General features: G+C 33.3%; 2 protein-coding genes across 3 annotated transcripts; one reads left to right on the top strand and one right to left on the bottom strand.

The window, feature by feature from the left end:
• The first annotated feature begins 30,607 nt into the window (after nucleotides 1–30,607).
• On the top strand, nucleotides 30,608–33,014 carry LOC129800288 (uncharacterized). Its single transcript, XM_055844567.1, has 3 exons — nucleotides 30,608–30,907; nucleotides 31,229–32,384; nucleotides 32,875–33,014. Exons 1-3 carry the CDS (start codon nucleotides 30,608–30,610, stop codon nucleotides 33,012–33,014), a joined length of 1,596 nt encoding a protein of 531 aa, XP_055700542.1.
• Nucleotides 33,015–36,188: 3,174 nt separating this feature from the next.
• LOC129803194 (neuroligin-1-like) lies at nucleotides 36,189–159,059 on the bottom strand. 2 transcript variants are annotated; one of them, XM_055849594.1, is made up of 15 exons: nucleotides 158,276–159,059; nucleotides 101,105–101,654; nucleotides 99,388–99,529; nucleotides 77,270–77,422; nucleotides 69,697–69,882; nucleotides 65,967–66,189; nucleotides 62,198–62,500; nucleotides 58,152–58,290; nucleotides 54,983–55,162; nucleotides 54,820–54,922; nucleotides 49,895–50,041; nucleotides 49,600–49,813; nucleotides 46,768–46,943; nucleotides 43,375–43,535; nucleotides 36,189–36,756 (listed from the first exon to the last, which is right to left on the bottom strand). In XM_055849594.1, the coding sequence occupies exons 2-15, from the start codon at nucleotides 101,420–101,422 to the stop codon at nucleotides 36,496–36,498; spliced, it is 2,706 nt and encodes a 901-aa protein (XP_055705569.1). In that variant the 5' UTR covers nucleotides 101,423–101,654; nucleotides 158,276–159,059; the 3' UTR covers nucleotides 36,189–36,495. The 2 variants fall into 2 exon arrangements, with proteins under 2 accessions (XP_055705569.1, XP_055705570.1); XM_055849595.1 differs by having other exon boundaries at nucleotides 46,768–46,940.
• Nucleotides 159,060–260,517: the final 101,458 nt, after the last annotated feature.

Raw genomic sequence — 260,517 nt, 5'->3', positions numbered from 1 at the left:
TAACAAATTACATATTAAAAAAAATGTGCGCATTTTCGTTTAATATTGCATGATCTTGCGATTTTGCCATTTAAAGCAGAGTGATATAATTTGGAATTAGTGTTAGAAGTTGGAAAATTCGCCGGTACAAGTTGGACAGGGCTTTTTCTTGATAAATACAGTACAAAATTTTTGTTTTTAAGCACAAGGAACCAAATTATAAAACTAAAGCATTAAAGATATACAAATAAAAATGAAGTACTAAATTTATCAAGACAAAAAGCCCTGTCCAAATTGTACCAATTGTCCAATTTGTACCACTGTCCAACTTGTACCACTTTACCCTATGAACTAAAATACTTACGCAATATCTTTTTTTTTACCAACTAACGTTGGTTCGTTATCTGCCAGGACATTAGGCTCAACCGTAATGGCCTCTATACACTAGAGAAATTTATGTACATATTGGAGAGTTTTTCCTACACAAGCGTAGCGAATTTGTTTCAATGTGGGCACAAATTTCTCTAGTGTTTAGGAGCCATAAGAGATATTTATTTAAAGTCCTTCAATGACCCTACCACAGGAATCAACATTGCGATTAGTAGTATAATAATATTAAATCCATTTAGGACATGAAATTTTAAAACCTTTTCTTATAAGAAAAGTTAGAATAATCATATTAGGGGAGACCGGGGTAGATTAGCCACTAAATAAAATTAAAGTCTGATAAATATTTCAATGAATAGGAAGGAAAGTATATATTTAGAAAAAGAGTGGTTTCCTCAATATTCCTTCGCAGGCAAACTATTAGATACCACTATATAATACAGTACGTAGCTAATTCTGCCCCGGTCTCCCCTACTTGCATTTTATTAGATACGTTTAATAGATTTCAATATTTTGACGATATGGACAGTCTTTCCTGCTGAAAAGGTCTTCTTTCGACCCTATCATTGATTCGTAAACTTATGCGTTAACTTTGCACAGATTTTAATGTTAAAAATACAATTTTCAAACATAATTGTTTTACTCAAATTTTCTCAATAATGTTATATTCCATCTCCCAAAAGCCCTAAGTGAGGTTTTGAGCTAAGTTTTAGTAATGTATGGAGTGTTATTAAATAAAATATTTACTCAAGCTGCGTTCACAATTGAAAAGTAACTCAAAATATACAATTAAAATTAAATGAGTTCTCCTCTTGTTCTGAATTGGTGGATTTCGTGGTGTTTTCAAATGAGTGTGAACTTATGCGACGGAGGGTTGTAATTGAAGATGATGTTCTCATTTGTGTACCCTATTCTTACTGCTTCAATCAAAATAAAGTAGAGTTTGTTGCTGTTGCGAGAGGAAATAATGTTTTCCACATGAAAGCGATTAAAATCGTGAAATGTATTCGAAAGTTTCTAATCATAATTTTACCAAAGAAAATTTCCTCTCTGCCTTTAATGGTCCTGACGAAGAATGAAGTCATTTCAGCTGTTTCTAACTTCCTGTGCTCAACGGGGTAGATTTCTCATGGGGTGAAAGGTGAAGAAGGGGTCATGGAGTCTTCTAATTGCTTTAAAGTGCCAAATGATGTTCATAAATTTTTGTATAATTTTTCCTCACTATGCTTAATGGTTTAATTTTGCTGCCACTTCTCTGACCTTCCCTTCTATGAGGGTGGATAATTTCCCTGATTTATTTCTCTACATTTGTCACATCTTCTCATTACGTTATGCTCCTTTTTTTAAGGAATACTCACTCAGAAAAAGCGAGGTTTTTCGTGCAGAAAAATTCCTCTTAAATTTTGTAGAAGCTTTTTACCTATCTCTTCATGCGTGAAGCCGCTCCATAAAATGGACACGAGTTTATGAAATATCCGTCTAATTAAATATATCTAGCTCATGTGTTCACAAATATTCCATCCTTATCTAACCACCTTCCTTATTTTAGCTAGAGAAGCATGATGAGCAGATTCCACTGTTGATAGTCGCCTCAGGAATTCATTTGATGGTCTGGGGATAGAGTGTTTGTGTCCCAATTTCCTGGGCAAAAGACACAAATAAGTAGAAATTTCTCTCTCATAGTCTAACCCTAGTGACACGCAGAATTTCACTCTGACACAACCTTCAATTCACCCACCACACGGGAAACTTTCTTTATGCCACTGACACGGCGAGTGATTGGGTAACGTCACCACTTACCTCCAACTACTCCCACATACTCCTTTTTGCCACCAGCAGAGGCTGATCAATCATCCGAATTTCATCCAAGAGGTACTCTATAGATTCCCAAGTTACAAGTTTTTCTTTTCATTTTATTACTTGAACTCATAGAAAGAGCTAATAGGGTAAATTGGTACAAGTTGGACCATGGTACAAGTTTGACAGAGCTTTTTTTCTTGATAAATTTAATACTTCATTTTTATTTGTATATTTTTAATGCTTTAGCTTTATACCCAAGAAGCCATTTTTTCTTAATATAGTCTTGTAGAATACCCTAAGAAAGGCACTATAGAACCAAAAATCTTTTTATTTGCTTATAACGCTCTTGGTTCCAACACTGAGATTACTAAAAGTAAAGTGGCGCACTCTTAAGGATCTTTAGAGCTTCTATAGGTATTTCAATAGAGAATTCTCACTTTAAGCCTTTTAAAAGTGCACTAAAAGGCTTTTCTAATACTTGGTTCTATAAGGCAGCTATTTTGCTTCTTGGGTAATTTGGTTCCTTGTGCTTAAAAAAAATTTAGTACTGTAATTTATCAAGAAAAAATCCATGTCCAACTTGTACCAGCGAAGTGTCCAACTTGTAACACTATGTCCAACTTGTATCACTTTACCCTACTGTAATGAAGGACGATTAAAAAGTGAAGATGCCTTTGAATCTCAGTTTTCTAATGTTAAGGTAACAAGGATTTTAAAACTTAAGCGGCTCTAGGGAACGTGTTTCTTAACCGATTTAAAATGGACTTATTTTAAAGGCCTTTGAATTATGGACAAGACTGAATCGGTTCCGACCGTTTGCGAACCGGTTATTTACCGTTATATTTTGTTGCAGATCTAAATAAATTTATTTACCAAAATCCACCAATTAATAGCTTTATTTTTCTATATTAATGTTGTTTCTTTATATTGCAATATAAACTAAAGATGCTCAGTGTATAGCTAAAAGTAGTGTACTTACGTAATCGAGCACTTTACAAAGATTTCAGATCGACGACGGGACAGGCTTATGTAAAAGAGAAAAGCAAACTAGGGGAAAGCTTTCAGGGTTTGCACACAGTCTGGCTTCAAATACTTCATATTTTTTCCATACTCCTTTAAAGAATTTGACCTATTTTTCAGGAAATATGTAACTTCAGGTTGGCTATTTAATATATATTGCCTTAGATAGGTGAGATTCAATAAAATATTATGGGAAAAGTGTAAAGTGTTCGCAGTCAGAATGTTTGCGAAACCTTAAAGCCTTCCCCTACCAACTGATTGTCACATATAAATTATTCAAACCTTAAAGTGGCTCTTTCCAATTTACATTTTTTTTTTTAATTTCTTTTATAATGCAACTTCTCAAAAATATTTTCTCAAAGTTTCAAATACTAAGTCAGAGAAAATATGCCTTCTGTTTCAGTCTTCGAGGTCTATATAATTCCTTAAGCTTTTTCTATCTTATCAAGGGACAAGAACGATAAAGTTACGCAGCAGCGAAGTAAGAATGATAGTTTAACCTGAAATATATTTAATTACAGATATTAAGCCATGGTTTTAGCGGAGCTTAACCCTTTATCAGGATAGACCGTCTCAAGACGGTCATTCTATAAATCGCATTTACTGCGGTAATATTAGTTATTAATTCGAAGTTAAAATATCTGCAGGGTCCTTAGCTATAGTCCTACTAACATATTAAGCTGAACTCATTTTGAAAGTCTTATTGACATACATTTATCTTAATTAACATCTAATTCTAAAAATCCTAAACGTTTTCTCCTAAAAATTATCATTTTTTGGATGAAAATTTATTTATTTTACTATTTGTTCACTATTTTTCAATAAAAATATTTCAGTCTTTTGATGCCTTAAACAGAAATGATCGCCTCCAGGCGGTCTTTACCTTTTCTCACCTGGGTATGAATTCTGAGATGCGTGAGATTTTCACATGAGAAACTCACGGTTTTTAGATCGTTTCCTGTAAGCATTTGGTGAAGCTTTCACAAAAAGTGTCACGTGAAACACTTACAGCATCTTAGAATTCACATGAAAATTTTTACGAAATCTTGACAAAATGCTTATTAAAGGTGATCTCAAAGCCGTGAATTTCTCACGTGAAAAACTCACCATCTCAGAATTCATACCCTAGTGTCCAAACGAAAAGAGATAATGAAGAACGGATGGTTTTTTTGAGTTTATCGGACCATTAATTACCTTAGACAATATTATTTGACTTCTTTTTTTTGCATATTACAGAAAATATTGTTATAGGGATAAGGGAAAAAATACGTTATTTAAAAAGTTCAACGATACTCCCATGTTGAGATGCAGGTGGAACCAGAAGTATGTATTTTAGGTGTATTTAAACTTTGAACGTTTTAAAATATTTTTTTAATATTCCACCAATCGGATTATTGTTTAATCCGATGCAAAACGTTTAATGCAGAATGTATCGAAGCAGAAGTTTTCTAACCTCGACAAAATTCATAAAACTTTATAAAACTTTGAGAAGTATATAATTTATACGAGCTTTCGAGAGTTTTCAGAGTTATAATAAAATATTTGTTGTTGCAGCGCCCAAGATGCTCATAATAATAAAGTAAATCTCTACCATAAAAGCTTCAGTCCGCAAAACCTTTACTACTTTGATGACTTGTTCATAAATCTATCTTTCATGATGACATTTTATCCAATTAGACAGAACGTTATGGAGGAAAGCTTGGAGCAAGTTGAGAGCCTTACGCCTCTTCTCCTGAACAAATATCTCAACCCATCCTGGCATTGGATTAATAATAAATTGTGTGTTCTTGTGTATGTGTTCTTGTCTGCCTCTCACCTGGGATATACAATGAATAATGAGATACAAACATACAACTTCTTGTCGCTTTTTTCCTTAGGTCTCACCATATCTCTTTTGCTCTGGCTTACACCTAATATTTGTGTTATGCCTCGTAGACGTTTCAAATTATAATACTAAAGGTACCATTATTAATCTCATACCACTTTCGTGACATACCCAGGATCGCGGACAGGTGAAAAAGTGAATGGAAGGAAAGAAGGTTCCAAGGGCCTCTTTTAGTGTTGTTAGCATACCGGTGACACAATCCTGTTTTTGGACGAGAAAAACACATTTAACCGACATTCTCCTGAAATATTGATTGAGAGCTTTTGCAGCAAAAGCTCTAATTGGAGTATTTTGTTTGTCTTTTCTATGGAGAAAAGTTAGTGAATCGTAAAATAAATTAATTCAATAGAGGCTTGTTTTTGGCGGCATAGACCAAAAATAGTACATGGAACTTTTTCAATTACCTTTTCTGTGCCCATAGTCCACCATTTGCGATTTATTATAATTTTTCTCTTCATGGATGCTCCGGGGGAAAGAGGAAAGTTTGAAATGCTTAATATAGTTGGTGTATTCGCCCGGAGAAATTGCATTATGTTGTGAATGTTCTAGAAGTGAATTAAAAGTTTTGAGAGATTTCAACAACTTGTGATGAGTTGAGAGCTTTTCAATTGAGTTTTTATAGTATTGTTTTAAAATTGACCCTTTTTGGATGGAGTAGGTAGGGTACTTCCATGCACACGATAGGTAGAATTTTTTTTGAGAACTCATTAATATTTTAGAGTTATATTATTTATATATAGGGTAAGGAATCAACGTAACAATTTATTAACAACAATAATGTGATGGTAGTCAGATGGGAAAGTTCAGCCCAGAATAATTTTTTTTTCTTCCCAGAGCTTTCGCTGTCCTAGGCACCTTCTTCAGTGCTCGAAAATGTCAGGTTACTGGGGCTTTGTCTTTCTTGGAAGCCAAAGGGATGTCTTCATTGGGGTACATGAAGTCTGAATCACACACTTCGCGAACAATTCTACATCGTTATTGTACTTTTCACAAATAATTCACTACACAAGTTAAACCAAATTAAATAAAATTATTTCTTTGGCTAGTAGGGGAAAGTGGTCTAAAGAATCGCGTCGAGCCAATGTTATTCGTTTCTGCCGCCGAGAACATTTTATTCGACGCGATTCTTTACCCCTAAAATTCAATCCACAATTGAATTTTCAAGTAGGGGAAGGCTTTGGTGTTTCGCACACAAAAACGATGTTCACGTTAAGTGATTTTTTCTGACTACCATGCAAACCGTATCGATTCTCCAGCTATGCCAAAAATATCTCTTACTTACGAGGTTAATAATCCCACCTCAATTAATCCCAGGAAATCCTCAGATTTTCCTCTAAAGGAAAATGAAAGTTTAATGGCGTGTTGTGCGAAAGTTCAATAAAATTTCTGAGAAAAAAGAGGGTGCGATTAACTTTTTTTCTTCAGAACTTCAACACTTTCTAGGTGTGAAAATATATCAACATTTTTTAATGTTAATTTTACAACTTTTTAAGGGAAAATTAACATTAAAAAGGGTAATTTTAACCCCTAATACACCTGAAAAGGGTAATATTTACACCGATTTTAGGTCAATACTGCAGGGTAAAATTAACATTTCCAAAATGTTATTTTAACTTTTTCGGATATCTCTCAGTGAAAAAGCAATGTCTTCCTTGTGCGATCGATCAATGTGAATCAAGTTTGTGAATTTTCTTCTACCCACAAAAAGAGGTTCCTCCAACCCAAAAGGTTTTTACATAAATATAAACCCTAATAACCTCTCTACCCCCTGTGATAGTCGTTTTTTTCAGAAAAGTGATATTAATTGTGCAAAATCATACGAAGTATTTTACAGCAAAATTACAGTTTTGGACCTGTTTTTAATTCTTGCTTCATGAAACTATAAGAAAAACAATTAGACTCCCAATTTTTTTTTAGAAAGGGTGGGATTTAAGACTAGCTACTAAAATATATAGCCATAGGTGAGATTCTTATAGGAATACGGAAGAAATACGTAGTGTTTTAAGGTAGAGCATGTGCAAACCACCAAAACCTTCCCTTATTTCAAATTGCAATAAGTACCCCGAATAGCACGCATATCGAGATCGCCTGTTAAGTAAGAATCTCAGCTACCATAAGCTTCTTAGGGCTTTTTTTCTTTTGCAAAATTCTTTTTGATACTTTAGTAAGACTTACTGAAATCTAGATCTAGTCCTAATCATTGTGTTCATTCTAAAATGCAATTTCGAAACCATATTAACAAAACTAGTTATAGGGCCCTGAGGATCAAAAATATTTATATCGTGTCAAACCTGGGGTGATAACTTGATAACTTATTTTCGATAGTATCGACTGTTGATTCTGAAAAATTAAAATGATAGCTGCATCTTTTGTAGCTAATTATGAATATTTATAAACAGTTACATCCTTTTAAAAATAGTACAATAAATTGTCCAATAACGTTTAAAAATCTGTCATTTACTAAATCTACGAAATACAAATTTATCGATACTATCGATTCGATAGTATCGAAGAATTGTTATTTCTCTTCTGTTTTTGCTACTTGGGTAGCTTTGTCAGTAATGTTAATTCTTAATTTTCTCAAAAAAGCAAAAAATAAGAATACAGTACTAAAATGTGTAATATTTTCAAAAGGTCTCTGTTTTGATCCAAAATTAAGTATTGATTCGATAATTTTTTTCGAAAGTAATTAAATGCTTCATAATGACACCTATTCGTTGAATAGGTGTAGAAATTTCATATGTTTTCGAAAAATAGATAGATTCCAGGACGTAAAGATTGAGCAATAAAAATATAACTTTAATATCTCATGTGACTTGATAAATTTTGAAGTATAACGAAAAAGTAACACGAAAGAGATAATTGGTGCTGTGCAGTCTTAGTGCCTCGCGAACGTTCCTGTGAATAAGATTAGTTAATATAAGAATTCTGGGATGAATTCAGTGAGATGTATATGAAGGAAGTGCCAAGTTGAAAGATTTAATTAGACACCGCCATCGTCTCTGAGGAGCATCCTGGAAAATTATTCATGATGACACATCACATATTTCACATGGCGCGGATGATGATGTTATCCATGTCGTTTCTCTTTCAGCAAATAACAATAATTTTCAGATGCAGAGAAAGTAAACGGTGTTTGTGATGAGACTTCAGCAAAAGAATCAAAATTCATTAATTATCCACGACGGAGAAATGGTGTCGGAGAGAAGCTTTTGGTGACGAAAAGCTCTAGGCGTGAGCATATTCCAATAAGCCCATAGAATTTGCAGAATTTTTCACGTAGCACGATTTTATACAAGTAGGATCGGTGAGAATGTTTTAACTTTTCTCTAATAAGGAGGAAAAAATTGCAAAATTAAATTTTATTCCAAAAGTTTCTTAATTAACTGCTGACAGAAAAAACTTGAAAACTTTTCTTTTCAATGAATTTTTATTACATAACATTTTTTTTTCTGCCACCCAAGTTCACCTTTTACAATGGCCTCCCATTTGGCCGAGGTGTTTCTCGAGCCCATGATGACGGAGGGAAAATTCACACAATAGAATTATCTTCGCAGATTGCTTGAAAACTTTCCCTTGGTGTGGTGCCCACGTGTGGCGCTCACCTATCTCACCACGCAATCACTTGGACTATTTATTAAGCTTTTATGAGCAACACCAACTGCCACTGGCAATAAATATCCTATTTATAATTCCAAATAATAGGGTTTTTACAACAATAGCACCATCGCATCGCCTTGAGGCTAATGTACAATTTATTCTCTCGCTGTCATCGTACAATTCCAAAAAAGAAAAAAATGTATAATACTGTTTAATCTAAAATAATGTTTTCTGTTAGAAGCAGTCGGTCTGAATTTTGTAAATGAACAGAAAAAAATAGATTACAGTAGAGTCTCTTAAATGCGAAGACTTTTGGGGGTATAAATAATATCCCGTCTGACACAGGGTACACTGAGAAAAATACGAGTGTGAAATATGCACAAATCGGGGGTTATTTTTCACACCAAATTCTAACCCCGAATCAACCAAACCTCTCCGGTAGTAAATTTGGTAATAGGCGGGGGTTAAAAATATTGAATAGAAAAATCAAACCCCATCGAGTGTTATTTTCACACTAGGTATTTAAAATATGTAAACCTCGCTAAGGTTTATAGTAGCACCATAAACAGCATAAATAATAGTACCCCCTTTGGGTGTATATATTACACCCATCCCAATAAAAAATATGTTTGTGTTAAAAATATTTTTCTTTTTTTTTTATTGAAATCCTCGACGTCCGGAAAGTTTTTACACTTCACAGTATAGCTAAAATACACTAAAATCCTTCTGGTTTATTTTGTTTCCAGTAGAAAGCAGCGTAGTAGGGTAAAGTGATATAATTTGGAATTAGTGTTACAAGTTGGACAATTCGCCGGTACAAGTTGGACATGGCTTTTTTCTTAATAAATACAGTACAAAATTTGTTTTTAAGCACAAGGAACCAAATTATAAAACTAAAGCATTAAAAATATACAAATAAAAATGAAATAATAAATTTATCAAGACAAAAAGCCCTGTCCAAATTGTACCATTGTCCAACTTGTACCACTTTACCCTAGTAGTGCAGTTTAGTCTTGTGCAGATGAAGATTACATTCAAAGTTTCTTGCATCTACTCTGAAAAAAATGTTTTCTCAAATTAACAAGACAAGTTTGTAAAAAGTTTGTTTTTCCATACAGAATATGGAAAAGTTTTATCAAATCAGCGGCCAACTGAATCTTGTTAAAAGTTTGTCAAAAGGGTGTTTTTCCATATAAAATGCAAGAAAAAGTTTTGTCAAATTGGTAAATAACATACTTTTGACAAAATTTCAACAAAATCCATTTGTTCGTTTAACAAGACATTTTTTTCAGAGTAGAAAAAAATGAAAAAAAGAATACTGCTAAGAAACCAAAAAAGGAGACTAATTGAAAATAATTTCTAAAGTGTGAGAAATTAGAAAAATGTGTTCAAGTTTTATTTTAATAAAATTAGAATATTAGCGATTTATAGTCTTCAGTGCGTAAAAACTTTTAAAAAGCTTTAGAATGATTTTACAATTGCAATATTTTAAATGTAACAAGCTCACAGGAATTCATTATGTGGCAGAAAATAAATTCTTCAATATTATTCAATTACTTTAATTATTGAGTATTTGACTATTTTTAACGAGTTCATTCTTAGTTAGTATTGGCAAAAAACAAACGAGCAGTAAAAAATTCGAAATGAGCAGTACAAAATTAAAAATGAGCAGTAAAATATCAAATTATGGTCAGTAAAAAACTTAAATCTTTGCAAAAATTGGTCTAATTTATATATTTAACATTTAAAATTGTTGCAGATAGAATGAAAAGCCCTTTATTTTCCCTTTGCCAAAATTTAGACGATAATATCACTGCTTCAAATTTTTTTGTTACTGCTCAATTTTGAATTTTCACTGCTCATTTATACAATGCCGTTAGTATTGAATGGGCATTTTACAGATTTTATGATTATCTGACATATTTATTCGAAAAATTATTATTATTAGTAGAAATAATTATTCGAAAATAAAATCTAACGCTCGTGTATGAAAGGAAAAATAAATAAATTATAAACATAAATTTAAAAATCAATAATATCAGATTTTAAAGTATGTTTTAGGTTCTAAAAAATCAAATGAAAATTTTACCTTCAGCAATATTGGATAGGTAAAACCCCATCAATGCAGTTCCTTTGGAGTCCACATAAATGTGATCACCAAGGATGCAGCCGTCTCTGGAAGTTAATCTCATCCTTTAGCTCTTTTGCGGTGAAAATGATACCTTTTCGTCACCTCTGTGGTACTTAAATAAAAGCCTAAAAAGAGATATAGACAAACAATAAAGAAAATAAAATTTTAATAAATAAAACATCATATACATACCTCCGAGGATTTCCTCAGATACATTGGATCGGTTATGCCCTCACTAACTGCCGCACAAGCCCCAAAGTATCTCCGTTGACTATGTGTGTAAGATACTATAGCTGCAATTCTACATTGAGAAAAAACAGAGGGTACGATTAACTTTTTTTCCTCATAATTTTAACACTTTTTAGGTGTAAAAATATATCAACATTTTTTAATGTTAATTTTACACCTTTTTAAGGGTAAAATTAACATGAAAAAGTGTAATATTTACACCGATTTCGGATCAATACCGCAGGGTAAAATTAACATTTTTCAGAATGTTATTTTAATTATTTCGGATTTCTCTCACTCAGTGTATTTTCCTTCTCTGCGTCATATTTGCGGTATCCCAGGTTTACATCACGAAAAATGATTTCAAACAGGAATTTTCGCCGAAACTATGGATAAAATCAATAAAATAATAAAATTAATAAATCAGTAGCAAACGAAAAACTCAAAGAAGTTGTATAGCGTTTAGATTTAGATGCTGCGCTGCTTGTAAAATTTTGCAATTCCTTATTTTTTTTTATTATCGAGTTACTACAAATGCTGTTTTATTTGATAATTTTAACCACGCACTTTTACTTTTAACCACAAAACATTAAGAATATGTTTGCGCAATAATTGCGAAAAAAAGTTACCATATTAATAAACAAAAATTACAAGCGTCACCATTTGTTTACAACAATTTCACGAAAAATCAGACAATTTTTGGTTTTCCTGGAAAATATTTCACTTTTTTCACCATAATTAAAAGAAATCTGCACACTTACCGTTTTTTTCATGCAGAAATACATCCTATTCCACAATTTTTAATGAAAATAAAGAGAAAACTCACGCGGTCACGCGGAACTAATGAACAAACATAAAAGACTGAGACCAAAATTAAGAATGGGAAAAATTGAAAGCGTCTTTTTGTTCTACAACACCAAGAAGGTGCTCAAAAAAAAAAACACTGTTCAAGTATAATTTCCACACTTATCTTGCGTTTTTTTCCTTCGTTGCTTGAGGTGTAAATTGAACACTCGACGAGGTTTAAATCCTTTATAACGAATTATTTTCCTAAATAATACATTTTTCATGGTTTTTTAACACTAAAATAAAACAAAAGTCTATTAAATTGATACAAAATATATTTGTGTCTATCCTTGATGATGAAAACTATTTCTTTATGTGCTTTTTCACGTATTGTGTAAAGAGTGCAGAACTAACACTCGGCAGAGTTAATTTTTACATAGCAAAGTTAGTGTGAATTTCACTTTTTCTTCCTTTATTGGTGTGATTTTAAACCCCGATTGCTATAGTGCATATTCAACATCTATTTCTAACCCCGGCTCCCAGTTCCATTTCCGTGAGTGTAAGGAACTCAGCGTTAAGGCTTTAATTAACACCCAGATTTACGAACTACTTTAGGCATTATTTGTAATATCTGAATGCTACCCAATAAGCAAAACTTGGCCAAATCGACGAAATTAAATCGAAATCTCTGAGTCTGTCGAGCATATTTCGACAACATTTTGTCAAATTTTCGAATTGGTCAGAAAATGCTCTTTGGGTAGGCCTGAATTAAGGACTGGTTTTGTCCACGTACATGAATGGCAGATGAATAAAACTGTCAAATGCACCTCCTGATTTCTTTCACGAATATTACACAAACGCTATAAGCTGCAAGGATAGTTTTTTTGTACTTTCTTATCACAAAAAATAACAATTTTGTTCATTTTCATCTATATCTCAAACACTGAAGTAATCTAGCGGAAAATTGAAACATATTTATAAGCTAAAAAGAAAATTCCATCAGTTTTCACCTGATTTCATAAAATAATGCCTTATATTTATGTTATATATAAATTCGTATTGTCAAGACCAGTAAGTTGTGTCAAAAGATATGTCAGCACGTGTCATTACGAGAGATAAACCGCCCCCTTTTGCGATATTTCATCGTGTGATGAAATCCATAAATCTATTTTTCTCCCTGCACCTTCCAAATAATGTATATCATACCCCAACACCACAGGAAGTCCCCTCCTTAGCTATAATTGACACATTCACCCCGAAAATGTGACATTGCACCTCAAAATTTTTCTTCAGAAGAAAGCACACAAAAAAATTGACTTAATCTCATGTCGTATTACGTCAATTTGAACGCGAAATTCTAAATCGATTACATGTTTTGAGAATTCACATTCATTTTCATGGCACCACAATCTCCTGGGCGAGTTACAAAAAGTGTGGTAGATGAATTCGAAGTGATGTGGTGACATGAATTGGGAGAAAAAGAAGTAACATCGATGAGCTTTGACGTGCAGAGCTGTGCAACATGGAAAGAGCTTTTTGTGCATACATTTTGTAAAATTTTCAGTATGCTTTTTCTATATATAAGGATGTGACGTGGTGGAAAATACGCTTTCAATATCTCTCTCAGGGTAAAAGAGAGCGAACGGTAAAAACCGGAAATACAATATAAAATGGCATAAAAAGGTGGCATATGTATTGGGGGAATAAAAAAGTTTTATCTGCGTCAGACACCCTCATAATTACTTTTCCATTTTCTATACATAAGGTTTTACCTGCAAATGTAGGACTCCTCTATAGGTACAATTTCTATCGTTCAAGAAGAAAATGCCAAATGTATTCATGAATATAATGATTCACCAGACGAGAGGAAAAAGAAAAAATTATGCTTTTTCACTTTGCTGTCAGAAAAAAAAAACATAAACGAAACATGCAATCGATAAATAATATTCTATCCACTTCCTTCGAATTTTTCTGAATTTCTCTCTCTTACTATGGCTTTTGATTATTTCACCATTTGTCTAAACCAAATGCAAAACGAATAAATTTAAACACGGTGGAGTAACCATAGTTATCGCCAATTTTAGGAAAACGTAATTAAATTAATTTAATTATAACTTTAGAACCTTATTAAAAATAAATTAAATTTTACCCAAACTTTCTTAGATGTCTTGGCTATTGATTTGTCAAACCAGTAGTCCTTCAATTAAACGCTGTACTACTTAAAAAAATGACTAAATAAAAAAATAAAATTGCGAAAATAATCATTCGTCGACACTTGAATTGGTTTAAGTTCGATTATTTTGAAGAATATGTATTATTAAAAAAATACATTCGGCGGTTACTTTTTCTGTTTGATCTTTTAACTGCTCGAACTTCAAGAGAGAGCAGTTTCAACAATCTCTTTTATTATTCCCAACGCACAATAATTTTTGTTTGTAAACATTTTCTCAAATTTTCCTATGCAAGAGAGCGGGATAACTAGATCTTCATTATGCCCAGCGTACAATAATTTTTGTTTGTAAACATGTTTTCAAAATTTTCTGTAAAAGTGAGCGAGATAACTAGATTGAGGTCTCACTCACTTTCATTGAAATGTCAAAAACATCTTTACAAAACAAAAGTTATTATGCTCTAGGGATTACATTCAGCCTTATGCCCAATGCACAATAACTTTTGTTTAGTAAACATGTTTTTGACATTTCAATGAGAGTGAGTGAGATCTAGATCTAGTCATCTCGCTCATTCTCATGGGAAATTTTGAAAACATGTTTACAAACAAAAGTTATTGTGCGTTGGGCATTATAGGATAAAGTGAAAACGTGTTTAAAAACAAAAGCTATTAGGGGAAATTAGGGGAAAGCGCATTTTTTGCACGATCCCAATGGTCCTAAGCTTCAAATTGACTAATTTTTCCAATGTTTATGAATAAATGTGACTCAGCAATATATTTTAAAAAGAGATGGCAAAGCCTCTCGCAAAGTTTTCACATGATCTTTTGGTACTTACTGATTTACTAGAGATCGAATTGACTCATAAATCAAAAAAAAAGCGTTTGAAAATAAGAAAAACAGTACTTAACCGATTCATTACCAATTAAGACCGATGCAACCGGGTTAGAAATTTTAATATCTTACCAAAAATTCCAAATTTAACCAAATGGGTTGAAAAATGGGCCCTACAAAATAGTTGACCAACAATTCAAAATGGCGAATTTTCCGGTCATAGGTATGTTTGGACAAAATGTTCATGTAATATGATTCTATTATTTAACTATATTTTGAAGAAAATTTATAATTACATTCAGTTTCAAGATTGACAGGTTAATGTTATCCATAAAAGTTTTGTTTTAGGAAAGTTATTTTAAAGTAACTTTAATTATTTCAAAATTTGCTTTAATAAATTCAAGGATGAGACAAATTATTTTAATATGAAAAATGGGCTTCTCTGAGAGAGGTTCCGTGAAGTTCCTTAGGCCTGACATCGTTGCCAAAGACGTCCCCGTCTACCATTCCGAAGTGTTTCCATGTGGGCTTCCTCCCAGAACTCTTAAGATACAGATTTCCTCAATATCTCCCGAAGGAGCCGGAAGCCTTCCTCGGTGGCGAAGAAAGCGATCATTTGGTGCTGCAGTAGAAGAGGTTCCTTTTTTCCGGACCTCATGACTTCATATGGTAACATGTGGGAGCAAATCCGACGTACGTCCTCCTCTGGTAGGCGTCTATCTCAAGTATCCTCCGGGTAGATGATGTGAAATCATTTGATGGCGGAATATGCCGCGATGCGTAAAGGAATAAACGGTGATCACTCACAAAGTCGAAATTTTCACAATTATTAGACAGAACATTCAAACGAGCCACACTGGGCAAGATCTAAAACCCGACTGCCCTAGATAGGGAAAAGACAACAGGAGGAAGGTGGAATGACATTTACCCCGGGAATTTACCCTGATTTTCGCCGTAATGTAAATAATTTATGGCACGAATTGATTTAAAGAAAATGCACGTTATATTACCCTGGATCACCTCTTAAAGCATGTTCGAAAATCTTTGAACAATAGGGAAATTCGGAAGTCATCGGGAAGAGACAATCACTCAGGGAAATCTGCAGAGCTTTCGGCTCGGTCTCCAAGCATTCATCAGTGGTTAAGTCTTAAGATTCGTTCAGGGTTTTGGTCAGGATTACAACAGGGCATGACAAGAAACGGGGGCACCGGAACACTATTTTTACAATGTCTTTTACAATTTTTTGTAATGTTTGGCACAATTTTCGGACCTTCTTCTTTGCCTTGGGTCTTGCTGGGAATGGAGAAATTTCTCTATTCCCAAGACGAAGAAGAAGATCCGAAAATTGTACCAAATATTACAAAAAATTGTAAAAGACAGTGTAAGAATAGTGGCCCCGTTCCCTCTTATGCCCTGTTGGAATCCTGACCAAGCCCTGAACGAATCTCAAAGAAAAATTGCAAGACTTGACCACTGATGAAGGCTTGGAGACCGAGCCGAAAGCTCTGGAGATAGTTGATCTGTTTCCCTGAGTGATTGTCTCTTCCCGACGACTTTCGGATTTCCCTACTGTTAATTGCAAATAATGGCGGCTTATTCCCACAATGAAAATCTAAGATGATCTTCTGAGATTATGTCCACTTATCGAGGAGCCATCGAAGGCCAGAAGTCGATATCTCTTACCGTTTGACTTCTAGCCCGGGAACAAATTTAATGCCCGATTTTGTCGGATTTGTGTAAAAAAAAAATTCCCACAATGCTGCGAAAGTACGCTGGTGCTGATATGACCGCTTTAACTCTACTATAGTACTACATTACAAAATTTGTTTTTAAGCACAAAAAACCAAATAATAAAACTAAAGCATTAAAAACATACAAATAAAGGTGAAGTACTAAATTTATCAAGAAAAAAGTCCTGTCCAAATTGTAGCATTGTCCAACTTGTACCACTTTACCCTACTTTTACGAACTTATTTGTGGGTTGCATTTCGTAATGCCCCATAGGAATTCACAAACATTTACGAACAATTATACAAAATATTTTTTTTCTGTGTGTACTGAGAAACCTAAAGGTATTGAAAGTCTAATGATAGTTCCAATCTGAATTTTGAAAAGTTCAAACCAAATAACCAAATAGTGCTTATTGCACTTTAAATAAGCTCAAAAGTTTTATTGTAATAAACGCCACATATCGTTGAACATTTATTCAACGAAATTATGTATAATTTTTCTTTAATTTTAAATCTGAAACTTTATAAAGCTCATTTCTATTAAATATCCTGTCCATTGTGGTTGGAAAAACTTGCATTTCATGGAACTTTTTTCTGGTCGTCGAGGGTGATGAAAAAGTCCATTGGCGACGACTGAAATGCGATAAGTTGGATGGAAAAGTATATGGTGAGGGATATGTCAATTCCGTTGGGGTGTATTGTATGATCAGGATGATGACAATGTAGACGGGAAAGAATGACGAGGAATGAAATTGCCTTTTGTCCATTGTATTCCTATGTACATTGTACCATTCTGTGATACATTCAATCGGACACTACTTGAGCTATCATCACGCATTTCTCATCCAATATGGATTCCTTCTTCCCCTAAGTATTCGATTTGTTTTATACGTTCTTCTGCTCTGTGGTAATCGTAAAAAAAGCCTCGATACATGCCCATGATATGGCAATCAGAGAGGGAGAGTCTCCCTAAGGAAAAGTTTCCATTGTCTGTATTAGCTCATCAGGAAGACAGGCTCATATCTTCCAACTGCAGATTTAGCATCATTCAACTTTGCTCGTCCTCCAAATCAAATTGATAGGCAATTCTGAGCTATTTGGTGGCTTTAGATTGATTTTCTTCCAATTGATAGATTCATGTGTAAATGAGAAAACTTTCACGCAGTGCAAATTGGTGGAAAAAGTTATACTTTTCTCACATACATGACAATGCTTTGTTTAATTCACACCAAGAGCTTCAGGTGAAATTTCTTACATTGCTAAATTGCACAGAGACTACCTCAAAGTTGACCCATATGTACAGAAATACAACATATATGTACATATATTTTCTCTGCACAATTTCCCGATATGTATCCCGAAGGAAATTTCCATTATTTGCATTCTTCTCCGGATAAAATAGCTCTTGAAACAGAGTTTGAATGCAGAAAATATTCAAATGTGTGGAATTTTTATTCCATAGAGTGTAGCACGTCAGAACCAATATACATACTTCAAAATTTTACAAGAAAGAAACTTTTTCTTCACACAATAAAATTCACACTTGTGTATTTTATTCACCTGAGAGTTTCTGCTTATCAAAAGAACAAGAAACAAAAAAATCCAAATAATCTAAATACAGCGTGATCAATATCAGGAGTGTTCTACATAGTTTTTTTTAATCAAAAGCCCTATAATGAGATTGTAAGAAAATTTATTTTCATTCAGGAGTTTTTCATACTCGGGGGAATTTTCCGGACTGGAGGATCTTTTTTCTAATTGGGAATACAAATTTTGTTTGCCTGAGAATATTTTTCCATTTGAGGAATCGAACATTTTTTTTCTTCGGGGTACAGAAAATTTTCTATTCGTGGAATTTTTTCTGTTCGGCGAAATTTTTCAATTCTGGGGAAGAGAAAATTTTTCTGTTTGTGGAAATTATTCAATTTGGCGGTATTGTTCTTTTCGGGAAACACAAAATTATCCAGCTTGAGTTATTTTTTTCTGTTTGGGGGCATAAAAATTTTTCCGTTTCAACGAATAGTGAAATTATTACTGCTCGAACTCAAAGAGAGAGCAATTACGTAATCGACTCTTTTTTCAACTTCTCACTGTTCTGGAGCTTAAACGGTAAGAGATATCGACTTCCAGTCTTCGATGACCCCTCCTTAAATGACATTATCTCGTATCCAACCTCTTTACTTTCCCCCCTCCCCTTTCGTAAGTTCTCTATCCCCCAAAAATAGATCAAAAATGAGGTTTTTCCAATTTTGCAAAAAATTGGCCCAAGCTTTTTCAATGATTTTTGGATATGTTTTAGAGCTAATCCTGGCGAACATTCCGCCCAAACATACCTATGGCTGGAAAATTCGTCATTTTGAATTATTCAAGGTCAAAGGTCAACCACTTTGGAAGGCTCATTTTTCAACCGATTTGGTTAAATTTGGATTTTTTGGAAAGGTACTGCATTGTCGAACCCGGCTGCATCGGTCTTTATCGGTAATGAACCGGTTAAGTACCGATTTTTGAATAATTTTATGTCCCTAATAATTGATATTCCTGAAAAGTAAAGTTTTTTCGTTTTTTCTCAAAATTGGCCTAAGCTTTTTCATTTGTTTTTGGATATGTTTTAGAGCTGGTCCAGGCAAACATTTCGCCCAAACATACCTATGACCGGAAAATTCGCCATTTTGAATTATTGAAGGTCAAAGGTCAACTACTTTGGAAGGCTCATTTTTCTTCTTGCTTAAAATTTGATCTTTTAGAAAAGTATTGCAAATTAGAACACGGCTGCATCGGTCTTCATCGGTAATGAATCGGTTAAGTACCGATTTTTTGATTTTGAAATGCTTTTGTGATTTATGAATCAATTTGATCTCTAGTAGATCAGTTATTCCAAAAGTTTATGCAAAAAGCTAATCCACGGTGAGCTTTATCTCGTGAGTTCGAGCATTCCGCAAAGCTGGGACGCTTTGCCATCTCTTTTTGAATACGAATCCGCTATCTATTTTAGAATTTTACAAAGGTTCTTTTCTCTAGAAATCCTTTTATTAAAAATGGCCACTTGGGGTAAAAAGTAACAAAAGGTATAAGGCAAAAAGTAACAAAAAAGCGAAGCATTTTCTGATGTCTCACGGCGAAAAGAAACGTCATTATCATGTCTCGCCGCTTGTTGTTTGCATTGGTCAAACAATTTGCAGTCTTTTGTGTTTTTTTCTAAAATAGCTTGAAAAGCGCTTTTCTCGTTTTCTCACTTTTCTCGCAGAGAAAACGGTGTAGATGAATAAATTTTCTCTGAAAATATATCCTCTAGATATTTTTTTCAAATTTACGGAAGCCCGTACTGAAGCGAATCAAAATATGATAATACCCAATGTCTGGTACAATTTGCCCCAGCATTTTTGAGAATAGTCACAAAATTACCTTTTAGAAATTGGCTCGATAAACGTATTTCCTTACAAAATAGAGAAAATGGCTTTGACAAAGTTATAGAGCGGTAAATTGCCTATAAAACTGCGCTAATTAGAAATTTTTGAAGCGCTCGAGTAGCTTGTAAAAAAATAAAATATCCGTTTTGTGACTTTTTGCCCCAGTCTCCCCTACGTAAAACACCAAAACAGTCTTTAAAAATCTTTGTTCGAAATTGCAAAATTAAGTAATTTTTTTTATAATGCTGTATTTTATGAGAGTCAAAACTTACTATTGTGATATATTTACAGTTCCATAACTTCTAGACGTGTAACAAAACTGGCATTGTTTGATAAAGCTTTAAAAACTCAAAGCAATAATCCCCTCGAAATTTATTCAGGGCAAATCGCCTAAATTTATGGAGATAATAATGATTGAGAAATGTTTGAAATATTGGTCGTAACGTAAAAAATCATCAATATCTGCTGTCCACACGAGGTATAAACATGAGACAGTGAAAAAATAACCTATGGAAGGCCATTCATAGGACTTATGGAGTGCCTGTGGGTGAAGTTATATCCAAAATAGACTGTCTCCGCGCAAATGGATTTCGGATATCGGACTCTATGCCATATATATTCCTTTCCACCCTCAATAGAAAAACACACAGGGGGAATGTACAAGAAGTGAAAATGTGATGGGAAGGCTATTTGGAATCGTTGAGTTTCACAAATCGATCGAAATGACTCTTCTCTTTCGAATCTAAATGTGATGCCATTTGGCGCGAACTTTCTCCGTGTGTCGACCTCTTTTTTCTCGGTCTTCCTTTTTTTGAGCTTTTATTCCTTTTGCGTATACATAGCATATAGAACAAGAGCCAAAAGTTTAGAGCTTTGGAGAGGATGTGTTATCTTAATGCTTACCACTATGACGTGAATCATCATCATTACTGTGATCCTCACAGGAAAGATTTCATGATATTTTATTGCATACTTATCGTTTATTTGCCAAGATATTCAATTGAATTTAATACACGAAGGTCTTCCAAATGCCTCTTGAGGGCCTTGGAAAATCAATTTAGTATTATTTCAAAGGGATTTGTAGATTGAATTTGTGGAAAATTTGTTTTTTAGAAATACTAGGAGTTTCTTTATATCTTAAACACTTTAACATTTTCTTTTCTGAATAAATATTATAGAATTTCTATTTATTATTTTCGTACCAAACATTTAAAATAATATATAAATACACGGATTTCCTAAAAAAAATAAATAGTTATTTATGTTTCTCATATATTGTTGTTACCTTGGAAAAATTCACATTATTTAAAAAGGTGAAATACATTTCAAAACTAGATCTTTTATAGAAATAATATGATGCCATGCATGGTATTTATATCACTCAACGACAAAGTTATGTTGAAAATCTTGCTCTTTGACAAATATTTGCAAATAAAATTGTCAAGAGACAAATTTAATTTGACACAATTTACTTTTCATTGAAATGTGAAAGATATTTTGAACATACACTGCAATAAATCGCAACGACAGTTTTCCCAAACCATTTTGAATATCAATTTACTGGGCTGAATTAATGAAAAGTATGTTTTTTTATGTTCCCAACATATATTAAAGAATCCTAATGACTTGCAAATAATGCAAATAAATATTTTATTTCTTAAAATAATTAATTTGTGATAAGTCAAAAATGATATGCATTACCGTGTTTTACGCTAGAGTGAGTCGGCTACACATCGTACAACAAAAAACGTATAGGTGAGACCGGGGCAGTATTATCCAACAAGTGAAATTATTCTTTGCTTATAATTTGTAAAAAAAAACATGTTTGATTCGGACTGGTAGGGTGTTAATTACTCTGATTAAATAGTATTTTGCTTAATATTCTTTTGAAAAAAAAGGAAAACTATAACACCCCTCTATCTAATTCTACCCCCGACTAATATCTGCCCCGGTCTCTTCTAGCAATTACGTAAATCTGCATCAGTATCAGTACACAAAAATGACATATTTATACAAATTTTACTAAGAAAATCATATTTAGTAAAATTAAAAAAATAATAATGAGTAGAGTAAAAAGTAAAAATGTTGCTCTAATTGATATTGTTTTAGAACTGTAATTTAATCCGTATAACCCATTTATCCAGGATTTCTGGACGCTATGTAAAATCGGGATGACAGGTATAAGTTTATTAAACCGTAAATAGCGGTGCCCTCTTTACAATTAGCTTAGTAGGGGAAAGTGTGGCACCTTTGAGGCACTTTTGAAATTGGATTTTTTTTTACCATTTTAATAACCACCGACCGTTTTTGGTCGTTTTTCCTAGCGCGCTCGGTCAAATGACATACCGCGGTAGCTAGGATATTCAACAAATTTTTCTTCTAAAAGAAGAAAGAATTAAAATTTGAACACTAAAAAATATATTACATGCATATTTTAAGAAATTCATAAAGTTTGATAGTGGCATTGTACCGTTTAAATATGAGTAAATTTTAAAAGTCTTTAAACCGGTCAATTTGACCGGATTTTGGTAGGTTTAGTGTTAAAACTGTATCTTATTATTATTATTATTTATTAATCGTATCGAGACACTTTATTTGTATTACGATGTAATCTTTGCAACGTGCTCGTATTGGAAAGAATTTTCTGATCGTAGATCGCCCAGGGACCACTCAGAAAAGAGCTCTGTAGAAACAGCTCTTAATTTAGTTCTTGAAATAAGAACGGGCATTTATTTCTTGGGTTAAAGACTATTTTGCTTGAAGGAAAGCGTGTATTTTTGAATATGCTTTGGCTCAAGAACGCACACTCTTTGAATTTACATAGATGGGAAAAATGAACTCTGAGTGAGCGAACTTTAAGTACTGAGCGCTTCTTGAAGCAAAGCATTACGAGCTTTGATTCTAGTATCAAATTTTCTCTGCAGTATCGCTACCAAATTAACGTACGATAATAATGAAAAAAAAACAATTGAATCTCACATTTTTTTATTGAAATACCACCGTATACACTTTTTAATCTAAAATTTTTCACATTCCCTTATTTTTTTCTAAACTCTAAGCGAAATTATTCAATTTTTATCTAATTCGAGACTCACATTTGGGAAGATTTTTGTCCGTCTGACAATCGCTAAGTAAGACACCCGACATGTTTTCATTTTTTTTTTTTTGACAGGAACCACCTCGCAAAGATCTTTTAATTTTTTCACTATAAAAGTTTTCAAAATAAAAATACTCCAGAGACTTGAGCGAGCTTGTGAGGCACTATATTTTATTTTTCAGAAAAAATTGTTTTCCTATTTTTCGAACACTCATTCACCAAATCTCCACATAATTCTTATTGGCACTGTATTTTTTTGCACCACAAGACACTTCACTACTTGTAGACGCTTCTCTCTACAATTTTTACTATAATTTTATTGGGAAAACTCGCGAAAACACTCACAACTTTGCGAATTAATTGCATTGTAAATTATTTTGTCTGCCATTTGACAGCACTGGAAGCCACTGAAAATTTTTTAGTGAGACGGTACTTCGCTCAAGACACGCCAGTTCTTGGTTGATCTGTTTTAAAACACAGCTCTTAATTCAAAGCACGACATGTTTAGTTTGATTCGGCTCTTAAAATATTCTTACAGACAAGAGCTGTATTTTTGCAAATCCCATACAAAGTTAGAACTGCCTTTTTCAGAGTGACGCCTTCCTCGCGGTGTTGATGCTTTTTCCATGTTCCCGGGATATTTGGGCATAGGAACGGTGCATTTTTATTACGTTTTATCACAGTGAAAATGTCTTTTTCTAATCTAGTCATTCATGTCTTTGCACGCGGCGGGACTTGAACTCATAGCTGTGAGAGTCGATCTTGCCTATTGCGCCACTGAGATCCCGTATCTTACCATTATATCATTTATCTCAACAGACCTATTACGAAGCTAAATTACATCATTATAAGGCTCATTTTCTTTTATTAATAAGAGAAAAAAGTTCCTATTTTAAGGGTGCTCCAATTAAAATGTGCACCACTTCCCTTATAGTAGTTATGATTTTCGAATAAACATTGCATAAAATTAATTCTAACTTTTACCTGGTACTAGAAAATATTTCCTTTTTTTAGCATTCCATAACAATATTTCACTAAAATTTATAGAAGGCGTGGTCTATTTTTCTTGCGCACGTTCCTTTGAGACTTTCCACAATTTACAATTATGGGAAGTAGGGGAAAGTACTCTTCTTTCGAATGCTCATGATTTCGAACCATCTGAATTTCTTTTACTTTTCCTAAGAACGTATAATTATCATATAATTATCAATAATTGATAATAAGCTAACTTATAATTAAAAGAAATGTGTAAGTTTCTTAGGAAAAATAAGAGAAAATTCACACTATTCGAAGCCATGGATTTTCGAAGGGAGAGTACTTTCCCCTAGCTTGAAAACGTTGATATACCACTCTCCATACTATTACATTATGTTAAGTAAAATTAAATAGTTTAGAAGAATACTACGGAATGGGTCAGTAGAATAATTTTCTTGAAAAAGATCTAATGAAGAGATTGAATAAACTGAATTAAATTCAAGTTTCTTTATTTTTTTGAGTTTTATTAATAGACAGAGAGTGAATACTAGTATTCTATTTTTTCTGTGTGTATAAATCTACATGTCGTAAAGTGGAGGAGGATGCCTAAAATTGGCGGAATAGAAGGTTCCCCCCAGAGAAAATCACATTTGATGAGACACCTCAAATTTTTGCGGATATTGAAACGGAAACCAGTAAATTTGAATATTAGATTCAAAATGTTGCTGGGTGAGACGTGCTCCAAAAGGAATGCTGTAATCAGGCTTGTGGTGATTTTTCTGGTTTTGCTCTTCTTCCACTCTTCCACAATGTTAATCCTTGGGGGGTGAAGGGGATGTTGGTTACAAGTGTTCTCTCGTCAGAATTGAATTATTTCTCATTAGGTTTGGGGTGTGTCTGTTTCCCACAAACGACATACAAGTTACAAACGAGTTTCCTCCGACTAGCGACATTTTTGGCCATCTCTGCATGTGATAAATGTTATTCTATTTAGCCATCCATCCAACAACTGGCTGTCACTGAGGTCCACCCTGTCATCCCTTGTCCACCAACATTGAAAGTGGGCTGCTTCCACGGGAATTGTACCGGATAAGAAAATTTGTGTCACCATGAGACAACTCTAGATAAATCACTGAACATTTATACTGAATGCAGTAGAAGCGACAGAACAAGTGGGAGTTTTTACATGCATATAATTTTATGTGAGAGATAAAAAAAATCAAATCCTTATAAAGTAATTGCCCATGTAAGTCTGGATTTTTACTACTCGAATCCAATAGAGAAAACCGTATAATATTGGGTCAGAGTAAAAATTCTGAGGCCGTTTTACAAGATATTTTAGTAAGAAACAATGGATCATAACGATCATAGGGGAATGTTGGCATGGTTCGCACAGAGTGAACCTTCAAACAACGCAAATTTTCTCTTTGTTTACAAAGAGCTAGTTCATCATTTCTTAGCCATAAGATAGATAATTATTAAGCTCATGAGACAAGATGATAAATGGTAAGTCAGATCTTTGCAAACAAGAAGAAAATTCGTATCGTTTGAAGGTTCACTCTGTGCGAACCATGCCTACATTCCCCTAACATAAATCGCATCGGGTCATATTAATCGGTGTTTTCAAGGCGACAACACTATTCAAAAAGTTCTTCGATAGGGTTGTGTTTTGTGAAACTCGTTGTATATTAAGGTGGATACCCCGTATCCCCCGAATAATGTGACTACCCGAAGAAGCATTTCCGCCGCTTGGATTGGGAGGCTGGTCATCAGTTATTATATATGCGCTGTATAATTAGTACGAGCTGCTCCCCAATGCAATGGATAAACACTGAATTCGGACCTCCATTGTCAACAACTGACCAATTTGAAGCATTCGATCAACCAGAAGTACCTAGGATTATAGTTACAGTAACCGCTCTCCCCGCTCTCTAATCCGGATCGGCGTAATCTGGACGAGTATCGACGGTTGCATTTAGAATAATTTTGAGGTCATATATGCATGTGTCTTCACCAATGAAAATAAATTATCCTGTGATGTTTTTGTTTAATAAATGAAGTATAATAAGTAGCATAGAATTCTCTAATTATGTCTATTTAATCTTCTCTAAAACTTTTATTCTAATTCTACAGAAAAACTTGTATTATAGTTTCGAGACGTTGAACAAATTCAAAAAAATCCATCCGGATTACGAAGCGGACATCTGTCATATTGTCTCCCAATTATCTGGATTACAAAGCGGGCACTGTAATAGGAAGAGTGTTGTGTTCTATCAAACAACGCCATGCCGTACACATTTTAAACGGCACGGAGCGTGAGAGTAGTAATCATTCTCCACCAACGGGCCCCAACGAGATTATCTTCCGGGGACAGTTCCTCGCCGTCGAGGGAGGACTGCTGCCCCTTAGGGGGATATTTTCGAAGGAGCACTGCAAAGGCGAACACCACTTCCCTTCTTAAGAAGGAAGGAGTGGTAGGCGAGATATTCGGAGGAAGGGAGCATCACGGAGGCCATCCGAGGGGATCCCCAGATTCAAGCTGTACCAGGGAAAAGTTAAAGACTTTGTCCACACTGCACAGTGAGCTTAACTCCGTTAATCCCTTATGTTTAGCGTTTTGCTCACTCCAACCAGGGGCCTCTCGACATTTCATTTTTTCATACGTTTTTGCATAGGGGCATTGAAGACTAATGGCAAGTTTTTTCCTAAAGAGAATTGACTTATCAGTCTGATATATTTCGAAATCGTGCATTAAAAACTATCTAAAAATACATATTTCGTAATGGTCGCCGAAAAAATACAAGAACTACGAGTAAATTTGTTTCAGTCGCGGTGCAATATCTGCAAAATTTTTAAAAGGAAAAGTGAAAAATATCTTCACTTTTTATTAGGCTTGATGGGCCCCTGCTCTAACAATAAAATCATATTCAAATTTAGTTTTGTCGAAATTAAATTTAACGTAGCTCATTTACCTTTTCTCTTTTGATTATAAAATTAATATTCACTCTCTAAAAGGCCATTTTTTTTAAATAAAGATATCCCTCTCCAGAAATTGTTAAATAAAATCTTTTCTTTTAAAAAAGATCATTATACTTCGTCGATCATTGTATTACGAAATTTCCATCAAAATGAACGAAAGTAAACGAACAAAATAGAACATATTTGATTAACCTCAGATAATTCTAACTATGATAGTTTAATCTTTAAAATAAAGCTTAAAAGGCCTCAGAACTTTTTACTTGACCTATTAACTCTTTTTTATTGTATATCTTTAAGGACGCAACTTTTCTTTTACATTATTTATTGTTGAAGGGGATCCGTGGTGCAATTGGTAAGAGCGTTCGGCTCTTGGGCGGTGTGATCCCCGGCTCGACTGTCACAGTTGTGAGTTCGAGTCCCACCCAGTGCAAATGATTAAAGCGTCTCAATGGACATTTTTCACGAAACACTGTAAACTCTGTAATAAATTTGTAAACTGAACAATGTACGGAATGGCAGAAATAGCCCAGTACATCAATATAAATATAAAAAAATTTATTGTTGACACAAAACAGTAAATAGCAAATGTTGACATAAAGTGCATCAGAAAATTTGTTCCATTCGTCTTCTGCATTCTTAATCTTATTCCTAGCAGATATTGTTATCATGAATAGATAGAAAAGAGAAGTTATTAGATAAAACTTTTCTGAGTATTATTGATTTATATTCTGACTTACCACTTGCAACAGCCGCTATAGAGAAAAACATGATGCTTCTTGTCGAACAATAAATCAGCACTTGGCAACTTTTAGCACCACTTTATTCATCCGAAAATCGGTTATATATTTGCAAAATATCGAAATCAACAGAGTCTCGGTGTTTGAGCAAGGAACTTATGATTGATTCTTCACACTTTTGAAGAAAATTGTTTCTCTCAGGAGATTCTTTGGTCTTTAGTCTGAGTTTCTTGGAACTTTCCTAATTGGTTTCCTTATAGATGTGTTTAAAAGTTCAGCAAAGTGAATTGATCCGGAAGTACCAAGAAAGTTGGGAAAAAAGTAGGAATAATTTAATGAAAATCTAGATCGTGGAAGAGTTTTTTCTTTTATATTTTCTGTAAAAGGAATTATAGCAGGACTTTCGATGAATAAAAAATGTACAGGGCTATTAAAAAACATATTATTCATCTAATTTGCATTGATTTGTCCAGTGATGTTTATTCGCTGCAGTTTAATTGTCTGATCTCAGTATAGGACATTTGACTATGGTGATAGAGGGAATAACTTTCACTAGCTATCGATGATGGCAAAAATAGTTGGGAATAATCGTAAAATAAAATGAAGAAACTTCTCTATTTAATTTTGTTTTGCACAATTTCTTTTTTATTTACTTGTATATATGTGTTTTCCATTGTTCACTCTTTTTCAGTTTTTTTTTTATGAATTATATACATTGGCTTTATTCTTTTTTTTTCTCTTTCACCAAACTAATTTACATGATAACAATTCCGTTTTTGCAGAAGTTTCACCCCCTCTAAAACCTTCTGATGGAATTTCACCATACTGTGTCCATTTGTTTTATTTTTATACCACTTCTTGGCAATTGTGGCGTTTCTATTTTCTGCACCACACAAAAAATAGTTCACAATCATACAGTCATTTAATTTATTTTGAAAAGGTATATTGTTATTTGTTCTGTTTGCAATTTCTCATTATTTGCTCTATCCTTCGTCAGAGGGATATTAAACGTCAGTTATGGAACTTTTTAATTATATCTACACTGCATTTAGAGGAATTCTGTTTTTTCCACGAATCCGCCTTTTGGTGATGATAGTAGGGTGAGCCAAACAAAAAGTTACACATGTAAAAATTTATTGAAATTCAATTTCAATCATAATGAAATTTTCAAAAATGAAAGACAAAGGCATAATTTGTTTTTACAAATGGTTTGTATTTTTTTTTACTTTACGTAAAGCGAAGAGGAAATATAGGAATAATGATATTGAAGCGAAATGAAAAGACGTGGTGAAGTTTTCGCGGTTTATTGAGTAGAACTGAACCAAATTACAATGGGTCGCGAACATTTTATAATGTCGCGACATTTCTTGTTTAAAAATAACAATAAATTTAATATAAATAATGGGAAGAGGAAGAGTAAAGGTGTCAAAGCAGGAAAAGTGCATTCTAAAAGTTAAGCATTTTGGCACTTTTCCTGTTTTGCAACAATATTCTCCTTCTGTAAATCGTTTGTTTCATTTTTTTTTTCTTGCACTAATGCATAATGTTTGGCGTTTCAAGTACTTTTTAAAAATATTTTCTTACCACGTCCACTTCAGGAATTATGCCCAAATTAATTTTCGTATTAAAATAGTCCCTGCACATCTTTTAGATCAGGATAATTTTGTAAAATCTAAATTCAAATCCCATTTTTTCTTAAAGGATTTGCTTTCCCCACCCTTTTCTTTCTCTTGATCATATTAGTAAATTCAATTTAGTTCACTTCAATTTTAAGTGCCAATGAGTGGTTGCAAAATGGTTAATATAGAAAGGTGTACGAATTTTATGAGAATTAAAACACGGGTTTTGACCTGGTTAGGATTTATTCCTTTTTTCTCTTTACGACGTTTCGGGGATTGTTGTCCCCTTCTTCAGGTCTACAAATTAAACAAAATTAATTTTTATAAATTTTCAATAACCTAAAATAACATGGATCGTTCTTTTGACTTTCACTTACATTGAGATTAATTGGACAAATCGGGTCAGGGTTTTTCACAATCACTATCTTTTTACACAGAGCTGGACAAATTTGCACCATGACGGTCAAATGCCGACTAATGGGCTATTCCGTGTATGTATCCAGATATGGTATGGCTCCATCAACTTCTTTTTCAATTGTGAATTGGAGTTTTTCATGGTAGTTATTAAAGTACGATAGGACTTCATCGGATTTGTCATGTGGGATCAGGCAGAACAAATCATCCACATATTTAGTCAGACAGACAATTTGGAATGGGATTCTTTGGGTTATGTTGATCAATACATGATCCATAACAATATCTGCAATCACTGGGGAAAGCGGGCCACCCATGGGCATTCCATCAATTTGGACATAATGTTGATCATTGTATGTAAAGTAGCTTGTTTCGAGGCATAGGCGTAGCATTTGTTCGAAGAGATCCTTAGGTTATTTTAGGTTATTGAAAATTTATAAAAATTAATTTTGTTTAATTTGTAGACCTGAAGAAGGGGACAACAATCCCCGAAACGTCGTAAAGAGAAAAAAGGAATAAATCCTAACCAGGTCAAAACCCGTGTTTTAATTCTCATCAATCAATACTGACCGAACTACATCTAGTAATACAACACACGGAAAAATGACTAGCTATCTACAAATTATTCAGAGCAATTTTGGATCAGAAACAGTATCAATGATGAAAACATATATGCGAGGACAACGTAAGTTCGCACGGTTACTGGCAAGGAAGAAATTCCTGCTGAATTGCCGAAAAATGGGGTTGACCCCCTCGCATATCTTTAACAATGTCAAATGCTTATATCAAACACTCACCAAGGATTCACCGTACAACAGACAAATAGATACAATGGTGAGATCGTTCCAACTTAGAATACTTTACATGGAGATCAAGGTGACTTACTGGGAGATTGGACAAATTAAACTGAGTTTAATGAACTTACAACAGAGACTGAGAACGACAGAGATAGCATCAGTGAATGGTTTCTTGCTTGTGCAAGATCAGGTCTTCTGGCGGGAATTTCGGAGGTCAACTAGCAATCAACAGGAAAAGTTCAATGCCCTCTTTTTGAGGCAATTGGGGCACGTCACCAACATGCCATCAGCTGATTGGGTTGTAAACAAGACTGATGTTCCTATACCTCACGAAGTAAAACTTCTCATGGGCTTAAGCCCAAAGTTTGCATTACCACAACAAAATCTTCCACCACGTACAATATTACATCTCTTAACTGAGATTGAAGGTGTGATTGATACAATAAATAATGACAATAATGAAACGAAAAAGAACACATTAAGGTATAAAATATCCCAACTTATCAATAGCCACCTCACACATCACAAATTACGCCCACAAGACAAATATTTCATGCATTTAGAGAGAACAACAAGGAATTTCATCAAAGAACACGAGGATATCATCATTACTACATCTGACAAGGGAAACAAAACGGTTTTTATGTGGAAGCAGGACTATGAGAACAAAATGCTAAACATAGTATCGGACGAGTCAACATACAAGAAAATACCAATGTCCAAGACAATCACTACAGAAAACAAGAACAATGCGTTGGTGAAAAAACTGTACGATAGAGGACACATTGATCCTATCACTAGACGACAACTTACCACGCACAATTCAAGGACCCCTAGGATTTATGGACTCCCCAAAATCCACAAACCAGATACTCCCTTAAGACCTATTGCATCATGCATAAAATCACCCACATACAGTCTCTCTAAATTCCTGATACACATTCTCAGGCAAGCAACCAATTTAGGAGGATACAGCGTGAAGGACTCGTACGAGTTTGTGGATAGAGTCTGTAACACAGAAGTACCCGAAGGATACATAATGATCAGTTTGGATGTGGTATCCCTATTTCCAAACATCCCACGTCAGCTGGCAATGGAAATAGTAGATGAACTCTGGAATTCTAACAAAATCAACACAGATATTAGTAAGGATCTCTTCGAACAAATGCTACGCCTATGCCTCGAAACAAGCTACTTTACATACAATGATCAACATTATGTCCAAATTGATGGAATGCCCATGGGTGGCCCGCTTTCCCCAGTGATTGCAGATATTGTTATGGATCATGTATTGATCAACATAACCCAAAGAATCCCATTCCAAATTGTCTGTCTGACTAAATATGTGGATGATTTGTTCTGCCTGATCCCACATGACAAATCCGATGAAGTCCTATCGTACTTTAATAACTACCATGAAAAACTCCAATTCACAATTGAAAAAGAAGTTGATGGAGCCATACCATATCTGGATACATACGTAGTGAGACAAGAATCATGCATGCGTACAATGTGGTACAAAAAGCCGATAGCATCGGACAGGATGCTAAATTATCACTCAAACCATCCTTTACAACAAAAAGTCAGCACTGCGATTGGTCTCATTAACCGGGTTCTCAAGTTAACAACAGCCAATACAGACAATACGAAGAACATAATTATTACAAAATTAAAAATGAATGGTTTCCCGACTAGATTAATCAATGCTCTCTGGAACACCCACAACAACAACACAAATCACAACACAACACGAGAGGACACAAATCCAAATGACGTCACATATAGATCCATAATGTACATACCAACACTCAGTGACAAGATCCGAAAAATACTAAGATCAGAAATGAATGAATTAAAAATATCATTTAAATGTCACAATACGAATCACAAACTACACACTAATCTCAAAGATAAAATCAACCCTTTAGCAGATAGTGGAGTGGTCTATCAGATCCCATGCGAATGTGGTAAAACGTATGTGGGTAAAACAATACAAAGACTAAAAGACAGAATATCACAACATGAACGTAGCATAAAACAACAACAAAACAACACAGAAGAAAAACAAGACGTCACTGCTTTGGTCACCCACGCAAGAGAAAACAAACATCAATTCAGGTTTGACCAAACCGAAATCATCGACAAATGTGATCATAATAAACAACTGGAGTTCCTGGAGATGCTGTACATCCACATGACGAAACGAGACAACATCAACAAAAGAACAGATACAACTGCCATTAGTTCAATATATTCACACTTATTGCAAAGAGTGAAACAACGACAACATGTGCCTACCAGGGAAGCAGAAGATTCTTTCCACAGTTGTGAAGGAGGAACTGATCAAATGCATGAGCAAGGAGAACGTCATCAATCGGATCACAGGAGAGAGGAATGAAATCACCAGACTTGGGGGTCAACGATCCCACGTAACGGAATAGCCCATTAGTCGGCATTTGACCGTCATGGTGCAAATTTGTCCAGCTCTGTGTAAAAAGATAGTGATTGTGAAAAACCCTGACCCGATTTGTCCAATTAATCTCAATGTAAGTGAAAGTCAAAAGAACGATCCATGTTATTTTAGGTTATTGAAAAAAAAAAAAAATTTATAAAAATTAATTTTGTTTAATTTGTAGACCTGAAGAAGGGGACAACAATCCCCGAAACGTCGTAAAGAGAAAAAAGGAATAAATCCTAACCAGGTCAAAACCCGTGTTTTAATTCTCATCAATCAATACTGACCGAACTACATCTACGAATTTTATTTTCATGAAATTTTCCTGATCTAAAAGATGTATCAGAAACATATTTTTTTAATCTCTCAAAAGATTATTACCATCTTAGTAAATTACTTTAATTTTTATAATCCGATCACAAGCTAGTTCTTCGGGCTGCACTTTTGATTAGGTCACACCTCCTGAAAAAGCAGTATTCTATTCTTCAAAATTAATATTCTTTACCTGAATTACCCCTATTCTTTCTCAATAAAAAATTTTAAAATTACTTAAAAAAAAGTTCATATAAAGAATCGTATTTGGTTATAAAATAGGTGTCACAAATTAAAATGGAATAATGACTAATACAATCTGTAAAAATACTATTAGGTCCATTAGGTCAGTAACATAAACGGCTTCAGTCAATTGTAAAACCTGATTTGGTCAGAAATGCTTCCGCTTATACTTTTTAAATCCGGAAAATTTCATAAACTTGATAGATCTTTCTCTAAACCAGACCTGTGCTCGTTAAAAGTCGTGTAATATCGGAAATTTTGTTTTTAATGGATAAATTACAGATAGCCATACTGGTAACACTAAACCCGCTCATTCACGGTGCCATGATAAATATCTATGTGCCAAAAACACATAACAGATATAAAAACTCATATAGAAAGAAATTATCTTCTTGATATCTTTGTTGGAAAACGGACAGCTGTTCACTACACACCCTTTTACTTGAATCTTGCAGAAATATAAAGAAATTCAATGCAAATATCACTTCAATTGGAAAGTTCTTAAATCGCGCGCAATTCAACTGTGAGAAAGCGATAGAGACACAAATAACTCATTTAACAATCGTCTGACGGCGCTAAGGTTGTAAAAAATCTCTGAAATGCGACAAAATATTTTCTTCTCTATTTTATCCTTATTAGCAGGTCGTGTCCCTTCTTGTAATATGTACTTTTGCATTCCTTATTAACCAAAATAGTGTTGTACAAAAGTATTTTTCTCAAACCTATCTTGAACTTTGGTACAGCTCAAAAGAATATTAGTCTTTCAGCTCAAAATTCTATCCCAATGTTTTTGTTGTAATATCGACAATTATTCACAATTAACCCAAATAACTATATTCAACTAAATTATTAAAAGGATTTTCTTGTGAAAATGTCTTAACTCTAAGTAATTAAACAAATTTCACAGCAAAAAACCTCTGATTTTCTCTACGTGAATTTTCGCGGCATTTCGAAAAATGCCAACAGGCACCACCGAATTCACTTCGGCTTTTCTTTTAGCTCAGGCGTGCTCTAAACAATGAACAATTTGACTTCAGAAAATGTCTCCGGTGATTTCCAGTGGAAATATTAGTCACCCTAAGAAGAAAATACTTTTTTGGTTTTGCCCAGAGCTTTCGATCTTGATGGGGATCTTCTTCAGTGGTCTGTTCAGGGAACCTGTAAGGGCAGAAGCACTAAAAGGTATTCGCATGGGTGACCGCCTTAGTCGCTAGGGCTTTCTCCAAAACCCTCAACGTTCCTCCTAACGATCTACTCCCTACGACGATCCAACATGAACTAACCCTTACTACTAAATATCTCTACGATACCTCTTTCGAAAAGCTAACTCACAAAATAGTATTAGAAACGCTCTTAGGAGAAATCTTCGCCGGTCTGGCAGTTATTATATCAATTCAAAAACCAAAGAGGAGATTAGAAAAAGCTAGTACTAACAAACACAAAATTGCCATTACAATTATTCTGAAACGTAGATATTATCCTATTTATCAAAAACACCACTTGATGGTTGAGGGGATTAAGACAAATTCAATTTAGGTTTGAGAGCGAAAGAGAAATATATAAATATGAGAGAGGTAACCTAGAAATCTAAAAAGTGACTCCGAAAAATTGATTCTTTAATAGTTATTATTGATACTCATTACGGATAATGATAATTTAAAAAAAAAATAAAAGAGAAAATAAAATATTTTAATTTTAAATCTTTTCAGTCATCAAATTTCATTAATTTATTAACTAAAAATTTTCAGTTAACTGACAAAAAAAAATGATTTTTTGACTGAATTTATTTAAAATTAATTTATGGTATTTATTTTAAGTCAATACAAGACAAACTTAACTTTTTACTACATAGATTTGCTATCTCATCGATTATAAATATTGCATATTCTGCTGTAAGTTATCCAACCTTTAAGAAAATTATTGGAAATACTAATAAAAGAAAATAAATCTGGAATACAACTTTAAAGTCACGTAAGTACATATATAAGGGCGTGGCCTATATTTTCACTAGCCAGTCCATTTTACTTTCTTTAAAGATTTTATTAATGAGAGCAATGAGAGTGATTTTCTGTACTTAATTTCTTCCATTTGAAGAAGTCACAGTCATGTCATCTGAAGTGGGCGGGCTTTGAAAAATCACAGAGATTAAATACTATCGCCAAACAAAATATTAATAGATTAAAAGTTTTAAAAAAATATCCTGTTCTCAACTTTATATAACTAATGAAAAAAACAAAGATTTGACCTACATTACTAGTCGGATATTAATCAAATTACAGCACAAAATTAAATTGACTCACCCTTTTCACTTTACAATGAGAATGCAAGAGAGTTAGTATTCTGCCACTGGATATGGTTTAGATGGAAAAGAAACTGCAATTCTCAGCTCTGAAATAGTAGTATTAAAAGACTCACGAAGTAAAATAAATTTTCTTAAACAGTTTTTTTTCAAACAGCTATATCAGTTCCAATAATTCTTGTGTTATAATCTCTCAAAATCTGGGAATAATGCCAGCACTATTTAATGGCTTATCCTCATACATCCATTGAAATGTAAAAGTGTCTTTTATTGATACAAATTGTCCTATATCACGATGATAATGTGTTTTTCTTTTTTTTTCTTTTTGCGTCTTACACAAAATTTTCGGCTATAACCTACCACTCCCTTAAATGTGTATTCAATTTTACAAAAGTTATACACTAAAATATCACGACCTATATAAAAATTATTGTGTTCTTAACAAATTCACAGTATGATGGCCTGTGTACAAAAATTGGGTGATGAATAAAATGGATGAGAAATTAAAAGTCAGAGACTAAAACGCTTTGTCCTAAAGAAAATGATTTGTGGGGTTAAAAGACTTAAACGGGTCTCACACAGCCTCTCGTAGATCGGCTGTGCTGTACCTATGCTATACAGTGATTTCTTGTATTTGCACCCTCTTCTTCAATGTTGACGTATTACCAGAAGCATTTCCTGCACTAGGACTGCAGTTTGATGCCATAGCACTCGGTACATGCAAATGAGAAATCTCGGACCCATGAATAGAACTTGGGGGACCGTCTGGATTACTAGACGTGCGAACTGGGGGCTGAGGTGGTAGTCCATGGTGACTCTTTCCTCCCGATGAACACTTGTGCTGGTTGGGACATGATGAAGAGTGATGATGTCCCTTTCAGTAAACATTTCACAGAAATTTTATTTAGTTAATTGAATTGAATTAATCAAATTAAAAATAAATGAGAACACCTAAAACTAGAACAACACAAACATCTTATAACCAATTTAAACACTAAACGTAAGGAAAACATAATCTTAACGTTAATAATTCTCGTAACGCAATACAGCAGTGGGACCTCGATAGAATCAACTAATTATTTACAGGCATGTTGACTTCATTGGATTCGGTGACTCTATTAAGGACGATTAAAAGACCATAAAGAAAAATTTTTTTCCTGACAACCTAAAGTTATTTTTTTCTTATGTCTGTACATAATTGTAAAGTAGAAGGTTGAAGGGATCTAGAATATTTTTTTGTAAGTTTCTAGCTATTTGCTATGTAGTAAATATTTAAGCTCAAAAATGGCGAATTTTTAAATTCTCAAATTCATAACTAATTTTATTTATTTTTTATACTTCCAATTTTTTTAAGCTAAACCTTTTTGGCAATAAAAACTACAATACTCATATGTAATATTTTTCATTAATGGGCCATTTTCATTGAGAAATTTTTCAACAAATTTTTTAGAAAATTTTCAACTCCTTATGAAAAAAGGGTGCTTTTATGAGAAAAAGTTCAAACTTGTTGAACTTTGATTATGTTTCCCAGTTTAATTTTTATTGTTGATTTTCAGTCCGTAAAAAGCGTCTCGTCGGTTAAGGGTTAATATACGAATTTTATCATAATATTCTTTTTCTTGTGTTAAAAATATTACATTGATACACCAAAACACTGATTTTAATTTTGAAAAAGTCATACAATATTATTAGTTCAATAATAATGGAAAGTTGACTCTATCGGAGTCAATTTGGGTCTAAGTTGATGCTATCGAAATCCGTAGAGTAAAAAAAATAGCTGTTGACTCTATTGGAGATTGACTCTATCGGGGGTTGACTCTAACGAGGTCCCACTGTAACTACTTTTTCATTACTATCCTCTATCTATAGGCTGAAATCTTTTGATTTTTCCCACTGGGTTTTAAATAATTGGAAGTAGAATCAATTAATAGCATACTGAACTTTTATCAGTATTCTGCAAAATTTACAAAAAAGATTTTTGTTTTTGATATTGTTATTAAAAAACTTTTTGTATGGTAATAAGTTTTTATAAATCGGTTAGTACATCCCAATGGCAAGTTCTTTTTTTTATATAGAGCTATTTCAAGCCAGCTTCTTTACTCAGATCACAGAGCTGATAGAAAAAGTTATTTAGACAGAAATCTAGTGTATTTATCCCTCAAAAGGAATTTGTATCTTCTAAAAGGAGATCAGTCCCTACTTTTAAGATATTTCGCATAACGTATGAAAATGCAGATAAATTCCCATACGTGTTTAGTAAAAGTGAGTTTTGGCTTCAACTCCACAGACCACATGCCAGAGGGTGAGTTTAGTACATAACTAGGTCTTTAAATAGGGGTATTATATATTATATCGTATTCCACCTTCAATGTCTACGGTTTCTGCAAAATTTAATTAGGATTTCACTTAAAGACACTACTTTGGGCATCACACTCGCTCATTAAAATTGTATAGCGATCTATATTAATTGTTGCTAATATGTGTTCAAATGTTATTTGCATCTTTGAATTATTTAATATTTGATCTAAAGCGTGTGCATGAAACAATTTTTCCAACGCTTGACATAAAGTCAGTCGTAAGGCTTTGGATTTTGTTTTTCGTCAGCGTTGTTTCAAGAGAATTTAATTAACTTTCAGTTGGTGAAATTCTTGTTAGAAAATATTGATTTTTTATTGAGTAATTACAAAAAATTGGAGAGCATGTAGAGAGTAAAAGTTGACAGTAATCTCAAAAATCCAAATGCGAGTTATGCTGAGATTGCGAAATTTACAGGGAAGTGTTCCGCTCTACTGTCTGGAAGATTATACATAATTCGGTTCAAGAAACTCAAGACCTGTTGCTCAGAAGCCAGGAGGAAGTAGCCGAAAGCCTAGGATTCAGGACAAGAGAATGGAAAAGAAAGTGTTACAACTTTTTGAGAAGCAACTCAATCTTTTCGTGCAAGATGTTGGCAAAAAGATTGGAATACGTTGAAGCTTAGTCAAGAAAATTAAGAAGAGGAATGGTTTGATAACACTGTGCGACACGTTGTGGGTGTCTTTGACGAGAGTGCCAAAACTTGTTAGAGGGTCATTTAAGGACCTCAAATCTGCAATCCGTTTGTCCGGGTCACCTCTAGATTTTTTTGAAAAAGCATATTTAGTTTTTTGATGTTTTATAAAATTCAAAAATTCATATCTCCGGTTCTAATTATCCGGTGGTAGTCACATAAAGCTAAACTGACGCGTAATTTCATCCTCTATAACTCTTGTGAACATATCAAGCATCTACGATGAAAATGAAGTATATTTTTTAAAGATTTTTTGAAAAAGAGCACCCAAAATATTGCATTTTTCTGTGTTTTTTCCAATTTTTTCGTAATTTTCCCACTTTAATAGAGCATTTTATATGTCAAATAACTATGCCTAAAAGTTGGAGAATTTATTATTCTTTCATATCTTTTTGGTTTAAATTTTCTATCCTAATTCGTTTATTCACAATAATTTATTGAAAATAAAATGCATTATTATAAAATAAAATCTCTTATTATATATAATTATTTGGTATCTTTGTCTAACCTACTGAAGAGCATTCTCTTTTGCACTCTCACTTACAAATTTCATATAAAAAGAGGCGAAATGAAAAAAAGAGACGTATATAGAAATAAAGAGAGAAGAATAGTTTTTTGGCACTCATAACAGCTATTCTTCTCTCTCTATTTCTAAATACGTCTCTTTCTTTCATTTCACCTCTTTTTATATGAAATGTGTAAGTGAGAGTGCAAAAGAGAATGCTCTTCAGTAGGTTAGACAAAGATACCAAATAATTATATATAATAAGAGATTTTATTTTTATAATAATGCATTTTATTTTCAATAAATTATTGTGAATAAATGAATTAGGATAGAAAAATTAAACCAAAAAGATATGAAAGAATATTAAATTCTCTAACTTTTAGGCATAGTTATTTGACATATAAAATGCTCTATTAAAGTGGGAAAATTACTAAAAGATGGAAAAAACACAGAAAAATGCAATATTTTGGGTGCTCTTTTTCAAAAAATCTTTAAAAAATATACTTCATTTTCATCGTAGATGCTTGATATGTTCACAAGAGTTATAGAGGATGAAATTACGCGTCAGTTTAGCTTTATGTGACTACCACCGGGTAATTAGAACCGGAGATATGAATTTTTGAATTTTATAAAACATCAAAAAACTAAATATGCTTTTTCAAAAAAATCTAGAGGTGACCCGGACAAACGGATTGCAGATTTGAGGTCCTTAAATGACCCTCTAACAAGTTTTGGCACTCTCGTCGAAGACACCCACAAAAAGGTAAATTTTGTCGCACCGTGTAATCTATAAAGCTCAGGCTGCTCCCCATCGGACCGACAAACACCGTCAAAGTGCTAAAACAAGGTCGCGGAAACTCAACGATAACCTTTTCAAAGGATTCAAATGCTATGGAAAAGATGTTTAACCCGTCCCACTAGAATTTCGGTTCGACGGAATGTAGCAGGAAATAGACGGAAACAGACAGTTCTTGATTGATACAGAAACAGAAGTTTCAGTGTCAGCCAGTCGAATGGTGAACATTACGGATCAAGTTGTGATCCAAGTCCAAGTGCAGTGTAACAACTCCCACTTGTACGTGATTTTCCCTGCCATATTCGATACTTGATGAAGAGGACATCCATCCTCGAAACGTCTTAGAGAATAAAATTGTGAAAATCAAGAAAGGGTCAGTGTATCCGGCTATTTCCTTTAACCCGTCCTGGAAAAGATCGAGAAAAACTGGGGAATTTTGACGACAAATCTCAGAAAAAAGGGTCAGACAGCCGAAAACTTGCCAGATTTTGAGAGGAAGTGAAAGAAAGCCATTCGATACAGTTGAGATGGATTTGTAAACTTATTAATGAAAGGAATTAAGAATTCTTCTTAAGAACCTTCTTATGAAGGTGCAAAAATTCGGCGAGAAGCCGTTGGATTAAAAAAAAAACCAAAATCCCATAAAAATCTCAATAAAATTATCTTTCCAAAAATATTTTTGTTTTTTTTATATGCTATGGATAATATTTGAGAGCCATTTATCAACGGAGAAATTTCAGCGTGCACATGCTTTATTTATTGATGAAAATGTCTTATCTTTGGTCTGCTACAAATTGGTTCAGGTTAATTTTAAGCACAATGTTTTCACTTTAAAAAAAAATTATTGATACTTGCATTACTTTTTCGCAATTAATGCTATTATTAGTCAATTTAGAGCAATTTTTTCCGACTAAATCTACGTTTTTTATCATTAAAAAGTTTAAAATCTGTAAACTAAAATGATTCAAAGATACAAATCACTCATTTAAAAGCTCGTTATCGACAAAAGAATATTGTAAGCCCAGATGGGGCTCACAGATAAAATTACAAACTTATAGAGGAAAAATGGGGAACTGAGGTTGTCACCCTTTTTTCAACTTCCTGAGAGTAAACTGTCCACGGCGACTGATGTTCACTCACTGAAGTACTGATGTTAGTTGTCATAAGCAACAAGAGCCCCATATAACCACCTACAGCATCCGCCTTGGGATGGTAGGGGTTGGGCGTGTGAAAGGAACAAAGGATTTGGATTGGTGGGATACAGCCGTTGACAGCAAGCCGCTGGCAAGTTGGCCTTTTTAAATGGAGCTATTTGAAGCCAATTCCTAAATTGATCTCGGACTCAGCTCACAGTGCTCCAAGGAAAAAATTTATTTAAACAAAAATTTAGTATGTTTATCCCTCCATACGGAAAAGTATCTTATAATACGGAAAAACTTCTCACTTTTTAAATATTTAGCATAACGATCACGATTGCAGAAAAATTCCCATACGCATTTGTATGTGAAAATAAGAAATTGGCTTCAACTTTGAAGGCCACTCGCCGGGGACTAGGTTGACAGGGTTGACATGCGTCGAATAGGCCGTACGCTCTACAATGTGAATTGCACTAAAATTTTAATGAGCAAATGTGATAACACGTTATTTTGACAATATTTTTTCTTGGAAGAAATCTTTTCAACAAAAGCTTTGAGTTTAATTATTTCAACCCTTAGAAGCTGATATAAACAGAAAAATTAAGTTAATGAGTGGAATTGAATATATAAAAAATATCTTAGGTAAGTCTTGGTGACATTTAGTAACGCTGATGACGAGAAATTTGTTACATTTAATAACATCACCGTTTTAGTGTTTCTAGCCAGTTTAGGAGTCAAAACGACGGAAACCTTTATAGAACGTTTAATTTTTTCTTAATTTTTTTGTAATACTGTGGTGGAAATAAGTATAATTCCACCCCTTAATCCTTAAAGAAACTCAACAAAAAAAGAAATGTCAATAAAAATTCATACGTGGACCATAACGTCCTTTCATGCCAACATAAAAAATCGACATTTTGATTTTTATTTTCAATTAGCGTAACACATGTCATGTTGATCAAACTGTTAAAAGCCTTTTTTTGCAATAAATTTTAGTTTTCATGCGACGATGACCCAAGGTCCCATTTTGAGGACCATGCCTGAAAAACAAAATTCTATTATATTTCTAAAAATACTTAGAATAAAAATCAAAATGTCTATTTTTATGTTGGCATGAAAGGACGTTATGGTCTACGTATGAATTTTTATTGACATTTCTTTTTTTGTTGAGTTTCTTTAAGGATTAAAGGATCGAATTACACTTATTTCCACCACTGTACCAGGAAATTTTTGAGCATTATCATTATATATCCTTTTAGATATTTGAATAGAGAAAATAATATTGAAAATTCAGAAGTAGGGTAAGATGGGGTAATTTAGAATCATGTCTAATTTGTAACTGGAATATTTCTCACAGTTTTAGATGAAAACAGGAAAAATAACGATGAGGTACTGTTAAATGTAAAGTCTTGTATTACTTCCTGGTTTTCTTTTTCTGTTTTATCATCTGAAACAATGAGAAAATCTCAAAATTCCATATTAGACATGATTCCAAACATTCTAAATTACCTCATCTTAACCGAGGTAATTCGATCCTAATGGGTCCGATACATCTTTTAGATCAGGAAAAATTCGTGACATCAAAATTTACGTTCCTTTCTTTTGCAAAATATTTGCATTAGTCTATCCCACTCTTTCGGACTCAAAATTGGACTTAATTATATTTCATTTGGTGTGATGTTCAAAAGATGAAGAAGAAGAAGAGTATAAAAGGGAAAGGTTAAGCATATGCAAAACGTTTAAGAAAGAAAGGGATGTAAATTTTAACTTCACGAAATTTTCCTGATCTAAAAGATGTGCCGGAGCCATAAAGGGTTAATTTAAATTTCGTGTATGCAATTTATTTGTATACAAATGGATTCTCGCGCTTAATAGTTTAATAGTTGGCTTGATAGTTTTTTGTCCGATATAATTAATTAAAATCAATCACGAGGAGAGTTAATAGTTTTCAATCATCCAAATGAAAAACTGTGGAATTACAGTTGAATGAATCCTTAGCTAATTACCTGCTTGCATTTGTCTGAATGTCCCTTCCGTGTCAGTGTTCCGCACTGATCCTTCCTCAAAGTGCACGGACTACGTTTCTGAAGGGTGGTGTAGTTGGGTGGTGGCTCAGACTGCTTTTTCCCATTTGGCGAATTGTTGGGGCGCACCGTTAATGGAATTTCTAAACAATAGACGATTGCAAGAATAGGTGAAAATAACGAAACAACACTGTACTAGAAAAAGCTGGGAAAATTCTCGTATTTTTCCACCCGTGGCATTCGAAATGGAAAAATGAACAATTTATGCATTGTTTCTTCTGCATTTGTGTGTTGGGCGTTCTGTTTCGCGCTACAATGGATTGGAGGAAAAAAAACGGTAACGCAGAAAGGTTAGAATAAGGATGAATTATCGAGGAGAATGAATCAGGGAGAAATATTGGAATATTTCGAGATAGATTTTGTTAAGCTTTTTTTCTCCCCAAAATTGCACATGAGCACAATTTTCTTTACACAAAAAAAGTTGAAAATTGTTCCATCTTACTATTGTTCTAAATTGTAAAGAATTTCGTGTAAAAATATACTGGAAGATTATATGTATTCAAATATGTGAATGGTTATTATTTAGAAGTGATTTACTACCAAGCGATGTCGGATGAAAATTAAAAGTTTCTCTTAAGAACATTTTTTACCGTGTGTAACTTTCATATTTTGGGATTTATTCAAAGTGTTTTGAAATAAATGGTTTTCATAAATCTTGTTCTAAACCTCATGAATAAGCTCTGCACACAAAATTTCTTCTGTCCTGTGCCCTGGATTTTTTTGTCAATGAAATATTTCTCATTAAAATATAAGCCACGCCCAAAAGCACAAACTTAGTTAAAAAAAGGCTGACCCAAAAGCATAGACGTGATACATGAAATTAGTATAATAATGTTTTTATGTACTGTTTGCTATATAATATCAAGCTTTATCCGCCGTTGTGGGGAATCTCTGAATATTCTTTTCAAAGAGGAAAATTTGATAATTTTAATATATGTAAATTTTTCAAGAGGCGTGGCCTAATTTTTGTAAAGACAATCAATTCAGGGAGTATATTAGGAAATTTCCAAACTCATTCCAAACGGAGTACTCTGTCAGTTGTCGGAACGTAAAATTTCGGAAATGGGACATCATAAGGCAATGATTATAAAAATCATTTTCCGTAAGAATAACTCTGATTTCCCAGCGAGCATAATTAGCTAAAAAAGGCAGCATTTTCAGCAAAAATATTCTAAAAATGCTGCCTTTTCAAGATACTTATGCGCTCTGGGTTGCCACATCATTTTTCAGCCATATGGCCGTTATGCCAGAGCCATTCTGGACGTCAAATCACGTTCATAAACCGATACTTAATTTCTTATGTGGATCCGTTTTGCAATTTGTAAGAGCTTTCGGCTCTTAGGCGGTGTGTCTCTCAGCTCGACTGTCACAGTTGTGGGTTTGAGGCCCGCCAGGTGAAATAGATCGATGCGTCTGAATGGATATTTTTCACGAAACATTGTCAACTGAAGAATAAATTTGTAAATTGTACAATGTATAGAATAGCAGAAAAAGCCCAGTAGGGTAAGGGCTCATAATTTTGAACAGGGTGCCTATAAGCATCAATATACTGAGTTTGAAGTGCGATATTTTCAATACTAATTGACTTTTTTTGTTACTCTCTTTTCAGAAGGGTTCTTTAGAAACTTGGCAAGGGTTTATTGCCTTTGTTTTTACTGAAATTGGTCTTAATAAGTTTAAAAAAGAATTGATATGTAGAGGTGAATTTGACTCGAATTTTGGACAACTTGGCTGTATATTTGGACAGCTAATCCGCCTAAACAGGATGATCATTGTTCTTCATTTCATGAACCAATCTTACCAAGTCCTCTTCCTGTTCAAGTAAGGGAAACGTAGAATGTCACAAAAATCCCGGAAACTTTCCATATCATTCATTAAAGTGAGTTGACTTCTGTACTCCAAGTATGCTCGGATTTGTGCATTTCCTGGCCTTTCCAGGAGCCTTTCAAGGCTTTTCTCACTACATCTTGTTCGTAGAGGTGATGCTTCTTTGTTTCTCCAGACATTTTCGGAACCTAGTCATGACAAAGGCTAAAACTTTACGAAATTTCCGGAGAAAAACACCTGTCCGAAATAAGGACTATCACCTTACTGGTGAACTACGTAGAAAATTGACCATTTTTCATACGAAAAACGTAATTCACAAGGCAGATCTCACTTCTTTCATTTCAACAAGTCACTATAAATGTGAATCAACACAATATTCAACGAATATTTAATAATATCACTTAAAAGCAGCGAAGAAAAATTGTTAGTAGTTCACCACAGCTAAATAAGACTAAAGTAAATACGAAGTTCTGTCATATTTTTCGTAAGTAATTGCTCTTACTCGTACTGTCCAATTTTATCCTCAAAGTATCCAAATTTAGAAACTGTCCAAAATTATGAGCTCTTACCCTACATCAAAATAAGCATAAATATTTAAATAATAATTTCTTTTATTCCGTAAATTGCTGAGCACACTTATGACTTTAGCCGAAAGCGGCTATATGAAATTGGACTACATTTATCCCGGGACAACCGTCTCCCGGCTTAAGCCGTAAGTTTGTGTAGGGCATAATACTATGCTCTGATAATTCGAAGATTCCTTAATTTTTGTATCTAGAGTACAGACTGGTACAGACATTAGATGATAATCTTCGACCGAATGTACCTACTCATAATTCAATTTCCAGTAATACTTTTGATTAAGTTGCATAACCGCTAAATATTTCAAGATATAGGGGAATTTAGGCATGGTTCGCACAGAGTGAACCTTCAAACGATGCGAATTTTCTCGTTGTTTGCAAAGAGTTGACTTACCATTTCTTATCTCGTTTCGTGGGCTTAATAATTTATCTATCTTATGGCTGAGAAATGACGAACTAGCTCTTTGCAAACAAAGAAAAAATTTGAAGGTTTACTCTGTGCGAACCTTGCCAACATTCCCTTTGATTTCGGGCAGATTTTTGCTTATGGGAAAATAAGTTTTTATTTATTCACAACAAAAATTCAGGTATTGCATAACATAAAATAATGTGGTAGAGCTTATTCATAAAACCTTTATCTGTCCGTAGTTGAATTAATGCGTTCAGAATGTGGTTGAAATTCCTTAACATATCAAATTATTGAATATAAATTGTGCATTTAAATATTCTGTAATGAAATATTTCACTTATATGGAAATGCATGAAATTTTTATCCCCTTATCACATTCACGTGAAATTCGAGGATGTCTGTTGCACTTTGGAATGTCCACGTCGAGAGAAATTGGAATTGTGGTCGTGCGCGGAACAATTGCTGGGGGTCCATTGGGGCTTCAGGGGCATAACTCACCTCCATCCACAGGACTCCCATGTCCTGAGCTCGGGGTGTTCTGGTGACGGCGCAGTGTTCGGTTTTTTCGGCGAGAGCGGTCCCGTTGGTAATAAATCCCCGCGAATATCAGCATGTTGAGGATGAGCAGGAGACACCCAACGCCCACCGTGACGCCAAGAGCGGCAGTGTAGCTACTTCCGGATGACAAGGAGAAGGGGAGAGAGAGTAAAAAAAATTGGTCATATTGTATAATGGGAAGATTGTGTTGCAGCATTCCGGAAAATTCACAAATGGCTATTTTAGTCAACGGCAAAGAGGTGATTCTGAGCGATGTTAGAATGGAGATTTCTGTACAACACCGGTCATACGGAATCACTTTTTGTACTCTGCCATCCTTTCCCTCACGACTGTTTTTCCAACGGGCTATCAATTAACTTTTCTTTTACGAATGATTTTGAAAATATCTTAAAAAATTGAAGTTTACAATTTTTCTCGAATTGGAATATTATTTAAAATGAAAAGCTCGAACCAGGGGCCTCTCAACATTTCATTTTTCCATACGTTTTTGCATAGAGGCACTGAAGTTTTTTCCTACAGAGAATTGACTTATCAGTCTGATATATTTCGAAATTGTACATTGAAAGCTATCTAAAAATATACATATTTCATAATGTTCGCCGAAATAATACAAGAACTACGAGCAAATTTGTTTAAGTCTCGTTGCAATATCTGCAAAATTTTTACAAGAAAAAGTGAGAAATAGCTTCGGTTTTTTATTAGGCTTGATGGGCCCCTGGGCTCGAACACTTTCATTTAAAAAAAAAGCTATTCTGCGTATCAACTTCAACTAATACTGCCAATAAATAATTTGTGACACGAGAAAGCTTAAAAATAATAAAACGCATTCATAAATTTTCTTTTATAATTTTTTCTTCTATAAAAGAAAATCTTTCTTAACTGAGAGAGTTGTAGTTTTCACACAACTTAGTCATAAACGTCTATTCATAATGTTGCGAAACTAAATTCAGGTCAGAAGTTTTCATACAAATAGAGACTTGAATTTCTGCCGGAGATTGAATTGGATAGCAGTAGTTGTCTATCTTGTCTATACTTAGAGGAAAACTTTTAAGTTTTAATGAACTCCTAATAATAGCAGTAAAACTTTAAAATCTGATTCATATTCTACAATAAAAATCTTTAATTTCAAAGTGTTAAATTTATTCAGACGCCAAGATTTAAACGTTATAAACTTCACGTTAACGTAACTGATCTGGAAATGTCAAACATTTTAATGACATCTTAAATTTTAAAGCTGGGGTGACATGATAACTTATTTTTAATACTATCGACTGTCGACTCTGAGAAATTTAAACGATAGTTGCACTTCCTGTAACTAGCATTGATATTTATTAACAGTCTCATTCTTTTAAGAATCTCACAATGAATGGCCCAACAATCCATAAAAAGTCCTTGTTCACTTAATCTAACAGATATAGATTTATCGATACTATCGATTCGATAGTGTCGAAAAGTTATCATTCTAGCCCTGGTCTGGAGGATTTTTCAATTTAACCCATTCAGTCAATGTACCAGAAATACTTGAGATAGAATGTTCATATTTTGGAATTAGTTTCCTACAGATTAATAGATGAAATGTTTGAAAAGAAATTTTTTTTACATATTATAGGGGAGCGGGGAGCCCTTGTCAAAGACGCGTCTTAACGGTCACTGAATTTAAATTCTGTGCATTAATTCATTACAAATTTTATTGCTTTAGATAGAGTAACTATCCCAGAACACAAATTAGCAACTAGAATTCAAGTCAGGAAAGAGGAAAGAGGCTAATTTTAACAAATTCGTCAGGATGTCGTCCGCCATTTTGAGCAAAAATTTTGCATGACTTTCTTCGAAGCGAGAGAAGAACAACAAATGTATTTCCACTTCTGTCGAGCTATTTTTTCCAAGTAATTGAAGGACTAAAGTTACTAAAAATCCATTCTCGACAGCAATATGGATAAAAATTGCCCAGGAATAAATCACCTAAAATCACTCAATTTGCGTATGATGTATAATATCATGGTAAGGAATGGGTTAAACTAAATGGGTTAAGGAATGGGAAATTTTGAATCTTGATATTGAATTTAACACAAATTTTTGCGTTTTCTTTAATTTAGAATTGTTGGGTGGGCAGGAAGGGAAATTCTTAATATTGTATTTTTCAGAGCGAATATAACAGAATTCAATAAAAAATATTAATAGATAAAACGATGATAAGGTAAAGTGCCCTCGAGTCGATTGGGTTCCTCGACTCGACCGGTGGTCAATATTTCAATGTTTAAATGGTGAATTTCTATAAAATTGTCACTGATTCGTATTTATTTATGGAATAATTGATCTATTAATGTTAGATCATACGCAAAATATTATAGCAAATATAAATAAATTGAATAAATAAATCTACCGGTCGAATTGAGGAACCGGTCGACTTGAGTGCACTTTACCTTACGAGGTAGAAAATTCAGGATTTAACGCAATCTTTGCTACTTAAAAGCCCTATATGGACATCACAGATGAAAAGAATGCTCAGTGAATTCTTCGTGAGGAATGTGGACGAGGAATTTTCATAATTTTCAGTGGATTTATCCCAATTTTTTTTATACATCTCGTCAAAAGATAAGTACAGGACAGAGATAAAAAATGGAATAATCCTCTGGAATTTTCACAGAGAGACAAGAAGGACGAAAAACTAACAGGACAAAATTTGTTTTTCTAAATGCCATTTCCCATTTGAGCATACAGCTTTCGGGCAGAAGAGAAAGGGGAGAAAGGTATAAACTTTTTGGTATTTACCTATAATAGTGCCTCGTGGCAAGTTTCTGCAGCAATTCTTCCTCATCCTCTGCCGAAAGGGTGGTATCCTCTGTGTCCTGTAGAGCCTCCCCAAGGGTTGGATCTGGTGTACATTCAGGATTATAATTTTCCTGACGCGATTCCTGGACACTGTTAACAGGATCAGCCGGATAGAGAAGTTTGGGTCTAGTAAAGGATTCTGCACGAACAGCGCCTGCAAATTGAAGAGGATGCGAATCACTCTGGTTAAACATTGGCTCGGCATGAATATTTATAGGGCACTTGACACACTCACCGGCATAGTAACTAGGATCACGCTCCCTGAAGTGATGGTGACGCATGGACACTTCGGGATCGCCTGGTTGATGAAGCTGAGGTATGAGATTCAGCCACACAGACATTTTGTGGCCTCGATAGTGACTCTTCATTTTGGGCTTTAGAGCTGCAAACGGAAACAAAATATTTTACAAGAATTTTTCAGTGATTTTCCACAATTCAGATTTTCTCCAAAATTGTAGAATTTTTTAAAGAATACTTTAAATTATTCGAAGAGAATGATTCTACAAAAAAAAGACACTTTCAAGTATCCTCGAAAATTTAATTCGATGACAAATATGCCCAAAAGTCAAAGTGAAAATGCCCTAAGTGCCCTATCAATGGAATTTGTGATTTACATTCTTCCTGCAATTAATGAGGAAGATGGTGCATTGGCTACTGGCCAGAAGCAGACAGAAGCATAAGTTTGACACATGAGGAATTATATTTTTGCACCCTCTTTGTCTCAGCTGAATTTTCGTGCCAGAGAAGTGATTCTACCCCTTATCTACCCATCTTAACCATCATTTTTCTTGCACTAGAAAATTCTCTTATAAATTCACCACCACCCTTTGGAAAAAAAATCACTTTTCATGTCCATCCTTGGAATTGTTTAAAATAATGTATGATATTTAAGTGATATATTGAATGTGCAGTTTGGAAAGGGTGGGAGTAATATGTACTTTCTCAGCTCAAATACGTGTGTTACCCTGTGATTTATTGAACAGCCACACCAGAGAGTCTCAATTTGCCAGCGGAAATGCGCACGTTTTCAGATGTTTCAGCTAAAAAAAAAAGTGCCCAAGCTCTGCAGTCAAATAAAACAAATATTGCTATCCAGTACAATTCACCAATATAATCCAATTAAGTAAAAAATTGAAGTCCCTACGTGCAGGTAACAAATATGATTTTCCATCATGTCGAAAGCTCGGTGGGAAATTTTGCATTATGGCGTGACTATTGTGGATACGCTATACGTGCTTATTGCACCAGCTATATATATACCAAATTGATAAAAAGCTATCATTACAATTAAATGAAATGAACTGTGCTATTGAGTCAAAATCTGACATCATCAATTGAAGAAGAATGTGATATCGTAAGATTTCATCGATTTGTGCTTTCCACATGTGATAAGTCCTATATTTTATTTTTCGAAAGATTTTAGAAAATCTGATAGATTTTTAAAGTATATTATTGGAAATTTCACCCTCTACAACTTAAAAAAAAAGACTTTCACCTATTTTAAAAGGAAAGGTGTTTTTTGGACCATTTTCAAAAAGTTTATTTCGTAAAAGTTCTTAAAAATCTTCCCGCAAACAGATATGGGGTAACTTGTAACATTTTGACTCAAAGTATTATAATGCTTATTACTGTTCGAACTCAAAGAGAGAGCAGTATATAAATCTGCTTTTGTCTTTTTGTTCCCGGGCTAAGTGTTTAAACTGTTGGAGTTATCAATTTCAGGGTTATCAGTGGAGCAATAGGCAAGACCGTTGGCTCTTGGACGGTGAGATTTCTGATTCGACTCTCACAGCTGTGATTTCGAGTCCCGCCTGGTTCAAGCAACTGAATGTCAGGAAAAGACATTTTCACTGTGATAAAACTTAATAAAATTAACTACCTCTGCCCAAAAAACTTCAGGAGAATTGAAGAAGCATTCAGTACGGGGAGTGTTCCTGGGCGATTTACGATCAGCAGATTCTTCCTATACGGAGCACATAGTAATGATTACAATGCAATACCAAAGAAAGTTTCTCGACACGATTAATAGAATCAATTTCCGGTTTTCGGTGACTCCCAATAAAAAAAAACTACATTGGGAAGATTTTTTCATTACCTCCTATCTCTTCTCCTTTCCCCAAAATAATGTTTTTCTTCGTTTATTTAGAAAATGACTCGTGTTTCTTTTATTTTTTGGATATGTATTTTGTGAATAGTCTATACTGACATTTCGCCTATGAACTCCTATAACCGAAAAAAATTTCAGAGTGTTATTTTCCGAGGGCAAAGTTAAATTGCTCCAAACGGCTTCATTCTCAATGGATTTTATCGATCTTGCATGTTTTGAAAAGGTCTTGAAATTTGCATCTCGACATTGGTTTCAATCAGTAGTGAACTGTATAAATGACTTATCAAGCGGCAAACAGCTGACCAAAATTTCATATCGTAGAATCAATATTCACAAAATATTCACAATTTTATATGGGAAGAAGAAAAAAAAGCGTGAAATCGTTTGAATTTCCCCAACACTTAATATGATTTTTGAGAAAAGGGTGCTGGGGTACTTTAAGAGGAACCTTTCTCTATCCCTCCGAGATGTGGCCAAAAAGACGGATATTTCACACTACCTAGTTCATAAAATTAAGAAGAAGAATGATTTAGTGACTTATAAAGCCCAACCTGCACCTCATCGTACAGATAAGCAACGACAGTCCGCCAAAACAAGGTCCAAAAAGCTGAATGATCACCTTCTTAAAGGTTTTTAAAAAAGATATGTTTTAATAGACGACGAAACCATCGTGAAAGCCGACTTCCACCAATTGCCTGGACAATAATACTATACGGCAAAGACTCGCACAGGTGTACACAGCAAGTATCGATACAAAAACTACACCAAGTTCCCGAACAAATACTTGGTTTGGATGGCAAATTGCTCGTGTGGTCTTCGAAGGCTTCGAAGTCAAGAATTTTTCATGACCGCGATCATGAACAAAGAGATTTACATAGAAGAGTGTCTCAAGAAACGCCTTCTGCCGCTCTATCGAAGCCATGACGTTCCACCATTGTTTTGCCCAAATTAAGAAGAAGGTGCGGGAGTTTGCTAACCAGCCATTGGAATAAAGCAAAGAAATGGTTTAAAGGAATCACAATAAAATAACCTTTCCAAATCTGCCTTAAGGTTTTTTTTATCTACTGCGACTAAAGGTGTCTACACGTTGAGAACAATTTTCGTCAAAAATTGCTTTTTTGAAGGAAATTGGCTGCATTGCTCTAAAGGCGTCTACAAATTGAGAGCAATTCTCGTCAAAAATTGCGTTTTTGACAGAAATTTGACGTTTCCACCTACAAGGCTGCAGGGACTTTCCGTCAAAAAAGCAATTTTTGACAAAAATTGCTCCCAATGTGTAGAGGCCATAAGCAGAAACGTCAAAATTCTGTCAAAAATGCATTTTTGACGAAAATTTCTCCCAATGTGTAGAGACCTTAAGATTTAAGAACCATTTTTCAGTGGAAAAATTCATTCGATTCCACGCTTTATTCGAGTATTTCCCTAAATATTCGCGAAATTCGCAATATTCAGGAATATTCGCGATATTCGCAATATTCACGAGAAAATGCCACTATTCACGATATTCACGTTGGTAGATGTTCTAGACTCTCGAATTGTTTCCCCCTTGTGACTTATTTTGCCAAGATTTTTTTTATTTATTTTTATTTTATTTATTTTTCAGTTCATTCCTTCACTGCCGTAAAACTATGTTCCAAGGTCTATTTCAAAAACCACTACGGTAATTTCTTTTATTTTCGTATATTCATTTTTTAATATTAAATCTTATCTGAATAATGAAAAAAGTGCATTAGGTTTAGATATCAAGTAATTCCAAAAAGCGATTCCAAAAAAAACCTGAACGGAAAGATTATTCAAAGAAAGCCTTATGTCGTTAATTTTAGATTACTGCATAGCTGGATCCCTTTTATAACTCTGTTTTCTCTACAACTTTGTCTTAGATAATTTTTCACAATCTTAAGTCATTTTCCAAAAGCTCTTTTAACAAGAAAATTGCCTTCATTAATAAGGGAAGGGCATCATCGATCAATTGCAGTAAATTAATCGTCTTCTAAATCAGTAGTTTGTTTCAACTAATTACAAGTTACGAGAATTGCTAATCCAAATAACGACGTATCTTAGGGGAGATCGGGGAGATTTGGGACATTTTTACGTATTTTGACTTTTAGGCATTATTTTAAAGAACCGTGATGAACCTGTTTCAGAATTCTGTATGGCCTAGAATATACTTCCACCACGTATTGTCTTTAATAGGAGGATGCGATTGAACTCAGAAAATGAAAGGGATCTCTTGGAAAAGAAAAATGTCACTAACCTTTTATATCATGGGCCTCATGGGACAAGAACAGAAATGTTGGGGACGCGGTTGTTTCTATCATTATTTGGTATTTCTTCCAATAAGGACCTTCAGTTCTGTGTCAAGTACTTCTTTAGGGACAATTTCATCTGTAGTTTACATTCTAAATCCGCTCAAGCCTTCTTCCCAAAAACGTCTTTCCAGTACAATACAGTATCCGAAAAACTTTATGGACTCGTAATTTATCTTAATGCATCTTACGATTGTATAGTGTTTTGATTCCATATTTTTGATAATCAGTGAAAAAATCACCTTGTCCCAGACTACCTCTGTCTCAAACCTTCCCGGTCTTTCCCAATCGATAAAATATTCTACAACATTTCTTAAAAATAATAAAACAACAATACGAAACACAATGTATTTCATGAATTAAATCTTAAATTGATATAAGAAAAAATTCTAATTAAAAATACATTCATTCTGAAGTTATAAAACTGTTGTCAAACTGCTATGTCCCTTTTGCAAAATATGTTAATATAATACCATGGGCACCCCCATGAGCCAGTAAATAAAATGTTTTCATTTAATAATGAAAAATTCATGTTTTCCCTCCTCTCTCCATTTTTTCACTCTCTCTCCTCGTAGAAAGTCAATTTAGAGTTAAATATAAATAGAATTATTAACCCCTGAATAAACTCAGAACGAGAGACTAGTAGAAAAATGTTTGGAATCGTACGAATAATTCCCACTAGAAATTTATTTTTAATTCATTTGGTATTCCCCGCTGGAAAGGCAAAACATTGAAAATTTAACTTACATATGCTGAGATACTGTTGTGTTGTTGTTTCATATGTTTCCCATGTTAATCCTCGGTACCTTGTCCTTTCACGAGCTGTTCCATAGTCCGGATGGAGCATCGCCTTGGGAAAGCAAAAATTGTGCTTATCTGTCCGTGAATAGGACAAATACCTTTTATTTACCTGTTGATGTCCAGCTTCGTTGGGATCACCAGTTTTACAGAAGTTTGTGACAAAATTCAGTACAGCCTCGGCAACTCCCATGTCCTGGCGCGAATAATTCTGAGGAAAATTGGGCATCCCAAGAACAAGTGGCAGACCAAAAATGTATGGGATATCCTCACCACGGACTGATCCAAGCCTCTGGAGAATAAAAAGAAATCAACAAAATTTTCTTTTAAACAAAAATTAAACAAAGGATCTAACAGCTATTACTCAGAATATTTTTCTGGGAAATTCCCTGAAAATGCAATGAGAAGAGGATTATTTTATTTGTATTTTCCTAACATTAGCTAAGTTGATATTGTGTAAGATTAAAGATAAAACGTGGAAGCGATGAACAAAAAGTTGGTTAAATATATAGAAAGTCCCCTGATCTGCGGAAGCTCAGACTCATGACTTTAATGGTATTTCAAATGCGGTTACACGCAGTGAATTTATACAACAATTCAATTAATCATTTCGGTGTTATCACATTTTCTAGTTAAAATTTTAATGCGATTTTCACTAAAGGGTTACGTAAGTCACGAGGACTTAAAAACATTATATTTTCTCTACTTTTTTACACAAATAATAAAAAATAATTTAAGTTCTTAAGCACATATAAATATAACATTTAATATATATTTTCAGAAATTTCCATTTAAAAAATTGAAAAATTCAGCAGTTGAAATCGATATTCAAAAACCGTTTTTGAAAAAAAAAAAACTTTCCAATAGTCACAATTACTTACGGTGCTATCACACTAGGATTTTTACAATTTAATTTTAAGTTCAATTGAGCCAATTGAGCATTATATTATTTCTAGAATTTACTTGAAAATTCTCACAGCCAGGGCACATTTTGCAAGAAATTTGCTCAATTTTAAATAGTCCCACGGGATTTTTCATTATGAATGACTCCGGAAAATGGGTGATAGTACTGAAAATGTTTTATAAATCAGTTATCTGTTGTGCAAAAAAAATTCCCAAAGCCAGAAGAATAATTAGTTACGAATGAATTAATTTATTAAGAACAATTTGGTTTAAAAAGTTACTTGTTTAACTGCAATAAATTTGAAATTAATGAACAATTTTAACATTCTAATTTTCTGAATTAAAATTCAATTAAGCAACCACATTTATGCTATTTCAGCATGTTTAAACATGTTTTTGTGGGCCAAGTATTAGTTCATATGAATAAATAAGCGAAAATCTATCAATTCAAATGTTTTTTTTTTAATGCAAAATATCACATAGGAACAATTCATCTAAAAATTAATTTAAATTTACAAATTGAAAAATCCTAGTGTGATACCACGGTTAGAGTAGTTTCATTGGAAGTTAATAAAACAAATAAAGCAGTTTCAACATATTTTGTAACATCCAAATTTGTACTATTAAGTGAGATGTAATTGTCTGTTTTTTTGACTTTAAATTAATTTACTACGAGTAATTGTGATTTCCGAAAAGTTGGTTTTTGTAAGGTTTAAAATAAGCAGATTTCAACAGCTGATTTTTTCAATTTTTAAAATGAGGATTTTAAAAAATATAGTTTAAAAATGTTTCACTTTTATAATAAGCTTCTATTAAATATTTTTTATTATTATCATGAAAAAAATTAAAAAAAAGAATGCTTTTTTATATCCGTGACGTATAACTCCTTATTTGTCGAAAATGAACGTTCAAACGTAAATTTATGTTTCTGAATTGCTTAATATTTAAAATACAATCTATTTATTGATTAAAAAGGTGGACTACGTGAAAAAAAAAATTAAAATATCGTAGTACTAACATCAAAAAATAATGTGATTCCCAGATTTTTTTTTAAACTTTAAACATTAGCAAAAAGTAAATTCAAATCAGTTGCTGCGACACAAGAATAAATGAAAAAGGAGTGCGTTGGTAATCAACGCTAAGACGACAGTGGACGCAGAATTAAGTTTTACATAAAGCTGCATAACTGCGATCTTAATGAAATAACATCTTAACTATATATCTATAATATTAAGGATAATAAATTATTAAAAGGTAAAATTCACACATTTGTACGCACATTAGCAGGCAACCACGGCAAAATTATCCAAATTATAACCACTATTAATCCACATATTTCTTTAGGAAAAATTTCAATTGCTGGCTAACTTCAGTCTCCCAAGCGACAATTAATATGAATCATATTAAAATTTTAATGATCAAGGGTGTCAAGGGTAAGAATAGTCCATCATAACCAATTTAAATGTACTCTTAAAATAATTAAACTCTTAAATAATTTTCAAAATTGCAAAAAATTATTTTTAAATTCTGAATTAACATACATTTTCGGTTCTCCTTGATTTCATAACCAGTCAATAAATTCATATTTCTAGGGAACTTAAACACCTTCCAAATCAATTCAACTTTATCCTAATTGTTCGATATTCTGGGCACAATTGAAGCAGTTTAAGCGGTCATAAAATAGAAAATTAATGAGTAAATTTATTTTCATTAAAATTTTATAATATTTAACTTTCACACTAGTTTAGTCAGATTTTGGGGTTATTATTTAAATTCCAAACTTATTAATAAATTTTGCTAAATATATTTTTTTTGTAATGTATCAATTGCGTAAAGTAATTCATAAAAATGTTCTTGTTCTTGTTAGCAAAAATCTGACCAAAAATCTATATAGCAGAAACTTTTTTTCTAAATTGGATCATCAACTCTACAATCCATGAAAAAAACTCTTGTGAATAATTAATTAAAGAATTTTTCTTCTAAGTCTATTTGGTGTCCTTTTAGGGAATGAACAAATAAACGCGAGAGAACAAACAAGGATTAATTTAATTACTATTTGAAGAGATTGAATTGCTTAATTTTGTATGCGAATTAAAAAAAAAATCAATTTTGTACCAGAAACAGCTTTCAAAGCTTTTTCTGGGAGGTTTTGTCTATTTTCTAGACACCCACATTCAATGATTTGACCTGACCTTTCATCAACTTGGGAGATGGATTAATGTGTGAAGTGGCAACAAGTGGTCGATGGGCAGTTTTGCGTGATTGAGCTCAATCGATTAGCTACCCCACAATATATATATAAAGCTGTGTAAATTGAGTTTGCATGCTAATTTGCTTCCCTTGAGGAGAAATGGTCGCGTATATAGCTAATTACTCACTTGTGGATATTCGGAATCCTTTGTCTGGTAGCCAAAATGAAAAAGATAAGTTTTTGCACCTCGGCGTGCATGTAGATAGCCCGTCTTGATGAGGGGTGCAACTGTATGTCCGTCACTCAGAGCCTCCATCGTTGAGTCCCTTTTGAAGGAAAAGAAATTACCAAGAATTAAATGTTGTTCTGTTACAATCTCAACTATTGATAACAGAGTATGAGTACACAACTTCGGAATCACTGTTTTCATAAATAAGCAATACATAAAATAGGATTGAATAATTTAAGCGTATGAAGCAAATACTACAAGTAGTAAAGTGTCGTACCAAGAGATTTTGACACCTGGGGCGAGTATCTTGCACAACGTCCCTTGTCCCTTGGTTTTTTTTTAATTTTAAAGCGCCTTCACTTTATAACACTTTAATTTTTTAGTGCCAATATTTTTTTTGGTTGTCTTACAGCGCCCTTTATTTTTACGGCACCCCGGGCGATCACCCCTTTCGCCCCCACCACGGTACGCTACTACTAGTAAAGGAATCTGGGGTAAATTGTGACAAGTCAAAAATTACAAAAATCAAATCCGAAATGAAAGAGAGAATTCAAGTCTCTTTAAAATATCGTCGCTTGACTAAGCAATTCTTGTAACAATATGAAAATACAGACAATAAAAGAATTACTGATAAGTGACGAGTTAGTTACGACAATTGCTGATCAAAGAAATGATATTAAAATTTTTAAGGTATTTATAAAATATGTAAAATTGCGTCCCGGTCAAAATGCCGAAAGCCAAAATCCAGAAAGCCAAAATCCCGAATTTTTAAAAGTGTTATAGCTACTCCCACGATTGTACCCGCGCTTGCTGGAGGCAAAGGGAAATCTTCTGTATCTTGGGAAATTATTCTAAACATGTTCCTTCATATAATTTCATCCCTTTCAGGATTTTGAACATTCGGGTTTTTGGCTTTCAGGATTTTGGCATCTTCGGGATTTTGGCGTTCGGGTTTTGACTTTCGGGATTTTAGCTATCCGGATTTTGACTGCCAACGGTAAAATTAAATAGTATTGAAATTTTGAGCTATTTAAAAAAGTTCTTAAGGACAATAACAAATCTAGGGGGAGCTGGGGCTACATTGATATACTATTTTTTTATATTTGTAAAGAAAACTGGGTCTTAATGTAATTTAATTTAACTCTACAAAACAATTGTGAAAGTAAATAAAATAATTCTAAAGTCCAGCTTATTTTTTGTGAAAAAATCGTATGTTAATGTAGCCTCATAGCTCAAAATAGCCCTGAATCGCCCTACCGAACTCTTACAAAAGGTAGGGAAGACTGGGGCAAAAAGTCACAATCGAAAATTTCAAAATTCAATATCTTCCAAGATAAAAAAGATAGCGCCTTAATATTTTTTCCATAGATAACCTCCATAGATCTTCTTCAATGTCGTAAGTTACAGTTCGAACAAGGAATTTAGAAAATAAAAAAAAAATTGATATTTTTAGCCGTATTTTTGAAATATTTTCCTTACGATATCAATTTTTACCTATTTGTTTTCCAAAATTGATGTATTACAGTGAATATTTCCTAAATGATCTGGATTCTTTGAATATGAAGCCGCTATCTATTTTAGAATTTTACAAAGATTCTTTTCTCCAGAAATCGTTTTTAATTAAAACGACCACTTGGGGTAAAAAGTAGCAAAAGGTACGGGGGGAAAAAGTAACAAAACCGGAAGCTATTTCTGATGTATCATGGCGAAAAAAAACGTCATTAGCATGTCTCGCTGTTTGACGATTCGCAGGTTCTTAAATGTATTTTTTTCTAAAAATAGCTTGAAAAGCGCTTTTCAGATAGAAAAAACGGTATTTTACAAAGGTGTAGGGGAATAAATTTCTTATAAAAAAAAATGTCATTTAAGTATGTTTTGTTAAATTTACGGAAACCCGTAATAAAGCTAATCAAAATGTGATAATATCCAATGCCTTATTTTCCCCAGCATTTTTGAAAATGGTTACAAAATTACCTTTTAGAAAACGGCTCGATTAATGTACATCCTGACAAATAGAGGAAAATTACTTTCACAAAGTTGTAGAGCAGTAAATTTCCTATAAAACTGCGCTAATTAGAAATTTATGGGGCACTCGGGTAAGGTCTTGTGACGTTTTGCATAAGTTTCCCCTAAAGTTTACAAAACTGTTACAAAACCACATTTCTGACATTGAATTCTCTCGAAGGTTCAAAGATTGAATCACATCAACAATAAGCTAATACAAGATTATTACTAATTTCACAATATTGTAAAAGCCCCAAACTTCAGTAAATTCTTCTCAAAACTTTCTATGCTGAAAGTATTGCTTTTAAGTTGTTCAAACATTTACCAAGATGTCTGCAAGACATCATAGAAAAATATGTTGAGAAAAGTTTCCCCAAGAATACGTGCATTTTATTTGAAAACAGCAAAAGAGCTTTTATGCAGAGTACCATCCATGGTAAAAAAAAAAGTTTGTTATTGATTCATTTTAAAGTTCTCCGTGATAAATGGAAGAATTAAGAAACACATAGTTAAAGACACCACCCTTAAGCATGGATTTTGCTTAAACATTTTGCGAGTTAAAGTCCTTACCGTTTTATGCAATAAAGCACATATTTTATATTTCATAACATCTACAAAGAATAGTTTTCAAAGCAATAGGTGAAAGTCTACTAATATCTCTATAATTACCTGCTTTGAAGTTTTCAAAATTCAATTATCTCAAACTTAAATTGATAATTAAAAAAGAAACTAAGTTTAATTGAGTTCAAGCAAAAAAAGTACTGTTAAGTCTTCTCAAACTTCACTGATATATACGCTTCTGGTCTCACAACCATACACGTTATTATTATTTTTTTAAGTAAATTAATTACAAATAGGGTAATGTGTGGTATTTCTGGACAAGGTGCTTTTCGGGACATAATATGGGTATTTTGGGACACATCAAAAATCCTATAAATATTTGTTTTCTAATTATTTTTAAGTTCTATATGAAATATTAAGCTCTTTACGTATCAGATAAACATAAAATTTCTGAAATTTTATTTAATTTAAAGCGTGAAATACGCGTGAATTGTGAGTGTCATATTTCACTTTTTACAAGACCTTCAGTGTGGTCAATTTTGAAGATGTCAACACAAACAGTGCTTAGTTTTTTTTCGATTTAAGTCAATTTAAAAGTGAAATTTAAACAATTTTTTTTGAAAGAGTGAAGTTTAGAACTTCTTCTTAAAGGTAAATAATCAGGCTCGGTGAAATTAATTTGCATTACAGCGACTTTTGTCTGTCCCGAAATGCCCAACTGTCCCGAAATGTACCAGTCTTACTTTTTTACATTTTTTGCTATTTTGTCCAAAAATAAAATATGCATTTTTCAACATTTTTCGATAAGAATTTTATTCTGCATAGCATAAGGAACATAAATATTTGTATCAACAAAGAAAAAAATTATTTGAGAAGTCGTCAAGCTGTTTGAAACATGAAAATGCTAAAAAGTGTCCCGAAATACCACACGTTACCCTAGACAGTTTACATCTTGCGACTTAAGCCGAGAGATGACTTAACGTAATTATAATCTAAATAATGATTTTACTAAAATTCAATCAGTTTCGCACTAACTAATCCGTTTCCAGGCTTAAACCGAGAGATGGATTATGCCCTAGACACACTTACGACTTAAACCTAGAGACGCTTTAGTGGAAAATTATGGAAATGTAGTTCAGTCATTATTTCGAATATAATTACGCTAAGCCGTCTCTCGGCTAATCCTCAGGTCTGTCGAAGCCCTTAGTCACAAGCGCATGAAAATGTAATCTGATCATTATTTTGATTATAAAATTGACATCATTAAGCCGTCTCTCGGCTTAAGTCGTAAGTGTGTCTTTGACATAAGTATGTCTAGAATATTACGATATTTCAATAATATTAGTAATAATAATCAAAAACTCTTTTAGAGGCATTAAGGAGTGTTACAATATAACCCTATTAAACTTTATATATAAAACCGAAGCATTGAAAATTACCTGATATTAATAGGATGTTGAATGGGTTTATCCCAATCTGTGTATTCGTTGCGAACGGCCGAGAAAATCTCATTCAGGTGAAAGGTGAAGGCATTCCGGATGTACGTCCGCAAAAGCCGATTTCTCTGCTCTTCTTCCAGTCCATACTGAATGTCCGATGCACTAAAGTCGTTGTAACTTTCGGTAGTGGTCATTCCAATCATTAATTCTCGGGTGATGAAGTTCTCACTGCTGTGTTCCATGGCAAATTCTGGATCTGGAGCTTCGTCCAAGGGTAGTGTTGGTCCCCAAGATGGCATAAACCTATACAGAAAATTCAATTTGTCACGCGTCCACCAAGGATGCAGATAAGACCCATCACGTATCCCATAACATTCCCTCTCCCAAGTCATACGTGCTGAGTCAATTTTCATTAATGGGTTACTCGTCTTAATGAAAATCTTGTGATTGAAATCTGGGATGCTCCTGAAATGTCTTGTTTGGGTGATTTGCAAACAGACCAGCTCCCAAAGATGTTTGTGGATAAAAGGGAAGGGTCCGAATAGATTTTGAAAGGACATCCCTGCTACAGGATATCCCAAGAAATATCATTAATTAAATTTCAGGATTAATCCTATTTGAATTTCAATTAGGACACCATTTGAAAGAAATTCATTACAAGGATGACATACTCTCATTAAAAAGAAATTCCCTCCAGTTTCCTCTAGACTCAGCAAATACCTCAACTTTATTATTGACAAAATTCCATCATTTAGCATGAGGTACGGGAACCTAATATTATATTAATTGTCTGAGGGAGAAGGCTTCATCAAAAAGACATTCTTTAGCATTGAAGAGTAGTATCATGAAAAATAAATAAAGTTTCTAAATAAATTTCAAATTGAAAGGGAACCCTTTTCATTTTCTTCTCTTCACTGAGGAGTGTTGGAAAATGTCTCTTAAGTAACGCACTGATGTTATAAATAATTTCAACAATGGTGTTGCTTTGTATGTATAATAAGACAATTTATTTCTTGTCGAAGAATTTAATTGTGCGTACCGAAAACTTGGTGGAAAAATACTAGATTTAGGATAAATATTTTTTTGCCAGTGATGGGCACTTTGATAAGAAAATGTATTAAATTAAACAATAAACAATTCAAGATTACCAGTGAAAAATGTTTTTTTTACAGTAAAAAAAAAACATTTTAGTCGATGAAAAACTAAATAAAAAAGATCATATATTAAATATTAAACCCTAAATGCAATACTAATTAATAACTTCGTCATTTTCACTTTTCCAATTCATTTATTTTTGGTCATTTACTATTTATGATTTCCATTTCATTTTCTATTACATATTGACCAAGTTTAATTTTCACTCACCAATTTACCAAAATATTACCCAATATGCTGCATTTTATCGGAAACATCAAAAAGTGGAAAGGACCTAATACCATAATTTTTATATTTTAAACTTAAACAGGTATATTATAACCAAATCAATTTTCAATGGGAAAGCACGAAAAACATGTATATTCACTAGAAAATGCATCCTTATTAAATATTGATGACATACTTTATAAATTTTTGCTGATTATTGTTTTATTATTGGGGTTGAAATTTTCAATTAAAATTTGAACTACAACTGAAATGAGTACTGTATGACATCAAATGCATTTAGATGATTATAATTATGTGTTGAATTGAAAGGGTATATTCTACATTTTGGATTAGCAGTTGTGCTAACTGCATTTGCTTTTCGTCTGCACTCGTTGCAAACAACGCACCGCTGCGCAGTTATTTGCAACAAATTAAGATGCAAAACGAATGCAGATAGCTCTTTTGATGATACACCCGGCGATATATTGTTCTATTTCAAACTTGTCAAATAAATTCTTGTTTAGTTGATAAAAATGGCAATCGCTTTTTTACAAGTGAATTGTCCTAAAATTTTAGAAATTTTATAGAGGGTGAATCAATTTTAGGCAGATGAAACATATTTTTTAAACTTATTAACTAAATATGCTTGAACAATTTTCAAGATAAGTAAGTCCAACTCAATTCCCTTTGGTATTAACTATTTAATATAATATTCTGCAGAGGAAATTGAGGCAATAATAAAGATGGGGTAGTTATGAACACTGATTTTTTTATTTACACACTGCATGGACTTATGTTGACCTATTTAGTGGACAAGGATCCCTATAATACCTGTGAATTCATACACATTCTTACCATCCACAAGTAGATCTTGAAAAATTCGAAAATATTATTTAAAAATCCAAAAAAAGACTCTTACGTCTTAATACTTTCGCAAGGTGGCTGAAGTTACATCCTGTTCGAATTTCGAAGTGCTCAAGTGTCAAAATGTGACGATCTTCACATTGTTTGTGAGGAAAACACATAACAACGACGTTTACTGTTCTTGTACCAGTATTTAATCACTCCATAATCACTGACTAACTCTTTTGCCAGCTTTTTAGTGTGATATTTGATAAATTTTCCGCAACTTGTTCGAAAATTTATTATGAAAATTCGAAATTGAATTTGAATTTTTCGAACATCAACGACTTTTTGTGCAAATAGAGTTCCATTTATCTTTTATCCAAGACACTATTGGAGAATCAAAATCTACTTCTGTTTGGACTCATTGAGCCCGATCACAAGTAGATTTTGATTCTCCAATAGTCTCTTGGATGAAAGGTACATGGAACTCTATTTGCACAAAAAGTCATTGATGTTCGAAGAATTCAAATTCAATTTCGAATTTTCATACTAAATTTTCGAACAAGGTGGGGAAAATTTATCAAATATCACACTAAAAAGCTGGCAAAGGGGTTATTCAGTGATTATGGAGTGATTAAATAATGGGACAAGAACAGCAAGCATCGTTGTTCTGCTTTTTTCCTCACAACAATGTGAACACCGTCACATTTTGACACTTGAGCACTTCGAAATTCGAACAGGATGTACCTCATCCTCCTTGCGGAATTATCAAGAAGTAAGAAAGTCTCTTTTTTGGATCTTCAAATAGTTTTTAGATTTTTTCAAGATCTACTTCTGTACGGAAAGATTACGTTCTTTGAAATCGAACACGTAATTTAAAAAGTATATAGTTAACAACTACCCCATGTTTAATACTGCCCCAGTTCCCCCTACATGCCTAAACTACCTCACATCAAACTTTCGGAATCTTGGATAAACTTCTAGTCCGGAAAAGATATTAAGTGATTTTTCTAAGTCTAATCTGTCTTATTCCGGGCATCATTCCATGTAGGATACGGTCGATAATGTATCTGGTAATTTGCATATTCAACAGATTATTATTGTTAATAAATAAAGTTGTTTAAGACATTTGAAGACTTTTAAAAGCAAATAAATCTGAAGTCAGAAAGCATCTGTAATACTGGAATTAGAAAACAGATTTATAAATGTGAAATCATTAATCAGCTGGATACCCAGTAGATTGACTCAATAATCTGAAAAGGCTCTATAACTCAATCTTTAATCTTTAAATTCTTTAAAGATCCGACTTCTATACAGAATTTTATACATGTGAACGTGTATTGTATTTTTAACATCACTGGCATATCTTCTGCTTAGTATCAAATCTCTACCATCTGCCGGGGATTTAAGTATCTTCTTAGCATGGAAATCCAATTGAAATATGACAAAGAGGCTGTCTTGAAACTCCCCAAAATTGCCCAGAAGCGCATTTTGGTGGCAAATTGAAATGGGATGGGAAAATGTATGGGGACTGATTGAAAAGTTTACAGAAACCACTTACCTCACCGTCTCCAGCCTCACACCCATCAGTGCCTCGAGGGGCTTCGATTTCAGACACTCACTCACATCTTCCGTCACGTCCTTAGTATTCTTCTTCACGCCACTCGTGTCTAAATGGCAGGCCATTTGCTGCGATACTTCTTCACGTACACGGTCGGGGTTGGGAATAATTGCCCATGGACTCAGGGCTGACCCACTTAGCAAGATGGCTCGATGGGCAAGACCTACGAAGAAAAAGGGCGTCAGATGTGTCGAAGGTATTTGCTGAATTTTTCACCATTTGGCACTAAGGGATTCCAACAAATCAAGCTACACTGTAATTTATGGAAGCCATGATAAATATTTATTTCGGAATGATAAATAGGATCTGATTAGTTAGGGAATTTCACTGAAAAAAAATATCTTTCATTTTCCCCTTAAAAATTTTCAAATGAATCAAAATTTTTGCATTAAAAGTTTTATGATTATGAAATACTCCTACAACTTTAATATAGGATAGAACTTAACAAACAATTTCCGAGAAGGAAAATTGAAAGAAATTTAAAGAATATAAAATATAATTTTAAGGAAAAAGACTAATTTCTGATGAAAATTCAAATAAATTTTCGACAAACATAAACAATTTTATATGAGAACAGGAATTAGTAAATTATTTTCACTTCTTTAATGGAAGGGTTACCATTGTGTGGTAGGGTTACAATTGGGTAATTGGGAATTATTTCGACGCTTCCATTCCATACTATCTTGTCTCAAAATGACAACATTTCAGGAGAGCTATTTGAAGTCGACTTACCATAAGCATGGAATGGAACCATTATGATTTCTTATGCGAGGGAGGGTGCGGTATTTTCAAAGATCCCAAGTTTCTATCTTTAACCGTTTAGCCTGTAGAGGTGGTACTATACGGACGGACGGATGGATGGAATGACGTTTGAGCAATAGTAATATCAAAGAAGAAGAATTTGATTTCACGTTTCCTCCGAAATTTTGCTCAAACGTAAAAGCATCAATAAATATATTCATTAATAGAATATATATTCATTTAGTTTGGCAAAGTTTTTTTTTACTCCTCCTTTATTTTCCATTCTTCCGTTAAAGACTTTAACGATTACACTTATCTGACTTTTCATGGATAAGTTCAACAGAATTAAAATTTATCATAAATGTAATTTAATTATATAGCGCGTGCCACACTTGACAATCGTTAACACAGTCAATCCGATGTCTGAACCCTGCAAACCTATTCTTTAATTTCTGTGACACGCCCAACCCCTCATCAATAGGCAAGTGCTAAAGACTGAAATATGCTGCTCTGGATGCTCATAGCAATTACCACCAGTACTTCAGTTAATGATTAACCGATTCCTCACCATGGTATTATACATCATACGCAAATTTAGTGATTTTAGATGATTTATTCCAGGGTATTTAACATTCGAATTTCTGTCGGGAATGGATTTTTAGTTACTTTAGTCCCTCAATTACTTGGAAAAAATACCCCGACAGATATGGGAAAACATTTTGTTGTTCTTTTCTAGCTTCGCAGAAAGTCATGCAAAAATTTTGCTCAAAATGGTGGACGGATAATTCGACATCCTGTCTAATTTGTTAAAATTGGCCTTCATCCTCTTTCCTAATTTGAATTCTGGTTGCCAATGTGTGTTCTTGGATAGTTACTCTATCTAAATTAATAGAGTTTGTAATGAATTAATATACAGAATTTAAATTCAGTGACCGTTAAGACGCGTGTTTGAGGGCTGCTCCTCGCGACCCCATAATGGATAAAACATTTTTCTTTTCAAAAAATTCATCTATTAATCTGTAGGAAACTAATCCCAAAATATGAACATTCTATCTCAAGTATTTTGGTACATTGACTGAATGGGTTAAAAGAAGTTGAAAAGATGGGTGGTACCTTTAGTCTCAGTCTTCCATTTCGCTTCAGAACTTCTAATATTATATTAAATTATATGTACCAAATTTGTGTTTATAATTATCAGTTTTCTTCAAGTTACGCTATTTTGAGAAATAGTAAGAATTAAAATTAAGAAACCTATCTATAAATACTTCGAGAATTTAATAAAAACCATTTAGGCTTAAATAGGGTAGTATTGGACTTTCTAAGTCACTCCGCCCAAAGTTAACGCATTTCTTTAGTAGTGAATTTCAATTATCGTATTAATGCGAGAATATTGCAGTATCTAAAAACTTTGTTAAGGGAGAAGTCCAAAGAAGCATCACCCCTTAGATTAGATACGTTGGGATTAAAATAGATTAGTATTTTGGGAAAAAATTATTTCTATTTATTCCATTAGAACTTATAAATTTGATGCCATGTCCTAAAATTTGAATGCACATTATAATTATTTCAATTACATAAATTGTTTGGTAGCGCTAATTTGAAAGAGAATCGTGCACACGGTTCAAGTACATCGGTCACAAGTTTCATGACAAAGCCATATTCCAGAATTCAGATGGAATAAATGATATACAAAATTACTTTTTCAAATTTTTCTTTTTGCAATTGAGTTGCTTGTAATCTATAGATGTTATTGATACTGTTTCAAAAAAAAATAACTAATTTTATTACATTTCAAAAATAATTCTTCTCCAAAAATTGATCATTTTCATCGGTCAAAAGTTTCTTGACAAATTTGAAAAAGTGGCTCAAAATGGTCACGTGCAATCAGCATTATGTTATCAGTAATATTATGAAGTTATGTTATTTGAGAGACAAATAGTCGGTTCTATGCTACGAGGAGACTAGGCCGAACCAACCTCAGATGGACCGACGGCGTGGACCAGGACGCCAGCTCATTAGGGATGCGGAAATGGAGAACAGTGGCGCGTAACAGGCTCGAGTGGCGACGGATCCTGAGTCAGGCCAAGACCAGCAATTGGTTGTAGCGCACTCAAGGGTTTATATATGCTTTTTACTGATCAAATTCAAGGAGAGAAAAGCACATATACAATTAGCTTTTTATCGAATTTGTTACCGACCTGGAGCTTAAATGATAAGAGATATCAACTTACGGTTTTCGGTGATAATACACTATCTCAAGGCAGATCTTCTATTTTTATTTCATTTTCCCTCACCCTGTTCATTCATAATAAAACTTTTTTTGGTTTCTTCCAAACCTATGACCTATATAACCTATGACAAAAAAATTTAAATCGATTTTTCGAACTTTGTTATGGATAAAATTACTAAAAGTTACAAGGGCACGTTTTTAAAAATTACTCCCTCTGTCCCAAAAAAAAAGTCGTACATTCTTTCATATAAAATGTACTAAGAAAACGTATGACTTTTTCGAGACGGAGATCGGAGATGCTTATACGCTTGACGCTTATATGCTTAGGACGCTTATGCGGAGTATAATTTTTTTTAAAAAATTGTGAATTTTCAATAATCAAATGCCCTGGTCACAAACAATTATGCGAAATATAATTCACAGAAAGTTTTATCTTGTGAATTCGAGTATAGCTGATACGCTCTGACATCTCTTTTTCTCTTCCTATCTAATAAATCCTCATATTTGTTGTATATTTATTTCTCAAGCCTACCCCAAAAAGGGTTTCTGTAGCAAAGATATGAGAAAAAAAATTCCTGTTTCAATATTAAACCCAACTAAGCCTTCACATTCTACTTCTACAAAGAAAGAATTCCATGTTCTTTTATGGGAATACTCGAAATTCTTCTCAATTTGGGGATATCATCAATGTCCCTTTACCTTTCGAACTCTTTGAGATAAGCACCAAATTTGCAAGAGCAGCTCCAGTATCGTGACCCACGATTGTCAGTCGACTGGGGTCACCTCCAAAAGCTGCAATGTTGTCGCGGGTCCACTGAAGAGCTGCTAAAATGTCAAGGAGAGCAAGATTGCTTCCTGGGGAGTTGGCTCTGGTCTTGATGAAACCTACAATGAGATAGAGGAATTATAGAATTGACATGGTAGCTCTTGAGAGGAGAGGATATGGTGTTGGCGGTGTTCTTGAGGAAGCGTAATGAGAAATTACTGAGTTCAAAAGGAATTTCAAATATGTTCCAAACACCAATTTAGAGCACATATACGAGTTTGCCTTCACTTTATCATCTCTAACGACATTGAGCGATGCTGTTTGCTGGAAACTCTTGAATGGGATTCGAAGGGGGGTTTGTAAAGTATGGAAAGATGTACTAAACTAATATATTAATTGTTTGTGCTGCCGCGTCTTTCCCAAAAGCACATTTATTACCCATACCTTTAGTAACCCCCCCGTTGAAAATTCTCCAGATAATCAGTGGTGAAAACAATTTGGAAATTTTCAACTGAAGCATTTCAATTTCCCACATCCGCCTGCAGAGAGAATTAACATTAAAAGCTCCCTTTTCACATCCCTTTCCCGGAAGTACCCAGGTAAAATCTGAGCTCGATGCTAAATCAGTGATTTTTCCTCTCTATATCACCATCCACAGGACATTTCGGGGAGAAAAAAAAGAGCCAAAATGGTGTAATTTAATATCACATCTATAGAGTGAATTGTTTGAGTTCGAGTGGGAATTACTGGGCTTTTTTGTGGCAAAAGCTCGCATGTGCCGTAACCAAAACACCATTTAACACGATTATGTCAATGTTTGTCTCTCTCATGTTCCCAGTATTTTTTTCTCGCGCATATTTATGTTTTTTTTCTCGGAAATAAAGCATGACGATTCAACGTAATGTCAATGGGATAAAAACTGCTGTATATAATTTTTTACAAGCGGCGTAGGTGCAAAAAAACGGAGAGCTTTCAATTATGCGTGCGAGATTTTTCATTGCTACTTTCAGAATTGCGTTTGGAGAGGTATCAATATGTCGAGTTTAATTAAAGTGAAATGAGGTACCAATGAAAGAGTTTCTGAAATTTTTATTTTGAACGAACCAATTGTAAATTTTAAAATCTTCTATCAGAATATCAGTTCAAAAATAAAAAAAACAGACTTTCATATTATTGCAAATTAATATAAAATATCATTAGTTTGATTAGAACCTATCAAAAATTACAGTTTTTTTTTATTAACTTTAGTAATTCACCGAAGGGTTACCCATAAGTAGTAAAGAATCTTAAAGCATCAAGAAAGATGCTGCTCTACTTTTCCCAGAGTTTTCAGCAAGAATTCATACAGTCTTACTATCATGTTGGAATTCCTCAAAAATTCCTATAAAAAAAAACCTCAAATAAGAATCACGGAAAGTAACTTACTGCCGACTCAAAATACAACGATTTTTCGCCACATAATATAGGGGAGACTGGGGCACCACCAAACATGGGGTACCACCAAACACTGTGATTTTTTAATCGGATATTAGATATCAGAGGATAAGACCGATAGCAATTTATGGGCACTATAGGGATGTTTGTTCACTGAAGGAATGGTCGAGATAGTCCAAGTAGTTTAGAAATAAAAATTACTGTTTGGTGGTACCCCGTGTTTGGTGGTGCCCCGTGTTTGGTGGTGCCCCAGTTTCCCCTATAGGGTGAAAAGAACACCTATTGACACTTTAATAAGTTGTGTTAGGATTTATTGACACCCTACTCTGTACCATTTGGAATACGAAATTTGAACACCTTTCATGGGCGTACCCAGCTAAGGGCAGGGGGGGGGGGGGGCAGCTGCCCCCCCTAGAAGCGTCAAAAAAATTCAAAAACAAGTGAAAAGCAAAAAATATATTTATTCAGCAAAAAAAAAATAATTTGGCCAGTAAAAAAATCCAAATCTTTCCAAAAATGGGCCTAATTTTTTAATTCATAAAGATCGAAACTTTTATGAAAATTGTATTCTTTTTAAAGTTGTAAATTTAGTCACTTCTCAAATTTAATGTTTTACTGCTCATTTGTAGAAGGTCACTACAAAAATTAACTTATAAAAACTTAAAAACTATTAAAAACCCAATTGGGGGGGCAGGACAAGGCGCTTGTCCGTACTGTACTAGATTCAAGAATTAAAAAAAACTGTAAAAATGAACAAATATTTCGTAACTTTTTTTGATTTATTTTTCTAACGTATTTTCAGTAATAAATTTTTTGAAAAAAAGGAAGTTGTCACCTAATCTTTTTCACATATTTAAGGGATATTTAAGAATTTATAACGAAAGCCTAAAAATCCACAGAGAAAGTAAAAATATAGCGTTAGAATATGTTTTAGAAAAGTCGTCCTTGAGTTTTCTAAAAATCGTATTTTTTGGCACTAACGGTTTACCATATGAGAAGAAAGCAAGTTTCTTAAAATGATTCTACAGAATATTTTTAATAATCTTCTTCTTAATAACATATACACATTGGGAATTGTTTTCGCCAAAAATTGCATTTTTGACAGAATTGTGACGTTCCCACCTTCCTGACCTTCTGACGTTCCCAGCATTTGTTTTTTTTTTTTTTGAAAATTACTCCCAATGTGTAGAGGCCTTAAGACATTTTAAAAACTTGTGATGGACCTCTAGTTTCCTCGGGCGATATGTTTAAAAAAAAAAGCATCAAGGATTCCGAAAGTTTATTTGAAGCCGTCAAATGGAGCAGTCAGACGTGAAATTTAAGAATAATATAATTAAAGCTGTGGTCGTATATTGACTTTGAACTTTGATCTGTTGAGGGTCTATGCGGGTCAAAAAGGCTGAAAATAGGATATTTTCTAACTTTTTTTCTCAACATAATAAAAATTTTATTAAATTCAAGCTCCTAGGCATATAAAATCATAACATTTTACATCATGTTTCGTTTTATAGAATAAGTTATGATCAAGTAAACATAAAATCCTAATAGGAAAAATTAACGTTTTTAATATTAGAAAATATAGCTCAATGGCTGAATTTTGATTTTTTTTTAAATTAAATGCAGAAAATATAGTTTAAATCTTGTTCTTTTTATGCCTAAGAACTTGAATTATTTTTTTTTATTATGCTGGAAAAGAAGTTAAAAAAAATCTGTTTTAAGTAAATTTTCGTTAAATAGAAATGTCAAATTTCAGAAGCATATCATTAATTCTCTAAAGACTGATAGTTCTTTTTGCCTTGAAGGGCTTCACAAAGCGAAATGTTAAGACCAATGTTCCACATTAAGTTTAAAAAATATAAGCTCCAAAACACTATTTAATGTTTTTGTATAGGGTAAGTGTGCCAAATTTCGGCATAGTTGCATGCAAGCGACAAAGTCTCAAGTTTGAAATGTAATATATTTAATAAAAATAGAATATTTTTGTTACTCTTTTATAAGGAGTGATGCTTGGAACCTTACACACAGTTTATCATCTTTATTTTCCTAAAATCATTCTAAATACATTTTGAAATGAATAAAAATGTAGACATAGAATTGGAGGCCTATTTCAGCCACCTTCATTCTCATAGTTCGTTGCCCTTCGGGAATTCTTCCAATATCTTTATCAGATCATCTTGCTCGTCGAAGCGACATTTTTTGGATTGTACAATCTCAAGAGTATGTAAAAACTAAAAATTCATGGAAATTCGAGGAACAAAAAATATGGCCGAAATTGCAAGCTGGGCGCAATTTGGCACACTTACCCTATGATTATTATTATCAGAAATGAATAAAGATAGGTGTAATAGTAAAAATGCACTGTGTTCTACAGATCGGAAGGGGTTTTATCAGATGTTTGACGGGTAGTTGATTCTATAGATTAAATATGAACTAATGGAATGCATCCTTGCTGTAGTTATTTAGTAAAAAGTTGCGAATAATTTCTAAAAATTAATTTTATTTTTGGTCAATAATATAGGAGACAATGCACTACTGGTCCGAAGAACACTTATGATCGTTCCTTAATCAATACCTACAAATTGGGCATAGGCTAATCTCTCGTGAAAAGTAGGACCAGTTTGGATATATAGATACTTTTTATATCATTTTATTTTTTTTGTTTTTTTTTTCAATATAAAAATTATGTACCCCCCCCCCCGCCAACAAAATTTGAGACTCAGCCCCCCCCTAACTGAAATCCTGGGTACGCCCTTGACACCTTTCCTTATTAGAAAACGTAGACTAAGGAAAAAACATCATATTATTTACATTTTATTAGATAGGGTAAATGTCCTAATTTAAAACCATTACCAGACGCTTTAACTTTGACAGAAGATTCAACACATTAAGTTTATATTTTTTCTGAAGAGAATTACATAAATTTGCTCCTTGACTCTTCTAGAATGTTACTGTTTAGTGAAAATTGTTCAGATATAATTTGAAAACTTCTTAAATACAAGAAAAATACGCGAGTGTAAAATGCTTCTATTGTAAATAAATTAATCCAAATGGAGACAAGGGAAAGTTTCTAATTGGAGACAAACAATGTAACTGAAACCGCGTCGAAAGGCTTCCAAAACCTTGTTGAATTGCTCTTGAGTACAGGATTTGTTCTGATTCCTGGTCTTTTCTCCTTTCCCATCTAATGCAATAAGAAAATCTCTCCAAAAAAAATCATATTTCTGGGGTTTCCTATTGAAACATTCAGAAAAAACCCTTTCTGTTCACGAAATAGGTAATTATTTCATTTGTAAAATTTCACGTATCTTTAACAATAAAAATGACCACTAAATTTAACTAAAATTATCCAGAAATATGACATAAATGTTAAACAAAACGAATAAGCAACAGTCACTTTATTGTGTTTTTCATTGGAAAACATGGTCGATCGATGAAAAATTTAATGGTGAAAAGGTACACTTTTATTTTTTCTGAGAAATTAAAAAATTAAAATTTGTGAATATGAATGGATTTTCGCTTTATTTGGAGCAAAATTAACTGAATAATGAAACTGTGGTATAGAAAATATATAAATTTAATAATTTAAAACTGTATTTATCATGAAAACAGTGACGTTTCCATTTGGAGTAGCAAAAAAATTCCATTTGGAGCAGGTTTTGAATTAGCTTAATTTACCCTACTTTAAATAAATTTCGAGTTTTTGACAAAAGTGTCAATAAGGGTTCCTTGTCAAAGAGGTGTTCCTTTGACCCTAATATAAAAAACAAATCTTTTAGAGCTGCTGTTGATTTTAGTGATTGTGGAGCTCAATCGGTTTTGTTTCAGATTTTGACAGTTATACAAAATGGCGGACAGAAACGTCAAATCAAGCTGACGAATACCCTCACTTCTAAATCTCGAGCGTTTTATCTTAAGCTGTCTACACACTATCAAAAAATTTTATAAAAAATGACCTTAAAAAAGTTTTTCAAAAAAATCGCCTCCACACTAGTGAAAATTTCTGTAAAAAAAATGTATTTTTTACAGAATTTTTTCTAGTGTGTAGGAAATTTTAAGTTCTCATATAATTGGATAATTTTTATTCATTTTTTTATATTTTAATGATAAAAGTTAATGAAATTGAAATGTACTCTTCTAGTCAGATAAATTTTGAAAATATTCAGGCAATTTTACTACTCTGAATGCGTTTTTGGAATTAGGCTTTTTGATAACTTTTTAGCGGAGACGTATACAAATACAAATGATTGCATTTTATTGGCTACTACTGAAACTATAAGTATCTATTTGCAAATGTTTGTATTCTATTTGGTACATAACATATCTCTTATAAACTTTAGCATGGTAAACCAGATCGACGAAGACCATTAATAAGGCTTAGAATACAAGGAAAACTTACGGACAGCAAGGGGACAAGGTCAGCATTAGAGGACACAGTAATTCGCACTTAGAGGGAAGTGGAGCACCTTTGAACTAGCAACCTTGAAATTGATCTTTTTTCTCTTAATTTAAAGTGAAAGACTTTATCATGATATAGTAGATCCATAAAACAGTTGAGAAATTAAATTGCATTATGACAAGGCTTATTTCTATTTCAAAATAGGAGAAAAACGTCCAATTTCAATGCTGTCTTAATTCAAATGTGCACCATTTCTCCCTCCGGTAATTCCACAATATAAACATTCTATCTTAAGTATTTCTAGATAATTGATTGAATGGATTAAATAGGGACTGGTCGGCAAAGACAAATTTCTAAATAGGGAAAAATGCCATATTTTAAATATGCCCCAATTCAAAGGTGCCCCGGTTCCCTCTACAAATTTTCGATTTTTAAGCAAAGTTTAAAATTAAGCTCTTTAAGCATGAACAGATTTACGACTTAAGCCGGGTGGGCGCCAGACTCATTAATAATTAAAGTTAGTTCCATCCACAAATGAAACAGCACTCCCACTTGTGTTCACAATACATCGCTTTTATAAGTTTTCATGACAATATTGTTATTAAAATTTGCGTTCTCGCGAGTGGTTTGTTCCTTTTAGTCGTTTTTTTTTAAACTTTTCCCAGTAAAATTAGATCATATGAAATAACATCCTGCTTCTGGTAATAGTATACTGAGATGAGTATTTTAATGAAAACATTTAATAAAAATTGAATTAAATTGTTGTAGCCAAAAAAAAATTATAATAGATTTAGAAATTTAGCGAAATTACTGCATTAAATCCGCCTTGTCCAGACCTTCAGTTTTAGAAAAACCTTTTTTTGGTATATTTGAAGAACTAAACCACAGATTCTCTTCAATATTAAATATGGCTTAGGTTTATAGATTTGGCGGTCATTTCATCCATTATTTCAAAATCGCCCAATCTCTCCTTTTTGATACACTCGAATGTCTTGCAAGTCCCGCACTTAATTTCTGAGCATTAATGGCATATTCCTGGGTGCACTTTTGCCCTCCTTGTTTGCGTAGGACACGAAAATTTCAACCAACTATCCATAGTATCATGATCCGTCTCTTGTACCGTCTAACAATATGTTGGGGAAATTACTCATATTTGATATAGTGCTCTGACTACAAAGCTCCTGAATATTCTATTTATGGCACATTATTATAAACTTCCATAAGACATTATGATTAGAAGGCTGAACTATTCTCTCAAGATATATTGAGCTTTGAAGTTTCCTTTACAAAACCAAATTCTTCTTTGAATGGATTTTGCTAGTAATACAAAGATAATTTTCAACTACAGTGCAAGTTGTATAGACAAAACAGCAGATTATACCCATAGATTTAATCACGAATAAGGGGATGATTCCAAGAAGGTGCTCACACCGTGAAGTTGCAAAAGTTTCTCATGTGATGCACAGAATGTTGGGTAAATTTCTTAATCTGTTTCAACCATAAATTGCCCTTAAAGACTGCTTTGCACACAAGTTTCCAATGTATCCCAGAAAATAAAAAAAAAATGTATCGTTTACAGGGATAATTTCCAAGAAACTCAAACTATAAAATTGAATTTATGCCAATTGAGAAACTCTAGTTCTTTGGTGAAAATGAAGTTTGGGGTGAAAACTTACCAAGAATTCCAAGGCGATAATTGACTGTAATCACGATTACGTGACCGTAGCTGGCCAGCACGGAGCCATCATAGGGATTTCCAGAGCCCCATTCGAAGGACTCTCCATGGATGTAGAAGAAGACAGAATATGGTGCCTCCAAGCCACGATTTCCTGTAATTTTGGTATTTTAATTATAATTCACACCCTTACACATTTTATGCTTCGTCGACTGTTATGCAAAATCAACACTTTTCATTCAGAGGTATATGTTTATTTTTTGGATGTGCTAAAATACACAAAATGTTAACAAAATGTAAATTTATCAAATATTATTAATTGCAATCCCAAACCCTCATATCATACCGTTTTGTAACATAGTAATTATATAGACACCACACAGCCCATTTGCTTAAACTGCCAAATTATTGATAATAATTTGTACCTATGTAGTATGCCCTAGGGTGGATTCTATGCCTTTGGCCATCCAAGCAACAGTTATTGCTTTTAAAAATTAATAATTGAAGATTTAGACAGTAAAAATGAAATTAGATCAGTGCTTTCTCTTTTAAACATATTCCAGATTTGTTTCTCTCTCTCTCTCTCTCCCTATCTCTCTCTGTATCAAATCAATTTTAATGGCTCCGACACACCTTTTAGAACAGGAAAATTTCATGAAGTCGAAATTCTAATTTCTGTCTTTCTCACACGCTTTTATATGTCCATCTCATTCTTTCGTATTATTCATTTTTTAAACGTCACAACAAATTCGAATTTGGAGTACGAAAGAATGGGACGGACATATACAAAGCGTGTATGAGAAAGACAGGGATTCGAATTTGGACTTCATGAAATTTTCCTGATCTAAAAGATGTGGCGGAGCCATAAAACATAATTTTAATGCCTCCGACACACCTTCTAGTTCAGGAAAATTTCATGAAGTCGAAATTCGAATCCCTTTCTTTATTAGACACTCTGTCTGTATCTATCTCATTCTTTCGCACTCTTCTTCTTCCTTTAAACATCACAACAAATTCAATTTAACTCAATCGAATTTCGAGTGCAAAAGAATGAGATAGACATATGCAGAGCATGTTAGAAAGGAATGAACTCAAATTTAGACTTAATGAAATTTTCTGATCTAAAAGATATGTCGTAGCCAAAAAGATAGAAATTGACGTGTTCAAAAAAATATTTTCATGGCAATAAAACCAAAAATAAACTGATGAAATTGAAATAATAATATTGAAGGGTAAGATTTTACAGAAATGCATGTTCTTGATTCAATTAAATCCATTTTCGTGTAATTTCAGCAAAATTTTGAAACAAAAAAAAAACGTGTGAGAGAATTTGATAGCTTCAATTTAAATCTATGTAGTTTTGCATCATAAAAAATTGCATGAAACCGAAATTATCATATTTTTCCTTCTAAATCATATTGCATAAGTCATTCCCAATTCTTAGTCTTTCGCCTACAAATCTAAAATTGATTTAGTCTTGATTATTTATGTAATCATCAAGACTAATTCAAATAAGATTTAATTGACAGATAAAATTGCAATGAAAAACATATTCCAAACGTACAATAGCTTTGAACATTAAACGGATCTAAGTTTCAATTTTATTAAATTTTCTTAAAAAGGTCTGTCGTAATTATGACACGAATTTTGTGAAGTCGAAATTGAAATTCATTAACTAAAAATTTGTGCATGTGACATAAAAAAACACATTGTCAAACAGTAAATTGTTAAGAGATTTCTTTTGCTAACTATTTTATTTGAAATACTGAAAAAAGTATAATGCCCAACGCACAATGACTTTTGTTTTGTAAACAAGTTTTTGACATTTCAGTGAGAGTGAGTGAAATTGAGATCTAGTCATCTCGCTCATTCTCATGGGAAATTTTGAAAGCATGTTTATAAACAAAAGTTATTGTGCGTTGGGCATAATATTCACTGATTGAAATGACAATTTGCTGGCCTATATACAAAAAATCTTCAATTCTACAAAAGGATAATTATTAAATTATCTGTTTTTGTCAAGTTGAAAACTGACCAAAGTCGTCCTATAACCCTATATTAAATAATCCTGTGAACAGCGAATCTGGTCTTCATATAATATTTATAAATTCTAGAAAAGTTAGTGATTCCCCTATAGCGAAAATAATAATGATTTTGCAAATGCTGTATATTTATAATATTAGAATTGAAAATGATTCTATAAAAACAACATAGTATTGAGTTATGAAAATTCAAAACGTTCTAATTATTTCATACAGAATTAGTGGTTTATTTTCCCCTATTCGATGTTTAAATCCTAATACGAGATACACAGGGCTTTAGCTACAAATTCGACATATTAATATGATATTTGCTGTGCATACCAATAAATTTGCTGAATTTGGAATATTGAGTTTCTATTATGTAAATAAAGCATGTAACAAACGAGATCATCAAATCCATGGTAAAATAACTTATAAATTTAATAAAAATCACAAATTGCGATATTCACGCAAAAATTGTGGTTATTGACTATTTTATTGTGTAACATTTATTGTAAAAAGCAAACCTATAAAATTAATTACTGGAGTTTACAAAACCAAAAAGTATGTCACATCCAAACATTATGGACAGACAATGCATCTCACAGTACTTTTCGAAATGTGCCCAGTGACTTTTATAAAATGTCCGTGCTCGTCCAATAATTTTGTTTGTATCGTTGGTTTTGCATGTTCACTTCTATTGGTTTATAACCGATAAAAAATAATTTTCAGACCATTTCAAAACTTGTTCTTAATTACGTGAAATTACTCTAGGCTGATCAAGATAGCATATTTTACGTCATTTATGTACTTAAAAACATTTATTTAGACAAAAAAAAAACAAGCAAAGTAAGAACTATCATTAATTTTTATTTAAAAGATAAATTTGAACTACTGAAATAGAGCAAAATATTTTAGGTTGATCAAACACTGTAAAAGAGCCTTTTTTTAATTATTTGTTTTTGGTTTGAAGCCACAATTACCCTAGTCCCTTACGGTTCCGATCCGAGAGGTGAAATTAGCTCTGAAAAATGCGACCGGTTTTAGCGTATTTTTTCCCCTGTTTTCTTACACATTTCACGAGATATCTCCAAAACTACGTAGGTTTCCAATTCATGGTTTTCGGTTGAATCTTCGTTATTAAATTGGCTTTTATTTTGTATTAGTATTTTTTGCTAATTCATTCTAGAATGACAGAAATAAGCTAATAAACTCAAAAAGACTCGCTAGAAACATATGGGAAACATAGGAAATGTCATGCCCGGGTTCCGATTTTGAGGCAAAACCAACAGGACACAACAAAGCATAGTTTGAGATTTAGTGGCGGTGACTGTACCACAATCCACAACACTGTTAGAAAAGGATCTTTTGATCTCTAACAACGAAAGACTTTTGTTTTACCTTTGAAGTAGCTTAAAATAAATGCATGACGGATATATGACAATTTGGCAATTACCGGATAGAATCTTAACCTTCATTTCAATGTATTTCAATTTTTTTTTGGTTTATAAGATCCATCGACTTAAAGATTTAAGTTTTGACTTTGTTTACACTCGTCAAACATTGTTTCCGTGATACATTAGTAATTTTTATGTAAAACTTTATAGAAAGTTCGCCACAAAAGCTATGGAAACCATTGTGAGGAGACGTCAACCTTGAGGCAGACCTAGGACAAGTAGGCTGAAACAAATTCAGGATTTTGGAGATTTTGACTTAGAGTACCTTGATGGAAGACCGCGAATATCTTCTTGTGGGCTACTATCCTGGGTGGCCTAAGTCTACGATCCGGATAGGGATAAGCGGTTGAAGACGAATGAATGTCTTAAAAAGACATTAGAAAAAGAATGATGAACTCCCTCCGGTTGCATCAGGGCTGTTTGTCCCTTCAGAACTGGAAAACACGAATAATTTTGATAAAGCTTTCAGCTCTACAACGCGCCTTTCCCAATAGTGAAAACCGTGAAACTGTCTTTGAATTCACTACGTTGAGTAATAACCGTAACTTTTCCGATTTAAGTGCTCTCTTTAGTTAAGTTTTGTACTGTATCGATTCAAAGGTATATCAGAAAGAACATCTAAAACTCCGTTGAAAGTTTAAAAATTCAAATCGACGAGAAGGTCTCTAACCGTGCTACCACACTACACAGAAAAAAATATTCGTAAATGTTTGTGAATTCCTATTGAAGAGTTACAAAATGCTCGTAAATCGTATAGCCCATAAACAAGTTCGTAAAGTTTGCATTTTTTTCACAAACATTGTTCGTAACATGATCACTTGACGAGCATTTTTTGTACTTTTGCAAACATTTGTTCATAAATGTTTGTAAACACACAAAAAAATGTTCGTAAAATTTTGTCATTTGTTCGTAAATTTTTGTTTGTCTGATGAACATTTTACGAACGTTTACGAACAAATGACAAAATTTTACGAACATTTTTTTTAAAACAAACGTTTGTAAAAGTATAAAAAATGTTCGTCAAGTGATTATGTTACGAACAATGTTTGTGAAAAAAGTAAAAACTTTTACGAACATGTTTGTGGGTTATACGATTTACGAGCAATTCGTAAGTCTTCAATAGGAATTCACAAACATTTGCGAACAATTTTACAAAATATTTTTTTCTGTGTAGGATTTTTTTAATTTGTAAATTCAATTTAATGCATTATTTTGCATTAAAAATCATTTTATTTAATAGATTTTCGCTTATTTATTGATATAAATTAATACTTGGCCCACCAAAACATGTTCAAATATGCTAAAATACTACAAATACTGTTGCTCAAATTAGTTTCAACTCAGCAAATTAAAATGTTAAAATTTCTCAACAATTTCAGATAACCCGGGACTTAGGCGATAGGGACCCTCATTTCTGTTGTTGCTTTCTGCAAGGTCCAATTATGTGAAGTAGTTCCTCAAATTCTTCAGTAGCCATACGAAGAAAATTGTTGTGTCCAAAAAAAATCACCAGTTGCGATATCATCATACATTTTTTCAATGAATCCGTGGGCAGATCTCTCTTGGATCCACTTTCTGGCCCACTATCTCTTCCTTTTACCTTGAGACACATCTTTATTGAACATGTATCCTACATAAAGTGTGTATCCTACAGTGTATCCTAAGTGTATCCTACATACTTTCTCGCAAAAATGTGTCCTGCCTGGCTATGAAAAATTTTAAGTGGTTCTCGCAATTTTAATGCTCAATTTGCTGAGTTCAATTTAAAATTAAATTGTGAAAAATCCTAGTGTGATAGCACCGTAAGATCTTTTCTGTGAGTCAAAATGAATAAAGTTTATACAGTTTAATGATCACCAATTGTAAGTAAAAATATGTTGAAAGTACAAAAAGTTCCGGATGATTAACAGATTAATCACTTCCAAAATGCCGGAAGATGAGAAATCTTTGCAAACGTAGTCCGTAGGTGCTGGAAGTGGTGTACTGATTTTAATCTTAATATCTCTCCTTTAGAAATTATCAAACGTAAAATATATTCAAGTAATATTCAACAAAATTCTTGTATTATAAAAATCAAAATAAATTGTTTCATTAAAAAAATTTCATTAAAAAGTTTAAAATTCAGTTATAAAATGCATTTTTTATCAGAAATGCTTTGTATCCTACCCAATTATATTGAGTTGATACATTATTTTTACTAGAAGGATTAAATATTCAAAACTATTCTTCCCAATCTTGTAATAGAAAAATACAGTAGATTCTCCCTCAATCGGCTCTTTTTCAATCGGGCGAAAAATGTTGTTGACAATTTTCACGTTTAATTATGAAGCTAATTTGCTCAAATTCGCTGTAGTTCTTCCTATTTTATCGTGATTCTTTATAATTGAGCGTTTTTTGTGGGATTTACAAAGACTTTGACGCCCAAATCTATCGATAAACCGGATGACATTTTGCCCCAAATGTCCAATTGAGAGAGAGTCTACTGTAGACAAATTCTTAAATTGAAATTAAATTTAAAGACTCATCTGAGCTTAATGTGAATTATTCAAATAATTTTGTGCAACCCTTAGCTATATATGACAATATCATGTGACAAATATATCCTATAATATGCAATTCAATTCCGCATAATCCTTATGGATTTCGAAATTTTTTCATCAATTGCAAGCACACCTAATATAATGTAAGTACTTCTGGTGCAAAAATTTTCTCTACTGAGAAATTCCTTAAGTATTTTCTTACGTACAAAGAAAAATTGAAAAGTTTTTCTGCAAAACTTCTTTGAATTTCCCCGAAGAATTCGTGTACCTGGAAGAAATTACAAAGGTCTGGTTTCACGAGAAAAACTCTGCTGATGGCAACGACAAAAACTTCTCCATAAGATGAATAGAAATGAGAAATGTTGTGGATGTTTCGCGAAAAAGGGCTGGGGGTATAGCATCCCATGAGATGCGTATGGAGTGCACGTAGAAAATCCATCTTAATGACTGCTATATACTCAATCCAATTATGCAAATATGTTCCATTTTCTCTGCTTTCCCAGCACAATTTTGTGGGAAAATATGATGCTAGGGGTGTTACTCAATGATGTTATGCAAATATCGCAAAATGCTGATGGTTTATGATAAAAGAGTCCCTCTGTGAATTATATTTGAGTAAATAATTATTTATTGAAGCAATAATTTTGGGTGTTTTGTGCCACACAAACAAAACATATCTACATTTATACTATTATATATATATTTTTTTTGTTCCCAGAGCTCCTGCCAGCCTCTGAATCACCCACCCCTTAGCCATACCAGAGTACATTTTGGTTGAAGATTCCCATAACGATAATTACTATTTTAATTATGAATATGCATGTTAAATAATTGTGCTAATTTAGGAGTAATGCATGTGAATTTCATTTCACTATATGAAACTAATTTGCATACATGATATTTAAATTTTCCTCATCACAACTCTGGATTACTCAATAGGGAATATTTTATAGACTGTAGGGAATTAGTTATTAGCCCGAAGAGCTTTTCAGCATTATTTTTTTTTGTAGATTCATAGAAAAAAACTTTCATAACACTTATTTGTATGGCTTTCGAGGCGGTAAAGTGAAAAAAAGTTGAATATGTATACTGAAACTCGTGAGAACAGTGTTTCAATTTATGAAAATTGCTTTCGTCTTATTTGTTTGTATATTTTTTTGTCTAACATTAAATAATTTCTTGTCTACCGAGAAGCTATATAGGGTTGTGATTCGAGACTTATGACTTCTAACAGGTCGAATATATGGGAACCGGAGTTCGTCGGGGGATTTGGAGAGATACTCTAGGAAAACATCAACTCTTTCCAGAGCTTTCGGAGAGGTCTTCAAGCCTTCATCAGAGCCGTAGGCCCTGGAAAAAGTTGATGTTGTCCTAGAATATCTCCAAATCTCCCAACGAACACCAGTAAATTATTTGTGTAAAAATCAATTTACACAAATTGAGACAACACTGATAAAAACGCTATAGCGTCTTCAACGATTATCCAACTATTTTATCCCGCTCAAAGATGGGTCTCTCGAAAACGCTCCAAAATAGGCCAAAATTTCAGATATTAGTTTTTCATTTGAGTAAATCGTTATTCGGTAAGTCATCTCTTGTGGTACAACTCCTTTGAGTTCCTTGTAAATATGTTGACCAAGAAGTTAATTAGAACTGTATTTTGTGCGATTTTGCTTCAATTTTGTTTTTCCTGTTTTGGTCCAAAGTCGGCAAATGTGGCAGGAGTTCCGCTAAGAGCTTCTTCAAGATATCATATAGAAAACTATCATGTGAATACGCAAAGTTATAGAATAACTTTTCTAGCAGTCGTGAAGGGAAGTTAGTGAACCTTTCACTAGTGAAGCATTCACAGAGTTAGAGAATTCCTACCCAGGTCAGCAATTGATTAAGAAGGGCCCTGTGATACCGAGAACAAAGTTGTGAATACAAAAATGGTATATGGCACGGATTACTATATTCCTTGATAGTAGGTAGACATTTTTGTGTCCCATAGTAGTGCAAACAAAGTGAATGAAAGTACGAATAAAGACGTCGTACCCTTGCTTCGTGATATTCTCGAAACTGAAAGTCACTTAAATCCTACATTTTCATTCCTCAGCATTAAATCGCATCATTCCTGGGTGCATTTTTATTTGGTTTGTTTGCACTACTATGAGACACGAAAATCTCTACCTACTATCCAGGAATATAGTAATCCGTGTATATGGTAATTGAGGTCCCCATCATTCAGGATTAATAAGAGGCTCTATTTTAGTGTCAAAGTTGTAGCCAAGATTTTAGTAAGAGGAGTGGCAAAATTGAAAGATTATCTCCAAAAGAAGACTTTTCCAAACACATAAGAGAGCTTTCTCGAAAATTTGCAAAATAAGTCTATTTTCTCGAATTTGAGATTATTTAAAAATCAATAAAATCTTTAGGAAAATAAAATAAAATAAAAACCTTTGGAAAAACGAAATTCATTTAGGGTAAGGGCTCATAATTTTGGACAGGATGCTTATAACTCCTCCTTAATAACTCCTTAAGTCGTAAGGACATTTGCGACTTAAGCCGAAAGATGACTTAGTGGAAAATGGTGGAAATGTAGTTTAACCATTATTTCTAATATAATTACGCTAAGCCGTCTCTAGGCTAATCCTCAGGTCTGGCAAGGCCCTTATTCTCTTTTCAGAAGGGTTGTTTAGAAACTTGGTAAGGGTTTATTGTCTTTGTTTTTACTAATATTACTCTTAAAACGCTTAAAAATTAATTGATATGTAGAGGTGAATTTGACTCGAATTTTGGACAACTTGGTTATAAATTTGGACACTTTGGCTCTATATTTGGACAGCTAATCCGCCTCAATAGGATGCCCATTGTTCACCATGTCAAGAACCAATCTTACCAAGTCCTCTTCCCATTCATGTAAGGGAACCGTAGAAGGTCACAAAAGCCCGGAAACTTTCCATATCATTCATTAAAGTGAGTTGACTTTGGTGCTCCAAGTACGCTCAGATTCGTGCATTCCCTGGCCCTTCCGGGAGCTTTTTCTCACTACATCTGCTTTGTAGAAATGATGCTCCTTTGTTTCTCCAGATATTTATACAACCTATTCATCACAAAAGCTAAAATTTCACGAAATTTCGAATGAAAAACACCTGTCCAAAATAAGGAGTATCACCTCACTTAAAAAATCTCCCATTTTTCACACGAAAATCGTAATTCACTGGGCAAATCTCACTTCAGGTCAAATATACAACTCACCATTAATGTGAATCACAATATTCAACGAATATTTAGTGATATCACTTAAAAACAGCGAAGAAGAATTGTTAGTACTGCACCACAGTTAAATTTATGACTGAAGTAAGCACGCAGTTGCGTCATATTTCTCGTAAGCAATTGCTCACACTCAATTTTCAACAAAGCAATTTTAACTGAAATCATATTCAAAATTTAACGTATTTAGTGTTAAAATCTTGCAAAAAGAACAAATATTAAGATAGAATTCATTATTTATCAAATATTGGAATAAAAATCCATAATTTTAATCAATTTATTTATAGTGTCCAATTTTATCCTCAAAGTGTCTAAATTTAGAAACTGTCCAAAATTATGAGCTCTTATCCTATAGGGACTGTTTTTCGAAAAATAAAAACTGTTTTTTTATTCTATTTCTGCTCCGATTTTGATGGATTTGGACGGATTGATCTAAACAACCAATACCTTTTTATCGGAGAAAATTTCATTTGAAGTTTTTAAGAATAATGTGTCAAAATGATATTCTTTAAACCAAAAAGGTTTAAAGACTTTTGTCGTCATATAAAATTTGATGATTTTGAGTGGTAAAGACAACAGTATTTAAAAAATGTTCAAAAGGTTAACGATTAATCACTCGTATAGTTTTTTTGCTCCCCATTTATCGTATTTTCGTTTTATTTCTTCAATCTTTTTTACATTATTTTCACCTGGTTCCACAGCGTAAGGTAATACGGTAATTGAAAATTTGCGTAAGAACTTCAATGAAAATGCATAAATTAAGGAAAAACGATGAGGCTTTGACGGTGACGGTGAGCATTTCACTGTCAATATGATTCTGCCATAAATCTCCCGATTTATTCTAAAACCAAAAATTCCAAGTTGTTAACATCTAAAATAATTATAGGAAACTTTTATATTTTCACAACGTATCCTCTTCCAAAGATTATAAGGAAATTCTACTCATTTAAACGCTAAATCGATTATTTTCTTTAGAAATCATTGGTTTTATTAATTACGCGAAAAACCTTTATTGTAAGATATTATAAATGAGAACCATCTAGGATTAGCTGCAAATTCATTTCCAAGCCGAAGTTGGAAAAAAATACTCTTCCTCTACCTTTTCAAGCAGTCTTTGTGCAAAATGATTCTCAATCACATTTAATCAATACTACATTTATATGCTATTGCAATAAGTAATTATTCCAATTAGAATTTGAGCAGAATTGCAATGCAATTCTCCGGGGCACTGAACATGCAATTAGCCTCAATTGAAAGCAACCACATGGTTCAAATTGAATCCATTTCAGTTTTCGGAGCAGTTGCATGAGGAGATCGTCCTCGGCATTCTAAGAGCTTCTGCTCAAATAGAAAAGAAAATTGAAAAATAAATCAGAATTGACCAATATTTACTGTTAAATTGTATTCTATGATGTGGTTGAAGTTATTAGAGGGGCGGTTAAAAGTTAAAAGAGGCAATTTGTGTGGGTGTAAGATTCAAATGTGTATCTGGAACGCCAAGTCAATTTCCATATTTTGCTCCTAGTCACAGAGAAAGTAATGCAAAAGAGAGGTAATGTAGGTGAAATTGATTTTCCGCAAGAATCTTTTATTCATGTTAAACATGGTTCAAAAACTTCTCTAAAGGGAGTTAAATTTTTCAACGAAAGTTTGTGCCTACCACTAAACTTTCAACCCTGAAGTGACGTAGGGGACGTTGACTATCCATAAAATATGCTACCAATGTTGCCTCAAAATGTAGTTGACATGCACTGTTATATTGGTGTATGTAAAAGATTCTAAAAAATAATATAGTACACTATAAGTAAATGCACATTTATTTACACGTAATTTTATACTCCCTCAGCCTTAAAGAATTCGTTTCGTTTGGAAAAAAATATTCCAAGAAAAATTGTTTAATGTTCTGCATATGCTCGATGTATGAACATATTAAAGTTTTTTATCAATGACAAAAGAATTCCTGGAAGTCATTTTTTAGTTCCAGAATTTTTCCCAAAACGTGCGATTATTTTTGTGATAGAGGGAGTACTAATTAAGTTTCATTTTATACATGACAATTTAATACGAGATAATTGAATTCTTTATACACCCACACGTGTTGAGTTGTTGTTGTTCAATTTTTAAAATGTGGTAAAATTAAATTATTTATTTTAAAATATTTATAGAATGTCATGGAAAAGTAAAATGTGAAACGAAAATAGATTCAGAATTGGATTGAATTAGCCTAATTTAGAATGGGATTCTTTATTATAAAAACGAATTTTCGATTGAACTAGTGCGTAAAAACATTAAATGATAATATTGTAACAAAGATAATTTTATGTATTAATGGTGTTGCAAAAAATCTGTTTAGGGGTTGGGAAAATTCTTACATGGAGTAGATCCTGAATTAGGCTATTCTATCCTACTCAGAATATTCAGAATCCAATAATGGGATCTTCTATTTGCAAAAACACTAAATGCTTAGAGTAAAACCAGTGTTGAGCTAAAATTGCAAATTTTAGCATTTGCAAGAATCTTGATGTTACAAACGTTACTATTTACATTTCTTCATTGATCGAGTGTCGGTGGGATGGTTAAGTACTAAAAATTGTAGCAAAGACTAGGCTTAAGAAAACCCATTCCTTCCTAAACCTTTTCAATCCAGTAAAATTTCTACGAGTAGTTCACGAGTAGTAGGTTACCTTTCGTACTCAAAATAGTCTAATGCCCTAGACACACTTAGGACTTAATTCAAAAGACGGTGTAACGTAATTGTAATCAAAATACAGTGCCCGCTTCGTATTCCGGATGATTGGGAGACAATACGACAGATGTCCGCTTCGTAATCCGGATGTATTTTTTGAATTTGTTCAACGTCTCGAAAAAATAATACAAGATTTTTTTCTAGAATTAAAATAAATGTTTTAAAAAAACTTAAAAAGACATAATTAAAGAATTCTATGCTATTATACTTCATTTATTAAACAAAAACATCACAGGATAATTCATTTTCATTAATGAACACACATGAATAAATGATCTCAAAATGATTTTAAATGTAACCGTCGATAACTCGTCCGGATTACGCCGATCCGGATTAGAGAGCGGGGACTGTATTGAACAGATTACACTTTAATCAGTTTCTGCCTAATTCGTCTCTCGGCTTAAGCCGAGAAACGGTTTAGTTATCGGGAGCCTGATGTAAATTTAGTCACATAAATTAATTTGGTGATAATTACGTAAAACCGTCTCTCAGCTTAAGTTGCAAATGTGTCTAGGCCATAAATCGATTATTGACTTGAATTTTACGGACACTAAATAACGTCAAGTAAATTCTTTTAAGTGAAAAAATTGATTCACATAATTTTTTCAAGCAGTACCGCACGATGAGAAGCATGGCAATTATGTCATAAAGATGACATTTGAACTTCTTAACCCTTTAAGGACGATTGGAACATCGGTGTCCCATAAAGAAAATAATTTTTCCTGACAACCTAAAATTATTTTTTTCTTATGTTTGTACGTTATTGCAAAGTAGAAGGTTGAAGGAATTTAGAATATTGTTTTGCAAATATTCAGCTATTTGATATATAGTAAATATTTAAGCTCAAAAATGGTGAATTTCTAAATTCTCATATTCATAATTAATTTTATTTATTTTTATACTTCCAATTTTTTTAAGCAAATCCTTTTGGCAATAAAAACTACAATACTCATACGTAATATTTTTTATTAAAGCGAAAAATATTTATTCATTGGTATTGTCAGAAAAATTACTTAAATTTTTGGGCTATTTTTGTCAAAATACACCGAATCAGACTCTGTTGGACTTTCCAAAGCTAGATGAAAGACTTATCATTGATTGTATTTCCCAGTTTAATTTTTATTGTTGATTTTCAGTCCGTAAACACTGTCTCACCGTTGAAGGGTTAATGTTACGTTCGAAGAATGGCTAAAGCTTCACTGGTTTGATACAAATATAAATTGATATAGAGGAGAGCTCTCAGACTTCGCACACGTTCTGGCTCTGAACATTTCAATTTTTCCCACATTCCTTTAATGAATGGATCTGGCATATCTATGGTAGGGTCCCGGTCAAAATCCCGAGAGCCAAAATCCAGAAAGCCAAAATCCGGAAAGCTAAAATCCCGAATCGGCCAAAATCCCGAAAGCTAAAATCTCGAATCGGCCAAAATCTCGAAATCCAAAATCTCGAATTCTTAAAAGTGTTATAGGCACTCCCACGATTGCTGTAGGCAAAGAGAAATTTTCTGTGTCTTGGGAAATTATTCCACACATTATCACAAGAAATTACATGGAGGATACTTCATGGAATTTCTTCCCTTTAAAGATTTTGAATATTCGGAATTTTGGCTTCCGGATTTTGGCTGCTTGCGCTATGGTAATATATTATAAACAAGATTATAATAGTTATTTTTAATTAACACATTTTCTGAAAAAATAGATTAGACTCATTAAAGGAATATGGGGAAGTATTCGAAATCAGAATATGTGCGAAGCCTAAAACCCTTCCCTGCCTTTCCCTAATTTTAGTGTCGAAGTACCGAGGTCACGACACTGGTAACCATTAATTATGACGAGGAGTTTTTCATGCACAGACATCAGAAAAATATATAAATTAATAATCATGTAATTTATTATCAGTATAGCATACATGAATATCTTTCCGGGATTCACCAAGCTTTGGGACAATTTTTAACAAACTTTTGGTTCCCTGTTAGCACTAATTTATTTTCCATGCTATGTACCGTCATACACCCTCTTCCGGTATATTCAATATTCCACTCAGTTTTTATTTCAACTCTCCATTCCCCCACACCAATCACACCGTGTAATAAATATCAGAAAGAGCCAAATATTTCGTGGCATTGAAAGCAATGTTTTATGTTTTTATTTCCAATAAATTCTCTGTGGGACCTTTTCTCCCATCCAAAACGACGCGACATAAAGGCTCAAAATTATCGCATTTTGAATTTATTATTGATACACTCCAAGAACAACTACTATCCTGTGCTTCTCCACACTCATCAAATATTAATTCTCGTGGAAATTTATGGGGGAAACAATAAAATGTGACGCTAAATAGCATTTCTGCACTTCAATAAAACTCATATTTATCAATAAGTTATAGCTTGATTGTGTTCCCACAAGAATTTTCTGTTTTTATCACTGGGAAAGCCCTGAAATGGGAAAAATCATTCAGGAACTAGATGATTATTTCGAAAAATTATAGGAATTTAATAGTAACTTTAATTTTATGAGTAAAAAATAAAATTGAACAGTTGAAGTATTTTGTGAATTGGATTAACATTATAAATAATAGGAGTGGCAAAATATCTCATACCGCTTGGCCTTTAGGCGTGGTAACGGCCAGATGGAGGGACACACAGAGTGATGTCACTTCTCAAGAATCGGCTGAAACTCGAAGATTTTTTGAGAAAAATTGTACACGGGTAGTGGGAAATGAAAATTTTGAGTGGTAAAAAAATCAAGAAATTATGCAAAATTCCATCAACAGAACTCAATACACATTGCATGAAGTGTACCTTTTGAAGACTTACGGGCAAGTGGGGCACCTTTGAACTTGGACAATTGAGACAGCTTTGAAATTGATAGACTTTTTTTTAAATGAAACTGCTCCTTATAGTAAGGTGGGGTAACTGGATCATTTTCCGAAGAGTACTATTTAAACGCTTGTTCTTGGACTGATAAAATGCTTTTTAACTTCTTCTAAATCCATAGAATTACTCACTGTTTCATTCAGAAACATAATATAAAAAAAAATTATCAAAAATATTAAAGAAAATCTATAAAATAATGATAATACTGAAATAAGTCAACAAGCACTAACTCGGTCGCCTTTTCGCTAATTTACTTTTAATTAAATCTTTGGATTTAAAATGCTTTTTCACAAGAAAACAACAATAAATGTTTTCAATCAACAAGCTGTCATTAGCGAAAAGGGACAGATAATCCTAACCGGCTTATGTAGGTGAGATTCTTAACGTGAGCTAACTCGGAGTGCATGCAAATTCGATTTGATGCTGAAGTAGGGAGACGCCATTCAGTTATCTTGAATAAAATTCGTGAAATTATACAAGTTTTGTATTTGAACCAAAATGTCAAGGATTTGGATGAACTGACAGAAAAGTGTTATATGGGTGAAATGTAGACCAGAATGTTCTCTATAATTTTCCCATAGAACATGATCTCATCGATTACTCAGAAGCCAAGATAAGCGAGGTTTTTTGTTTCTTAACTTGTTTTTTCATCCAGAGTGCCCCAAGTAGTCATTTGTTGAACTTCAACTATATCAAAGAATTGTTGTATTTTGTGGGACTTTCCATTAAAACCATATTTTAAGTGTCTTTGTGGAGTAGAGGCAGTCAAATTGGCATCTGAGTGATTTCAAAGCGTTATTATGGGAAAAATCAATTTTTTCACACTTAAACGGCAAAATCTGAGTGATAGCGTAGTCTGAGTGGAAAATGATGTATGGACGAAATGTAGAGACAAATGTGCTCTACAATTATGTTGAAGTAATCATCAAAATCGGTTCAGCGACAGTCGAGATAATTGAGGTTATGTGATATTGAAATTGGTTTTTCGACTGTGGCGCCCCTGGTGTTGGTCCCACGAAGTTCAAATATTCTAGAAAGTTGTAGCATTTGGTGAGATCTTTCGTTTAAGCCCTCATTCATCAAAATCGGTCACATAGAACCGGAGATATGATTTTTTGAATTTCGTGAACTTTGACCCCTCATATCTCCGGTTCTATTGAAACCACAGCGCACATACGCACCATTTTGGAAACGTCTTAGACTGGACTACAACATACTAAAATTTCATTAACTTGCACAATGCCGTTTTTGAGAAAAGTGACTTTGAATTTCGATGAATTTTGACGCTATCACAGCGCCACCTGTGGTGACTTTTTGAACTTCCATCTGAAAGTGCTCATCGAGACGAAAGAAAAAAGGTAAAATTTAGGTCGCTATGTTAGTTAGAACCGGAGATAGAGGCCGGTCAATGTTCGAACTTTGACCCCTTATAGCTCGGGTCAGGGGTTTTAGATCGACTTAAGGTTTTTTTTGTTTGATAGGTATAATCAGCGGCTACAACATACTAAATTTTCAGCCCGATGCACATTGGAATTTTTGAGTTATTTAACTTTTAAGATTTAAAAATTTTCTTATTAAAAAAAGCGCCCCTAGCGGTGGTTTTATGAACTTGCGATGTTAGAAGGGGAAGTGGCATTTCACGAGAGCTTTCCAAAAAGCCCTCACTTTTTAAATTCTGACAATTAGAACCGGAGTTATGGCCATTTTAAGAAATTTTTTTTGGACCCTTATAGCTCGGGTCGGGGGACCTTAAGTTTGGTATTGATGGAAATCTCTAAGGCCCAGCTATAACATACTAAAATTTGAGTCCGCTGAATGCCATAGGGGCGGAGCTATTGAGATAACAAAAAAGGGGGGTCTTCAAAATGGCGGAAGGAGGGGTGGGGGGTGGGGGGTCAATGCACCAAGTTGCAATTTTCACCCGATATATAACCTTTGCCGAAAACCGCAAGTCGATATCTTTTTTAGTTTAGGAGCTATTAAGCTGCAAAGAGCGGCCGGCCGGCCGGCCGGTTGGCCAGGAACGTAACTTAGCCACATATATATTCGGAATCAGGAAGTGGCGAAACACATTTTGGCCAAATTTGAGGTCGATCGGACGACATGAAATTTTGTTAGGATTATAGTAGGTGAGATTGTTAAGAATCTCACCTAAATATCACTGCTAAAAAATTTTTAGTGAAGAACCCAACTGGTACAAGATTGGAAACGAGTCGATTACAGTGAAGTATGATAATCCGGGCACTCACTTATTTAATGCATAAAAATATTATTTTTGCTTTTTCTCAAACTTGAATACAGTAGAGTCTCTCAAATCTGAATCTCTCAAATTCGAACGCCGGCCGTTTGGATTCAAAATGTCAATTGTGAGGTTATGTTAGAAAGTTCGTATTCTTTGTGAATGAAAATCATATTTATGTGCTTCTTCCTGAATGTTTACATACATTATGACCGTATAAAATGAAAAGAAAGTATGTTACCACTAAGACTTGCGAGAAAGTACGGGAATTCGATTCAAAGTACAATTTAATCTCACACAAATTTCGTTAGTTTTGAAAAAATCGTTCGAATTTGGGAGGTGAGAAACGTCAAAAATACCCCCCGAACGTTCAAATTTGAGAGACTCTACTGTAGTTATATTATGTTACTGTAGTGACTATATTAGGGAAATAAATATAAAAATAATATTTTAAGTGGATTAGTCATAAACGATTCAGATAGCGAAGCGCCCGGATTAGCACACTTGACTATACTATGATATATTTAACTCCATAAACCATTTGGGAATTTAAAATCATAATAAGGCTCAATTCCATTAAAAAATAGGAGAAAAAAACCCAATTTCAAAGCTGTCCTAATTCAAAGGTGCCCCACTCTCCCCTATTATTATTTCCTCGGAGGACTTTTCTTCAATACAAAACTAAATAGAACTCTTTCATGACTTAAAATCTATTAAAAAGTGAGAGATATAATATTTAATGTCATTTTATCTTTCACACCTAATAACGAAAAGTTATAAGAAGAAAAGTACGTGATTTTTGTCATCTTTTAGTACGCTTTAGAGCTTTTGAGCTTTGCAGAAGGATTTCTCGTTCTTTACGATAAAAAAAATATTGAAGTTAGTCATTCTTGTCTCCGTGTTAAGGTAGATGATAAAACTGCTAAGATATGAGCCCTTCTATACTGCTTTCTTGATGGTATAAGGTGTGACAAGATGCAGATGGGATTTCTGTATGATTTTTTGCAGATGTGATGAAGGTACAGAACTTCCTCACAAACTGTACCACAAAAATGGAGGATTTGTATGGGGAAATGAAAGAAAAGGGGGTTAAAGAAAGGTGGCAAGGAGACGAAAAGTTCCTCGAGGGTTCATCGGAGAAAATCTTCGCAGTGGGGATTTTCTGTGAAAACTTCAACCACTTTTTTCTTTGCTCTTGTTTCATTTTTATAGCGTTCACCAACTTCAATCCCATCGGCAAAGTATATTCCACCTGGGAATTTTTTTTTTGTCTCCTAGAGTTGAAAAAGTTAACAAGTTTCAAACGCAACAAAGAAAGTTGCACTTTCTCACCACAAAAAGACCCATAATTCTCCATCTATCCTGAAATTGTAGCACATTGTGGGGAATGCGAGAATTAAGTGATGAAGTATAAGATACAAGATTGGGCACTTGATCGATCCCATCCATCTTCCCAATCTCACCCCCTCTTGTCATCACCAGAAACGAGCTAGGGGTTGGATAAAACCTATGTATATATACCAGCTCAATTTGTCTGAGTAACAGCTATTGTGATCCAATGGAAAAATTTTCATCAATCTACTTGTAAATTCCCTTTAAGATCTGGAGACATCCACTCCATTTTTCCTAACAAAAGAAATCACAAGTAGTACAACCTCAAAAGGACTTGCCATGAACATTCCCCTATCTTGCCATTGATCCGTCAAACATTGACGAAGAGAACTCTGAAAGCTTATCCTCTCGTATTCTGCTGTAGAAGCTTTTTCCACTATCCTTGAATCCCATAAAATTATTGTGTTTTCCATTTTGCCAGAAATATTAACACAAAAGTTCATTTAATTGCTGATAATAGTGGTCATTCTGACTGGAAGAGCAATTAGATAGGGATGACATTTGAGTGTGCAGAGCATAAATGTTAAAATGACATGGTACACACTGAAACTCAATTTATGTACCAAAGGATGAAAGAGGGTGAAATACCACTTACAGCAATATTAAATTCCATCCACATTAATTGCAAACTTTCCCACATTATTGTTTTATTTAATTTTATCCAGTCGAAAAATCGGACTACCACAATAAAAAGCAAAAAAAAACGCATAGCTTAGCTAATAAATTGAAATGTGTGAAAGAATTCTCCCTAATCTGTGAAAAAAGAGATGGCAAAGCATCCCAGACCCTGCCACCTTAAAAGTACTTTCGCATCATTTACTATTTACCGGTTCACAACAGATTTGAACCGATTTATAAATGACTCAAAACATTGCCCAAAGTGCCTTAGGACTAATAGGGAAAATGATTACACTGCACTTGGACTTGGATCACAATTTGAAAATTAAAATTCATTTGATTTACTATTCGACTGACCGATACAGATTAGATCAGAAAGACTATGTTCAATACCTGTTCAAGGGGATATTCATCCTCGAAACGTAGTAAAGAATAAAAGTCTAAAAATTAAAACAAGCCTAATGTTTTCGTTTCTTTTCGCCATTTAGGGCCAAAGTTAAAAAATAATATTCTGTAATTTAAATAAATTACTTTTTTAATCTTTCATTAAGTCATAAAGTAGGTTATAAACTATGGTCACCATGATGTCTAGTGACGTGGAATTAAAGATGTCTAAATGACTCCTTCATGACCTAATGTTGTACCTTTAATCATGCGGTGATACTTGAAATGACTTCAAAAATTCATTAATAAAATTTTGCCTAACTAACTATTATGTTCTTGTGTTTGTGTAAATTGGTTTTGGATTACCCAAAGGGTGTCTTCTTCTGTTCCACCACCCTTGTTGTTCATAGTACGGACAAAATAATGGACCATAATTGATAGCAAAATGTGACTTATATTAGGAAATTTAAGGTGAACCACAGGGATTTCAGTGGCGCAATAGGCAAAAGCGTTGGATCGATGGATGAGATCTCTGACTCGACTCTAAAAGTTGTAAGTTCGAGTTTCGCCCGGTGCAAGCAAATGAATATCTGATTTAGACAATTTTCACATTTAACAATAACGTAATGTAATGCACCGCCTTCGCCCAACAACTCAGGGAGCATGGAAGAAGCATCCACACCACGAGAAGGCGCTCCTGGGCGGCCTACAATGAACTCAGCAGATCCTTCCATACGAGAATTGATATTATAAAAATGATTGCCTTGTATATCTCGATACGACTAATAATAATAATAGGTGAACCATCTCCTCTTTGCAGAAGATTTGATCCTTTTTCGGTCTTTCAAAGAAAAGCTTCGACATGCATTTGACCGTTTCGTCAATGTTTGTGCAGAAACAGTTATGAAGGTGAACATGGTTAAATCTTAGGTGGTGATCTCTGGATAGTAGTGGATACTCATTGAAATGGGTGGAGAAGTTCAAATATCTCGGGGTGTTATTCACTATTGATCGTGCTGGAATGGATGAAGAATACTCATCATATCAGTCCGGCCTCCGGTGAAGAAGACCGAGCTTATAATCGTTCAGCTAATCGGGTTTTAACCCTTTAAGGACGAGAAGGTCAATAATCGGCGGTCATAAAAAATCCCTTTTTCTAACTTTTTAGAGCAAAGCGTAACTTTAAAAGATCGTAGGAATAATTTCATTTTTTGGGTCACCGGTGACCCAATCGTCCTCAAAGGGTTAAAGCTGTGTTCTTTCTTGTTCTTACCTATGGTCGTCATGAGATTTGTTTAAAGATCAAAAGAATAAGATCGTGAGATCAAGCCACCGATATAAAGGACCTCCGAACAGTAAGAGAAATCTCTTGACAAGTTTCAGTAAGTAACGTAACTTTTCGTGAGCTAAGAAGGGTTGATGAGATGTTTCTGCGTGTTGAGAGATCGCAAGTCCGATGGCATAGTACGGAGCATGAATCAAAAAATATTCCCTTGAAAACCTATACAAGCTTGCATGCAATTATGGAGAGGCACCGTATTCGGGATAGGCTTAGGACAAAGAGACTGAAACATATTCTGAATCTTGGAAGTTTATGAATAGCAGAGAAGTAAGGTCACCCTATATAGCCAAAGTCACCCTCAAATACGGTAATAAAAAGGTCTTTTCCTTTGAAGTTGCAGTAAGAATTGTTTCTGTTTTATGGCCCGTTATTTCCTCAATATACGTTAAATTTCGATTTTAAGATTATCGTAAAATTACGTCATACCGAAGGCAACGGCACTGCCTCACAAGTGTCGTTTTAAGGTTAGCAGAATTCAAATAAAAATAAATATGTTTTCAGCTGAATGGAAATCGGTCAGCATTTAGTGTTCGCTGGTTAGCTCTGTTGCTTCTGTTGACCGTTGGTTAGAGAATTGGTTGACAGGAAACACTATTAGTCAGCTGGTAACACAGCCTGAAAGTGTTCGGATGGGAAACAGAGCTGGGTTACCGACGGGTACCTGGCCTCGATAAGTCTTTGGTTTCCATAAGGAATCTTGAATGTACTTATAAAAAATTCAAGTCTGCTGAAAATTTCAAAGCGGTTACAGTTCTCTTTTAAGTACCGATCATACTATGTATACATATCAACGTATAGATAGACATCCCTGACAATCGGCTTCTAGCGAATTTTCGCCACTAATCAGTAATACACGTTTCCATGCAAAGTTTGGGTTCGGTTTAATGTTTTGAAATTACACCTCGAACCGAACCCTAGAAGTTGATATTTTAAGGAACTCCGACAATTTATTTTCGAATTGCGTCATTTCAAAATTTTCATTTAATTGAGTTTTATTTTAAAAACGTTTAACTTTTTAAATTTAGTACAACCTAATTGATTTTCATTAAGCTGATAAGTTTTTTTTTCAACGTTTGGTATCCTTAAAATGGTTACTTGAAATTGAATTCAAGTCCTTCCCACTACTTGACTTTATAACAGTATATCTTCTTAAATAAATCAATCTCTGCAGAGGCTTTAATTCACTTGGCTGTGACCGCTGTGACCATTGGCAATAGTTGCAAGAAAATATGATGGTTTCTACTCACCACTGCCAGGAACATAGATGTTGAGTGTGAGACAATCTTCGCTCTGATTCACAAGAAGCGGAATTACTTTCTTCAGATACTGATATCGTCCCTTTGGCATCGACATTAATGCGGCACTCCGATTTGCAACGTCTGGATAATTCTTCAAATGGCAAAAAGACAGAGAAGAACGAAAAGATATAAAATTAGACAAATTACTCTTCTCAACTTTTATTGCTAATGCTTATTCTTCTGAATCGTCTTCCATTACAACTAAACTTTACCAATAAGTATTGGGTGAAATGGTGTAAAAATATCCCCGAAAATTTACTCAATGATTGCATTTATTGACTTTTCATTGGCAAGTTTTATGGTATTGACTTTCTGACTATAAAGTTTGTGATGATTTTCTCTGACAATTGAGGAAGTCGTCGCAGTTTGGGATTTGCTGCATCTTCCAACAGAGAAATTTCACACAGAGAGAAGGAAAGTTTATACAGAGAAATTAGAGAATTTGTGACTCAAAGTAGTATTTAACTTTCTTCCTAACTCGTATCAAAAAAGAATTTCCTTAGAGAACGACTTTCTAAATCGATTTCCCGGTTGGCAGGCAAGTCATCACGTGCCAACTTCCTATTTATTTACTGAGGTTACGCTATGTCCCATTGCAATGGACAAAATTGAGATATATACGTCCTAAGATAGATAAAAATATCAAAACGTACTCTTAATTAAAAAATAAATGGTGAATATTAATTTAAATGGCACGATATTTGAGTTTGAAAATTTAATTTGAAAGTTTTCATACAGTTTTGTAAATAGGGAAATGAAAAGTTAAACAGTTTTAATCGCATGTCATTTAAGGAAAAACATTGTAAGAGTTTCCTCAAGCGCTCTCAAAACCTTACAAATTTCTCTGTTGACTTGCATAAATATTTAAACGTTTTTTTTATAATTGCCAGAAAATATAATCGATAATCTGTTTTGAAGTCCTTCCTCGAGCTTTTAAATTTTACTTCTTAAAAACTATTCAATTTACTTTATAATAAAAATAGGTGATACTCTTAATAGGGGAATGTTGGCATGGTTCGCACAGAGTGAACCTTCAAACAACGCAAATTTTCTCTATGTTTGCAAAGAGCTAGTTCGTCATTTCTTAGCCAAAAAAATAGATAATTATTAAGGCCATGAAACGAGATGAGAAATGGTAAGTCAGCTCTTTGCAAACAAAGAGAAAATTCGCATCGTTTGAAGGTTCACTCTGTGCGAACCATGCCTACATTCCCCTAATATTAAATAACATTCAAATTCTTTCTCAATTTTCAGATATTTTTAATTTCAGATTTTTTTTTAATTTTAAAAATCTTTATTTAAAATATTGCAATATTTTTCTTTTTAAAACTTTTAAAAAACTATTTTTTTATACTACGTGTTCAACTGTTTTCAAATTCCAATATCATCATTGCCAGTAAATTCCAAATAAATCCTTTGTACAAGAAATATCTGACTTGAAATATAAAACTAGTCAATCTAATTTCTTGTAAAAGTAAATTAATTTTATTATTTTCTTTTTTAAAATAAAGCTAAAGCGCTAAAAAGTATTTATTCGTTATTGATTCGTAAGAAATTTATTCATTTGATATTAGTAAAGTTTTTTTTATTTAACCGTTTTTATTCTTTTGTTTAATCTTATAAGATTTTAATCCCAACTAGTAGTAGCCATAAAGAATGTACTTACTTGAGGACACACTGGACTGAAGGTGTCTGCCAACTTAGTCCCAGTCCAGGGAATTAATTTTCGTGGTGGTGCAAAGCGATAGGGCCCTATCGGAGCAGCAGCGTAGGGCACACTTTTGAACACCTCAACGGGTTCCAGGTGCTTAGAATTGAGCTCGAGAATAACTCCGCGAATAGCGCCTGATTTGGTTTCCACAATTCGCGAGCTGTACCTTGGTCCAGCTGCAACTAGGGCTAATGTGATGAATAGGAGGCCCAGGAGCTGCCACAGTGGCCCCCCGGCAAGGCGAGCTGATATCGGCCCAACTGGGGCCCGCATCGTACTCTACAATGTCCTGAGGGGATCATCACTGGCCCCCAGCATAAGGAATATGACACAAATTGCCCGTACTTCCCAGAATTCACACTTTTCACTCACCCTGTTCCACTTCAATTATACTCACTACAAATAATTCCCATTGCAAGACCTTTGTCAGTCCAAATGGGGTATTAATTTCAAGCTTTGCTGCCTGAAGCATTCGCTCAGAGTTGCATTTTAGATACCACAGGATCTGAAAAGGGAAAGAAATGATCATTTATCTATGAATTGAATAGCACCATTTTCTCAATTTGCATAAATAGACCATTATTGGAAAGTTCAAAACCTAACTGTTGATTACTAATATCGACAGCTGAAGGGACACAATATGTGCTTTTAAAAGCATTGATGACAAAGCTTATGAGGAAATTAACGCGGTAGTAAAACACAGTTTGACTTCAATTTTAGTATTTAAATGACAACGTTCAGATCAATAAGCTTTACATTGAAAAAAAAAATTATGTTTACTGAAAAAATATGAATACCAATTTATTTGCTGCACGCATATTTGCTTTGCAATGTTTTAATGATGTTTATCCAGTAAACAAGTATGGTTTGTTTTTAATGCAAATTGCAATTTTTATATATTGCCAAAGAAATTGATGCTGACAGTCATGAGAATCTAATCTTATCAAAATGTGTCCTAAATTAAACGATGAACCTCTAAGCCAGGGTCATGACATTTCCTATGTTTCCCATATGTTTCTAACGTGCCGAAAAAACTTTTGGGTTTATTAGCTGTTTTCTGTCAGTGTAGAATGAATTAGCAAAAAATATAAATGCAAAATAAAAGCAAACTTAATATTGAATAGGCAACCGAAAACCCCAAATTGGCAACTTACGTAGTTTTGGGGATATCTCATGAAATGTGTACGAAAACAAGGAAAAATTTACACTAAAATCGGTCGCATTTTTCAGAACTAATGCCCCCCCCCCCCTGCTCTAAGCATTAAAATCTGAAAACTTGAATGTAATTTTAGCTCATATTACAGTCTTTTTGTCTCCTGTGATATAGATTTTGATACTAAAATGTGAAATTTATTTATTTAATGGTTTCCACACAATCCTGTGAAATTTTGCTCGATATAAAACTTTTTTTATGTGATTTACGTGCACGCAATTCCCTTCGAAATGCTCTATTTCGACAAGAATTTCTCACACGAAACGAAAATAAGCACATCTGTACGAAAAAATATCTTCTACACATTTTTAGACAAGTTTTGAGGTAATTTCTCAAAAAGTTGTGTTTTTTTTAAGCAGATAGAGTGACAATCTAATGAATTGTTCGTGACTTAAACACATCGAACAGACTGGGCTTTTTTACATGATCATTGCTTTTTTACTCCTTCATTGCTTTTTTACACGTGGAAAAAATATTGAAAAAATTGAAGCATCAAACCAATTTTTGCATCAATTTGATCTTTTTCCATTCTCTGAGACAATATTCTGTAAAAAGAAAATGATATTTTAGTAAAATTAGCCAAATTTATATACCTTGAACAAAAAGCAAAGAGCAATTGCCCGGTCAATTACTTTTTCTTGACAATTCCATATCACATAGACCGTTAACATTCTCTATTTGAATTCACTGTTCGAAATTTCATCGACCACCATCGAAATCAGCTGATGCCAGGAAAAATCAAAACAAAGTAAATTTTACTCATAAAACTCTTGTGAAAACTTTTGAAATGTATTTAAAATGAGTCTGGGCATTAGTGAAATTAAAGTTTAGTATAAAATACAGGTGAATAATGTGAACTACATTGTTTTGAACAATTGAAAATATTTCCCGCCTTGGACATTTTACTTACACTGGATGGCGCTATTCTCAGTGAGTTATTAATCGAAAACAATTAAGATGTCAAATTCACTTCTCCATTGCTTCTTTGAAAATCGATTAAAAGAGCAATGGCCTAGTCTGTTCGATGCTAAATTGTCAATTTTAAATTCTTTAACAAAGTTCTGAAACCAACACTTCCATTTAGTATTTATTAGAAGACAACGGCAAAACGCCCCAGCTGTTAGAAATTCTCCAACTCGTGACTCTGAAGTTTACCAGGAACTTTCAGGATTATCGACATTGGTTACTATCACACCATATCAGACTTTTCCTTATTATCAGGAGCTAATTTGTAAAGTCATTACAAAAAAGCTTTGATATATTACATTGATATCTCGACAAATAGTAAAACACTCAGAATAAAACTTTAAAAATACAAGTATATTTTTTTATTTTAAAATTCTGAATATTCTAATTTTTTTTTTGATAATTAACTAGTAAATACTAAGTTTTAAAAATAAAAATATTTTTCAAAATTATAGCTGAAAGTGCTTTGCTTTTTAAAAAATACCTCATAAAATTATGGAATTATTATGCTATAGGTTATTGTATGTTTCAAATTGTTAGGGGAGAACGGGGTAGAATTAAACACGTATAGTATTAGGTAGTGGTATTTTATAGTTTTCCTGCGAAGGAATATAGAGAAAATCACTCTTTATTCTAAATTACAGTGGTGGCCAAAATAATAGAATCAACTCCGCAAAGACCACTATTTTACCTCTAGCATTTTTGTTTATTCCAATTCGTTGAAATAATTTTGATATGGAAATGTTCAAATAATTCCCTCACATTAAATAAGTATTGTTTTGACAACTAAGGGACATTTGATATCCAAATAATGTATGTCTCAAATGTAACCAACATATTTTAAACGTAGTCGATCTATTTCTAAAAAATTTAATGTATGAACATGATGGAAGTATATTATCTAAAAATTATATGCGTTGTATACCAGAAAAATAACTTAACTGAAAAATACCTAGAAAATATCACTTATTTTCTTTTAATAAGAATAATACATTTTATTTAATAAATTCCAGTTAATATATTGGTATTTTTCTTTAAAATGACGACTAAATATTTTTAGATCCATAAACAAGTCATAATATGATCTATATTTGAGTAAAAATGTATAAATCTATGTCGGAAATATCGAAAGTATATTTATCTTACATAATCTTGTTTTTATGTTCATATAATGTGGTGAAATTGTAGGACCATTATGTTCTGATATATTTTAGTTACATTTGTTCCATACAATACACAAGTTATATACAACTTGTGGTCTTTTTGTATGACGCTGCCAGATTGTCAAATTCTACTTTGTTTATCAAGCAGATATTCATTTCTGAGTGAAAACTTGTGAAAAAAGTGATGCTTATTATAAGCTAAAGTCTTGAAGTGCACCAGCGTCTACAGTAAAGTCGAGTACACACATAGAAGAGGTCAAATTTTACAAAGTAAGGACAATTGATAGAAATATAGTGAATTAATACTTTATTAGTGAGAGCTAATATTTTGTTTCCTTAATTGCAGTGTAGCGAAAATACAAGCATTACAACAACTTCCTGATATTCTGTCGTGAAATTAAATTGCAGAAAGAGTGTTCGGAGTGCAGAAAAAGTCCATAAAATGCATATCATTTCAGTGTTTCACATTGTTTATTGTGAAGTGCTATTTTTGATAAAAGAAATCTGCAATGTATACATAATGTACGACATAATAAGAATATAATCACAAAAATATGTAAAAACGTATTTTCTTCTATATTTCTTATTTATTCGAGTTATAATATCTTGATTTAATTTTATGGAGACAAAAAGAAAATGATGGTGTGGAAAATTATAGAAAATTGGCGACACAAAACCCAATTTAATAAAGAAATTATGCAATAAATTTTGTTTAAAGTGATGTATTCTATATATATATATATCGTATGGTTGCCGTAAAATATTTAAAAAACAGGCATAAAAAACATAAAATCACAATTTACAATTGCACGTCAAGATTTTGTAGCCAGGACATGGCCTGACCTGTCACTTCGTTCTGTAATTATGTAAAAATTCCCCATTCACTCAAATATGGACCTCTTTTATGCGGTTATATAAAAGAAATATGTAAAGTCTTCGCCATCATTTTTGTATAGATATCAGACATCTCTACTTGTTTATAGCGATAAATGCTCCTTGGGAGAGGTCTCTATTTTTCACAGAATACATCAATAGTGAAGTTTGATTTGAACATCATGATAGGAGCACTTTCATTTAAATTAAAGAATGTGGTCTATAAATCGAATAAGTTTAAATATAGCCATATTTAGAAAGCATAAATGACAGTTTTCCAATTTTTTTGACCGAACTGAATTTCACTATTGACGTATTCTGTATAAAATAGCGACCTCTAGCGGTCAAAACAACCCTTATTCTACGATTCTAATAATTTGAGGATTTCCACTTCAGAATTATATCAACAAATTGGGAAGAAATACAAAAGTTCAAAGAAATATAAGCTTTGCAAAGTGATTTTATTATTTTGGCCGCCACTGTATATACTTCCCTTCCTATTCATTGAAATATTTATCAGTCTCATACAAACATTTTTTATACAAGTTATACGCAATGAAAAATTTCATTTGGTGGCTAATATACCCCGGTCTCCCCTAATTATAAATATGCGAAATAATCGTGCATCAATGTAGCCTTACAGCTCAAAGTAACCCCATTTCTCCCTATCGCAGAAAACATATGTTTGGTTGCAAAGTCAACTTATCGGGTTTCACGAAAACCCCAAGTCAATATCTCTCACCATTTGGCTTCTAGGTCTGGTAACGTGCAAATGGATAGCAAATTCTTTTTCATTTTCTATTTGATGTAAATACTCGAGGACTAGAAATATCAATAACGCGTGGGAATTGTGTTGTGAGATCCTGGTTTTACTTTGTCCATGCAATGCAGTAGTTCCGAGGGTGTGTCCTGTAAATAGTGTTCTGTATTTTAGTTTGATTTGGGGTGAATAACGCTATCAAGTGGATGGCGAATGAGTCGGTGATTGCGCGGCAAAAAGTCGATAACACTAAATCATGCAGGTGAGTACATCAATCAGTTGTCGTTTTGGTGGGTGCAATGTCTAACATCACAGAGTGTCAGGTAGCCAGTGTTTGAATATTAAACTAATGGCATTCAGAGGCTGCCATACTCTAATTGGAACAGCCCGCATGGGTTGTGCATTTATGCAGGAACTTAAAATCTGGCACCCTGGACTTTTTTTCTGCTCCTCTGCTGCCACCACCTTCAACAATTGCAATTTATTCACAATCTCTTTGTGACAGGGGGAGCTTTTCCAGTGCTTCTAACAGCTTTTGGGGTGATTTTAAGGGGTTCTGAGGAAGTGAGGGTAGGTAGAATCGTGTATGCCACATGCGAGCATGATAAATTATTCCTTTCTTTTTCCCGAGTGTTGCGCTCATTGAATGGCTGTGACAGTGGGTGAGAAAATAGGGATTTCCCACACTTCCAGCACACACATCTTCAAACTTATGAGCTTATGGTTGAGGGTGCAATCGGTCCAAAAGTACCATTCATTTTTGATTTTCACTAAGTGGATAATGGAATCGGTGCATGAATTATTCGATGGGCGTGACAAATGCTCAACTCACCCTCCATTCTACTTCTAGGACTATCTCAGGCAGATTCCCTAATAAAATTTATACCTTCTCTCACATGCATGGGAGCCAAGATGGGTGTCCACCCTGCAATGTGGGATAGCTGAAGGCGGATGAATGCAGTTTTGGGTGCTTTTAATACAGAGAACAATTGCAGTAATGATTTAGATAAAATTAAATAGATTATAGTGTCTAGGCAAATGGAATAGCTTAAATTAGTCATTCCACCCTTCTCAGGCTTTGGAATTTGGACAGCTGCCTCATTTTGGGAATTCACAACTGTTTAATTTCAATTTCTAAATTGTACGAGAAAATACATGATTCTAAATGCTTTGAAGACATTGATGGCTTTATTGATCCAAGTCTTAAATGACTTGTATAATTTTTGGACGTAGTCCAAACAGATGTATAGTATAGTCAGTATTAATTGTAAAATAATTCTTATTTTATGGTAAATTTTCAAGATCAAAGATTAATAAATTCTTTTAAAATAGTGGAAATTTTGAAATGGATTATGACCTGGATTTGAATTTATAAATCACAAACTTCAGACAAAGTTTAGAGTTTCATTAATTTACAAAACTTTGGAAAATGTCATACCATGACGATCAAATGCAGATTATCCAAGATTGATTCCAATCCCAAATCACAGTCCATGTTTAAATTTTTGCCACATTTTAAAATAACGAAACATTTCCATCCCTCAAAAGGCTTTGTCTCTTCGACTTTAGCTCTGACACCTTTAACAAATAAAACTTTTTTTTGACTATTAGAGGGCAAATTTCTTCTAAATAATTAAAGACTAATAAATCCAGACAGTCTGAACTTCAAAAATTCTAACTAGGTTTTGATCGAAAGATCTGAAAAAATCTAATACGGTAACTGTACCAAATTTCAACCAGCTTATAATTTCGGCCATTTCTTTTTTTCCTCAAATTTCTATGAATTCTTAGCATTTGCATACTCTAGAGATTATAGAATGCATTAAAAAAACAAAAAATATAGCTTCGACGAACAATATGATGTGGAAAAGTCTTTGAAAGGTATTCAGAAGGGCAAGCAACTATGAGAATTAAGGTGCACGAAATATTATTCAAATCTATGTCTATTCTTTTTATAAATTTTAGAAAGATGATAAATTATCTACAAGATTAAGACTAAGATTTTGACGCTTGCATGCAACTATGCCGAAATTTGGTGCAGTTACCAGTTAGTTAAAAAAAAAATCCAAATCATTCTTAAGTTAAAAACAGGATCACTTAGTATGATCATTTAAGCTTAAAAGAACTTTCAATACTTGAAAGATCAAACTACTTCTGTATAAAAAAAATTTATTTTGTGAACTTCTCCACTAAGATAAGATTTTTCCATGAGTCAGTTCTCCATTTCGGATTACCGATGCATCTAGGCCACCAATTGGGCCCCTTATGCTTCCCCACTCCTATTCTATCTTATCCCCCGATACGGGTAGCCGCTCTATATCACAGCTCTGTGGGCAACTAGTGCCGCTACTACATCACAGCAGACCTTCTCGGTGTGTGTTTGGATCAGTGATAGTGAATATTTATATCGATTCAAGTACCACTTTCATATCGAGACTCGTTCTCGTACCAGCCTCTATTTTATTTAGGCGGTTTACTTTTTTGCCAATATGCACCATTGGCATTACCATTTATTCATTCAGGCGGCATTTATAGGGGGGAGGGGGACTTTTGATTCGGAACTGTTCTTTCGAAATAAAAATATCTCACTGAGCTGTCTCGCCGTGTCATTTTGCCTACTCTCAGGCGCACAAAATATCGCCCTGAGCTTTCTCTTCAGTGACAATTGCCTACCTTCCGGCGCACAAAATATCACACTGAGCTTTCTTAGTGGAAATTGCCTAACTTCTGTCCGTGCAGATTTTTCAAGAGTTTTTACACCTTTCTGCAAGGAAAGGTGTTACAGTGAAATTTTCTAGTGAATTTAATTTTCATTTTAATATATTGTGTCTCTATTTTTTAATAACAGTTCCACAACACACATGAGGAGAAGATCTGTTGAGTACAATCTAAAAAAAACTAAATATTGCTATCAAGAGAACACAAGGAGTACTAAAGTACGACGAAGGTTTTCATAAAGTCTAGCTATCATGACATGAATATTATAAACTTCACTTCATATAAACTGCAACTTCATCAGCAAAACGTTTTCGGATTGTAAAGCAACTGACGATGTTTCCTTAAATTCCTGACAACATGTCATAAAACCCTGCGGTGACATGAGTTTGATACAATATCTTTTTTAATTTATTTTTCATCAACCATTAATATTTACTTGGTAACCCTTTGATTTTTATTAAATTATTGCCAATACCACAAACCTCAAAGTAAGTTCGTGACGTTTCGGAATGAAATAGAAAGTTTTCTAGACTTTCTATTTTAGTCGAGACACAAATGGGAGTATTATAACAGATAACTGGGAGATTTTATTCAAACACAAACCTCAAGAGAATATTTTCCAAGACTCGCGGGTGCATAGCACAGTGGCGTGCATTTTTAAAATACCCTCGTTTAAAAGCAGGCTCACTGGACGAATTCAAAGCCGATATGGCATGAGAAATCTTTTTCTGCTGCTGCTCAGCTTTGAACCCGAGACCTCACAGTTATAGAGCTACTACTCTATTCACTGACCCACTTGAGGCTGTAACTTCGCCACTAAAGATACATAAGGGAGACCGAGACAGAATTAGCCACGGATAATAGTAGAATGGGATTTGTTTGCCTTAAAAGGAATATAGGGGAAATCCTTATTTATTTGAAATAAACACCTCCCTTCCACATTGAAATATTTATCAGCCTGATATAGACTTTTTTTTACAAATTAAAAATTTCATATGCTGATTAATTTTACCCCGGCTTCCCCTAAAAATTTCAGAACTTCAAGAATATTTAAACAAGAAATCTTAATAGTAATAAAATAATGAATTTTTACTAGTATCTCAATTGGGTACTTAATGGGTTAAGTGCAAGGTTAAGTGTTAAATTATTCGTTCTAAGATGCAGAGTGTTTCGAGTTTGTATCTCTTTAATGTGAACAGAAATTTTCCTGGCATTAAAGGTGTTTGAATTGCACCTAGTGAACTTTACTCATTGGATTCCACTAGACAGGGGACTGATAGCTCCATAGCTTTGTAGTTAAGTAGTCCCCTTGCGGGAAGGCCATAGATTCCCCTATGGATTGTTGTGCCACAATTATTAATATTTACTTATCTTATAAATTTATCAAATAACACTTGAATAAAACAAATTATATTTCCAAATTTGGTACTTGACAATGAAATGAAAAGATCAATTTTCTGATTATAAAAGGAGCAGAAATAGACAAAAAATTGTTCATTTCAAATCTGGAAGCTTTTCTAAATATAAATTCTGTACTATTTTATTATATATTAATATTTTGTCATAGTATTATATAAATATATAATTATCTTTATTATTCTATAAATATAAATTCTACTGGAAGAGATAGCAATCATTCTGAACCAATTTTCTCTATTTTTGGAATTCAAGTTTAGCAAATTAAATAAGAATTTAAATAAAATTTCGCTAAATATTTCCATTAAAAGCGTAGAACGGGATTTTATGTTTCTTTCCTCAACTAAATCGCTTTAAATTTTATAAAATTGACGCAAAGTGTTTAAGAACAAATTTTGTATGTTTGAAAGAAATGCAAGTATTTTACAATTTCTTAATAATAAGCCCCTCGCAAAGACCTGTGCCATTGGAGTATCTAGAGGATTTAGTGTAGTGAAAATAATATTATTGAGGATGACGTGAAATGAAATGGGGTTCTTAGAGGCGAAAGAACTTAAAATTGTGCCATTTTTTCCAACAAGAAGAAAATAGGGAGAGAGCGATATTCAATAGGAACATGTAAAATATTCTCTACGTCGCTCCTTCACACACAATCATTGCCATAATAGGGATAAATGGAGTGAAAATTTTCACTAAAAGCCTCCTTTTGATGCCTCTTTTGTATGAGCCAAAGCTCCTGAGGGTGGATGGGTTGATGTGAGTCAGTAAAATTCATTAAAAAATATATTCATGTATTTAAATATCATAATCATTGTGCTGACGCTTATGACCTCTTTTGGGGATGTCAAAGAGACTCTCCTTTTTTTTTATATTTCCTGCAGGGGGGTAGAGAATTTCCATTTTTATGGGGGTTTCACCTTTTCCAACCCCTCTGTCACTATCCACTACCAAAAAGCCTCATTGGAACTCATGAGAATGAAAAATAAGAAAGTCATGTGTATGATTTGCCTTTTGAATTCAACTCACGCACCATTTTTCACAAGGATCTCATACAATTTCTCATGGCAATATTCACCCATTTCGCCGATGGTCTCCTCCATTCCACCATGCAACATGTTCCCAAAAAGAGACTCATTTGGTATTCAAAGAAAATATTTTCTACCACATTTTCCACCAATGAACTTATAGTGTAATTTCCACCAGAAATGTATGATATTCAGTTGAATATATGAGTTTATATGCATAAGGTGATGGGGAAAGTTACTAACTTTCATCACCCAAAGAAAGGTGTTAAATTTACTGAAAAATACACCATTAAACGATGTGAATAATTGAATATTTTATTTCAAACTTTTCAATGATACTTTATTACCACCAACTATGGGACTTTTCACTTGTATATAGCACTAAAAGTTGCTTAAAGAGAAAAGCTTTAGAATTGTTGAAAAAGTTTTTCAAAATACTTTAATTTTCTTTGACATAAAGTGAATTTAATTTAATTATATTTGAATTTTCTTCGAAAACTTGGTAGAAAACAAGAAAAAGTACATAAATAAATGAAAATTCTGCTTGTTCAGAAACAGATCTCTACACATTGCAAAATTTCTCCATGAAATGAAAAAAGAAAATGACGCTAGAACACTCCTTTTTGTTGAAAATTTCTCACACTTTGTAGAGTCGTAGAATCCATAAACATCAAATCAAAAAGAATAATTTCTCGTATGATCCAAAGTAAGGTAAAGTGCCCCCGAGCCCTCGATTGGACCGGTGGTCAATATTTAAATATTTTAATGATGAATTTCTATAAAATTGTCACTGATTCGTATTTATTTATGGAATAATTGACCTATTAATGTTAGATCATATGCCAAATATTAGTGCAAATATAAATAAATAGAATAAATAACTCTACCGGTCGAATTGAGGAACCGGTCGACTTGAGGGCACTTTACCTTACAAATTATATAGGGTTGAGTCATCATTTATAGACGTTATACACTTATGGACAGCTTGCAAAAATCTTAAATTAAAAAATTAAATTAAAAATAAAAAAGAGATTTAGAGAAAGAAATCCTAAAAATTTTAATCACATCAGAAACTACTTAGGGTAAGTGTGCCAAATTTCGGCATAGTTGCATGCAAGCGACAAAGTCTCAAGTTTTGAAATGTAATATTTTTAATATAAATTAAATATTTTTGTTACTCTTTTATAAGAAGTGTTGCTTGGCATCTTGCAGACAGTTTATCATTTTTTTTTCTCTAAAATAATTCTTAATACATTTTAAAATGAATAAAAATGTAGAGATAGCATTGGTGGCCTATTTCGGCCACCTTCATTCTCATAGTTCCTTGCTCATCCAGAATTCTTTCAATGTCTTTTTCAGATCATCTTGCTCGTTGATGCGACATTTTTTGTTATTTTTTTGCATTGTACAATCTCAAGAGTATCCAAAAACTAAAAATTCATGGAAATTCGAGGAACAAAAAATATGGCCGAAATTGCAAGCTGGCCGGAATTTGGCACACTTACCCTATATAATATAATAGATTTTTCGAAATCTATTTTAGGTAAGAACTTAAGATCTAAAATTTCTGCGTGCTGTATATAAGCGTATAATGTCCATTAGTGATAACTTCACCCAGAGATTATTCATCAGTTGCCTAATTGTTACACAGATTCGATAATAACTCGTTTTTGGAGAAAGATATTGATTAAATCAGTACTCTGAATTATTGAAAGCTTAAAACATTGCACACTTCTGCGCGGAATTGCAATCGTAAAAAATATTGAAAATCCGTACTAAAAACTGTCCCGCCGTTCCGTAATAAAAGTCACTGAATATTGCTCAATATTATGACTGAAATAAGAAAAAAAGCGCTGCAAAAAAATTAGACAATGCGCACAGTGCATTTAATGAGCTTTTCTGTCGTATTGATACAAAATCAATGTATGTACTCTCAATGATGAAGTAAATTTGCAATTCAAAATTACCTGAGAATTTTTGCAATCTCATTTGGCATATCAATACCACCGTAGACAGTTTTTTTCTCCATAATTCTTCGCAATCTGTATTATTCCTAATCTCTTATTAAATTTTGCCGTATTTTCACTAACATTTGTATTAGTGAGGATTTGTGTCGACTCTGATCATCACTGAATGCACTGTCTAAACAAGAATTTTTCGACATGGAATATTAAACAAAAAAAAAATAATACACTCCATGGTGACTTAAATGAGTCTTCTGAGTTATGATATTAATTTTTTTTTGAAAATTTCAGAAAAATTGAAATATTTAGAAGAATAAAATAAATATGAATGATTTCAATGAAGGTAGAATATAATAAATTTGGTTTTTAATGAAATGAGAATCCAATTTGTCATATTTTATGTTTCTTAAAAAATAAGTTTCTTTTTATTTTAAAAAAGCTAAGGTTGTATACGAAAAAGTTTTTGTTTGAACTCGAAAAAGTTAATAACTTTAAAAAGTATATCAAATTAAATTCGAAAACAAAACAACTATAATATGCAATCATTGAGTTTTTAGATTCACACTACTTAAGTCATAGTTTATAAAATAGTATTTAAAAACTGGAGTCGCACTATTTTTTTTCCTTTTAAATTCCTTATAAGGCTTAAGCAAATGACGAAAATGTTTATGCTGATCAAATGTTTTGGCTTAAGCTTTTTTATAGCATGGTGGGGCCATGTTATGGCAATTTTCAATTGAAAGCTTTTATTGTTGACAACTAAAGTGGAAGACAACGAGAGAAAGTGAACTGGTCATCGCTGACAAGTGTGAACTGATCATCCCTGTTTAAGCGGGTGCCAGACCATCTGCCCAGCGTTTCAATTTCATCGACTTCAAGACCAAGAGTATAACAGGTAGGGTGGAATCACCAGTTCTCGCCAGTGCCCCACTTCTCGCCACTTACATTGAAATCGCTATTTTTCGCAATTTATGAAATAAATAAGTCGCAATTTTTTTGTATTGTTTCTGCTTCTACGCATAGAATCGAAAAATAATAATTATTCGTTTTGGATTCACGATTTTGATCACTTTTTAGAGCAATATTTTAAGCAAGTGCATCGAATCCAACATCTCTTACCAAATGTACTAAGTGTCGTCAAATTTTCATCAGGCCAAAAATATCTATTTGGGTAAGAAATTTGTCTATTGAATATTCAATTGCACTTGTGTAATACATAAAATTTGTATTTAGTCAATTAATATTTCATTTTATATTATTTTTGTATAAAAATGAGGCATGGCGAGAAGTGGTAATATTCTGGAATTGATTTTACCACCTGTAGCCATATCTTTTCAATAGGCGATGCTAACTTCACTTCGTACATTCTCAGTTGTCAAATCTGCATTGTTTACTGTCTGCAAAAGCCCCATAATTTGATTTCTCAAATAAAAGTGAAGAAAAATCATTTAAAGAGAGTAATAATAAAGTGATCACAAGGAAAGAGAAATGGTGAATGTATTCTTTTCATAGCATTGCCTAAAATAACCGAGTGTGGTTCTTTTCAAGTGGGTGGCGAGAAGTGGTTACAAATTTTACAAAACTGGCGAAAAGTGGTAAAAAGTGGCGACGAAATGGTTATTTTTGCATTATTAATAAAAATCAGTTTTTTAAGTAGTCCAGCGTTATGTTCTAGGATTATTGTTTTCACGTATCTAGAGCCAATACATCTAAGTAACTTTGTGTCAAATTTGACTTATCTTGTAACAAGGATTCAAAAGTTATGATTAAATGAATTTAATTTTTTCTAAACATGGCGATAGCCGGTTATTCCACCCTAAGTACTTGAGGAGTGTTCGTCAATTTTTATACCAAGTCGACGCCGAATCTACCGAGAATAGTTCCTGCCACCAAATTTCTTCGTAGATTGACCGCATATGGCGCTCATCTCACTTTTACTCATAAAATTTTGTAGCACGAAAGAATAAAAGTTCAACACTGTTGAGCTTTATTTCTGAAGAAAGCTTCCAGTTTCTTCTTCTGGCTGCACGTGAAACAATGTTTGATGGGCCAAAATATTTGATCAGCCAAAAGATTTTGATCATCTGTTTAAGACTTTATTAATTTTTTTTCTTTCAAGTCATAATTTCAGGCCATATTACGAAAGGCTGCTCATAAAGCTCCCTCATAAATTAATTAATTTGTCTGAGTGCAGCTAGATTAATATCCTGCTGAGAATATTATTGATGTGCAACTTACCCAGCCTATGGCTAATTGTTTTTTTTATATTATGAAGCTCTTTGAATCTCATTTGTAAATTGATCCCAAGCTTAGCTTATAGCTCTCAGAAACAAAAAGGTATTTAGACAGAAATCTATTATATTTATCCCTCTTCACAAAGGACAGAGTCCTGTATTCAGGAAATGCATCTATTCTACCATCGGGTAATTTTCTGATAAACCGTTTCACAAAATCGTATCAATTACTTTTCAACTTAAAATCACAATTTAAAATTCAAAATTTTTACGATCATATTGAGATGTTTCATCCACTATGAGAGAGGTACAGTTACAGTGCCTCCATTACAGTGAACTTTTACCATGAAAATTTTTCACGAGTATTTAGATCAGGAAATTTTGGCAATAATTATGAAAATCAATAATAAATTGAATTTCAAGGGGTTGCATGGGTCTCTCAGGTCAAAAAAATCTTTTTTTATTTTTTTTTATTTTAGAGTATAACATTTGAAAATTATTTTCCGAAAATTTCAAGTCAATCGGAGTGAAACTCTCGGAGGTAGAGCAGTTTTAGTTATGCATTCATCCGCCTGCGCGCGCATATTGTTGTAAAACTTTAAACGCGTTTTTCTCAAAACACCGTTTTACAATGCGGTAGTCAAGATTACTCAGAGTCTAGTCTACTGAACTGATCTTTCTGAAATTTTGCATACTTGTTTTGAGAAGTATTATCTAATAGTGTTTGAACGAAGGATTTGCACTTCTTTTAATCAGAACCATTTTTACAATACAAAATGTGTTGAAAATTAGGATAAAATTGATACTTTTTTATAAAAGCTTTTGCCAAAAATCCAAATTTTGTTTTATTTTAAAAGATCCTTCGTTCATCCACGGGTCCAACTAATCCTCTAACAGAGTATATTCGGTTTTTTGATTTCTGATGAACCTACTGGGAGAAATCCTGCGTACTGCAATGTCTGTTTTTTTTAGGAATGGTTCCAAAAATCAGCTACCAACGGTCAAATTTTCAAAATTTTTCATTTTTTTTTAAATTTTGTTCTAAAGTTACTCTTTCATATCCCAAAAATTGAAATTTCTAAAATATTTTCGACACAATAAATTATTATCAGAAAAAAGGCCCATTTTTTGACCTGAGAGACCCATGTAACCCCTTAAGGGCAGGCTTTAATTTCGATACATACTGACCAGTACCTTGAACACTGTAAATAAATTATTAAATAATATCTGTAAAAAGCCTTCCACTTCTACAGCACTTTCATCTTAGCCTATACCACTTCCAAGCTAATACCTCTTCATGCTCACACAGGAACGTTACAGTAATAATAAATAATTAATTTGCCAGTTAACTGTACTGAATTATTTTATTTGTAATAGGTCTCCTGATGTAATTAATAAAGGCTCAAATAGACTCGGAGTGATGCTAGAGAATATTTAGACTGTAAAATTTGTCCAAAGGACTTCTAATCGATGATCCTAAGCTCTCACAGAGTATAACACTTTGGGGTAAATATTTGCTGCCCTAATTTACTGACTAAATATTTTAGAGGATCAATCTGACTCAATTTGAGCCTTAAGAGAATTCGATTCTTGGATGGTGATATTTCTGAATTGAATCTTTAATCGTTTGAACCGGGTAGAATTAGAACTTACAACTGCATACTCATAATTGTAGAATCAGGGATTTCTCCACCAAAGAGCCAACTGATTCTCTTATCCACTGGATCACAATAGCTCCATATCTGGACTGGAATTTTATACTTCCTACGGCCGATTTGTCTGTACACCCTTATGCAACTTTGAAATAGTATTTTTTTTTATTAACCAATGAGTAATTTTTGCTTAACATGTAGGGGATACCGAGGTAGAATCAGCCAGAAAACTTAATTTTTCTTTGTCTGCAATTTATGAAATATATTTCTATCCGGTGGCAGCCAAAATCCCAAAAGTCAAAATCCCGAATGTTCAAAATCCTAATAGGAATGAAATTATATGGAGGATAATCTTTAGAATAATTTCCCAAGACACAGAAGATTTCCCTTTGCCTCCAGTAAGCGCGGGTACAATCATGGGAGTAGCTATAACACTTTTAAGAATTCGGGATTTTGGCTTTCGGGATTTTGGCCATTTCGGGATTTTAGCTTTCGAGATTTTGACCGGGACCCATTTCTATCAGACTGATAAAGGTATACTCTGAATAAATATAAGTTTGCTCCATACTCTTTCTAAGGAAAACTATGACAGCCTACTGTCTAATTCTACCCCTGACTTAATCTGCCCCGATCTTCCCTAGTATTCAATATTTTGCATGACTATGAAATTACATTCAACAAGAATTTCTTTGCATCAAATTCTTTATTGCATTTTCAATATTGGGACAAAATCGTAGTTTTGCTCTTCCAATTGAAGAAATATAGTGACAAAAGAAATTCTTTGTGATATTATATTTGTTCCAAAGCCAATTTTCTCCTGATACAGTGTCTCTCATAACATAAATATTAAAGGAGTGAAATCCAATATCAACTCCTGCTAAACTTTAGTACATTCCCATGAAACTTTTCAATAAATTTTCCAGCGAGAATTCTTCAGAGTGCTTCAAAAAGCTGTAAAATAAAATTCTCTGAGATAAATGGAACAGTGAATCCTTTTGGAAGAGAGAAAATTTCCCATAGTTGAAGCACAACTGATTCTTTTATACGGGTAGCTCAATCACTCCCTACAACATCAACCCCCCCAAAAAATTTATCCTCCAATATTGGTTCTCTATTTAAAGTCGATTATATTGAGGGTGGGATATTGAGTGGTTATTTGGAAGCTTTGTGCGAGAGCGGAAAATAAAAGCTTAGTGGAGGGTGAGTTTAATCGAGGGAAAATTCATAGAATTATGGTGAAAGTGTCATGAGATTGGGAATTTATATGAGGTGGTAACCCTTGAATATAACGACTGTGGCCCAAAAAGTATAGAGAGAAAAATCCCTCATTTGGAGGGATGAAGTTTTGCCTTCATCCTCTTTTTTATTTCTCGCACAACTGACCTCTATCTATCACCCAACTTCCGTACCTTTAAAACACAAAACGTTGAGGATGTGGTTGGACTCTTCCTTCCTTAGCTCCAATTATATTCAACAAATTAAATAAATTATTTAACTTCCGAGTTGCCGTAGAGTGGCAGAAAAGGAAATAAATTGAATTTTATTTCACTGAACTCACAATGCGCTGTGACCCTTTCTTCCACAAAAAAAAACCCCAACTCTCGAATGTTATTTCAATTTTATTCAACATTAGAGTACTTTTCTTTGTAAACTCAACGAAGAGATTTATTTATCCTGCACGCACTCACGCGAAATCCAATACAAAATCCAAATCCTTTTCAATTTCATTCCTGTCAATGGGGTGTGGGATACATCCCTTCGCTTGGAGCTTTTGACGAAAAAAAAAACAGGGAGCTTTGGATTAGAAACGACACAAGATTTTCAAATTAAAACATACATAAATACACTTTTTCAAATACATTTCCTTCCTATATTGTTCCTCGAGCTCCCATAGCAATACGCACCAAAGAATAAAAGATCTAAAATTCCTTCCCAAATATTTTCTCATTATTTCATTCCACCCACCGTAGGGCTTTTTTCCCTCGAAAAGGAAGAACAAGGCATTAAAAATCCTTCAGCAAGAGGCGTCAACTTAAAAAGAGAGGAAAAAAATTGGTAGGACGAAGGACACCATCATGAATAAATTTAATTTGTGCAGTATTTAGGCGAAAATTCCCTCTTAAGATCTCTAATGCTTATATTATTTAAGAGAGAAAGACTTTTGGTTGGTAACACGTCGAAGTATCGCCTATAATTTTCTAATTAATTGCCTCATTTCCATGGTCAGGTACGTGACTCAGAACCAAAGATACAGGTTAGAAGCCAATATCACAATTCACTTTTTCACCTTTGCAATTTTCCGTCGCTATTATTTGCTCTCAGGGAACTAAATAGCAGCTTTAAGAACTGCACCGGAAAGTAGAGGGCATATCAAGCAATTCTCAAAAGAACAGTTTTATTTTTGAATTTATTTTATATAAAGAATAGAAAAAGAAGAAATATATTTTAAAAATTCGAGCGGACTGTAAAGTTTTCTCGTTCACTAAATTCCGCTTGATACTGGCTTTTAAAGTGCATTGGATGTATTTAAACTAGGATACTTTATTCTATATCTCCCTTTCGAAGTACGAATTCGAAACAGCACGCTACCTTTCCCAAAAAGCATTTTTTTTAATGAAATAATCTTGTAGAATGCTTTAAGTAAGGCGTTATAGAACCAAAATTCTTATAATCTATTTACAGCGGTCTTGGATTCGTCACTGAGACTATTACGAGTAAAGTGGCGCACTCTTAAGAGCCTTAAAAACTCATATAGAAATTTCAACACGGAACTCTATAAATCTGTTAAAAGTGCATTAAAAGACTTCGGGTAAGTGTGCTAAATTTCGGCATAGTTGCATATAAGCACCGAAGTCCTAAGTTTGAAATGCAATATTTTTAATTCATATTGATATTTTTTGTTACTTCCTTTCCGGGAAGGTTGTGTGGAACCTTGAAAACTAGTTTATCATCTTTGTTTTCTTCAAATCACTTCCTAAAATATTGAAAAATTATTAATAATATGGATATTGCTTTGGGTAGTATTCCCGCCACTTTGAGTGAAATACCAGCCACCTTTTCTCTGACCATCTTTTGTGACGCAACGGTTAGAAAATTTCAAAACGTCAAACGGAACGAGTTTAATATTTTGTTTAATACGTTTATATGACCCACAAGTCCTGAGATCTTCCGTGTAATTTGTCCTGAAGACCTGAAGAGTAACATCTAAAATTTACGCGCAGATTCCCGTAGCAATTTGCCTTCCTGAACTCTTCCAAGGCCTTTTCCACATCATCTTTTTCATAGAAGCGATGGTTTTTTTCTTTGGACATTGTAGAACTCAGAACTTGAAAAAAAGCATAAAATGAATAAGAAATTTAGGAAAGCAAAAGATGTTGCCGGAATAGGCAACACTACCTCACCGGGAAACGCTCACAAAGTATATACTTTTTTACGCGAAATACAGGATCCAGCTGGGAAATTTCACCCAAAATTTAAAGATTGATTTACTATTAACATGAATAGAAGCAATGTTTAATAAAAACTAATCAATTTTCATTAAAAAAAAAACACCAATGGAAAACCCTCTGCACTGCACCACAAATCACAAGACTGCTAGAAACACAATCTGTCACATTTTTTGTTAGACTCTTTCCACACTGAGTTTTTACAACGCAATTTAAATTAAAATTATATCTAAAATTTAACGGTCTTTGTGTTAATACATCCTAAAATGAATAAATATTTAAAAGCAAAATGAATACATTGCCTATTCGAAGATTACATACATAATTTTAATTTATTTATTTCCATGGCCGAAATTACATTCAAAGTGGCCGTAATTAGAAACTGGTCGAAATTTGCCGCACTTCCCCTATCAGAGATTGTTTTATAATGAACTGTTTTTTATTTCTTTGAAAATAAAATTTTAGTTAGTTACACGTTTAAAAGAAAAATTTATTCTCAAATGATATCGTAAAGTGACAAAGTGACGAGTTCCCTAACGAAATCTTATAATTTGAGAATATTTTTCAAATTATTTCTGTTACTGCAAAGCGCAATGAGTATCTTATCCAAGATATTCCACGATAATTTTTTTATTGAAAAATATGATTAAATTAAAAGCTTGACAATGCAGTTACAAATTCAATAATCCTAACTTCCAATTTTATTCTTACTTTAGGGAACCTATTAATAAAAGTGGTACAAGTTGGACAGTGGTACAAATTGGACAATTGGTACAATTTGGACTGGGCTTTTTTTCTTGATAAATTTATTACTTCATTTTTATTTGTATATTTTTATTGCTTTAGTTTTATAATTTGGTTCTTTGTGCTTAAAAACAAATTTTGTACTGTATTTATCAAGAAAAAAGCCATGTCCAATTTGTACCGGCGAATTGTCCAACTTGTAACACGTATTCCAAATTATATCACTTTACCCTAAATTAAAGCGTCAACTTTTTGAAGGAAAGATACCTCGACTCTCATAATAATTGTGAGTTCCAATATCGCCCAAATACGCAAAAGTGTATATCTGAAAATACGCTTTTGAGCGGTTAATAGCAGATTATTTCAAAACCATAACATTATAATATAATCATGTTGTGATACAAATATCTCGATATAATCAATAATAATTTTCACTTTTTAATTACATTATTATAGACTAGTATATTACATTGCTTTATCTATTTTTCAATCAAAATATTATGTTAATTATATATTTTTTATCACAATTTGACGATTTTTTTACTTGCAATAGCAAGTGAAATAGGCTTTTTTTATATTATCTGAGACACTCTTGTGAGTTCTATAATCAAGATTACAGAGATTTTATCGCTAAATCGGAAAACAAAGGACAATTTTTCGGATTTCCGGTTTCATAGCGGAGAGTAGTGCAGTTTGAAATTTCCCTACTTAGATTTCGTCTGAAGAAACGTAATTTCAGTTCAATTTATAAATAATAAATAATAATTAATAATAAATAAATATCTATTAACCCTTTTTTGAATTGTTCTTTAAGACCCTTTTAACGAAATTTTTTGATTTGTTATATACTTTTCGAAAATAAAATGCCCCAGTTCCCGGTTCATCTTTGCCTACCCTTTGGAGCATAGGGCCTTCTTTGAAAAGCACAATATTATAAAAAGTATCATAGAAAATCTGTACTTTTCATAATAAACTGATTTGTGTTTCGAAATAGTGAAGTTAAAAAGTAAAGCGTTTTAACTTTTCCACTCTTCCTACAAGTATTTTGCTTACCAACCATAAATATAATTCTTTTATACTGTTCACCTAGTCACTTTCTAGATATTTTTCATGAAAACTTCTAGAACTAAAAAAACAGATCATTTTGACAATTCTTTTATAATTTTTTAAAATTTTCCTCAAAATCTTTAATAAACTGAATTCCCTTCGGTGTACTTAATCTGCGTTTCTGTTAAATTTACCCATCTTGTAGGTAGAGTTGGGCCCCCGTTAGTTCATATGAGAGATATATGTATAACATAAATATAAATTTTTCAACGAATAATTCATAAATCTGTCTAATTGTATTTAAATCCTCTTGGTAAATCAGAATAGATATTATATGGATAAATTAACATTTCAGTGGTATTCTGAGCAATATTAATCAACGTTTCAGGTACAGATCTTACAATGAAGTGCCCCTAGGGTTCCATTTCACTTTGGCTGAGATGGAAAACACACACTCATTCCGCTCTAAGCCTACGAAACATATTTAATGAGCTCCATCTTGTGCTCTCTGTGTGATAAAATCGCAGCTGGTGAAAAAGAGAACACGGAACCTTCCACACGACATCCTCTCACCCTAAATTTACCTTTTCCGCCCAAATTACTCGGCCACCCCCAACCCACAAAATTGCCATCCAACACGATTTTGTGGTGTTTCGTCACTGGAGTACGGAGACGATGAGTAAACAGGAAGACCAAAATCACAGAGCCTTGCAGATTTATGCCCTTCACGTGCTCCAATGTATTTCTTCAATCTCCCATGGGCCTCAATAGGAGTGTTAGTCTACTTTATTGACCACTTTATCGAGTCAAAGAGAGTTTGGGGGTTGCTTGAATTATTGGGAGACCTCTTGGTGTGTGACAAGGGAGCTTTTTTCAATTACATCCACGATTATATCACTCCTTTTTTGCCAGGTCCAATGACGTCGTTCTTGTGCCAATTTTCTACCCATTTTCACAATGGACGATTTTTCCTCGAGGTTAGATTCACAGAATGGATAAATTAACGTGTAAACATTTGAACTCGATAAATTTTCCCAACACCTTTCTCTAATACACATTTTTGGACTAGCTCTTTCCAGCTACACAAAGTACTTTTTCCTACTCAAGATTCAAGGGAAACATCTTCTTTATGGACATGTACACAATCAATTTTATAAGGCAAAAATACTTAGTCAGTGAAGAAATTAAATTTCGGTAATTAAAGAACCTAAATCTATGTAAACCAGTTTTCGCCACTTCCTTGAAAGGCCCCAAATTCGATTATTATTTAATTTAGAACTTACTTAATTACTCACTTACTTAGATGGCGCTACGTCCCATTGAGGCTATTTACATCGCCATATTAGATTGGGATTAAACTGTTCCAAAATCGGATTTCAGATCATTAAATCTCAATCTAAGGCTGCAATCTAAATAGTGTCATTGATGTCATTTAGACCAGAGGTGTGCAAGAACCGTTGAAACCGAATAAACGTCAAAATAAGTTTGGTCTGGTAGCGCTTTGATCATTGACGTACATGTTTCATTTCACGTTTATTCGGTATCAACGGTTCCTGCACGCCTCTGATTTAGACTATCGCATTAGATTCAGACTGACTTGTCCCAAAATCCGATTTTGGGATAATTCAATCTCAATCCAATGCGGCGGTGTAAATGGCCTCATTGAGAGACAAGGCCTCTTGCACCACCGCTCGCCATTCTCCGCGATTTAAAGCTATAACCCTCCAATGCTTCAAACACCCAGTCGTTTAACGACCTCACCCTCTATAATCCCTCGAATTTGAGTAATATATATTTCGACTCCTTACCTCCCTTACCATCACGACCCCCGGGGTCGTGTTCTGGAAGAATTTTGGAAATCAGAAGTTTGAGTTTTTTGACTTCACGTTATTTGTTCGTCTGTGCGCCTGGTTATAATGCTTAGAAGTCAAACGGTTAGAGATAGAGACTATAGGACCTTCCGGGGATCTCGTCTTATAAGTCGACTCCGGAACATCAACATATCCTTCATTTTCCCCCTATCCCTTTCATTCCCCTGCAAAGCCCCTTTTTAGATTGCTTGAAAACGCGTCATGAGATTTTTTCGTTTTAGATATGTTTCAGGTTTTAAAGGGCGCATGTATCAACCGAATGGGGTCACATTTTGGCTCGTTGGAAAGGTCTTGGATTTTTTTGTTAAAATTGAACCGATTCCACTCCAAATGGTTCCAACCACGGACTACTATATTCCTGGATAGTAGGTAGAGATTTTCGTGTCTCATAGTAGTGCAAACAAACCAAATAAAAGTGCACCCAGGAATGATGCGATTCGATGCTGAGGAATGAAAATGTAGGATTTAAGCGATTTTCAGTCTCGAGTATACCAAGAAGCAAGGGTACGACGTCTTTATTCGTACGTTTATTCACTTTGTTTGCACTACTATGGGACACAAAAATGTCTACTTACTATCCAGGAATATAGTAATCCGTGTTCCAACCGATTTAAAACCAATAACCATAACCGATATTTTGTGCGATCTTTTGAGTGATTAAAAATGTTCATTAAATTGATTGTGAACCGAAAAACGGTAAATGATTATATGATTTAATATACGATTTTATATATCGTATATACGATACGATTTTATATATCGACTTTATATGATTTGTGGTCGACTTTACCCTAATTAAAAAAATATATTATTATATTATATTGGGAACATTACTAAAATTTTCATTTTTCTATTGCTAAAATAAGCATTATCATTTTGACAATTCTAAATTGATAACTGATTTGAAACTTAATCAAATCAAATTTTAATTAATTGTGTTATTGCACAATCATTCAGTTTTATTAATTTTGGTACATAAGTTGCAATTTATGAGATTAATGTATAATTTTATTGATACATAATTTTAGTTTATTTATTGTTCATTAACTTCTATTCAGTGTTTAGTGATAACCTAGGCGGATCTTTAACACGTATTTGGATTCCAAAAATCCATGTTCATTTTTAATCCCCAAGTAGTAAAAACTAGTCCTTTTGATGACAATTTTTGGTCAGTTTGACTTTTTTCTAATAGACTAAAAGTAGGGAGTCTTAAAAAGTGATATGAGAAATGAGTAAAATAATCAAATTTTTAATCGAGAACCTTTTCAACAAATGATTTTAAGCAGAATATTTATAAAATTGACAATATTATGCTTGGCGCTCCAAAAGTGTATTAGTCTTGCCAAAAGATTATGCCTAGTATATTCTGTGAAAACAATAGTGTTATTATCTCAAATAAATTTATTTGGAGCATAAATATAGAGTTTGGATGATTTATTAGAAATGTGTGAGTGCTTCTCATAAAGAGAGAATATTTGGGTGAATACCAAAATATACTGCTATAGATTTTAGATGAAATTTTCCTATATAGAAAAAAAGCACTTATTTTTTTAATTATTCAAAATTTATATTTAGCGTTAGTGTGAGAAAGTGACAGTTATATTAAGAGAACATATATCTCTGTGGAGGCTAACATCACTGATATTCAATGGCCACTGCTTTTGTGCTTTTATTTGTTGGCCATGAAGCACGTCATAAATAACGGTCATTAATAGTCATCATAACGTCGTTACTTCGACACTAAAGTTACAATGATTGCAATTTCTGTTGAAGAAATTAAATTTTAGCTATTAAGCTGACGTAGTACTAAAGACGGTCAAATAACATCTGCATAGTGTCGTACCGTATTTAACCATGCACTTCCACTTGGGCATATAGAGCTTAGGTATGTACCTTTGAAGAAATTTAACTTTCTTGAAAGATACACAATTGCTTAATATTAATCATTTAACACTAGCATAATCTTTTTTCTTAACCGACATTTTTCTTCTTACGAAAAAAAACTTTTTTGACTCTAAAATTATTGTTTTTTTGTTTTTTTTTTTAATATTATTATTAATAATCGTATCGGGATATGTTTGTTACAATGTACATAATCCTATTACAATAATACGTACGCTAAGACGCCGATGGGCGCAAATTAACGCTTTCTGACTTTATGATTGTACGTGCGTATATTTAACACTAAACCTACCGAAAGTTTTTTCTCATTTTTCGGTCAAATGACAAATCGCGGTAGGGTAGGATACTCAATAAATTTGTCTCGGAAAAGAGAAAAAATTAATATGTAAAAAATGAAAAATATATTAGGGTAAGTGTGCCAAATTTCGGCATAGTTGCATGCAAGCGCCAAAGTCTCAAGTTTGAAATGTAATATCTTTAATAGAAATTAATCTTTTTATTCCTTTTACTTAAGGAGTGTTGCTTAGAACCTTGTAGACAGTTTATCGTCTTTATTTTCTCTAAAATCATTCTTAATACATTTTAAAATGAATAAAAATGTAGACATAGATTTGGTGCCCTATTTCGGCCAGCTTCATTCTCATAGTTCCTTGGCCTTTAGGAATTTTTCCAATGCCTTTTTCACGTCATCTCGTTTGTCGAAGCTACATTTTTTGTTATTCTTTTGCATTGTATTATCTCTAGTCTAGTGTATGCAAATACTAAATTTTTTTGGAAATTTGAGGAACAAATGAAGTGGTCGAAATTATAAGCTGGCCGGAATTTGGCACACTTACCCTACATGCATATTTTAAGAAATTTATAAAATTTGATAGCGACATTGTACCGTTTAAATATGTATTAATTTGAAAACGGTCAATTTGACCGTGTTTTGATAGGTTTAGTGTTAAGGTTTGCTTCAGGAAAGAGCCTTTGTTCAAAAGCAGTGCATTTTAATAAATTAAAAAATTGAAAAATTGAAAACAATGTCCTGCATCTCATGTTGGAAAAATCTGCTAATCGTAGATTGCCTATAGGGAATACTGGGGTAGTAGTAAACACGGGGCAGCGGTAAACACTGACTTTTATGTATGCACTACTTGGACTTATCTCGACTATTTATTCAAGGAACAGGGATCCCTGGACTCTCTCTAAATTTGTATAGATATCGTCCTCTGAAATCTAATATTTAAATAAAAACATCGCTGTCTTTACAATAATGACCAGCGCACAATAACTCTTGTTTATAAACACGTTTTCAAAATTTCCCAAGAGAATGAGCGAGATGACTAGATCTAGATCTCACTCACTCTCATTAAAATGTCAAAAATATGTTTACTAAACAAAAGTTATTGTGCGTTGGGCATAACCCTAGAGCGCCTTATGCCCAGCGCACAATAGCTTTTGTTTGTCAACACGTTTTCAAAATTTCCTATGAGAGAGAGCGAGATGACTAGATCTATTTATTATATATCATATCATAGTGAAAATGTCCTTTCTAGACATTTAGGTCTTTGCACCGGGCGGGACTCGAACTCATAACTGTCACTCAAGCAGGGGATATATCCGTCCAAGAGCCAAAAGTCTTGCCTATTGCTCCACCTCTGTTTTTTAAATGATTTTCATGAAATAAAAATAAAAAAAATCTCAAGGGCTGTTAAAACTCGTTGTAGAAAAATTCAACGCTCTTAATCAGATCAACACCTATTCCAAAATCATTTTTTTAATGAATAGCATTAGACTGATGACCCACATCTAGTGTATAAGGGCTTCTTCGCAGCGGGAGCAATTATCGTCAAAAATAGCATTTTTGACAGAATTTTAACATTTCCAACAGACAACAGTGCAAACGATTTCTTTGAAAAAAAAAACTATTTTTGTCGAAAATTGTTCCCAATGTGTAGAGGCCTTTATATACAATCTTTTCTATTGTACTACAAATCCAAATTCCTAAGCAAAATTACCTATACTTTTGAACAAATTACTTGCAAAACAACCTTCCTGTGAAAATTTCGTACACCATTTCCGGTAAATTTCCGTCCGTTGGCCGTATTGTTTGGAGAAAGGGGTTTTTGGTGAACAAAATAGATTGCAAAACTTTCTTCACAGACGCATTAGAGTGTGTATGTATGTGAAAGTGTGGCGTAGAGTCTAAAGTTTTAGGCCAACACTGAGGGGATATTTGGCGCCCAATTTCATTTTACAGACATCATACTCCTATTCAAAAGTTACCCTTAAAGAAGGCAAAAGTTTCAGGAAAAAGGACTGTGATTAATAGTGTTTATCTCTCTTTCAAATACCGTTTTGGGACTAGACCAAAGAAAAGTGACAAAGATTGAGATTGAGGAATTGAATTGGAATAAAAAAGAAATTTTGTATTCAGGAGAAATCTACTAAGAGATTTTTCGCATTCTTTTTATTTTTAGAACTTGACCCTGCAAATTTAAGGCATTCACAGAACTGGTGTTTCGATTGAGACTTAAGACATAACTTGTTGGCCTTCTCAAATTATATACGTAATTCTCTTAAAGTTTTATGCTTATGTCTTAAAATTGGTTTTATGTTAATCCTGCGTATTAATAAACATTTCAGCGTTTATGTGTCATATTCTCGTATTCGAGCACTTCGCAAATTTTCCATTACTGGATTATATTTTATGTTAGCCAATTTATAACCGATTTAAACAGTTCACAAATAACTTCTACATAACACTTTCATAATAGTACACTGAGAAAAAACGGGGGTGCGATTAACCTTTTTTCCTCATAATTTTAACACTTTTTAGGTATAAAAATATATCAACATTTTTTAATGTTAATTTTACACCTTTTTAAGGGTAAAATTAACATGAAAAAGGGTAACTTTAACCCCTAATCACATAAAAGGCATAATATTTACACCGATTTCGGATCAATACTGCAGGGTAAAATTAACATTTCCGGAATGTTATTTTAATTTTTCGGATTTCTCTCACAGTGTAATAAACATATTCAAAAAAGAAGGGCTGCAACTTATTAGGTAGTATTTTAGTATACTGAAATATTAATAAGTCAAAATTCACATCACTTTTTCTCACATGTTTTGCATGGGTCTCTGTCTGAAAGCGAAAATCCCGAAAGCCAGAATCTCGAATGGGTTAAATTCTCGATTTCTTAAAAGTGTCATAGCTACTGTCATGATTACACCCGCGCGTGTTGGAGGCAAAGGGAAATTTTTTGTAGCTTTGGAAAATATTCTACACATTATTTTCCATATATTTTTTTCCCGGAATTTCGGTTTTCGGGATTTTAGCTTTCGGGATTTTGGCTGCCTTCAGTTTTGCATATGTCTATCTCATTCTCTCGCGTTCAAAATTCGATTGAACTAAATTGAAATTGATCTGATGTTTAAATGAAGAAAAAGAATCCGAAAGAGTGTGATAAACATAGGCAAGACGTTTGAGAAAGATAAATGTGTGAATTTCGATTACATAAAATTTAGATCAGTAAAATTTCATTAAATCAAAATTCACATCCTTTTCTTTCTCACACGTTTTGCATATGTCTACCTCATTCTTTCGCACTCCAAATTCAATTGTGCTACATTGAATTTGTTGTGATATTTAAAAGAAGAAGAAGAGTGCCAAAGAATGAGATATATGTAAAACATGTGAGAAAGAAAAGGATTCGAATTTAGACTTCATTAAAGTTTCCTGGTCTAAAAGATGTGCCAAAGTCATTACTAACCAAAATTGAATTTTATTTATCAAAATTACTAATTTTCTGCCTAAAAGTGTTTTTCCCCTTTAAATAACCGATTCAATAAAATTAGATTAAATTAAATTAAAGACTTTTCAATCTCGATCTCATTAATTGGTTAAGATATGTGCTGCTATATAATAAATAATTCAAGGATAATGGAGTATATAATAGTTTTTTAAATGTTTCTAATTAAGATAATGTAAATTAAGTGTTTTAAAGACTATTAAAATCCTGTATAAGCTAAAATCTTCGTTCGTAGACTGTATGACAACAGGATGAGGCACAATTTCAAAATTATAGAGATAATCCAAGACTAAGATTATCCTCAGATCTGTAAAGGCCTTTTATCAATCAAGTGATCAACCCCTAAAGGAGCTTTTGGAGAAATTCCTAAATTTTCGTAATATTTTCCTCAGGAACATCCTGACATTTTGGTGTGTTTTCCTTTCTCCTTCATTCCACCCAATTCACGCATTGTTGGTTTTCTTTGCTGGAATTTTCCCTCCTTCATGTCGTATTCTGAGACATGGAATTTTATTTGAATTTTCCCCGTCAATCAGGTGGGTGGAATTCATGTCTCTCTAACCCCCAAAGTAGTGATTTTTTCCAACACTCCCCACATGTAATTTCCTGTAGGGGAATTGAATTGAAGAGAGATAAAATGAACTATTTGATAATGGGAATTTGTGGGAAAATTGCCTGTATTTTAATGTAAAACTGTGAAATAGGAAAATGTCTTACACACCTTCTTGTGGTATGTTGAGAAAAAGTGCAAAAGAAGCAATGGTATGATTGCAATCATATTCAATGTGTCCCTACCTCTCACATCCCAAGCACAGCAAGACGCCCTGTCTTTAGAGATTCATAGGATGGTACTTTATGAGAAAACGTAGGAATGAATGCTTGGCTGTATTTACGACAACCTGAACACTCATTTTAGTCCCCCCCAACCGCATTCAGTGTTTTTTTCTTCTTGAAGGCAATATTGAGGGTTTACACTCTACTTCACTTTATGAGTTTTTTCTGGGTGTATTTTCCCATGCGTTCCACATTTCTCCGTAGAATTTTCACGAAGTCCTCTTCTGTGAATTGATACGTTTGGAGGATTCTTTGTTTGACGCAGTAAAAGTACTCTAAGGGTGTTTTATCCCAGCAGTATTTTTTGCAGGTCAAAATGGCTCAAGAGATCTTGAATATTTTTCTTTCATAGACATACATAGTCAAGAGGTTGTTTCTTTAGTGAACATTCCCAATTGAAAACTCAAGACAGATAAGTTTTTTTCTGAAGACCACTTTCACAAAGTAGAACATTTTTTTTAAGTTACTTCTAAACCTTTGATATTGGAAGTTGTGTAAAGAAAAAATTAGCTGGATTCATTTACAAAATTGGATGGAATTTTATGCAACTCGTTTCGATTTCTATATGAACTTTAGCGTGTAAATCCTTTTTGGCTTGTTCAATATTCATTTAGTAAATTTGGTTAATTGATTTGTTGATTTATTTGATTTATTTACTCATATGAGAACCGGTGAGCGTCAGGAGTGTAGGGTAGGTAAAAAAAAAACAGATTATTCCCAAAGCTTTCGGCTCGGACTCCAAGCCTTCTTCAGTGGTCAAATCTTGAGATTTCCCAGCTTTGTCAGGAGGTCTGGCGGTTCACAGGACATGGAATTTAGGAACTGCATTTTAAAATATTTTACTTTTTATGAATTTTTGTAGTAGTAACTATTTTTTCTTTCTTTTCTTGTGGGCTTCTTTGTGAAAAGACCTCCTGCCAAAACTAGGAAATCTCAAAATTTGACCACTGAGGAAGGCTTGGAGTCCGAGCCGAAAGCTTTGGGAAAAATTTGAGTTTTTTCTCTCAACAAAACCTTTTTTTAAACCTGTGAAAAAGTTCCAATTTTATGATTTTCTTTAGTTTTTCTTGGTTTGACTAAGAAATAAACTTATGAATTTTGAAAATTAATTTGGTTTTTTTTTCAAACAAAAATTATAAGCTGGATATTTGCCGCAAATTAGGGTGTACCGTGACGAAGCGCTCCAGTAAATTACTCATTATTCTGCAATTTTGTAATATTTCTTTTCGAAAAAAATTATTTAAGCACTTTGAATGTGTATATATATATATATACCTAAAATTACATAAAGCTTGTTCGTTTCCTTTTCCTCAAAAAAAAATCGCGAAAAACAGCTAATTCTTGGGTTTCTAATTCGGGAAACCCCCTTAAGAATACAAGAATACTTCTGCTCTCTGGAACGGTACCGTAAAAGGCTGTTCGTTGTGAGAGGGATAGAGTATTGGTTTGATCGTGCAACCGGGAGCATGGAACTTCGTGTTCTGGGTCCTTAAAAATTTGTAATTGTTTATCCCAGGGCCCAGGCAATACTTTATTGTATTCCATATTAAACGGAAAAAAACCATTAAGTTTTCCTACAAAATAAGTATAAAATGATGTTCAAGTCTTACTTATCTTATTTTACTGCTCGAACTCAAAGAGAGAGCAGTTATATAATCGTCTTTTTTCAACTTCTCACTGTTCTGGAGCTTAAACGGTAAGAGATATCGACTTCCAGTCTTAGATGACCCCCAATGAAAAAACGATATCTGTCGACGTTTTTTTCCCTCCCCACCTCCCTCTAACCGCTCCAAAACCATGTTTTTTCGGTTTTTCTCAAAATTGGCCCAAGCTTTATTTTTTTTAAAGAAGTTTTCATTTCAGAGATGATTCTTAAAATTTATCTCCCGATAGCCTCAAGTTGCTATGTCTTATTGTTTCGATTTTGCACTCGAAAACTCAAACATAATAAACATACCAAAATAAATCTAATAATGTCACCATTCTAAAAGTCTAGATTCCTAAATATTTCCTAAAATAAACTGTCTGATTTAGAAGACGAAGTGACGACTTTCTCGAAAAAAAATACTAAAAGACACGAATAGAGACATATTTTCGAACATGTTATCTACATATTTATTTCTAAAAAAATCTGTCTCATAGAAGTCTTCCCTTATGTTTCAACAGAGCTCAAAGGAGGTTTTATAAAATATTAAATTGGGTATGTGTGTCAGTGAGGAGCTGACAAATTCAAGACAGAAAATTCAGTCATGATCTGCTTCGTTAGCTTTTTCCGAGTCACTGACCATCAGACTTGGAGCACAAGCAGGGCACGATTGAGGAGGATTTGCAGAGAGTTTGCCAACAAATTGGATAAACATGGACAACATCCCCTTTTTGCAGTGATTGTCCCAAGCAAAGGGGTTAAACTTGTTGGATTTTCCAGAACCTTCCTTGCACTGCAACACATCCAAAAATTCCACAAATTGTTTGTGGGATATTGCACTTGCGTATGACCAGTTGCGTGACATTCGAAACCTCAATTTAAAACTACTGCCAACCAGTTTCAATAGTATATACTCTTCACCAAAATTTATTGATTAATTCCCTCCTGTTTTTCTATCAATTAATTTTCCTATAAGCAATAGAGCTCTTTCACCACCTCTAACCTACCCTCTACACCAACATGTAATTAATTTAGTGTACTTTAGTGGCTAGATATTAGGGAGTGGGGTGTATTTTGAGGTCATGGTATACGTCAGCACAAGTCAGAGCATAATAGGACTTTCATTCTCCACCGGAAGAAGTAACAAATAGGTCGCTGAATAAATCCTGAATCCTGAGCATTTCGGAATTTCATTAATCTACTTCTTGTGGATCCATCTCATAGGCATCTTCGAAAAATAATTGATTGATTGTGAGATGAGAAAGCATAGAAAGGGGGTAAGTTTTTGGATAAACAGCCTTTCGTTGCGAGTGATTTTCTTGTGAGACATATTAAAAGAAAACCATCAAATAAACAAAAATATTTACGATAATCTTTTAGGAATAGATTCTCAATGGTCATAACTTTGATTCTAAATTGCTCAAATTCTCTATCAGTGGTAGTAACAAAAGATCTCGCGCAATTTTATAAATCTACAGAACATTACAACTTCATACGACTACAGAGTGAAACGCTACTAAAACAATTTTACAAAAAAACGGTATTAGCAATTTCAAAGCCGAATATCTCAAAATTAAGGCCCAAATTGAATATAAATCCATTCTGAGTTGGTTGCTATTAAAAATGTAACAAGCTAATATTTCCCCTAATATTACCTAATAAACGTTTAGGGTAAATGAAGCTAATTCAAAATCTGCTTCAAATGGAATTTTTTCGCTACTCCAAATGGAAACATCTCTGTTTTCGTGATAAATACAGTACTAAAATACTATATTTATATATTTTCTATACCTCAGTTTCATTATTTAGTTAATTTTGCTCCAAATAAAGCGAAAATCCATTCACATTCACAAATTTTAATTTGTTAATTTCTCAGAAAAATTAATAGTGTACCTTTTCACCATCGAGTTTTTCATCGATCGACCATGTTCTCCAATGAAAAACACAATAAAGTGACTATTGTTTATTAGTTTTGTTTAACATGTATGTCATATTTCTGGCTAATTTTAGTTAAATTAAGTACTAATCTTTATTGTTAACGGCACGTGAAGTTTTCAAATGATATAATTACCTATTTCGTGAACAAAAAGGGTTTTTCTGAAGTGTCTCCAAATGCTTCAATAGGAAATCCCGGAAATATGATTTTTTTGGAGAGATTTTCTTATCATTTTAGATGGGAAAGGAGAAAAGACCAGGAATGAGAACAAATCCTGCACTCAAGAGCAACTCAACAAGGTTTTGGAAGCCTTTAGTCGCGGTTTCATTAACATTGTTTGTCTCCAATTAGAAACTTTGCCTTGTCTCCATTTGGATTAATTTGTTACCAATAGAAGCATTTTACGCTAGCGTATTATCCTTGTATTTAAGGAGTTTTCAAATTATATCTAAAGAATTTTTACTAAACAGTAACATTCTAGAAGAGTCAAGAAGCAAATTTATGTAATTCTCTTCAGAAAAAAATGAACTTAATGTGTTGAATCTCCTGTCAAAGTTAAAGTGTCTAGAAGTAGTTTTGAATTAGGACATTTACCCTAGTGTTTTTATTAAAAAATTATAATAAAAACCTCATAATTCCAAACATATTCAATTTCAGTAAAAAGCCTTTAGCGAAGAATCAGTATAGATATTTATATAAAAAAAATAGTATAAAATGTCCTGTGTCTCACACGATTCTCATTAAACTGAAAGCTTTTTTGCCTTCTACTGTAGTCCCACGTCAGTGCTAAAAGAAGCCTGGGAAGCATCAAGACGGAGAATTAATTAAATCCGCGTGTCTTCTCAACAAGCAATATTATGTACAATTACTTATATAACGTACTCAAGCTATCGATAATCCTCAAAAGAAATTCCAATGGATTATTTATGATACCCATTGCATGAAATATTTAAATGTGGAAGCGTATGATGAAATGAAACGAAAAACGGCGGATAAAGTTTACCTGAAAGCTCCTCTGCATATTTTATTTACAATAAGGACATCGAAAGAAGAAAAAAAGATCTGTTGGAAAAAAATTTAATCAAGAAACCCTGAACTGGGAGACAATTTAAAATAACGATCCTTTTCTCACCCTCCAATGGTTTTTGTGTGTTAACATAAACATGTCCAAGATACGATAAGATGGAAACTTAAAGTGTTGTAAGAGAAAGTGTCCATAAATTCACCGATTTTCCACCCTTATCCTTCGATATTAAAGTGATTTTGTCCACGGAACGGAGAAATTGGATGGCTCTAAATATTTTCTTTTCCTGGATCCATTTCGGAGAAAAGGTGATGACACTTTGTGGGGCACTTGTCGGCAGTTACTTCGGGACGCCCACCAATTCAGGCCACACTGTTTTCACTGTCCATAAAATGAGGGTGAAAGGAAAAAGGCCAGAGGGCATGTCATCCTACTCGTAATGAATACTGCATATATTTTGATTCTGTTTCGAAGTGCCTGTAACCTAGTTTGCAAAACACTTAATGTGATTTGTTTAGTAAAGTCAACATCTATATTGAAAATGGCTGCATTAGCTGTTAAATTTTAAACATTTAACTTCAAATATTTAACCAAAGTTAGAAGTATATTTTGTAGTCACTAGAGAAATTTAAGTTCCAAATTTCATTATTATTGAACTTTCAATGTAGCATTTATGTAAAACACTAAAGAAAAAATGATGATAAAGTGACTCACGTGAGTGCGAAATGTTCAAAAATCAAAGGATAATAATAGAAGAGTACCACGGACTGGAATGTTAAAAGATTCCCCATTATTGATAAAAAAAATATAATATATGTATATGAGCCCGAAAACACAATTTTATATTTTTCTGTACGCTATAATGATCCCCCAATGAGCATTTATCGCTATAAATGAGTACAGATGTCTGACATCTATACGAAAACGATGACGCAGATTTCACATATTTCTTCTATATAACCGCATAAAAGAGGTCCATATTCGAGTGAATGGGGAATTTTTACATCCAAAATATAACAATTATTTATTCTAGATATAATCACATCATCTTGTATGGTAAAATGTATCGATTATGACTAAAAAAAATATAATCACTATACAATATCAATTTGATAACTACTGATCGTTGAATTGTCATTTCTTTTCCATTTTCATTTAAGCCTTGCTTAAACATTTTCCACAAATGAATAATTACTTATCCTCAACAAATCAGTCAAATTTCCTGTAACTCGTGGACTTTTATTGCGTATGAAAATTTAATGCAACGACTGTTTTGCGTTAGGGGACACAATATTAGTGAACAAAATTTCATTCCCGACCTGAAATTCTCAAGGGAAAGCTGGGAAATTAAAGAAAATAAAATCTAATAAATTTATTGCTTTTTCCATCGCGTCATTGAAAAAACTTATGGATGTCAGATTGTTTTTGCGTGTATTGATAGAACATCACTTTAAACACAATTGTGGACAAATATTGGCATACACAAATATTTTTTGCACAATTTTTCAATTAAATTGGGTATAGTGTGTCCAGGTGTCCACTTTTCTATAATTTTCCACGCCATAATTTTCATTTTATTTCGATAAAATAAAATCAAGATATTATAACCTGAATAAATAAGAAATATAGTAGAAAATATGAAAATGAACCTCTACTTAGTAAACAAAGTAGAATTTGACAATCTGGGCAGCGGGGGCAACGTCATAGAAAAAGAATGCAAGTAGTATATACAACTTGTGTCTTTTATGGAGCAAATGTAACTAAAATATATCAGAACATGAAGTTCATACAATTTTACGACATTACGTGAACACAATAGTATGAATATGTAATATAAATATACTTTAGAAATTTTTGACTTAGTTTTATATATTTTCACTTAAAAATAGATTATATTATGACTTGTTTATAGATCTAAAAATGTTTAGTCGTAATTTCAAGAGAAAATAACAGTATATTAACTGGAATTTATCAAACAAAATGTATTATATGTATTAATAGAAAATAACTAATATTTTCTATACATTTTTTAGTCAAGTTATTATACTGGCATTCAACGCACATAATTTTCAGATAATATACATCTATTGTATATATATTCATTCATTATATTTTTAAGAAATAGCTCGATTACGTTGAAAATATGTTGGTTAGATTTGAGACATACATTTTTTGGATATCAAATGCCCCTTGGGATTTAATTATAACCTGTGCATTTGAATTTTTGATATGTCTAGCACTTGATTTTAATAAATAAAATTAATTTTAGTAAACCAAATTTAATTTTTAGTTCTCATATAAACAGTGCTTTTCGTTCGTTTGTCCAGAACGTATATAAGATTGCAAATGTCTATCAAATTTTCAATTTCAATTCATTAAAAATCTCTAAGTCAAACTGTTCCGTATATTAAATGACCCTATGGTTAGGACTATACGGACTATGCGATAATGGAAGATACATTACCCGTTCCCTTTCCGTTTCCGTTCTCTTGGAAAAGTATTCCAGACAATCCAGAGAATTGCGACTATCACCGTTTGGTCACTATGTCTCTCAAACTCATATAAACAAGAAAATTTCTCAACGATGACATGCCTCAAAATAGGGTGCCACATTTAGGGAAGTTTATGGCGATTGACTTTGAGTAAAATTCCACAGAGCCTATCGATAACTTTCTGTCGTCTTCCCAGCCAGGCATTGTGCCTCAGCATTTTTCCGCCATTGTCCCTCAATCCATGTCGAAATTGCCGGACAATTAACTCCACCGCAATGGCCAATATTCAATTTATAGCCTCGCACAACTCCATTCCCTTTTTGCTCCGCCAAACCATCTAGATAAATTGTGTGTCAGACTTTTACGATGGCCCATCAATTAGTGAAGTTGGTCATTTGTTCAAATTTTGTCCCTGGGTCACATATGGAAAATGCTCTGAGCTTCTGATGGATATCTTGAAGATAGGGATGTGAGAGTTTTGCAACAAACAATGACGGATTCAAGAGGGAAAAGCTTTAGTCTAAATATTTTATGTCTAAACACCACTGAAGATATAAGATAATGTCATAATAATTAAACGAGGGTAATGGCTTCTATGGATTTTCTTCTCAACATCTCTGGAGGGTCACCTATTTTTTCTGCCAATCCCTCTTCTCAACTCGTCACCATTGGCAAAATGAAGATGGACCAAAATCTCCAAGCCACACTAAACACACTCAATCATTCTGAGATTATTATGGCTGAATTATGCGGCGGGGAATACTGGAAAATACTACTGTGTGTATAGCAAATAGATAAACTCTCCATCTTGCCAAAAACCCTCAAAATCCTCTACCATAAAATATTCTGCACACTGCCCATTGAGTTCTGGACGGAAAGGGGAAAAGCTGTCTCTTGCCTGAAACGTACACCACAATTTATTTTAGGATGTTGTATTAATTAGGAATTCAGCAATACGCCCACATAAATTTGCTGGAAAACTTATGCAGTAGCGTGAGAATATTTACATTTTGATAAAAGTATAAGACAAGAAAGAGGAAAGGTTTTGCTTTATGCTACTAACAACTAAATACATCGAGTTCTGGCTTAAGGGAAAACGGATTAAAAGAATTTGATATATATTGCCAACTATTGGGAGCTCATTTATAAAAAAATTTTTGAAATACCCCTAAATGACTAAATAAATTTCTTATAACCGTCGACACTGAAAATAGGCTGCAAAAGTGGCGACGAAGATGTTTTGCATATATCACGACGTTTCCGTAACTTTTTCCAAAGACCTCTCCTGTGAGTATGCAATTTTTCTGTGTCACTGAAGTGAATTCCCGAGCTTTCTTTCAGTCACGAGAATTTCTTTGAAAGCGGAACTCCCTGTAATATCAAAAGAATTTTAGAAAATATTATATGAAAATAACAATAAATATGTCAATTAACAGTAGTGGAAAGCACGCTACCTTCGGACTACTTAAGCTTAGGATAACTCAATCTTTTTTCCATGCTCCTTATGGATTTCACTTATAGCTCTTTTCTAGAAATTTGAGGCATTCCACTAACTACTAAAATATAACATTATAATGGTCCAAATTCATTTTGAACACATAGAAGAAAATAAATCGTTCGAAGCTCGAGTCGTCCATAAAAGTACGTAGTAGTCGTCCGAGCTTTCCCTTATTACCCAAATAGCGTTTGTGAAGAAGATTATCGTCGGATGTATGTATTTTAGATGGAGAACAATATGACGCTTATTATGAAAGTCACTTGGTGTCAATAAAGAAATATGGGGAAAATATGAAGTGTTCGAAACCAGAATGCGTGCGAAATCTGAACACAGTTCTCGACATGAAAACTACAAAACATTTATTTTTTTAAATCAAAATTTGGCGACTTTGAAAAGCTCGCTTAAATTCTTGCAAGTACTGTAAGATCAAGTTTTTATGTTAAAACGCCTAGAAACAGTGAAACATTTAATACACTTTCTGCGATATTGAGCTTCCCAATTCAAAAGTTTTGACTTATCAAATGTCAAATGGGTCATTTAGCAATAGTTCGTCAGCACAATGCACGCCAGAATTAATAATATAACTAAAAACTGAATTGATAAGGTATACACTGAGAAAAAAAGAGGCTACGATTAACTTATCTCGTCATAACTTTAACACTTTTCGGGTGTAAAAATATATCAACATTTTTTAATGTTAATTTTACATCTTATTAAGGGTAAAAATAACATGATAAAGGGTCACTTTAACTCCTAATACACTTAAAAAGGGTAATATTTACACCGATTTCGGATCAATACTGCAGGGTAAAATTAATATTTCTGGAATGTTATTTTGACTTTTCGGATTTCTCTCACTCAGTGTAGGAATAGAAAATTGTACACAAAATAAACTAAAACAACTATCTTAAATACTTTATCACCAAGAGTTGGTTAGATTTGTCCATGACTCGAAAATTTTATAAATTAATCCATGCGTTTCGAATTGTGCTTATATATACGCAACTGCTTAACTGTTTACATCAATGAACCAATTAAAAGATATTTACGTAATTATGGTTGATATATTGCAACTTTCATTGAATATTATAAATCAAAATCTCTGAACGTTCGACTGCTATCTCTGTAATTTAAAAGAATATAATGTGAAACACGAAAATATATATGTATTACTATGTAGTTTAGTATGTACTACTATGTACTTGATCTTAAAAATAAAGTTTCAAAGCGTATTATCTAAATAAAAAATGATTAGACAAAATATTTGATTAAGATTTAAGATTTGCCTATGGGTCGGTTATATTCCTTTCGGAACCGCTGCACCCAGGCCACTTATTTGGGCCCATTATGTACTCCCCATTCTCCTGTTCTATCTTAACCCCCAAGGCGGGTAAACCTGCTCTATATTACAGTGCTCTGTGTGCGTTCTGATACACACAGTACCGCTTTCTATCACGGTAGACCAGCCTCGGTTTTGTGGACCTGGGCAGTGAATGTGTATTTCTATTCGACTGTACTCTGCATGTCGAAACTTATTTCCAACCAACCTCTCTTTTTAGGTGGTTCATTGTCAATACATTGGCATTACTTTTCCATTCATTCACTGGACGAATTCGAGACTAATACAACCAATTGAAAAATCTGCAGCTGCCTAGTCTCGAACCCGAGACCTCACAGTCTTTCAGCCACTACTCTATCCACTGATCCACTGAGAACCCTTTATAGTCTAAATAACGTCGGGTAGCTTTTCTCAAAACTGTGTCGCCTCTTTCACTTGATATAAAGATACAAAAGCAAAGTGCTAAAAAAAAGAAAGAGTATAATTTGCACAGCGACTTAAACAAATTTGCTCCTAGTTCTTGTATTATTTCGGCGAGCATTATGAAATATGTATTTTTAGATAGCTTTTAATGCACAATTTCGAAATATATCAGACTGATAACTCAATTCTCTTTAGGAAAAAACTTGCCAATAGTCTTCAGTGTCTCTATGCAAAAACGTATGGAAAAATGAAATAACGAGAGGCCCCTGGTTAAAACCTTGATCCATTTATTTCAAATTTTTACAATTAGGTACACAGTGAATAAAAGAGGTCCAATAATGTCAAAAGAGACAAAAGTTTATTAACTTGGATGTTGTATCGTTTTTCCAGTGAAGACAAAAAAGGTCTAGACTCTCTAGAGTTGTCAAAGGAGACAAAAATTGATGAACTCACTAACAGGTTGACCATAATATGGATGGCCATTTGGTTTTCAGACTAGATGTTTAACTCAGTTTCCGAAGGTCTCAAAAGCCCAAAATAATAAACAATTTCACTAGTTTTTAGAATCTAATGGATAATTTATTATTAATAATATCCTGTCCTAAGTTATTATTTTCCAAACAAACCTTCACTGGTAATAATTTAAAGAACTTAAACCACATGGCTAAGTCTAAGATCTGAAGCCTGTATAATGTGTATATTGGTCAAATTTGGTCAAAAGGACGAGGTGTTAAGTTTAGGACCAATCAACCTTTTGATACTTTTGAATTACAAATTGTATCTTTTACCGTGCTATCTCATTAAATTTGTAAATTCAATTTAATTTTCAGATGAATTGTTTGAATTGGTAGATTTTCGCTTATTTATTGCTATAAACTAATACTTAGCCCACCAAAACATTTTTAAAAATTCTAAAATAGCATAAGGTTGCTCAATTAAACATGAATTCAGCAAATTAAAATATTAAAATTGCTCATTTATTTCAATTTTATTGCAGTTAAACAAGTAGTCTTTTGTAGAAAATTGTTCTTATTAAATTTATTCACTCGTAATTAATAATTATTTGTGGCAAAAAAATAAAATTAGTACAGTGATTAGTGATAAACTTGTACGCGAGTGAAGCTTCAGTATCGGGAGTAATTAGCTGAGTTCCTCCAAAGAAATTCTAAGGAAATTATTGTGTACAGTAATTATTTTAATTATATTTTAATTATATTATGTAATTATTTTATACAGATTTTTAACAAGACTCTATGAGAGTCTCTTAATGAGCCCCCTTGCCTACAACCCTAGTTATATGCAATTGGTGAGCGATCCTTCCAAGACTCAGCGGCTTTGCTGCCACTGACATTGTAAATTAGGTATTCAAATGCAATTTTGCGGTCACTGAAGCTCACCAACCGTCTTATTTTCAATATCCGGATATTCAAATTGCTTTCTTGATGAAAATTTAGTAAGATGCTCAGAACATCTTCGGTGTAAGGTTGCTCTACTACTACTTATCCTTCTGTTCCTTCATTGATAGTGAATTATTAGCAGATCTTTCTATCTGTTCTCTATGCAAAATCAATTCAATATACAAAAACAATATAACTTTCATTTACAAAAAAAAATAATAATAATATAAAGCAAATTATTTAGGACATAAAATAATTTATTAATGTCAATTGATTCTCTAGGACGTATTTGATTCAAAAGCTATTCGAAATAAGTTTAGAACTATTTGAGAAAATAACTGAAGAGCAATTATACTACAGGTGAATTCAGGTGAATGTGCATCTAAATTTCTAATTTTTTAGAATCGTTTGTCGTTAATATACTAGTATAATATAATATCTCCCGTGACTATCTTCTCTCATCTTGCTATTTTATTACAATGACTGATTTTCTATAATCTACTAGAACACTAGGGAAATGTAGTTATGGTTCGCACAGAGTGAACCTTCATACAATGCGATTTTTTTCTTTGTTCGCAAAGAGCTGACTTACCATTTCTCATCTCGTCTCATGAGCTTAATAATTATCTATTTTATGGCTAAGAAATCACGAAATAACTCTCTGCAAACAAAGAGAAAATTTGCATTGTTCGAAGGTTCACTCCGTGCGAACCATATTAACATTCCCCTATATCTTATAAATCTAAATTATCCCCAAAAATATAGAGGAAGGCGCGCTACCTTCGCATGACTCAAGTTTCGAACAAATCATTTTTTTCAATATGTTTTTAATTAATTTCACCCATTATAAAATTTATATTTTAATAGCTAGTCCAACACTCCAAATTCTCAGGAAAGAGCCTTGGGTCAAATCCATTAAGAACTGAGCAAAAAAATTGAGTTGTCCGTAGCATGAATCGTCCGAATGTAGCACGCTTTGCCCTATCCTTCTACCTAAAATATACTGAAAAGCTTAAAAATCGAAAAATTGAAATATCATCTTAAAAATTTATATCAAAACTTAATTGTTCCTATTAATTTTCTTTTAATATATTTTTTATTACATTGCTTCATATTCAATTTTATAAATTTTTATGTACACCATTATGGATAACACTCAACGCCCATTTTCTCTACGAAAAGGTCCTCTTCTACCACTGTAATTGACATGGTCGAGCTTTAGACCTCTTCAAAATCCTATCTCTAGCGATAGCATCATTTGAAGTGAAATCTCCCCCAACAGTCTCAGTCGATTCTGTATCTAAAATCCTCTCACTTTGGAGTAAAAGTTGTCACAAGGGAAAACCGAGATAGATTTAATTTGCACGAGATCACATGAAAATAGATGGAAAAACTTTTCTCACATGGATTAAGTTTCGACGGCAGATACATACCCAAGTTTGGCATAAAAGTCGCACCACTTTACAGAGTTTTAGAAACTTTGATAAATCCACTGCAATCAAATACCCATGATATTTTCCAACTAAAAGATACCAAATTGTCATTGCGACGAATACTTGAAACAGTCATCTCATATGGGATAATAGAACGGAGAGGATACCCAGGATCACAAATTTCACTAAAAACTTGTTGAAAGTTTCACTCTGGGTCACATAATTAATTTGTCTCTGACTTGTGCTTCTTGCAAAATTGCATCTATATTTATAAAGTTGAACACGCTGAAATTGATTATTCGAAACTCTTGAGGAACAAATTAAACGCTTTTTAATGGACTTTCGATTGCTCACTTTTGAAAACTTTTTTTTTCACAGCAATTTCACTGCATTTATACAAGTTTATGAAATGGAAATTTTACCTAAAGCAATGAAAATATTTAATTTTTACTAGGAGGAAGTGAGGCTACTTTGAGCTGTGGGGTTACATTGATATATTATTTATTCGCTTATTTTTAAATACAGCTAGTCCTTATAATTATTTTATTTAGAAGCACAATTGTTTTGTCTATCCAAATTGCACCATGTTTAATCCCAGCTTAATTTAGAAATATCCGAAAAACGTATAACAATGTAGCTCCACAGCTCAAAGTAGCCCAACCTCCCCCTATGTTTTTTACTGCTTGAACTCAAAAAGAGCAGTTATAAAATCGTCTTTTTTTTTCAACTTTTCACTGTTCTGGAGTTTAAACGGTAAGAGATATCGACTTCCAGTCTTAGATGACCCCCAATAAAAAAACAATATATCTCGACGTTTTTTTCCCCTCCCCGTCCCCCTCTAACCCCTCCAAAGCAATGTTTATTCGGTTTTTCTTAAAATTGGCCCAAGCTTTTTCAATGATTTTCGGATATGTTTTAGAGGTAGTCCAGACGAACATTTTGTCCAAACATAGTTTTATGACCGGAAAATTCTCCATTTTGAATTATTGAAGGTCCAAGGTCAACTACTTTGGAGGACCCATTTTTCAACCGATTTGGTTAAATTTGGATTTTTTGGAAAGGTATTGAAATTCTGAACCCTAATGTATCGGTCTTTATCGATAATGAACCGGTTAAGTACCGATTTTGAATAATTTTTTCGGAATTGTTTTTTACTTGAACTTAAATTTGTTCTCCAGCTAGAGGACAAACGGTAAGAGATATCGACTTACGGTCTTCGATGACCCCTAATAAAAAGAAATATCTCTAAACGTTTTTCCCCTTTTTTTTAGAATCACAATTGTTTTGTCTATCCAAATTACATTATATTAAAACCCAGCTTAATTTAGAAATATCCTAAAAATGTATAACAATGTAGCTCCACAGCTCAAAGTAGCCCCACCTCCCCCTATGTTTTTTTTTTAATAGCTTAACGCTTGTTTATACTAATTTTGGCCAGTTTGTAAACAGAATTTTATGAAACTCATGAACTCTTAACAGTCCAAAAGTTCATTTATGTTCATTAGTGATGTATAAAAGAAAAGTGAAAATTACAGACTAATGTAAATCAGATATGTGATTTTGAAATTGCAAAAGTTGTGGGAGGGAAGTTTCACGTGTAAGAAAATGTATCGTGATAAAAATAATTGTAAACCAATAAATGTACAGTTAAGCGTATAGTGACTTAGACCTAATACTTAAATTAATATAACAAACATTTAGGACAGTTTGAAGGGCCAATATTCAAGTGTACTGACAAAATTCATTAGAGTTTAGTTAAAATAAGTGGTGAGTATGGCATTGTGGCAATACTTATTTGGTGTTGGTGGTAACATTAACCCTTCTATTTGTGGTCAATGCGGTGAATGTCACGGGCAGTTCGATGGACTAGTTAAAGTCTTTTCAATACGAGAAACTTCGAACAAGCACACACGAGCGATTTAATAACCACAAAGTTTTTGCAATAATTTTGAATATTTCAGTAGCACAACTCCAGCCACACATATCTATTTATAGAGTGGAATACTAGAAGGATATACAGGGCGACTTCGGTAGTGTCATCTGATTATTTCCAGTACTGTTGACACTATATTGGATTTATTGGTATTATGTGAGTCCGAAAAAAAATAAATGAAAAAATTATTAAATTAAATTTTCAGTTATTCTGAACGGTAATTTTCAAGATCGTTCAATTATTTTAATTTGTAAAAATAAGTTTTTAAAGTACCAATTTCTGTGCTTTAGTTTTTCTGTGCTACTCAAAAAATTATAATTCTATAAATCGTCGGTTGCCTCTACCTCTGTCGTATATGCATTTTTGTGTCAGCATTTCACGCAAGAAGGGACGGCTGTATTGTAGCTTGCTCCGATTCCGAATGCAGACACAAAGCAAATGCAGATACGACAGAGGTAGACGCAACCGATGAAATTATGTAAGCCGTGATTACACACATCTAAATAATGTTAAAACTTTTAAAGGGAAAATGGGGAACTGAAGGAGCAACCCATCATTAAACTTTTTCGAAGTAAACAGTCCATGGCAATTGATGCTCATTCACTGAATTACGGAGACGATTGACACGATTAAGAGCCCCACCAAACTTCAGTACCCACCTAGAAGGGATTATGTGTTGGGTGTATCATAGGAATGAAAGTTTAAGACTGATGAGTTTGGCCGTCGACTGGCTTAGCAACTGTCGAATGGGCTGAACGCTCTAAAATTATTAGTTTACACTTTATATTTCAAGTTTGTATTTCTTTAGTGCATATATGTCTACGCGTGAGAGTAATCTTCAACAAAAATTGCATTTTACAGGTTTTTGACATTTCCACATAGAGCACTACAGACAATTTCCTTAAAAAAAATCAATCTTATGTCGTATTATTGTAAATTTTTAAATTAAGAAAGTCTCAAAATCATCTGTATTGTGGCCATAATCTCAAAAATAGTCTTTTCACAAATTTTTATTTATCACATAAAGAAGTAGTCTAATAAAATTACGGTTCGAAATAAAACGTAAACACACGGGGTATTTTCTAAAAGTAAGTTGACTTTTCACATTTCTCGGACTGCATATTCGATTCTTGATTTTTTATGCTTTGGTGGATATGTCCCCAATGTTGACAAAATTAGCCCGCTTGCACTTTTAGTTAATCTTTTATAGGAATGTTGGACCTGATTCGATGTACTTGGAGACTTTTTGATATTGAAAAAATTGATCAACGAATCTGCATTAAATTTTGCTCCAAAGCACTTGAAATATTAACAACGATATTGAGTCTAATTTAAGCAAAAATATTTTTTTTAGAGTGGTACAAGTTCTTCATAGAAAGTCGAGAACATATTAATTAAAAACCGATGAAAATATCGAAATATAGTGAAGATTTTTTTATTAGAAATTCTCGAATAAAATAACTATTAAAAAGTTTTTAAGATCCTTGGCATATCGGTTGCCTCATGCCATGCAATTCTTTTTGGATGTTTTGAGCATGAAACGTGTCGCAGCACAGTTTGCTCCGAAAGCTTGTTCACACATCTTTGTTTATTCGTGATTTTTTGTTTAAAAGCAACGCCTTAATCATACCACAGCCATTGTTTTTACTAGAATTGATACCCAGAGACTTTTTCCTAATCCTAGAACTAAAAAATCTTATGAAAAGATGGCGTTTTGCACGATTAAGAAGATAAAGATCCCATCGACGGAAGAGCTCATAACCATATCAAAAAATACATATCAGAAAGACTTCGATAATTGGAACAAGCTTAAGCACAAGTGCATTACATCTGACAGAGATTAACTTAAAAGGAATAAAATAGATATTACTGGATAAAACATTATCTTTCGAGAAAAATAAAATGTCAGCTTATTTTTTCCTACACCTCTTATTTGCGAAATTACTAAATAATTTGAAAACGCCATTTTCCAACTAGTTAGAATTAAAATTGATTCTCGTAGATTTATAGAATATGTACATGTACACATAGGACTATGAAAAGAAATGCTTTTTAGTTAGACTATAAAGTATTTTTTCACTTTTCTACTTGAAAAAAAAAAACTTTTTCAATTTTCCATTATTTTCTGGATGCCTTTATAGTAAATTAAATTTAAGGGATTTTCATAATTTTTCAATTTTTCTCTTTTCCTGTAAAAATGTTCACGAAGTATCTATGGCTCTTTGCAGTATTTTATTTGAACTATTAGTATTTCTGGTACGAATAGACAATATGACATTTAATTGATTGAACGTCTTAAAATCAATATTAGATTTCGATTTAAAAAGATTAAACATTAAAGAATTAAGATCTGAGTCAATCAATAAAATCATTTGCAGTTCAAACTGACTTTACTATGGATTCTAAAGTGTTAAAAATTAGCCATTGGCAGCAAAGGTAACTCACTTCAGAAAAGTCGAGCCAATTTGGTTAAGGAGCCCGTGGAGAACCTGTGGAACTGATATATTTTTCCAGGGAACTCTCGGGGAATTCGGAGAATTCGGGAAACGCATACACTTTTCAGGAAATTGATACATTTTTCTAGGGAAATGCGGGGGAATTCGGAGAACCTGGGAAATCCATACGTTTTTCAGGGAACCCAAGCAACTGATACATTTTTTTTTCAGGGCACTCTTGGGGAATTCTGAGAACTCGAGAAGACTATACGTTTTTCAGAGAACCCAGGGAATTGATACATTTTTTTAGGGAGCTCTCGGGAAACGATACATTGTTTTTATAGAGAACTCTTGGAGAATTCGAAGAACCCGCGAAATTCATACGTTTTGCGTTTTGGATTCCCCCAGGGGACCAATACATTTTTTCAAGGAACCTAAGGAATACATATATTATTTCAGGATACCGCAGGAACTCGAGCCACTCTGCTTACTTTTAAGTTACCTCTTTGGCAGTCGATGACACTATATGTGAAATCACACTGACTACGTTAATTATTACACTGATGTAGAAGAGCTCTATTTTTCTTGATCTTGTTTTTAGGCTCTTTACAGCAAAACGATTATTATTAATCGCGTATCGAGATATTGTATTACATGATAATCATTTTTATAATGTCAATTCTCGTATCGAAAGAATCTGCTAAGTCCGTTGAAGATCGCATAGTAGCGCTTTCCCGAAGTGTGAATGCTTCTTCCATGCTCCCGAAAATGTCTAAATCAAACATTCAGACCTTTGCACCGGGCAGGACTTCGAGCTCACAACAATTGTGAGGCAAGCCTGGGATCGAGCCGCCCAAGAGCCAACGGTCTTGCCTATTGCCCCACTGAGATCCCCAGTAAAACGATATATGATACAAAATTGTCCAATGATTACACACTAACTAAATTCACTGAGAAAAAAAGGATGCGATTAACATTTTTTCCTCACAAATTTAACACTTTTTAGGTGTAAAAATATAATATATCAACAGTTTTTAATATTAATTTTACACCTTATTAAGGGTAAAATTAATATGAAAAAGGATACCTTTAACACCTAATACACCAACAAAAGTGATATTTACACCGATGTTGGATCAATAATGCAGTGTAAATATTAACATTTCCGGAATGTTATTTTAACTTTTTCGGATTTCTCTCACTCAGTGTTAAGCTTTTCTTCTAATTTCAGATATAATTTTTTCCATATCAAAATTTAAATGAGATCCTGAATAAGGATTACAACTCTGAATTTAGAGTATTAAAATTCATTAAAAAGTTGTTTTGAAATTTGACATACCCTTTAGTTTCAAATTCATTTTTCTATAGGGTAAAGTGGTACAAGTTGGACAATCAATGGTACAATTTGGACAGGGCTTTTTTCTTGATAAATTTAGTACTTCATTTATATTTGTATATTTCTAATGCTTCAGTTTTATAACTTAAAAACAAATTTTGTACTGTATTTACCAAGAAAAAAGCCATGTCCAACTTGTAGCGGCGAATTGTCCAACTTGTAACACTATGTTTAACTTGTATCACTTTACCCTAACATGAAGAAAGATAAAATGTACCTTATGGTTCAGCACATTTGATAAATTTATATTTTATATTTTAAAGCTTTTCGCTCAAACATAAATTTGTGGCAAGGGTTATGCCTCTGTAATATTGAAGAGAGCGATATATAAAGCTTCAACACTTAAAAGTAAAATGTTTCAATTTAAATCATTCAGTACAAACATGTGAAATTTCTATCTTGAATCTTGACAGAGATATTCTATGACATTGCTATGGCCTTCCTCAAGAAATTCACTCTCCCAACATACCATCCTACAGAAACTCGTGAGACTTTCTCGACATATCTTTTGTGGGAGGACAATATGAGAGCGTCTGAAACGAAATTTCTCGAGTGTCGAGGAAGTTCAGAGGAAATTGCGGAGGAAAAGTGTTAGCTTTGGAAATAGAAATTAACTTTCAAAAGTACTCGTGTGCACTTTTCCCTTGGGCCGCAAGGAAAAAAAAGAGGGAACCAAACCCATTCTGCAAATAGAGTTATGAAAGGGTGTTGAACAATGAAATTGGGTGTGAAGTGAAGAAATGATAATAGTCTAATACGATAATCACGATCTTATCATGGAATACAATGTGCTGATGTGATATAGTTAATTACAAACTATGTAGGACAGTAGAGGAGTTAGGTGGCTTCGGATATAGTTCAGGGTATAGATGGAGTTCCGGAGAGCATATAAAGCTACTTGGTCCGTAGGTGGGGTGAAAAAAAAATCTCAAAGAAACATGTAATTGCACATGGCGTCCTCCTATTCATTTTGCACACCACCTTTCTCCATCATTTTTCCACGCCTAGGATTTTCATTTTTATTCCTCATCCCACTTATGAGCTGTGATTCTCTTGGGGATTTTTATTACAACCCATTGCGAACTGTGCAACTCACTTCCGGCTGAAGCTTTTTTCCACCATCTCTCAGTCATCCCCAGTTACTTCCCTCAGTGTCGACAAGGACGGAAATGAGAGAGGAAAGGCGCTCACGATGGCGAAGGACGTTCTTATTTCTTATACTTGAGCTAGCTGCGAAATGTGTATTACAATTTTGAGCAGTGGTGGTTAAGATAATGGGAAAACTGTTGAAAGCGAAATAAGAAAGAATTATTACCCACTCCTCGTTTGAGGATGCTTTTGCGAATGAAGTTGAAATTACTAGGGACTTCATTTATACCGATGCGTCCTTAGCATTTTCTTCTGCCAGCACAAACCCCCTCTCTTTTGCTATTGTTTCGTGCTCGAATTCACACAATTCCTTTGCACCCACAAAACTGGATTGCGATTACATGGTACATAATTAAAATTCACCATATTTTGCATTAAATCCATACTCAAGAGATGAGAGAAGGTAGATGCCACTTTCTAGGACACTTTTTTTTTCTCTATTGCTTTTGCTTTCATCCAGCTTTTCTTACATTCGCCTTGGCTCTGCCTCGAGGCCAAATATCCTGAGAAGAGGGCCCAAATTTATGCTCAGACAGTCGTGAGAGAGAATTAAATTATGAATTTTCGCATGGGGAATAAGTACGGGAAAATATGATGACATTTACCAATTCATTCATATTTTAGAATACACAATTTCTGCAAAGGGAACCATTTTCATGAATACAGAATATCTTCCGGGGTACTAAAGTAGCTTTTCAAAAGTCAACGCTAAATTTAGTTAGGTTAAAAGGTACATGAACTATTAAGACTGGGCATAAATCTAAGGGAACATTTTTTTTTAGAAAAGCAACGTTGAAATAAATGTAGAAACAATTAGTCAAAGACAAGGTTTTTTGTGAGTGGAACTGAGCCTAATTATAACGTAACATAGCTCCACAGATTATTTGTCCAATTTCATTTAATGGGTAACATCACCTTTGGAGTGTAAAATATAGAGCTATTTTATTGGATATGTTTGAAGAACCTGTTTAGCATATCGATCCTTGGAAGTTACAAGGAACCCACTCATTTTCAGCAAATTTTTCAGGAGACAACCTGAAATATTCAACTTTGTGAAATTAAATGATCTCAATACAATGTCTGCGCAAAAATATTTCTTTTTTTTTTTTAATAATTCTGAATATTTTTTAATAGGGGAAACTGGGGCACCACCAAACACGGAGTAGCACCAAACACTAATTTTTATTTCTAAACTAGGGTGAAAGGAACGTCTATTGACACTTTAAGAACTCGTGTCAGTAACCTACTGACACCCTACTCTGTACCATTTGGGATATGAAATTTGAACATATCTGTTTATATTAAAAGGTATATTACAGAAAAAAACGTTATATTACTTAACTTACCCTTGCACAGAGCCTGAAGAAGTGCTCAAATAAAGCACGAAACGTCGCTGGTATGCAGAAAAATTAACACCCAGTTTTTCATTTGGCTGCAATCCGAACAATTCTTCACTTGCGTTATATTACTTATATTTTACTAGATACATTAAATAATTTTCAACATTTTGACAAAAGTGTCAATAGGGATTCCCTGTCAAACGGACGTTCCTCCGACCCTACTTGGACTGTCACAACCATTTCTACAGTGGGCAAGCATCCCTACAATGTCTATAAATTTCGGTAAGTCTTGTTCTCTTAAGTCGAACATCCGATTGAAAGATCGCAGCGTTTGGTGCTACCCCGTGTTTGGTGGTGTCCCAGTTTCCCCTAATTCTTTTTTCTGATTTGGCTCCTTGTAATTCTAAGTGACAGGCAAATCTCTTTGGAATAAGAATTACAAGGGATCAACTTGATTGAGTTAGTACCCTGTGTCACAAAAATGTGAACGGTAGGGTAAGTGTATCAAACTTTCGTGAGTTTGCAATTTCGGCCACTTGTTTAGTTCCTCAAACTTCCATGTATTTTTAGTTTTTGCATACTCTTGAGATTCTACAGTGCAAAAAAAGGCGCTTCGATGACCGAAATGATGTAAAAAAGACAGTGCAAGGATTTTAAAAGGGCAAGGTACCATGAGAATTAAGATGGTCGAAATATTATCCAAGGCGAAGTCGATATTTTCATTCACTTTAAAATTTATTGAGAATTATTTTATAGAAATCAAAGCCGATAGACTATCTACAAGGTTACAAACACTCCTCAAACGCAAGTTGCAAAAATAATCAATTTATATATTAACAATATTACATTTCAAATTTACAACTTTGGCACTTGCATGCAACTATGTCGAAATTTGGTACAGTAATTACTTTAAATCTATTTTGCGCCCCTTTACTAGAATGACATCCAAAAAAATAATAAAATCTTGAGAAATATTTGTAGTAGCGAAATTAAATGACTTATATCATTTGAAAATTTATTAAACATTATTTTTAGATGTTCTAGAATCAAAAAATCGTGAAAAGTGAATTAGAAGCTTAAAATTTCTATGGAGTGATATAAAGATACGCTTTATTAGACATGAGTTCATATGTATTGAAGTTCATAATTACATGTATTATATATATACTTATGGGTTCCGATCAAAATTCGGAAAGCCAAAATACCGAAAATCATAATTCTGAAAGGTTTAAAATCCTACAGGCCTTATTGCAACCTCAGTCGAGGAATCGGTTTTTTGATAATAATAATAATAATAATAATGCTTGTCCATCATTCCATGAAGCAACAGGGCCTTCCTCCCGCAAGGGGATTTCTAGACATACATTATTATTTTTTCTTGTACGGGATGAGGTTGTTAGTCCCATGCCCGTGGAATCAAGTACAGTGAAACTCACTGGATGCAATTCGAACACCTTTAACGCCAGAAAAATTCCTGGTGACCTAAAGGGATTCGAACCCGGGACACTTGCATCATAGAGCGAATGCTCTACCACTTGACCCATTAAGTGCCCTTTTTGATAGCTTGAAAAATAATCAAATTTAGGGGACGAAACTATAATAGAGTGAATCGAAGAGATATTTTTTTAATATTTTATTTTTAATCCTTTATCTTTTAAATTGATTACAGATTGAAATTGACATTTCGTCGATAGGATCAATAAATAATGTATTTACAATTATTTTGTATCTGCACTAGATACGAACGACTACGTGACATTGCGTATTACGCAACGGCCGAATTGGAGCCTGAAAAAGGCTTGAATCCTGATGACCAAGTCACATATGAGATTATTAAGATTAATACGTTCTGAACTGCGAGAATGTCAAATAAAGATAGCAATTGTTTTATCGCTTGCCTCTCTCTCTCGCGATTCGCTCGAAAACTGACCGAATCACAATTTTCCATGCGTGCCAACTGTGATTCGGCCAGTTTTCGAGCGAAACACGTGTGAGAAACTAGATAAAACACTTGCTATCTTTTTTTTTTGGCATTCTCGCAGTTCAGAAAGTATTAATCTTAATATTAATCTTATGTGACGTGGTCATAATGGTGACATTACTTTCTGTTATGTACTGTTTCAATCGGAATAAATGGGTGACACTATATCCCTATCACCCAATTTTGTCAATCCATTAGACATGAAAATGATATAGAAAATCGATATTAAAAGCATTCGAGTCAATAAAATGCATTTAAATCATGATAGATAATGGAAAACTATTAGTGGAGCGACACAATTTCCACTCATAGATTTGCATTTGCTCGTTGAGAAATTATTTCACATAATTCAAAAATAAAAGAGGTTATAAAACGTTCCAGCTTTGCGAAACGCTCGAATTCGTGACTTAGATGATATACCCAAAAATTACTTTTACATTACAGTAGACTCTCTCAAAATCGGGCATTTGGGACCGAAATGTCATCCGAATTAGAGAGAAATTCGGGCGACAAGTTTTTTGAAATGCAACGATTTTTTATTCATCTGCATACACATATTGAGTTTACACACTCATATATATCGTAAATTGCATGAAAATCTCTTAATAACGCAAAATCATATCCAAACTAAGACAAACTATGCCAAATTTGAGCATATTTGTTTCATTTGTTAATCATAATCAAACTTCAAAAATGACAACAAAATTTTTTCAAATGTAACTGTAGCCCGAATTAAAAAGTAGCCCGATCTTAAAAAAGCCGAATTAGCGAGAGTCTACTGTATTTATCTACAATAATAAAGTTCATTAGACCTTCAATCCATGGAAAAAAAACAAGGCACTCACGAGTTTGAGCATTTTACAAAATTATTTTTCAGTCCATTATTTTTTCTTAAGTTCACTGGTTAACAACAGATTTCCACTATTTATAAATTACTGAAAACTCGTCCAAAATAGCTTAAGAATAATACACTTGAAATATGGATAAATATCGCGTCACATCCGGTTCAATACGGGTTTCATAACCGATTGCAACCCATTAAATTTTAGATTAAAATCTTCTCCAAACATCGCCTAAGTTGAAATAATACCTTTCCAAAACTCATCTAATCGTTAGTATTATTAAATCTATTTTATAATAAAGGGATTACATATGCCTCGATATAATTAAAAAAAAAGCTATATTTTCTCAATTTTATTTTTACCGAAACAATTTTCGATATAAAAATACAATATTTTAACAATATTTTCTCATTTTTTTGCAGTAGGGGAAAGTGCCCATGCTTGATACGATCCAAGCTTAATAATAACTATTTTTTTCCTATGTTAATCAATAGTTGTGACTCATAGCAATATATTTTAATAGCTGGTCCCAAGCCTGACATGTCTTTAAAAAAAGAACTAGGATCCTAGCTCTTTTTTATCGACAATTGACATAACTTTCAGTCCTGTTGCTTGAATTTTAAGGTTGCAGAGTGACATTTTCTTGCACTCAAAGTGAAGAAATGGTTTTCACTAGTGCCCTAATGTCATAAAAACACGGCTTAGAAAAATTACACAAAAGTGATTTTAAAACTAATAATAAAACCAGTCATAAAAACGATTTAAGCAGATAGATTAGGGTTCCGTCTAAATATTGATGTGCAATTTTTTGTATCCGGTGAAATTTTACAGTGAAATTGGGCCTCCGAATTGTCGAATCAATTTTATTATACAGGAAGGCCCCGGACCCAACTTGTTTAAAAATCGCCACTGAATTTCCTCTTTCTTCCTCAGGAAAATCTAAGGATTTTCAGGAACTATTGGAGGTGGGATTATGAACCTAATAAGTAGGACATTTTTTGTCATAGTAGAAGAATCGCTTCGGTTTGTGTGTCAATCAGAAAAAAATCACAAATCCTGCACATCATTTTACAGAATCAAGCATGGGCACTTTCCCCTTGTCACGTTTATTCATAAGTAAATTTAGTTGAAGGTAAAAAATCCAATTATTTTTTTTTAAATGAGTTAAACTTGGACTTGAATAAAGGATTTTTGAAAAAAAATCGGAATTTGAATTTTAAAAAATATAATTTTCGATGTATTTTGCACCACGTTTCTTACTATAAAATTCCCAGAGAATAATGGAAATAAAAATTATTTTTTCATAATTATCTTATCTAGAATAAGTATGGCGCATTAGAAAGATCTTGGAATTTTTGGTAAGTCAAAACCGGTTTCAGTCAGTTATGGACTGGTAATAAACAAGTTCGTAACACAAACAGTCAAGTGAGCTATCTGAAAAGTATTTTAAATCCAAAGGATTAATTAAAAGTGAATTAGCGAAAAGGCGGCCCAGTTAGTGCATGCTGACTTATTTCAGTATTATCATTATTTTATAAATTTTCTTTAATATTTTTGATAATTTTTTTTTAATATTATGTTTCTGAATGAAAGAGTGTATAATTCTATCGATTTAGAAGAAGTAAAAAAGAATTTCATTAGTCCAAAAACAAGCGTTTAAGTAGCACTCTTCGGAGAACAATTCAGTTACCCCACCTTACTATAACTATTTTTCCTACGAAATTCAATTGCACTCTTCCTAAGATATTTTGTGCGATCTTTTGAATGATTTTTAAGTTGGTTTCAATCGGTGCTGAACCGGTAAACGGTAAGTGATGCAAAAGTACTTTTGATATGTAGCATCCAAGTCATGAGTTCCAGTATTTTGCAAAGCAAGGGAAATGCTTAAATTCTGCTGAGAAATGAGAAAAATCCAAACAAAAATTTACTGAACTATATCGATTGTTTAAAATTTCAACACTTAAAGCTTCAATGGCATCGACTAAAAAGTTTTGTATATAGTATTAATAAGCGTATCCTATTACAAATTTCAAATAAGACTAGGAAGCAGTTGACAGCACTTCTGTAATCTATTCCGGTTTATTTGATTTAACACGAAATCAAAATTGGTATTTCCGGCTTAACTGCCAATCTTGTTGGTTTAGAGACTTGTATGACTAATATATTGCCATGTCTTGCTAAACTTTAGATTGCGTGCTACTCGAAGAGTAAGGACTGAAAGTTCAATTCACATGTGAAGGCCTCTCGACGAATTGCATTGAGCATTTTGTGAGAAGCCTGTTGCCTAAATCTTTTTTTAAAATCATTTTTAGAGCTTGCAGGTCGATAACCTTCTATATTGAACATTTTCAAATACATATTTGATCCTTCTTCATTCCCAAAATTGCCAAACAAATTGGTCTCTATCCACATAAACAGGAATATATAGGGTGAGTGTTGCATTTGACTTGGAAGACGAATTCAATTTGGAGATTTTCATTAAAATCTAATCAGGATTGACGACATATAGTAAGCTGGAGTGTGGGTGTCTTCTGATGGAGCATCTTGAGCAAATTAGACTTGAGATTTCAGAATGCAATAACAGCACATTGAGTATATTTACATTGTATTACATATGCAATAATTGGATTTTAGACGTGAAATCATTCCTTTGGGAGAACTATCGTATGATCATACCACCAAATATTTTGCTAAGAATGGGTTATGCAATGGAAAATCGATAGATTGCCAAATGTTTAGCATCTGGCTGGGCGTTCTCCCAAGGATAATCTGTATATTCAGGATATAATTTTTGGGTGTGGAATACGCTTGGATGAATTTCAATGTAAAACTATGAGTATAACATTTGTGGGAAAAAGGGAAGAGAAAGTTGCACTATTGGGGAAGTTGTTGGTGAAGATGCAAAGTATCGCCACAGGGGACCGCCCGAGTCCAATAAACCAGCTTAGAATTTAAGTGAGAAACTTTAAGCCAACAATAGATCACACGACAAACAATAAATTTGCATTACAATGAGCTCTGGCGTCTTCATGGCAATATAGGCTACAAAAGTGTCTGCACAAGTCGCTTCTTTTCAGGAAAGTTTTAGACAATATAATGTCTGGAGGAATTATAAAAGGGAGGAGGCCTGTAGATGGATGGTCTTAGTAGAATTTATATCCCTTCAGCTGTGTCAAACTTTTCTCTCAAATTCTCTATGTTGCTTAATTTATTTACTTAAAAGCAGACTTACAGTGTAGAAGAAGCTGTGTTAGTTCAAGCTTCTGTATTTTTTTTTATCCTGGTATCCTCAAAGATGCAGGAGATTTTGTGATCTTCGATTGCACAATTTTAAAAGACTATTATCTGCTATTTTCAGCACTTTTCCCAAAATCACTTTTTGTAAGCTTAAATCACTTTGTTCCCCTATCACTGCACTTTTATACCACAAAATTTATCTGTGAACGAAAAAGCTCTCAGTTCTCCCCTATCGCTTTTCGTGACGGTTAAACCATTAAACTCAACGACTGAATCACTATTTGGGGTATGTCTCTACGCACATCAATGTTGTGGAATTGTGGAAATCACAACCCGGTCTTTTCCCAGATGGGTAGGGATCTCCCTCGAAAGAGTCGATGACGATGGCACGAGTTTTACACTGTTGGGCTTCCTGCCAGTTTATTTATGGCTCTCAATCACTTTGACAGAGCTGTAAGGGTCTAATGAAGCGTAAATTTGATATGGGAAAAAATAATGAATTAAAAAAAAAACCCCGAGAAAAACCCGCAGCCGGAAGTTTCACGCAATTTCCGGAGGGTGAGTGTGTAATGCCCGGAGTGTTATTTTTGCGTGGGAAAACGTTCACTCAGCACTGTAACCACAAATTGTCCGTTGCACGTTTTGTGGGAATGTGTTTCCAATTTAATCCCAAAGTCACTGGTATTCCAAAAGGAAACACAGATAGGATAATTTTCATAACATAAGTCAATTTTCGTGACGTGGTAAGCTTTAAATCCCGCACAACACTGAATGAGACTGAAGCGTGAAGAACTCGAGGACAAGCTTTGCCCTCAATGTGAGAGAAAACTTTCATATGCGCAGGCCTGTGACTTTTAGGGGAGAATAATATCTCCTGAATTTTCCACAGGAGACAATTTGGCGCTAATCTGAAATGTTTTCTCTGGGGATTTTCCCCTCGAATTCTCTTTACAAAATCATATTTACCACGAAACTTTTATAGACAGCTCTATCGCAGAATAAATCCAATGATTTCCAAAAAAATGGAACTTAAAAATATTTACTGAAAAAAGTGAGAAAAGAAAATTTTCCGACTAAAGCGACAAAATAGCAGAGTCGGAAAATTTCTAAAACTTTGAAAAAACCATCCCCACTGATTTTCCCCAATTTCCGAGGAATAGCCAAGAAATAGAGATTCAGGAGCAACAGACCTATGGATTTTCAGTGCAATGTGAAAACTCTGGCAAAGTGCTTCTGTGTCCGAGCCAGAATAAACCACTTAGGCCGATTTTCTGCTCAGAATCGTTTTGTGTTCTGCTTTGAAGGAATTGAATTTTCCGCCCAAATTCATCAGAAGAAAAGATTCCATTTGCCTCAGCTTTCCCAACAAATTTCGACGATATAATGCGATTTAAGGAGGGGCATTTTGTAAAATCGACAATGAATATCAAACAATCGTAAAGGCACTTGTTGAATACGAACACCAAATTTGCAAAACACAGGAAATTTATTAGAAAATCACGAAAAGCTTCAAGCAAATACAATTATTGACTCCAATGTACTGCATGGCCTTTTCCTATAAAAACCTTTAAATAATTGCAATAACTCGTCTGTGATATTTCAACAAATTTAGGCTTTCAATTTTATGTACGTTATTTTATCACATTTTCGTATAAAGTTTCGAATCTAACTTAATAAAAGAGAGAAGAGAAACACAAAGAAATGTCTTTAGTCCACATGTTCTGTCATATGGAGATCTAGGGATAGGCACTTGGGATTTTCGGACGAACCCTAATAAGTTATCGCGATCAAAATAGTGTACTTCTGGTAGGGGAAAATGCCCATGCTTCGTACGATCTCAAGGTTCGTAATGACTAATTTTTTCTCCATGTTTCTAAATAAATGTAACTCCGCATTATATTTTATAGACAGGGAACTTTCTCCTTAAAATTTGGGTGCGATTAGAAACAAAGGAAAAATTTAGTCACTACACTGAGAAAAAAAAGAGGCTGCGATTAACTTTTTTTCGTCATTACTTTAACAGTTTTTGGGTGTAAAAATATATCAACATTTTGTAATGTTAATTTTACACCTTTTAAGGGTAAAATCAACTTGAAAGAAGGGTAACTTTAACCCATAATACACCTAAAAAGGGTAATATTTACACCGTTTTCGGATCAATACTGCAGGGTAAAATTAACATTTCCGGAATGTTATTTTAACTTTTTCGGATTTCTCTCAGTGTACGAATCTTGGGATCGTACGAAGCATGAGCACTTTCCACTATATCCGTAAAATGTCTCTATTATGTTCCAGCAATCAAAGGCAAGACGGGATGCAACAAAAATATTTCTCAATCACTCAATCATAAATCGGAAATATTCTTGCCACTGATTTAAATAAAATAGAATTACATAAATAATACAGAATCTCTGTGCTTAATTTAGTGTTTTCCTGGAAAAGTTGCCATATATTTAATGGATGGCTTAAAATAAGTAATAAACTAATCTATCGACAGTTTAGTTCCATACTATTCAATATCAAAACGTCAACTTATCACGAGAGCCATTACAAATTAACAATTCCCTACGCTACAATTTTCTTCCGAAAAAAATAAATATCTCATCTCTTAACCCTTTAAGGACGAGTGGCACACTAGTGTCCCAAAAACAAAAACAATCTATTGACTATAGAAAGTTATTTTGTTCTAAATAGTCCGAAAAATTAGTTTTTATTTTTGGGACACCGGTATCCTATTCGTCCTTAAACGGTTAACCTTCGGATAATCATCTTTGAAAGATGTAGAGCTCATTGTCAGTAATAGCATATCGAACAATATATAGGGGAAAGTGCCCATGCTTTGCACGGTCCGAAGCTTTATAGTGACTAAATTTTTCCTATGTTTTTCAATAAATATTACTCAACGTAAACAAATTTCAAAAGTAGGGGAAAGTGTGCTATTTTCAAAATATATAGCGCAGTCATATTTATTCAGAAACACAGTAAAAAAAATTAAATCATTATAAAGCTTAGGACCGTGCAAAGCATGGGCACTTTCCCCTAATAGCAGATTTAGAACAGTATGGAATGGCCGTCGATATGTCCAAATGCAAATTGTGAATAGAAATCAAAATAACATTTAAATCCCATAAAGCTGAGAAATACTGAATTTTCATTCATCATTGCCATTGTCTCTATTTCTAAATTCTAATGCAAATGACATTTGATGCAATCCGAAACCAAATGCCTAATACAATTTCAACCACTCTAACCATTAAGTATTATGACTCAACATTTGTTTGGTTTCCTTAATTATGAAATCTCGGAAGCTCTGAGCAAAAGTTGGAATGAAAAATTTCAAAATTCGACTTCCGTTAAAATAAAAGATACAGGAATTTCACATTCTTACAAAAGTTTGCCATCATTAATCTCGTTATTAGGCCATATCCATTGAAAAATTTTCAACAAATTTGTTAGAAAATTTTCAACTCCACATGAAAAAACGGTGCTTTCATGAGAAAAAGTTCAATTTTCTGACTATTTCGCATAAAAACTTGAAAATAAAAATTGGGAACAGTTTTTGTGACAGTTCCTATCTGGAACAGCGCCATCCATCGTGTATTTCTCTGACACTTGCATGCCAGTGAGTTGTTAGATTAGCGAATTCCCATAAAAACATCTGTTTTCATTTTAGGGTAAAGTGAAGTAATTTGGAACCATTTGCAATTTGGGACATTTGAGATTTTCTCACTGTTTTAGAGATTTAAGTTTAAGTTTAAGTTTAAGTTTAAGTTTATTGAAAAACCACGAAATAGGCTACAATCCTCTTACAATTACGTGGCAGGGAAAAATAAAAGAAAAAAAGAAAGAAAAAAGAATGTGAGGAAAATAGTGTCAATACTAAATATTTGCGAAAATATTAGAGAAACCCAGCCTGGAAATGCCTTTGAATTCCCAAGCGAGAGTCACGAGCCTCACGGGGAAGTGCGTTGTACAAAGCTACTCCTTTAACAAAAAGAGTGCGGTAAAAGGTTTCCCGCTCTGCTTTAGGCACAATGAATCCCTGAACCCTGGCCGAACCCCCCCTCGTCAAGAGAGAGGCCAAGTATTCCGGAGTTCCAGTCGAGACGAGACGATTAAGAAAGACAAGGGCACGCATTTGAAGGAAGGATGGTAGGTCGCACCCAACAAAAACGTCCCTATGCGGACTAATGTGATCACGGGGGCCTAGAGCGCAGATATACCTTACACAATTATTGAAGGCTACTGTCAAACGATGCATCGTCTCACCATCTGCTAAAAAAAAGAGCTCAGCTCCATATGAGAAAATGGGTTGAAGTAGCGCTCATGAGAGGAGCAGGCGTGTGTCATAAGGTGTGATGTCCCGGTAGCGTCGGAGAGTGTACAAAGAGTAGTTAATTTTTCGACAAATTGAGGTTGCATGATCAGACCAAGATAAAGTTTTGTTAAAAACTATACCAAGGTTTTTCACCTGATCTGCATACGGAATAATTTCTCCGTGTATAGGAAAAGAGGAAACGAAGGAAAGTTTAATGATCTTTTGGAAATTATGAGGGCCTGCGACTTATTTGGATTTAGGAGAAGTCCATTAGTGGACGACCAGTGCTCGATCTTGGATAAATTCTCATTCATGAGCTCAAAAGCTGAATAAGGGTGTAAAGGATCGCCCTCCACGTATATCTGCAAGTCATCCGCATACAGATGATACGAACAGCCATGCAAGACAGACGGAAGGTCGTTTATAAATAGTGAAAACATCAGGGGACCAAGGATAGATCTCTGGCCAATTCCCTTAATTAAAGAAAAAGAAGAAGATATTTTATCAGAGTGCCTGACAACTTGGGAGCGACCGTTGAAGTAGGACTGAATGAGAGAAACCGCAGATGAAGAAAAATTAAAAAGATTGAAAAGTTTGAAACAAATCAGATCGTGAGGCAGACTATCGAAAGCTTTGGTAAAGTCTAGCAATACCAATACCACAAAGTGGTTGCGATCAATAGCAGCCGCCAGATCATGATTTATTCGAAGAAGGGCAGAAATAGTGCTGTGCCCACTGCAGAAACCCGACTGGTTGGCACAGAATAAGTTATTATCGGACAAATAAAGGGAGATTTGTTCATGTAAGAGAAACTCGAAAGCTTTCGAAAGAGATGATAATAGACTAATAGGTCTGAAGTCCGAAGGTAAAGTGGGGTTCGATATCTTTGGGATTGGAATAACTAAGGCAGTTTTCCAGGAATCGGGAAATGAAGAGGTCGTTATGATGTGATTGAAAACATCAGTGAGTACTGGTAAGAGCACCGGGAGGACAATTTTAATGAAATCAAGGGAGACGCCATCACAACCCATGGCATTAGACCTGACACGGGAAATAGCATAAGCTACGCTCGTTTCAGAGACGCAACAAAAGCTAAAACCCTCCCAGGGTGAAGGAGGAAATTGAGGACAGTGCACTGCACCACCATGAGAAGCAGAGGAAAAGTAAGTATTTAGCTCATCAGCAGACAAAGGTTTACTTGCTGAAGAGTCTACGGATGGCCGAAGACCAAGCTTTTTTTTTATGTTTTTTAGCTTTTTTATTTAAAAGGAAAAAAAGAACTGTTCCTCGTCTTCTTAATCGTCTTTTCTTCTATTTCACGGACTTTGTTTTCTCTTTGATTATCTGAAACAATGAGGAAATCTCAAATGTACCAAATTGTAAATAGTTCCAAATTACCTCATTTTACCCTACTGTGAAGATGTTTTTAAATTTAAATGGCAACATGTGTTTCATTTGCAACTTAATGAGAGACATTTTCCAAAAACATTTAATAACAAAACGAATAATTTTCAAAAAAATCATTTTATTTTGGTGTAACAAATCCACTTGCATGGCTGATACATGTTTCCCTTACCTTATATTACTGAGAAAAAAAAGGGGTGCGATTAACTTTTTTTTCCTCATCATTTTAACATTTTATATGTGTAAAAATATATCAACATTTTTAATATTTATTTTAAACCTTTTTAAGGGTAAAATTAACTTGAAAAAGGGTAACTTTAACCCCTAATACACCTAAAAAACATAATATTTACACCGATTTCGGATCAATACTGCAGGGTAAAATAAACATTTCCGGAATGTTACTTTAACTTTTTCAGATTTCTCTCAGTGATTGTACAATCTAAATTGTTTTCAATTTCTCAACATTATTTAAAAACTGACTAAGGAAATCACGTTCATTTTTTGGATATTTTTTTTCAGAATTATCGTCATTTTGAATTATGTAAGGTTAGAGATCAACCACCCTTGAGAACCTACTTTTCAACAGATATTGTGAAATCTTTATTTATGTGAAAGGTCTTGAAGTTCCAAACTTGAATGCATTGATTTTAATTTGTAATAAATCGGTAATACATTTATTTTTGATTCAACGGAACTGGTTTCTGTGTCAGTCAGTCGAATGGTGAACATCACGAATCAAGTTGTGATCAAAGTTCAACTGCAGTGTAACAACTCCCACCTGTATGTGATTTTCCCTGCCATATTCGATACCTGATGAAGAGGAGATCCATCCTCGAAACGCCGTAGAGAATGAAATTGTGAAAATCAAGAAAGGTTCAGTGTTTCCGTCTATTTTCTGCTACATTCTGTCGAACCAAAATTCTTCTGAAACATCTCACGGGTATGATACGTTTAGCACCTTTTTAAATTCATTTTCTAACTTCTAACACTTAAACATTCCAATGAAATTATTAGTAAATACTTGATCGTGATAATACAAAATTCCATAACAAATTAGCGGAGAAAATTGTGAGGAGTTTACGAGGAACAAATTCGCTAAATATACCAGGAGTGAATAACATGTAAAGGGGCGTAAATGGGGATTCCTCATGAGCCGTCAAAAGCTGTATAGGCTTTGGGATTAGCGGCAAAACAGAGCGAGTTATTATTTATTTAATTAAACCCTGAAGAAGCAGACTATTATTATGTAAATTGAGTCGGTCGTTTCAACCCTGTCGCAAATTTAACCACATGAAGACACACTCATCAATTAATTTTACCCAGAACTGAGGCTTTTCCCCGAACCTGTAAAAATATATACAGACATGCCCGATTAAGGATCCACTAACAGCTATTGTCATGGGAATGAAACACTTATAGTCCGTCAGAAGCTGTTTTTTTTCCATGGGATCTCTCATCCTTCTGCTATTCCTCTCAAAAGCTCATAATCAAAAAGTTTTTGCAGCACAACTTTATCTCTCAACTCAGAGTCAGTGGCTCTGTTCTTTCTTTTGGTTTCACCAACCATTCTGTACACCCAACCCTCTAAAGCCCCCTTCATGATCCATTAAAAAAGCCGAGAAGAAAAATAAAAGATGAGGGAAAAAGGCCATACGAAGTGGTTGGCAGTTTTACTTTGTTTCCCGCCAAATAGATTTCATGGTGAGACAAAAGGATATTCTATCTATAGAATCTCTCTTCTGGCTTTTTGGGCAGAAAGCCAAAAAGTTTCCCTTGTCTGATACTTTCTCCCTTTTCTTGCACTCCCACTCACAACACTTGCACAAAAAGAGTTGAAATTTTATTTTAAGCCAAAAGAATAGCCACAAAAAAAAGGAATTACACAATTTAACTTCCAATGTCAGTCTTGTACATTTCTTATTGTAAATGCCATGGAAAAAAAGAACGACAGACGTTGTTGCACCAGAATGTGGATGATGGCTCATTTTTCTGCCCGAGGATGGAGTAAAAAATTGTACAACATGACAAAGAAGGGAGAGATTTTTTTATTATTAATTGCCTCAATGTAGAGGTGGAAGGTGCTCTCGAGGGTGAGCCTCAACAAAAACCTACGAGGCAACGTGGAGAAAAGAAGTTTATTGCTCAGAAGAGAGCTTTGCATTTCTATGAGAAGCTTTCGAGCTAAAATACATCAGAAATTATCTATGTGAGGTCATTTTTAATATTAGAAAACTTTCATAAAAATTTAATTTTTTTCAAACTGGTTTTCTTCTGGTTTCTGGTTTGATTTTAAACCGGTTTTCTTTATTAATTTTTTATCCTCCTACGATTTCTTTTATTTTCTAATATGTTTTAGAGGTACACTGAGTGAGAGAAATCCGAAAACGTTAAAATAACATTCCGGAAATGTTTATTTTACCCTGCAGTATTGATCCGAAATCGGTGTAAATATTATGCTTTTTAGGTGTATTATGGGTTAAAATTACCCTTTTTTATGTTAATTTTACCATAAAAATGTGTAAAATTAACATTAAAAAGTGTTGATATATTTTTACACCTAAAAATGTTAAAGTTATGAGGACGAAAAGTTAATCTCACCCCCTTTTTTTCTCAGTGTAGTTGAGACGAATATTTCATCCTTGGACACCTATGTTCAAAAATCATTTCGATATCCAATTTTCGAAGATCAAAGTTTAACCACTTTGGAGGGTCTATTTTTCACCCGATTTGTTTAAATTCGGATTTTTTTGAAAGATCTTAAAATTTCTAACCCGACTAAATTGGACTTAATCGATCATGAGTCGATATATAGTATCCGTTAATGATTTACCTTTCTCGGATTTACTTTGTTATGCCCTAGACACATTTACGACTTAAGCCGAGAGCCGACTTAGTGGAAAATTATGGAAATGTAGTTTCAGCATTATTTTGAATTTAATTACGCTAAGCCGTGTCTCGGCTATCCCTCAGATATGTCGAGACCCTTATTTGTTGGAAAGCTTGTTACTCATACTAAAATATTCTAAAACCTACTTTTCGTATTTCGGAATGACTTTTTAAATTTATCAATCTTTTTAAAGCGACATGTACCCACAAAGAATGCGAAAAATTAATACGCAGATAGCTCTTTCTTATGAGTTCGTGCACTTCGTAAAGTTAGGACGCTTTGCTATCTCTTAAGTTATTCAAGTTTTATAGTAATCATATCGAACCAGATCATTTCTAAAGGGAGGCAACCCTTAGTGTTTTTGTCACTTTTATTTAAATACTCAAAGAATAAATTCCAAAGCGTCTCAAACATTCAGGCTTTCCCCTATAGATGAATTTCATTGTCTAATGAAATTCGAAAAAAATTTGATTGAATGATTAAAACATGAAACTTCCTCCTACCATAAATTTTGTATTTAGTAAATACAGTAAATACATTTACAAATTTTACATTTTAAATAAGTGAGGCTTAATGAAAACATTCAACAGCTTCAATTAGCATTTAAAGTATTTCAATAAAAATTTCATGGGATTTTAATATATTGTTTGAAAGCTCACCAACGAACAACCAACTTTTAATTATGAATATTCATACTTGTTTTCAATATTCAGTAAAGTTAAAAACTATAACAAGGTAATTGAATTGAATATTTGGCATTTATATCATTTTGCATGTTTTTAAACAGAAAAACATTTAGAACATTTTAATATCAAATAATTCTTGATTAGCTGTGAATAAAGGATTCTTTGTCATTGAAAGAAACACAAAATAGAACAATAAAATAGCCCTGATGATCAGTGTCGATCTGAGCTTTATGGAATGTTTTACTACCCTTGAATTCATGGGTTAATTACCGGGAGTTGACACCCTTTTTTCTCGGTCCATGAAGATGGCGAAAAGGCCAGTATATAACAATCATAAAATTTTATATAGGAGTGCTATAGAACAGGATGTCTTATTGCATTCATTGGGTAATATTATGTTCACAAGTGAAACAATAAAATATAAATTTTGTCGTATAAATTGAAGACGGAAACTTGAGCTTCCTCGCACTTGTGTCCGAGAAGGATGCTTTATAGCTTTAGATATATTGGTTCCTTTTGTGCATTGTCTAAGGCAAACCAATACAGCTGGGTAGTAATTCTCCTTAGTGTCAGTGTTATCTCGGTTCTTTCATTGGGATCTATGCGAAAATATAAAACAAAAAAACGTTTATCCAATATTTATTTTATACTGAGGATTTTACTATTTCTTAATCTTCATTCATTTCAATAGAAAGCATTTCTCGCATTTCTGCTTTTAATCTTTGCAAGAATTCTCCAGAAAACTCCTCTAAAAGTATTCCATCAAGACGTTATTTTTTTACGAAGATAGAACTATTCCTAAATTTTAAATTTTAAATACTCGCAAGGAGGATATGAAGGGGTAAATCGTTACCCTAATTTCAATTTTCAGTTCGCTTAAAATATATCGCCCAGGAGTAAAAGAATCTTTGAACAAATTTGTATTAATTAGGAATATCTTAGAATTTATATAGCAAAACTTAAGGAAAACTTTAAAGTTTTACCCAAATTCCAAGAAGAAAAGGAGCAATCGTACCGTTGACGTCACTAACTTTACAATCCGAGGGTGACTTTACCCCCTGTTGTACGTAAGCTTTCATTAAATTCTAACCTTTAAGAATGGTCTAGGGGAAAGCGCGCTAGCTTCGGACGATTTATGCTTCGCACAAATAATTTTTTCAATGTGTTATAAATGAATTTGGTCCATTACAATATTATATTTTAATCGCTAGTACAATGCCTCAAATTTTCAGAAAAGAGCTATGGGTGTAATCCATAAGGAACATAAAGAAGAAAATGAATTATCCGTAAAATTCTATTATGTTCCAGCGATCAAAGGCAAGACCGGGTGTAACAAAAATATTTTCTCAATCACTTTTAATGAAAATCGAACAGATTTGATAGATTTTATAATTTTCAGAAGTCATATTCAATAAATCGAAAATATTCTTGCTACTGATTTAAAGAAATCAGAATTACACAAATAATACAGAATCTCTGCTTAATTTAATGTTTTTCTAAGAAAGTTGCCATATATTTAATGGACGGCTTAAAATCAGTAATAAACTAATCTATCGACAGTTTAATTCCATACTATTCAATATCAAAACGACAACTTATCACAAGAGCCATTACAAAATCCATTACAATAAATCTCAAAAATCCTATATACTCTGCATGTTAAATCTCAGCTTCAAATCGCTCTCCTGTAAAATTTGCCTACTGCGAGTTATACGGGCTTGAGACTTAAGGCTTAACCAAACGGTTTAACTGATCTAATTTATTATCAATTACGATTTTTTTGAAAAATTTAACTCAGGATTGGATTATTAAGGACAAATGACCTATTAGGCTCTCAAAAAGCAATAAAATTGCTCACAATTTAAGATTCTGAGACATTCGGGAACTGAACTAAACCTTTAGTCTGAAGCCGGCCTTATTCGTTTCTTAATTTGACCGATCGAAATATCTTACGATTTTTTAAAATTCAAATCTTCCGGTGTTGATCAGAAACAGTTTCTTATTTTCAAAATGAAATCAAATTTTTCCAAAGATTTCAAGTCTTTAGTACACGGGACATTTTCAGTGGGCTGATTTTTTTTCTTGAATCTTTCTTTAAAATTTTTCAGAACTTTTGAAAATTGATCTCTCTTTGAATTTGAGCAATGTTCAGTGGAGCTAAGTATAACTATGAGATACCATAGACTGAAAGAAGCTTAAAGATGTGTTGATAATCTTCAAAACAATTTGTATCGGTCCTTGCCAAAATTCCAAATTGTTATATCTCACCTTTTGGTGTTTGGAATTGTTCCTTAGAGAACACTTATTAAGCCATAACATTTTAATATTAATAGTTTAATAGTCTTTGATGTACTTTTAATGAAAAACATATCATAAACAGAGACTGAATCATGAATTTTTCGAACAAAATAACATTGGCAAACCCGGCAAACCATAGCAAAGAGTTGTATATTACTTTTTCCCGGAGATAAACAAATAAATGAAGAACACACGCTGGTTATATGAGACCAGTTTCATCAAGAGCATGGTGTTTATTTTTCATCGAAAAAAAAAACAAAGCTTTCTACTGTGAGTGTTTTACTCATTATACGAACGTCTCGAAAATTTAATGAAAAACCTTTCCAAGTATAACAGCTCATTTTTGTCCTCCTCTCTAACGATTTTTTTCTGTAATAATCAACATGTAGTGATATATTCATCCACTTACTGTTCGTGAAGTCTTTCAGCTTTAAATCTGTACCTGTACATAGATTTTTCTTGCACCTACGCCATATGATCAATATTCCCATTTCCAAACAATGGGGCTACCCAACAAAACATTGGCTTCGAGATATTTTTCAAGTCAATCTCTCAATATCCATCTCTGGCGGGAAATTCAATGGAAATTTCCCCTGTATTCACTCAATTTCAATGCAATATATAATATTCGGAAGAAAATTCACAGGAAATTCTTTGCTTTCAAATTGGAAATACCAATGAAAGATTTTATATTATTACTCATAAAATGACATTGTACAAAAAATTTAGTTTTTTAACTTTTAATTATATAACTTTTATTTAGAATTTGGAATAGTACTCTCATATTATTTTTCCTTGATCTGTGTTAAAAGCCTCTAATATAACTTTATTATACCTGGATATCCTTACACGCAATCTAAAATAGGTTACAATCTTTTCCTTTTAGATACTTTGATCATCAAGTTACGATAGTGTTGATTGAATTATAAGAATATATTTTGATAAAACCACTTAAGAGTAATTATTTATCACACACCGACCGTTTTTGGTGGTTTTTCTAGCGCGCTCGGTCAAATAACAGACCGCAGTAGATAAGATAGGGTGGAGTTTACACTTATGGATGTTATACACACTTATGGCCAACGCAAAAATCTTAAGTTAATAAACAGATGTACTAATTAAACAGATTTGGAAAAATCAAAAAAATTGTTAATTACATTATAAACTAATAATTTTATAACTTTTCGAAATCTATTTTACGTAAGAACTTAAGATTTTTGGAAGCTGTCCATAAGTGTAGACTCCACCCTACTTAACAAATATTTTTTGGAATAGAGGAACAACTTAGAATTTAAACAATTAAAAATATAAAATATACTCCTTCTGTCCCGAAATAAGCCGTACGTTTACTAGTATATTTTATATGAAAGAATGTACGACTTATTTCGGGACAGAGGGAGTACAAATTTTAAGGAATTCATAAAGTTTTATAGAGACATTTTGCCGTTTAAATATGTGTTAATTTTAAAAAGTTTGTAGACCAGTCAAAGGACTGAATTCTTAAATGGAAAATTGACTGAATTATAGTTCTGTAAGGTGTCTTAATCAGAAAAAGAAAAAACTTCCTGGTTGTAAAATCTTTTAGTTAATATTAGAGTTTAAAGTTAAAGAAAAAATCTAAAGCAACTGAAGAACCGAAACTTAGGTATAGCCATCTGAGGTATACATGCACAGATTCACATCCTTCCTGTATTGGTTGTGTTTCAATTATGGCTTAACAAAACTAGGTTTTAATAAATTAGAAATAGGGACATTACTTGTGTCCTTTCTTTGCTTATGGCCTCCTCAGGGCCGTATTTAGAAATGTGGAGGCCCAATTCCCATTTGTGGGGGCCCTAAATATCTGACGTTTTCCAACAATCTGTGGCGCAGCTTTAACATTTTACATAAAATAAGGGTATTTCGTGCTACAGGTAAATTTGAGCAACTTAAATTTACCTGAGACCTGAGACCTTGTTTTTACTACTCTAACCTTACCTTAGGGAGAATTTTACGATAATTTGGACATTCGAATTGTCACTGTAAGTCAAAGACCACCGTATTTGAAGGCCTGGACTTCCGTGATGGTTAATTTATCGATTTCCACTGGGGTTTTTAGAATTTCGAACAAGACTTGAAACCGTCGCAGAAATCACGCTCCAAATAAAATTTGGCTAAAAAACAACATTTAGTTTTTCGATTTTGGACACAATGACCTCAACGATTCCCGGATGCAAAACTGCTTGACTTCTCCAACAGGGACATTTTTTAGGTCAAGTTTAGGACTAAAAAGTAGCGAAATGTCGATGAGCTGCAGACAGCCCTTCGTCGTAAATGGCAGGGCATTCGGAAGGCTGGCATTCGTGCAAACTACAATGCATTTTCTGATAGACTTAAGACCATAGTCAAGTCAAAAAGATTATACTGAACAAAACCGATAGTATTATAAAATTTTCATGTATTTACTACCATTTTATTTCTTATTTCAAAAAAGTTAAACAGAAAGTGAGGATAATACAGCGTCTTAGTTTGTTGCACTTTTTTTAAGCCATAAGTGCCGTCATCATAAACTGAGGCCCAATTTTTGAAACTATCACTCGCACCCGCGAGCTCTTTAGTGGCCGAGAGAAATCCACTCGCACACCCCGTAGATTCAAATCCTTCTGTAACGACTTCTTAATAACATAAAGTACTCGTTGCACGTACTCAAGAATTTCCGGGGTGTGCGAGTCAGTTTCTCTCGGCCACTAAAGAGCTCGCGGGTGCGAGTGAGAATTTCAAAAATTGGCCCTCTGATTTCTTAGAAATATTTTTCAAAATCATATGCATCTTGTTTACTTTCACGATTATTTTTTTAAAAAAAAGCGTTATAAAACAGTAATATATACTTTAATTTTGGTACTTTTATGAAATATCGGACTCTCCCTCATACGAGTTATTTCTCTAAAACTCTTATTCAAGATAAATATGTCCAGTATTTAGAATAACAGAGGAATACTCATCTACTACTTATTACTAAAGTCTATAACAGTGCTGTAGCAAATAGACTAGAGATAAGCAGCATTTGTCTAGACATTGAACTACCTCCTGTTAAATTGCTCATATTAAGTTATACCCCTGTAAATTCGAAAAGGCTTTCCTTTGGTTTTTTAATATCTTATGTACAACATCCCTTATCTATGAATATCCCTTTTCCAGAATAACTTTCACTGTATACTAGCAACTCAAGGAGAAAGGTGAAAGTCTGCCCAAGGGAAAGAGGCTAGAGTTAGGATAAGTGAAGAATATTAGGGGAGAAATAGCCTGGGGAACTTCGGATGAATTTGAAATTGTGGGCTAATTTAAAGCTGTATCCACTTTTCTCTCTACTGAATGAAATATTTGGGATTGTTAGAATATTATGAAATCGTTAGAAATTCCCTCCCTCAGAAAATCCTACATAAAAGCATCATCCCTATTTTGGATACGAAGTCTTTCGAAGAAGAACCAATTGAGTGTTGAGGCTATTGAATTGGAATGCAAACTCTTATTCATTTTCATGTTGGAGTTTATCCTCAAAACATTGGTCTAAAACTTTTGTATGATTATGTTACATTCCGACAAATTCAGCTTCATATTCCCAATTCAGTTAATTTTAACTTTTCGGTTTATTAAATGGATGCCTTTATAAAGTTCAACAAAGTTTTTTTTTTAATTGATATGTAAGAATGCTTGTTACACACAGGAATGGAATATCGTTCAATATTCTCTTATTTATGCAAAACAACCATAGACTTGTATACATAACTATAACCAATTTCATGAGCCTTGTTAACACAAATTTGGTATTTGATAACTATATTTATTATAATATTTATAGAACTACAAGCTGATTGAGTCGTGATTTTATGGAATTAAAATTTGCATGGTAAACTACATATATGTAAAACTAGAGGGGGTGGAATATTTTATAAATAAGCTCTCGGAATGCTCGAAGTCATGATATTCACTTTATGCCCTAAAAATAAATAGCATATTAAAAAAAATCGAGCTCATCAAGAATGTATCATTACGTATAACTTTCAATCGATCTAAACAAATTAAAATACATTTGAGTTTTTATTAAAGAAGCAGTTTGTTAAGGGGATTTGCCTAATTAAGCAAGTTCAAAAATGGTTTTTTATGCATAGTTTCTAAAACATATCTGAATAAAAATTGCACGACGCGTTTTCGGGCACTCCTATAAAAAACATGGTTTTGGATGGGGAAAGGAGGGGTGCTCGGAAAATGAGGAGCATGTTAATGGTCCTAGGGTTGACTTATGGGGGGTCCCCCGAAAGTCTCAAGTCTCTGTCTCTAACCGTTTGGGCTCTAAACGTGGTAACCGGATTCCACAGATGCAAAAACGGACAAATATTTAAAAATAAGTTGCAGTCACTGGTAAAAATAAAAAATTGAATTAAATTGATCCAAATTTGATCCTTTTGCAAAAGATGGATCAAATTAACATGTTTTATTACGATTACAAATTTAGTCTTTCGTTGAAAAATAAAGGAAAATTTTTCTCTAGAGACCTCTTAGAGACATTTCCATTAATGATCACTACTCTCAGATTTGTTTTGAGAACTCGCGAGGTGAGATTGGGAATAAGATAAATAAATAAATTTCGATAAATGTACAATCAAAATATGAAAATGTATCAAATTTGGATCAATTTGATCCTTTTATTCTTATCAGTGTACCTTTATTTGGAGATTAGTATAATTTTTCAGAAGCTGGAAAATAACCTATTAAAAATTAATATTTGTTTCCAAGCATATAAACTTCTATAGCAATTGAACAAAAATCAATTTGTAAATAGGTGATAAAAATTATTTCCGAAAGGAGAAATTGTATCATAAAAGCTAATTTCATGAAATATGAAGTGTTTCTCACAGAAAATGGATTTCAGTATCTGGGAAAAAGCACACACAATTGACACCAAAGAGTGGTAAATATTGTGTGCTACCGTAGTGATAACAGAAAACTCTCTCGTATATTTGTTCATACTTTTATACCCGCTAAAACCAACCTGTTGTTTTTATTTGGAATCAAATTGATTTTCAATTAAAAAAAATCAATTTAATTATTTTACCTTTTATAAAATATACAAAATTTTTCTAAACAAAATTGATCACAACGATCGCAACACTTGGTAATAATTTTTTTTACTCATTTTTTGTGGATTAATTTTAAAGGTCTTGAAACTGATAACGGACCGACTTGAAAGATCTTCATCTAATATTGAATCAATTTTAACCCTCTAACGGTGCTTTCTTTAATATTCTAAAAAAAAGTTCTAAAACAATGTTTTCTAGGATAATTATGATCCAATAAAGTCGAAAACATCATCCATTCTTCATTATCCTTTTTAGTTTAGGCGCTAGGTGAGAAAATATAAAAATTTTTTGAAACTCTTTTTGCTTCTAAAATTCACATTTTTAGTTTTTTCAATTTTTTTTAAATAAAATATACAAAGTAGAATGACAAATCTTTCAGTAAAAAATAAATTTATTTTAGTCAGATAACTTTAAATCGGTATTTTTATGGAAATTGGAAATGAGTCAAAATGAGTTCAAACTTTCAAGAGATGTTTATAAGACTATTACCGAGGACACTATAGCACTTTTAAATAAATAAAACCTTTATTGTCGCTGTAAATGTGATTTTTGTGAAGACCGCCTGGAGGCGGTCTTACCCGTTAGAGGGTTAAGGCGGTAAAATACTTTTGCTCAAAATTAATCATAACACATTTATTTAGGTAATTTATAAATCAGTTAAAAATTGGTTTTTAGCCGGTGGGTGCGGTTGACATACAAAATAGTGTGTAAGTCGAAAGATACTTTGCGAAATCACAAAACTCGTCAGCTTTTTTTCTTTAGTTGAATTGCTACACATTAGCATTAATATTCACAAGTTCGAGCACTGCGTAAAGCATTCCGAAAACGTGGATCTCAGTGGCGCAATAGGCAAGACTGTTGGGTCTTGCACGAATCAGACCTCTGACTCGACTTTTAAAGTTGTGAGTTCGAGTCCCGCCCGGTGCAAGAAAGTGAATGTCAGGGAAAGACATTTTCACTATGATAAAAACGTAATATAAATGCTCCGCCTCTGCCCAAAAACCTCTGGAAGCAGGAAAGGCGCTCCTGTACGGGAATTCTATAACAGTATTACAATGTCATATGACAAATTTAAATTTTTATGTACTAAATTCAGAAGAGCTAATCGCAAATCCGATTCATATCCGTTACAAAGATATTCACAGAACTCATTGTAATGTCTATTCGATGCTCATTGATCTTTAGTGTTGCCCGGCTCCTAAATTTACTACGAAAATTTGTCATATGACATTGTCATATCTTTACAGAATTCCCCTACTGAGAATGGTCTACACATGGACTTAGCGGATTCTTCCATCACGGAATACAGCAGCAATATAACATGATTACATGTAACAAAGTATATTCTGAGATATGATTAATTGAAACACGGAAATGACCTTTGATTTCTTCTCCTTTAATTTCTCGACACCGACGTTTCGGAGAGGTTTTCCACCTTTCTCAGGTCTACAATTTGCATCCTTAACGTTGGTGTCGAGAAATTAAACGAGAAGAAACCAAAGGCCATTTCCGTGTATCAATTATTGCTAAATCAACTTATTGGCCGAAAGTCATCGATTAATAATAATTCCGATAATCGCAGCTACTATAAACCAATCAGAGTTTATCATATGGTTTATCGATGAAATTCCCAAAAGTTTCTCATTTTTCCAGTCTGACTGGAATACTGGTGAGGAACTTTTCATGGAGCAACAAAAAAACGAGAAATGCTGGTAAAACTTTTTCTCTCACCTCCCCTCGAAACATGTCAACGAGTTCAAAAAGAGATATGGGTTAATTTTGGGGAAAAAATCAATTTTTCGAGCACTTTTTTTTAGGTAGTACGAGTCCTCCATCCTCCCATGGGAAAAGCCTCCCAAAATACTTTCTAAATTGAGTTTCCGAATTTTTTTTGCCCTAATTTTTCAGTAAATCAATTAAGTGCAAAAAGCGATGAGGGAGTGAATTTCACTAATGAAAGCTGAGGGTTTTGCATGTTCGAAGGTTTTTTGTTATATTGTGAGCCCTTGTACTTTTTAGTACTACTCCTATTACACTTTACGATCGTCATGGTGACTGAGTGCAGTGACAAAAAAGCGAATCTTGGATGAAATTTCCTAGGTAGTCCTCTACCCACCTTTTTGGTCACCTTTGACTTCATTACATAATATTTGCGAAATATTTAGTCATTTATTCATTCCAAGTTCATGCAAATGAAATTTTTTCGTATCTGCTTCCTTCTGGATACTCGTTCAAGCAAGAGTTCTTGCAGGAGGACAAAAGGACGCGACTAAAGGGCGAGGAGTCATAAAAAAAGCACCCAAAGCAGATGAATGAAGGAACATTTTGTAGTTAGAGGACAAAGTTAAGAGACTTTATTTCCTTCCATCTGTCTTATAAATCATTTCTCCCTTACAATCTGTGACTCATTTGAATTCCTAATTGGCGATATGACACAATGTCGTACGGAACGGAAAAAAACTCTCGGTAATATTCAAAATTCCTCTTCATAAAATTCTTTCTGAATTTTTACACTTTTTTTATACAAAAAAGCTGGAGGATGGGTCTAGCACAGGAAGTCTGTACTGCAAGTTTTTCCAATAACAGCAAAAACGAAGGTAAAAAAACGTGGCTCAAAAGATGCTTTTGACCAAAGTACTTTCAGAGATTCAATTCTGTGATCTTAAAGCATTTATGGTTCCATACAATTTTTAAATTTCATCAATTCGATATTTAAGCATATATTTCGGGACAGAAAATTATGATAAATGACAGATAACAATAAAATAATTTATAATTTTTCAATTGTTTGTTGAAGTTGTTTCAAATTAAATGATTGCTTAATTTGCAAATCTTGCAAAATCTTGGAGCTCTTCGAAAACAACCTATAACCGTTCCCTAGTATTAACACTTTAAGGACGAGATGCTTTTCACTAACGGTAAATCAATGATAAAAAAGAGACCGATAAGCAAAATCAATGAAACATCTAATCTCAAACCTTGAAAATAAAGGGTGGCGGCATTACTTATGGCCAGTCTATACTTGTGGCCTCCTAGCACAAATCTTAAAGTTTTTCTCACAAATTGATTTCGAGGAACTGCAAATTTAGCAATATTTCATTTGCTATTATTAAACGACACTTTTAAACAAATTTACTTTTATATATCGGTAGAATTTCAATTATTTTGTGGAAATCATTTCAGTGATGCGTTCGACAACTAAAAATACGTCAATTTTTTTAAGAAAGTTACTAACGATCTCACAATTTTTAATGACTAAATTTTATATCTTCAAATGTAAAAAATAGTTCTATTTTTCAAAATTTCTTTTCTTAGTAACTGTATGTCTTACTTTTACTTGATTTTTAAGATTTTTGAAAAAAAAATGCTAAATATAGACAAGGCCATAAGTTATGACGAATTTGATAATATTACTAACTTGTAGCCACGACATTTGCCGCGTGCTGCCCTCACACGACATGTATTGCAATTTGATTTGGAGAGTTGTCAGTGATTATTGTTTTGGTTCAGTGAATTAGTGTTTTCTAACAAAAATCTAAAAAAAATTAAGGTAAGTGTTGAAATCGTAATATAGAATTGCTTATAATGAGTGTTTTGTTTGATCTCATTGATTTTTTCCCATGAACTTGCATTTTGTTGTAGATAACCTAACTTTTTCCCTCTTAGGATAACAGTAGCAATGAAAAGTACGAGAAAACAGCAAAAAAATTCCAATAGTCCTAGTCAGAGGATGCGAAGGTCATTGAGAAACATTAAGAATTATATTGACTACGACCAGATCATTCCATTCCTTCCAGTTGTACCATATTCCTCACGCAAAACCCTAGATTAACACTAAACCTACCGAACATTTTTGGTCGTTTTTCGGTCAAATGGCAAACCGCAGTAGGATAGAATAGTCAACAAATTTGTATTGGAAAAGAGCAAAGAATTAAAATTTAAACACTGAAAAATATATTACATGCATATTTTAAGAAAATATGTGATAATTTTAAACCGGTCAAAACCAAGACCCGGTAGGTTTAGTTTTAAAGTATCCACAAACTCTCTGAGAGAAACTTTATGACGGAGGCTTTCGTAGTGTCTCTAGGAAAGGAGACAAAAGGAGATATTGTAAGGTGGGTTTTTCATGCAGCCAAATAAGTTTTTGTTTTCATCAAGAGAGACGGATTACTGGACACTGTGAAGGAGAATCACTATTAATAGTACAGTGCTTAATTATGGCGAAAACCTATGAAAAACAATTATGAAAACCATGTAAGGTAAAGTACCCTGTAGTCAGTCGGTTTCTCAACTCGGCCAGTGCGACTATTTATTCAATTTACTTAGATTTGTTATAATATGGTCTTACCGATTTAACATTATAAGGTGTATTATATTATATATAACGTAAATCAGTGAAAATTTCATAGAAATTGACTATAAAATGTTAAAAATTGGTTAAATAATTTAACTGGCCGAGTTGAGCAACCGGCCGAGGGTACTTTACCTTAAATAAATAATAAAAAAGGGACAGATAATCCTAACCGGCTTATGTAGGTGAGATTCTTAACGTGAGCTAACTCGGAATGCATGCAAGTTCGATTTAGAGCTGAAGTTGGGGGACGCCATTCAGTTATCTTGAATCAAATTCGTGAAATTATACAAATTTTGTATTTAAACCAAAATATCAAGGATTTGGATGAACTGACAGAAAAGTGTTATATGGGTGAAATGTAGACCAGAATGTTCTCTATAATTTTCCCATAGAACATGATCTCATCGATTACTCAGAAGCCAAGATAATCGAGGTTTTTTGTTTCTTAACTCGTTTTTTCATCCAGAGTGCCCCAAGTAGTCATTTGTTAAACTTCAACTATATCAAAGAATTGTTGTATTTTGCGGGACTTTCCATTTAAAACCCTATTTTAAGTGTCTTGGTGGAGTAGAGGCAGTCAAATTGGCATCTGAGTGATTTCAAAGCGTTATTATTGGAAAAATCAATTTTTTCACACTTAAACGGCAAAATCGGAGTGATAGCGTAGTCTGAGTGGAAAATGATGTATGGACGAAATGTAGAGACAAATGTGCTCTACAATTATGTTGAAGTAATCATCAAAATCAGTTCAGCGACAGTCGAGATAATTGAGGTTATGTGATATTGAAATTGGTTTTTCGACTGTGGCGCCCCTGGTGTTGGTCCCACGAAGTTCAAATATTCTAAAAAGTTGTAGCATTTGGTGAGATCTTTCGTTTAAGCCCTCATTCATCAAAATCGGTCACATAGAACCGGAGATATGATTTTTTGAATTTCGTGAACTTTGACCCCTCATATCTCCGGTTCTATTGAAACCACAGCGCACATACGCACCATTTTGGAAACGTCCTAGACTGGACTACAACATACTAAAATTTCATTAACTTGCACAATGCCGTTTTTGAGAAAAGTGACTTTGAATTTCGATGAATTTTGACGCTATCACAGCGCCACCTGTGGTGACTTTTTGAACTTCCATCTGAAAGTGCTCATTGAGACGAAACCAGAAAGGTAAAATATATGTCGCTATGTTAATTAGAACCGGAGATAGAGGCCGGTCAATGTTCGAACTTTGACCCCTTATAGCTCGGGTCAGGGGTTATTGATCGACTTAAGGTTTTTTTTGTTTGATAGGTATAATCAACGGCTACAACATACTAAAATTTTAGCCCGATGCACAATGGAATTTTTGAGTTATTTAACTTTTAAGATTTAAAAATTTTCTTTTTAATAATAGCGCCCCTAGCGGTGGTTTTATGAACTTGCGATGTTAGAAGGGGAAGTGGCATTTCACGAGAGCTTTCCAAAAAGCCCTCACTTTTTAAATTCTGACAATTAGAACTGGAGTTATGGCCATTTTAAGAAATTTTTTTTGGACCCTTATAGCTCGGGTCAGGGGGGTCGGGGGACCTTAAGTTTGGTATTGATGGAAAGCTCTAAGGCCCAGCTATAACATACTAAAATTTGAGCCCGCTCGATGCCATAGGGGCGGATCTATTGAGAAAACAAAAAAGGGGGGTCTTCAAAATGGTGGAAAGAGGGGTGGGGGGTGGGGGGTCAATGCACCAAGTTGCAATTTTCACCCGATATATAACCTTTGCCGAAAACCGCAAGTCGATATCTTTTTTAGTTTAGGAGCTATTAAGCTCCAAAGAGCGGCCGGCCGGCCGGCCGGCCGGGAACGTAAAATAGCCACATATATATTCGTGATCAGGAAGTGCTGAAACACGTTTTGGCCAAGTTTGAGCGCGATCGGACGACATGAAATTTTGTTAGGATTATAGTAGGTGAGATTGTTAAGAATCTCACCTAATATTATGTTACTTAAAATCCCTTCCTTTTCTTTTGTACTAAAATTATTTTATTTAAGTCAGTTTTATATCATCTAAAATTGTGGCCATAAGTTATTCCACGAGTGGCCTGGCCATAAGTTCGTAAACGAGACCATAAGTTATAAATTTCACATGCTTGGAAAAATCATATATTTTCCGACGGTTTCCGGATTTTCCTTGTAAATTCATTTGAATATATCAAAAGAAACTACATAAAAGAAACTACAGTTTAAATTTTGCTTCAATTGGTTAAAAAGGTCAGCACCTATAATCAGATATATCCTTAATGTGGCCATATGTAATGCCTGCACCCTACATCTGAAACCTATTATATAATCGTATCGAGATATTGTATTGCAAGGTAATTATTTTTACAATGTTTTATATCCCGTATTGCAAGAATTTGCTAAGTTCATTGTAGACCGCCCAGGAGAGCTTTCCCGTGGTGTGGATGCTTCTTCCTTGCTCCCAGAGTTGTTCGGCTAAGACGATGCATTAAATTACGTTTTTGTACATGTGAAAATTGTTTAAATCAGGAGATATTTGCACTGGGCGGGACTCGAACTGACAACGCTGTGAGTCACGCCGGGTATCGAGGATCTACTCGCCAAAGAGCCATCTGGCCCTATTATATAGTGTACATATACAGAGTCCGTAGTTTGTAATTTTACTCAAACTTCACGAATTCAAGTCAATTTCAGTTATAAATCGAATTTATACACATTTCTATTTAGTTTATGTTAAGAATTGAACATTACATCGACCTACAATCCGATCAAGGCTTATTACTAGTTTTATTTATAAAAGATTGAAGATAATTTTTTGACGTAATTTGTTGAAAATCTTAAGAGAAAACACTACATTCTTATTGCACTATTTCCTTTAATACAGGATATTGCACAATTTGTGGTTTACCACACATTCCATGAAATTTATATCACAAAATATTCTTTCGACATCTTTTCAATATCAATCATTAGGATTTTTAATATTAGCTGAAATATATATATAATAGAAATAGTCTGTTGATGCAAATTTGTGATAGAAATATATTATTGTGTTGGAGGAAAATGATGTTATGTGTAGAAAATTATTGAGGAAGGAGATAAGTCCACAAAGAAGCGCACTGTCATATGGAAGAAAAGACGAGTAAAATATGGATTCCATCGCTTTTCCGTCGTATTAGTCCTTTCTTTCAGGGTTCCATGTGACACAGAAAGGAGCCAAGAAAAGAGGGAATGTATTCTATTAAAAGGATATAACAGAACCAGGCACTCAATAGCCAATAAACACTCTGCCCGCCAAACAAACACAAGTATTTTTCAAAAGTGAATACCAGAGGAAGTTACAAAAAAAGGACTTCTTTTTTTCTAAGCCAGAGGGTCTCCCCTTATTTCCCATTGAGTGTTTGTGCCATTGTTGGGGGTTGAAAGAAGGCAAAAGTGCGAGGCTGATGTGCTAAGAAAGGGCATCAACCGATTACTATGTGAATCCTTCCATCGTTGGCATTTCCTTTCACCCAGCATCCACATCCTCTATTGAGCTTTACCCCAACACCAAAACACTGTTTTTTTTTTATCCAAACTTTTCACATATCTGACTATTTACATAATACAATATCCCCCAAAAGAGGTGACGCAAGTAATCATTATGCATTGATTTCTGCCACATTGTTCCACTTCCTTATTTCTATTTTTATTTAGCTTTAAGAAAAACCTATACTTTCAGAAACTTAAATAAAAGGGAACACATTCAATTACTTTTTTTTGGGTCAGGAAGCAATGTTCACTAAAGTGGTGGAATTGTACAAAATGCCATTTACTTGAGAATTGCATGCCGAACCAGAAAGTGAGTTATTCTACAAGAAAGAGAATTAACAGAATGAAAATTGCATGAGAAGGTAAAATTAAAAACCGGTGACATTTTAATGAGGATCAAATAACCGTCATTATTTGCATCTGAATTGTCGTTGCAGAAGACAACGAAGTTTATTGCAAAAGCCAGAGCTTTTGAACTTTTTCAATTATATGTATACTACAAGATGTCTCAAGAACTTTATGGATTTTTCTGCAAAATTGTGGAAACGGCTCTCTCGTGGAGATCCAGCACTTAAATATTCATTTTTTTTTAATATTCAATTCAGGTTTATAAAAAAAAAACAACAGAGATAAATTTTATTATTATTCTGTCAATGCAAATATAGCATCAAATGCTGGGAGATACGGAGAAGATATATTTCAGAAGGAATATAAGCACCGAAGTTTAATTATCAAAGTTGTTTAGGAATTTTGATAATTAAGCATCAGATTATTCACGAAGAAAATGAAAGGAATGCTTAATTATTTCTTGAAATCATTCAAATGTGCTATGTGTAAATTTTTAAAGAAAATCTGCAGTGTTCAGTAAGTTTAACGTGAATTAAAAATGATGAGAATAAGTAATTGTAACACTTTCTAGACAAATTGCAGTAGTTTTACCGCACAGTTAAAAACCTCATACAACCTGTGAAATAGAATTTCCACCGTTTGCCTTTGGAGGTTGGTCACAAATCCTAAGATGGCGGCGGACACAATAGAAAGAAAAAGAATCATCGTTTCTGCATATTATTGCGCTTTTAAAGCATTTAGGGGAATGTTGGGAATGTTGGCATGGTTCGCACAGAGTGAACCTTCAAACAATTCATATTTTCTCTTTGTTTGCAAAGAGCTAGGTCGTCATTTCTTAGCCATAAGATAGATAATTATTAACCTCATGAGACGAGATGACAAATAATGGTAAACCACCTCTTTGCAAAGAAAGAGAAAGTTCACATCGTTTGGAGGCTTACTCTGTGCGAACCATGCCTACATTCCCCTATCGGTGAATACAGTGCTGTCTCTCTATATGCATAGTTTGGGTACTTTTTTTGACAGTTCTCTCTCTGAATATGCACAACTTTTTATGAAATTCTTAACGGTTTTTTTTTCTTTCTTTTAATAAATTATTATTTTTTTTTTTCTAGAATTTCCCGTGTTTTTTTTTTACTATAATATGAGACAGAAAAAATAAAATTAAGAAAATTAAAAACGAGAAAAATTAGTTACCAAAAATAATTTTCTTTATTACTTTGTCAAAATGTAAACAAATTGATTTTGAATGCAACCGACACAAAAGCTGTTCATCGACACGTTATGCATATAGAGAGACAGCACTGTAAGTATCTATTTTAAACAATCTAAAACAATAAACAATCTAATAGATTAAGATTGCAGTTCATAATTTATTAAACTAAATAATCCGTTAGAATCACTCAAAACTACACCCAAAATAGTAAAGGTGTAATACAACTGATATTCGAACAAAAAAACTTCTGGATTCAAAATCGGTTTATTACCGGTTCAATCGAGGGTTCAATTCATATTTGGGGAATGTACTCATTAAAAAAAAAATCGATGTGAAAACTAGTTTTATCAATGAGGGTCTGGAAATCGTCGGAAGTGGAAAATCACTCAGGGAAAATGCATCAACTTTTTTCAGAGCTCTGGACTATTGAGAAAAGATCAGTGCGAACATAGACTGGCTCCCTGACACCACAAAAATCCCAAGAAAAAGAAAAAAGGAAAATATAAAATTTGTTATTGCCTAGAGTAGTGAAAAATTGTTAAATTACTTTAAGAATGTGTCACCATTCTCTAAATGTGCACGGTCCAAAAAAGTCTGACCAAGTTGAATGAAACTCAGAGAAGAACCTAAAGAGACGTGACCACTGATGAAGACTTGGAGACTAAGCCGAAAGCTCTGGAAAAAGTTGATGCATTTTCCCTGAGTGACTTTCCACTTCCGACGATTTCCGAACCCCCATTGATAAAACTATTATCGGTTCATAACCTATTGGAAGCAGTCAAGATCTTTAAGGAATTTCGAGGTCTTTCTAAAGAGTCCGAAACATAGCCCATTAGGTTATGAAATATTCTCTCTAGAGCTTTCTTAACATTTGGCAATCCCTAATCGGTTAATCACGGTTTCGTTTATGGATGATAAGTCAATTATTTGAAAATGAAAATAAATTCGCAATTTACGCCTTAGAAGTAGGGTAGACTGGGGCAAAAAGTCACAAAACGGATATTTTATTTTTTTACAAGCTACTCGGGCGCTTCAAAAATTTCTAATTAGCGCAGTTTTATAGGAAATTTACCGCACTACAACTTTGTGAAAGTAATTTTCCTCCATTTTCTAAGGAAATACGTTTATCGATCCAATTTCTAAAAGGTAATTTTGTGACTATTCTCAAAAATACTGGGGCAAATAGTACCAGACATTGGGTATTATCATATTTTGACTCGCTTCATATTACGGGCTTCCGTCAATTTGAAAAAATACCTAAAGGACATATTTTCATAGAAAATTTATTCTTTAACACCTTTGCAAAACACCGTTTTCTCTGCGAGAAAAGTGAGAAAACGAGAAAAGTATTTTTCAAGCTATTTTAGAAAAAAAAAACACAAAAGACTGCAAGTAGTTTGACCAATGCAAACAACAAGCGGCGAGACATGATAATGACGTTTCTTTTCGTCGTGAGACATCAGAAATTGCCTCGCTTTTTTGTTGCTTTTTGCTCTACATCTTTTGTTACTTTTTACCCCAAGTGGCCATTTTTAATAAAAGGATTTCTGGAGAAAAGAACTGTTGTGAAATTCTAAAATAGATAGCGGATTCGTATTCAAAAAATCCAAATCATTTAGGAAATATTCAACAATGCATCAATTTTGGAAAATAAGTAGGTAATAATTGTTATCTTCTGCAAGGAAAATATTTCAAAAATAGGGCTAATAATTTCGTTATTTTTTATTTTCTAAATTCCTTGTTCGAATTCTAAGAAACTTTTGACATTGAAAAAGGTCTATGGCGGCTATTTATAGAAAAAAATTTGAGCCGCTATCTTTTTTACCTTACAAGATAATGAATTTTGAATTTTTCGATTTGTGACTTTTTGCCCCAGTCTCTGTTTGTTGCAGTATATTTATAAAGCCCCCTAAGCGTTCTACAAGACTGAAGTTCGAATTATTTTTTCGAAGAAAAGACTCACTGGACCAGATTGTTATTATTATTATTATTGAATTTATGGATGCTCCAATTATTGCAATTTGGATCTTTGTAAGTTCTCTAAAGTACACAAGTGTCTTAATTGAATCTCAATTTGGTAGATCATTCTGTGTCGCCATGAGCTTACGAGAAGGAAAGGGTATGGCAGATGGATGGAAAAGCGGGAAAATCTGAGACGTGAAAGAGCTTCCAAGAATGTTCTCATTTTTGCAAGCTGATGCTCAACACGATAAATTACGTTGTAAAGGAGAATGTTGCGACGCTATTGCAGAAAATTCACAATGTTGCTGGGAGAAAAAGCTTCATCCATCTCGCACATTCGCCTTTGGAGTTCTTCTAAGGATAAAGTTGGTGTTTGGCTTTTGAGGTCTGGCACACACAATAAATTCCTCCACATACTTCTTGGTGCACAAGTCTGCATGAGAATGTTATTGGTGTTGGAGCAACATCAATATGAGAGCAAATGAAACCTTTTCATTAAAAGTTTTCTCTATATAAAATAAAACCCAAATTTTCTACATCAAAAGCATCTCTTGTACAGCCCTAATTGCCATACAAAGGATGAAAATGAATTTAATGAAATTTTCCCTTTTCAATAATGCCACTGCATCAGCAATAGAACTATGCTCCAACGCTCCAAGCCTATTCAACTCTGTAATTTTGTTGTAAAAGAAAAGAGAGAGTACTCTCACAACTTCCAGATGTGGTTCAGGGAGCTTTTCCTTTTTCGTAAAAGGAAAAATTTTTGTCGATTTTTCAGTTTCACACGTCTCCATGGCTATAAATCACATTGAGCAACAAAACGTGTAGTAATGATAACGGGGAACAAACAAAATTCTTCCAGCAAAACAAGAAACATCCATAAATCATCAACTTAGGCGTTTAATCCACACATTCTTAAGAAAGAACTTTCCCTGCCACATGAGTTGGAGGTGTTTTTCTTAACACTCACTCCAATTTTACTTTCTCCTTCATCCGATAAAATCGTCTTAAGCGTTTTTACAGCTCGGATCTCAATTGAATTCAAGAGTTTTGTCTTTAGATTCTAGCAAAATCCTACCAATCTGTCTTCAATGTCGTAGAATTTTCGCTATGGATTTGTCATATTGCCTAATCCTAACTTATCAAATAAGACATTTGGAAATTCTTATGTGAAGATCAAGGTTCTGTTGAGTGTGATAGTTTCAATTAAATGCCTGATTAACATTATTACATTGTGCATAAGGGAGATTGGATTCCTCAGGTTTTAGGAGGAGTAACCAAAGCTTGCAATACTATATGTAAGAGATTCCAAATATCCTTAAAAAGTTCGATCGTGAAGAACATTTCTAGCATGAAATATGTATAATCTCTGAGCACGATTTTTCAAACCTCTTTTAGGTCTTTTAGATTAAATTGTATGAAAAATCGTATATATGGAAAATTGTATGAAATCGAAATTCAAATCCTTTTCCTATCATACACTTTGGCACCCAAAATTAAATTGAAGTAAATTAAATTTGTTTTCATGTTTAAATGAAGAACAATAGTGCGAAAGAAGGAGACAAACATCTGGAAAACGTTTGAGAAAGAATGGCTTCAATTTTGATTTCTTGAAACCTACCTGATCTAACAGGTATGCCGAAACTACTAGCTTCGAAATTCGTCTCATGATTCAATTTTTCCAATAGTGCAATGGAGATATTGCAAGCTTTTGGGAACTTTGCGCTTATATAACCTTTTAAATATTTAAAATTCTTGATAATTCTCATCAGTTTGGAAATAGAATTTTGAATAGAAATACGAAAAGTATTTAAAATCGATTTTGGATTAATAGTCACAGAGTCGATTAAGCAATCTACTCTCTATGGTCGAAATGGATAAAACCGGATCCAGGGGGTTCAAGTAATTCTCTACACCTAAAAATTTCAAGTACTAAATACTGAAAAATAAATCTGTCTTACCTTAAGTTTGTCTCCACATTTTAAATAGTTTACCATTTTAGTTTCCGCATTTTAAATAGGCTAGGTTTACCTTGGGTTCGGGTTACAGAAAGCCTTTGGTTGAGAGGATTTCGACTTCAATAATATAAAATTTTATAGAAATCAAAAATCCTCTCGTTCAGTAATAACCTTCCCGATTTGAGAGCTCTCTCCGGTTGAGGTTTTTTTCTTCACCGATTCGAAGGTATATTACAGAGAACTTACCTAAAAATCCGTTGGAAGTTCGAAAGTTTGAACCGACGAGTTAGACAAAAGTGAAGAAGTTCATGAAAAGGACATTTATCTTAATAAAATTGCAATTCAAACGTTCTGCCATCCTGAAGTTCCACAAAACTACACAAAAATTAACTTTTTGCAGCAAAAGTTTGCACACTGATGTTAACATTGTTGAAGCTTGAAGTGTCAAGAATATCGAAATTCGAAATGACAGAACAATCAGCGCTAAAGCGGCGGGTATATGAACTTGCACTTTAGGCTTCCGGTAGATCTTCGAATAGGTTTGGCTTGGCTTTGGAGTAGCATTGTCTCTTCGAAAGGTTATTACTGGACGGAGCCAATAAGGCTTTCAGGATTCTAGAGATATTGTAAATTAAAATTTTTAAAATCGGTCTTCGATTGTAGCGTCCTCAATGGTGGTTGTATGTAGCTGTGATGTTCTAAATTGTTGTAATATTCCGCTATAGTAGACTTTTCATTTGAACCAGAAGCAAAATAGTTGAATAAATAAATTGAATTGAATTTATTTTCTTCTCGTTTTTGATCGTTTCCATTACGTGTTCATCGCCGTCTTAGTATTGATTCCGACCTCCCGGATCTAATGGTGGAAATATTTCCTATCTGGTTGTCTGTTTTGGATATTTTACATTTCATTGGGGCTTGACCGAGGGTTTGACCAAGGGCTTGGCCAGTCCACAAGTGAAGTAATATTACCAAGCTGATCAGCTATCCATTAAATTTATAATAAGCTACTTATCGAGCTTCTCATAAGTACTACCAGTAATGCGAACGGGACATCTAACCGATTCACTTCAAAAGTTTTATTGAGAATCGATCAGTATAGAAGGAAAAAAATAATAGAAAAACATACAAGTATTAAAAGTTTAAAATAAATGGGACAGTTAAGCTACACCATTTTCTGAACTAGGGTAAATTAAGCTAATTCAAAACCTGTTCCAAATGGAAACTTTTCGCCACTCCAAATGGAAACAACCATTTTTTCCATGATAAATGCAGTATTAAATTTTTATTTATATATTTTCTATACCTCAGTTTCATTATTTAGTTAATTTTGCTCCAAATAAAGTGAAAATCTATTCATATTCACAAATTTTAATTTATAAATTTCTCAGAAAAATTAAAAGTGTACCTTTTCACCATCGAATTTTTCATCGGTCAACAAAGTTTTCTAATGAAAAACACAATAGGGTGATTATTCTTTATTCGTTTCTCTTACATTTATGTAATATTTCTGACAAAATTATGTGAAATTAAGTGTTAATCTTTATTGTTAACGTTTCGTGAAGTTTTCAAATGAAATAATTATCTATTTCGTGAACAAAAATGACTTCTCTGAAATGTCTGCAAATGCTTCAATAGGAAACCCCGGAAATATGATTTTTTTCGGAGAGATTTTCTTATTGTCTCAAATAGGAAAGGAGAAAAGACCAGGAAAAAGAACAAATCCTGCATTCAAGAGCAACTTAGAAAGGTTTTGGAAGCCTGTCGTCGCGGTTTCACTTACACTGTTTGTCTCTAATTAGAAACTTTCACTTGTCTCCATTTGAATTAATTTGTTTCTAATAGAAGCATCTTGCACTCGTGTATTTTTCTTGTATTTGAGAAGTTTTCAAATTATATCTAAAGAATTTTCACTAAACAGTAACGTTCTAGAAGAGTCAATGAGTAAATTTATGTAATTTTATTCAGAAAAAAATTAACTTAATGTGTTGAATCTTCTGTCAAAGTTAAAGCATCTGAAAATGGTTTTGAAATAGGACATTTACCCTACTAAAGAAATTATTTCATAAATTAATACCCTTCATGGAATTCAAGGTATAACAATGAAATCACATCAATTTAGAGTATTTTCTATCGATTTTTGCATTAATAAAAGCTTATTATAGATAACTAATCAGCCGGTTTTGAATTAATTTAGTAGTATTGCATGATATGGAGAGTAATGAATGTCCTAATAAAGGGTTTCAATTGTTCTAGTCCAATGAATTTAGAGTTCTATTGAAGTTAATTGTTTGATAAAACATTCAAATGAACTACATGGTCATTATGCGATGGTGAAATGATGAGTGAATATTCTCTGTAAATTGCAATTTGGATATACAAATTGCAACTACAATTCAGTATATTCAATCATGATATGAATCATACAAATTTACAACAACATGATTAAAATCTCGAGTAATACTGATGGGGAAAGCACTAAATGATGTCAGTCTGCCGGTAAGTAGTTTCGAGGAAGCTTTTTAGAGAATTAGGTAGCTACAACGGTATCATTTATGGGGAAATGTTTATCAATTGAATGAAAGATGCTTAAAGTTCACGCTATAATTTTCTACAAAGTGTATCTATATTTGAGGGGAAACATGCCCTGGAAACATGAATCTTGGTCGACGTCTTGAGATTTTCCACCGCGAAAACAGCTGTAAATTTAAGGAACTAAAGTGGATTATACTATGTCCGAGAAGCTGGAGAATAGAGGTGAGAAGATTGTGGTGCTAGGGAGAAGCTTTAAAAGTTTATTTGAAAATTGTGCAATTCATTCAGAGTGAAATCATGTGGAAATTCATGAGAGAAGCTCCTTAACTTCTTGGGAGTTTTCTTAAGTAAAACTCCTTTTTCTCCCTCTCCAGAAAATTGAACTCTTTCGCAACTTTGCCATATTCTTCCCCAAATCCTCAACACATAAAATCACTTGTAAATAAAAATCTAACAAAAAAAAACTCCAGACAGCGGGCAAACAGAAGTTTTCTTAGAACAAATTAAACTTTTACAAAAAACTATTTCAATTACATTAAATTTCTTTTTACTTTGCATACTTACGAATATTCATTTAACTAGAGAATTCTTTTGACGACGTATTTTTCACAATGCTCATGTACAATTTCACATAAGAAAAAATAAGAGACTGTAATGTTTTACGAAGTGAAAGACTTAATTGAAACTTGGTGGAGAAATTAAAATTTATTGCTTTGCTTCGTGCACTTGACTGATCTCATGAAAGTTTATTAATCGAGTTTTACTAAAGTTGAGATCCTTGTGAGCTTTTTATTGTTTAGTATGCTGTATTTGGAGTTTTTTTTTCTGAGATTCTTATTGCCCTCTTTCAAATGCCCTTTAATTCATTGGAAATTTTCTCTATGCGGTGAACTTTTACAATTCTTTTTGTAATCGAACGAAAAAAAGTCAGAAACAAATTGCCCCAAGTTAATTCAGCCATCTATTTGTCTGATGCAATTAAACTTAATTTAGTTGCATTGTTTATTTTACTTGTGTACTTCTCAATGGATAAACGATGGAGTTTGGTGAATCTATTGTTGTTTTCATTATGGAAACACATTTGTGCATTTAAATAGAGTACTTCTGTAGCGATCAATAAGTTTTCGTCTGAGAACTCAATACAAATTGGACATTGATTAAATTAATATACGTACAATATTTAATTAAAAACTTAATTTGAAGACACTAACATAGTCATTTGCCTTCTAACACTACATTTATAAATTATATTCTATTTAAATTTCAGTTTCAATTAATTAAATAGCTAGACTGTAAATAGTAAAGGAAAAAATATGCAGAACCATATGAAATTCCAATTTTGTATTTATTAATATACCTACATTGCCTACGTTGGAACATTTCGATGATTGCTTTTAGTTTAGTTAAATCAATTAATATTTACTTTTATGGTATTCGAAAAAATTGATATAAAATTAATTTTCAATAATGCTTGATTGTATCCCGCGGATCTTCACAGATGAAATGGATAAATTTGGTACAGCGCAATCCCTTATCCACAAATTTCCACAGCTCACAAGGAAGGTTTTCTATATTGGTTGAGTGCTTGACTTTTATTTAAACCCAAACACCAAGATCTAAATTCCTATTTCATGCAAAACAACGACTGTAAAATATAGTTTCGTTCTCAAGATTAGTGCCCCTAGCGGTAGTCTTATGCAATTCCAATGATCCGGGGAGTTATATTATTTAATAGAGCAGATTGGGCAGTATTTTGGTAATAATGATACGTAATAATGAAAATTGATAAGCAGAGAAATATTATTGGCAATAGCAAAATTAAGAAATTGTAAACTATTTTTGAATTTTACTTACCAAAATGGATTCTTTACTTACCAAAAATTGAATTTCGCACTTACCAATTTGAATTCTTTAACTCAGAGGTGTGCAAGAAGCCGTTGAAACCGAATTAACGTCAAAATAAGTTTGTTATAGTAGCGTTTTGACCATTGACGTACATGTTTCATTTGACGTTAATTCGGTTTCAACGGTTTCTTGCACACCTCTGCTTTAACTTATCAAATTTTCTACACAAAAAATGTTCTTCCTTATAAGAAGACCTTTCCAAATCTCTATCGTTAATCAACTTCTAATAATTAGAAGTGGAGTAATAACCATTTTAAAACCTGGGGAGTTTGGAAGAATTGAGATTTGAGTAGGTTCAATGTCAACACCAAGGGCATGACGTTTTGCAAATATATACAGTGGTCGCCAAAATAATAGAATCAGTTTACAAAGCTTGTATTTTTTTAACTTTTGTATTATTTTCCAATTTGTTGATATAATTCTGAAGTAGAAATCTTCAAATTATTAGAATCGTGGAATAAGGGTTGTTTTGGCCGCTAGAGGTCTCGATTTTACACAGAATACGTCAATAGTGAAATTCATTTCGGCCAAAAAAATTGGAAAACTCATTTATGGTTTCTAAATATGGCTTTATTTAAAATTATCCTATTTATAGACCACATTCTTTCATTTAAATGAAAGTGGTCCTATCGTGTTTTTCAAACCTAATTTCACTATTGATCTATTCTGTGAAAAATAGAGACCTTTAGCGGCCAAAACAATATTTAATACTAACAATACTTGACGTAAGGTAATTATTTGAACATTTCTATATCAAAATTATTTAAACGATTTAAACGAATTGGAATAAACAAAAATGCTAAAAGTAAAATAATGGTCTTTGCGGAGGTGATTCTATTATTTTGGCCGCCGCTGTATATAGAAATATATGTTTCCCGTATAATATGTTTAATATATGTATTAAAAAGTTTTCTCTAAAGAATCCTCATACTGCTTTGCATTTATGTTCTTTGCAAATTTATCAATAAATAAATTCTGCGATAAATCTTTAAGCAGTATATCCTTAAATAGACTTTCATAGACTGATATTTCTCGAGAAAGAACAGTAATTTTAGAGTGTTAAATTTCTTTAAGTCTATAATCGTGGACACTTTGACTATTAAGTAATATAAATTGTAGAATGACCTCGTTATTTATGAAGTGTTATATTTTCAGGGGCTAATCTAAAATGTAAAAGTTTTAATTAAGCCAAACAAAATTAACAATTGTTCTAAATAGTTGAACTCTGTTAGAATTCATAAAATGTTATTTGCATTTAGATGAAAATACTGATTGTATTACGTAAACAATTGATTAAACATTATTTTTGGTAAATTTTATTGTAAATGTTCTGATAGAATTGTTTGATGTTTGAGCAACAATTCAAATCGGATTTTTCTAAAATATTAAACATGGTAAGCCAATCAGATTTATCATGCTGATTCTAGACAAGAAAATTCAATCTCTCGAACGGAGCAAAAGAAGCTTTTCAGAAGATTTCTGCAGACCACGTTCCATCTTTGCTGACTAACTGACTGACGGTGCAAACTTTTTACTGTAAAACTCCATTGCGGATTTTTTTTTTGAAGAAAAGCAGGGTAAAGGAAAAGAGTCTCGGAACGTGATGCTTCCTTCTCGATTGGACTTGCAATGATTTATTTATTTTCTCAGCCCCTGAAGTGATTATAATTTACAAAATTTATTACTTCTGCATTTTCAGAGTAGGTGCTGTGTATCATGCTTCCCTCTGTATGCAATGAAAAATACGTGAAATTTCACCCTTAAATCTTAAAATGCAATCTATAAAATTCTCTGTATTTATCGATAAGTATAATTAGTATACCCGGAAACAAAAAATAGCTGCCCTTGAATATTTAAGACTCTCTGCCATGTCCTCTAAAAGCTCAACATCTTTGTTTACCAGAAAGGACGAATTGATTCTTTTTTAGGGGGATTTGCTGCCTTTGTTGCTTAAGTCCCTCGTTAAGCCAATCAAAGTGTCCACCAATTAATTACACATTTTTCCAGCTCAGCGACACTTGCCAGACGAAGGATGGAACATCTGACCCTTAATGCCATCAAACTTTCCTTCTACAGAGCTTTCAGAGAGTGCCCCTGAGTTTGATATTCCGCACCACGCGCTTCTCCAGTTCTAGGAAGGCTTATCTGTAATTAGTTAAACTTTGGGAATGGTATTTTCAACCCAACTAAAATATAACCCTTAAACAATTAAGTTCAATCAACTGAATGTGGGTCAATTGGAAATTTATCTTTTCAGTGTTAATATCTATAGCATGTTTATTTTTAATTTATATTTTATAGCAACATAAATATGATGATAATCCTCTCAATTCTGAATTAAATTTTTAAGCTTTATTAAACCTTTAAACTGAACTTTAAAAAATAATTTATTATTCCCCAATAGGGTAAGGACTCATAATTTTGGACAGGGTGCTTATAAGCATCAAACTACTGAGTTTGAAGTGCGATATTTTCAATACTAATTGACTTTTTTTGTTACTCTCTTTTCAGAAGGGTTCTTTAGAAACTTGGTAAGGGTTAATTGTCTTTGTTTTTACTAAAATTAGTCTTAATACGTTAAAAAATGAATTGATATGTAGAGGTGAATTTGACTCGAATTTTGGACAACTTGGTTATTAATTTGGACAAATTGGCTGTAAATTTGGACAGCTAATCCAACTCAACAGGATGCCCATTGTTCTTCATTTCATGAACCAATCTTACCAAGTCCTCTTCCTGTTCATGTAAGGGAAACGTAGAATGTCACAGAAGCCCGGAAACTTTCCATATCATTCATTAAAGTGAGTTGACTTCGGTACTCCATTAAATTAAATTTTCCAAATAAATCATAATTGACAAGTAATTAGAGCAGTTAAGCCATATGGCTAAGTCTTTGGTCTGAAGCCCGTATAAGGATCTTTAATTTTAAACTGTGAAATTTATCAAAGTTTTTAAGATAAATGGTTAAAAAAAAGCTAATAACCTTTATGGTCTGTCTGTAACTACTATAAGCTTATTTTGTAATAATTTAATTTATTTTAATGAAAATTGGCCATGTGGTGCTATATCAATGGAAAATGAACATGTTTTTTAGCACTTTATTGTTCTCGATTGTTTCTGCATTTATCGACTTTGGTGTTGGTTCGTGTTTAGACATTTTTCTCCATTTCTTATCGTGTTCTAATATCACCAAACAGTCGTGACAGTAACCAATACAAAGAAAAGCCGATAATGTAGAAACTCCTGAAAACAGTAAAATGCAAGAAAACATGTTTAATTTTTATTGGAATACTACCATAATGCGGTCTTCAAACCAGAGGCTTAGCCCAGATCCCGTGGGTCTCGAAATACCAAAAGCAACTTAATTTATTGAATTTCACAGAATCTAATAAATCATTTGCCTTTATTAGTCCAAACTTAAGTCAAAATTTTTCAAAAAAAAAATAAATTAATAATAAATTAGAAAGGTTAAACCATATGGCTAAGCCTTAGATCTGAAGCCCGTATACTGATGCTATCCAGTGAAAAAATGAACATGTTATCTTTTATCACTTTACTGCTCTCAAGAGCTTCAACATTATCGACTTTTCTTTATATTGGTTTATTGGTTTCTGTTACGACAGTTTGGTTATATTAGAACACGACGAGAAATGGGGAAAAATCGAGACAGAAACTAACACTAAAAATAGTCGATTATGCAGAAGCTCTATGAACAGTAAACTGCTAGAAAGTAACTTGATCATTTTCATTGGAATAGCACCATTATTCCTATACTGACCTCACTATTCAGCCCCAAGCCTTATTTTATTCTTTTAGGATTAATCCTTAGTAAGAATCTCACATATTAATATGCTGATTTAGCTTTATCATTCAATTTTTTTGTTCCAGTGTACAGAAAACTGTAAAGTGATACAGTTGTCTGAAATTTAAACAACATAATGAAGTGTTTCAATTAACGAAAACTGCTTTCTTGTTAATTGCAATTTCATGTTTGTCTCATGCAGACAAATTCTAAAAGCGTGTTAGACGAGATACGAGAATGAGCCAAGAAAAAGGGCCATACTCATGCCTCCCAAATGATGTTTGCTTGTTGGGTGAATCGTTTTGCCAACAACAACAACGTCTTACAATAATACTTTTCATCGCGTGAATTTAACCACTTCTTTGTCTTTTGCTGTTGTTCTATTGTAATGTCTCTCATCTTATGTCTAAGATTGCTTCTAAACCAATTCACCGATTTACTTTTCCACGGTATTTAGGAAAAGAGCTAATGTTGGTATGAATTTTCTTGGAAAATTGCCATTTATTCACAAATTCATGTGACTCTTGTGCCATAAACACTCCTACACTTTTCACCATTATACTTAAGTTAAGCAAATAATCTCGCTATTGAAGATTTTGGTGGAGCTTGTGAACTTTTTCAAATGTTCCCCCATAACTTTATTTTATTTCTATAGGTTGTGAATTATAATTTAAATCCATAATATAAATTTTAAATTCTGTTTGTGAGCTTTCTATTACTATATGAATTTGATAAATTCAGTGATTTTCAAAACTTTGTAAAATATATTAAGAGGGCTAAAGAGCTTAGAACTTTAATGGCTAAAAATACTTTCCAGTATAATAAATTAGGGAACCTATGCCGTATTTCGAATGTTTTAACATTTGAGAATGAGATTATAAAGAATATCAAGTGACTTTCTTTTCAGTAGTTTTATTTTATCCTTTATAAAGTACTTTATCATCGTTTTCTAAAATAACTTAAAATACATATAAGAAATGAATATAAATGACATTGTTTAGTGTTCAACATTGGACACCAAGCACAAGCAGTTCCCAAAGAGTTCCCAAGAGTTCCCAAGCTGTCGTGCTCTTTTGGAACTCTTATACAGAAAAAAGCAACGACTTTTTTTATTTTTTGATCTTTCAAAATATCTAACAGTTAAAGAAAAAAACAACTAGAAGTTCATAAAATTTCGAGATACTTAACAAGTGTCCGATATTTCAAGCTGTACGAAATTTAGCACAGTACCCCTACATTTAATTTAATTACAGATAGTCTACAATATAGAAACAAATAACTGGACTCAGTTACAATTATTGCAGTCGAGAAAATTGATATTGAATATATTAAAAAATAATTTCTACGACTCCATGGCACTCTATTTGTGAATTTCAAATACTTATCAAAGTTTTGGCATTTTATAAAATCTTTCATTTTCGCTCTACATTATCAAATTCGGTCGAAAAAGACCAAAATTATGGGATTTCGAAGATCGTTAACTTTAAACCTAATTTCTACGCCACTTACTCCCGTTAATGTAATTTTTAAATAGGCATTTTGGAAAGATCTTGTAGGCAGTCACAAATAAAAGAAAAATTGTACAGAATGTTGAATAAATTATAGAGTATAGGTCGTTAAGGTTTCACATATTGATCCTTCTCAGCTAGAACAAGGTCAGTTAGAATGGATCTCTTCTTTTTAAATACGAAGTATTTAATTAAAGTGCAGCTTTAAGAAAATTTCATCCAAAGTTAATGCCAAAAGTGCCAAAATATGAAATTTGTTTTACTGCTAAAACTCCACGGAGAGAGTAAATAAATAAATAAGTAAGTAATAAATAAATAAGTAAATAAATAAATAAATAAAAAAAATAAAAAATATAATCCTCGATTTTGAGTTATATATATATATTTCGACTCATTACCCCCCAAGGAGTCGTATTTTGGTAGAATTTTAAAAATCTGAAGTTTTGAGTTTTTTGTCCGTCTGTTCGTCTGTCCGTCTGTGCGTCTGACTGTCGCCAGCTCTAGAGGCCAAACGGTTAGAGAAAGCGATTTGGGACCTTCGGGGGACCCCCCCCCCATAAGTCGACCCAAGGATTGTTAACATGCCCCTCATTTTCCCTCCATCCCTCCCCTTCTCCACCAAAATCATGTTTTTTTGGGATTGCTCGAAAACGCTCGTGCGATTTTTTTCATTTTTGGACGTTTTAGAGATTACCCAGGCGGACATTTCGTCCATATACGAAAATATCGTTGAATCATTCCCAATAACTTCTTTCTTTTGGAGTCTGACGGGGAACTTTATGCTCCCAATTCTTTCGGTGTTCGTCAGAAGGGTATTCCTCTTTCAAATCAAAAGAATCTGTTTTTTTTTCCAAAGCTTTCAACCCTGGGTATGGGTCTTCTTCAGTGGGTCAATTTAGAAACTTTTAAGTATTTGAAAAACGTCTAACGTCTGACTAACTTTATGCATCGCCACATTCACTCTAACTCTTTCCTGGGGATTCTCACTGTTTTATTAATTTTAAACTATTTTATTTGATTTTTCTTTTGGAAATTTTTGGTACAATCCGTGTTGATCTTTCACTGTCGCTTTGTCTACTTTGACCCACTGAAGAAGACCCATACCAAGGGTTGAAAGCTTTGGATAAAAAACAGATTCTTTTGATTTGAAAGAGGAATACCCTTCTTACGAACACCGGAAGAATTGAGAGCATTCCCAATAACGGTTTTTGAAGGTCAAATATTAAAAAGACACTAGAGAGCGCATTTATCAAGCGATTATTTGGGGTCGTTGGAAAAGTCTTGAAATTTCCGACAAAACTGAACCGTTTCCAATCGGTAATGAACCAGTTCATAACCGATAAATAATTTTTATACGAAATTCAATTAAATTACCCCTGAGATGTATTTTGGGAAATATTTTGAGTGATTTATAAGTTGGTTCAAATCGGTTGTGAACCGGTTATTTACGGATAAGTAATTTTTGTTCGAATATAATTTTTATTACGCTTTAAACTAATTTATGGAATCTATTGAGTGATTTATGAATCGATTCAAATCGGTTTAGTACCGGTAAACGGTAAATGATGCGAAAGTACTTTTGAGGTATAACATCTTAAGTCACGAGTTCGAGCATTTCGAAAAGCCTGGGACGCTTTGCCACGCCTTTTTGGAAAATAATAGAAAATTTTGATTTTAATAATATCTTCTATAGCAAATATTTTAGAAACTTTCGATGTCCGAAAAACGCGATGAATTCACATATTGTAACAAATTTAATTCTCAATTCTCACTCGATGATGAAGTTTATATTTCCCTAGATATTTTAGCTAAAAAAAGGTATCGGTTTATCGCTAAACAAATTTTCGATATTCGGAATCAGTGAAATGCAAAAAAAAATTTGTCCAAGATTCACTGGTAAAAATGAATGGATCACCAGGGATCATTTCAAAAGAATCATGGCCTAAAAGGTTCATTTTCATCAAATAACTTGAATTGAATTGATTCTTCTTTAATGAATCACTTCAGTGATCCAAGTAAAGGATTACATTCAATGATACATTGAAAGGTTCCTCGAATCGATCATTTCAGAAAGATCGATGTTCAAGAATATTTTTCTGCCAACTAATAAAAGGAAAATAGCGAAAATGAGTTTTTAGGTTTAAAGGAATAATATAACAAGGCAGAATGAGACATTTTTGAGACAACTATTTTCAATCTTCAGGATATTACGCCAAAAAATATAGAAAATATGGGATACATTCAAATGGATCAAATTGAACATTTCAATTGGATCACTATTACGATAATTTTCCACGAATTTTCTTACTAAATAAAACCATTAAAACAGTAAAAAATGTGTTTACTGTATTTGCTCATATAAGGGGAACGTGTCTAAACTAAAAAATTGATAGCTTTAAAATTTTAACCGTGATATTTCAGCGATTGAAAATTTGATACGATATGTCAAAAGTGATACATTTGAATGGATCACTTGGATAATCACGCCACTTTTAGTGACGTCAGTGACAGTCACTGACACTCGCTGAGCGCATAAATAAACGGGGTGCGCTTGTCGTGGAATTTGTGTCCTTTTAGATATTTAGTGGCGCTTTTCTACAAATTATAATGTTATAGGTTAAAAAGGATTAAGTTTGGAGACTTGTGAAAACGTGAAAAATTTGCCAAAAGTGAGTAAAAAAAAGCGAAAATTAAAATAATCCCCAGTTGCACGGATTTGTACAATTCCAAGTAATTTTGTCGGTGTTCCACCCCCGGAAAGAGAGAACTTTCTGTTGATCAAATAGTGAAAAAAATCCTTAGATTTTCATTGTGTAAAAAGTGTTTTTTGCTCTACGTTGAAGCTTCGGAACATTTAGAAGCGCATATCTGGAAATATTTCAGATATATATGTTTTTCTTTCAATTTGTTTTGAAGGGCAAATGCATTACATTTAAAAAAGATTAAAAAATCATCATTTTAAAAGTTCCATTTGATCAATTTTAGAGTATCATTCACTGATTCATTGAAAAGCTCCTTAAAGTGAACCATTCAAAGTATCAAAATTTGATTCCTTTGCAATGGATCAAAATGATCTTTCAAAAAAGGATCGAAATGAAACATTTGAAATGATGGATCATATTTGATTCACCAAAAAGATCGCGAATGAATCAAAATGATCCACCTTTTTTTACCAGTGTTGAGTTTGTTCGAATAATAAGAAATTTTATGATGATACAGTAAATGTTTTCATTAACAATTTTAACTAATACATTTGCTTTGCTTATGTCAGCAAAAATTTATTTATAATACCTATTATCAATTTAACCCCATACCATTTTATAGAAACATTTAAGCAAAACGTTTTTCTGGTGAAATTGTCTCATTCTAGACTGTATATGTGCAAAAAATCTCAAGTGATACTTGGATAGCAACAAAGAGAGTTACTTAGAAATTTCATATGTTATTCAGTTTTACAAGCCTGGCCACTACTGAGGAGGCTCTTCGGGTAGAGATGGCATGGTAGTTAGATGACACTCCACAAAAAAATTTGTTGTTTGTATCCTCAGTTGAATTATTGCTCTTCTCAAGTGCAAAATTTAATTGCCACTTCTAAAAGTAAATTCCTACGTGAATGTAAACGAAAGTATTTTGCAGTCAAAGTATAAGATTGCAAAAGGGTTTTTCTCCAAAGTTTTTTTTTTAGATAAAAAGACGAATGAAAAATTTGTGCCATATGGAACATATTCAGGCAATTTGGGGAGGGAATGAACATTGTCATGTAACATAATTGAAAGAACTTGAGAAGATCTGAATTGGAGAATGGTACGAAGGGTACGAAGATTTTCATGTGCCAGACGATGTTTCAATTGAAGAAAGTCGGTTCATTGAAGCGAATAATGTCATAATTCAATATCCCCTGCGATGAGACCTGCTTCCATTCAACTCATCTTTTTACTATTGGAAAAGAATCTCTCTGGTTGAGCCATTCTTTCCTGGTGGCTTTGTGGCAACAGGACACAAAAAGATGAAGATGATTTTCCTCTCCAAATTGAACATATCATCCAAGTGGACAGACATGTCACAAGATTACCGGGATTTTAGAATGTTTTTGCCATCATGCTCGCCTCATGTTCCTCATTGATACATTCCATGGGTTTGGTCCACTGGTGATGCCTTCAAATTGAGTCCACATGAAAAATACCAGAAGAATTGAAATGAACGGAATTGAATTCCCCTCAGTTGAGTGAGAGATTTCCCGGACATTCTCACCACAGTTTGGCCAATATCAAGGCTGTTACAGTAGTATAATGTAGTGTACATGGTTTGACACTGGTGTAGAATTGAGCCCTCTTATTAATTCACTCTTTTCAATTCTCAAAATCAAAAAGAAATTTTCTTTTTTAACTTTTGGTATTATTCCAAATATAACCGTTTCCATCTATCTCTGTATTATCTCCATTATAACAACTTTATAAATTTTTATGGCAGTAAAATGGGCAGTATTTTGTTAAAAATAGTCAAGAAATTGAAAATTAATCAGCAGAGAAATATCTTGGCAAAACACAGATTAAAAAGTTATAAAACATTTTCGAATTTTACTTTTCAAAGGGGTGGCAACGCTTTAGGATTTTTTCGAACTCGTGACTTAGATGTTATACCTAATAAGTACTGTGGCATTATATACCGTTTACCGGTTCTCAACCAATTTGAACCAATTCATAAATCACTCAATAGATGCCACAAAACTGTTATAAAACTAATAAAATTAATTTTCAAACATAAATTGCTTATCAATTCATAACCGGTTAGTTACCGGTTCGCAACCGATTTAAACAGAATCATATATCACTCAAGGCATTGCCCAAAATACCTTTATGAGTAATAAAATTGAATTTCGGATATCGGTTACGAACCAGTTCATTACCAGTTTATTACCGATTGGAAACATGTCAAACTTGTCTGAAGTTCCAAGACATCCCACCTAGCCATGTCTTTGAGAAATACGCTCTCTAGCTAAATTCTTTTTAACCATTGACCTTGAAAAACCGTTTAGGTTAATACCGGCATTTTCGTAAAAGGACGAAATGTCCGCATGGGTAATTTCAAAATAAAAGTTTTGAAGCGAATGTGGAAGGGTTGGGGGAAATATGAGGGGCATGTTACCCGTCAAATAATATCTGCAGATATCTTTAAGATTTCTGTAGAGAAAATCTACACTTCTACAGAATATCTGCAGATAAATTCTGTAGATATTCTTACGAATTTTATTTGGGCTTGGGACAAAATTCGTCAGAATATTTCGGCAGATTTTCTGACGAATTTCTGTAGATATTCTGTAGATTTTTTCTACATTCCAGACTTTCCAGACAAGATGTGTCAGAAGAGATGGAAAAATTTTTCACTGAAGTTTGCAAAATTCTATAGAGTTATTCTTAGTGATATCACGGTGTTTATATAAAATAAAGAATTCTGCGACGCCGTGTTACAAGTAGAGAAAAGTGAAGTGAAAACTTTAAACAGAGTGTCGACCAAAATTTCGTGTTTTTGTATCATTCGATTGGCGATTTTTAAGAAATTAGTATTTTTGCTCGCAGTTTTTTTACTTATCTAAAATGTGTACTCGGTAATGCTTGTTAAGCCTGCATACAATTTTCTTTATAACTTCTACAGTTTCTTCATAAATCAACAATATTTTTGTGAAGTAATGGAGGTTATGCAGATTTTCTAGGGAGAAATTCTGCCGAGAATCTGCAGATTTTCTCTGAATGTACTAGAATATAGCGTTAAAATTCAAAAAAAACCTCCGAGTAAAATCGGCAGGTAGAGCAATGATTTGACGGGTAATGATCCTAGGGTCAACTTATGGGGGCTGGGTCCCCCATAGATTCCAAGTCTTCATCTCTAACCGTTCAGGCTCTATGCGTGGTAAGATAACAGGCGAACAAACCAACAGCGTGACATTATTTCTTAGCAATCGTCCGAAACACGAAGATATGTTGATAAAAGTGGTTCACGGGGGGTGGAAAGTGGAAATTTTGGGGTTGAAAAAATTCAGGGTACTAAAAAGTAAAAAATACTGCTCTCTCTCTGGATTTCGAGGAGTAAATGGCAATAGAAAGTATATGGGGTCATGTTCAGGTTTGTTAGAAAAGCACTAGAATTTATAACAAGTCTGAATAGATACCCGTCAAATCATTGCTCTACCTGCCGATTTTACTCGGAGGTTTTTTTGAATTTTAACGGTATATTCTATTACATTCAGAGAAAATCTGCAGATTCTCGGCAGAATTTCTCCCTAGAAAATCTGCATAACCTCCATTACTTCACAAAAATATTGTTGATTTATGAAGAAACTGTAGAAGTTATAAAGAAAATTGTATGCTCTGCTTAACAAGCATTACCGAGTACACATTTTAGATAAGTAAAAAAACTGCGAGCAAAAATACTAATTTCTTAAAAATCGCCAATCGAATGATACAAAAACATGAAATTTTGGTCGACACTCTGTTTAAAGTTTTCACTTCACTTTTCTCTACTTGTAACACGGCGTCGCAGAATTCTTTATTTTATATAAACACCGTGATATCACTAAGAATAACTCTATAGAATTTTGCAAACTTCAGTGAAAAATTTTTCCATCTCTTCTGACACATCTTGTCTGGAAAGTCTGGAATGTAGAAAAAATCTACAGAATATCTACAGAAATTCGTTTAGAGATTCGTCAGAAAATCTGCCGAAATATTCTGACGAATTTTGTCCCAAGCCCAAATAAAATTCGTAAGAATATCTACAGAATTTATCTGCAGATATTCTGTAGAGGTGTAGATTTTCTCTACAGAAATCTTAAAGATATCTGCAGATATTATTTGACGGGTAGCAATAGATAAAAACCGGTATAGTGAACCGTTTAAAAACCGTTTACTAAATTTTATTTAAATAGAACCAATTGTATTCAATAAATCCGTCCAAATCGAATTATTTATCGATACACTTAAGAAGAAGGTATAACTATGAAAAAATTTAAAATTGTGCGAAATACTATAATTCGTAAACACTCTGTTTTTGTCCATGAATTGAACCACTAAAATTTTAATTGATATTACATGCAATATTACTTTTTAGGATATGGAATTAAACTCCCGAGTTTTAACATTTTGCAAAGCTGAAAGTCATTCCGTTATTTAAACGTTTTTTAACCTAAATTTCCGTTATTAAAACTAATATGTAAATTTTGTTTTTTTTTTATTTCTGCCTTTACCTATCCCCCGTTATCAAGGTCTTAGGCCTTTAGGCCTATTATGACCAGTATCCTATGTTGAAAATCCTTTAAAAACTAAAAACATCCATAAAAATAGATACCAAAATCAAAAATTTATAAAATTACTATCTAACAAATACTAAGAAAAAACAATAAATAATTAAGACGGGAACCTTGCGCATTAATGGCCGAACTGTTGTAAATTTTATCAGATTATAAAATTTAATAAAATGTATCCATTAAAGTTTGATGATCAATAAAAAAAAACACTCCATTGCCTTTTGAACTAAACTGCTTAGCCCAAAAATGCGGTGAAATGAAAATAAAATGGAAAAATATATGTACGAATAAATTTCCCTCACCATAGAAAACTCTCCAGAAAGTATAGTGAAGAACACTGTAGGATAAAATTAACAAACTTTCCCAGATATTCCATAAACTATCTACCAAGGGATTATTAAATTTTACTTAAAAACTTTATAACCCTAGCATAGTTTATTTGATTTTCTCCGCAAATAAATTTCCAACTGTGCGACGATATGATAGAATTATTCTCCTTCTTTGACCACTTATTTGCAATAAGGAGAATCCGGAAGTTGGAAAAGAACAACTCCTTTTTGCCAAATAATTTCCATGTCAATGAATCAACTATTTGCTCTCGCAGAGAATAGTCCTGAATCAACTGAAATGCCTTTGGGGATTTCTTAGAAGGAATATGAGTCTCTTACTTATCCAAATTACTCTTTATTGAGCATCCAGTTCACGTTCGAGTTCTTTTGACCATGTGTACAAATGTTTGAACAACTCAAAGAGAAGAATTCAGTTTCATCACCTTTTGCATCCAAAATTTCCGCAACACGCGCAAATGAAATATAAGTCTCAATGACTTAGAGCTAGAGGCTCATATCGTCCTTAATCAACAAACTTTCAGATTTTCCGAAATTTATACGACACGTGAACCCCCGCCTCAGGTAATAAGTCATAAAAATAGTTCAATCTAAGAAGATTACTTGCATGATATATTGATTTGACCTTATAACAGCTGCCGTTCTTTTTTTTTTCTTTTTATTATGACTAATTTTTGTTATGGAAATTTTTGCAAATTTTTGATGCAAATTTTTGCATATCAATTTTGATATTTTTTGCAACTCGTTGATGAATCATTGGATCCTGGGTTTAACATTCTCGGGACCGAAATAGTCGAACAAATTCAAAATTATTAATGTAATAATTGCATACGTGCAAGATATATCTTTCAAAATGCAAAAAAACCGACGCCAATTAAAAAAAAATGTTTTTTTAGGATTACATTGGGAAAATAAATAAAAACTTTCTGTTCTTTATTCCTCAATACATTGTTTAGAATTTCTATTTAAGAACTTATATTATAATTAACAAAAAGCAATTACAATAAACACTTATTCATAAATTTAGCATAGTAAATTACTCAAAATTCATATTTCCCTGCTGAAGGAATTATTTTAAAACATGTGATAAAACTAAGAAAGCCAGGAAAGTCTTGGTCACTTTACGCTTAAAAATGATCGAATTTTAAAATCTGTGGTTTGTCACATTTTGCCCCATGGCCTCATATTCCTGTATCTACAAATAAATTCTAAGAAAAATATTTTTGTTCAGTAAATTTTAGCAAGTTTGTACCCCCTTTAGATCAGGGAAATTTAATATTGGATGGTTGCAAAAGTTCGTAGGTCTTTTTCATGCAGGTCGTTAAGGGGTATCCCGTAGCTTACCTTCACCATTCATGTTTACTTTTTTACGTGTATAGGAAAGATTATAGTGTCTTACGTCACTCTAATGTCAAGTATCCTTTAAATAGGTCAATATGTCCTTTGGAAGACTTTTCTAAAATGTGGAACAAAAAGGTGTATTTGTAGCATTTAATGTTATGCGAATTTTGGAAAGGTCTAAGTGATAAACTTCCACGGAAATGCATTTTGGGCGTTTATTTAGATTACGTTCTTGCTCTTAGGATGATTAAAAGATGTGTTGGAAAATTGCAAAATAGGGATTTATTTTTCGAAACATGAACTCCATTTTAAACGGCCTCTAACATTGATGGTAATATTGTAAATATCCTAGCGGAAGAAAATTTTTAAATAAAAATTGAATAGATTGTTAAGATGTTGGACAACAATAATTCGATCGTATTTCGCAATTTAAAAAAAGCTGTGATGCCTTTAAAAGCTCGATACCTGGGTGCCATATCTTTTTACTGAAAGGAATAAAGGGAGCCCTATGAACTTAGGGAATGTAACCATTTCTCTACTGATATGCTGCGATAAAGAAACTTCTCTAAAGCGATTGGTGACAGGTGATGAGAAATAGATCTAATAGAACAATATGCAGCAGAGAAGGTCTTGAAATGAAACAGCCAATCTTCTTGCAAAAGCTAAATTGCATAAATTGTAAACTTGATGTGATTTCAGGGAAATTAATCACTTTGAGTTACTCCACTGTGATGAAACAGTCATAGAAGATAAGTTCGTTGCAGCTATCTAAAACGACCTTTAGAACTCTCTTCAAGAAAAAAATAGACTCTTCTTTAAAAAATGGGATTGATGCTTATATATCTTTCGAGGACAAGTGTTAAGATCAATCGAGACTATATCCTTGATTATACAAATAATAATATTTCTAAACAAGCGCCTGGCAAGTTGGTCTTTTTATATGGAGCTATTTGAAGCCAATTCCTAAATTGATCTCGGACTCAGCTCACAGTGCTCCAAGGAAAAAATTTCTTTAAACAAAAACTTAGTATATTTATCCCTCCATACGGAAAGGTATCTTATAATACGGAAAAACTTCTCACTTTTTAAATATTTAGCATAACGATCTCGAGTGCAGAAAAATTCCCATACGCATTTGTAAGTGAAAGTAAGAAATTGGCTTCAACTTTGAAGGCCACTCGCCGGGGACTAGTTTCTAAACGAAAATATCTGTTGAAATTTACATTTGAGAGTCCTACGAACTTATGCAATCATCCAATAAAATCGAAACTCATATCCCTTTTTTTCTTAAAAGCTTTGCATATGTGTCTATCCTACTCTTTCGTATTCTTCTTCTTTTGAGCATCACACAAAATTAAATTTAGTTCAATCCAATTTTAAGACTGAAAGAGCGGGATAAGCAAATCGTTTGGGAGAGAAATTGCACCGAGCTAAGAGGTATGCCGAAGGCATAACTTCCTTATTTTGCCTTCACGCTTTAAGAACGATTGGGTCACCGGTGACCCAAAAATGAAACTTTTGCTACGGCCTTCTAAATTTGTATTCTGCTCTAAAATGTTAGATGAAATGATTTTTTCTGACCCTCAATTTTTGACCTTCTCATCCTTAAAGGGTTAATCAATCTGCCACAACTTTAAATTTTCTTTTTAGGAACTTTTGATAAAATTTGAAATGTTGTTATTGGACTTTAGGACTTGCCCAAATACCTAAAAGCTGATATAATTACTTTAATCTGAATATAAATATCATAGTTAGTCACATAGCCGGTCTACATTTGCCTCTGATGTAACTCTCAGAGAATTATAACATTCTGCACACGCATTCAAAGTTACAAGAATTAATATGTTGACTTAACACTTAAACTTCAATATATGTTTACCCGTTATTAAAAGGTTATGCATTCACTGTTAGTAAGTTCACTAAGCTCAGCAAAATACGTATAGAACTATAACTTATTCTGCTAATTGTATTCCAATGTAAGAATTTTTAATTATAAAATTATTTTTAATTTAAAAATTTTGTGTTAAGAGTACAATAGCGCTCTTTCTACTAAATGAGCTAATCTTACGGAGATTTTAATACGAATAAAAGTGGTTCTAATGTGAATTAGTGTATGTCGGTATTTTGAGGCCAAAGTCTCATAATATCTGACAAAATGTTTGCCCCAGCATATAAAAGGACACCCATGAAATCAGAAGTATATCTGCCATAGCAATTTTCCAAAGTATTCCATTCATATGACCATTCCAATCATTTCGCAAGGAGTATACGAATATCGATTCAACCATCATATCGCATAACGTCAATTTACGACGTACCATCCTGAAATGAGAATTTTCCTTCTATATGTCTATTTGCTAGGATCTCATCCAACTTTACCAGCCCACCCACAACAAAAGCACAAACCCTCGTCAAAGGGAGATGGGAAAGTGTGTGAATTCTCATTCGCAACATTTTGCCATAATATCCCGAAAAATAAGTAACAACAACTTTCTTAGTTAACGACTCTCATGCAAGAAGGATTTATACTGTCATGAAGAATCACAATATGCTACATTCTCCTCACATTCGAGAGTTCATGGGAGAGAAGGGACTGGAGAAATTGATAAATGATAACGTTCTCGAGATAATAAGCTTTTGTGCCATACTATAACTACGACTTTGAGAAATTTTCCATTTTTCCCTAGACAAAGTCTCACCTTGTGCCCCTCAAATTCTCAAGAGAGTTGTATCGACACTGGATATGGTGGAAATTTCATGCGTTCATGCATGAATTTTTCACACAAGATTTCTCCAATGAAGACACCACTGCCAATTTTCATCCTGAAATTTTAATCATTTCATCTAACATTGTTATCACGATGAATATCCTCACGTCGGAGTTAGGATAGTGAATGGCTGAGGGTACTCCTCGAAGACAGCAATGAACTTAATTCGCCTTGTCCAATGTGATTGATGGAAAGCACTTTTCACCCCGCTCGTGTGCTTAACGCGGCAGCTTTTCGTGATTTTGCTGAATAAATCAAATTAATTTCAATGAGACGAGATAATGGCAGTCACTATGAGGCGGAAAACTAACTTTAATCTCTGTTTTTTTTTTCAATTTTAGAAACAAACAAAATTTGAATTTTAAATTTCTGAAGATAAACTTTTTTAAGCAAGAATAACCAAAATTATAACAACATTGTTAAAAATAAAAGTATCAAATTGATCCAAATTTGATTTTTTTGCAAAGGATGGATCAAATTAACATATTCTATTATGATAAATGTGCATTCAAAGTCTGAAATTTGATCTACACAGTAAAAAAATTAACACTAGTGTGTAATCTTTCAGACCACTATTATAGTGTTAAATTTGGAAAAAAAATGTTTCATTTAAAATTGTTTAATTTGAAGTTGTTGAATTTTAAGATGTTGAATTTCGAATTGTTGAATTTAAAAATTGTTGAATTTTTATGTGTTAACTCAAAAATTGTTGAATTCTGTGTATGTTGAATTTTCATTTCATTTCGAAGATTTTGACTTTTTGCCTTTTTAGACATTTCTAATGTTTTTTTCTTGTACTCGGGATCCTCCCCTAATGCGAAATGATTAAATCTGATGCTCGGATCTTCACGATATACTTATCATGCATATAAATATTTGATGTTCTATATGACTTTTGCCCAATGAAAAGCATCTCGACTGAAGTATAAGTCTTAAATGGAAATTCAACAATTTTTACACAACTTTTGTTTAAAAATTCAACAACTTCTGTCTCAAAATTCAACAACTTTGGTTGAAATACACAAGGCTTCACACTATAATAGTGTGAAAAATTATGATCAAACTATAATAGTGTTAATTTTTGACCATGTGACAAAAAATACCATAAAGTTGTGTATTTTTCACACTGTAATAATGTGAAAAACAATAATCATACTATAATAGTGGTAAATTTTAGATCTCTTCAACAGTTTTAAATCATGAAACATTGTTAAAAAAAATTTATGAGTATAATTCTGAGAAATTTTACACAGATCGCAATTAAATAATTAATTTATCCCATTTCACACTATTAGAGTGTTAAAATTTTACACATTTTCAAATTAAACAACATTGTTGAAAAATTTTCAACTATAATAGTGGTAATTTTCAATCACGTGACAATAAATTACCAAAATGTTGTGAATTTTTTAAACATTTTTAAATTAAACAACTAAAATGGTCGATTTTGCACTATTATAGTAGTAAAATTTTACACATTTTTTTACTGTATATCCTTTGCAAAAGGATCAAATTTGGATCAATTTGATCCTTTTATTTTTACCAACAATTTTTATTGGAAATAAAACTTGGAATCAAATGGCACTGTAGTCAAAGTAAAACCTTACTTAGAAAGAACTAAGGTAAAGTGCCCTCAAGTCGACCGGTTCCTCAATTCGATCGGAAGAGTTATTTATTCAATTTATATATATTTGCACTAAAATTTGGCGTATGATCTAATATTAATAGGTCAATTATTCCATAAATAAATACGAATCAGTGACAATTTTATAGAAATTCACCATTAAAACATTCAAATATTGACTCATCGGTCGAGTCGAGGAACCGGTCGACTCGAGGGCACTTTACCTTATTTTAAATTAAAATTTTTCATTAGAAATTAGATAAATCAATTGTTAAAAAAATAGAAAAATAAATCTAATTTAGATTATACATAACAAAATCTGCACTGACAATAAACAAATATACAGAAAACGCTATATAAATTCTGTGCATAATTTCTATAGAAATATTTTAATAAATATTATCATTCATCATTTACATAATATTTTAAATGAAATCCACAGCAATCTAAAACCTAACGGGTTTATAAAATCAATATGATAACAATGCACTTTTATTGCTTTCATCAGTTTATTTTTGAAAATTCAGATCATACTGATTTATACGGTCTTCAATAACAACCACGAAAGAAATTATAGAGAAATTTAATGTCTGACAACGCGAGCTTTTAAAAGCTTCGTAAAAACTTTCGTTATTTCTTTAAAAAGAATTTCCAACAAACAAAAAAACTGAAATATGAAACGTGTTTAGACAAAAAAAACGTTTAATTATTTTCCCCTTGACGATTCAGGAGTAGGTACATCTGTTTCACCCTCTCCCCTTAAGTCTACGGATTTAAAGCCAGCTCCGTATATTTTTCCCATTATCCCACCTACGCTAGGAATTGGGGATGCCAAAGCCGTGGAATGCTGCCTAGCAATCTCATTCGTGATTTGTGTATTTGGTAAGAAAAATTGATGAAATGCTGACGAGACCATGATTTTCTATTACGATGTCATTTTCGATGACGTGTGCTGGAAAATCGCGACGTTTAAGTTTCGTATTACTTGGTAAGGGACATTCAAGGAAATTTTCCAAAAGATCTCTTGGACGCATCATTATCAGGAATCTTGACAGGTCATAAAATTCTTAGAACCACTTTACGACTGCATCTCCCTCCCTGAGAAAATTCCATTGCCAAGCATGGGGACGGAAATTAAAATTTGAGATGAGACATTTGATTTATTGGTAGAAGCTTTCGTGACTTTTCCCAATGGAACTCATTTTCTCGGGAAAATTCTCTTTGAAATTTGAGATTAGGAGTTGTGGATGATTGGTGTTTAGACGGAAAACCACTAAATGAAGAGTAAAATTGTAGGCGAGGAAATTTTCACAAGAAATTGTCCATTTTCTGCTGAATTGCTCACATTCTGGAGAATATTGATTGCTTCAGCATATAAATCACAATAAAATTCTCACAATTTTCCACCCATCCACTGAAATGTTAGATAAATATTTCTTGTGGCCACATTTTTTTTACCCTTTTCGTTAGAAAAATTTATTGTCAACAGAGTTTCCAATAATTTGTCAGATGATATCTCAAAATGCGTATATATATTTTTCCATTTTTATACACAATCCACGCATCGTTTCTTATGAAAAAAAATATCAACATTTTCTGAAAGAGTTGGTTCTAAAAGAGCGAACTATGTACGACAAAATACAAGATAAATGAATTTACATAAATCTATATTACGCATACCAACTGAAGAATATTGGAATCTTTGGAACTTGGAAAAAAACTTTCATCTCTCGCTAGCAACGGTTTTTATCTGAAACCCCAGGGATAATTTTCCAGAGTATCTTGGTTGATATGAAAATTTTGAGAAAGGTTTGAGGAATAATATTTGCTTTTTCATCACTTTTGACCTTTCGTTGAACCTAAAATCACCAAAGATAATAAAATCCCATAACTGAAGAATGTACCCTTTCATGGCGCTTTCAATTGACTTTCGATTAAGATTCCGATGAACAATTTAATGAAAAGAAACTTCTTGCATATTTCTACGTGAATTTATCCGCAGAAAAATATTAAAAGGAGAAGCAAAGCTTTCCAATGTTACGGAATGGTCGAATTTATAACTTTAGATTTTGCACGCAAATTTATAAGTTTTTGGTGAACAACTAGTTCATACTTAAAGTAAATTGGCGTACTTTTAAATTGGGACCCTTTTGAAATTGAAATTTTTCTCCTATTTTAAAAAGGAATTGAGCCTTAATGCAATTCAGTTTCTCAATTGATTTGTCGAACTAAATTATATCATAGTAAAGTCCAGTTCCACTTTTAGAAATAGAAGAAAAACCATATTTCAAAGGTACTTCAATTTAAAGTCGACCCATTTTCCCCTATTTAACAAAGAGTTAAGCATAAAACAAAAACTTTCACTCAGCAAAATCAAGTATTTTTACTACCGTTCATAAAATAAAAGATTGTAGCCCGTAGCAAAAACTAGTTCTCACGACGTAAATTTTAATACTTAAACTTAATGTTTTGAGTTAATCATCGTCGAGAAGAAAATCAAAGTCGCACTTTCAACACGATTACCTACTATATAACAAATTATTTTCAGCAGAATATTGACAGTAGGGGAGCACTGGCATGTTTAAAACAATTTTTTTTTATGTTTTGACTTTAAGGCATTATTCACTGGTAAAAATAAAAGGATCAAATTGGTCCAAATTTGATCCTTCTGCAAAGGATGGATCAAAGTAAAATGTTCTATTATGATAAATGTGCATTCAGAGTTTGAAATTTGATCCATCCTTTGCAAAAAGATCAAATTTGGATCAGTATTATGGTTTTAGTATTACAAGTGTTTCCAAAACGTAGAAATTTATCTTAAAATTTTGTATAAGGGCGTCTACACATTGGGAGCTATTTTCGTCAAAAATTGCGTTTTTGACAGAAATTTGACGTTTCCCCCTACAACGCTGCAGGGAATTTCCTTCAAAAAAGCAATTTTTGACAAAAATTGCTGCCAATGTGTAGAGGCCATAAGACTAACATTGAAATATATTGAAATAGATAGATCAGATTATTCATTAGAGGAATATGAGAAAATATATGAAGTCTTCGAATCCGGAGCGTGTTCGAAGCCTGAAAGCTTTCCCCTACAAGCGATTTCTTTCAAAAGAGAAATTTTGACATAACTCTAAAACTATTAACACCCGGGATGAAAGCTTATTAAAATTTTGCTTAAAAATGGGTTTTCTGTAAATGCCACATTTATCTATGAAACATTGTGTAACGATATTGGAAATCCTATTTAGGGGGAAGTGGGGCACCTTTGAAAGTGGGGCACCTTCGAAATTGGGATTTTTCTTCTATTTTTTAATGTAATTGAGCCATATCATAATGTAATTTAGCTTGTCAATCTGTTTGTGCAGCTAAATTATATCACGATAAGGCTCTATTTTATTAAAAAATAAGTGAAAAATCCCAATTTCAAAGGTGCCCCAGTTTCAAATGTGCCCCAATTCCCCTACCGATCATTTATTTTAATTGTCTTAAAAAGCGATTTAACCCTTTAACGACGAGACACTTTTTACGGACTAAAAATCAACAATAAAAATTAAACTGGGAGACATAATTAATGATAAGTCTTACGTCTAACCTTGGAATGTCCAACAGAGTCTGATTCGGTGTATTTTGTGCTTCTATAAACGATAGGGACAAAAATAGCCTAAAAATTTAAGTAATTTTTCTGACAATACCAATGAATAATATTTTTCGCTTTAATGAAAAATATTACGTATGAGTATTGTAGTTCATATTGTAAAAATGGTTTTGCTTAAAAAAATTAGAAGTATAAAAAATAAATAAAATCAATTATGAATTTGAGAAATTAAAAATTCGCCATTACTGAACTTAAATATTTACTACATAGCAAAGAGCTAGAGACTTGCAAAAAATATTCTAGATTCCTTCAACCTTCTACTTTACAATTATGTACAGACATAAGAAAAAATAACTTTATGTAGTCAGGAAAAATTATTTTCTTTATGGGACACCGGTGTTCCAATCTTCCTTAAAGGGTTAAATAATGATCACCGGATTTTATCGACACTTTGACACTAAGCTTACATCAAATCAGATTGATCTAGCATTAAAAACGTTTAAGTAACGTATGCATGATCTAAAGTTTTGCTTCTAAAGCCATATGGAATTTGAAAAGCAACAGAAACTCAGAACTATAATGTGAAAATTATGTAATACTACTAAACGTTTAAGAGGGATATTTCTTCCCATAGGGAAGAGTGGGTCTTTTTAACGTATGCAATTTTTTTAAATATACCATATTTAGGATAATTACATACAATCTGTTTTATATATTTTTAGATATCAAATACCCAAAATAAACTAATTCTGTACTACGTACACTTGAAGGGGCCTCAGTGGATCAGTGGATAGAGCAGTGGGTCTATGACTGTGAGGTCTCGGGTTCGAGACTGGGTAGCTGCAGATTTTTCAGCTGTTGTAATAATCTTGAATTCGTCCAGTGAATGAATGGAAAAGTAAACCCAATGCATTGACAATGAACCGCCTAAAAAGAGAGGTTAGTATAGGAAATAAGTTCCGACACGCAGAGTTCAGTCGAATACAAATACACATTCACTGCCCAGGTCCACAAACCAAGGCTGGTTTACCGTGATATAAAAGCTGTACTGTGTGTATCAGAACGCACACAGAGCACTGTGATATAGAGCAGGTTTACCCGCCTTGGGGGTTAAGATAGAACAGCAAAATGGGGAGTGCATAATAGGCCCAAATAAGTGGCCTGATTGCAGCGGTTCCGAAAGGAATATAACCGACCCATGGAAAATCTTAATCTTAAATACATTTTAAAATGATTTATTCAGAAGAAACTGCCCCATCATCCCCTACAATTCTCTTGACAAATTCAGTCTCTACTAAATTAACATTGAAAGAAGTAGCGTTACCGTCTCCCGTCGTCCCGTAAGGCTAATCTGTTGTTAGCAGTTTTGTTCTGGAATTCGGAAAGTAAGTATACATATTCAGCTTGGTGAAATTATATAGGGGAGACCGGGGAGGTTTGGGACAGGGGTAGTGTGGGACAAGGCGATTTTTTCAATTATTTTTTGAAATAAATGGTATTTAACCATTACTGTATCGTAGGCAATATTGAGATGTATCTTGACTAAAAGAATGGATATCCTCAGTTTTATTGTTTTAATTCTATGAACGTTTTTTTAAAAATTGATAAAAATCGTATATTTTGACGTCTCAGTTTTCCTCTTTGTATTTTATATCAGCGATATATAATCAAAACTTTTTTATCTCATTAGGTAGCAGTGTAATCTTGTAACATATTTTTATAAAAGTTTCAGAGATTATACGCTTTTGTTTTTTACATAAAGATTTTAAAACCAAAACTACACGTGGGGATGTTTGGGACACCTGAAAGGGGATGAATGGGACGTTGATTTTCGACAAGATTGTAGGTGGTATGCAATTGTTTATTGTCAAAATGAAGAGTAATGCCCAGTTTCTACTGGAAATCTCCCTCTTGTGCAAAATTTATCAGTGCAGCAGATTTCTCTAACTACAGGGACAATTAAACCATCATTGTCTTGGGAATCAATAATTCCTTCTCAGAGGATATTCGATCTTTGCCCAATCTAGTTAAAAACTATTTTTTTCGAAAATTTCTCGAACAAGTTCTCCAGAAAAGGCAAGGCGAGAGATAATTCAGAGAAATAATGAGAAAACAGGTACAATGCAGTTGTCGTAAAATCAAACAGGAATCCGTCAATGAGTTCAATACTAAGAGTTGCAAGAAAATCTACTCGCCTGAGCAATTTGATAATCATGATTGCAATATTTAGAATAAAAAAAGAAAAGAAAGGTAGATGGAAAATAAGAAGAAAATACTTTAAATAATTGATTGACAATAAATGACTCTACTGTACAAATAAAATTGATATTAATTTCTAAGTGTAAATAAAAGATGAAACATTTTTATTTCTATCAGAAATATTTTTAATCTGGTATTTAAAATTAATTAACGTGTTCCAGTAATACAAATTATGCGAGAAAAAACGCGTCCCAAACATCACCTATTGCGTCCCATACTGCCCCACATCGGGGAGGTTTGGGACAAAGCGTCAAGTAAAATGTTTTATCTTTTCCAAGAAAACTCAGTTGTTTCCCAAGTTCTATCAAGTACTTTTTATAAAGTCAATACCCATAAGTATCCTATAGACCGCATAAAATTGTAATACATAATCGTGGTTTTTTGGAATAGTGTCTTAAAGTCAAAACATGAAAAAGTGTCCCAAACCTCCCCGGTCTCCCCTACTTGATTATTTTTGGATCTCCAATTTACACATTTATTACTTGAAAGACCTTTTCCTATTCAAAATCACAATTTATTCTGCTTTATTTCAAACTTACTGAGATATTTGGAGTTGTCTTTTTCAATGCATTTTTCATAACCATTTAACGATCTTATGCTTAATATTTTTATTTTTATTTTCAAGTTACTAAATTCAAAGCTATATTTTTAAAAAGTATCACTAAACTGCATCATTTCTTAATATATTAATAGAATTTGAAGGAATAGAATTTGAAAGAGTCTTTATTTTTATTTATTTTTATTTTTATTTATTTAAAAATTAAACTGCCTTTGAAACTGTGCGTCTCTTAGAGGCATATTAACAGAGGTTTATGAGTCCACCGTCGTCTTAGAGCATTGGTGCCCAACCTACACCGAGAAAAATGTGGATTATAAAATTTACCATCCTCCATACAAAATTCTAATGGCCGGATAGTAAAAAAGTCACCCAGCAAACGCGATATTAAATTGAACTGTCGATATTAAATTGAACTAATAGTCGGATGGTAAATTCTAATATCCCGGATATTAGATTTTACTAGCCGGATGGTAAATTTTACTGGCTTGGATAGTAATTTCAATCCAAATTACTATCCTCCGTTAAAATTTACTGTCTTCCAGTTAAATTCTAACATTTAATATGCGGCCAATAAAATTTACTACCGAGATATTAGAATCTAAGAGAGGTCAAGGTAAAATCTAAAGGAGGATAGTAGATTTTTCCATCCGGCTATTAGAATTTACTATCCATAGGATAGTACATTTTAAAATGTCAAGATGGTAGATTCTAACGGAATGTTTCTATGGAGGATGGTATTTTCTACTGAGACAGTAGAATTTAAAGACACGATTTGTAGAAAATACCATCAAAATTTTTCTCGATGTACTCCGGAACCAAACGGTTTGTTAGAAAATATTTCATTAAAAACAGTTTTAAATCCAAATACCCTTCCCCTTCCAAATTTATTAAATTCCCATAATTCTACAAACATTTTGGCGAGATTCTTATAATTGCAGAATGTAATTCATATCACAGAAGCGTCGAAAGCACACCCCAGCTTGTCTGTTGATAAATATGAAGAAATAAAATGAATGTGAGTATGGTGCACTTTTGTAAAGTATCTCAATCTCATGATAAAATCTCACATGAAGATTCCTTCAATGATATCGGTGTTTGTCGTGAGTAAATACAACACTTTCACGCTTCGAGACGTACATTTGGCACTGAAATACATAATTATGTTCTTGAGAAGAGAACTTTTAGCACAAGTTCCGTTTTGATGGTTTCAACTATATTTTCCCAAGCTTTGCTTTCCACTGAAACTGACAGAGATGGGGTGGGGTATGGGAGATTTTCAGTGGGATATTCTAAAGTTTTGGCGTAGGTTTAAAGTCGTTAAGTGTAAGTTGAGGAAAGACATTAGCAGGGGTGCAAGTGTAAGTTTTCCATGTGCAAACACCAAAATCATCGAATTGAATTATTCTCTGCAATATTTTAAGACATTGTCGTTCTAGTAAGATATACTTGATTCTTTTTTGGGAATGGTTTGTTGAAAGTCTGAAGACTGTGAAAGTTTGCACTATTTCTGCTACAGATGCTTTTGAAACAATATACTTCAATTGAGAATTACAGAGAAACTCAATTTATCATTATTTCATTGTACAAATTGGTATTGAACTGGTTAAGTCTAGAATATACTATTTTAATTGGCGTGTAGAACTTGATAAATCATTTAAACAGGTTTAAGAGGGGACCTAATTGAGCAATAAGCCTTTGTCATGAAAATTTAAAAAAAAAACCTTATAAATTGAGAACTTTTGTGAAACGTACACTATCTTGATTTTCTATTCTACATATGTAATGATGCTCATTTGTACTTCAAATTCGATACTTATATTTTCAAATATTTAATAAACTACCAACATCGAAACAGTTTTACACATAGATATACACAATCAACCAACATTCAACAAACTCTAGAAAAAAATGCATACTTCTTCTATCTCTAACATAAACAAGTTTCTATTCTTGAGGATTTTTCTTCAGCCACCCGAATATTTCCCACGAGCTTTCAGATGGACACAGAAGTTGCGGGAAAAAAAACTCTGAGAAAATTTGCAAGTCGTTGACAACACATTCAAACTTTTCTCAGCTGCGACGTTCAACTATTTATTTTCTATTTTTTCGCAAACATTTTACTGAGTGAGAAAACTTTCCCACGACATCTGGACCCAAGCCATTCAAAGAATAACAACCAGGGTATAAGATGCATCCTTAAGAAAATTTTTCGAATAATTTTGTTGCATAAAATATTGAGAAAAAATTGGCTTTCAGTAATCTTCCGTTTAGAGAAGTTTGTTTGCCAGTTAATTTAAAATGACTATATTTCTGAATGAAGAAATTCAATAGTTTTTAAATATTTATTTGCTTTTTCTCTAAATGTTTATCCTCCCAATAATAAAAATTATATTAAAATTATTTTAAAATTAAAGTGTTAATGTTCTTCAGAACTTCAAAGTAAAATGCAGCAAAACTCGTATTACTTTTGACGAAATTACGAACATTTCATTTGCTTTTAAATTATTCCCGTTTACCTGTGTAATAAGATTATCAGAACTAATTAGTTATTTAATTAATTTATTATGACTATTATGAATTTCAAATCCGATCGTATGACTCTTTTAAATCTTCAGAAAACAAAACTTTTATAGTGGGCTTCTTAAATGAAAGTCCCACTATCTTTTAACTTTTAACTCAAATTCAGAAATTTTTAATATTGATAAATAGTCCCAAATTGTGAGTTCAAGTCCTGTCCGTTCCAAGAAATTGAAACGTTTGAGGGAACAATTATCACAATACCAAAATGGTGCGATGTTAACCCTTTAAGGACGATTTGAACACCGGTGTCCCATAAAGAAAATAATTTTTCCTGACTACCTAAAGTTATTTTTTCCTTATGTTTGTACATAATTGCTAAGTAGAAGGTTGAAGGAATCTAGGATATTTTTTTAAGTCTCCAGCTGATTGATATATTGTAAATTTTTAAGCTCAAAAATGACGAATTTTTAAATTCTTTTAATGAAAAATAATTTTAAATATTTTTTTATACTTCCAATTTTTTTAAGCAACACCGTTTTGGGAAGAGAAGCTACAATACTCAAACATAATATTTTTCATTAGATTGAAAATTATCATTCATTAGTATTGTTAGAAAAATTACTTAAATTTTTAGGCTATTTTTGTCCCTATCGTTCATAGAGGCAAAAAATACACCAAATCAGATACTGTTGGCTTTTCGAAGACCAGATATAAGACCTTTTACTAGTTTTGTACATTGGTTTCATTTTTATTGTTAATTTTCGGTCCACGAAAACTGTCTCGTCGTTAAAGGGTTAATATATTTTTCGAAAATTTTTTGGTGAATCGTAAACTCTATATTATACTTGCTTATTTACTTAATGGACTCTTCAATTAACAGCTAGTTTAGGCCAGACTCGAGACTTGTCATCATTTGAGCTAATCATGCTAATTCTGCAACCTTAATGCGCTGGCGTTCTGGTCACGTTGTAGGTCAAAGGTCCATCGCAGATACTGGATCGTCTTTATCTCCTCGAAGTATAATAATAATAATAATACTGACACAACATTCCATGAAAGAATTTTCAATTTCAATTTCAATTTATTGACTCACAAAACTTAGGGTAGTTCCCTCTTACAAATTTGTGGCATAAAAAATAGTTAAAAAAAAAGGAAAATGAAACAAAATGAAACAAAATATAGCTATTAAAAGAAATTAAGGATTTAAAAGATGAAAAGAGAAATTAGCAAGGTCCATTCTGGAAGTGCTCCCTAATAGTGTCAGGCGATTTACGCTTCTGAGGAGCGAGAGAATTATACATAAAAACCCTTTTGACAAATAGAGTTCGTCTGAAGGACTCATGGTGTGACTTAGGGACAATCAGTCCACCGACTCTAGCCGACCTTTCAGGAGTCAAGAGGGAGACCAGGTACCCAGGGCATCCCGATGCAATCAACCGATTAAGAAAGATGAGACCGCGCATTCGAAGTAGCGATGAGAGATCACATCCTACAAAAACATTCCTCTAAGAAGAAATGTGATCACGAGGGCGCAACCCGCAAATGTATCTCACACAATTGTTGAAAGCAACTGAAAGCCGGCGAATCGTGTCAGCATCCGACAAAAAGAAGAGCTTTGCTCCATAATTAAAAAATGGAAGTAGCAGTGCTCGGGCTAGGAGCAAGCGAATATCATAAGGTGTGACGTCCCGGAAGCGTCTAAGTGTATAGAGAGAAAAGTTCACCTTGCGGTAAATGGTGGATGCATGGTTAGACCAAGATAATGTCTTATTAAAGACAATACCCAGGTTTCTCACCTGATCTACAAAAGGAATAACTTCGCCGTGAAGGACTAGAGGATAGGGAGTAATGTTGGCTGCCTTTTTGCCTATGATAATAGCCTGCGACTTTTTGGGATTTAGGAGTAAGCCATTTGAAACGGACCAGTGCTCGACTTTCGCAAAGTTGTCATTCATGAGCTGAAAGGCAGATTATGGGTCAGAAGAATCACCTTCAATGTAAATTTGCAGATCATCAGCATACAAGTGGTATGAACAATTGCGCAGGACAGTTGGTAAGTCATTGATAAATAGCGAGAAAGGCAGGGGTCCAAGAATGGATCCCTGTCCAATGCCTTTTGGAGAATTAAGCCTTCCAACAAGGGGATTTCTAGGCACGCGTTATTATTTTATTTTATTCGGGATGAGCTTGTCAGTCCCATGTCCCATGAAATCAAGCGCAGCGAAGCTTACTGGATGAAATCCGAACACCTTTAAACATCAGAAAACTTCCTGATGACATAAAGGGAATTCGAACCCGAGGCACTTGCACTCTACCACTTGACCCATTGAGTGCCCTAAGTATAATGTCTCCTTTAAATACATTCGAAGCTGGATCGTTCTCACTGATGTTCACCTCCATTCTTATGGTAACCGTCAACCACGCTAGATGACTGGTAGACCCGGGTACATCTAGATCTGAGACGAAGGATAAGGTAGCAAATCTCAGTAGAAAGTCAAACACTTAAGTCAGATTGACCAAGCATCTGTCTGGTCATTATCGAGAAGAATTTTAATGTTCAATATGTCTTTTTAAAGCTCTTTAAAAAGACATATTGAGCTACAAAAGACGATGGCGTAAAAGTACTATTATATAGAAAAAACGAAAGCAGGGAAATAATCACGAATTCTCGCTTTTTTGTTTTGTCAACAGTCTTATGATGATTTTACTTCTTTACGTACGTTATATTTTTTCTGCTCGAACTACACAGATATAAAAATTTCATCTTTGATTTCTTCGTCTTTCAGATAATTTTAGAGAAATTATGTAACGCTGCTTATCTCTCTGTATGTTACCACCTCTACAGGCCAAATGGTTGGAGATAGAGAGTTAAGACCTTTAGACCGCCCCTTCCCCGATAGGTCGACCCAGAGATCATTAATATGTCCCTCGTTTTCTCCGCACCGCAGCCCTTTAACTCTAAAACATGTTTTTCTTTTAAATTGCTCGAGAACTCATAATTCGATTTTCTGCATTTATGGACATATTTCAAAGATTACCTATGCTGACATTTTGGTCAATAGCCGAAAAAACCATAGAATTATTTGTAACAACAGTTTTATAAGGTCAGAAGTTAAAAAGGCTCTAAAGAGCGCATTTATCAAACGAAGGGGTTTCATGTTTAAGCTGCTTAAAAAGGTATTAGAATTCCTGGAAGCTTGAGTCGGTTCCAATCTATGACTAATTTATTCTTATCTGAAATCCAATTATATTACTCCTAAGGTATTTTGGGCAATGTTTTGAGTAATTTATAGATCGATTCTGAAACAGTAAACGGTAAATGATGCCATTGTAGTTTTGAGGTATAGTAAAGAGAGGTAATCCCGATGCTTTCAACAGTGTGCGACTTTAACGCTTGTTTTTGGACTGATAAAATAGTTTTTTCACCATTCCAAATCAATAGAATTATTCTTTACTTCATTTGGAATCATAATCAAAAAGAATTTTAACAATAATATTGGACAAAATTAATAAAATTACTTACTGCGATGCTTTTTTCTAACTCCGTTAAATTCGATTAAACTCGGATGCTCATTTTAAGGAAAAGTTTAATGTAGTTGTGTTCTATGAAATATCCAAGACAATTCTGAAACCATTCCGTGAGGTCTTCAGCAGTAACAGTAGCTCTTTCCAATGAGAAGGATTTTGGTTTGCACTTGCTGAGCTCCGGATGACGCTGAAGAAAATTCCTGAACCAAACGTCTCCGGGTCTTCCATCTGTAAAATGGTTTGGAATTTTTTAGATCTCACAGATGAGTTTGACGCTGTTCAGAATTTTATTCTTTCCGATGGGATGCCAGCCATCCGCACATCCCAGCATCCATTTGACAAATTCTTTTTCCTGTTCTTTTGAGAGCGTTGTTGGCCTGCCATTTAAGCACTCCTCCGGGTATTTGTCGGTCAATTTGTTGTGCAGTGTTGTTCTTGGGACATTAACTCTTTCGTCTCTTTTGGGACTCTGAGTACCCAAAGCAGCATATGAATGTTCTGTGAAAAACAATGTTTTTTAATTATTTAGAACTGATAAAAATCCTATTCTTGTGGATGATTATATACTATAAAGATGTCCAAATGTAAGATATTTTTTGTAGGACCTAAATTAATTCCTGAGCTTAGATATTTTTGATTAAAAAATGGTGAACTTGGCTTGCAGCATATGCTGCGGTCCGGAAAGAGTTAAAAGTTTTGGATGCATACGTGCTATGGTAGAACCATCTCGTGCACACTGCAAGGCATTCCTAAGACCTTTCTTAGAGTAGGGCTTGTCCTTATGGGTCTTTTGTTTTGTTCCCTTCGTCATCTGAAACAGAAAAAGAGTCCTGACCAATGCAATTTTTGAACCAAAACATTGATATTCACTTCACAGCATTCGACTTCGGTCGAAATGTAAACATTCACAAATTCACTTACTTCTGTATGAATTATTAATATATCTTTAATATACTCTTACTCATATTGTAGATCAATAATTAAGCTTCATTTTTATTAATAATTTTGATTGAAAATAAATATTTCATAATAAGGAAAACCACTAAACTTTTTCCAGCGACGAGCTGTCAACAGCAAAATTTTCTCGGAAATGAAATTTTAATACACAACCCAGCTGACACGAGTTTGTTTCACCCACTTATTAGACCGATAAAAATATAATTTTTGGTTTTTCTGAAAGTTGAATAGTTATATTATGTTACTGCTGTGTTTAGTTAGGGAAATAAAAATATAAATTATATTTTAAGTGGATTTATCGGAGTTGAATCGGTCGCGGCATCCGAGTTTTGTAATTGTCGCAGTTACATGGCCTGACTATATAGCTTAGTCACAAGTCGTCAGTTGGATCAGCAATTGTCGTAACTTCCTCATCACCGCAATAGCAGTTCTTGTATGGTATGTGTATTTCCATATTGTTAGAAAAAGTGCTGATGAAGTGATGAGGAAGTTACGATAATTGCTGATCCAACTGACGAAGTTCCAGCCATTTGAGCGTTTCACAAAGCATGGAACGTTTTGTCATCCATTTTTAGCATATAAAACTTTGAAACGTTTTTCTCGTTTTTCCATTATCGTTTTACTCAGAAGGTTAGTTATCAGTGCTAATACGGCGATGGATACAATAATCACAGATTTGTCCTCTACATCAGATTGCTTCGTATTATTAAGTAAAGTTGATAAAATAAATTATCTGTGTCTACATTGCAAATTGAACAATAATTTTACTCTTGTTTAGTGCTGCGTTGTTTTTTTGTCGAATGGATAAATTTAAATAGGTAAATCTTTAATTTGTCAATCTCTCTAAATATACATAACATTTATCATAGTAAAGTTGTCTCTGTTCATTGTTGTTACTGACGTTATAGTCCCCCTAAAATTATTCCTACCCACCAGATTCTTTTACTTCTCTGGAGGTTGTTTCGTGGGCGAAGTACACCTGAGGGAAAAGCTTCGATGGAGGTAGGGCAATTCCTCACCTTTTGCGACAAGAACCAGCAAAAAGGTACCACTTGTTTGTATACACGAAAAAAGAAGAAAAAGCAGGACGATGGAAGTGAATTGGTGTAATAAATTCAACCGTGAGAGTGTGATTGTAATTGGATACAATAAATTTTTATCAGATTTTCATTTTTTCCCATCCACCAGCCCGGAAAGTTCCACTCCGGCGAAGAATTAATGATTGTGACGTGATTGGAACACGCAACGATTTCGCTATTATTTCGTTATGTTGGACTGAAGTTTCATTTAATAATCCCACCACGCAACTTGAAAGCTCCTCTCATATATTTGCAGTTACTGGTGGTTTTTTTTTCTGCCACTCAGCTCGTTCTTGCTCATTTAATTACTAAAGGGATGTTTGTTTAATTGCAACAACCCACCACAATTCTGTCGATCTCTATGCTGGGAAATATTTGTGGTGGATGCTCTGCAACAAAGTAAAAATCCATTGGCAATATGGTACTGTAACTTCACAATTGTAGATAATTACTAGAATTGTTCGGATGCTTTTCTCTAATTGATTTGCTGATGGAAAAAAAACACTCATAGTAATTTCATTGTAAAAGTTTTCAGCAAGAGTTGCAGAAGGACCATCATTTTACGCTTTTTCATTTTGCCCAAAAAAAACTTCTCATCTTATAGAGGAAGAGTATAGAAGACAGGAGGGAAATTTGAGCATTTCCGAAACATTTTAGCCGGAAAATGTAGTCTCCTGTTTGGGAATTTATCACATTGCCAGTATTCCCAGTTCTCTCGTTGCACCAGTATCCATCGAGCCGACTCTAAAATCGCAAGAAAGTTCAACGGAAATGCATCCAAAAGCTTCTTCTCACTCTCACCCCAAAAAACCCTAAAGATAAACTTGTACGGTTTGTGAAGTCTTCGAGAATTAATGTGGTTTTCGTTTCCTTGGGAAAAATTATTATTGGCTAGTGCAGCTCCTCTCAACAATGCATGTGATGAATTCGGAAAGCTCACAAAAATGTTACCAAAAGCTGTGAACATCATTATCCATCGAAATTTTATTTGCAAGAATTGTTCTTATCAGGAAGATTTTCGAGAAATTCTCTCCCATTTTCTCTTTAGCCTCTAAGTTCAAAGTGAGCGAAGGCCTGGGTGAGTGAAATTAAATTATTTGATTTTCTTATCATTAAAAACTTTGTGATTAAATTAAAAAATGTTTCACAATAGTAATGGGCCGGATTATCAACATTTGCAGTTTAATTATTATAAATATGATTGCATAGAGGAAAGCGGGACTGCTTCAGGTACATGTAATGACCAACGCATAATAACTTTTGTTTGTAAACATGTTTTCAAGACTTCCTTTGAGAGAGAGCGAGATGACTAGATCTACATTTCATTCACTCTCATCAAAATTTGAAAAAACATATTTACAAAATAAAAGTTATTGTGCGCTAGGCATAATTTAAAACATGTAAGCACATCTATCGATTGTGTTGCTTTGTCTTAAGTTGTATTTATCCTATAGTTACTAGTTTATACGATAAAAGCAATTTCAGATTCTTAGATTTTTAAGTAGTTCATAAATTTAACATTTACACTCTGAGCTCTGGGAATCACTCGTCGAGATCGCGTGAGGAAAATAGCCGTGAGAAGCTAAGAGTCGAGGAGTTACTTCTTCGGATTAAAGGATCACAACTTTGATGGCATGGTCATGTTCAGCTCATGAATAAGAAAAGGCGTCGATCTCGGAACAGACCTAAGACATGGTGGCTGAATCAAGTTTAGGATCTTGCTTTGAAGTACCATAGGCTCGAACGCGAACATCTTCCTAAAGTGGCAGACGATCAACAAGCGTGCGTTAGCGAGTTACTAACTCGATGTCCTTAGCCTGGAATTCTTATAGGGATAATACATTGAAAATGAATGAGTGTGAACACTCAGGAGCTGTGGACTGCTTTATGATGCTATTCCAATGAAAAAGTGACCATGGTTTTTTTTTAGCACATTACTGTTCTCAAACTCACACACATTACTGTTCTCAACTAAAAAAGACCATGTCTGTTCTCTCATACGTCACTTGAAGGAAAATATTGAGTAGGGTAAAGTGGTACAAGTTGGACAGTGGTACAAGTTGGACAATGGTATAATTTGGACAGGGCTTTTCGTCTTGATAAATTTACTACTTCATTTTTATTTGTATATTTTTAATGCTTTAGTTTTATAATTTGGTTTCTTGTGCTTAGAAACAAATTTTGTACTGTATTTATCAAGAAAAAAGCCATGTCCAACTTGTACCGGCGAATTGTCCAACTTATATCACTAATTCCAAATTATACATTTTACCCTAGAGAATATTAATGCTGCTCGCCGACTTTTCACCACGTGAATTCACGGGAAAACTCATGGAAAACCTGGGAAAACCCGCGGTTGAGGCTAAAGTTGCCAACTCTGCCATCCAAGTGCATCACGCCACCAAGCTGACATGACAGATTACTCCACACTGACTGAATGTCAAATGGCATTGTGATCGGGTGAAAGCTTGCTCGGAGGGAATATTCGAATTCGGATTTCGGTTGAATTTTTCTTTTGTGTCGGTTCCTGTCATGGTTTTTTGGTGACTTTGAAACACGACGAGGACTGGGGAAAATATGGAGTTTTTGTGTGGCGAGAAGAACCTTACATTTTGTCAATCATGATAAAGAAAATGCAGAAAATACTATGAAAGTGAGAACATTAAATTAATCTTGTCGATTTCCCAACCGAAATCCGAATATTCCCGCCGAGCAAGCTTTCACCCGATCACAATGCCATCTGACATTAATTGAAATAACATGTGGGAACAGTCATGGTCTTTTTAGTACTTGAGAACAGGAATGTGCTAAAAAAAACATGCTCATTTTTTCATTGGAATAGCACCATTATACAGCACACAAATATTTGTTTAATCTCTTCACTAAAAATTGTCAATCTGTTTGATCTGTTTGATGTTTGATCTCTCTTTTTGATCTGGATTTAAATCAAAACACGTTTTTTTCAATAGGGACACTCAATGGGTTAAGCGGTAGAGCATTCGCTCTATAATACAAGTGTCCCGGGTTCGAATCCCCTTTAGGTCACCAGGAATTTTTCTGGCGTTAAAGGTGTTCGAATTGCATCCAGTGAGCATCATTGCACTTGATTACACGAGGCATGGGACTGACAACCTCATCCCTGTATAAGAAAAAAATTATAATGGATGTCCCGAACTCTCCTTGTGGGAAGGCCTAGTTCCTCTATGGAACATTGTGCCACCATTATTATTTATTAAATTATTACCTTTTACTGAAAGGTGCTCTTTGAACCTTCAACGATAAAGTTAAACATTTTTTTAAGAACTAACAATCAAATTGTACCCCTCCTTTGTATAACTCTCATCTCTAGTATGACACTCAATTAGTTAATTTTAAGTAAGTTTGCTCTATGAATTAAGTGTCAGGTTCGAATTTCATTGGGTTACCCTCACTTTTCTGGAAATAAAGGTGTTATAATGAAGAGTTCAAATTTAAGTTATAGGCATAGTCTATTTCGTGAAATATTTCAAATTTCAATGTAATATTTTATTTGTCTATTTTTTAACTGCAACATTTCACATAATAAAACAAGATACAGCTGAACCACATTTGCAAATTTTAAGCATTACTTGTTGTACATTCAAGTGATTAGCACTAGCTCCTCCCTGAGGAAGCTTTACTTAATTCTACATCCATATCCAAAAACTCTCCATTAACCATGGCGAAATGGGTAGGTGTTTTGCATTTAAAATTCATGACTATATCACAATTTCATTATTATGCCGTATTTAGAGCAATTAATCTTAGTTTCATGACCTATAAAAATACCTGTATAAAAAGTATTCCCCCTAAGAACTCCCTGATGCTAAAGATGATAAACCCTTTTCTCATGCCCATGGCAATGGGGAGAGATAAGATGGACCGACTTCTTGGAGGTTAGAGATTAAATTGAGGGAATCTTGTGTGGGTGTCGTTTAATAAGGGGAATCCACCGGGATTTGTGAGGATTAAGAAAATTTTTGGAATTTTCAAATATTCTACCAATTTGCGTGCTTCAATCTCCTTGATATTAACCTTTAGTACAACTTGGTCTCCATAATGCTCGACAGGATTTTCCTGCGGAAATTGTTATAGAAGTCAGTGTCCATAAAAAGGAAATATTTCTTCTTGCACTCACTTTCGCAAAATTCACCCACAATGTTATTAAGTTGAGATGGTAGTCTATTGAAATTAATATTGAAGACAAAGTTATGGTGAGTTGAAGAAGGAAAAGAAAAAAAGGATGATATGAAGTGATAAAATGGACGTAGAAGGTTCAACTGGGTAAGTAAGGAGGAAGGAAGTGAGGGAGAAAAGTGGAAAATGATAAATTAAACATGATTTTCGGTTGGAGGAAATTTGAATTTTTAAAATGTGATTCTGAATGTGGAGAACGTTTCGTTTATTCATCATTCACGGTCGAGGAGTCAACCATTTCCCGCATCCACAAAGAAAAATTGACTCACCTACAAGCCCATCGTGCCAACCCAAATACAAAAATCCCCAGGATGAGGGTTATACAGCCCGTGCAAGATGATTCTTTTTCCAACTTCCCTCGAAAACACAAATAAATCACAGCTGGAGTTGCTTCACCTGCATTTAGTTAAACCTCCTGCCCAGATTTCTTCTATTTTCTTCACCGTGAATAAATTTAATAAAAATAAAATGCTTTTTCCCAGACGTACTTCGTTTTTTCAACTAACATCATCAAATAAAACTTTATAGATTAATAATACATTAATAAATCAACCTCTCAATGTTCGTTTTATAATGGATTTGGAAGCGTTTGTCACATTGACAATAATAAAATTGTTAGTTGTTGGCCCAATCGATAATAGGTCTTCATTCTTTATTTCCAACGTCTTGACACTTAGAAACCTCTAGCCCCTATCATATTTCGAACTTTAATAATAATAATAATAATGCTAGCACAACATTCCATGAGAGAACAAGCCCTTCCCGCGTACTCCCTTCCCGAGTTCGGGACATCCATTATTATTTTTTTCTTATACAGGGATGGGGTTATCAGTCCCATGCCCGTGGAATCAAGTACAGTGAAGCTCACTGGATGCAATCCGAACACTTTAAACGCCGGAAAATTTTTTGGTGACCTGAAGGGGATTCGAACCCGGGACACTTGCATCATAGAGCGAGTGCTCTACCACTTGACCCATTGAGTGCCCGAACTTTAACTCAATGTAAATCGGATTAGGTAAGTCAGAAGAGGGGTTAAGTTTTTTTCTTTTACGATAGGATTTTCCCAAGGAAAATGTTTCAAAATTAAAAGGTAAAGCGTGGAATTGTTTGAATTTCCCCAACATTTGATCTGATTTTGAGAGTTTCAACTATTGTTTACTTTTTGTTTGTCTGTTGTCATTTTTAGTGCATTTCATTAGTTTTATTTTGATACCACTCTCGTTAAAAAATATTGATTTTTGTTTGAGATGTCTCAAGAAGATGGAGAGAATCCGACAACAGATAGTTGACATTTACCTACAAAATCCAAATGCGACTTAATGCGGAATTAGGAAAACTCACCAGAAAGTCGCGCTCAACAGTCCGAAAGGTAGTATTGCGATTCAAGGATACAAAGACGATTGTCCGATAGCAATCTGGTGGTAGGAAGCCTGGAATTCAAGACCGAGACATGGAGAAAAGGGTTCTGGGGTACTTTAAGAGGAACCCTTCTCTATCCCTCCGAGATGTAGCCAAAAAGAAGGGAATTTCACACTATCTAGTTCATAAAATTAAGAAGAAGAATGACTTAGTGACTTATAAAGCCCAACCTGCACCTCATCGTACAGATAAGCAACGACAGTCCGCCAAAACAAGGTCCAGAAAGCTGAATGATCACCGTCTTCAAGGTTTTGAAAGATGTGTTTTAATGAACGACGAAACCATCGTGAAAGCCGACTTCCACCAATTGCCTGGACAGCAATACTATACTGCAAAGACTCGCACAGGTGTACACAGCAATTATCGATACAAGAACTACACCAAGTCCCCGAAAAAATACTTGGTTTGGATGGCAATTTGCTCGTGTGGTCTTCGAAGTCAAGAATTTTTCATGACCGGGATCATGAACAAAGAGATTTACATCGAAGAGTGTCTCAAGAAACGTCTTCTGCCGCTCTATCGAAGCCATGATGTTCCACCATAGTTTTGGCCAGATCTAGCATCAAGCCACTACGCTAAGGATACGATTGCGTGGTTCAACGACAATAGAGTCATTTATGTGCAGAAAGAGTTTAATCCGCCCGACACACCAGAACTGCGTCCTATTGAAAGCTATTGGGGAATTTGGAAGGAGGATCTCAAGAAAAAGGCCAAACCAGCCAAAAGTTTGCCTGATTTCAAGCAAAAATGAAAAAACGTCGTCAGAGCCCGTTTTTTCTTTAAGAAAAAAACACTAGGGGAGACTGGGGCAAGAAGTCACAAATTGAAAATTTGAAAATTCAATATCTTCCAAGACAAAAGAGATAGCGACTTAAAATTTTTTCCATAGATGGCCTCCACAGACCTTCTTCAAAGTCGTAAGTTTCTTATAATTCGAACAAGGAATTCATAAAATAAAAAATATTGAAATTTTTAGCCCTGTTTTTGAAATGTTTTCCTTACAACAGACATCAATTTTGACCTACGTATTTTCCAAAATTGATGCCCTGGTAAATATTTCTTAAATGATTTGAATTCTTTGAATATGAAACCACTATCTATTTTAGAATTTTACAAAGATTCTTTTGTCCAGAAATTCTTTTATTAAAAATGACCACTTGGGGTAAAAAGTAACAAAAGTTATGGAACGAAAAGTAACAAAGACCGAAGCAATTTCTGACGTCTCACGGCGAGAAGAAACGTCATTTCTACGTTTTGCCGCTTTTTGTTTGCATTGGTCATATGATTAGTAGTCTCTTGTGTGTGTTTTTTTAAAATAGCTTGAAAAGCGCTTTTCTCGTTCAGATAGAGAAAACTGTTCAAAAAAGGTGTAGAGGAATAAATTTCCTATGAAAATATGTCACCTAGCTATTTTTTTTAAATTTATGAAAGCCCGTAATAAAGCAAACCAAAATGTGATAATATCCCATACCTGGTACTATTTGCCCCAGCATTTTTGATAATGGTCACAAAATTACCTTTCAGAAAACAGCTCAATAAATGTATTTCCTTACAACATAGAGAAAAATGACATTAACAAAGTTGTAGAGCGATAAATTTCCTATAAAACTGCGCTAATTAGAAATTTCTGGGGCACTAGGGTAGCTTGTAAAAAAAAAAATAAAATATCCGTTTTGTGACTTTTTGCCCCAGTCTCCCCTACTTTTAGTTTTAGAGCTATAATTCTAGTCAGTGCAATAAAGGCATCAGACAACCGGCTTAAATTATTATCCTAAGCCGACTTTCGGCTTAAATCGTAGGTGTGTCAAGCACATAACAATTGTAATAAAAATGATAGGGATATTTTTCTCGGTATTGTGAAATAGGAAAAGTCTAACTAGAGAACTCTCATTGTGGGATCATCTCGAGAATTGTCTTAGTCTAGCAAGATCTCTAGATGATCTTTCCAGTTTATCTCGGTCTAGATGACAATAATGCTTTCAAAGCAGCCAGGAACAGGAAATCGTAGAAAAGAAACCTAGACTCCCCAAAGGGAAATAAAGAATAAAGATGAGGGAATGGGGATCCGCTTTAACCTACACCTGGTTTATAAAATGATCCAATTCATGGGTGCTTCAAGAAATACCTCTTTAGCCAACCGATTATCTCAAGAACAAATTTCAAGAAGAGAAAGCTGAAATTATTTATTGCTCAAAGGAGTTCATCTCATCACGCTACGGTCGAAAGTCAATTGAAATTGATTGAAAAGTGCTGGAAGTTTGAGACAACTTCTTACTCAGAATCAAAATAATATTTTTCTGAAAATTTCGGATATGATCTTCTAATGTTCTTTTTCTCTTGGAAAAGCGGTACTTGTGGAAAAAAATGTGAGATTATTCCAACTTCCAAATCTTTTATATATTTCTGATTAATTAATCTCTGAGGAAGTAGCTGTGTTACCTTTTAACCTCATTCTTAATTGCGCCATTTTCAGATCTGAAAGTTGAAAAAAAGTAATAGGCTTCCCTGAAAAAAGGGAAACTTTTCCTCTGAAAGTCAGATGAGCAATTTTGAAGGCATATTTTCTTCTTTCCTCTAATGTAATTTATTCACCTGCCTCGACGTTGCTCATTTTTTGACCATTTCACGTGGCAAGAGTTGAAATCACGGAAAAAGACCAGCAAACTTTTCCACTTGAGCTGCCTCTTTTTTTGTTCAGGTTATACCTCGTCCTCTGCTATGTGGAAAATATTCGAGTCCATTAAAATCATATCACAGCGGCTGAAAGAAGAGCTCTCCCCCAAAAAAGAACAGACGGAAAATTGCTGTGCAGCACGAAAGAATATCATTAAACGGTACCGTGTGGTTAATTAACGAATGCCATTTTCACATTGGAGAGTTTGAGGTTGACGTGGAGGAAAACTACTTTTCATGTTCATTTTCCGCTTCTTACGCAATGATATTTCTTTTTTTTTCCAGCAGGAAGCTTTATCTTGGCATCTTCTCAATGGTGTCTTCCGGAGAGGGTGGGCAAATCGGGTGAAAAGTGTCACAAATAATTCGACTCACCTTTCAGTCTCCTTCTACTAGGTGGTATTTCTTTTGTAAAAGGGGTTGGGAAAAGGTGCAAAATATGAGTGAGTGCCTGAGAAAAAGTGAAATCTCATCTTTGTCGTGTTACTTTTTTTTCTTTTTTCTTCCATGTCTTTTGAAACCCCTTTATCTTCAAGCAGCGCCTTCGACGCCCGGAAAAACACAAAATAATAGCATTCAGCTGTCGTATTTCTTTCCACATCTCACACCCCTCAGCTGCCACTTTTATTTATGATTGTCCCAGAAATCTCTGACATTGGATGTTTGAATAATATCATCCCTCACTTGAAGAAAAGTCTGAGGATATGGAATGGGTCATCATATTCTACACCCAGGATGTGTCTGCCACTGATAGTTTCAACCACTGACGAAATACTCTTTAAGAGGCTCTTGTGGGGTTGATGATGAAATTTTATTGGTCTCAATTTTCCTCCTCGCAAAACACCCATCTCTCGACTTGCAAAATGAGCCATTTTGGTGTAAAGTCGTGAACCATGCGTGAAAATGAACGAGCTTTTGCAGAAACATGGAGGGAAAACATTGTTGCTTAATACTTTGTCATTTTGCACCATCGTCAAATTTCATGTCAATTTTTGGGTTTCAAAAGTCTCATGAAATTTCTCTTCATTTTCCCTGAAATTCACGCAAAACTGTCAAACTAAAAACAACTTTTGACAATTAATCTGAAAGCTTGTCAATCATTGAATCTTTAGTAATTAAGGGCCCTATCGTATTGACCGTCAAATAATCACTGTTTTTTTCCAAATCTGCCTATCATCATGAAAATTTTCAGACAAATTCAGCCAGCGAATGCTTAATATATTATTGTAAAACACTAAATACTGACGATAAAACAAAATTATATAAAACGAAATTATGACAGACGACGAATAAGACTCATGACGAGTAATTAAAAAAAGCTTTTAATGATTTTATACTTGGTAATCAATTTAACTCAACTAAAATAATTTAGCGCCAGATAATTCAAATGCACACCTGAATCTGTCCCATCTTCCCCTATTACATTTTTCCACTGCTTTTTTCCAAATTAATTGTGGTAATAAGCAAAAAATGTGGAATTTTAAAATATTTTTTAAAGGCAGAATTTTGTGATTAAACAATGTCTGAAAATTTGTTAAGTTTTCCTTCAAAATAGGGGAAGAATTTCAGGCATTGTACATGTACATACTCTGACTTCGAACACTTCATATTTTCCCATATTTCCTTAATCAAATGTTAATACTGAAAAAGCTAAAAACCCTATCTGTACCGCTGTAATTTTCCGAGACATTTGTAAAGCAACATAATGATATTGAACTTTAAATGATAATAAACTTTCAGACTTGAGCTTTAGCCATTTGATTAAACTTCTCTAATTATTTTCTTGGGCAAGATTTTTGAGTAAATTTATTTCTTATGTTTTGAAAAATTAGTAAAAATGCTTGTCAATTAGAATTTAAGGACCATAATGCCAGCTTCACACTGGAGGTTTAGCCCAGTTCCCGAAGGTCTCAAAAATCTAAATAACAAGCAATTTTAATGATTTTTCAAAATCTAATGGATAATTTGCCCTTGATATCCAATTCTAATGGCTCGGGCACACCTTTTAGATCAGAAAATTTCATGAAGTCGAAATTCGAAACCCTTTCTTTCTCACATATTTTGCACATGACTATCTCATTCTTTCACATACCAAATTCGATTGAGCTAAATTGAATTTGGAGTGATGTTTAAGAGAAGAAGAAGAGTGCGAGAGAATGAGATAGCCATATGCAAAACATGCGAGAAAAAAAGGGATCCGAATTTCAACTTCATGAAATTTTCCTGATCTAAAAGGTGTGCCGGAGCCATAAACAACAATTTCCTAAAAATCGTGCCTGAAGGGATTAGAGGAGTTAAGCCAGATGGCTAAGCCTTAGATCTGAAGCCCGTATAAGGAACTAAGCTAACCCTCTAGTCTGAAACTCGTATAAGATCCCAAATAAACTCAGGCTGAACTTTGAGAATATTTAGAATAAAAAAATTTAGCAGTAAAAAATCAAATAAGGGCAGAATCACATTGACAGTAAAATGCTAACCGTATTTCGTTAATTTACGCATTTTCATTGCAATTATTACGCAAATTTACACTCAGCGTACTACCTTGTCTCATACTCGGTGGCACTAGGTAAAAATAATTTAAGAATATTGAAGAAATAAAACGAAAAGGGACAGATAATCCTAACCGGCTTATGTAGGTGAGATTCTTAATGTGAGCCAACTCGGAATGCATGCAAATTCGATTTAGAGCTGAAGTTAGGGGACGCCATTCAGTTATGTTAAATCAAACTCGTGAAATTATACAAATTTTGTATTTAAACCAAAATATCAAGGATTTGGATGGACTGGCAGAAAAGTGATATATGGGTGAAATGTAGACCAGAATGTGCTCTATAACTTTGCAAAAGAACGTGATGTTATTGGTTGCTCAGAAGCCAAGATAAGCGAGGTTTTTTGATTCTGAACTCGTTTTTTCGATCAGAGCGGCCCAAGTGTTCATTTGATATACTTCAACAATATCAAATAATTATTGTATTTAGTGAGACTTTCCATTTAAAACCCTATTTTAAGTGTCTTGGTCAAGTAGAAGCACTCAAATTGGCATCTGAATGGTTCCAAAGCGTTATTATGGGAAAAGTCCATTTTTTAACATTTAAACGACAAAATCGGACAGATCGCAAAGTCTGATCGAAAAATTATGTATAGACGAAATGTAGACACAGAAGTCCCCTACAATTATGTCGAAGTAATCTTCAAGATCGGTTGAGCACGTGTCGAGATAATTGAGGTTATGTGATATTGAAATTGGTTTTTTGATTGTGGCGCCCCTGGTGTTGGTCCTATGAAGTTCAAATGTTTTAGAAAGTCGTAGCATTTGGTGAGATAATAATTTTTCCTGGTTACTAAAAGTTATTTTTTTTTCTTATGTGTGTACATAATTGTAAAGTAAAAGGTTGAATGAATAGGATATTTTTTCAAGTCTCCAGCTATTTGCTATATATTGAATATTTAAGCTTAAAAATGGCGAATTTTTAAATTTTCATATTGAAAAATTATTTTAAATAATTTTTATACTTTCAGCTTTTTTTTTTAACCAAAACCGTTTTGGACAAAGAAAATACAATACTCATACATAATATTTTTCATTTGATAGAGAATTATTATTCATTGGTATAGTCAGAAAAATTACTTAATTTTTTAGGCTATTTTTGACCCTATCGCTCGTAGAAGTAAAAAATGCATCGAATCAGACTCTGTTGGATTTTCCAAAGTCAAATTATAAGACATTTCATTGATTTTGTTTATCGGTTAAATTTTTATTGTTGATTTTCGGTCCGTAAAAAGTGTCTCGTCGTTAAAGGGTTAAGGGCAAAGAGGGTCAAAAATTGAAGACAGAAAAATATCTTTCCAGCTTTTTAGAGCAAAACATAAAGATAAAAATTAATGACCCACAAAGAAAGAGTCCTAATCACCTCAGGATTTATAGACTCTGTCCGGCACTGAAAAGGGTCAGCATCTGGAAATCCGGAATAGAATTAGAATCCTACTGTGAAAAGTAATCTAGAGCTAGAATTTTTAATTTCCGATGATAACTTATATGTTTTAGTAGAATTATTAGAACTGGTAGGTAAGATTCTAGTTTTTCTTTTTCTTTTGTGGTTGCAACATCCCTGTAAGGGAGCGGACTTCTTATATTAAACTCCTTCAGTCCTCGACTTTCCGCGAGCTCCCCACAGCACCTTAGCATCACCCAGCTATTTCAGAACAGTGTCCACTCATTTTGGTCCCTTTAAGTACTCTGAAGAAAATGTTTTGTCAAATTAACAAGACAAGTTTGTAAAAAGGATGTTCTTCCATGCAGAATATGGAAACGTTTTGTCAAATCGGAGGCCAACTGGAACTTGTTAAAAGTTTGTCAAAAGGGTGTTTTTCCATATAAAATGCAAGAAAATATTTTGTCAAATTGGTAAATAACGTCCTTTTGACAAAATTTCAACAAAATCCATTTGTTCGTTTAACAAGACATTTTTCTTTTAGAGTAAGTTCACTTTTTTGCAGCTTTCTGTAAATTTTTTTCGACTGGCATTCTAGAAAGGACTTCTAGCTCATAGTTTATTCGGATAAGGTACAGTAGACTCTCTCTCAATCGGGCATTTGGGGCAAAAAGTCATCCAAATTATCTAAAGATTTGGGCATCAAAATCATTGAATTTGAACAAATTTGCTTTAAAAACAAACGTGTTTTCACGTTTTTGCGAAATTTTGCACCCTATTGAAAAAGAACCGATGGAGAGAGAGAGTCTACTGTATTCTCCACTAACTGTGTCTTTGCCTAATAAGTGCCTAAATAACTTTGCCTAAATTTTAAACACTTTATTAATCAAATTTTCCATATTTTTTTATCATCATCTATTCTTCATATGGTTATATGCAAATATTGTGAGTGAAATTTTGTAACCCTTAATTCAATTTAAGATGATGAGAACTACATCTCGAAGAATGGTATTATGAGTTAACCCTATATGAGCTTGAAATCTTACGAAACTTTTTAATTATGCTAAGTCTTACGGGGGAAACCTTTCCATAAGGAAGTCTACAGGGAAAGCTGCGTGTGTATAGTGAAATCTCATGCAATGCAGATTAAATTATTCACCACAAGTGTTAAATGATAGCTCTTCTAAAGAAATAAATGTTCTAGTTTACTTATTTATGAGCACTCTACCATCCTCCTTTTCGGGACATGAATCAATGATTGCACGATGACAAATTGATGCTCCCCTGAATGTTGAAACCGTCATAAATCACGATAGATTCCTAACTACTTTTTCCTCCTTCCCCAAAATCCCATGCAACTCCCCCAACCAGAATACTCACCAAAACTCTGACGTGTTTGGCGCGTTTTTCCCATGTCATCGACAATAGGAAAGATTTTAGGTAGTATGGGCAGCGGGCATTTCCGCGCGTGCTTCCACCCATTGAAAGCTTTTTCACCGCCGCGAAAGCACTCAATAGTTGTCCAAATAGTTATTATGCAAACGACGGCTTTTGTACAGTAAGGCAGAGCAATTTATGTGCATACCAAAATTATTCTGCGGTAGGATTCTGTGAACGATAGAATAGATACAATTTATGGAATTATTTCCATTTGGTTGTCTAGATAGAGGAGGATGTTCGAAAGAGTCAATCATGTCAATCAGTGGTTTTCTGCAATTTATGTCTCCACAAATTTTATAAAAGAATATCGTATGACGATAATTTCGCTATCTGAAAATAAAAGCGCTTTAACAGTTTAAAAGTGTAAGATTATTCAGAATTTCTTTAAATGCACTCTTCAACTACCTCGACCTGATTTTCAATATTTTATTAAAGTTAATCAGTTTAAAATTACAAAAAATCAAACTATAACGTTAAATTTTTGCAAAAAAAAAATTTTTACATCTGCTTTATTAATTATTTATATAAATCAAATTCATGAAAATTAAGGCTTTAAAAATTAACATTTTATTGCTTTAATTCAGAGAGTCCTGATTATTATTCAATTATTTAACAGCCTTAGAGCTTAAACGGAATGAAATTACGACTTCAAGTATTTGGTGATCTCACCAATATCATTTAATTAATTCCGTTAATTCTCACAATTGCTGTAAGTATTTTTCTAAGGCCAAACGATATGAGATATCAATTTCCGGTCTTCTGTGACCACCTCCTTCAGTAGAACACACCCATTAGAACAGTTTTCCACAATTGTCCTTTTATTACTCAAACCAAAAGAAATAAAGATAGATCGATTGTAGACCAGGGACAGAAAGTTTGATTAATTCAAAATGACGATTTTTCCGGTCATAGATAGGGTGAATTGTAGAAAGGTGGACACTTAAGAAAAAGTTCAATTTCAAATGCATTTTTAAGCCAAATAAATATTTATTATTTGCCTTTATTTTGTATCATGCAATTCCTTGTGAAATACTCTAACAGAATCTTAACAGGTTTTATTAGAAATTTCAACCAATTTAGAAATTTCAATCAAATTAGAAAACAGCACATTTTAAAAAAATTTTGGAAAATGAGATAAAAACTTTTGGAAAGATGGACATAGTGGACCTAGTGATATTAGTGCCAAAATATTATTCGAAATAAGGGAAGAGCACCAGCGATCGGCAGTGTTCCTCGGATCGTCAAGTTAATACCGTAATCGTTGCTCCAAATAAAATGAATTTTTAAAAATTATTAGCCACTTTTTACCATTTAACTCTTACAAGAATTCATTGCATTAACTCAGATTTAATTTATTAAAACCAATTTTTTGTGAGACACCTGATTCAATTCGTGACGATCCGAGGTACAGAGTGCAAGTTTTCAATAACACCTATTTTTTGTTACTTGATTGTAAATATTTAAAAATGAAATGCACAGTTATAGTTAAATGAATAATTAATAGACTAATTAACAAAAACAAAAATACCAAAAAGTATTTTGAGGCTTATATTTTCAACTAAATATGGAGCGTGTCTGTAAACATTCCGATCCGTGGTGCTCTTCCCGTATGCAGAAAACCAATTGTTGATGGTTTTCTGCGTGTATACTTTCACATTGGATACTTATTCTAATCCCAGCTTTATGTTCCGGTAAAACATGAAAAATCCTAGTTACCAAGAAGTTATTTAGAAGTTAGTTAAATCCAGCAGTTAGATTTAAAGCGGATGCAACTTTTTAGCAGATTTCAATACCCAATCCGCGCAGATCTTTTTCCACTTGCTTTGGGAGCTCTGTAGAGCTGTAGAGGCTTCTCTTTGTCTTTCTCCAGGAGTTTTTGCGATATTTACTACCCACTCTGTCAGAAAAAATGGTCCTCGGAATCTGAAAATCTTGGCAGCCTTTCTCCAGGAGATTTTCTACAGCTACTAACTGCTGTTGTAATTATTTCTCCGAGTGCTTAAGGATCTTTGTCTTCCTTGTTGACATGATTTCACGGCACAAACCCACCGAATTCATTCACAAAATCAACTTGTTCAAGATTTCATAAAACTTGTTTTGAATGCAACACGAAATACAGTAGAGTTCCTCAAATTTGAACATTTGGGGAGTGTAGATGACATTTCTCACTCCTCAAATTTGAACGATATTTTCAAAAACGTAACGGAATTCATGTGAAATGCACTTTCCGTAAATTAAGATAAACAACTTTAGAGAATATAATCAATGTAATTTATTGTGAAATAAATGGAATTTGTTGCGGAAGTGAATATAAAACGATAATATTAAGGAAATCCCAGAGAAAAATGGCACTCAACGCGAAACTTTCTTCACATAACCTCAAACTTTACATTTTGAACTCAACTGTCGTTCAAATTTGAGGAGTTCAAATTTGAGGAACTCGACTGTAAATCACTTTTCTCTCCTTTTTAACTTTAATATTTCACAAATATTTATTATTCACCTTCTAAATGGATGTATGTCCTTCGATTTTCACTGCGGACTTAATAATAATTTCACAAATTATGCCAAAAAAAAACACTTTGATATTTTCCTAGCAACTTCCATAAGAAACAGAGAAAATAACAAGTACCGCGTGAAGGTTATGAATATCACGCATGGAATACATTTTTTAAATTCTTCTTCCAAGTTACCTTTTGATTGTTTAATAACGACTTTTGCATTTTTAACTTCTCAAATAATCACAAAATTATGTTTAATAATTTTTTTATCGAAAATTGAAATATTTAATTGATTTATTATCAAGTTTTTAGGAAGGTGTCTCACATTCCACACGGCTTGGTTCCACTTTCCAAACTGTCTCGCTTTCCACATTCTACCCTATGCACGAACGAAGTGTTCACCTATAGGCTACCTGTAAAACATATACGAAAATAAAAGAAATCTGTAGTGCTATTTTCGAAATTAACCAAAAAAAGAACATGATTTCAGAGGTCATGGAGAGGGCTTTGGGGAAAAAGACAAAAGACCGTCCGAGATAATGTCAAATTATTATGGGGGGGGTCATCGAAGACAGGAAGTCAATATCTCTTACTGTTTGACTTGTAGCTGAGGAACAAATTAAGATCAAGTAAAAAACCATTCCCATAAAAAGAATTCAATTTTATCGGTATTTAATCGATTCATTACCAATAAAGACCGATGCAGCCAGATTCAAAATTTCAATATATTTTCCAAAAATATCCAAATGTAACCAAATCGGTTGAAATGAGCTGGTTAAAAAAAATAAAGAAATGTTTTCATTAAATTCGATTGACCTCTAGATTCTCTGTACAAAGAATGAAAATGAAATATGAAGGGACTTTTTTTATGAATCTTCATTAAGGATATTAAGGAATATTAAGGAAAATTATCAAATTTCACCGACCGACGGACGACACGATATTTTAAAATACGAGCATTTAACGAAGACTTATCTACTCTGCTACTTTTTATTCTATATTTCTTGTCTTTCTTGTAGTTTTTGCCATTATTCCGCTCTTGAAGTATAACTTATAAGTATTATCTGACATTGAGATTTTATTAGGGCAGAAGGGTGAAAAATATCCTACAGAAGTGAAATCGTCGCGTTTCGGATATAAGAAAATTTAATAGCATCTTCAGCATTTTTTTTTATATCTATCCATCACCCATAAAAAAAAAACTTGTGTGCAATTTTTCTTCCAAGATTTTGTGGCTTTCAGCTTCATTAAATTTATCACCAATTGCGTATGGGAAATATTTCAGCAATTTTCTTCTTCTCAAGAAAATTGTGAATTTGGTTGATGATCGTACTACTGCCTTTTGGGGATATTTCAAAATAAATAATGAGTATCCTGTTTATTTGGATTGTACCATTTTTAGGTCTTCTGCTGTGGTATTCCTTGGAGCTATGGAATAATTTGAATTAAAATAAATTCGGTAGGGTGGGTTGGTGGAATATATATGTAATTGATATTGTGTGAAATGGGTGGAAAATGAAAATCATAAGGTGGATGCAAGGATAAGCAAAATCTAACGAGGAGCACGTCTCAATGTGTATAAAATTAGTTTGATTAGTGAATTTATGCACATAGAACATTAATATTCCAGTATATTGGCAACCTATTGTGTTCCCTTCTGTTCCAAATCATTGACGTGGTCGTTCCGGTTATGTGCTCTTCGATTGTCGATTGATAAACAGAATTTATGATCAAAAGGATGCCAATCCAACACAATTGTCTGAATATCCAATAGACACACAGATTCATCTCAAGTCACCGAATTTCTATTGCAGAAGGCGGATCTATTGTAATTTCCTTTCCAACACCATATATATTGCTTTAATAATTGTAAATGGAAATTAATTGACCCTACACATGAATTGTTACGTTAAAAGCATATCTCTTCGTCAATTATATAGATTTCTCCTAGAAAATCAATCTCTTTCAATTTATTCAATATTTACCAGAGAGAAATATGAAAAAAATCAATCTTACAAGGAAAAATGTTTGAAGTTTTATGGTTTGAAAGTGAAGTCAGGGTATATACTGAATCTTTATGTAAAATTGTGAAAAATTTCCCAGTGATTTTTATTACTTCAACTTGGTTCTTTACCAGCAACAATATGTTATAGATTTGAAGGATTTCTTCTTCTTCTAATATTATATTTTACAATGTTCTCTAGAATATTTTCTTGTTTGCAAAATACTAAGAGTAAACTGAAACAAGGGACGTTGATTATGTTAAAGAATGCACATTATTATCAATACCGAGTAATATTATTCGTTCTACATTATTTTAACTAAGGAATAGGTAAAAAAGTACATATATGTACGTACATATATCTTCCAGTATTGTCAGGGTATTAGCATAAGGATTTTTTTGTTCTCCGTCAACAAAAAATTCTCCAGAGAAAAGAAAATTTTCCATTGTTCTAATAGTGAAACATTTTAACATTTTTGATATTTTTACTTACCAATTTTGTTTTTTTTACTTACCATTTTAGATTTTTGTTACTTACCATTATTGATGTTTTACTTACCTAATTTGCTTTTATTACTTACCATTTTTGATTTTTTCACTTACCATTTTACCAAAATACTTAGGGGAGACTGAGGCAAAAAGTCACAAATCGAAAATTTCAAAATTCAATATCATCAAAGATAAAAAAGATAGCAACTTAAAATTTTTTCCACAGATAGCCTCCGTTGCCCTTCTTCAATGTCATCAGTTTTTTAGAATTCGAACAAGCAATTCAGAAAATAAAAAATATTGAAATTTTTAGCCCTGTTTTTGAAATAATTTCCTTAGAGCAGATATCATTTTTTACCTATTTTATTTTCAAAATTGATGCACTAGTGAATATTTCCTAAATGATTTAGATTCTTTGAATACGAAGCCGCTATCTATTTTAGAATTTTACAAAGATTCTTATCTCCAGAAATTCTTTTTATTAAAGAATGACCAATTGGGGCAAAAAGTAACAAAACGTATAAGGTAAAAAGTAATAAAAACCGAAGCAATTTCTGATGTCTCACGGCGAAAATAAACGTTATTATCATGTCTCGCCGCTTTTTGTTTGCATTGGTCAAACGATTTGTAGTCTTTTGTGTGGTTTTTCTAAAATTAGCTTAAAAATAGCATTTCTCGTTCAGATAGGGAAAACGCTGTTTTACAAAGGTGTAAATGAATAAATTTTCTTTGAAAATAGGTTATCTAGGTATTTTTTTTTTAATTTACGGGAGCCCGTTAAAGCAAATCAAATTGTGATAATATCCCATGCCTGGTACTATTTGCCTCAGCATTTTTGAGAATGGTCACAAAATTACCTTTTAGAAAATAGCTCAATAAATGTATTTCCTTACAAAATGGAGGAAAATGACTTTCACAAAGTTGTAGAGCGGTAAATTTTCTATAAAACTGCGCTAATTAGAAATTTCTGTGGCGCTCGGGTAGCTTGTAAAAAAATAAAATATCCTTTTTGTGACTTTTTGCCCCAGTCTCCCCTACCATTCTGCTGCAGCCAATTTTAAAGGCTTAACGACATGAAGACCAATGTTAAAAATATAAAACTAAACTGATAATCTTTAAAGATTATATTCTAATGAGTATAAACCAAGGTATAAACCGTGAGAAATGCACAATTTTAGAGTACCATTTTTCAATATTATTCATGTTTAAATGTCCTTAATTTTATTAACGTACTACACATTGATGTATCCAACGTCGCCATAGACTAACTGGGGTATCCATCTTAAATTCCAAGTGGCTATCTCTCACCATTTGTCCTCTATACCCATAAACGCACAAAAAGCGTTACTTATAATCCGTATAATACATCAAATTTGATTTTATATTAGATCATTAGATGTTAATAATGTTTTTCTTTTTTGCTAATTTACGCGTCAATTTAGTTCTTATTGAGTGTTTGACTTTATGAGACAAAAATGTGTTGCGGAGTAATTTTTAAATATGGAGGGTAAAGTTGTTGAGGGAATTTCGTGTTGTTTGTGATTACAATAAAATTATCACAAGTCGTTTATCATCTTGTGATTCACACTTTCCTCCACGATAAATATTCATCAAGTTGCTGAGGGTATTACATGCTTAAAGATTAGGCTTTTATCGTAGAGTGGGTCGCTTTGTCTTTCTCACTTTCCCTATTGTTAGATGCGATGTGAATATTCTTCCTCAATAAGCCGCACCACAACTCCCAGGTAAATCCCCCAATGTTACATTGCAAGCTCTGTATTTGCGTTATCGAGAACAGTGGAGTAGCTCCATACAGTTATGCCAATGCTGCTGGGGAAAATGAAGAATACCCGAGAGAAGATGATGGAAAATTCAAAGTCTCTAGAACAGTGTAATCGCTACAAACGAGAAGGTACATAAATTAACGTGCGGGGAGCAGCAAAACTTGAAATAGTTGAGCCACAAGAAGAGGATAATGTTGGAATATATAGTGAAAGCTCTCTCCACAATAGCTTCCCGTGTGCTGAGCTTCTCAGCTAGGGAATTCCTATGTTTATTTATGTAAGATAATATTCACAAAGTAGAGGTTGAATGTCGCCCAAAATTCTCTCCCATCTTGTATGTTTGGCGTCCAACAAATGAGAGAGATACGCTATAAACTTCCCTTTAGAGTCTCCTCTCTTATTCTACATAAATCATAAACCCTTCTTCAAACATTGCTCAAATCCAATAGAACTGTCCACTGAAGAATTGGAAGATCTTTCATCAATACATTTTGTATTTCCAACGAAAAATGTTTTATTTATTGAGCACTCGACAGTGGAAAAAATCATTGCTATAAATCACAAAAAAAGCGGAAAACTCCAACATATCTTTCATTGATCATTCTTTCAACATGCGTGGTTTCAACTCATTCGCAACATACTCTTTCCATTCCTGTCTAAGGTTTTCGAAAAAAAAACAAGTGTGTAGATCCGATGAAACACATAACATAAACGCAAAAGAAATGCAATAAATCAAAGTGAATTGCGAGTCATCTAAACTTTTATAGCATTACCGCATGAATACTTCTCGATATTACTCTTTTTCACACAATCCACACCTGCCAAAAGATAAAAGATTTTTTTTCTAACACCACCATTTCTGAAAGTTATTGGCAGTATCTACAAAGGAATATTGCTTTCATATGACCCTTACATCTATTTTGCATTTGATTTGCGTCAAAGTACCCTTATAGTATTCTTTTTCAATGAGGTTTTTGAACTTAAAAGCACACACTGTCGTGGTGGTGATAACAAAAAGGCTCTTTTACTTTTTGCAGAACAATATCGCTTTACCACAAATTGATTTCATTCAAGGGGAAATGAACAGCAATCGCGTTTGCAACTTTAAAGATATTCTCGATATTTGCACTCTTGAATTATACACTGATACTAAAATCTTCCTAATTGATCCTCCAATGCTTCAGAAATTGGTACCATTGACAAATCAAATCAATGATTCGTGTATAAAATAAGAGGATGTCTGTTAGATTAGTGACTAAATTAGTAAATTGAGGAGAAGTTAACATAACCGATGATTAAATCAGCAAAAGCTCGTGCTTTTTGTTGCAAGAATTCTATTTAGGTAGAGAAACGCAATGTAGGACAATAGGGATTTTTGTTACCTTGAAAATTATGTTTTCTAAATGTTTAAATGAATTTTTCAAAAAATAATTGAAAATGGCGGATTAATAAGTTGCTCACTGGATCGCCTCGTGAAAGCAGTCCCTTATTGGTTAAAATGTGCAGCTCGTTCCTCTTATCTGAAAAATAATCTAAAAAAAAATAATATTCACAAGTAAACAAAGACAACCCAATGAAAATTCTGAAATCGGAACATTTTTTACGGGATTTTTCAAAAAATGGAATGACTCCATACCGCAATAAATAGAAAAATATATTTTCAACAATCTTTTAAAAACTTTAAAGGACTTTATTTCCGAGGTAAATAAGCTTTTATTCGTTTCATTCAAAGAAATTTTTTTAAAAAAAATGAGAAGTGGAGAAAACGCACTTTATCCGTGGTATCACACTAGAGAATTTCACATTAAAATTTTAATGTGATTCACATTAATTGTTGCTGATATGTGTCCTAATATGCAATGATCGTTAAGAGCTTTTAGAAATCGATTCATTTAGTGATAAAAAAGTGGACTAGAGTCAGAAAAATTGGTTTAAAAAGATTAAAATAGCATAAATACGATTGATGAGCAAATTAATGAGAAGTGGGCAAATTTATGAGCAAAATGTGCACATTAAATTTTCATCAGGTACTACTTTATTGCAGTCATTCGGGTAGTTTCTGCGCCACAATTTTCTCACCAATTTATTCGTGATTAAATTGTGATAAAAAATAGTGCTAATACCTACTATTTATCGCACACGAGATGGAGAAAGGACAAAGGACCTTGAAAAAAGATCAGTGCACAGGATAAGTAAGAAAAAAAGCTAAATAAAAATGTGTTCGATCTACATTTTATATTCCTTCATAAACTTCTAGGATTTCGTGTTCAAATGAGATGGTGGCCGAATTAATTGAGACTGTGCATCAGGAAACCGTCATTTGGGACTACAACTGCCAGGAATACAAAAATAAAGGCAGCCGATCTGATGGTTTTCAGACCGTTAGCGACAAATTGAGTCACCAATCGCCGGAACTTACACCTCTGTCGGGATTTGGATGATATTGGCTACCTCATTTTCGTAGTTTTCTTTTAAAAATAAAGCCCTACGATTTGAAGAAGGTCTTTAAATTCCTCCGAAATCATCCAGAGAAAATTATTAAGGAAGGTCGCGTTAGGAGCCAATCTCTCGCCCGCAACCTTCTTCTTACTTAGCGGGTCCTTTTGCGCGACATAAAAGTAGTGTACAGGTGGAAAACTTCCTCTTCTTCACTAAAATCTCACATTTTCGCTCAAACGACTGAAATGCTTCAAAAACAAAAACACACATCTGACAACCTGTGTGCCATCGTGAGATTGAGCAATTCTAGCAATGTGTCCTGACTAAATCAGCGATTTCGAGTGGTTCTATAAGTTTTAATGAGCAACTTTTCACTTTAATTTTAATATGAAATTTTCTAGTGTGATAACTCTGTAAAGTTTCGTATGTTTGTTCAAGTGCTCGTCAACCTGCTTGACGTTTCTTTAATTTCCTCTCTGTAGGGGAGAGTGAAGCAAGTTCATGCAGCCTAATTTTCAAAATTAATCCCAAAATGAATATAAACCATATTTAAAATAACTATCACAGTAAAAAATAATTACTACGATTATCGCGTGTAATGGGAGAGCATTGATAATTCTAGTAAATTTGCAACGATTATCGTAGTAAGCAAAGTTGAAAAGCAAACAAGTTGAATTTTCGTAGTTGAAAAGCAAACTAAGTTGAATTTACCTTCAACAATTGTACTGAAATTACACAAAATATAAAAAGAAGAAGAATGAATTCAAACGAAATTAGTTGAAAGTTGAACTTTTTGCTGCGATAATCGATTGAAACATTACTACGAAAATCGAATTGATTCTATTACACGCGATAATCGTGGCAATTTTCAATCAGTCAGTTGAATGAAGTTTATGCCATTTTGTTGCTTCATTTTATTACTATTATACTAATTATTACTACTATTTATTGTACGTATTATACAAATTGATTATTTTATTCTTTCTTTTCTTTTGTAAGAGTGTTGCTTGAAACCTTGTAAAGAGTTTACCGTCTATACTTACTCTAAAATCATTCTAAATACATTTCAAAATGAATAAAAATATAGACATAGCTTTGGTGCCCTATTTCGGCCACCTTCATTCTCATAGTTCCTTCATTTTTACAAAATATTTTTTTCTGTGTACGTAAAATTACCTCAACCTCCCCTATTTTTGAAAATACTTGGAATTCTTTACAGTACTACTACTTTTAGATAGAAGGAAACGAGGTTAAGCCTGGTAGTGTAAAAGTGTAAAGATCGGTCTAAGAAAGCTACTTGCTGAGTTAACTTAAAATTTAGCTTACCATATTTAATAACACGAAATTGAAATAGCGCTAGTGTGAGAGTCTGTGTGAAAAATATAAATATTAACTCTTCAGATATGTACCCTCGTCGATTCAATATTTGATCATCATAAATTTTGCAAATCTATCAATATTAATCCAAATAGACGGAACCCTTGTGTGGTGTGAGAGAGCAAATATATGCCTTAATATTATCCCAAAGAATACACAAACGGATATAAAATGAGCAATGGAGCTTATTTTATAAGTTTATTGGGGTGGCAAGGGTGAGATTTAGAATTTAGAGTATAAAATTAATGCCAAAAGTTTTAATTCCCTAAAAACATGTTATATTAAATGTGTAAGACAGAGTGTAAATGTTTGCGTGTTGAACATAAATTATTCATTCATTGTGGCTTCTTTCATCCCCTTAGACATTTTGCCAGATGCTGTCGATATTCGATTTCCATGGAACTGGAAACCGAATTGCCAAAGATTCCCTCTTGGACCAATTAGAAAATTTGTCTCTGAATGATACCATCTGGGACTGACATATTGGATTTTTCTTTCTTTTCCGTGCCCCAGGAAAAAAAAGAAAGGAAATTGAACAAAAACTCACAAGTTTAGTTTAAAAAATGTTGTAATTTATTCACTTAGACCAAAAGCATCATCGTTTCACGGAGTTAAATTGATATCTTGGCACAAAAGTTAGTAATGTGTGGTGTTTCTCGTTAAAGTTGTGGAAATTAGTGGGGAGAATATACCTTTTAACTAAACTTTTTAATTAGTTGAGCTTCAGAGTATTAAAAGCCCAGAGTGAAAGTTTTTAGGTCACCGGCTGTTCTACGTGGTTTCCGTGGTGTTCTAGTGATTTTCACAAGCACATGATAGAAAATTCACCTATACTCTCTTCTAATGGACAATAATGTCTGCCTTAGAGTAATGAAGCATAAATCTTGCACAATCATTAGACTAGAATAGTGGCTCAGTTCCTAAGTGTCTTAAATTTCTGAACAACAAGCAATTGCAGTGATTATCAAAAGCCGATTGATCATTTGCCTTTAATATAGTACAAGCTTAATTGAAAGATTTGCCAAAAAGTTTGTCTTGTAAGAAATTAGGGTAGTTACAGTTGGGTCTGTATCCCACATTCGGATATACTCCAAAATTTAAGCAAGTGAAATAATTTCAAGCATGTTAAGAAGCAATGCCAGTTATCTCCTACCAAAATTACTCAAAAGTCATAATGAGTCCTCAAATAAGAGATGTTAAACTAAATGGCTAAACTTCCGGTCTAAAAATTTAAATTTAATGGATTTTTTGTTTAAATCCATCATTTCATTTCATTCTCAGATTCTTCAATTAGATAAATATTTCATTTCAAATTTTACACTCATATACTCCAAATTATTCAATTAACAAGACTTCAATCATAATTCAACGTTCCGTTTCATAAAATACTTATACTAGAATTTCCAACTTAATCCAATCAGAGGTTCTGAAGTGTTTAACACTTAAGCACTGATTGAGAGCGTTTTTTTAAACTACTCAAAAGATGGTTCAAAATAGCTCAGAAAAAATATAATTGAATTTTCGGTAAAAATTAACGATTTAGAACCGATGTATTTCAAAACCTATCCATGTCCAACAGTGTCAAATTTACCTCGAGCGGTAGAGAAATAACCGTTCTAGAATAATTTAAATCTTCAACCTTTAAAATCCGGTTTTGGGAATGATTCCTAGTAAATGTATCAGAATATGGACGAAATGTCCATCAAAATATTCTGTAAAACACATATTCAAGAACAAAAAGAAAAATCACATTAAAGCGTTTTCGAACTATCCCAAAAAAATAAAACTCATAGTAGCGTAAAATATACTGAAAATTCAAAATTTCATTTTTTTTCCTTCAAAATACTTCGTCAAAGTACAAACTTTACTTTCAACAGAAAATTTTTTTTTAATCGTTTCCACGGATAACAGTTTTTTTTTTAAGAATTTCTGAAAATCAGATCCAAATGACTAATTTTTTAATCGTTAATATGTTTAAATAAATATTTCAGAAATTATTGATCAAATGTTGTATAATTACGCTCAAATATTTTTTTTAGTCTTCGAGATTAATCAAACCACTTAAGGGGTTACGTCGATCAGTAAAACAACATTTAAAAGCTGCATTTTTTCTTTAAAAAGTTTTTTCAATGTAATAAATTAAATATTTGTTTCAAAGTCTTAAGTACATAAAAGTACCACATTAAAACTATCTTTTATGAAATTTTCATTTCTATTTCAATATCTTAAAAATTCACCTGAATGGACCTGATTTTAAAAAACTTCAAAATCAGAATAAATTTAAAGTTTGAAGAATGTCATGAGATTTAACCAAAAGTATAAGATCGCAAGTATGCTGCCGAGATTAGGTATCTCCGGGCGATTAAGAGAATCGCTCGTTAAGATCGACTGAGGAACGTAAGCCTGTTCGTGAGTAGCTAAGGGCTTTGACAGACCTGAGGATTAGCCGAGAGACGGCTTAGCGTAATTATATTCGAAATAATGATTAAGCTACATTTCCATAATTTTGCACTAAGTCGTCTCTCGGCTCAAGTCGAAAGTGTGTCTAGGGTGTAAGAGTCAAGAAGTTGCTTCTTCGAGTTGAGAGATCACAACTTTGACGGTATGATCATATTCAACGTATGAATGAAGAAAGATTCACCAGAAAAGCTGTGCAAGCCTTTGTGAGGAGAACTCGACCTCTGGGCAGACCTAGGACAAGGTGGCTGACTCAAATTCAGGATCTTGCCTTGGAGCGCCTTGAGATCGAATCCGAACATCTTCCTGAAGTGGCGGAGAATCGCCAAGCGTGGGCTATAAGCGGTTGAAAATAATGATGATGATATTCAAAGAAATTTTGTCCACAGCAGTGCGTGTTTTTTAGTTTTTTTTTTTTCAAGCAAGTCTCAGAAAATCATAGCCCAACGGCTGAGTGTCTTAATAGTTTAAATTAAATAAATTTTTGATTACGTTGAAAAAAAATTAGAGAAAACATGCGGTTTTTTTTAGTTTTAGTGATTCACATAACTCCTTTAGTTTATCTGGTACTTTGTCTTGAAAAACTTTTCTTTGTAATACTTTCAATTTAAATTTTCTATAACCACATGTGGTTTTTACAGCAAGTTGAAAGGTTTATAATTAAAGTTATTTTAGATTATAGTTCCTCTGTAGCGTCTGTAGCATTGGAATAATAGACTTAAAAATATGTTTTTGAACATTTTTTTGTGTTTGTATCATTGAGCTTTTAAAACAGTTTAAATTTTTTCTGCACTAATTCTCATGAAGTTCTTCTATTAATTCTATTAAGGCAAATTGTTCTTTTATAGCTCGTACTCTACCACAAAAGCATTATGAATTCCTCTTTTTTTATGCTTTGCCACCTTTATAGTAGAGAAAGAAGTGCAGAAATATTATTTTATTAAATTTTGGATTAACAACAGAACACTGGAATTTTGTACAATAACATTCTGTTCAGAGCTTTCAAAGGAATTTATTGGCAAAAAAAAGTTCTATATTTTTCTTTGTTTTATTACGAAGTGAGAATATTGCGAAAGATGAAAAAATGAAAGAATGTCTTATTATAATGTTAAATTCATTATCAATGAAGTGTAATATTACATTCTTCTCATTTCTTCCTATACGGATAATACAAAGAAAATGAATATCACACATCCAGAGCTTTTGGGGCGGAAAGAAAATCCATTATTAGATGGGGAGTCAATTTGATAGACATGTGTGTTTACAAAATACAAAATTTTCTCATTCCCACCTTACTGGTTCAAATTTCTCTGGTGTTATTATTAGAATTGGATTCAACTGGAGCTGATTACGGGGTGAGCTTTTCTCTCTTGACTGCGCAAAAGACAATTCACCGGTGTAAAAGCTCCTACGAGGTGTTGAAGTAGATTGAAACAGTACACCCTACTCCCTGCACCTACACCCACCACATACTGCCTTCACCTTTAAGACATCATGCAAAGGGATGATGTGGGATCCGGAAAAGTGAATTTGTGTCGCGATCGATACACTTTGAAAAATCCAATCATGTACACGAATAGATTGTCTCGACAGAATCCCTCCTTCACAGACTATCGTTGTCTTCATGGTGGGTTGTACAATTTTATAATAGAATCATGTCTCTACCTCTTTTTTCCTGGAAGTTTCCATAAGGTTGGAAATTAATGTAAAACATCCAAGATGCTGATCCTGTGGTCGGTATATGCAAGAAAAATAATGCAATAAATTGAGGGAAATTGATTTATTGAAGAGGTCGATTGTAATAGTGATTTTTATTCATATTTCTGTCATTTCCACTGTGCTATGGTAATTTTAAAAAGAATGAAAGAATAGCAACATGGTATACTATGAATTCACAAATGGGTTAAAGTTTGTGAATTCCTTGGAATTTAAAATAATATTAGTTCAGAATCCATACTATTTTATGTAGATTTTAGTCACATAACATCGTATTCTCGAAAACTATAATTTTTTCGATATTACATATTTTCGACTGGTTGGAAGATGAAAAGCTCGAGTGAACAGTTGTAAAACCGGCACCACGAAATAATCTTTAGAAGTGTATATTGTTTAGTTGACCGTTTAGTATCACTCTTTAGTATGAATTATGCAAAATTTTGTTTCCATCTTACAATTCTTTGATATTTCTTATTCCAATTCATGACGTTTAAGTGCATTTTTCAAAATGGAAAAATGAGAATTTGATGAAATGCCTTTGATAGTAAAGCTTTAAAGCTAATGGATATTCATTTCAGGATGGTAAAATCACTAGGCGTATCTGCTCCTTCAAATTCAAATTGTTAGCAGTTGATCACTTAAGGGGTTATATCTAGGAGAACGCTTAAAATTTGCGTTTTTTTTAATTTTTGTGACTGCTAATCAATCAATCAATATGAAATCTTCTGAGATTATTACATAATTTCTTGAGGAACACAAAAATATTTTTTATTTCAATTTTGAGGACTTCTCTGTTTCGTCTTTAACATTTAGTTTGCGAAATTTAAGTTTCAACTGGTATTGTTCCTGAGGCCACTTTGAAATTCTCCTTCAATTAATTAACTTGGTTCTGCAAGGAAGGAATTCAAAACCAAAAAAACTATATTTTTGGTGCGATAAATTAAAAAAAGAGAAAAAAAAAACACTTTTGAACAGTGAAATAGCTAATTTGGTCAGCAAAAGATTCAAAAATATTCAAAGGTGATCAGAAACCCTTCAAATCAAACCAACTATTCTAAGATGGTCTATAACTCGTTAATTTTATCATTACTTTTATGAAATATAATAACAATTTAAGCATTATGCGTTATGAGACTGGTAGTTTAAAGTAGAAAAACATATTTCGTCTGATTCGTAAATGTATAAAAACACACCGCGAATACACAGAAAAAAATATTTTGTAAAAATGTTCGTGAATGATTGTGAATTCCTATAGGGGAATTAGGAAATGCTTGTGAGTCGTATAACAAACAAACAAGTTAGTAAAAGTTTGTACTTTTTTCACAAACATTGTTCGTAACATGATCATTTGACCAACATTTTTTTGTACTTTCACAAACATTTGCTCGTAAATGTTCGTAAACACACAAAAAGTTCGTAAATGTTTGTTTTCCTGTCGATAATTTTACGAACATTTACGAACAAATGACAAAATTTTACGAACATTTTTTGTGTGCTTACGAACATTTACGAACAAATGTTTGTAAGAGTACAAAAAATGTTCGTCAAATGATCATGCTACGAACAATGTTTGTGAAAAAAGTACAAACTTTTACGAACTTGTTTGTGCGTTATACGATTCACGAGCATTTTGTAAGTCCCCCATAGGGATTCACAAACATTTACGAACATTTTTACAGAATATTATTTTCTGTGTATTCGCGGTGTGTAATTCTATACATTTGCGAATCAGACGAAATATGTTTTCCTACTTTAAATTACCATTCTCATAACGCACATAATGGGAAGTAGGAATTGGCCTAATCTAATTAAAACTAAATTAAAATAAACTTATTAAAGTCTTTTAATTGATTTTTTCTTAAATCATATCCACTAATGAAAATATTTATGTGTTTTAACTTTCTATTTTTATTTAAAATGAACAAAGCTAAATGCATGGTTTGAAAGGTATAGCTTGTGTCTCTGGCTATTTTTCTCCCTTTAAGCATGTTTTCAAAATAAACATTATTTCCATTTTTCTGCTATGTCACCGAAGAGAATCTGAAGGAGAATGTAACTCAATATAACTCTAAAAGTGATTCTACCCTTGTTCTTTGACTTCCTTACTACTTTGCTTTCTTTGAGACGTTGAAAGATCGATTCACAAAGAAACTTTTAAAGGATTTTATTTTGGAATTTGTTTTAGATGACTTTCAATGGTGAAATTGATTTCTTTCGATACCATACCTTACTGCAATTTACTAATGAAAAATTCTTTAGCAAAGACAATGCAGGAAATAAAATAGAAGTATATATACATACATATTTATTGATTTACTGTTATATAGGTTCTAATAGTCTAAAAGAAAATAATATTGTCAATATTTAACTCCTAATTTTTCTGCCACTACATCAATCATCCACATCCTTGGGCTTCATATTATTGGTTGATTTTCGACTAAAAACGCTTCAGAAGTCTATTTGCTCAGGATCCATATGGATCGACTGAAGATATGAGTGATGTTGATTGATTGGAGACTCGCTGTCTTCCGAAAATAATTCCTCATCAACTTTTGATGAGATTATATTTCGCACTTAATTCGCCACTTCATTCTCAATTTATCTTGCACAACTTTAAGTTAATCGTAAGCTATGTAATGTAGGACCCATGAAAAAAGTCTATTCTCTAAGATTTGATGATTTTCTTCATTGAAGCATCTCAATATTTCTCAGTATTTACTTCATGTCTCTATAATTAATAGCTTGTTTTCCGCATGTTAGAAAATTAGAGCATCATTAGGCATCGCCAAACGGGGTGTTCGCCACTTGAGTAGCTCCAAAAATAGATGTGAAATTGCTCAAGAAGTCACCTCTCATCGTCTCATTGACTCATCAGTATTCAAGGGGTCGTTTTTCCATTTGGGCATACAGGGCAAAGTGGATGGTGTTGACTTGAAGTTTCTTTTGTGTGTCTAATGAGGCTGAAACAGAAGAGGCCCCTTCTCATAACCCTCCAGATAAGCCAACAATTTTCTCTAATTGCTATCTATATAGGCACAATAGCTGGAAACTTTCCTTCCATGTATCGAAACTCAAAGTTACTTTGGTACATGATGGAAATGACAAGGAATCATTCACAGCAATTTTATTCAGCTTTGTTTGTTCTACTTTGGAAAAGATCAAAAATATGTAAATTTAAACATAATAACTGTATTCAAAACTTCCACTTCGTTTGAACATAGGACTTTCTATATTTTTCCACAAATAAGTACAATTTCAAAAATATAAAGAAATAATTAATAAGAAACAAGAAAATGTGTATTGTTAAATTAAAGATAAAGAGCAAAAATTTAGAAAACAATTTTTATGTAAACTTTATACTATACTGAAACTATATGATTAGACGCCTATAGTAAAGATATAGGGGTGGAAAAGCATCCCATGCTTTGCGAAATGCTCGAACTCATGACTTGAATGCATTACCTCAAAAGTCTCAAAAGTACTTTTGTAAACATATATTTACCATTCACGCAAAAGATCCAAGATCCCCTAAAATAGTTGTAGAATATTAAAATTGATTTTCAAACAAAAAATACTTGTTCATATCTGGTTCATTACCGGTTCGGAGCGGATTGGAACCGGTTCAAATTTATCAGAAATTCCAAGACCTCTCTAACAGCTTAAACATGACCCCATTCGGTATCTAGTGCCTTTCTAACCTATTGATTTAGAACCCGTTATTATAAATGATACAACAGTATTTTTGTATGTGTAAAACATATCCAAAAATGAAAAAAATCGCACGAAGCATTTTCGAGCGAAACCAGAGAGAATATGGTTTTGGGGTAGAAGGAGAGAGGTCCTAGGGTCGACTTATGGAATGCTCACAAAGGTCTCTAATCTCTATCTCTAACAGTTCGGCTTCTAGGCATGGTAACTGCCAGGCAGACGGACAGACCGAACCACAGCGTGACGCCAAAAAAACTGAATACTTTAGATTTTCTAAATTCTACCAAGACATAACCCCTTAAGGGGTTAGGATTCGATTATACAGTAGAGTCAAGGGATTATACAGTGTGCCAGTAAAGAGTGACGCAATATTTTGCAATTCTGTATAAAAAAAATCATAATCAAAGTACTGTATCACCTTTAACTTTTGTTCCTTGAAAGCTCTATTCTTAAAGTTACTATGTATTTTATAAAATCTTTTTTGAAAAAAAAACGCAAATATTACAAATACTTTATGGCTTATCGATCTTTCCTGAAACTGATGTTTAGTTAGGCTACCGGTTCTCATCGATATTATAAGTTAGGCGTTAGGCTACTGGATGGACCTCGCTGAAAGATAATTTTTGACCAAATTCGCCTTGTTCTCAATGGTGAACTTTGGATTATTTTGCAATTTGTCAATTTTAAGACAGGACGAAGCACGGATATTCATAGTCTAATTACCATCAATACACCAGGTTTGGTAGCCATTTATGAATCAAAATGCATTTTTTAATCATTTTCCCTATATGTTGTAAGACTAATCGGTTTCGCGGCTAAAATCTTAGGATTAGCCCTCTGAGTGGAAGGTGAAGGGTGTGGTGCATCTATAAAGAGAGAGAGCTTAGGGTGGAGTTACCACTTATCGCCATGTTTAGAAAAAAGAGGAATTAATTTTATTATAACTTTTGAACTCTTATTACAAGATAACTCAAATTTGACACAAAGTTACTTAGATGTATTGGCTTTAGATTCGTGAAAACAATTGTCCTAGGTAACATGATAACTTATTTTCGATACTATCGACTGTCGATCCTGAAAAATTTAAGCGATAGCAGGACTTCCTGTAATTAATATAGATATTTATCAACAGTCACATTCTTTTAAGAATGTCATAATGAATGACCCAACAATGTCTAAAAGTCGACATTCACTTAATCTAACAGATATAGATTTATCGATACTATCGATTCGTTAGTGTCGAAAAGTTATCATTCCACCCCTGACTTTTGTTAACAATGCAAAAATAACCACTTCATCGCCACTTTTCACCACTTTTCGCCAGTTTTGTAACCACTTCTCGCCACCCACTTGAAAATGTCTAAACTCGATTATTTTATGCAATTTTATGGAAAGAATACATTCAGCATTTCTCTTTCCTTATGATCACCTTATTGGCTCCGTTCAGTAATAAACTTTCGAAGAGACAAAGCCACTCCAAAGCCAAACCAAACCTATTCGAAAATCTACCAGAAGCCTAAAGTACAAGCTCATATACCCGACGCTTTAGCGCTGATTGTTCTGCCATTTTGAATTTCGATATTCTTGACACTTCAATCGTCAACAATGTAAGCAACAGTGTGCAAATTTTTGCTGCAAAAAGTGAATTTTTGTGTAGTTTTGTGGAATTTAAGGATGGTAGAACGTCCTAATTGCAATTTCATTCAGAGAAATGTCCTTTTGATGAACTTGCTCACTTTTGTGTAAGTCGTCGGTTTAAACGTTCGAACTTCCAATGAGTTTTTAGGTAAGTTCTCTCTGATATACCTTCGAATTGGTAAAGGAAAAACCACAACCGGAGAGAGCTCTCAAATCGGGAAGGTTATTACTGAACGAGAGGATTATTACTCACTTTAAACGATTTTCCTTCACTTTTATTTGAGAAATCAAATTATAGGTCTATTGCAGAAAGTAAACAATGCAGATTTGACAACTGAGAATCTACGAAGTAAAGTTAGCGTCGGCCATTGAAAATAGATTGCAACAGGTAGTAAAATCAATTCCAGAAGATAACCACTTTTCGCCATGCCTCATTTTTATATAAAAATAATGTAAAATGAAATATTAATTAACTAAATACAAATTTTATGTATTTCACAAGTGTAATTAAATATTCAATAGACAAATTATTTATCCAAGAAGGTATTTTTTGCTTGATGTAAATTTGATGGCACTTAGTATATTTGGTAAGAAATATTGGATTCGATGCACTTGCTTAAAATATTACTCTAAAAATGTTCAAAATCGTAAATCCAAGAAGAATAATTATTGTTTTTTGACTCTATACGTAGCAGCAGTAAAAATACAAAGAACTTTGCGGCTCATTTATTTTACAA

The sequence above is a fragment of the Phlebotomus papatasi genome, chromosome 2 (assembly GCF_024763615.1).
Source record: "Phlebotomus papatasi isolate M1 chromosome 2, Ppap_2.1, whole genome shotgun sequence".
In the NCBI taxonomy this organism is placed as follows: domain Eukaryota; kingdom Metazoa; phylum Arthropoda; class Insecta; order Diptera; family Psychodidae; genus Phlebotomus; species Phlebotomus papatasi.
Note: the sequence above shows the minus strand (reverse complement) of the source record. Positions and strands in the feature narration are given on the sequence as shown.

Coding starts and splice junctions, on each gene's coding strand:
- LOC129800288 (XM_055844567.1), top strand. CDS start 30,608: ATGGTGAGATCGTTCCAACTTAGAATACTTTACATGGAGATCAAGGTG. Junction 30,908..31,228: donor ATGTTCCTATACCTCACGAA/GTAAAACTTCTC, acceptor ATGTGGAAGCAG/GACTATGAGAACAAAATGCT. Junction 32,385..32,874: donor AATGTACATACCAACACTCA/GTGACAAGATCC, acceptor TGTGCCTACCAG/GGAAGCAGAAGATTCTTTCC.
- LOC129803194 (XM_055849594.1), bottom strand. CDS start 101,422: ATGCGGGCCCCAGTTGGGCCGATATCAGCTCGCCTTGCCGGGGGGCCA. Junction 66,190..69,696: donor TATCTCAAAGAGTTCGAAAG/GTAAAGGGACAT, acceptor TTTTCTTCGTAG/GTCTTGCCCATCGAGCCATC. Junction 36,757..43,374: donor ATTCAGACAAATGCAAGCAG/GTAATTAGCTAA, acceptor GTTTACTGAAAG/GGACATCATCACTCTTCATC.